This window comes from Phyllostomus hastatus, unplaced genomic scaffold (assembly GCF_019186645.2).
Source record: "Phyllostomus hastatus isolate PE091 unplaced genomic scaffold, TTU_PhHast_1.1 phas_scaffold_1674, whole genome shotgun sequence".
Lineage (NCBI taxonomy): Eukaryota > Metazoa > Chordata > Mammalia > Chiroptera > Phyllostomidae > Phyllostomus > Phyllostomus hastatus.
Genome location: NW_025334011.1, coordinates 4,130,897 through 4,413,486, shown reverse-complemented (window position 1 = coordinate 4,413,486; position 282,590 = coordinate 4,130,897). Strand labels below are relative to the sequence as shown.

Below are 282,590 nucleotides of genomic sequence, written 5' to 3'. Positions count from 1 at the left end.
CATTTTGGTTCACAGGCTGGCACTCGATCCACTGAACCACACCAGCCAGGGAAAATTTTATATATTATATTATATTATATTATATTATATTATATTATATTATATTGATTATGCTATTACAGTTGTCCCATTTTTTTACCCCTTTGCTCCACTCTACCCAGCACCCTCACTCCCTCAGGAAACTCCCACACCATTGTTCATGCCTATGGTTCATGCATAGGTTCTTTGGCTACTACATTTTCTGTACTGAACTTTACATTCCCATGACTATTCTGTAAATATCTCTTTGTAATTCTTAATTTCCTCACCTCTATACCCATTCCCCTATACCTTCCTACCATCTGGCAACCATCGAAATGCTCTCTGTATCCATGATTCTGTCTCTGTTGGTCTTGTTTGCTTAGTTTGTTCTTTAGATTCAATTGTTGATAGATGTGTACTTATTGCCATTTTATTCTTCATAGTTTTGATCTTCTTCTTTTTCTTAAGTAAGTCCCTTTAACATATCATATAATAATGGTTTGGTGATGATGAACTCCTTTAGTTTTTTCTTGTCTGGGAAGCTCTTTATCTGCCCACCAATTCAAAATGATAGCTTTGCTGGGTAGAGCAATCTTGGTTGGAGATCCCTGCTTTTCATGACCTCAAATATTTCTTGCCAATCCCTTATAGCCTGCAAAGTTTCTTTAGAGAAATCAGCCGACAGTCTTGTGGGAGCTCCCCTGTAGCTAAGTGCTTTTCTCTTGCTGCTTTTAAGATTTTCTCTTTATCTTTAACCTTTGGCATTTCAATTATGATATGTCTTGGAGTGGGCCTCTTTGCATCTATCTTATGTGGGACTCTCTGTGCTTCCCGGACTTGCATTTCTATTTCCTTCACCAAATTAGGGGAGTTTTCTTCATTATTTGTTCAAATAGATTTCCAATTTTTGTTCTTTCTCTTTTCCTTCGGGCACCTCTATAATGTGAATGTTGGAACACTTGAAGTTGTCCCAGAGGCTGCTTATGCTGTCCTCATTTGGGGGTTTCTTATTTCTTCTTGTTCTAATTGGTTGTTGTTTTTTTGGTTCTTTATGTTCCAAATCATTGATTTGATTCTCAGCTCCATCCACTCTATTGTTGTTTCCCTATAAGTTGTTCTTTGTTTCAATTAGTGTATCCTTCATTTCTGATTGGATCTTTTTTAGGCTGGTGAGGTTCTCACTAAGTTTCTTGAGCATCCTTATAACCAATGTTTTGAAGTCTGCATCTAATAGATTGCTTATCTCCACTTTGTTTAGTTATTTTTCTGGAATTTTCATCTGTTTTTTCATTTGAGCCACGTTTCTTTGTCTCCTCATTTTGGCAGCCTCCCTGTGTTTGTTTCTGTGTATTAAGTACAGCTGCTATGTCTCCCTGTCTTGGTCATGTGGCCTAATGTAGTAGGTGTCCTGTAGGGTCCAGTGGCACAGCCTCCCCTATCACTCAAGCTAAGTACTTGAGGTGTGCCCTTCATGTGGGCTGAGTACACCCTCTTTTTGTAGTAGAGCCTTGGTTGCTGTTGGCAGGTCACTGGCTGTGACCACTGACCACCAACCTCTGCCCTCTCTGGAAGATCAGTGGCACAGGGGCAGGTTGGTGGTGTTGTGATGTGGCCTCTAGCTGTCTACTGAGTACACTGGCCCTGGAATTTCATGGGTTGTTCAGGCCAAGGTCAGCCCCCACCTGTGTTTTGCTCAGGGCCATCCTGCCTGAGGTATAAAGCAGTCTGAGATGGCTGCTACTTAAGCTGTTCTTGGAGATTCCCAGGTAAAGCCAAGTTGAGAATCTAATCTGGCTGTTACTATTTCCATGCCTAGGGCCACTTAGCAAGAGGTACAGGGTGGAGGATTGAGGACTCACTGAGGCTGGCTGTTGCTTGTTTGAAAGGATTTAGGAAGTTGTGAAACAGCAGCCAAGACCAGCCATTCATATGGAAAAGCCACTGTTAACAGCTGTAAATTGGGTGGGATGGAGGATGGAACAAACAGTGTTAGCCAGGTTGTTGTAGTCTCAGATATGGCACCCATCTGCCTCCTGGCTCTGTGGCTCTGTAGTGGGAGGGTTCAGAAAAGGGACAATGGTCTCTATTCACCTATATGTCTAGGAGAAACCTGTTCCCCAGCTCTTGCTTTGATGCCAGACACTTCAGTTCCCCACTGTATGTTACTTTTGCCTTTCAAGCTGCTACCCCAGTGCTGAAGCTCAGAGGGAATGAATCTAAGTAAGTCCATGTGTGGGTTCTTTAAGAGGAACTGCTTGGGATCCCAGAAATTTCTTCCACCAACTCAATCCCTCATGGTTTTTGCAACCAGAAGTTATGGAGACTTTTCTTCCTGGCACTGGAACCCTGGGCTTGGAGGTCTGGTGTGGGGATGGGGCTCCTCTCTCCCAATATATCCCTCCTGAATTTTTATCCACCACTTGTGGTTGTGGGACGAGCCCATTCCACATCTTCACCTCTCCTACCAGTCTGGATGGATGTGGTTTCTTTAATTCCATAGTTGTCAGACTTCTATTTAACTTGATTTGTGATGGTTCTAAGTGATAGTTATTCTATAATTTAGTTGTAATTTTGAGGTGGTTGTGTGAGGGGGTGAGCATGTTTACCTATGCCACCATCTTGACTGGAAGGCCTCTATTTCTAAAAATCTTTTAAATTATACATTTTCTTAGGATTAAATTCCAGGAGTGGGATTACTTTATAAAAGGGTATTTGTATTAGTCTACAAAAAGACTTACTACATAAAAGTTGGCTTATATAACAATAAGAAATCCCAAGATCTGTAGTCAGCAAGTCAGAGATCTAGCAGAGCTGACAGTGTGGTCCCAGTCCAAGTCCAAACCCAAAGGCAGCAGAAGACAATGTACCAGCTCAAAGCCAGGAAGAGAGAGAATTCTTCCATACCCAGCCTTTTTGTTCTGCTGGGGCCTTCAATGAGTTCTATGAGCCACTCACATTGTACAAGGCAACCACCTGTACTCACTTGACTGATCCAAGCTTTAATCTCATCCAGAAGCGCCCTCACACATGTACCCAGACATAATGTTTAACCAAATATCTGGGCACCCTATAACCAAGTTGACATCTAAAATTGACCACCACAGGTGTGAATGCTTTTTATGGCTGTTTGCTTTTCATAATTGAGCAGAATTGAGTGCACTAGTTTTGGGATTTTTGACATAAATAAGTATTTGTGTGTGTGTTTAAAGTTAAACTGTTATTGCTGCTGCTGGTTATAGAACTCATGTGCAGGTATAATTAGGGTTTCATGAATTTCTAAGAATCATTGCTTAAAATTTGAATGTTAATTTCTGTAGAACTCAAAACTTTTTTTATCAGTATTTTAATGATTAAAAGAAAGGCATAAAGTTCTTAATCTCCAGATTAGTGTCTTGAAGTATTTCTCAAAGAGTCGTAAGATATATAAGGAACTTTAGATATTAAGTGCAGCCTCAAAACCACATCCCTTGCAGGTGTCAGCTGGAATGCTCCAGGGAGAACATCACTACTGCTAGAGACATTCTAGTTCCAATTTAGGAGAAACACATGTTTTAGAAAGTTCCCCCTTTTATCAAGCATCAACCTGGTATGAAAATCTGGAGTCAGAGATATGGATTTCAGTGCAGGCTATGGGAACTGTGAGGTCATTTGAGCTGTGTCAGCCACACTGAGCTCCCTACACCCTGCCCTTCAGCAGGCAGGGAGAAGCCTCCACTACCTACACAGGTGTGTGGAGATTCTGGGAGCTAATTAACACAAACACAAAGAATTGTCTTGACATACCGTATTTTACTATGTATAATGTGCACCAGTGTTTCTGTGTGCATTATATATGGGCTAATTATACCATGGTATGTAATCATTATACCCATGTGTAATGCACATCCTTATTTTTCCCTCAAAAATTTGAGCAGAAAGCGTGCATTATACATGGCAAAATATGGTAACTCTCAGTCTTAAACTATACAGAGCTGAATTTCTATATTACTCATTGATCATAAACTATTTTTACTCAGATGAAGATAGTTCTAGGCATGCATTTTTGTAAACACATTAGATTCATTATTATATTTAATTGAATTTTAATTTAAGATGCTTCATATCTACTCCTTGAGTTTTTTCTTTTTTAATTAAATCTGTTTTTCTGATATCTTATGGCAAATAACATTGATTTTTCAATTACAATATTGAGATCATGTTTTCTTTTAAAAGAAAAGTGCCCAGTGATGTGAGTGTGTGACTGATGTGAGTGTGGCTCAGTTGGTTGGGCATTGTTCCGTAAGGTGAAAGGGTGCCAATTCAGCTCCTGGTCAGGGCACCTGACTGGGTTGTGGGTTTGGTCCCCAGTCAAGGCACCAATGAGAAGCAACTGATTGATGTTTCTCTCTTGCACTGATGTTTCTCTCCTTCTCTTTCTCTCTCCCTTCCCCTCTCTCTAAAAATAAATCTTTAAAAATAAGTGTCCAGACTTTGAGAAACATCATTCTTGCAGATAAAGTCCAAACTTTATGATGCAGTCTACGCCCTGCACTACAGTTTCAAATCTGAGCTGCTTCCCAAATCCCTTCCAGACACTTGGATCTTCCTCTTATACCAAATTATACCATGCCTTTCCAGTTCTGGTTCTCTGTCCCTGAGCTGCCCTTTACCTGGGTGGGTTGGCTTCATGCTTCAAGACCCAGCTCAGATATCTTCTCCTCCTTGAAGCCTTTCCTTGACCCATGGCTCCTCACTTCTCTCCCTTGGCCTCCAGCTTGCCTGGGTTCCTTCCAGCGGAGTCCACAACAGTCACGGGCTTACATGCCAGTCTCCTCCAGGGTCCGCGAGCTCCCTAATAACAGAGAGTGGGTTCATGTTCTGATGCAGACACCGGCCCGCAGTGACCATGTCATTATGGATGATATGAGACAACCACACAGACTACCAAGTCTGGTGGAGGAAAAGGGACAGCATGGCTTTTCTCTCAAGGGGAGCAAAAGCCACTCCCTCCACCATGACAGGCCTTTATTGGGTTTCTCTGCCCATTACATGATGGTCCTCATTTACTATGCACAAATTCACTTTAGGTGGTTACCTTTTACAGAAAACAAAGGAATTAAAGCTGCTAATCACATCACAGAAGAGGGATATTTGCAAACGGAAAAAGCAAAAGTGGTTGAACCAGTTACGCTCATCCTTGCAAGGTTTAGCATGGATTTTAGGAAGTTACTTTGCAGTAAATGTTTGCTACAAATCAGGGTGAGGGAGTTTTTAGCAAAAAGCAAGACTCAAAGCGGCCTAGGCACATTGCAGGCCTGGTTCCCCATGGGAGAACCTGCCCATGGGCATGGGTCCCATGCATTTCTGAGTGGGAGCTGGGCCCATGCCATGCAGAACAGTCTCCTACAGTGTCCTGTTCACTTCTGTGTGTAGCCCTCCAAAATAGCATTTGAGTAGGATGAATATTTAATGAATATTAATAGGGTGACAAAATTTCTCTTTCCTAAGTTGGAACCTACCACCAGGTTACAAATTCAGTATTCAATGTCTCTAGAAAGATTAATGGTCAAAAGAAACTGTATCAGACAGAATCCAATTGAGTCATGGCAACAAAAAAGTCGTTTTTCTTTTTTTAACAGAAACATAAAAAACCAAACTGCATGAAGATTTTTATTTAAGTCATAATATTCTGGTAGTGTGAGCTTGTGGGGAAAGAGGCACCCTCATGCATTATTGGTTGAGTTGTAAATTGGTGCAAAAAATGCTTATTCTTTTTGACCCAGTAATTCCACTTCCATCCGACTATCTTTAGAAAAATTCTCGAGTACAAAAACCTTATGAACAAAAGTATTTTTGGCAGCATTGTTTGTAATATCAAAACCACTGGAATCTACTCTAAAGACCACTAATGAGGGATGGGATGAATAAATTATGACCTCCCCTAATTCTGTGAAATAATATATAGATTTTAAGGAGAATAATTTACCATTATCTGTGGTTAGTCTTGGATGTGGGTTTATGTGGAATTGTCACTTCCTACTTACATGGTACACCAAGAAAGTTTCAAGTGGAATTTTGAAAACAAATCTAACTGCCAGGGCTACTATTATTCAGTATCTTTTGAGGTTTTTCTTATGATTATGAGATACATTTGTAATTGAAAATACAATAAAATACATATTGAAAAACCAAAATACAATTTGATTGCCCTTTTAAAAAGGCCCACTATACCTCAGTAAATTATTTTTAACGCCACTAGATGTCACTCTGAGCAAACGCTGTGTGTGGTAACAACAGCAGCTGGAAAAGGCTCATTTCCATGCAGGTGCCACAAAGAAAGAGATGTAGACGTGGAGAGGTGGAGGCAGCACGTCTGAGGGGCAGGACTAAACCTGGACTTTGTCAGGAAAGGGATCCTCCCCGCAGAAATTGGGCACGCCACGGCCCAAGTCAAGCTTCTTGATTCTGAGCCTTGACTTTCCGTGTGTTAGAGGCCTAGCCTTGACAACTGGTTTTGATAGAGGCTTAATGTAGCATCCAGCAAACTCGAGAACGAATATTGGAGACTTTCAGGGTATCAAAGATGTTACTTTATTGGCCAAGTTTAACCTGCGCAGGGGCAAACTCTCAAAGTGTCCAGCGACACAGTGCCCGCAAGGAGCTGCAAACGAGAGACGCGCCAAACGCTTACAACTACGTTCTTATATATGGGCAGGCAAGCAAGCGTTATACAGAAGCAGACGTGGCAGTTAGTAATTCGCTTACAAAGACCGCGCGCGGGAATTTCAAACCAAGCATTCTTTCATAAGGCGGGAAGGCAGGCTGTTTGCTCATTAACCTGGTAATCTTCTGGCCCTAGCTAGCTAGTTTTCTATTTTCTCATTAAAAACTACAAAGCACTGCTTATCTAGCCTTCCCAGGGGAGAGCGTCTGCTAGACACAGGATGTTTGCTTTGACTGTACTTTGTCTCTTTTATCATTTCTTTTTAGCTACAATGTGGTTCTTGTCTATTAAGGTTAAACTTAGTTCTTAATTTCCTTGTTCCCAACATTCCCCCGTTTTCTCTTGGGGGGTGTGTCAAACCCTTGACTCTTCATCATCAGGAATCATAGTATAGGGTTGGGATACAACCATTAGCTTTACTACTTCTATTCTTTCTTTAATAAAGGCTATGACCCTATTTAAAATGTAGGGCCCTATAGTGATTGCTAGCAGGAGTATATCCCAAGGTCCAGTCTACTTTTCTTCTAATTGATTTTCTGGGGATTTTGTCCTCCAAATCTCTATTTGGGGACCTTTGGCTGCACCCTCCTTTTAGATATACCCACTTTAAATTCTTTTAAAGAACAATGGACGAAGGTCTCATCTTCTTGTAACTGCTTCCGGCTGAAAAATGGACGTTGTTCTACCCACCCATGGGTCAGGGGTGCCCTGAAAGGGGGGGGAGGTGTGCAGCACAGAGGGAGTCCTTCCTGGAAGGGGAGAGACCTTACAGAATCCTGGTCAGTTGGCTGTCACCAGGAAGTCGCAGGTTCGGTGTCCAAAGGTTGGCATTACTGGACCGTTGGCATCCTGGTCATATTCTGGAGGTGACAGATTTGGAAAGAGTTGGAAGGCACAATTAAATCATAACCACTAAATGACAAAGGCAGGGACTTAAGTAAGGAATGGCTTATCTGGAGGAAGCTGTACAAGTCATGCTACACCTATCCGAAACTTGTGGCCCGCTATACTTCACTCGGGCTGAGGGGAATATGTTAGGATTTCCCTCCTTTCAGATACCTGGGCCCTTTTTGTCCAAGCCATCAAGACAGAAAAGGCAAAATTAGCTCTAAAGTGAGGCCCACAGACCGCCCAAACCATTCACCAACCCAACCACTCAGTTCAGCCAAACCGTGAGTCTCAGGGGGTGATGATGAAAATGGGCTCCTTAAAGCGAGGTTTATATTCACTCACTCATTCAACCAATTACTCAGGTAATGAAGTCATAGGCATATGCCCTATGAAAACAGAAGAACATACAGGTTAAATTCACACAACAATCCCTAAACCAGTCTCTGTGCCTGTAAGACTGTCTCTTGGGAAGACACACAATTGCAAGGTCCTTCCTGCAATAACATTTAGCAATGGCAATTTCACAAGTCCTCCATACCTATAAATTGTACATCTTTGGTGATATTACAAACCCAGTTTTCAACTTTCAAATGAAAACAAACTTTTAAGACAGTTAGCTGCACCATTCTGATGTCCAATACTAAGCATTGTGATTTTCCTTGAACCACAATTTTTCTCCTTAAGATCACCCTCACTTATTATGGGGACTACTTTGAGTCCCGCTTTTAATTTTGAGTGTTTGCATAAAAACACCAAGAGCAGCCTGGATCACTTATGATCCTTGAGTCTACCTTGCTGGGACTCACACAGGAAGCCTTTAGACTGACTTCTCAGTCCGCCCCTGGAGCACAGAAGCAGAGTCACACATTTGCCATCTGGCTTCGCCTGTACCAGTTGTTTCACTCAAATCCTTGAGGCTTCCATTGTGCTTACAGGTTCCTTTTAGCCATCTTTCAGGAAAGCAACCTTCGTTCCTTCCCTGGAAAGACTGCCATGAACCACACAAGCAACCAAAGTACCAGGCTTTTTCGTGGGCTTACGCTAGCTTCACAAGTCAATCCCAGTTCCTCAGGGCTTTCTGGTGACGACCAGAACCCATACATGCCTCCTTCAGGTGTGACATTCCAGTCAAAGTCTCAGTTAATAAAACCACTATTCACGACCGGTCTTATTGGTTTTATGCAAAGAAACTTTATATTATCACTCACTCCTTCAGAATGCCAAATTCTGGAGGGATCAGGTAGGGAGAAAAATACAAAGCCTGAAGGAAAATCTTTTCCCTTCTGATATCCACTGGGCTTCTTAAAACCTTCACTTCTACAGACTTTCTGCAACATTCACAAACCCTTTATTTTATACAGCTTCTGATATTCACCAAGATTGTATCTTTATGCCTTATACCTTTCATTACTAACACACACTACATAAATTTTTTTTTCTAAAACTTTCACTTTTCCATTTATCTTTACAGTTTTCCACGGACTTTTTTAACATTTACAAACCTTTTATTCTTTCTTTTATACACCTTTTTCATTTACGTATCTTTCACTTTCCTATTTACTTTCCTAGAGTGTGAAGTTTTAACCTTCCCTGGAATTCTTAATTTCTTTTTTTAGAGCAGATACAGAGCAAAATCCAAAACACAGAGTTTCCAGAACAGTACACAGGTAGGGGCATTCTCTTGCACAGAGACATGCTTCTTCAGGCCCGGTCTTTTGGCAGAGACATGCTGCTTTGCCCATGGCTGAAGCACTTATCAGCCCCAAATGACCCTGCCTGGGTCCCGAGTGGCAAAGGCATCCTCCCCAACCAGTTACAGGCAACGTTTCCTAGGTCTTAAAGTACAGAAGGTTTCTGATTAGAAACACCAATGTTAGAAATCTTGCTCGTTTCTTACAAAACCAGAAAACAATTCAGGTTTTCTCTACTCCAGGTTTAAAACTTTCACATTCTTTACACATAATTTTTACACATTCAGATTTAACCATTAATTTTTTTTTTTTTTTAATCCTGGTTCCTTTCCCACACTGGGAAGGATTATACTTAAACTCAGTACTCAGACTCAGCATGTGGCACTCACTGATTCTGATTGGTGCCTCCGACAGTTCGTGGTTCCTCTCCCCCCTCCACCCAGGTCTTAGAGCGGTCGGGGGATGCGGCACGGGAGTCTTCACTTAATTCCTAGGATTTTACTAACCTTCTGTGTGATTTCTTGAGTTGATACACACATTCACTCTCTTTCCATGAGACAATTCCAGTCTGGTGATGAAGCCAGGTGCACTTTCAGAGACTCAAAAGCCTGAGTGCGTTCCTTTGTCCACTTTAAAGGGCTATATTCTGGTCCCTTCAGAGCCTCACACAGTGGATTAGCAGTGAGCCCAAAGCTTGGAATTCAAATGCAGCAGTCACTTGCCATCCTCGGGAATCTCCTTAACTCTTTCTTAGTGTTGGGAAGAGTCCTCTGTGGACTTTTGTTGCACGGCCTGCACTTACTTAGACTTTCTGTTTAGGGATGCCTTATAATGCTCTAAGAGAGAAAGGCCATCCCCTTAAGGGTCCCAGTTGGGCTCAGTTATAGGTATTGCCCTGGGAAGGCCCAGAGCCCCATTTGGATTTTCTTGGTTTAATCTCCAAGCCTTTTCATTTGACTTATCCAACACCAGTCTCTGCTCATCCCCCCTTACTGAAGGAAAGAATTCCATAAGGCTCCTATGTCTGCCCAATTGAGAAGATAAGTGGCAAAAAAACTGACACAATCAAATCAGTCATTTTAGCAGGGTTATGTCCATAAGAAGGGTTTGAGCTTTTCCAGTTTAACAGATCCAATGTACAAAACAGTATGTGCCAGATAACATCTAGCAGACTAGCCTCTGGCCTTACTCTCACTAAAAAAGTCTCCGAAAAGGATATCGCCCTGCCCCAGTAGGGGTTTTTCCTCCACCGAATCTGGTTTCTTGACCGATTCAAGATAGCGATGCCAGTTCAGGCACACTTTTCCCATTTCACTCACAGGAGTGGATCTGCTAGGGCTGCAGGAACTCTGACCATCCTGCAGCAGTCTTAATATCTAGATCTTCTTGGCCCCTCTCCTCTGACCTTCAATCTTTCATATGTAAATTTTCTTTTCTCTGAGCCATTAACTGACTTTGCTAAAATTGGTAGGCTTCCTTGCTGCTGCCTTTAATCCCCTTAACAAAACCCTGTGGTACTGGGCTACTAGAGGAGCGCATCTCTTCTCCCAGTAGTATTAGGGTCCAAATCAGGGGGTTGAGAGGGGAGGATGTCCTCGATCTCACTTCTACCAGCTATTGTCTCCCCCTCCTGTCCTAATACAGATTTTTGCCGCCTCCCTTGTAACACGGTCTCTTTCCTCTGATGTAAAGAGAGTCTGCAGAATCTGCTGACAATCATCCCAAGTTGACTGGTGAGTCCTAAAAATGGTTTCTAGGAGGGAAATCAATCTCTGGGGTTTCTCAGAAAACGGGGGATTCTGGTACTTCCAATTATACAAATCACTAGTGGAAAAGGGAACATAGATTAACCGTGGGGGTGCCGGCGGCGGGGCATCCGGTACCGGGGGTGCTTCTTGGAGTGGCAAGATGGCGGCGCCTCCCACGCCCGTTCCATAGCGAGTTCCCCCTCGCATGTGTGGCGGGCTGGAAACTCCACCTATCTCCTGCAAGGAAGAATCAGGCTCCTCCTTCCGGGGATAAGGCAGGTGTGCATTCACAGGATCTAAATGGTCCTCCAGCGGCCCTGGTAAGACGGGGCACAGTCTCGACTGTCCCGGGGGCCCGCCTGATGCGGTGACTGGGGTCTCAGTTCCCCTCCCTTTCGCCTTATTCCCCGCTGATGCTAGGCACACCGCCCGCCTCCCTCTCTGATTTCCACCCTGACACTTCTTGATGTATCGGGGCCGCTTGGTGGCAATGTCGACCCAGACATCTATATAGAGGAACTGATCTGGATGGGGAACCCTGTATACTGTGGCTCGAACAGCAAAAAGGGTGGGCAAGTCAAAGGTCCCCTCCGAGGGCCACCCAACATCAAATGCAGGCCACTCGAGTTGACTTAAGGTTCTTAAAAATTCCGGATCCGGTGGGGGTCCTCCATACCCTCGTGCTTGCCGCTGGAAATCGGAAAAATTCCTTAACAGACAATCAAGTGGGGATCCCGGCACCGACTCCTGTTGGCCCATTCTGATGAGGTCCGGGAGATAGGAGAAGAGACAAATAATACAAACCAACAAGGCGACAGACAAAGCAATATCCCTCACACACGAATTAGGCATGTAATTCAGAAGTCAACTTGTGACACAATGCACAGACAAAACAAGGCGCAGACAAAACAAGACACAGAACACAGTTGCTCGCCCGCCTGGCCTGCCCTCTCACGAGGTGATGTCAATCTTGGCTAAGGCTGCCCGATCAGAGTCCGGGTTAGACTGCCAGCCGTTATGTCGTATGACCTGACACAGGAACCGCAGGTTAGGGCCCTCTCATGCCCCGTAGGTTTCCCTGTGGGGCTACAAACACAGTCACTCACGAGCTCGTTCACTCACACACTCAAATATTTCAATCGCAGCGCGGCGCAGCGCAAAAGTTCCTTCTTTAATGTGACCGGTCACGGAACTTTCTTTCCCAGTAACTGAAAAACTCCCAGGCGGCGTCCCGCCTCTTGGAAGCCCCTGGGTGGAATGCCGGCAGCGTCCCACCTACCACCACAGGGTAGTTTCCCTACTCTGGAGCCAAAACCGGGAACAGAAAGAGGATCCTCACTACTCACCCGGCTCGAGCCGTCCCTTCAGTCTCCGACCTGTGATCTCGCTGGGGCCTCCAAAATGTAGCATCCAGCAAACTCGAGAACAAATATTGGAGACTTTCAGGGTATCAAAGATGTTACTTTATTGGCCAAGTTTAACCTGCGCAGGGGCAAACTCTCAAAGTGTCCAGCGACACAGTGCCCGCAAGGAGCTGCAAACGAGAGACGCGCCGAACGCTTACAACTACGTTCTTATATATGGGCAGGCAAGCAAGCGTTATACAGAAGCAGACGTGGCAGTTAGTAATTCGCTTACAAAGACCGCGCAGGGAATTTCAAACCAAGCATTCTTTCATAAGGCGGGAAGGCAGGCTGTTTGCTCATTAACCTGGTAATCTTCTGGCCCTAGCTAGCTAGTTTTCTATTTTCTCATTAAAAACTACAAAGCACTGCTTATCTAGCCTTCCCAGGGGAGAGCGTCTGCTAGACACAGGATGTTTGCTTTGACTGTACTTTGTCTCTTTTATCATTTCTTTTTAGCTACAATGTGGTTCTTGTCTATTAAGGTTAAACTTAGTTCTTAATTTCCTTGTTCCCAACACTTAAGACTTGGGAAAATTTAGCTTAAGGTAAATAGTCATAAATGTAGCAAGTAACGTGTATGTTAAGTTTTTGTTTCAGTAACTACAGATAAGGCCCATCCTGGCGCCTGAGAATAAGCAGCTGACCTCCTGGAGATGTCTATACCAGGAAGAAGCAAGCGACCACCCTTCCCCCCTTGGAGGCAACTGTTGAATTTCAAAGGCTTTCGCTGACACCTTGTTTGCCCTCCCCCAACCCCCTTATAAAAGATCTGGCCGGGAAAGAAAGAGTAAGATGGTTTGTTAGGGTATGAACCTGCCATCTTTTCGGATTGCCGGCCATCTGAATAAAGTGCCTATAAAAGATTCAATCACTGTCATTGCTTATTGGATTTGGTAGTGACAGGCAGCCCAAATGCCGGTGTCTTCCGGTTACAGTTTTGTTTTAAAAATTTCTATCTTCACACAAAACCTTTCCAGCACCTAGAAAGAAATTTTGGAAAAAAAAAATCTGACCCAACTGAAATCCGATCAAGCTTCTGGATCTACCTACTAAGTGATAAGCGCTGGAGGACCTGGAGGAGTCTGCTACATGTCAGCAAGCATTTGTAATCACCAGACTGGGGACTCTACAGGACAAATGGCCTGGTTTCTTCAACAAATAAATTACAAGGAGACAAAAAGAGGTAAAGGGGAAACCTACAGATTAAAAGAGGCTTAAAGTTCTATCAAGCAACTTCAATGTACGAAAGTTATTTAGATTCCCTAATCAAAGAAAAAAAAATTTTTAAGACAAATGTGTGAATACTGACTGACTGGATATTTGATGATATTAAGGAATTACTGTTTTTTTTGTGGGTTTTTTTTTAGGTATGATAGTTATATTGGAGTTATTTTGTTTTTAAGTCCTTAGAGAAACACACTGAAATATTACAGGGATTTGTTTTAAAATTGGGGTGGTGTGGGCAGTGGATGAAATCACGCTGGCCCTGACTTGATTGTTGCTGAAGCTGGGTGATGATAATATGAGGGTTAATTATGCTATATCCTCTTTATGGTTTTGGTTTGAGTTTTTCAATAATAGGCATTGTTTAAAATTGGGCATCAATGTTAAGGTGGGAGGAATAAATGACATACTTGAGAAAATGCACAATCAAACTTTCTCAAGACACAGCTGGAGGCAGATGAGAACCATTGCAGTCTTTGAACTTCTGAGTGGGCAAGAGTTAAATCAACACAATTCATCCATTAGTGTTCTGTAATTTGGTAGGGAGAAAAATCACCTAATCTCATTAAGACTTAGTTTCCTCATCTGTAAAAGGGGCATCATTCAACAGTATTTTCTAAGAGAGTCATGAGATTTAAATGGGAGAAGCATATAAAAGAGTATTTTGAAACCCATAAAGTACTACCCAAGTGCTAATAGTTGGTAGTGTGATAACACTAGTTCATTTATTCATACATGGAATCTCTAGGTGTGGGTCCTGAAATAGGGTTTTTTTTTTAAGCTTCATAAGTGATTGATTCCACTGTACAGCCAGGGCTGATAACCATTCATCTAATGGATGTTTGGTCAATGAGTAGTTCTACACAATCATTAAGAAAACTGGGTTGTGGTTGATGTAATTCTCAAGCAACTTTCAATGACCAGAGGTACCTTCTAGGTGGTCACTGCTTAGAAGAACAGGCCATGTCTAGCTGCACACCCATTGTGGCCATCTGGCCATTTCTGACCTCCCAGTTGCTGACACAAGAAGAGTTAGACAATTTCAGATATTTCCATTGTGTTTTCCTTCCTTATAGGACAATTCTCTTTCTGGCTATAAAAGATGTGGGTTTTTTAAAATTTCCTAGTTTCAGATATGAGCCAGAGATACAGGTCCGAGTTCCTGAGTCATATTCCAAGTCAGACCTTCCGGAGTTTGCTCCTGAGTCACACTGAGCCCCAAAGCCATGGGGTTTGGGCAGGAGGGCAGTGAGCCAGCTGCACCATTCTACCCAGCACGGAATTCCCCAGCAGTGATTTCCTGTTCGATCTTCCTGTTTGATCTTCCTGTTTCTTCCTGAAAGTTCTGTAAAGAGAGAAACAAGATCAGTTGAAACCCCTAAGAAAGGAAAAAAAAGTCCGGGATAAGAGAGTGCAGTTTCTGAAGAGACAAAATAAAATAATGCTGGGAAAGCAGAGTTCAGATTCTCCAAGTCTCTGTACTCCGTGCATGAGCTGTATAAAACCAGGAAAATAAGGGTTTACTTGCGGTGGGCTCTTATTTTGCTTCTTCCCTCTACATATTGAGCCTTCCTTCTTTCTCAACACATTCTCAAATGCAAGCACCTGGATGGAATCTTTCTGGGCCCAGAGGAAGTCTGAGGGAGGAAAGCATATACTCTGGCATCATAGATGCCAAGTGATATCACAGCTCCACGCCTTTCTGGATGTGCAACCTTGGGTAAAGAGCTTAAATGTTTCCCTGTTTGTTAAATGGGGTTCATGATGTACCTACTTCAAATGTTGCTGGGAAGATAAAGTGAGACTAAATGAGAGAAAAAAGTGCTTAGCACAGTGTCCACCATTATGAGTACATTCACTACTGGATGTACAGCCAGAAGCCCCCTGGAGCAGTGCTTCTTAAGCTTTTTCGTGCCTGTGAATCACCTGAGGACCTTGTCTAAAAGCCCATGCAGGGTACAGAGAGAAGATGAAAAAGTTCTGAAGATGGAGTGATGAGGTTGTACAACAATGTGAATGTACTCAATGCCACTGAACTGTACATTTTAAAATAGTAAAAGTGGCAAAGTGTATGCTATGTACATTTTATTACAATAAATTGTTTTAACAAAAGCACATTCAGTAGCATTTTAGAAAGCACCTAGGAGAGGCTGATGATACTGGTTTGAAGACTACACTTTGAGGAGCCAGGTGGTGAACCACACCATCAAATTCGTATTGCACTTTGCAGTTCACATAAAACATTTCTACATCCCTTGTCTCCATGACCCCTTGGGAACTGCACGTGGCACTATATCTAGAGCAAAGGCCATTCTCCCTCACCTGCATGCACCTTGTCTTTTGTAGGTGACAGGTGGTTAGTTGGTAGGGCTGTCTCCACATAAGCAAATGGGATCTTACTTGAGGGCCTCTTCACTTTTTGACTGTTTTTAGGTCTAATCTCCCAAGCAAATACTTCCCTCATCAACTTAGGCTGTTCCTTCCCCATTTGTATTTATGGTTCTGGCTAAAGATAAGCCCCCCAGCCTAACTAGGGAGAATTTGCTTCACCCACTGGATGCTGGGCTTCCCCCCAGTCTGGTAGGGGCATTTCAGACATTTCCCCTGTGTTTACCTTCTTCCCAGCAGGACCCATGGAAACTGCCTCTCCATGTCTGTGGAGCAAGGGATACATCAGCGTTTGTTGGAATTCTGGTCTCTGTGTGGTTGGCAGTGCTGCCCATCGGCAAGTGCAAACAGAGCTGGGAGCTCCCGAGTGCGCTGTGTGAGCTGCATGGTCAGCATCAGCCCAGACAGCCACTCTCCGCACGTGTCCTCCATAAGCTAGTGAGAGATTGTTCTTCCTGGAGAGCTACACATGTGGCCCTTATTCGTGCCCTTGCTAACACCTGTTTCCTGTGGCAGAATTCATGCAAGTTTAAACTTTGGGCTGTCATTACTGTCCATCTTTCCTCCGAGTGTTCAGCAGCAATCCTGCAGTAACATATTCATTTCATGAGCCACTGGGAGTAAGTACAAGATAGCACTCCCTGGACCATCCTTAACTCTACTTAACAAAGTTTTTAAAAACATTGTTCTGTTGGCTTTTATAGAAGGGATCATGTTGCAGAGGCCAAGGTGCCTGCTACTGGCCCATCCAGTACCTCAGCAACCACCCGCAGCAGGAATTCTCAGGGGTCTCGAGTCTCACAAGGAAGGTGGCAGGACAGACCTCCCAGGGTTCAAGTCCCTTAGAACAGGGGTTCTCCACATTAGACTGTCTTTAAAAAGATGCATGCCTGGGTCTCATCCCTGATCAATCGAATCAGAATAATTGCATCAACAATTATTTTTAAAAGTAAGTCTGATGTGTGGCCACCCTGAAAACCTCTACCGTAGAGGGTTTCTGTTTTGTTTTGTTTTTCCCTTAATCGGAGCAACAATTACAGTTGGAGACAGAGGCTGGAGCTGTGATCATTGCAGAACAGAAGACTCCAAGGTGTTTATGACAAAATGTGAACCCGTGTCTGAAGTAAGCAGTTCTGACCACTGTAATCACATTGTAAGCGTGTTTACTCCAAGGAGGAGGATAACTGCCTTTTAGGTGAGAGCACAGACCCAACAGCCAATGGCCCCCTTGGGAGGCCCTGGGCCGCTGACCTGAACCTGAGGTGTGGTGTGCATCGTTCCCAGGAATCACTCACCAGACACCCACTGGGTGTGTTGAATTTTGAAATAAAAAGGGTTTCAACTATAAAAAAGAATTTCAAAAATTATCTCTTTACCTGAGAGATGTTTGGAATGAACTGTTCCATGAAGTAGATGATAAACATAATAGAACTCAGCAAAGTGTTAACACATTTACCAAATTCACTTGAAATCAATATGGATTAAAATTTGATTTTCGTATTTCCTGGTCACTTTATCGCACATTCAGTCCCCTCTATCAGGAGAAGTATTTGCTGGAACATGCCTTAGAAAAATGAGATCTCCAAAGACAAAAAGTTTTGCCTGCATGACATTTTCCTTAATGGATTTAAAGATGTATTCTAAGCAGGGTTCCCCAAACTTGTATAACTATCAGCTTTTAAACAATGCTGAGGCAGACTCACCTAGGATGGGGCTTCAGAACTTGTGGATGGTGAGTTTATTTCCTATTGCTGCTATAACAAATAAAGCAAGGTGAATTTATTATCTTACAGTTTTGAAGGTTAGAAATCCAGTACAGACAGGCCTTCTTGCTGGGCTAAAATCCAGGTCTTTGCAGGGCTGCCTTCCTTTCTGGAGTCTCCAGGGTAGACTCTGTTTCCTTGCTGTTCCCAGCATCTGGAGCCCACATTCCTTGACTCATGGCCCACCTTTCCACCTCGAGAACCAGCAGTGACAGGTGGTCTCGCGCCACCTCACTCTGACCTCCTCTTCTGTCTCCCTCGTCTGCTCTTAGTGGCCTTGGTTATTCCACACAGCCCAGTTGCATAGCGTAGGGTAGTCACAACCTCTCAAGGCCCTTCACCTAATCATGTCTGCAAAGTCCCCTTTGCCATGTAAAGGGGCATCTTTGTAGGTTCTGGGGACTAGGGCCTGACCCTCTTTGGGGAGGGCCATTATTCTGCCCCCCACAGATGGCTAAAGCTGCCCAGATAAATCTGAGGCCACTTGTCAATCAACTGTCACTTGGGAACCAGTGCTGCATGTGAAAGGCTCTCTCCCTCCCGTATCTCTCATTTCCAGCCTAGACTTCTAATGAAATTCTCGTGGCTCTGTCCCTTAATAGCCAGCGGGGGCTATAGCCTGTGTGGCCATTTCTGCCCCACCCTCCATCTCAGGGGAGAGCAAGTCCCCCAGACAATTTTCCTTTATTCTATTTATCATCAATATTCATTGAATGTCTCTGTTTTTCCACTTTTCCCATTTTACTTGGAGAATAATCTGGTTATAAGCCCTTAGTAATCAGTAAATGTCTCTTTAGATATAATTCAGTTGGGGACTAGTTAACTAGTTAATACAATAGTATATCTCCTATAGTCTTGGTCAGAAAATCTATCAGTAGTCTTTATGTTTAAGGACCTAGAAAGTCAAACTATTAATTTTTTATAACTTTTGTACTGGGGGTCCTTTGTTTGAAAGGAACTAACTCTTGTTAACTCAAGTAAGAGAGGAGATTTCTGATAAAGACACAGACAGAGCAGTGAGAGAGATGGGATTGGAGAGCAGCCTGTTTGGCATCGTTCCCCCTGGAACTGGGGATAGGGCGGATATTTCGGATCCAAAGTGATCTTTGGAATATCAGCAGTGGAATGTTCTAGATCTCTACTCTAAAGAGGTCTCCTGAATATTACTCAGCAAATTATCTTCGATTTAGGGATAAACACAGTCCTTTATAACACACTAAACTCATTGACAATTACTGACATATATTTTCAATTTTTTTCATGCAGGTAATATATAGGGTAAAAGACTGAACGATATAAAAAGTATAAAATGAAAAAAGATCTCTCTTCTTCTATAGAGAAACTATTGTTAATAGTTTGTTCATCCTTCTGGGCCTGTTCAAAATTTCACATAAGTGTACCAGTATATACCTTTTTAAAGGCACATGTGAAGCTATATTATTTGTTCCTTGCTTTTTTCACCAAACAATATATTTTGGTGATTTTTTTAACATTCATATTTCATTCTTTTTAATGGCTTGTTTAGTATAGTCCATTATATGGATTACCATCATTTATTTAATTAGTCCCCAACTGATGGATATTTGTTGACCAATCTTTTGCAATTATAAATAATAATTCAGTAAACATTCTTGTCCATGTTTCCATGTCCCCTTGCACAGGCAAGGCAAATTTCCAGAAGTGGAATTGCTGAGTGAAAGAGTACATGCATTTTGAATGTCAATTTGCCATCTATTTGCATTTTTTCCTTTGGGAACTGCTCATTCATGTTAGTCCATTTTTCTATTGACTCATTCATTTTTTTTATTTAAGAGCTTTTTCTATAGGAAAAAATAGTCACTTGACATATGAGTTGAGATTCCCACCCCCATTTTAACATTTTTCTTTTGACTTTTTAAAACTATTACATTCCCTCTTTCCTAAGGGAGAAGTCAGAACTTAACTGTGTTTGCTCACCTGTTCTGGCTTCAGAATCACCCAACTAGTCAGGATTCCTAGAACGTCACTGTGTGTGCAGACTTTTCTGCCACTTTCTGCCTTGTCATCCTTCAGTAAGACTGAACTATTTGTGGTTCCATAAATCCACCATATTATGTCTCACTTCCACATTTTTGCTCATGTTGTCCCCTTTGCCTGGAATGTCTTCTTTGTCTTCCCTATTAATCCTGGGTAAATGCTGCTTATCACTTAAGATGTAGTGGAGTCATCTTCCCCTCAAGGAAGCCTTCTGAGCCAGGTTTTCCTCTTCTATATCCCATAACACCCTGCGTGTGTCTATATCATTGCACATACCACACTGTGTTTTAATTATTCACGAGTCTGTCTTTCTCGTTAGCTGATTGCTCAATGGGAACAAAATATATCTTACCTATCATTTTGTATTTTCAGGTTCACAATAAATGGTTTTTAAAGGAAGGAGGGTAAGAGAGAAGGAAGGGAGGGTGGGGAGGGAGCCAGGGAGAGGGAGAAAAGAGGGAGAGGAGAGGAAAGAAGAAAGACAGTCAAGGCCAGGTCAGACCCTGTGCCACTCCTCTGCTGGTGTTCTCTGCCTTCTGTTCCCTCACCTCTGTGGCTTATCCTTCATTTACACAAATGGCATTTGAAAGTTATCACCTTTTTATGTCCCCAGGTAGTCCTCTGAGACATGGCAGAGCTGTGTAGTACAAAGACATCATTTGTACTTCAACCCCTATTTCTCTCTTTTAAAACCCCATAATATAGCATTTACTAAAGTATTTCTTTAGTTCATAAATTGGAGCTGATATTCCATTTTTTATTGTATTTTCTACTCTTTTATAGAATTTTACAAATTTGAAGTCACTTGCATATAACTTTTAGTTGACTTTTACACAACCCTTAGAAGTAACTAAAAAAAGGTGATAGAAACCCCATTTCAGAGATGGAGAAACCGAGGCTCAGAGAAATTTTAGTTACTCACTGTAGGTCACAGAACAATTAACCTACAGAGCCAGGACTGAAAGCCAGTCCTTCCAACAGTAAATCCAATGCTCATTCTACTGCTCCATTCTGCCTCTTCATGTTGTAGTAAAAGTTTGATTTTGATTATATGGCTATTTTAATCATTTGTTTCAGCATATCAATACAATTGCATTTGTAATCTGTTACATACTTAAAACTCTGGGAATGACCCATATAAGAATAGTTCCTACTTGTCACTTGTCAGCAGGAGCAATTCCTTCCTTCTAATCGAAGAACTATGCATTTCTTTACAGGTAAAAATCTGGTCAAGTGGGAAAATGGTGGAACTGGGCAGCAGACAAGAAAGTTGTCCCTGCTCCTTTGGTCTGCCATATTTTGTCACACCCTTTTTCCTCTTCTCTCACTGTTGTCTTTCAGTCAGTTAACTATTAAACATCTGTTAAATTTAGTGTTTACGAAGAGTTTATAGTTACATAGTTGCCATATTGTGTTAAAAAAGAAAGGTAAGACTTCATTAAGATTTTTGCTACATAAGTAATATGCTAAAGAAAAGGCTAGAAGAAAATGCATCAAAAAGTTGCCAGAGGTCATCTCTGAGTATTAGGATCATGAGTGGTTACACACACACACACACACACACACACACACACACACGTTTATTGAGATATAATTCGCAGTCCCTAAAGTTTATTCTTTTATGGCTCACAATCCCATCCCCCCTCTTCCCAGCCCCTTGGCAACTACTCATCTACTTTCTGTCTCTATGGATTTGCCTATTCTTGACATTTCATATAAACAGAATCATATAATATGTGGCCATTTCTGTTTGACTCGTTGTATATTTAGCATGGTGTTTAAAGTACATCCATGTTATAACATGTATTAGTACTTCCTTCCTTTTATTGCTGAACAACATCCCATTGTATGGATATACCACATTTTGTTTACTCATTCATCAGTTGATAGATATTTGAATTGTTCCCATTTTTTGGTTATTATTAATAATGCTGCTATAAACATTCTTTTACTGCTTTTTAATGTAGGCATGTTTTCAATTCTCTTGGATATACAGAGAAGTAAAATTGCTGAATTGTAGCTGTTTTCTTTTTTAAAGATTTATTTATTTTTAGAGTGCTGGAAAGGGAGGGAGAGAAACATCGACTGATTATCTCTTGCACACCCCCAACTGGGAACCTGGCTCACAACCCAAGCATGTGTCCTGACTAGGAATTGAACCAGCAGCCTTTTGGTTCTCAGGCCAGCACTGAATCCACTGAGCCACACCAGCCAGGGTGAATTGTAGCTGTTTCCCTATGGTCAAAATTTTCTGAGGGGCATGTGTTGGTTTTATAAGATGAAATAAATTTTATTCAAAAATTAAATATCCCCCTTTTTTTAAAAAAAGAGAATGCAGATTAGCAGTATAGATCAGCTTCTTGACTTAGTCATACCTACTAACTTCAAGAAAACTAACCTTTGTGCCAGTCTCAGCAAGTATGCATCCAGTGGTTTATACCACCGGCCTAAATCCTCTCATAATCTAACCCAGAAAGAAAACACGTCAACCACCCAAGTACTTTATGCCTCTCTTAGTGGATTTTCCAAGTGTGGACACAATAGGAACTCAATCATCCAAGCTCTTTCTTTCTAAGTTACACTGATTATATTTTGCCTGCCTTTCTGAGGAGATAAAGAGAACTCTCCTCATGCTTGGGTTGTCCTAACAAATCAGTCAGGACCCCTATTCCCAACCCCTCGTTTGTCTTCTCCCACACTGCTAAGGAACCAGAAATTTTCTCTTTCCCTCAAACCTCTTTTCCCACCCAACTATCCAAGTCTTGGCGCCCCCTAATGCGTTAACCAGACACTGGTTGCTCAAATGCCCCCTTACTATGTTTTGTCCTACTTAAACTTGCTTCTTTGCACACGAAGGGCTGGCTCTCAGGCCACTGCACCCTCCCTTTACCCAGATCAAAAGGCTGCTTTCCCACAGAATGAGGTGCGGGAAGAAGACCTAGCTCTGTAAATGCATGACTCATACATTTCAGTGGATTTATTTTAAGTCTTTTAAGTTGAAATTCTCAAGGTGTATTTCCTAGCCAAACTATGAATTCATTACGGTACTTTTCTAGTTGTTGCAATTATTTGTTCTTGTTGTTCATTAGGAAAACCCTAGAATCTCCTGAAAGAATTATTCATGTGTCTTGAATAACCACAAAAATGTATTATGATCAAAAACAAAGGTTTTAGCCCCACAAAGAATGAGTGTTGATGGGAAATCTTTGTGCCATCCCTATGTAAATGAGGGTCATCAGAACCCACTTTTTTAATGTGCCGATATTACGTCATTAATTTCTATATATATAAATATCTTTTAATTATCCAGATCATTTGGAAGTGAGACTTCAAAGGAAATCTTAATGATTTGGACATTTCACTCTTCCTGACATACAAGGTAGTATCTTTTTAATTATAAATTATATCATTTTTTAAGAGACATGGGCAACTGGAAAGGTTGCAAATTAAAGAATTTAGTTTAATGTAGTTCACATTTATAGTCATGGCATATGTTTTTATTTGATTCTTTATTGTGTTACATGCTCACCTGTATGTTTATTTAAAATATGTTACTCTGATGTTTGTTCTGTGTTATATTAGGGCTTTCCAATAATTAATGACTGAAAACAAATTACAGAAAAAGAAGAGTAACAACACTCTACATAAATGAAACTTTAAAAGGTTTCTGCAAATGTACAGTCCTTTTCTCCTCCATATTTCTGCAATGTCAGGAAAAATACGGGCAACATCAGCCCTTATCAGAGAGGGACATGAAGAACATAGGCCTTCCTGAGAGGTAATAATAGTTACATAAGCTTGATCTTCATATCATTTCGTGAAGTCTCTCTTCCCACTTCAAATATTGTTTAACCTTGAAGATGGATTTTTTAAATCAGACATTGGCAATTTCATTTAGAATATGTTCTGAAACCTAAGATTATTGGGTATGTGTCTTAACTTTATGTCTTGTTTTGTTTTAATTTTACATTTATAGCCCTCTTTGTAAAAAGTATTTCAAGTGGCAGAATTTTTATAATAGGCAGTTACCATGAACGGCATGTCTTATAAAAATGAGTCAATTAATACACTCTTTATGAAAATGATAATATTGTACTGATGAAGAAATATAGCAATTATATTTCTCTTTAGAAGCCTCATCTCTCTTCTTTTCCCTCAAAACAACAAAAAAAGGCATTTTGTATATCATTAAAAAAGATATATTATTAACACTGGAATATTTCTTGTTTCCATGAAAAATGAAAGTGATTGAAATAAAATAAAAGTCACCATGATACAGTAGAAAACAGATACCTTTTGTACCTATGGGAATTTACAAATCCATCAAATAAACAATCCACCTCATAGTATAGGTGTGTAGACAGGAAAAATACTCACTTTTAAGTGGCTATTATACTAGTCATATCTCCCTTTCAAAGTCATTGTAAGAATCAAAGAAATGATAAATATTTTTAAAGCTGTATTTTTAGGAACAGTTTATAGAACAGACCAATGTTCTTTAGAACTCACTAAAGTATTCCTAATAAACATTAAATGTTTTACATTGCATTTGAATGTGTGTGTGTGATGTACACCCCGAATTAGGACACATGCCATTTTAAGGAATTTGCATCATAATCTCTATTCCAATTTTTAAGATCTATGCACCCTTTGGTTCTCAACAGCATGACCTTCACTCAAGCTCCTTAATAGCATGAATAATGTGCCTATGCCAGCATCATGGTGTGTAAGTAGGAAAGGGCTCTATTTCCCACATTAAGAAATAATACTCTTGTTTTACTTGCAGAGTTAAAGATGAAAGAGGTGCTTCTGATCACTTTCCTTTTGGTCACAGCTCACTGCACATCAGTAAGTAACCTCTTAATGTTTATTTCTGCAAGCCAGCCCTGTTTCATGCATTCTGAACTTTCAGTTACACTCAATCCTCAAAGGGGGAAAAAAACCTTCACTGGGATCTGTCATAATCTCCATTTTACATTGTTTTTTTTTTTTTTGAGCTGAAAGCAAAACTATTTTAACCTGTCTTGAAGGATCTTATTTAAAAAGCAAAAAATATGAGTTAAGTGCAGAGGGAAAGGTCTCCTAGTCTCTGAGCAGAGCAGCAGTTTTCATTGTTGGCTGCACTTTGGAATTGCTTGGGAAACTTTAAAAAGTCCTGATGCCTGGGTTCCCCCCAACACACACAAAAATTCTGACTTAACTGGCCTGGTCTGGGACTCAGGCATCCAGATTTTTATAATCTCCCCAGGTGATGACTCCACTGGGCAGACAACGTGGAGAACCACTGTGTGAGCAGGCAGCACTCACTGGGAGCAGTGATTGCTCTGGAGAAGCCCTTGATGAACTTGAAGACAATCAGTAGCTCAAGGGGGCAGTAGGTGAAACCAGACTACAGCCCAAATTGTTATTGTGAAGAAAGAAGAGCGGAATAGGCTGAGAGAATTACCTGAGATGATACTTGAGGTATTAAAAAGGATTAGTGACTGACATTAATGTATGCAAGTTCATCCACTCATTCTATGAACCAATTTTTGTTGAATTCATATTGGAGATGGTCAGTCACACAGGTGCCAGGGTTCCACAGATGACAAAACACAGTCCCTGCCTTCAAGGAACTCAGAGTCTAAATTTCCTAGTTCATTAATTTTACTATCATTGTTATCAATTTCCTCAGTCCCCATAGTCTGCTCTTATTTTCCACAGATACGACAGTTTCGTCCTGGAATTCAACGTCATCATGTCTTGTACTGGAAGGTAATTGTTTTCCCTTTTTAAAAAACCTAAATTAGGAATGTCTGCTGTCTGCTAGAAAGATTTGACTGAGGGAGAAAATATTTGACATTTTCAAGAAGTAATATTTTCAAGAACATAAAGTATGATTATAAGATTCAGTCTAAGGTGGAAACTAAAAATCTAAGGTAGAAAGTATAGGAAATGTCCTGATTTGCATAGCTAGGAATCCTGTGGGCAGCCCCGGCCCACTGGGAGAATCATCTCCAGAGAAACAGACCCTCTCCAGGCCTGTGGAAGTTTTCCACACCAGCCCTGAGTCACCTCACGTTTGGGTAAGCACCACCTTTCTCAATAGACAACTAGTTTAGATACCTCTGCTTGCAAATAAGGGATAACAGAAGTCATGAAATTTCTTTTGCAAGTTTAGCAATAATATGACTTAAATAGAAGTCAATTAACTAGAACTCAGAACTCACCAGAATATTTTGGTTTCTGCAACTTAATATTTTGTCTTTACTTTTTAGGATCCATTGAAGAATGATCCCGTGTAGTATTAATGTAGTACACTGTAAACTTGTTAAATATATTCATTTTAATAATCAAAATTCCTCATAAAAAGTTATATGTGTTTCTTCCTTTTAGAAGACTTAATCTCAACTGACAAATTTCTACTTCTTTTTCCAGGCAAGCTCTGAGATAATTTTATATTTATTTTCAGTAATTATCTTTAGCAGGGACTTTGATCTGTAGAGTATGACCTCTTGGTCACAAGAATATTGCTTGCTGCTTTGCATCTTTCTGGAGGTGCTTGGGTTATCTTTGCAAGCTCAGGTTTCTGCTCACTGAGATCGCCAAAGCACACAGCTCTCTGCTCCCCACCTTGGCTCTAGACTTTGCTTTCCTTCTTAGTCTCAATAGCAAGGCAGAGAGAAACCACTGTTTCTGGGAAGTTGTTGTACTGTCAGTCATCTCAGCTAACTCTTAACTCCCTTCTCTGCAATACAGTTGTCCAATTTACATCACAACAAGCTTCTTTACTAATCACAGATCTTAACGCAATCTTTGCATTTTATCTTTGAAGCACCTTATTCTCTTCAAAACATTTAAAAATACTTTTGAACTGGAACAAAGTTTCTTAAGGATTAAATGTCAGGTAACTTTTTTTTTCTTTTCTTTTCTTGCAGTGGTTACTTAAACAATGGAACTACTGTGTAAGTTTTTATTTTCGATTTTTCTGTCATTACCAAGACTTGAAAGAGGAATCAAGGTTCAAGAAAACAAGGGAAAGCCCTGGCTGGTATGGCTCAGTGGGCTGACTGAGTGCTGGCCTGTGAATAACAGAGTCACCGGTTCGATTCCCAGTCAGGGTACTTGCCTGGGTTGCCGGCCAGGTCCCCAGTTGGGGCACATGAGAGGCAACCACACATTGATATTTCTCTCCCTCTCTTTCTCCATCCCTTCCCCTCTGTCTAAAAATAAATAAAATCTTTTAAAAAGATAAAAGAAAACAAAGGAAAGACATAGGAAATGTGAAATCATGTCTGCAAGTTTTGTTATCACTATAGTGGCTACTTTTGCCACTTATATGTTTTTTTTAAAAAAAACTTTAAGTCATTATTTATGAATTGTGAATGTTTCACAGACCAATAAAATTGCTAGTCAATGAGAGAATGAAAGCTTGTGACTTTGACTCTGAAAAATGTTTCAATTTCTTAAAGACAGTTATTAACCAATAGTCTTCTTAAACTTCAATTACATGTTTCCTACTAAAAGTATCTGAGAAGGAAAGTTTTTAAGAAAAAAAATTATTTTAAATGTACCTAATTTTTATTTTGAAAATATTTCAAAAACTGCTTGTTTAATTTGTTTTTCAGAAGATTTACTTTAATGTGTAGTTGTTTCTAATGATCTTGCTTAAGAATCACAGTGCTCCTTGAAATTTTCATCAGTTTTGGAAAATGTTTAACAATTATCTGATCAAAGATTACCTCCCTGCCATTCTTTCTGTGCTCTTCCTAAACTTCGAACTCACCATCAGCCTTTATACTGATCCTCATTCGTCCTCTGTGCTCCTTTCTATTTCCCACCCTTTCATTTTCTCCCTGCTGCAGCCTCTTCTGTTCACTAATCCTGGCTTCGATTGTGTTCAGTCTGAGGTGAAACCAGTCGATTGAATTTTTAATTTCAGTTATTATATTTTTCAGCTCAAAAATATCCATTTGATGTCAAAGTCACTATCTGTCTTTTAAATTCTTGAACATGTTAAGCACAGTCCTTTTAAAGTTAGTGTCTGATAAGTTCATTTTGTGGCTCTCCTGAGGGTGTGCTTCTATTATCTACTTTTTCCTTTTTCTTTTCCACTGAGTTTCCCATCCCCCCTCCCCTGCACCTTCACACCTTTGGATCCAGCCCCCCACCTTTTTTAGCCTGTTTATTTTTGATTGAACAATGAACACTGGTTTTTAAAAATTGTGGAGAACAACTTGAAGTTCTGGATAGAGTTGTCTTCTCCCAAGAGGATTTCTTCTTGTTTCTCTTAGTGTGTAGGCCATGGGCACAATGTTCGCAGACCACCGTACATCAACCAGAGACTGAGGTGATTGGGCCAAACCCCCTGGCTGACTGTTGTTCCCAGGGCACGCTCCTTTGGGTTCCACCCATAAGCCTGGGTATTTACCGGGTCCTCTTTTTCACTGGCAGCACCTGAATGTGAGCTTCTATCCTCCACATGGTCAATTTGTCTAAAGCTCGTCTCAGCTTCTCACCCTTTTAGCCACTACTTCTGGGATTGCCAATAACCTTGAGAAGAGTAGTTAGGTGCCTCCCTGGGAGTCTGCCTCACTGCAAGCTTTAATCCATAAAGCCTCACTTTTCTTAGAACTCTGTTACCTTCAAAAGATGCTTTAAAAAACTGTTTGGGTCCATTGCTTCTAGTTGTTCTTGCCAGGAGGACTGGCTAGAACGGCCAGTTTGGGAGGAGAATACTTGATTATCTTTTTAAAGATCAAATGAAAACTTCTGGGATTTCACTGATTAACTGTCATACATTTGCAAAGAAGTAGAGGAAATTGATAATAAGTTAATGAAATTTATTTTTTATTATTTTTAATTGAATTTATTGGGTGGCATTAGTTGATAAAATTACATATGTTTTCAGGTATGCAGATCTATAATACATCATCTGTATACTGAATTGTGTACTTACCACCCCAAGTCAAGTCTCTTTCCATCACCATTTATCCCCCCTTTACCCTCTTCTACCAAGTTAATGAAATTTTTTTAAAAAAATAGGCTATTGGTTGAAAATTCTTCCCTTCCTACCTGTGTAAACTTAAAACTAATTGTGCAAGTAATAATAGCTGCATAATATTTATATATTCAGTATGCATCATATAATGCACTTTTATCTTGATTTTCATTCTTCCAGTGGAACCCACCGATGAACAGAAGAACTACCATGACACCTATGACACCACTTTCACCAAAGACAGACACTGCTCCTCCTCTGACCCCTGTCCCACCAGTCCCTCTTACCACCGAGAGACGGGGAGATTCATGATTCTTGTGGAACTTTGTAGCCAGACATAGTTTCTTCCTTCAGGCGTTGATACCACAGCTGAAGATCAAAGATATTATGTCACTGCATGTACCCTTTTCAATATCCTGAATAAAATGACAATGCTTTATTGAAACTTTTAGTATCACTATGTTATTTCCAAGTAGAATGTCATTTTCTATCATTATTAGCATTTTAAAGAGGGATCAGGAAGATAAGCAAAGCAACCTAGGAAACAGGTTATTTTTTGCTTTGCGAAGTCCTGTGCCTCCTCCCTAAGGCAGAGGTTCTGCAACAAAGGAGGAAAGAAACAACAATCTTGGGGATGGGCTTGCAGCCTGCAGCCTCTGACAAACCTGGTGAGGTAGGGGGTGACAGAGGATGGTGTCCCCAGCCTACATTCAAGCCCTGCAAGGGACTACTGGGGTGTTTCCAGCAAGAGAAGTGGATGCTCTGACCCTTTTCATTAGGACAGAAATTGAGAACCCTGGGAAATGCACAAAATTTCCTTTTGTTTTATTTGGGAGGTAAAATGACAAGTTTCTTCCTAATTCATCTATATAGGTATACAAAGCAAAAAAGAACAAGAAAGATTTTACAGGTGTTACTCATTCTTTGTTCCTACAAATATGTGGTCTGTTTTCTAGAATAGAGAATGGTAATCTTTGCACCTCTTAATTAAGAACAATGATCACAATCTGGTTCTCCCGTCTGTTCCTCTCTGGTGGAAAAGTTGCTACATGTCATTCACACGGGACTTTGGGGAAGTTTCCCAAAGCTTTCTTTTTATAACTGGTTGCAACAGGGCCACACCTAAAAGTCAAAGGGAATGGCGTTTGTGCGGGAGAGAACATGCATCTATTTCTTCGAGATCATCTATTTCTCAGAATTGGAAAGGACCTTAAAGGCCATTGAATCAAGTCACCTGGAAGCCCATTAGAAAAGCAGGCAAGATCAGGCTCCACTCTGGACCTACTAAAGCACTGTCTGCATCTAAACGAGGCCCGCAGTGCTTCTCTACAGCAGCTAGACACCTGGCTGACATACAGACATCTGCCCGAGTACCTCTAGCCACCACAGCTCACTCTATGCAAGGCAGCCCTTTCCATAGTCCTCCTTCAGGTTGCTTTGTTCTTGGAAAAGTATTCTCTGCATGGAATTAAAATTTGACCCTAGTCTAACTCTTTGGGCTCACACGGAATAACTCTAGTTTGTCTTCTCAACAATAACCTTCAAATAAAGAAAGATAACATTCTCCAAGTTTCTCCAAGTAAAGATTCTCCACTTTTGTAATCATTCTTTTTGTGACATGGTTTGATTTCTCCTAGTATCCTAGGAAATGTCTGCAAATATTCTCTAGTTTTTACATATGATGCTTTTTAGAACTGCACATACCACAGATATGATCTAGAAAACAACAGAAATGAGATGATTTTCTCCTGCATTCCAGGTCCTATGCCTATAATATGACCTCGGGCTATAACTGTCTTCCTGGGTAACTGCTAAGTTCTTTCCTTAGAACTTAGGGAAAAGTTCTGTGTTCTTTTTGTTGCTGAGAACATGTTTGGTATCTTCTGTGCCTGCCCCCTTGGACTGAAGAGCTGGACCTTACATTCACCTCTGTTATGAGTTATCTTATTAGACTCAGCTCAGCATTCTCACACACACAAAGATTTTTTAAATCTAGATTCTATCATTCAATATATTTGAATTTAGCAGTCCAATACATGGTCCTGGCTTTCTCTGTTCAATCATCTACCCATTCAACAAACAATTTGCACATGTCTCTCTGGGTCCAGGCACTAGGGAAACAGAAGGGACCAGAGAGCCTGGGCCTCCGTCCTCCTGGGCGTCTCACTGCTTTGAAGCAGTGTTCCCTACCCCTGGGAGGATTCTGTGAAAAATAATAAAATATCTGAATATATAGCAGATACCTTAAGGGCTAGGGATCACCTTTTCATGACCAAAGCACGGAGAACCAATAGAGTACTTAGTAAAACAAATATTTACATAGCCACAAAAGGATACAGTTCCATTCATCCTGACAGCTGGGGCCTGGAGGGAAATGTGACCCAGAACTTCCCAGCCCTGGTTCCACTTTAGAATCATCTGGGGACCTCCTATTTATTTACTGATTTATATCAGGGACCTTTTAAAAATATACCAAAGCCCCATTCACCAGTTGGAGTGAAATTTCTGGTTGTGGAAGGAGCTAGAGCATCAACATTTTAAAGATGTCTGGGGTCGTTCTAACGTGCAGCCAGGTTCGAGAACAGCGGCTCCACAGGGCTGCTCAGTGCAGACCTGTGCCCCGCTGACAGCCACAGAGCCTGGCTCAGCCAGCACACCCGCATGAGCACAGCTGGGTGAGGGGTTCTCCAGCTGTGGGGGGCTGGGGACGGGTGGGGGATGGGTGGGGGTGGCAACAGCCATTGCAGGATTCCCTGGCATAGAGTATGCTGGGAGGTCTGCCGAGGTAGGCCTGGGCACAGGCCTCCTCGGCTTCCTCTGCTAGCAGCAAAGTACTTCTCACACACGTTTGTGTGGGGTAACGGGTTGGAGGTCTTCTGGAATCTCTTTTGAGTGAACTTCCCTTGTGGGAAGTGTGCATTTTCTGGTGCATTTTTATGTGCTCACCAAGCACAGCGCTGGAGCTTTGTGTCTTTCTGGCGTTTGTTAGAAGGAACACAGGAAATGAACAGCAAGTGTTGTTTACCTCCTGAAGCAGAAGAATTTTTACAACTCATACCATCTAGATTTTAAACTCTGAATAACAAAATAATGTCCAAGACAAAGACCAGCACAAAAGATGATGTGATTGGTATAGCTTAGGTTCATTAGAATTTGTCATCTGCCGTATGTTTTTCTCTGACAGTTGTAAGTTCTTAATCAGTTACTGAAAAAAATAAAACTGACACACACAACATTTCCAATGTTTCTTGTCTATAGTACTTGGTTCTGCTTGTCTGAGGGTTCTCTGGTGGTTAGGGATTCACGCATACGTTCACCGTTCACCGAAGGCTCTGGCCTCACCTGCCCCCTGAAGAGCCTTCCCCCGTCCAGCCTTTGTGTAATTATGTGGAAGGAGAGGTGTGTGGTTGGCTGCAAAGCCAGGAGTCAGCGGTTCTCTCAAAACCAATCCTGAAAACAGGTTATCTGACATCACGTACATGAGGTCTCCTGTCTGGAAAACACACAAAACCACAGGATTCTTTACCAGGGCATGTTGTAGGGTGAAGAGAACGCCTTGCTGAGACCTAATGGAATCTCCTGCTCGTCTTAGAACGCTGCGCTGGCGGCAGGTGAGTCTTGAGGGGTCTGGAGGGAAATGTCTAGCCTCCGCTTTATTGATTTATTCAGGGCTTAGTGAACCTTCAGGCATCAGATGCAGCTATTTCTGGTGGATGTGGCAACAACGTGAGATGGTCACTAGAGCGGAGTGGTTCGTTTGCATCTGGGTGGTGGGGTAGATGCAGTGGGGTAGAAAAAGATTTTAAAGTTTTTATATTTTGAATTTTCATACTTTTAAATTTATTTTTAGTGAGTTCTATAATGTACATAATACATATGCAGTACAATACACTCAAAACATTTCAAAATTAAATGATAAATAATATTAATATATTTAAGGGGTACATGCTCAAAATTTTTTTTATTGATGATATGCATGGTACAAAAAGAAAAAAGAAAAAAATGGAGCCCGTGGTAGCAGAAGTCTGTGGGGTAAGCGATCCTGTTGATGAGCCCTCACAGTTTCCAATTCTTTCTCCTTCATGTTCTCGCTAGACAGCTTTGCTGGAGGGAAACAGCAGTGGCAGAATCAGCAAAGTCTGTGGCTGGGGAAGAGTTTTCCTTACATTTCTTTGTTGTTTTCAACTTGAAATAATAAGCACTGGCTGGTGTGGCTCAGTAGATTGAGCACCAGCCTGAGAACCGAAGGATCGCTGGTTCAATTCCCACTCAGGGCACATGCCTGGGTTGTGAGCCAGGTCCCTGGTTGGGGGTACATGAGAGGCAACCACACATTGATGTTTCTCTCCTTCTCTTTCTCCCCACTTCCCCTCTCTCTAAAAATAAATAAATAAATATTTTTCTTTTTTTAAGAAATGATAAGACTACAGTCACAATGTATGTTTTTCCTTGGCTGGACCGCTGCAGGAGTGTGTGGTGAAGAGAAGAGTTGAAGTAGGAGCAGAAACAACCCAATGCCTACAAGACCTGTTTTAAAAATTAGGATTTATTGGATAAAGGGACATTTTGTTCATATTGTTTACTGTCTTCTCTAAAGTCATTCAGCCAAACTTTAAAAAAATTAAAAGTACAGGTAATTTAAACATTCATTGGTTACTTATTTAAACATTTACTGCTTATTAAACCCTATTTTGTAACATGGTAAAGGCCAAATGAGATAATGTGCTGCCTTGTCTGTAAGAATTAGCTTCATTATTGCTCTTTTATTATTATTATTATTATTATCATTTAAAAACTTTATTATCATTATATAGCTCCCCACTTGGCCTAACTTTCTTGAGTTGAGGTGGTTCTCTAGACATGTGAGGTTATTTGGGACCCTGGGAAACCCTCTGTCAGCCAGGCCTGGTTTCACTTCCCACTGACTCTGACCAAACTTGGGGCTTCATTCTCCTCTGACATGGAACTCCTTACTGAGCAGGTCCCTGCTGATGCGGCCGGCTGCACTGGCCAGGTTGCTTTTCCTTCAGAAAGGGCCAGTGTAATTACCAGGCCTGACAGGTCCCCATTATAAAAGGTAATGTCTTTTTTCTTTGTGTCCTTGCCCCCTCGCACAGTGCTCAATAAATTGAGTACTAGGAGAGGCAGTAATTTAAGTCAAAAGAATGACTCCCTAAAGGTAGAATACCAGACAATATCACAGGGAGGGGTGGAGAGGAAATCGTTGGGGTTTACCATTCCTTGGATGGTACTACAGAGTATCAGCTTACTCTGTCTATATAAAGTCTCCCTAGCTGTCCTCCTTCCTCAATATAGGAGCCAGAGTGGTGGGTGGGGGAAGGCTCAGTACTGGCAGAAGGGGTGCTGGTCAGAGGTATGCCGGAGGAAGACCTAAACCTCAGGGGAAAATGAGAGCTGATAGTATCATTGCACATGACAGGAAGTCAGCTCCCAGGTGGAGAGGTGTCCTGGAACCTGGAACTGTACCATGTGCAGAACCAAGGGGCCTGGAGGTCAACTTTTAAGAGCAGTGTGGAGGGCTTAGTCAGCTTGGGCTCCTATAACAAAATACCATGGACTGGGTAGCTATTTCTAGAAAAGTACTGTGTAAATGATACAATAATCACATGTGACCACTATCCTGTTTAACCCCAAGGGGCCAAGTAAGAAACAGGCCAGGGGATCTGGGTCACTCGGAAAGAATCAAATGGGGTCAGCCAGACATTCAAACCCTGACTCTACCACCTACTTTGGTGTGACCTTGGGGAAATGATTAGCCTTTCTAAACCTTCACTTCCTGATCTACAAAATAGCCATAGAATATCCACCCAATGCACATACTCCAGGGACTGAATGAAATAATGTATGTAAAGCACTCTACACAGCGCCTGGACTGTAAAGAGTTTGAGGTGATGGGTAGCCAGGAAACAGTGCAAGGAAGGAAAACAATCTCTGCCTATCATAGATTCTCCAGGCGGAGCCCTGTAAATTAGCCTGGCAAAAGTAGGTCAACAGGAGAAAAGCAAACAGTCTATTAACATGTGCGCCATGCATATACATCTGGGCATACCCGGCGAGGAGCCCCTGGGAGGGGTGGTTGGACTTGGGCTCATACACAAATTTAGGCAAAAACAAAGGAAAAGGGGCTTGGGGCCTCTAGGCCAGGGGAGGTGGGTTATGGGAAGGTGTCCAGGGAAAGATTAGTAAGAGGGTTGTTTAGTGAGGCTAAGTACGCAGACTCAAGCCAGTGCTTCCGTGTTAGTAGGAGTTGTCGGGAGTACTTCTCCTCCTGGCAGGGAGAGGGGCATACTTTTCACAAGTAGAAATTTCCTTTACACAGGGGCACTTATGCACCATTTTCAGAATTTCTCCTGCATCTGCTGGTTCTCAGTGATCTTAGCTCAGAATAATTCAGAAGCCATACTGAAGTATAGAGGGGTAAAGTGGGAGTGTCAGGGGTTTTGCTTCCATATTTAACAGATGAGGAACAAAGGAAATATATTAAAATTTTGGTAACTGTTTAATGCGGGTGATCAGTGTGTCACTGTATTTACTATGTATTTCTGTTTGAAATTTAGCATTAAAAAATGTTAAGCAGAAAAAAAATAATTCAGATGCCAAAGAGGCATATTCTGGGGTGGCATATGCTGATACCCTTCGATGGTCAACGGATACTCACATCAGAGCTCTTCAGGTGGTTCCTGCTTCCCCAGGATGGACCTGCAGGCCTCCCCAGCACCGGGAAGTAAGCCTAGCTGGGGAGCGGTCCTGTGTGTCCTTGCCCTCTCTACCCTGGGTCCCTGACTCACAGGGCTCAGTGGGCCCCTAGTGGCTCCTGGAGGAAGCTGCAGTCACCCGCCCCATTGCTGAGTCCAGGTCCCTGGAAAATGCCTTAAGTGCCTCTGTGGATGACAAATTAAATTATTCACCGCCTTGCTATGGGCTGGGGTGATGCAGGGCAGGAAGCAGCCAGGATGTCGATGGTGTTCATTACTCAGAGCTTGATTTTGGAGGACCGGTATGACTATCCGTTATTTCTGTTTTAGGCATTTTTTGCTTCTGAAAGTTCCATCTTTTGACCAAGACAGCTGAGCAAGGCACTGCACATGTCAGAGTCACCCTGAGTCGCATCCAGTTTATGGATTCTCTCAGCAAATGTTTTATGAGTAACTGCTGTGCGGACCGATGCAGTAGAGACAGAAATCTGCTCCTTTTGTTTAGTCTCTTAAAACAGACTATGAATTCCTTGAGAGCCAGGCCTGTGTTGCATTTTTCTCTGTATCTGTTCAGTGCCCAGAGCATGGCAGTAACAATAAAAGCTCAAAACATGGAGGGCTCCCTGTGTTTCATGCACTATTTAAATGCTTCACATGCACTGCTTCATTCAATTTCATAAAGACCATTAAAATAGCCTTCAGTATTATCTCCATTTTATAGATGAGGAAAATGAAGCATGCAAAGGTGAAATAATTTGCCCCAGGTCACACAGCTATCGAGTGTCACAGTCAGGGTTTCAAACCCAGCCTGCTCTAGTGACCTCTGCGCACCGCTGCTTCCATGGTTCACAGTCAGTGTTCAATAAATAAAGACTGAATGGCCCAAGGCATCATGTGTGTACACACGTACGTGTTTGTTTCTATGAGTAAAAAAAGTGTCACCTGTGTTTTCAGCACCTCGGCATGGCCCGGTGTGTGAGTCTGCTGGTGCTTCTCCACGGAGTCCTCATGATTCAGACGGTGAGTGATGTCGTCGCCATCCACTTCTCGCCCTGCGGGGCTTGTGCAGTGAACTTCAGGGAACAAACACCGAGTCCTGCACCGCTGGGTGCAGGACATCACATCTCTGCTCTTCTGAAAATAAGATGAACTGCGTCCATTCCTGCACCCCCGTTCTTGCACCCTTTTGTAGCCACTCTCTCAAGAAAGGATCTAAATTCATTTTTTAAGTGATTATTTCTTTTACCTCTTTTTTTTAAAGATTTTATTTATTTATTTTTAGAGAGGGGAAGGGAGGGAGAAAGAGAGAGAAACATCAATGTGTGGTTGCCTCTCATGTGGCCCCCACTGGGGATCTGGCCCGCAACCCAGGCATGTACCCTGACTGGGAATTGAACCTGCGATGCTTTGGTTCGCAGCCCACACTCATTCCACTGAGCTACACCAGCCAGGGCGATCTAAATTCATTTTAATAAAACAAGGGTGACTAAAACTTACTTAGGGGTCAGTAAATTTCAGAAATCATGTTTAACTTACTGACTCTACTTCTTAAGGTGGGGAGTCTAACTTGGATAAGGGGGAGGCCCTTCTGCTCAAGAGTATCTCCACAACACATTCTGCCTAGGAGACTATTTAGGTTTAGGTTTATACAGAGGAGAGCCCAAAGGCACGGAGGGAGATGGAAGAGGAGGACAGAGATCTGAGTGTCCAGCTCGGAGGCTCCGACATGCTGCTGTTCTCTTGGGTATGGTGTCTTTTCCCTCTACCTCTCCCTCACAGTGGCCCTCTCCTCTCCCGGCAACCTGTTAGTATCTAGTCATCCCTGACAGGGCCCCTTAAACAGCACTTCCTAACCCTCCCTCTTTGCCCTCACCTAAACTCAGGTCATCCCAGATACACCCATGCTACCTTCTGCGGTTCTGTGTGGCACTTCTAACTAACAGTCCTGAGTGATGCATTGCATCGTTAGTTGTTTGATGTGTATCTTCGCTACTAGAATGTAAGTTCTCAGGACAGGGACTCTGCCTCGTTCAGTGCTATGACCCCGCTGTCTGAATCAAGGCAGGTGCTCAATACATGTGTGAGGCATGAATGTTGAATGAACTTCCCATTTTCGATGATGGTGTGCAAGGGATGTAGTGAGCAAGTGTGAATCCTCTTGTGATGCCTCTGTCTGCCTTCAGTGGAACCTCTCTTGGAAGTGCTGGCCTTTGAAGGCAAGTTAGCATGGCAGGAAGTTGGCACCTCCTGAAACCAGAAGGACTGGACGCACGTCCCCACTGCATCACTCACGAGGTCCATGCCCCCTTGGGCAAGTTGTCAAGTTTCATAATTTGTAAAATGAGCTGTTGTGAGAATCAGATGTGTTAATAAACATGAAAGTGCTCTGTGCACTCCAAACACCTTACAAACATTGCTGTTTGGGGAGAGGAGGGGTTCTGAATGGCATCAATCGAGGCCCACTCAAAGACCAGAGCTCCCAAGTTGGAACTTCAGGTACCTTGCAAGCAGGTAAGTAGGAATTGGGTAACAAAAAAGGGTCTTCTCCGTGTTCTCCAAATCATACCAAATCGGTACCCACTAATTTATAAGGCCTGTCTCAAAGAAAACATCGTAAAAACAAAGGCACCATAAGAGAAAATTTTGGAAGACTGCTTACTACTCAGTGATGCTCTGGTTGGTAACCTTATCTCCATTATCTCCTTTGTCTTTGACAATTTGAGAGTCATGGAGCGAGAGAGGCAGCTTGTACAAAGCTGATAGTAAAGTGATTAAATCCTGTGCATAGAAATCAGGTGTATCTTGTGGGATGCAATTGATTATCGCTTTGTGGATGCAATAAGCTTTGCTCTATTTGTAAATCCATTTTTAGAGTCTATACCTGAGTATAAATGTGTAGTACTTTCAGTTCTCTTCTTAAACTGTTATTAACATCTTGCCATCTTCCTTATTAATTAATGACTTAAATATAATGCTTGACACGTGTTCCTTTTATGTTTGTATAGAAACATGATTATATTCTCCTTTTGCAAATATCCTTTAATGGGCGAAGAATAAAATAAAACACAGATCCCTCTCCTCTTTCTGATAGATACAAAAGTAAGGATTAAGCGATGGAATTGGATAGTTCAGTGTTTGCTATTTCACAGATTCGCTCAGGAATGCTCACTAGTGTCAAGTCTGGGCACTTCATTCCAGTTGTCACATGAAGATTCAACAGACAGTCCTCCAGGGACACCACACAGGGTCTAAGGACACAGTGAGGACCAGGACAGCTCCATGACACTGTCTTCACCTCCTGTGGAGTCACTGTACTCCTCTGAGGATCTATGTGGGTCCGCCACCCCCACATAGACATTTTGCATAAAATTTCAAGCAGACCTTCTAGAAGCCCATGGACTTCTAAGATACAGTACTGCTGCTTTATGGAAAGGCCAACTACTGTCCACTTCCCGACAGGTGAAACGTGGAGAAATTTTACTCCCATTCACACCTCTCTCACTGTCCCAGCCGACCCGTCAGGCACTCTCTTTCCAGCCTCCAGCCAGCATCCTGAGTGGCTACACCAAGTCGGCCTCTTTGCTCTCTGTAATGTCAAAAGTGAAGTATCTTAGTAGCCTGGCAGGTAGAAATTCTGCACAAGAGCTCCCTCATTCAGATTTGTGAGAAAGAGGCAGGAGGGGAGGGAGAAACAAGAAAGGCAGCAGTGGAGAAGGAACATCCATTGATTTCTTTCTTATGATGTTAGATACCAGGGCAATGCCAATATATTAAATATTGATAGCTTCCCCCACTCCTGGAATCCCAATCATCCAGAAAATAGCAGATTTCAGTGTAACTTGCAATTGAATTATCTTTCCAAATCTTTGTTCTTCACACAAACCATCTGAAATATCCACGTCCTTTAGTCATTTATATATAATGAGCATTTTGTATTTATGAAGTAAAAAATAAATTATATCGTATACATAGTAAACATGCCCTGTTCCATTTTCTTTCCTTTTTAAAAATTGTAGCTATTTAGAACTGACATCTTATTCTGTTTTAATCTATGGCACTGAATATGAAACATTTAGAGTATCGAGTTATATATTTCCTCTAGAGAAAAGAGCTGAGTAATTGTGTGTTTTCTTCTTGTTTGTGGTTCTGCTTCATTATCTTCTCCTGCACACACACACAGACATACTCTTTTCTGTTTCTAAATAGCTTCTAGCTACCACTGCATTCTTGGCGAAACAGCTTTTGGGTTCTTGATTGCCTGTGGTTGCAAGTGGAGCCCCTCAGTGAAAATGCAGCTGTAGCCTCATGAATATTAGTGTTGGAAAGGAACTTGGAAGGAATATTTCCAATCTTTTTGCTAACGAGGACTCCTTTTTTTTTCTTGCCATTTAACTACAACCTCCCCCAGAGGTTTGATGTTTAAAGAATCTTGTCTACAAACTGCATTTTGTATCTAATATTTCATTCATTTTCTTCACACTTTGTAATCAAATAATCTCTTACCCAACATGCTCAGTTAGGTTACTGGTCTTAAAGTGTTCCTTAATTGTGTGCCATAAATATCTGTGTCAGTCCCTAGCCAGAGCTTCTGATACCAAAGTTGGAGACCAAATACACAAACACAGAACACATAATGCAACACCACTTCCCCTTCTGCCCCCCACTGTCACAAAGCAAAAGTTGTTCGACTGGACTTCTGCTTAGGATCATTTAGAGCAGGGCAAATGGACTGGCCCTGAGTATCCTTTTGGGGCTGTCACAGTGTCACAGTAGATAGACGGTAAGTACAGAGGCCCTAAGTTACCAATAAAATGCAAATTGTGTTTAGTACGCTCTACTTAAGATAGCCAGGAAGAGTGCAACACTTACTGATGTTTCCAACCAATTTAAAAAATGTCTAAATACCAGTGCGGATCAGAGTCTGTAATCTAGATATAGCATTTGTGATCTCCTATTTTCTTAGAGTGCAGAGACAGATGTTTTTAGACTTCACTTTCAAAGTATGAATGGAGAATTCCAAACCTTGTTTTTGGACTGGAAGAAAATTGGGACCCTAACACAACGTTCTTCTTCCTCTCCAGAAAGGAGTGCTCGGTGTGTCGGATGAAAGCAGCGACAGCAGTCCTGGACACAGGAAAAGCTACTACATATTTCAGCTGTTGGTAAGTGAGTAACATGCTGCCTTCCTAAAAAAATCAAGTTACCTTGAATCAGGGTTTCTCAACAGTGGCACTATTGCTTTTGGGGCTGGATAGCTTTTTGTCATTGGGTTGTCCTATGCATTGTAGGACACTTTGCAGCATCCCTGGGCTGTCCCTTGTAGATGCCCTACCTCCCATGTATGATGATCAGCAGTGTCCCCAGACATAGCCAAATGTCCCCTGGGCATTGCACTTGGTTTAGAACCCCTGCCGTAGATAGTTTATGAAATAAATCCATATTTGAATTGTAGAAACAGTACAATGGTAGTATTTGAGGGACTGGTAAAATTTGAATGTGTCTGAATTCTTCAAACTCTTCTGTACTGAATTCAAAAAAGATTTTTTAAAATATGACATACCTTTGTCATACTAGCAAAATTCAATATTGCATTAAGTTTAAAAGTTATAGAGTTGAAACTAACCACTTGAATTCTAATACCACCCTGAAGAAAATCCTAAGACTAAAACAGCACCCGCCACCCACAAAACAATTACTCATTTAGGGCATAATGGTGAGGATGTTGGAGGCTCTAGCTCCTGCCTGCAGAGGTCAGTGGCTCCCTTCACACAGCCGACAGAACTTGGGCTCAAGAAAACCTTTGACTTGATTCCCACATGCTTGAGGCACTTACCTATTCCAACAGGCATTTGACCTACGATGATAAATAGGTCCTCAGAGACAATGAAGGATAGGAAAATACTAGGCCAAGTTCATTGGTCGTGGGGTGTGTGCAAAATGGCACAGTTGTGCCAAAAATATTTCTTTTTGTTGTTGAAAATATCCTAGCATTGTGTCACACTGATAATAAAGGGAATCAAAGGGCAGAAAATATCTAAGCCATCTTGGCTGTTTAGTCAAAGCACCAGCATGGAAAGGACCGGGGTGGTGGGTGGCAGTGACCAGGATACGCAGGGGCCTAAGGGTACTTGAGGACATTTCTACTTGGCTACGCTGATAGGGGCCCATTCCCATGGCTCATTTCCCTGTGCTCTAAGTTTGCATCTGAGGAGACACTGGCATTCAAAGTGTAGGCAAATCAGGCAAAAGCCAAACCAATCTCCCGGTTTCGCCCAACTTCAGCTACACCTACCTGTCACACGTCCCTCCAACCTTAGGATCCCCTTTATTTTATCTTCTGTAGACATTACATGTGCACAGTGTACCCCCTCCTTCACCCCCTTCCTTGGGCTCTTTCAGGACAAAACTCTGTGAGTTAGCTTGGTGCCACCTGTGTATTCCAGCCAGTAAGTGCTTTTTCTAACTTGGTCTCTGTCCTTCTACTTACAGCCAGTTCACAGATTGAAAAGGAAACCAGAGAATGCTTTTGACAGGAAGGCAGCTGACTTGCTAGCCCTGCGGACTTCCAGTGTTTTTGGAGCGCCTGATATAATTAGACCCACTGTCAACAAGGTGGCAAGCTTCCAGCTTCCACCAGCGCGTGTCATTCCTAGACAAAGCCCGTCCACCCTGACTCCTCCTCCCGTGTGGGGGAGCACAGCTCTGCGGGGTCCTGTCCTTACACTCTCCGCCCAATCCAAGACATTGGAGAACAGTGGAGTGACCTCTGCCCCTGGGAACCTGGGAACCTGCTGCGGCTCGTCAGCCAGGTTTTCCCCGGTACCCCAAGTTTTGACTACTCCAGGTTTCCCCACAAGGGGACCACTTCAGAGCACCATGTTCCCCATCTCGCCCACAACTAAGGAGCCCCGAGGAGACATGTACTAAGGAGCCCCGAGGAGACATGTAAGCTGAAGTGGTAGGTGCGCCCTTCTTTTGGGAGGAGACGCAGACCCACACCTGCCAGGCCCTGGTCGACCAATCGCCCCTGGTGCTGTATACTGTGAACCTGACCATTTTTATTATGGGATTCACCTCAGTCACCACCTCCTCTAGGAATGAAATTCATCCATAAAGAAGCTTTGGAAATCCAGGAAAGGGATGTTGGCACCTGTCCTACAACTCTGAAGCAATTTCTCGCCATCACCTAAAAATAAAACAGCACAACTTCTAAATCATCTCTGAATGTTTTAAGCTTTTTTCAAAAAAAGCAAATTTTGGCCAAAATTTGGAAGCCATAGGAATCTGCCAACTGTTGCCATGTCATTTCTTTTATTTTTGCATTTTCTTCTTGCCATAGGGATCGGAATCTTCTCAAATTGTTTCTACCAAATCTGGAGAGATTCTGATGTAGGCATTTTTCAGACCATTACAATAATCTTAATGTCATTCTTTGGTTTCTAACACTTGAACTGTGTACTCCTGAATGACAGAGATAGCCCAGAATGAAACCAACAGAATAATTCTAAATTGGAACATTCTTAAAGAAAAGGGCTCAGAAAGGGACTGTTTTAGCAACAAAATATTTAAATACACCAGTTTTCTTCACGGTTAAATCAAACAGATTCTCCTCCTAGTGGAAGTAACTGCACTGACAAAGTGTTTTCCGAGAGTGAATTGGTAGAGATGACACGAAAGAGTGAGCAGGTTAGAAACTAAACCCACAGCCGATGAGGCAGACAACTGTTACCGAAGAGCTTCAGCCACTGTTCCGTTTGATGCGAACGACTGACTGACTCCCTCAGAGATTTTAGTGGGACCCTGTGTGCAGCGATTGAAACAAAGAAGATGGCTGACTACAAAAGGGGAGTCAACCTACCCTTCAAATGAAAACTATTTCTGCTTAGACAAGGTTAAAAGGACAAAGCATAGGATTGGATGGGAATATTTCTATGAACTGATCATACCAGTCTTAACACTGGCAGAAAGAAGAATGATGCTAAGCACAGTAAAAATGAGAATTTAGTTATTCAAGCTTAAAACATGATCTGGCAGCATCTGGTGGGCTCAGAGCAGTGCTGTGCTGGCAAGTGTTCCACAACAGGCTCTCCGAGTGAAAGTCACGCCCTGATTTGTGGTCTTCACCATGACATCACCACACACCGAGCTGAGAAGGATGTGCAGCAGCTCACCTCTATACAGTGTTTCCTCCATACAGACAGAGGTAATGGGCATACATGTCCTTAGGAGCACAGATAGTAAGGCAAAGTAAAATAGAAAGTATTGCATTTAGAGTACTTAATACCTTTGTTTTCAATATAATTTATTTAACTGTAAGTTTATATAATTTAGGTTTTGATAACAACCATGTCCAAAAATGGCTCACAAAATCCCTACAGCATTATCAATCAGCGCCAGCACACCACTAGGCATGAGGATTAAATCAGAAGACAAAAGGAAGCAGACATGGCAATCTTGCAGTATCAGAGGGAGTATATTATTGTATTTCTAGGCACAGCACGGAAACATTTAAAAACTTGTCAAATGAAAGGAGGGATAGAAATCCTAGTGATTACAGTTATAAAGTACCACAGGGACTTTTCCCAACTGTACTGCATGTGGGAAAGCACGTGTATGTCTAAAGAATCTAGAAGAAAAAAGGAAAAGGAAATTCTCAAACTGATGGGGCTATCATCACCAAAGCCTGTGCTAGCACAGGATGGAGACGCAGGAGAAAAGGAAGGAAGACAGCAGCTGGACAGACACAGAACAGCCTGAGAGACTGCATGTGGCCCTCATCTGGTTTGGAATCAGTCTTTGTCCCTCGGAGACTTAACCATCACAAAAGCACTTGTAGTAAGAAAGGAAACTTAGAAATGTGAATGGACTTATTTGCCTTATAGATTTGCTGATTTTCAAGGGTGAATTGAGAGGAGAAAAGATTTTCAAAACCAAAGTTGAGCAGCTGGGGAAATGATTACATATAATCTTTTAATTTGAGAAAAAGGTTAGCACTTGAAGGGGGTCAGAATGGGCCACCCCAAAATGCACCACTTTGGCATGAGGATCATTTTGAACTGAAGGCATTTGAGAATCAACAGCTACAGGACGAGTTCTCTGCCTTCCCCCTGTCTGCCTGAAGGCAGGGTGTAACTTTTCCTTCATGGAGGTGGTCCCACCCCACTTTGTGCCCGGAGGAGAAGAGCACTCTTATCACCAGAAACTGAGTTGGCACTGAGTGCGTTTGCATGAACAGACTTTGCTGACCTCTTTAGTTCTCCCATCAATTTCCTAGTCACTTCTCCACACTTTGTTGTCTTTTGAACCCCAAGTCCCCTTTCCTATGTTAAGATAAACCCCCAACTCTACTCACTAAGTTTCACTTTCCTGTGAACTCCTGTGCACATAAAAAGTTAATAAATTTGTATTCCTTTCTTCCTGTTAATCTACCTTTCATCCATTAAATTCACAGACCAGATTCACTAAGCCAAGGAAGGAGAGGAAACGTTTCCTTTTGGGCACATTAAGAGTAGTAACTCAGTGGCCTTTCAAAGTTTGCCTGAAGGCTTTACTGTGCTTACTTGAGGGCAGATGCAGAGCCCATCATTAACATCCATTCTTCTCCCGGGGCAGACATCACTCATCGAGCAGGGTCACCTTTCTGCCACTGAGCAAAATGTGGTCTCATGATGTCAACCCAGTATACCAAGTTGGCACACAAAGTGGAACTTACTAGCCAATCCTGTCTGAGGTAAGCCATCAAAAAGACCTTGAATAAATAAAGATCTATGACAACAAAAACAAACTGAACAAAAATTTCACATGGCTGTAAGAAACACAAAGAAATCATCTCATCGACTACTGCAGAAAGTAATCAGCTGCTTGAAGTCAAACTTATAGCTGCAGGGACTTCAAAACCAAAAAATACTGCTGCATTAATTGCAAAAAAAATTATCTAATACCTAAGGAGTTGGAAAAGATCCTAATGGTTATTTTATCTCCATTAAAGCCAATTGGATGAGCAGGTGGCTAACAGGAGGCTCAGCTTCGTGCTTGTGCCCAACAGGAAACATGTATATTTCAAGCCTTTAAAAAAATTGCCCTCACTGAGATACAGTCAATAGATAATTGGTGAGGCTAATGCAGTAATAATTTACTTTGGGGAGGGCAACAGCAGGCTTACAGTTTGTGAGAAAGTGAAACACAAAGTTTATTCTTGTATTATTATTTATTAATTATTGTATTGTTTTCCATACCAACAACTCTAAACCAACTTCTGCCCCACCCTGTAAGTGCTGGATAGAGGCCTTCCCTATCCATAATTCCTTAATAACAGACATAGAGTTCAGTGCGTTTTGTCTATAACACAACAATCTCCCAAGGTCATTATCTATTCTGATATCCTTTTGACAGTGAGCATAACTTTTTATTCATGTACATATAACCTTCCCCCACAATTTGATATTTTAATCAGTTTGGGCAATTTTAATTATAAGAAGTAGAAAGGATAGAAAATAGAGACCAAAGGCCAAAACTTTCAAGGTTTTAAAAAATGTAATGAATGATAAAGAACCAGATTAGCTGCGTGAAGACTCAATTGTTACGTGAGAGACAGTAGGAAAACTTTCAAAGACAGTAGCTGGCAATAGGTTGGTCTATTTTCATCTAGGGGTATCTCACAAGTCACCTCTACGAATGCTTTCAAATCAATTTGAACAAGAGTAACCTCATTTTAATTTAACTTTTATATTTTTAAAGCTTATTTTTTTATTATTACAGAAAGGGGGAGGGAGTGAGAACAAGAGGGAGAGAAACATTGATGTATGAGAGATCACATGGATTGGTTGCCTCTCACACCCCCCCCCATTGGAGACCTGGCCACAACCCAAGTATGTGCACTGACTGGGAATCGAAACTGCGACCTTTCAGCTCACAGTCTGCACCCAGTCCACTGAACCACACCAGCCAGGGCAAGTAAACTCATTACTCAAGTAAAGAAAACAAGAAAAAATATAAATTACCCTAGGGTAGTAGGCATTATCACACTAACATAAAGCAAATGAAAGAAAGAATGAAGAAAAGCATGGAGAGCTCAACTTAGCAGATTTTTCATAAAAGAAGACTTAAAATAAAATGTCTTTGCCCAAATAAATGTAAATATAGGGAAGCAGTCAAACCAAAGTTCCTCGGTTTGGTAGTGAAGACAGGGACAATTGCGGTTGTCCCAAGCTCTGTGCTTTCAGGGTTCATCATTGTAAAGAAATCCTCTATCAGTTAAGTATAAATCAGAGGGCTTATAAAATGTTGTCAAAGATTCTGCCACATTATTTGAAAATGATTCTTCTAAAAAAATAACAGTATTTCCCTCCCAAATGGCTTATCTGTATTTAACGTGAGCGTGCACGTGCACACACACACACACACACACACACACATGCACACACACACAGTGGAAAGAAAACTTAAAAACTCAAACAGAAGGAAACTCTGGGAACAAATGAAACTAATAAATACTTTTATTTTAAAAATTGGGGCAGGACATACCTCCATTTGCAATGAAAAATGCCTGTTCACTGAGAATTATTCCTCATTATCTTACCCCCAGAGCTGGACTCCCCCTCTCCCTCACCCTTGAAAGTAGTTTTCATCAACATTGATTCTGACTTCAGATGAACTACTACTGAATGAACACCCAGAAGCACAAGAAACTTAACAATATTTTTGGTCCGTCTTCAAAAGATTTTGATTTCTTCCAATTTTATTTTAAGTAACTGCTGCTACTTCAGTGATTATACTTATTGGAGCTTAATTGGAATTACATACTCAGGATAGTATTTTGTAAATTAAGATGATTTAAATATTAGAAAATAAATTAAAAATTCAAGGAGTGCCTAAGTTTATTAAATGGAATTTTAGCCCATAGAAAAAATCTTAACTCAGGAAAGGTAAAGTTAATGGATAACAAACGAAAATGAACCGTGCAGATCCATATTACTCCTTAACTAAGATGATAAATTATTTATTTCCATATTAACAAAAATTAAATATCTAACGAGAGAAAAGTAATATTCATTATAGTCAGAACACATTTATCATTAACAAGCACTTCATGGGTAACACCAGAAAACTCTTACCCCATTACTATAAATTGTACAAAATGCCATGTTAATCAGTCACTTATAAAGGACATTCCTTTGAACAGTTTAGAAGACAAGGCAATTTAAAGGAAACTTCCTTTGCATAATTAATGATCTCTATAAGTCATGCATAAAGCCAAGCAATTACAGGCCCTGGGATTTCTCAGTGAAAACAGAAACAAATCATGGTTGTCCCTGTCCTTTTCTTAAGGGCTCATCATTATAATCCCAGTTGCGGCTGGGAGAAATTATCCCAGCCCACTCTACTCGATGACCAGTGAGGCTATGACCTGTGAGGCTTGGCCATCTGTTTTATTTAACATTTTTTAATAGACTTTTTTCTTGAGAGAGAGAGATTTGTTGTTCTACTTGTTTATGCATTCATTGGTTGATTATTGTAGGTGCCCTGACTAAGGATTGAATATACAATGTTGGCATATCAGGACAATGCTCTAACCAATTGAGCTACTTTGCCAGAGCTGGCCATCTTGAAGGAATGTTATAATTCAACCCATTTCTTAGAATGCAGGCTCTTATCATTTTTTTTTAAATTTATTTTTAGAGAGGGAAGGGAGGGAGAAAGAGAGAGAGAGAAATATCAATGTGCGGTTGCTGGGGGTCATGGCCTGCAACCCAGGCGTGTGCCCTGACTGGGAATCGAAACTGCAACACTTTGGTTTGCAGCCCATACTCAATCCACTGAGCTACGCCAGCCAGGGCTCATTTTTAAATTTTTTTAAGATTCCATTTATTCATTTTTAGAGAAAGGGGAAGGGAGGGAGAAGAGAGAAACCTCTATCCATGAGAGGTATATTGATCAGTTAGCTGCCTCTTGCTCGCCCCAACTAGGGACCTGGCCTGCAACCCAGGTGTGTGCCCTGGCTGGGAATAGAATTGGTGATCTTTCGATTCACAGGCCAGCACTCAACTCACTGAGCTACACCAGCCAGGGTGGGCTCTTATCATTTTTAATTTCAGACTTCAAAATTAATGACATAAGATTATATTTGGTCACTGTTCCTTTTTTTCTTTTTAAATTAAATTTATTGGGGTGACATTGCTTAATAAAATTATATAGGTTTCAAGTGTACATTTCTATGATACATCATCTGTATATTGCATTTTGTACCCATCACTCAAAGTCAAATCTTCTTCCATCACTATATATTTGACCTCTTTTACCCTCCTATTTTTAGAAAAGATTTTGGTTATTAATTTTAGAGAGGAAGGGAGGGAGAAAGACAGGGAGAGAAATATCATGTGAGAGCAAAACATCGACCAGTTGCCTCCCACATGCTCCCTGGTCAGGGAACAAACCCACAGCCCAGCCATGTGTCCTGACCTGGAATTGAACTGGTGATGCTTCACTCTGTGGGATGATGCTCAACCAACTGAGCCACACTGGTCATGGCTACCCTCCTATTTATTTTTATTTATTTTATTTTTTAAAAAATATTTTATTTACTTATTTTTAGAGAGGGAAGGGAGAGAGAAAGAGAGAGAGAGAGAGAAACATCAATGTGCAGTTGCTGGGGGTCATGGCCTGCAACCCAAGCATATGCCCTGACTGGGAATCAAACCTGCGACACTTTGGTTCGCAGCCCACGCTCAATCCACTGAGCTATGCCAGCCAGGGCACTACCCTCCTATTTTTATTTTAGATATTTTATTGTTATGCTGTCTTGAGAAGATGTCCCATTTTCCCCCCTTCACCCCCCTCCACCCAGCCTGCCCATCACTTCCATAGTCAATCCCCCACTGTTGTCCATATTCATGGGTCCTTATATGTTCTTCAACTAATCCCCCCACCATCTTTTGATCAGTCCCCACCTTCCCCCTCCGCTCTTACAGTTGTCAGTCTATTCCATGATTCTATGTCTCTGGCTCTATTTTGCTCATTAGTTTATTTTATTCATTAGATTCCTCTTGTAAGTGAGATCACATAATATTTATTTTTCACCAACTGACTTATTTCACTTAGCATAGAAGTCTCCAGTTCCATCCATGCTGTTGCAAAAGGCAGGAATTCCTCCTCTTTTCCGCTGTGTAATATTCCATTGTGTAAATGTACTACAGTTTTTTTATCTACTCATCTACTGATGGGCACTTAGGTTGTTTCCAAATCTTGGCTATTGTAAATAGCGCTGCTATGAACATAGGGGTGCATAAGTTCTTTTGAATTGATGTTTTGTGATTCTTAGGTTATATTCCCAGCAGTTGAAATGCTGGGTCAAAAAACAGTTCCATCTTTAGTCTTCTGAGGAAATTCCACAGTGTTTTCCACAGTGGCTGCACCAGTCTGCATTCCCACCAACAGTGCACTAGGGTTCCATTTTCTCCACATTCTTGCCAGCACTTGTTGTTTATTAATTTATGAATGATAGCTGTGAGATAGTATCTCATTGCGGGTTTATGTTTTTCCATTGGCTAGTGATAGTGAGCATCTTTTCATATGCCTATGAGACATCTGTATGTCCTCCTTGGAGGAGTGTCTATTCAGGTCCTTTTCCCATTTTTTAATTGGATTGTTTGTCTTTCTGGTGTCTTCCTGGTGAGTTGTAGGAGTTCTCTAAGTATTTTGGAGATTAAAGCCTTGTCTAATTTATCATTGGAAAATATATTTTCCCATACATTGGTTCCTTTTTCATTTTGTTGATGGTTTCTTTAGCTGTGCAGAAGGCTTTCAATTTGATGGAGTCCTATTTGTTTATTCTTTCTTTTATTTCCCTTGCTCTTAGAGACAAATCGGCAAAAATACTGTTACATGAGACATCTGAAATTTTACTGCCTATGTTTTCCACTAGGATTTTTATGGTATCTTGGCTTATATTTAAGTCTTTTATGCATTTTGAGTTTATTCTAGTGCGTATAATGTAACTTCGTGGTCTAATTTCATTTTTTTTGTATGCACCCAGTTCTCCCAACACCATTTATTGAAGAGAACGTCTTTACTCCATTGTATGCTCATGCTCCCTTAGTCAAGCATTAATTGACCATATAAAGGCACAGGTTTATTTCTAGGCTCTCTATTCTGTCCCATTGATCTATGTGTCTGTTCTTATGCCAGTACCAGGCTAGCATATGATTATAGTGGACTTGAGTATAGTTTGATATCACGTATTGTGATCCCTCCTACTTTGTTCCTCTTTCTCAAGATTGCTGAGGCTATTTGAAGTCTTTTTTGATTCCATATAAATTTTTGAAATATTTGTTCTAGATAGGTGAAGTATGCCATTGGTATTTTAATAGGAATTGTATTGAATCTATAGATTGCTTTGGGCAGAATGGACATTTTAATGATGTTAATTCTTCTAATCCATGCACAGAGTATATGCTTCCATTTATTTATATCTTGATCAATTTTTTCTTCCATGTTCTATAGTTTTCCAAGTACAGATCTTTTACCTCCTTGATTAAATTTATTCCTAGGGACTTTATTATTAACTTTTTGTTGTTATATTAAATGGGATTTTTTCTTAGTTTCTCTTTCTGATGGTTCACTGTTGTACAAAAATGCCATTGATTTCTGAATATTGACTTTGAATCCTGCTACTTTGCCAAATTATTAGGTCAAGTAGTTTTTTGGTGGTGCCTACAGGATTTTCTATGTGTATTATCATGTTATCTGTAAATAATGACAGTTTTACTTCCTTTTTTCCAATTTGGATGCTTTTTATTTCTTCTTCTTATCTGATCTCTATGGCTAAGACTTCTAGTACTATGTTGAATAAGAATTGCAGAAGCTGACACCCTTGTCTTGCTCCTGATTTTAAGGGAAACATTTTTAGTTTTGCCCATTGAGTATGATGTTGGCAGTAGCTTTTTTGTATATGTCCTTTGTTATATTGAGCTACTTTCCCTCTATTACAACTATGCTGAGTGTTTTTATCATGAACGGGAGCTGGATTTTATCAAACGGTTTTTCTGCATCTATTGATATGATCATGTGATTTTTGTCTTTCATTTTGTTTATGTGATGTATCACATTTACTTACTTATAAATATTGTGCCATCTGGTCATTATTCCTAATTTTGTTAAATTTGTAATAATTCAAAGCAGATAACAAGATCTTTGAAACAATAGGACAAAAGTTCTCAGATACTTAATTTGATTATGAACAAGTAAATAGAATTCATTTATCTAGTTAGTACTTATGGAATTTCCACTATATGCCAAGCATTGATCTGGGCACTGAGTGTCAATGATGGGCAAGACAATTGTCCATCATTGATAAAATATCCATCATTGTCCAAAAATGATGTGTTTATTATTTTTTAGTAACAGAGATACAACAAATAAACATCTGTAGACAGTGACTTGTATTATGTATTTTTAAAAGCAGTGTGATGGGATGGAGGCTGTTGGGATATTGGGTGGCAGGGTGGTCCCCGCATCCCTATCTCATTCCCACCCCATGTTGTCTCTGCTTTATTCCATTCTGCAGGATAGACTTCTCCCCCTCTCTGTCCCATATCTGGTGAAGATGGCTACTCCACAGCCCTCCAGTTCACCTCTTCCTGGCTTAAAAGCTGAAAAAGAAAACAAATACAAATTCCTGGAGGGAGCATTTGGCCCATGTTGGGTCAGAGGTGCAGTCCCTAGTTCAATCAACTACAGGCAAGACAGAAACATTTAGAATAGGAAAGATAAAGCTTACTTACAAGTACAAGGGAACAGACTTCCCAAATTAAAACAAAACCAAAAAACTACATAAGTATTTTTTTAAAGAAACTCAAATTAGTAAGGTTATGAGAGTGACATTAGTCCATTTATGGTGGGAAAACAGTAACCTTCTCACACAATTATCAGTTTCACAAAGGTCATGATGTCTCTGTAGATACCAGCATAGTGAAAATTAGGTATAAAATTATTTTGGTTACCAAGTCCAGTTTACAAGAAATAGTCAAAGATTTACGATTTGGGAGATCACAACCAGTCAGGATGACTTCAATCTTTTTGGTTTATCTCAGAGTGCAAAGCTTTGTTTGTTTTGGATGTGATATATAAAGTGCTCAGTCATATTGGAAACAGGGCCCAATGTCAACTTTTGCTTCTATAATTCACAAGCTACAAACATACTAGCAAGGACCCATTGTCAGCTAAAGGAGGCATTGAAGGGGTACGCTCTGAACTGGGTGCACTTCAAAAAGAAAATGTTAACTACTGCCTAGACTTGTTAAGCCTGATTTATCCTAATTACATAGCCATAGAAGCCTACACTGCAAATTCCTAAGTCTTCACACTTGACCAGTGCATATTGTATTGGCCAAAAAGTTTGCTTAATTTTTTTTCTGTACAATGGCTTTAGTAGTGCTTCACTGTCTTTAAGTTCATTTGAAATGATTGTGTTAGATTGTATTGTGATGGCTATCATATCACCATGCATTTAAAAAAAACATCAAAATTGGTGAATTTTTGTGCAGTCGTTTTAGTGGAAGAAAATATACATTTCAGTGTATTATGCTTTATTATTTCAAGAAAAGTAAAAATGCAACTTCCAGTCAAGATGGAGGCGTAGATAGACATGCTTCACCTTCTCATGCAACCGCAGAGAGAATCACAACTAAATCTCAAAACAACACCCAGAACGGTCAGGAAATCAAACTGTGTGGAAGCCCAATGACCAAGGATTTAAAGAAGCCACATTCATTCAAATGGGTGACTTTTCTACAATAGACCATACCACTATGACGGGGAGTCAAAGCAGCTCTACCTAGTACACAGAAACAAACTTTGAGGTGACAAAGAAATATGGCCCAAATGAAAAAACAGAACAAAAATCCCAGAAAAAGAACTAAGTGAAATGGAGATAACCAACCTATCAAATGCAGAGTTCAAAACACTGGTGATAAGGATGCTCAAAGAACTCACTGAGTATGGCAACAGCATAAAGGAAGAAATGAAGGTTACACTAAATGAAATAAAGAAAAATCTACAGGGAACCAACAGTGAAGGGGAGGAAGCCAGGATTCAAGTCAGTGATTTGAAACATAAGAAAGAAATAAGCACTCAACCAGAACAGCAAGAAGAAACAAGAATTCAAGAAAACCCCGAGGATAATATAAGAAGCCTCTGGGACACCTCCAAATGCACCGATACTGAAATTATAGGGATGCCAGAAGGAGAAAAGGAAAAACAAGAAATTGAAGAATTATTTGAAAAATAATGAAAGAAAACTTCCCTAATTTGGCAAAGGAAATAGACATCAAGTCCAGGAAGCATACAGAGTCCCACAAAAGTTGGACTGCAAGAGGCCTACAGCAAGACACATCATAATTAAAATGCCAAAGATTAAAGAAAAAGAGAAAATCTTAAAAGCAGCAGGAGAAAAGCAGAGAGTTACCTACAAATGAGTTCCCATAAAACTATCAGCTGATTTCTCAAAAGAAACTGTGTAGGTAAGAAGGGACTGACGAGAAATACTCAAAGTGATGAAAAGCAAGGACCTACAACCTAGATTGCTCTGTCCAGCAAAGTTATCATTTAGAATGGAAGGGCAGATAAAGTGCTTCCTAGACCAGGTAAAGCTACAAGAATTCACTATCATCAAGCCCTTATTATATGACTTAAGAAAAAGAAGAAAATCAAAACTATGAACATTAAAAAGGCAACAAATTCACAACTATCAACAACTGAATAAAAAAAAACAGGCAAACAAGCAGAATAGGAACAGAATCATAGTTATAGAGATCACATGAAGGGTTATCAGCTGGGAGGGGGAAGAGGAAGAATGGGGTAAAAGGTGTAGGAATTAAGTAGCATAATTGGTAGGTACAAAATAGACAGGGAGAAGTTAAGAATAGTATAGGAAATGGAGAAGCCAAAGAACTTATATGCATGACCCATGGACATAAACTAAGGGGGGTGGATTGCTGGAGGGAAGAGGGGTATCAGGTGGAGGAGGGCAAAGGGGGAAAATTGGGACAACTATAATAGTGTAATCAATAAAATATATTTTAAAAAAACAAAAGTAAAAATGCAACTGAAATGTTAAAAAAGATTTGTGTAGTGTATGGAGAAGGTGCTGTGACTGATAAATTGGCAAAAGTGGTTTGAGAAGTTTCTTGGTACTATTGACATTTTAGCCAAATAATTCTTTGCTGTGGGACTGTCTTATCCATAGGAAGATGTTTAGCAACACCCCTGGCCTCTACCCACTAGAAGCTGATAGCGGGAGATAGCTGACATACTTGAAATATCCAAATCAATAAAGGTATTGATAAAATAGAAAAAATTGTCTCTTATTTATGGAAAAAACTAAACAGACTTTTTGGTCAACCCAATACTTTATATAAAGCACTTTCATGCCTATTTACATAGTCAGTCCTCAAAGATCTGTGAGAAACTAGTTGAAACTTACTAAACACTTCTTATATGTGTCATCCAGTTATCAGTCATTACTCAGAGGCAGGCACTGTTCTAACACATGTACATATATTAACAATTCATCCCTTTAATTCCCATAATGTTCATATGAGCATAAGGTGTGATTATTATCCCTGTTTACAGGTAATGAAGTGAGGCATATGTGGGTTAGGTAATTTGCCCCAAGTCACACAGCTTGAAAGTGGTGTGGAAGCTGGGTCTGACCCCAAGAACTCCAGCTCCAACATCCATGTCCTATTCAGGCTCTAGAAATGAGAGCTATTCCAGTTACAGACGAAAAAGTAATCAGTGCTCAGAAATTAAGTGACTTTCTCAAGGTCACTAACAGAATGATAAGCTGAAATTTTAAATCAAGTCTTTTGACTTCAAGTCAGATTTCTTTTGATAATGACAATAACAGTCACAGTAACAACCGTTAATTATATAGGGTTTAGGATATGCCACACACTGTTTTAAACACTTTACATGCATAACTAATTTAACCCACAGCTCTATGGCATAGGTGCTATTCTTGTTATTGTTCCTATCTTACAGAGGAGGAAATTGAGGCACAAGGTTAAACAACTTGCCCAGGGTCACACAGCTGGAAGACGGCAGAGTCTGGATCCAAACTCAAGCAGCCTGTCTCCATAACCTAGACTCCTCAGCGCGACTTTACGCTGCCGTTGAGTTTACACTGCTGCACCCTCTGCCTCCATCTTCCTCGGCAGGGCCAGTAAGGGGAAAGAGGGAAGGGAAGAACAGCAACATTACTGGTTATATTTTTATATGCTATGATAGATTATATGATTGCTAAAATATGTATTGCCCCTTGCTCTCAGGCCTGTCCTTCTGGAAGGACCGTACTTACATTAGTTTGGCCATGGCTTGCTTTGGCCATTGAAATGTGAATGGAAGTGATGCCCTTTCTAAGCATTTCTGAGAGCCCCTGTGAGGTTCTGCCATCTCTCTTTTCCTTTTGCTATGAGACCTGCCTGTCCCAGACATAAGCTGCTTCTTTGGTGTGGCTTTTGGAATAAAGATTTGGAGCAGAGCACAGCTGACAAGCCGAGGGTATGAACAGGCACTGGAAATATCCCTGGATGCTGTAAGCCACTGAAATTTGGGAGGCATTCGTTCCCATAGCATAACGTAGTCTAAGCAGGCACATGCATATATACTAAAAATTCATTTAATGTTTACTAAAGCCCTATTAAGCAGGTATAATCAGTTCCAGGAATAAGCTAAGATCCACAGTTTTAGTAATCTGCTCAGTGGTATACACTGAATGTTTGTATTCCCCAAAATTTCTATGTTGAAGTCGTATTCCACAGTGTGATGATATTCTGTCTGCGGTACTTTGTCATGGTAGCCTGAGCTGACTAAAGCACTCAGAAATTTAGGCGTGTAAAAGCAAGGGTTTGGCAGAAGTCTACCTACTCTACTAAGTTTCAAATCTATTTGCTCTTCTGCATTAAAAGTCCATACAGGGTAAATGGGAAAACGAGTTGGCATTGGAGCTTGTCACCTGTGGGACACAAAGTTTCTAACGCACTCAGTCTGCTGATGAATCACAGCTTTCTAAGAAAAAAAAATGAGTTAAGAAGTAAGTTGTTTAGGAAGACATTGAAGTAATGAATTTTTCACTACCCTTCAGACACTGGTAATTTTACAATACTTTATACATGGCAGGCAATCACACACAAAAAAGTTAAAGACATTTGATGAAACTTAGCATTCAAAATATTTTTAAAACCATAGAAGTGTGAATTTCATATAACTATGAACATTATATTAGAAAATAGGAAGATTGAATTTGGTGCTTGGTTTGTGGTCTATATCTGGTCTGTGATAAAATTCATGTCTCACATGAGTTAACTTTTTTTTTATTCCTCACCCAAGGACATGCTTACCAATTTTAGAGAGCAGGGAGGGAAGGAAGAGAAAGGGAGAGAAACACTGATTAGTTGCCTCTTGCATGTGCTCCGACTGAGGACTGACCCCAGAACCTAGGCATGTGCCCTCACCAGGATTCAAACCCACAACCTTTTGGTTTACAGGACAATGCTCCAACCAACTAAGCCACACTGGCCAGGGCTGAAATAGACAATTTTTAAGTAGGACTTTTTGACACCAGTCCTGTTACAGCAAACAGTCATGAGACCTGAGAGAACATTCTGTTTCATCCTGTGTGTATGCATCATGTGCTTGTGTGCACAACAGATGCAAACCGATGGCCTGCCCAGGAGCCTTTCCCTGCCAGACCTGGGCTCCTGCCTTTCCTTCTTCTCAACATAACCTTAATTTTGCTCAAGTATTGCCCACCCTTACACAGCTGTGTGCTTTCAGCGGTGTTGCCTAGTCACCCACCACACCCCAGCAGTGAACTGCAATTAGTCAAGGCAGTCACCGTGCTCCTATTTCCTGTGGGGGTAATTGGTTTGCCAGGAAATGAGCCTGAGCCAACTCTAGCTGTGAGAAAGGAAGAAATTGAGTTGAGGATTTGAATGCCAACCTTGCTTCAAGTGTCATTCTGCTCTACATTAGAAATAGTCACAGGTTTGATTATCAATCAAACTCGTAAGATTTAATAGACTTTATTCTAATTCTTCATTTATTTATCTTAGAGTCATACAAGACAGGCATACTGAGTGTACAGTTTTTTTCACATCATCGGGAGGCTCAGGGGCTACCCAGACACACTGGCTTCTTGGCCCAGATGACCCACCTGGGTCATGTACAGCTGCTAAGGAAGATCGGGATGCGCAGATTGACGTGATGGATTCTCACAGGTGTCTGCCTGGGGCCAGCTTACTGCTGTCTCTATGCAGGTGCAGTTCCACAGATGGAGGATTTCACAGCAGACAAGGCAGAATCAGCTTCCGGCACAAAGCATTCCTCTCTGGCTTCACATGGTAGTTGCCAAGGAAACAGTGCTATGAGAAGGCAGAGCCAAGGTCAGCTTCCTAGAGAGGTTCAAATCTGTTTGGAGACCCATGCTTGATGTTACTGCTTTTTCACAGGAAAAAAATTGCTGGGGGCTTCAAGGAAAGGTTTCCAGGCTTGAAAGAAGGGTAACAGAAGAATATAAACTCTTGTTCCTCCAGACATTTTTGTGTCTGAAGTGGATGCTTGGGTTACATCTCACTAGTGCATTTAGTTCCCCAAGCTCTACTGTAAGACAGCTCTTTTCACAATTTCTCTGCTTTCTTCAAGTCTCTTCCCCAGTTCCTACTGTCAATTGATTTCTTGCTTCCTACTTAACTGAGAAAATAGAAGCAATAAGAAAACTTCTGTGCCTGCCCACCACCACGTACAAAACTATCCCCTTCTTTACCATATCCTCCACCTCACCTCTTCTTACTGTGGATCTCCTGTCTGCACATCCCTCTAAGGCCACAACCCCCACCAGTGCTTTAGCTCCTACGCCCACTCATCTGTTCAAGGATGTCACTTCGGTAACCGTAAACCCTTCTCTTCCCTAGCTGATTACCCGTCAGCATAGAACCTTTAGTGTTTCCTATTTTAAAAATCTCTTGGACCCACATCCTAGTCCGGCTGCGGCCCATTTCTCTACTCATTACAGCAAAACATCTCAAAGGAGTTTCCTATGTCTGTTATCTCCCATTATTCTAGTCTTATTTTTCTGAATTGTGTTTTCTGTTGCTTGTAGGCCAAGTTATCTTAAATATTATAACTTCATAAACTGAATAATTTGTTCCATTGCACACTGGCTGTTACTATGACTCAAGATTATTAAATTGGGAGCAAGAGAGTTTCAATATGAGAAACTGAAAAAGCAGCAGGCTGGAATACCTTTCAAATATGACCAGATTGAAGAAATACTCATATCTAAATGTGAACAGAGGAGTTACTTCTTTAAATTTAATATCTGTATTTTTTTCATAACTGATGTACTTGTTCCAATCTGGGCTGACATTAGAGATTATAATTCAAGACAAATTAAAACATTATCTTTGCAATCCAAGCATATGCTTTGTCATTTCTTTGAACACTAAATGCTTTTTAAGTTTTTTACCAGTAAGAAAAGTATTAATTATACAAGATTAGAAAATTTAAGTTATCTAGATATTAGTAATGTTAATGAGGTACTTTAAAATGAGGTTCAAAATTGTATTCTCTTCATTGTATATCTTTTTAATTACATATATTATGTATCTAATAGCTGTTTTAATTAATAAGCAATCTCAACTGCATAGCGTTATCATTTCTCTTAGTACAGGCTGAAATTTTATGATGTTTACTATGCATGAACATATTGAACTGTGGTAATAACTTGCTGAAGTCAGTAGGGCAAACACAATTCTTCCTTTTTTTTTTTCAGAGATGGGAAAAGTGAAGTGCTTATGATAAAAACTGGGTTATGAAAAATATCCCCAAAGGCTTCAGTAATGCAAGTGAACCTCACAAGTCTGAATTTAAACAGACACAAAGATCTTGTCTTTGGGGGTCCAAAAGAACAACTGCACAAATACAGAATGGCTTAACAACAGCACTTGTGGAAACAAGCAAGGCAAGAGTTAGCAATATTACATTGTTTCCTAAAAAGATGCTAAAATCTTGGGCTGAGCTGAAAACATGAGGTTTGGCCTTAGCCAACATTTACCAAGCATTGTACCTGCCTTACTTTGCATAGAGCAAGCAGCTATTAGACGAGGGAAGTACTCAGATCATGGAGGTGATCATTTTTTCCACTCAATTTGGGCATCAGGTGCATAGAGTTTGTCCTGGGAACCATGCGGGCACACTTGAAGGGGCAGGGGAGATTGCCTGGAGAGCAGACTCGGGGGATACGGCTTGCTGTTTGAGACTGCATGCCCCTCAACACTCAAACTGTGGTCAATAAACAGAGAGCCACAGGAAAATAGATTGCATCTCAATACATAGGCAGAAATTCGCAATGGTAGAAAGTACCAAAATTGGAAGAGACATGAGAAAGGAAAAGGAATTAAGTAAATACTACGTATCAAACCATGTGAATGGCTGCACAATAAATTATCCCAAAACTCAGTGGCTTAAAAGAACACACACCATTTCCCAGTGGGGCCTGGCTTGATGAAGTAAATGAAGGGGCCCAGCCAGCAAACAACTAGGGGGTCCACTACCTGCTGAGGACAGACTTCAGCCAACTGCCAGCAAGGCATTGAAGACCTTAGTCCTCCAGCCCTAAGGAAATGAATTCTACCAATACCGGGAGGAGCTTTGGAAGCTGGTTTTTGCCGAGAGCCAACCCAGCCCTGCTGTCTGACAGTCACAGAGGGAGCCGCATGTCTGCACAGCAGACACGGCGGGGGAAAGTACTTGGCACTCCTCTGCTTAATCATTGTGTTACTACCTGTGCTTAGGGTCCATGTGATTTACCATGGGACTGGGACAAATGGCAGTTCCACAGAAGAAATACAGTTCTTTGGAAGTAAGCAAGAAAATTACAGCTCATTGGAGAGTGACTCTCCACCAGAGTGTCCTCCTAAGTGGGTTAGAGAGTTCAAAGAATGGGAATGGACAAAACTCCTAGGATTACTCCCTACAAAAGCCCCTACACCCACCCTTATTACACAATTCCTTGAAACCAGGGTTCCGGGAGCTAGACATAGATTCAAAAAACACATTTGGTTAGCATAGTACCAGTATCCATGGTCTGTTCCCCCTCGAACTTTTAGGCCCACTGATCCCCCTTTACCCTATACCAGAATCTATCATAAAGAGACATGATGGGTAAATATAAATGGATATTTTAAAGATTATTATACACTCCCCTTCTATGAAATGCTTAAGTGATCAGGACCCCCATGGTGTTTATTGCTTAAAAAGTCAGACATCAAAGATGGAAACAAATAATAAAAATACATCAACACCAAGGTAGATGGCAGGCAGCCAAATGGACTGAGCAAAACAAAGATTATTACTTGCACAAGATGACAGAGTTCTGGCGCTGAAGTGAGAAGTGAGAGACAGATACTAACCACATTGACCATGAAAGCCTTCGGCATGGCCTTTGCCAGTGAGCTAAAACAGTCCCATGCCCAGCTACGTGCCAGCTTGCAACTTTAGAATATATAAATTAAAATTAAGTTAAGCTTTAAGAAATTAAGATGTTATATAATGTGGTAAAATGTGTTACTGATTAATTACAAAGATTAGGAGCTAAAAGCTTATACAATAATATGCAATAGACAGATGCTTCCTATTTTCTGAAGAATAATGATAAAGCAAATATGCCTTGAAAACCTCATTTTTTAAATTGCTTTCACATATGCCACATGTACACACCCAACTGTATAAAAATAAAAACTCAAGAGCCCAAGCAGAGATGCCTGGCTGTTGAGCTTGAAACTGCACCTCTTGTGTCATTCCTTCGCCGACGCCGTCCATCCACTGGGAATCCCTGGACCTACTGGAGCTGGACTCTGGCAGGTTTTCCCCCAGTGGAGCCTGCAGGTGAAAACACCACCTGGCTGACACCTTAACTGCCGGCTCAGTACCAAGAGCAGAGAGCCTAGCTAAGCTGTGCCCTGACTCCTGACCCACAGAAACTGTGAGGTAATAAATGTGCACTATTTTAAGCCTCTAAATTTGAGGTAATTTGTAAGGCAGTAGAGGAACCTAAGTAAAACTGAAGGATTTATTCATCTCATCATATTTTTGAACATGTTAACCTTCTCGTGCTGCAAGACAGTTGCCTACTTTTTTGTCTTATGCACTTCACGCAACCTCACTTGGGGTCAAGAACAAGCTGTTTTATGAGGTTATTAGGAGCATGAAATGTCACAGAGAGGTGAAAACCTTAAAGATCCACAAAATGGTAAGCCTTATTACTACAGATAACCCACTAGCTTCAGAGAATAAATTTATTTCGATAAATCTAGAATTAAAAGCCAGAGCTGGAAAAAGACTAGTAAACCAGGTATTAAAGACTCATGTGTTTACATTCTCATAGGTGGAAAAATATAATTACAAAGTGGTCTCATGTTTTTGTAATGAGCAAAATGAAAAGCAATGTATAATTGTAGCAAGATTGATGTTCAAAGCTTTTTGAAACTAAAAGTAGTTACAGTTGCTTAGAGTGAATATGGAAAAAGACCTGCGTAGACAAAATGAGTTATTTTGCAGGAAGGGAAACCACATTTTAAGGTAGATCATGTCACACCTTAATGTTTTCCTTTTGGCTCAATTTTCATTTTGAAAGGTTATAGAAACTCCTAAAGTTTCTAAGTTGTAAACATATGAAATGGCAAGAACAACTTCTCTTTAGAGTTTCACAGAGAAGCATCACTAATTCACAAAAGGTGCAATTTGATAAAACAATTTGCATTGAAAAATGTTTCAAATGATATGTGTAACTATAAATGAACATTTTCTTCAAATACTTATCTACTATTTGGTCAGCAGGGCAGATTTCTCAAAAATCATTTAATTAGATTCACTGGTAAAGAACTATTCTGCATCAATGTTTCATTCAAGCAATTTTGAAAACAGTTTTCATTTTCCAAAATTGCAGTAGCAAAATCAGTGCAAAGATCATTGCTTTCTCAGTTTTCCAATTAATTCCAAGGCTCAAGGTTGCTCTGGGGGTAAGATTATTTCACTGTTCATTTATTACTTAAGATTCCCTCCCCACCACTAAACTGAGTTTGCCCAAAGGCTCAGTTCTTGGCTGCCTTTTCTCTCCATTCACTCCCAATAAGAACTTATCCTGCTGGATAGATTTAAGTACCATATTTTCCAGCCCCAAATGAGCTCCAAATTTCTTCTTTTTTCCTGAAAAGATTTTTATTTTTAGAGAGAGGGGAAGAGAGGGAGTAAAGAAACACTGACACTAGGAGCATCGATCAGTTGCCTCTTGTACCCTCCCTGACCAGGTACTGAAGCCACAACCCAGATAAGTGCCCTGACCGGGGATCGAACCCTTGACCTTTCGTTTTGGGGGACAATGCCCAACCGAGCCACACTGGTCAGGGCTCCAAATTTCTATATATATCTGCCTACTGTACAAATCTATGTGTGTGAATGTATCTATGGGCCTCAGAGTTAGCAAGCCTAAAACCACAACTCCAGGTCACCACCCCAAACCTGCTCCTGTCTCCTTCAACTCAGCAAAATGGGAAGCCCCTTCCCCAGGAGTTACTCTTGACCTCTCGTTCCTCCACTTCCCAGACACATGCAACTCATCAAGTCCTCTCAGTTCCACCTGTAAAGTATACCCCAAACCCTACCACTTCAGACATCTCTACCCCTACCATGTAGGGCAACCACATCTGCTTTTGCTTAGATGGCGGCAATAGACTCCTCCCCTTAGACTATTCTCAACATAGCAGAGAGAATAATCTATGAAACAGAAATCAGATCTAACCACTCCTCTGTTCTCATCAAGCTCAGAATAAAATGCAAGCACTTTCCCAGAAGCTACATAGCACCTGACATTGTCTTCTGTACTTATTTCCTCTTCCACAATGCCATTTGGAAAAGGGACTTGTCTTATTCACCACCATCTCCCCAGTGTCTATCCACAGCAGTGCCCAGCATCTCACACACTCGATATTCACGGGATGAACTAATTTTACTGCTACAGTGCAGATGAGCCTCATGGGCCCTTACCTGGCTGCAACAAAATTCCTGAACTTAAAGAGTTTTTTAATGAGCATAATTTCAGACTAGTAACCTTTAAAATGTGAGCTGCTATAGTAATTACCTTTTATAGTAATTCTGGGTGATGCTTCTAGAGGTGCTAGAGGTATAAACTACTCCTGAATAAAATTTCAAATCATAAAGTATGTTTTATGCTTTACAATGACTGTTCCCCTGTTGAAGCTCTTTACACGTGGAAAAAGAGCCTTTAATGAAAAGGCTGACAAATGGGTGGAGGAAAGAGCATGTGTAAAAGCAAAGGGAGGGTTGAAAAAGCAGAATATACGCCATAACAGCAAGTATTTGGGGAGATAAAGCTAGAGAGCAGCAGACCACTAAGGGCCTTAATGTACCTGGCTAAGGACTTCAAACAGCAGGCAACTGCATCCTCTTCTCCTATTTGCATTTTAGAAAACCTTTTGTGGTGAATATGATGGCTGGTGGGAGAGTGTGGTAGACAGGCAACAACCTGACTGGAGGCAGAGAGAGCCGGGTTTAGGAGGCTCCAGAGCAACCCAGGCAAAAATCTATGGCTATGGTGAGAAAGATGTCCATTCGGGCTGCGGGCTGGATTGTGCAGCTTTGAGGCCTCCTCATGCTTCTCTGCTCCAGGCCAGCCTGAGTGACTGAGCTTTGACAAAATATTGCTGATTTTGCAAGTGTTTCTTTCTGAAGATCTTTGGTACCCCATTATCTGTGGAAGCCTCATTCTGAACTCCTAATTCACTTTCCTTTATCTTTATAATACTTGCCTGAGATGAAGTCACTAACTAGTTGTTTACTATGTGGTGTCAACTTTAGCAAGATGTCACAGTGTCTAAGCTGCTCCAGTAATAGTCATGTGGTTCTCTGGTGACAAGGAACTCAGGACGGCGGTGATGGCGGTGAGAGGGGACAAGGGCACGATGCTGAGTTCACAAGTGCTTGGTAACACAGAGCCATTTCCTCTTTCTAGATGTGTCTTTCAAAAGCTGGTGTCCCTCCGTGGACCACTCAAATGATTCCTGAAGCCAGGAGGCAGATGATCTATATTGACTTCCAACTCTTGCTGCCTTGCCTTTAAGTAAACCTACTTGTTTAAAGGAAAATCACTGCGAAGCACTCCGACGCTCCACTCAGAAACATCTAACCCCTTCTCCATCCTCCTCTACTTCTGCTCCAGTGAGCCCCCTCCGACCTTAGGGAATCCTAATCATTAGTTCTGAATCAGACTGCTTTTACCATTCAGGAACAGTAACGTACTTTTAGTTAGAGAAGAACACCACTTCCACTTGCCTTATCTTTTATTAAAAATATTTCTCTCAAAATCTAAAAAAAGGAAATCATGACCAAGAATTAAGTGAACATAATATCTATTTTTATTATGAAAACATTAAATTTTGACACATTGCTTCATTTGCTTTTTAAAAATCTATTATCTGACTTAAACTTATTCAGCAAAAATGCCAATAAATTATATAAATCATGGTTTCGGTCTTTTTAACTAGGAACATAATATGCTTTACAATAATCAAACAACAATCCTAAATCTGAGTTGTATAAGTGGTTAACTTGTAATTTGTTTTAACGTTTAGCTTAGAACCAAAACCAACCACATGCTAATACACTGTTGCAAAAGATTCTCAGAAGCTGCCTTCCAGACCCTGTCAGCGTCCTGCTTCTTTGCTGGGGTTCGGGGTGCGGCCCTGTCAGGAGGCAGGCACTCGTCTCGGGAGCAGCCCCGCACCGAGGGCTGGTGAGACACGCGACCCCCCTCATCTCCTGCCCATGCTATCTTTCTTGCCTTTGAGTAACTTCATTTCTTTAAAAGGAAATCATTAGCTAAGAACTCCAATACTGAGTTTAGAAACAGTGATTCCAATACACATTCAATCAAATGTGTTAGTACTTAAAGTCACAAATTCTGGAAAGTGAAAATAATATACAAAGACAGAACTTATGTAAACAACCAATGAACTAAGGCAAATAGCACTGCCACCACATGCCATAAAATGGTGTATTTTTGGTGTCTGAAGCTCTTTTAAAATTCTACTTTGGGACAGCTTAGATGAATTTTAATAAAAGATGTGTGTTTTGCATAAAGTTTGGAGTTTGAAGGGTTTCCAACATGGTGGCATTATTTAAAAAATACATCAATAGTCTTATCAGTAAATGTTTTTCCACTTGGTTTAAGTTTTATTTTCTGTGGAGGCAAACCAAAGCACTGTCTTAAGACTCCATGTTCCAAGTTACCATATGATCTCTATCATTCCTAGAGATTTTAAAGCTAGTTATCACCCTGGTTGTTATCAACTTCATCTTCGTCATCCTCATCATCTTGGTCTATAGATTCAAGTTCATCCTCTTCTTCATCCTAATGGGAAAATACACATTTAACATTATGAAGCTTGTTTACTTCACATTCAATACATAGTAACATATCTATAGATAAATTCTTTATTCCAGCAATTATACTAGATTACATGCCATCTGATTTCCTCGATTTAATGCTTAAGGCTCCCTGTCATTTTTAATATGAGACGAGATATACAGGTTGATTTGCTGACAGATGGCCGTAACTCTCACCTGAACCAAACATGTCAAAATAGAATGGCACGTCTGGGTGGTGAGAGTCTTGTTGTCCCAGAAACAATCAAATCAATTCCCTTTCTAGGCTCAAAGCCCAAAAGAGAACAGTTAACAAACAAATGCTAGAAACTGTGTAGGCGATACTGAATTCATGCACCTAACACATCTATGCCTGTAGTCTAGATATATGGGTACAACATTTCAAGGTACAGTATAATTTTTAAAAATGTGTTATAAAGAAACATAATATATAACATTTTTGGAAACATTTCAATCTTACTGGATGACCAAGTTCCTTGAGTTTATGCTTCAATGACAGTATTTTCTGATCCTGATCAGCCAACAGCACCAGGAGATCATCTTGCTCTTTTTTAGAATCTGTGATGTTCACCTCGAGCTGGTTTTTCTCATTTTGTAAAATGACAATGGTACTATTGGATGAGTCCAGCTGCTCTTTAATAGCAGTTCTCTCCTCAGACAGAGCTTTGATTTCATTCTAGGAAAAGAAAGGTGAAAATCACTAATTTAAAATTAGTATTCACTCTCCTAGGGTTTTTAACAAACTGGCTCTTTCTCTGACAAATCACTGTGCTTGTCCAATCTGAAGAGTTTAGGGGTCGGGCTGGGAGAACAGGGGCTTAACACACACACACACACACACACACACACACACACACACACACACTCATGCAGGAACATGAGAATGCATGTTAGGCCACACGTCAAAGGTGGTTATTGTGAAAAACAAGAGTGTAACATCCAAAAAAAATAGTTTTAATCAGTTATTCTTCAAAAAAATCCCAAGAGATAATACTGTTTCAGATAATCAAAGGAATAAAAACACAAAACAGAAGCCTGATTAGCATAAAAATTAGAACAAGTTTAAAAAAAACTTTCATCCCAACTTCATGCATACAATTAAAAGTGGAAAAAATAGCTTTTCAAATAAAATCAATGGCTTATTTGACCACAAGCCAAAAGGCACAAACAATCACACATTATCTTCCTTTTTTCATTTTTTTCCTTCATGCCTTTTTTAAAATTAGTATTACCTCATTCTTTTTCTCATGGTATTTATTCTGATTCCTCTGCCACTCAATAAGCTGGCAGGATTTAACATGCCTGTGTTCCTTAGTCCTGTGGAAAGCCTTCATGTGGCTTGTGTATTGGCCAAACTTGTATTCCTATTCTTATTGTGATTAGAGATTGGTAAGAAAAGTATTTTCAATGATTTTTACTTTCAAAGTACATTCTGATATTCTTATTTTACATATTTAACACAATTATTTGAAAAGGCATTAAAAATATCTTCATTTGTGTTATCTTGAGTAACAGAATAGAGAGGCTGTAAGATAACATTACACCTCCTTAGAGATTTCTTCATAAATCTAAGGATTTGAGAAATTGAATGAAATAATCTCTAATTTCCTGGAGTTCATTTCACGTAATATGCAGTAAATAAAGCTTCACCAAAACCAACCTTTAATTCTTTAGTTTCTTGTAATAATGCCGACAGCCTTCCTTCTACATCAGTAGCTTTTGCAGCTACTACAGTTTCACTCTCTCCTGGTACAGGAACTGATTGTGACTGAAAGCAGAAATTGGGGGGTGGGGGTTGGGGGGGACAGTTTCTTGAAAGTTATGATCATTATGAACTCCCAAAGGTGATTTAATTTTCTTGCTATTTTGACATTTTATTTCTAATGACAGAAAATATAGCTCCCTTACATATTTACATGAATCAAGTGCTCTCCCTAGAAAGGTGAGCTGTCCCTTTCAGTAAAGTAGAGGCTGAGACAAGAATAATAGGCAGCAGTTCTCATCAGAGGATGAGGAAGGCTGGGTTATACTACCTCAAGGTCAGACCAGAAAAGCAATCAACGAGATGGCTCTAAAGCAGCTATAACATAGCATTTAATAAGCAGAGAATATTTTTCAAACTCTTGTCCTCATAAAATTCCTGTAAGTTTAGTCGACACTATCATTTCAGAGAGACAGGTGGGGACATGAAGCTGAATGTCATTAATTGGTGACATCCAAGTATTTTCTTAAGTGCTATAGGAATTTTTCTTAAAGCAGTTTTTCAGTCTTTTCCCACCGTTTTCCTAGAAAATACTGGAAGTGAGGTGCTGGTCTAACAAATATCTAAAAATGTATAAAGGGCTTCAGAATTGCTAGAGGCTAGAAGAGTTCTGAAGTGCATGTTAGCCAAAGCCTAAATTGCTTTGAAGTCTAAATTGCTTTAAATTGCTTAGCAGAAATATGGTCATTAAAGGCAATTCTGACCAGGGCTCAGGAAGAAACAAGGAGAGCTGTAAAGAAAGTTTCTGTGGTCTTAGAGAAAATAATTATCATGATAAACAGAATGTTGGTAGAAATATGGAGGATAAATGTGTGGGGTTTTTTTTGGTTCAGGTCTCAGAAAGAAAGGAGGAAAAGGGAGGAAGGGCAATTCTTGTTATAAAGTGGCAAAGAACTTGGCTGAATAGTGTTCCAGTGTTTTGTGGAAAGTAAAACTTGTGATGAACTTGGATATTTAGCCGAACAGATTTCAAAACAAAGTGTTAAAGGTGTGGCCTAGCTTCTCCTTGCTGCTTACAATAAAATGTGAGAGAGGAATAAATTGAAGAAGGAATTAAGCAAAAGGGAATCAGAACTTGAAGGTTCAGAAAATTCATAGCCTGTCTCTACTGCAATAAATAACAAGGCATGTTCTAGTGGAACAGCACGGGTGTGGCCGGACAACCACTGGGGAAGAAGCTGCCTGTGGGACTCAGGGATCCAGGCACCCTCCTCAGCAGGAGCTGGGATAAAGATGTGATTATCCAGGGAGGACCCAGGAGGACCTTCTTGTCTGACGGATCGGACCCCGTGCACTGCATGTGTTGCCAACAAGGTTTCTGACAATTTTATGCCAGCAGTAAATCTGCTAACTTAGACTGAAGGGTACAGAGGCGAGATGAAATCCAAAATACCAGCAAAACAAACCAGTAAATAACTGATTAAACTGACCTCGTGAGTCTGTCTGTAACATGGCTACCACTGTGGACTAGAAGGCGATGTGACTCTGGCTAGTGAGTAACCTAAAGGGAATGTACTTTTAATAATTCTGCTTCTTTTCCACAGTGGCTTAGAAACTGCATCTCAACCTTGTGTTTACTACTTTTCAAGAGAAAAAACATTAACTAACTTACAAATGCTTCTATTTTCTGTAACAGCTCCTGTTTTTCTGTCTGTAGTTTGGTGATCTCCACAGATTTTGAGTTTAACTGAGACTTTAATGTTGCCAGTTCCTAAGAGAGAAAAAACAGTTGCACTGTAACATAAATAGCATTAATTTTTTTCCTTTTTTTAAAGATTTTATTTATTTATTTTTAGAGAGGGAAGAAGGGAGGGAGAAAGAGAGAGAGAGAGAAACATCAATGTGCGGTTGCTGGGGGTCATGGCCTGCAACCCAGGCATGTACCCTGACTGGGAATCGAACCTGCGACACTTTGGTTTGCAGCCTGCGCTCAATCCACTGAGCTACGCCAGCCAGAGCTAATAAATAGCATTAATTTTGTCAAGGAATGTCTGTCTACATGACGTACAAACAATTTTACCTCCTGTTTTTTTTCTTTTCAGTTCTAAAAACCAACATTTTTTCTGGACAGAGAGGTTTAAATATCCAAAACACTGAACCAAGCAATTATCGTGATCAACAGTGTATGAATATTAGGCATAAGATTTTGTATCTTCATATTTGCATCTTGTAAACATATTTATATTTTTTGTAACTGTTAGTTCACTGATAATGTACAAATAATCTGGGTGAGATGCTGAGGTCTATTAAAAAGAACACCATTAAAAAATTTAAAAAACAATAAAATTCAAATACCATTACTGTATAATTAAAACAGCTTTTGGACTTTCCAGTGGCTGTTGTCATTATCAGTTTTTGCCTACGCCTGACAAAGCAGTTCTAGATCACTGGAACTGAAAGGTGGTTACTCTATTACAATTAAAATAAGACAAAACAAAATGTGAACCAAGCTAGAAAATTACCTGTTTCAATTCTGCAGTTTGTTCAGAATCTCTAGCTGAAGCTGTTGCTTCATTTGTGTCCCGGGATGTTTGGGAAGATTTCTACAAGCAGCATAGAAACAAACTGTGAAATAAATTCAGTCTAAAGAAACAGAAAAAAAAACAACAAAACAGACTAACTACATACAAACAGGGGTGGGCAAAAGTAGGTTTACAGTTGTAAATACTGGAAAAAGAGTTTACTCCTGTATTGTCATTTACTATTTATTGTATTACAACTTTGTAAACCTACTTTGCTCACCCTTGAATGCGCTACATCTTACAGATGTTTACCAAAAAATTTCATATCAACATTTTAATTTTGATAAAATTTCAAGATACCATATATTGTCTACTTTTCCATGGTTAATAAATTTATACTTATAACAAATAATTTATTAAATCTAAACACTGATCTGATGTCATATGGAGAAACAGCATACAAACAAGTATTTTCTGAGTGATTTCCATGCATTGAAAGAGCTTTATACAGAGTATCTCATTTAATGCTCACAACAGTGAAAAAGATATTATCAGCACCATTTTATAGATACGAATATAAATTTAAAGAGATTAACTGCTTAAATTCAATTAGCTAGGAAGCAGTGAAACTTTGGACAGTCTGACAACAGCTCATATTCTAAAATCTTAATATGATATGTTGACTTACAGGATCCAGACAAATAAATAAGCAGGATAATGAGGATTACTCTAAGTGCTCTTATTTAAAAATTTTAAACACTTACTTACCAAATTTTCAATCAGAGAGTCTTTTTCGGCCAGTTGGCTTCGTAAAAATTCCTGATTACTTTTTAGTTCTTCTATCTCTTCTCGCAGCCTGCCGATCTCTTCTGGCGGGATGCCGTTCACCTGGGCCCCGCCATTGGCAGAGCCGTGATGCGGGCTGTCTTTCCCTGTCAGACAGGTAGAGATGTGGAGAGCCAGTGTGAAACCTAAGTTTTGTCATTTTTTGCACTAGAAGATTCAGATATAAATATAAATACATAATTTGCTTAATTTACTTTGGCATCATTTTTATCATCGTATTTCGTTTTTGCAAAATAGTGTATTGATAAAAATAGGAAATTGATGATGTTTTCAGAGTTTCCGAGAGGAAAAACAGTATAATCTTATTAAGACTACACTGGTTTGGTGATGTAAGATTAAAAATTACAGTAGTTTCAATTCTGATTCTATCAATATAAGAGAAAATGAAATCTCCCCAAAGGAATAGCTTTCTTTATGAACTAAAATAACTGACAAATTATTGTCATAAATAAAGGAAGAGATGTTTTTTTCTGAAAATTTTAGTCACTTTGATACAAATAAACTATATTTCTACATAGCTTTCATTCTAACCATAAGCACTATAGGGTGATACTACTTGAAAATTTGAGCTTTTCATGTGCCAGGAACTGAACTAGAATTTTACTAACATTATTTCATTTAATTCCCAGATGACACAGATGTTATCATCAGCTCAGTTTTGCAGATGAGGAAATTGAAAAGTTAGACCAGTCATTATTAACTGGCTACACATTAGAATCTCCTGGGGAGGACACTGAACTAATTACTGAGGCCTGGACCCAAATCTGACAAATTAAATCACAAACACAGTGGGATCTTGGTGGTACTATTTATTTATTTTTTAATTCAATATTTTTTATTTTTTAATTACAGCTGACATATAATATTGTAATAGTTTCAGGTATTCAACACAGTGATTAGATATTTACATAATGTACAAAGTGACCACCCTGATAAACTTAGTACCCATCTGACAAGTATTGGTGCTATTTAAAAAAAAAACAACTCAGGAGATTCTAATGTGTAGGAAGGTTGAAAAATCAATGGGTCAGATAAAATCAAATAAGTAGCAAGGAGGGTGAACTTCAAAATGTGTGAACCTGATTCACACATTTGTCACAGTGATTAAGTTAAGGCTAGTGTACAAGAATAATCTGCTTGACTTTGCCCAGCTCTTGGAAACACTGCAAGAGCGATGGCCAGCCACACTCACCTAGCTGTACTTTAAGAAGATTGTACTGATCCTTGTGCTGCTGAATCTGAGATGCCTGCTGTGTGACTGCTGTTTGGAGCTGTTCGTTTTGACATTTTAATGTAGAAATCTGCTGCTTTAATTCCTCAAGTTGCAGATCCTATGGAACAAAACATAATTCAAGTGTTGTAAATTCATACCTGTAAGAATTAAGATGATGAACAAGTTAAACATTAGAGATTACTTTGAGTCAGAGTGTTAAAGTACTCAACACTTCCAAAATCATTCATTAATTAGACATCAATATATGCACCAAGGCCAATTAACGTGCAAGAAAACCAAGTAACATCCCTCTAATAAGCACTATGCTACATCCTGCAACCTGACTGTAATCATGGGGAGTGGGAGGATCATGCTGAAAAACTCCACTTTATGGTCCATCAAAACTTTTAAGAAATTTATACCAAACTATGTAAGAAAGGGAGCACACGTATGTGTACATATGCATCTATATTACTTTTCACATTAAAAGACAATCATGTAATAGAACATTTAGAAGACTGAAAAGAGAGCTTCCAACTCACCACCCTTATATAACTAGTTGAAATTTGATCTATTTTTTTATGTTCTTTGAATTTTTTCCAAAACAAGTTTTTAAACTTGTCATATCAGTCCATATACCATTTTGTAACTTTTAATTTACATACTATTCAATCATAATTTCTCCATACTACTAAGAGTTTTCATAACTTTTAATGCTCACTTAATATCTCACCAGTAGATGCAATATGATTTATATTCAAAGCAACAGTGAGGCTGCTTCCCATTTTTCTAAATGATAAATATTATCACAATAATTGTTTGTCCACATAATTGTCCTGAATTTTGGAGAATTTCCTTAAGATGGATCCTCATATGTCAGAGTGTATACACTTTATAGCTCCCTGTGCTTGTTGCCTAATTGTTAAATGGAGCATTTTAAGTGGTGAGAATTTTTAAAAATAATTTATAAAGAAGAGTCATTATAGTAATTATGTCAAATCACTTTTTCTTCTTCCAAATCACGATATCTACGAGACCCACATGTAGGATATAACATCACATTCCATGTGTTTATTTTCCAGTGCTCTAAAGACATTACATTTCACCATCTGGAAATGGCTCCATATTTGTGCTAAGATATAGATGAAAAATCCCAATAACCACAGGTAAGGTTAACAGTTCAAATTTGGGTCATTTAAAGCTGATTCTAATTTACTGATTTGCTTATAAACTGAAAAAACTCAGACTGAATGCTGAATATAACACTATTTTTATTCTTCCTCACAATTTCAGACTTAACAATACAGACTCCGGGGAAGAACAGAATATGGCGCCTTTCTCACTTAGAGGGCTCCACCTGAGCCCTCACTTGCCACACCTGCTCAGGCTGCGCACAGCCAGCAGCAGCGGAAGGCTGTCCCCAGTGAACTGCCATTTGTGCACTGTGTTTATGACGCTGGGATTTTAACACCATTGGTACTCTCTTTTCAGTAAGCACTTCCTAGGATTCCAATCAAGGTAACACGATGAGGAATTAAATGAGAGAAAAAATGAAGAAACATTTTTAAGGAATGTAGTGGAAGATTTAAGGTGTTCAGCACAAAGCAAATGTGGAGCTTCTCTGGTATCCTGCAAGGAAAGTGTCAATTGATTTTGAAAATGTATTTTCAACTTAATTCAAAATCATCCACTCTACTAATCAGCTCCCTTTCCTGTTCTATCCAACTCAGTATCAGCGATTCAGTTGTGTAAGACAGCAGTCTAAGGATCGTATTTGACCCTTTATGCTCCCTCACATCTATCATTACCAAGTCCTGCCAATTTATCTTCTTCACTTTCCACATTTCTCAGGTCACTTCTGTTCCACGAAGCATGAGCTTTAGAGCTCCAGTGACATATGTATTTGAATTCTGTTCCACCAGCCAGTGAGTGACCCTGGACAAGGTTAAATTCTGTCTCAGATTCCTCATTTATTCTAAACTGAAGATATTAACTACTTTGTACAGATGATGTGAAAAATAAATGAGAAAGTGTTTCAAATGTGCTCAGTGATTACCTAGAGCAGAGTAAACAAAATCTGGCAGCCAGCATCACTATCATAGTCACCGGTGCTCCAACTCCCTCCCCTAGCACACCACAGCCGCCTCCTCTGTGGGCTCCCTCCCTGTCACCTGGCCTCTCAGAGTGCTCCTTTGTAGAGCCGCCAAGTGCTCTTTGTGCCAGCCAGCTGAGTACCCCTCCTCCCTTTCCTCTCTCGCCTTTCACCTAGCTTACTCCTAAGTCATCGTTTCAGGACTCAACTTCTCTGTTTTCTTGAAGCCACCTCTCAGTGCTGCCATACAGCTTTGATTATCTTTATCACTAGACTTAATATGTTGTAATCCATGTGTTGTAATAATCTATAGGTTTATCTACCCATGAGACTGTGGTACAGAAACATGTCTGATTTATGTCTTTATCTATAACATACTGCATAATGCTTAAAACATAATACTGACTTTAGAAGAGAGGAAGTTGGGGAGCGTGGAGAGAGAGAAAGAGAGGGAGAAACACTAATTAGCTGCCTCCTGTATGAACCCCGAGCAGGGATCGAACCCGCAGCCTTTTGGTGCATGGGATGATGCTCCAACCAGCTGAGCCACCAGGCTAGGGCAGATGCTTTTGAATTATTTAGGAAAATAATGAGTTTAACTCTCTGTATCCTCTTGCATTTGAAATGCCAGGAAAAATTCTTCCCTAAAGTAGAAAAGTATCAGTATATCAGAGAAGGTATACATTTTATCAGTACGTACTTGCTCTCGAATCATATTTTTATAGTGAGTCACAATACTGTCATGCTGTTCTAATGTTTTCTTCACCTCTTCTTCTTTTTTATCCTCTTCACTGGATTTATAAATAGCCTTAGTTATCACACCTACAAAAGAAAGCTTATTTAAATTTTATTTTGAACATTTAAATACTAAGACAAGCAGTAAAAACTTATGTCCTAACTTTCATGAGAAATAATTTCTCCAATTTTATTAATGGTCAAAAGTCCTTCAATGGTCTATACACCAAAAGCTAAGAAAAAAACCTACTTTTAGGCTTATCATAAAGTCTGCATGTGTCCAGAATACACATATACAATATAATTGTAGGTACTTTCTAATGAATACCAATATAAATGTTCTTATCTTACCTTCGAGTTCTTTTACCAGCTTTGTAAACTCATGATCAAATATCATGCATTCTGGACTGGGAAAGTTGGGCTGGGGTTTCTGAGATGCTCTGGAATACAACTCATGTTTGCTAATAAATCCTAGTTTCTCTATGAAATTCTCTTTGCCAATCCTCTTCTCTATTAGTTGTTTTAGTTTCTCTCTACAGAGATAAGCACATTGAGATGCTTAAGAAAATCAAACAATACATAAAAACTTGGTCTACATTATACTTTGGCAGAAAAAGAAATGACTTTCTCATGATGGCATTAGCAGGTCATTCCCCCCTTACTTACTTCATGTAGCTCTCAAGTGAGTTATCATTGAAATAAATAGAAATGCCCAACAGAAGGGCACATAAGCCTTGGACCAGCTGCTCTTCCTCTCCAAGATTTTCTGCAATTTGTCCCGTAAGCTGGAATCTTTGTTAAGGAGGCTAATGGTTCATAATATTTACAATGCTTTATTTTATAATTATTTGCATATGTATTTCAGGTAGAAGTTTCTATAAGAAATTCTATATACAGTCCTAGCAAGCAAAACACAAAGAATGGTATGTGTACACACACACACACACACACACAGCTTTAGCAAGCACCATTACTACCTTAACAGTTACAAACATAAAGAAAATTCAAATATTTGGGCCACAGAGCTACCTCTAATTGAGAGGAAGAAATAAAAATAATAATGGGTAATACTTACATGTATCTTACTACAAGGTAAAGGATACAAATGGAACATTGGCTGAATTGTGAAGAAAATGTGTTACAGCAATGGGACAGTTACTTAGCCAGGTACAAAGCAACATTAGTAATCCAACTCTTGTCTGAATTTTGCTTCCCTGAAATAGATAAGTTGGCAAAACTCTCATTTTACTTTTTTCAAATTTAAAGTTGCCCTAAGGTCCCTCCCTGTTTGCATAAAAAGATATTTAACATCTTATAAAAGATGTGTCAAAAATCCAGATTTTAAAAAATGAACGAGTGTGTTTTCTTATGTCCCCCTGTGCTGTACTTCCCAAAATGAATCGTAGTAAGAAATCAGAACTGATTTATGTTCACGAGCATGCATCGGGTTATCTAAAGTACCTGGAAAAGCCTGGTCTGCTAAAAAAAAAATCTATCAATCCTAAATCACTTTACAAAAAAATTAATTTACCTGGCACATTTATGATATTTTCAATTAAAATGTTAAAAACAAGTTTCTAATAAAAACAAATTCTACCTCCTTCAAAAATCACTGAGAAAATTACAAAGAAATAATCTCCTGAGTTATTTAGTCAAGTTCCACTGGAGAATATATTCTCTAACAGAAAAATATATAAACCATATTACAAACTTACTGATAACATGCCAGATAATAAAAAATCACAAATATAATGGAGAAAAGGATTTATTTAAGGTAGTTAGCTACGTGCCCTAAATCACTAACTATACTGCTGCCAAGTATAATTAAACAATACTGAACACTAGAATGTACATCAAGACTGTTTTCCTAAATTTTGATACAACACATTTATATCTCCTTTGGAGGATATTCTGTTAGCTGATAACATTGTTACAGCCCACACTGTATTATATATAACCTTATTAAGAAAAAAAAGTTGTATGAAACAAAATAATGTAAATGAGCCCAATAATGTATTACTTTGGGAGTAATTTAAGGAATAAAATATCCCAAACACAATTATTCAAAGATCTAGACAGGAATGAATTTAAAATAACCATTACTGTGTTTTGAAAAATTTCTGGCATCCAGACTGTTCTAATTTAATGAATCTTGATGTCAATATCTTGGCCTTTCTATAATTTATTTTCAAGTATAGTTAACATTTAAACAAATTCAAATTATACTTCTTCAAATGATTTGCCAAGTGAGCATTAATTAGCATGGATTTAGTTTTTACATGATGTATTATTTTTCTTGCCTCTACATCATTACTGTGCCCACAATATATCTTCATGTTACCCAAGTAAACTGAATAGTTAAAACATATACCCTTATTCTCAATTGACTGTGTGCTCTGTAGAACTCATAAGTAATTACTCAAGTCATAAGTGCAAATGCTTCATTGATTTCCCTGGTTTTACATAAAACTATTGAAAAACTATAAAACTTTTTCAAGTTTTTACATAAAACTTGAAAAACTATTTGTAGTGCCAAATATACCCACATTGTACATACAACAAGGCATCCTGTCAAATCACTGGCTGACGTCTGAGTAAATAAAGGTGGAATTAGGTTTTTATTTGGATTTTCTAGAAGTATGCCATTAGGGGTCTAACTGAAGGATAAGAAGAGCAAAGTCAAACATAACTAGTTAGAACTAATTAGAAGAGAGAATGGAACAACAAAAGAACATAAAGTACACAAGAATGAGTCTAATCAAAATTACATAAAACTTAAACTAGGAAAATTTAAAAACACTCCTAAGGAGCACAAAAGTAGACATAAATCAATAGAAAGAAACCAAGTTCAGGTAGAAAAACTCAAGACCATGAAGACTTTCATTCTATACTAATTTATAAAATTAATAACATTTTAAAAATTAAAAAGGAAAAATAGTAAAATTTATAAAATTAATGCAACCCAAATAAAAATATCAACAGATTTTTTTATCTGGAACTAACCAACCTAGTTCTCAAGTTCATATAGAAAAGTAAACAAGCAAGAATAACCAGAGAAACTGTAAAACAATGAAAAAGAGCAATGAGGTGATACTAACTCATGAATACAGTCAGCATATAACCATCAGTGGGTTACAAACGGATTTAATACAATGTTGGGATGACTAGATAGCTATCTAAAAAAGATTAGAGGATCCATATCTCATATAATTTAACAAGGAAAATAGAACAAAGATTTAAATACCAAATTAAACCGTAAAGATAAAAATATGGGCAAATTTCTTAAAATCTTGAAGTAGGAAAGGCCTTTCTAAAATGACTTGAAATGTAGAAGCAATAAAAAAAGTGATACAAAAAATAATCCAAACAAAATGCCAAGGTCAAAAGAAAAATGACATTTCAGGAAAAATATATTTGTAAGTTATCACAGACAAGGGTTCAATTCCTTAATATGAGTTCCTATAAACCATAAATGATTGACAACCCAATAGAAAAATGGGCAGATGAACTATTAAGTAAGGAGAGTTCATGGAAAAACTTCAATTGGTTTGTAAACATAGAGAAAGCGATTCGACCTTTTAGTAAGAGAAATAAAAATTACAACTCAGTGAGATAACATTTTCCACCTCTCATCAGACTAACAAAAGTATACGTGTAACAATACATTGTTGACGCTGGGGAAACAGATAATCCAGCATGCTGCAGTCTTATTTCACTTAGCTAGTAGAAGTGCAAAATGGCACTAAGTGAAAAAAAAACAAGGTGAAGAACAGTGTGTATGCATAAAAAGCACTTGAAGAGTATGGAAGAAATGCCCTTTACCTGGCAAAAGGTTCTAGTTCCCCACTTCCTGTCATTTGAATAACAGGAAGTGGGGAACTAGAACAGAGGTTGGGTCCAAGACTTCTTATTGTATAACTTTTTATATCATTTTGATTTCTAAACCATGTATTACCCATTTCAAAGGGACATACACATATCTGTAAAGGACTAAAGTTTACTTATAAGTATGGCAGTATGGTATCAGTAAAAAGGACATTTGGTTGGGAATTTAAAGTACCAAATCTACTGTCCTACCTTGCACAAGTTCAATATGCTATGTGGGCTGGGCCCCAATTTCCTCACTTGGTAAACAGAGGCATTTGGATTAAATGATCTCATTAAGAGGATACCAGGATTTATATCCTGGTTCTAAAACTCCTCAATAGCCTTTAAACCTTACTTCTACTTCTATTCTATATCCTTGAATAAGGGTAATAACTGAAATTTTACCAACAGTTATTTTTGGGTAGTAGAATGAGGAACATTATTCTTTTTCTACGGTCTACTCTTATAAATTTTTCAAAATGGTAAGAAAAATAAACAATTAATGAATGCAAAAATGCTATAGTATTTGTCCAGTATACCATCATAAAATGTTAAAAATGAGATCAATCCAACAAAATTCTGTTCAAGTTGCTTTACTCCTTCAAAACAAAATCAGAAAATGGGCATTAAAAGCTATCAAAATAGTTTATGTCATTGCTCTCTAATCATTTGATGGATCCTTTACAAGATAAACACCTAGAACAACTAAAAGAAAGCCCTACCCCACTTTCTGATTAAAATGACTAATTTTGTTAATGTTTACATATTTGTATGTTTGTTGATATGTTTAAGTCAAGAAAAAAATACATATCTCTTCCTAGGCCCCCAGAGTGTAGGAACCATTGAGTATCTCTGGAAGAACAAATGGATGCTGAAATTATTATAATTTCAGGGCATCTGAGGGTTGAGTTATTAGAAATCATGTATTTTACTTGATGGAAGAGAACCACAAACAAAAGAATTCAAGCTGAATCATCTTATTTTTAACATAAGCTATTATGTTTCTCTTATTATATTTTCTATTATATTTAAATAAAAATATCTCTTATTCCTACTTTGTGAGTTTCAAGTTTAGTATTTTTCTATTCTTTATAAAAAATGCGAAAAGCCAACATTTTAAACTTCTAGTGTTAAAGTATTAAAATGACATTCTATAGTACTACCATAAGATTCATTTTCTAGTGGTGGCCTCTGGAGATAAGAGAATTAATAGGAAAGGGGTATGAAGGAAATATCTGGGACTAGGAATATATTATATACCTTGCTGCCCTTGGGTGTTTTGAGATATATTCAACCACCAAAAATCATCAGATTGAAAACTTAAGATCTCTATTTTACTGTGTATAAAGTATACCTACAAAAAAATTCCCTCTTAAATGACTGATATGTATACTTATAAAATACTTTACCTAATATCAAAGATTCTGCAGGCCAAATATGTCTGTGTGAGTTATTAACATGTGTTAAATCATGCTCACACAAAGATAACATTCCCAACAGAACCTGTTATTACTACCCACACCACAAATGAACACATGCGCAAACATGGACATTAAGGTCCATGCCACAAACAAAACAAATCAAAACCAACGAATCATACTCTCCCCCCATCAAAAACTAATCCCCAATGGTAGTTGTAGTATATGAGTTATAGCCAGAATAAGCCATAACATTAAATTTAAAATCTTTCAAATTACAAAATTATACTTACTATTGTACATTTTCAGTAATCTAGTTAATATAGAAACCATCACATTTTTTCATATACTGATCAACTAAAGGGAAAATTCTTAATCCTAAATTTTACTATCTTTGAAATGGTTTTAGGGGAAATAAAGAAGCCAGCTTGGGTGAAAAAACAGAAACACCGAAAAGCCAAAACCAAGGAATTCCTCAAAGTGGAAGCACCCCTGGAGGAAGCACAGCAGAGCTTCAGACTGTCATTCCCACGGTTCTTAGAAAACCACCACAGTGTCCCAAGGAGAAAAACTGGAGAGCACTTATGACAGAGATCAACTTGCTGGCACATAAAAGTGTGAGTAGAATATAACTTCAAACAAGCAGTTAAAAAACCAGTCAGCAAACCCAAGACAAGAAAAGCTTTGCTGTAAGAGGAAAAGGCCTAAGTTGACACAAGCTATACATACCCGTCTGTCGATCTTATCACCCTGCAAATTATACATTAAACATTATTCATAAATATTACTGCTTTAGAAAAATTTAAATCTAGAAAAACTCCTCAAATACAGTCTCTACAAACCCAAGCCAACAATTTGGGACAGGACAGTTCTAATCTTTTATTACATAACAATGCATGTATATTTGAAGGGAGAAAGAATATTTTCTAGCACCATGATTACTAAGAGTGGGAAGACACAACTATCTTGAGGATCTCTCATTATGTATTAATTGTAATTACAATATTAGAGCAAAGTCTGTAGTGATGGTAGTTAGACAGTTAGTTACTGGTTGGCTTAAGAAAAGCTATTTTCAACGGATAGAAACATAAAAATACCAACTATTAAATAAGTAAAAATATGAATATTTTTGGATAAGTTTTTAAAACAGTAAGACATAAATGATAAATCAAAGATAAACTTTCAACTGAAGTAAACCAATTTTAACAACAAAGGAAGTTCTCAAGTCCCTTTTCATTTATAGTTAATTTTTAAGATTTCATTTATCACTTCCTATGAATGGCACTGACATTTCTTTAAAGCTAACAATGAAAGATTCCATAAATGCAGCAAAATTAAAAACTAAGGATATGGCGCATTATTATAAAGGGGGGGGGTCAGACAATTCCAGTGGGTAGAACAATTTAGACTTACCCACATTTTTCCTCCCCCCAAGTGACTCTGAGTGTTGATGTCTTTATGCTGTTGCTAAAGCATGAACTTGAATTGTTCAATGGCAATGCTGGCATGTGTGGGCAAATCATCCAATAGTAAGTGATATTCCTAAATGCCTTAGCATCCATTCTTCAAGACTACTGTTCTTATCAGTAGTCTAAAAAATTGCAAACATTTTTAATTATGGTTTTCTCTGTCTTACTAGGTAAATTATATGCCTTGGGGTTTTGAGAATTTGAGAGCTCACCTACATCAAGAGGTGTACAGGTTAACTACGTAAGCACTGAACAGGTTATTCTATCTGTTTCCTGAAAGGAAGATCAGTTGCTCTGGGAAGAGAAAGAGGGAGATACATAGCTATGAACCACTTTATTCTATTCCCTCTCTTAAACTGACCTGAATTAAGCTACTGAGCAGAGAAAGAAAATGACATGAAAGAACACTCTGGATAATTTAAAAAGAAAACAAAAACAATAAATATCATTCTGCCTAGAATATGTGTTTCCATCAGGATGAAGACCTTATTAACTATCTGGCAAAACCATTCTTGGAAAAATATTACTTTTTCTCCACAAACCTGTTTCTGGTTACAATGAGCTAATAAGCAGGTAAGTCCTTGCCTCTTTCCTTGCCCATCGCATCTATTAAGAATACTCTTAAATTCTTACATCACTGGCATCAAAATGTGCTATAGCCAAGCCTCTCCCCCCTGACCCCCCACCCCGCCCCCAGAGAAGCCTCACTGGCTATTTTACCTGTGAAAGGATGTTGGTGCACTGCTGCAGTAAAGAGACCGGGGGGTTGCCGATGCTTGTAGCAAGCTGGACCCTGAGCAACTGTTCTTTCTGGGTGGAATTTTCTTGCAGAGCATGGGCAAGGGCCACAGCCGCACACCAGTTTGAAAGTGAATCAGTAGAAAACAAACCTCCACACAATAACTGACCGGCCGAAACTGAATTACCTGTTGCTACAAAGAGGGCAGGCAGATGATAACAACAGAAAAATTTATTATGCTGTTTTCCACACATAGAAAAATAGTGTAAAATACCAATCTAAAAATTTGTTAATTAGTAATATTAAGTAACATTTTTGAAAGTCTGCCTTTCAAAACAAAAATGGAAGATGACAGAAAAGACCTTGGAAGAAAAGTAGCAGAACAAAGAAATATCAAAACACTTTAGGCATCAAATCGATAGCGGTAGTATTTCAGAAAATGTCTACCTTAATTATCCACTACATTTTTAAAGCAAATTCAAGGAAATGCCATATTTTAAATATACTACTATACCCAGGGTCTTTCGTCATTTACAATACAGTTTATCATTAAAAGCTGGAAAGACCATTATTTACTTTTTAAAACAGGAATTAGAACGAAATTATTTACCATCAATGGTGGAAGGTAGAAGCGTTGACACGATTTCTCCTTGTCCTTTTTGGTTTTTATATAAGAAACACTGGAAACAATAGAGAACAGCACAGCGCAATACAAATGGCTGTCTTTCATTAACCATGGACATGAGAAGTACTACAATTGCCGGTCTGTTGCATTTAAAAAGAAAAGAACAGAAAGAAATATTGCAATCCAAGTGCACAAATCAGTCACTAGTCATTTTTGTTGATGGAAAAACCATAACCAGAACACCAGCAAGTTAAGTAATGCGTACATATCAAAGACCACTCTTTTAAAGTACCAACATATTTATCTTATCAGATACTTTCTAGCTTCAACACACACAATTTCTTAAAAGAATAAGTTATACACACACACACACACACACATGAGATATATTTATCAATGACACACTAAAAACCCAAAGTAAATTTTTATTTCCTCAGCAGAATCTCAGCATTTCCATTTTCCTACCTTGGTGGGTTGGAGGGTGCGTTTACAGAAGCAAAGTAGTCTTGGTTTACTTGGCAGCCTCGAATAACTTCTGATACAGTGTTAATGGTCTATTAAAGGGGAAAACAGTTTAGAGAAAGTAAGTCAAGGAAGGAAACTTGTTTTCCAAAGAAGAAACTGTTCATCTCTGCTTTTTGCTTTTCAATGCCAAAATTCAGGCACAAAAAAATCAGTGACAACATAAAATCTTGTAATTATTTCTTGAGATTATATTTTTAAAACTTAAGTGTAGGCCTCTAAAGGTAACACTTTGTCATACACATTCAAAATCTCAAAAAACTAAAATTCATAACATCCTCTAAGAGAATCTGTTTCTACAAAACAAGAAACGAATGCTTTAAAAATCAAAAAATCTCCAATAGAACAAAAAACCAAACTAGATCCAGAAAGTCCAACAGTCTATTAATAGAGTTACAAAAACAGAAGAGAAGAGAGGAAATTATCAAGAAATATAAGCCCTGGCTGGCGTAGCTCAGTGGATTTTGAGCGCGGGCTGCGAACCAAAGTGTTGCACGCTTGATTCCCAGTCAGGGTACATGCATGGGTTAGAGGCCATGACCCCCAGCAACAGCACATTGATGTTTCTCTCTCTCGCTCTCTTTCTCCCTCCCTTCCCTCTCTAAAAATAAATAAATAAAATCTTTGAAAAAAAAAAAAAGAAATATAAAGAACATCCTGAGAACTGAATGGCATATCTCTGCTTGAAAGGGCCCAGTGAGTACCCTTTGAAATAACTGGAGGAAGAAAAGGTCTACATTACAGCACATCATCAGTAAATTTCAGAAAACCAGAAATAAAAATCCCAGAAGTGTGAGAGAAAAAGCAGGTTATATAAAAGGATTAAGATTCAAAATGGCTTCGGACTGCAGCGACACTGGAATACCATTCTGCAAGTTGAGAATGTCATTTCCAACTCTGAATTCCACACCTAGCCACACTTCAGATTAACTCTGTAGGTAGAGGAGTAACATTAAAGAGCTAAAAGCATATTCTCTTGCCATTTGCCTCTTTTCAGGAAGTTAAGTAAAATAAGATAAAGAAACAAGGGGGAGGGAAGAAGACAAGAATCCAAGTCAAGAGAGGGGTAAAGGAAATCCTAGGAGGAATGGTGAATGAAAGTCCAGGACAAAAGCCATGCGGCACAAGTAGAGAACAACCAGTCCATATTGGAGCAGGATGGTGGAAGGTTTCCAGAAAAAGGTCTGGGATAGGGAAGGATGCAGTAAGCATATCATAGTATTAATATGCATAGATACACAGAAAATCAATAATAAAAAAACACTACTATAACACAGACTTGAGAAAGGGATATTAAAAAAAGATATAGGGCCCTGTTTGGCTTACCTAGGAACAGTATTAATATAGTTGTAAAACTGTAAACACTGATTATTGATGTAAATATAAATCACTGGGCTGACAGGAGGAAGGTTATAACCCTGGAAGGGCTATAAAGGGGGGTAATGATACTAATGTAGGGAGGAGTGAGGCCACAGACAGCTTTTTCTGTTATAAAACTTTTATTATTTGTGCTTTTAATGTACATGTGTTAATTTGAGAAAAATAAAAAGATAAGTTGAACACAATAAAATTAATGAGAAATCTTCTAAGCTTTAACATTATTATATATTATTAAAATTGAGGAATGAGTCCACCTTTTAGAATTGATAGTCATCATTATGCTAATTATATTTTAGTAGGATCAATAAGGAATTTAACATCAAAAACAGCTAGTTATTACTGTTTTTCCTTTAGCTGATATCCACTTTTTTCCAATAATTCCCAGGATCTCAACTTCCACCAAGCAGTCTCTGCCTTCATCCAGCTTACCTCAGTCAGAATATCAGCAGGAACTCCAGTAGCCATGAGGATGGTGCAAAGCTGCTGCAATAAGCCACACTGGAACATGGCTTTCTGGCAGCTACTGGTAGCACCAGGAGGGTTGGTGGGAGATACCAGGACACGAACAAGCTGCAAAAGAAAGAAAAACCAAAATCTGTCTTTTAAAGATCAAAGACTTTCAAAAAGTCTGGAGGCAACTTTGATCTATAAGAACAAGAAAAATCTATGTGGAGGATTCCCTCACCTGCTCAGCCAGATCTGGGTGGGCTTTCCTTCATGCTGTAATGGCTATAGCTCTGTTACAGTACTCTATGATGCTATTTGCTTAAGTCTGTCTCTTTCATGTGATTGTGAACTATCAGAGAGTTCATTCTTGTATCCCAAATACCAAGCACAGTATTGGGAACAAAGTGTATATTTAACAAATGAATGAATGAATAAGTAACAGCGTGGTATTTAATTGAAGTTAAGATTTCTTATTGAAGTAAGGATGAAAAACCTCATTATACAGCAGGTCTGAAAACAGAATGTGTGGAGGTGTGATAAACTCCTAAACTGGGAATATTTAAAGAGAGGATAAAACAAACAACTGGAGACATGGTAGAAGATTCATGCATAAGCAAAGGGCTGGCCTTATTGCTTGTTAGTGCTAATTAAGCCCCTAACTCTGATCCTATGACTAGTCTGAACTTGAAGATGAAATTTCAATCATCCCAATGAAAATTTCAGTCATTTCCATACGTGAAAAATGTCATCCCAAACAAGTGTTCAACAGTTACAGCTTCAAAATAATTTATATGTATACATATGTATTACATTTTAAAAGTAGAATTATATGAATGTGCGTATAAAATCTTGTATATCAAGATCAAATGGAATATTTATGATAATAATTTATTAAGAGGGCTGATTAATAAATTGATGTCACTAGAGGGAGGCTTTAGGATTCTGTCCTTGGACCTTTCTAGTTACATCTCTGTGGATTTTTTGTCGCTGTTGTTTTTAACTTTAGTTTTTATTGTTGACACTACTACAGACATCCCCATTTCCCCTCTTTGCCCACCTCCACTCAGACCTGGCCCCCCTTCCCTCTGGCCACCACCACGTTGTTGTCTGTGTCTGTGGGATATGCATACATGTTCTTTGGCTAAAACTTCCACTTTCTTTCATTAGCTATCACCACTTAAAAGTAATTTTTTTAGAGTAAATACAGAACTTCTGGTCAAGATGGAGGCATAGGTAAACATGGCTCACCTCCTCACACAACCACAGCAAAAATTACAACTAAACTACAAAACAACTATCATCCAGAATCATCAGATAATCAAGCTGTATGGAAGTCAGATAACCAAGGAATTAAAGAAGTCACATTCATCCAGATGGGTAGGAGGGGCAGAAATGCAGGAGATGTGGAACAGGCAGTCCCACACCCACGTGTGGATAAAAATCAGAAAGGATACCTTCAGAGCAAGGGATCCCAGCCCCACACCAGACCACCCAGCTCAGGGTTCCAGTGCCAGAAGATATGTCCCCATAACTGCTGGCTGTGAAAACCAGTGGGGGTTGGGGCAGCGGATTAACCTACGGGATTCTCAGGTGCCCTCTATTAAAGGGCCTGCAATGTACTTAGGAATCATGCAGGCTCACTCTCTCTGGATAGCTAAGGAGCCTCTGGGACAACTTCCAATCCAACATTCGAGTCACAGGGGTGCTGGACAGGGAAGAGAAAGAGCAAGAAACTGAAAATCTATTTGAAAAAATAATGAAAGGTAAACTTCCTTAATGTGGTGAAGGAAATAGATATACAAGTCCTGGAAGCATACAGAGTCCCAACCAAGATGGACACAAAGAGGACCATACCAAGACACATCATAATTAAAATGCCAAAGATAAAGAAAAAGAAAATCTTAAAAGCAGTAAGAGAAAAGCAGAGTTACCTACAAATGAGTTTCCATAAGACTATCAGCTGATATCTCAACAGAAACTTTGAGACAAGAAGGGACTGGCAAGAAGTATTCAAAGTGATGACAAGGACCTGCAACCTAGATTACTCTATCCAGCAAAGCTTTCATTTATAATAGAAGGGCAGATAAAGTGCTTCTCAGACAAAATAAGGCTAAAGGAGTTCATTATCACCAAGCCCTTATTAGATGAAATGTTAAAGGGATTTATTTAAGAAAAAGATGATCAAAACTATGAACATTAAAAAGGCAACAAATTCACAACTATCAACAACTGAATCTAAAAAATAAACTAGGCAAACAAGCAGAATAGGAACAGAATCATAGATATGGAGGGTTATCAGCTTCAAGGGGGAAGGGGAAGAATGGGGGGAAAGGTGCAGGATTAAGAAGCATAATTGGTAGGCACAAAATAAACTGGGGAATGTTAAGAACAGTATAGGGAATGGAGAAGCCAAAGTACTTATATGCATGACCCATGGATGTGAACTAAAGAGGAGAACTGCCAGAGAGAATGGGGGGTACCAGGTGGAGGGGGACAAAGGGGAAAAATTAGGACAACTGTAATAGCATAATCAATAAAATATACTAAAAAAATAAAGTTAATACAAGCTATATGCCATTTCTCATAAATATTTCTATATGTATCTCTGATATGAATCTTAAAAAACACAGTCATCATACCATTATTACACCTAAGAAAATAAACAATTTCTTAATATGGTGTAATAAAGTTAGATATCTTTGATATCTAAGAAAAGCAGGGAGACTGGCTAAAAAAGAGGGAGCACTTATTATAAGGCTAAAAATCAGATTTTGACTCACTGCATGGACTAAGTTCTTAATAATTAGAACTGCTCAACAGTGAAAAAGATTCTCTCATAAGGTAATGAGTTTTCTGGGAGTCACTGTCAGTACCTGTCCACAAACTGAGATAGAAGGGATTCCTGTAGGGAGAGGAGGCAGTACTAGGCACTAAATTATAATTCCAAAAACAAATTAAAATGTTTTAGGACTAAACTTTTCAAACAGATTTTTCCCCCAAATTTAATCTGCAAAATTTGAATGAAATATCCTCAAGCAGATCAATTTCAACCTTTACTGGCTTGGAATTCAATTATGATTATAATTGCAATAATAAATAATTCCCAGTTAGGGTGTATTAATCCAAATAGGATTGGTTATTATCATTCATGATGCGTTTTCATTTGCTGCATAATAGAGAACTTAAAATACAAGCAATGCTGGATATATCAATAAAGAAAGAGTGATCTAATAGACTGAAAAGCAGAAGATAACCTGTGGCCTGTGAAGTTACGAATGCATTAACTATTCTATCTTTGATGTGGAGAATATATTAAAGTGGATTAAACTCAGGGGTCTTTATGTTGAAGTTTATGTTCTTCAGGATTAGGATCTAGTTAGTTTACTCTTTTTTTAAAAGTAAAAGATGCTTAACCAACTCACTATATAATTAGTACACTGTATTTTTCTGTTTACATGCAACACTGTATTCTAAATTTGTTTTGGTTAAAATAGTACTTTACTTTTTCAAGTGATACTGTCCTCAAAAAATTGTTCTTTACATAGTATCCTAAGCTATAAAACATAAATCGGCTCCTCAAGTAGTTTAAATTTTCACTGTGTGGCAGGAAATACATAAGGTTTTGCACATCACTTGATCCCTTCTCTCTCTCTAATCACATTTGGAAAATTACTTTTCTAGAGGAATTTCCTTTATCAAGAAAGTGGTGTTTAGCAAAGATACCAAGCTTACCACTTGGGATGCTATTTCTAGAACATAAAAAACTAATAAAGTCTTGAAATGTGTAATTCTGACATGTGAAAATAGAAATGATGAAGTTGGAAGTATAAATACAAAGAAAGATTTGGCCTATGTTCTCCTATAAAATATTTTCCTAATAGTGTCTAGGCAGATTCTAAACAGGGTAACTATATAATTTATTATCCAAATCGGAACACCTGAAATGAAAGAGGACACTATGAGCAATTACAAAATGAATACTGTCCTGGCAAACCGGGGCATGTGGTGACTCTAATTATCAACCAAACCTATGTAGGCAACTCCAGGGCATGCAACAATATTTGGACTCTAGTTACTAGAGAGATTAACAATCCAGTTTTGTGAAACACAACTTCAGAGATGCAGGCAAAATTCAGAGATATTGAAAAACTTGTAAGAATCACCAGAGTCAGTAAATTAGGAGATTGGTCTAAACTTAAAGTGTTTGGAGTAGGGGAATTCAATAAAGGAATAAATAAGTAAAATGCTTCACAGAACTTCACAATTTCTCTGATACAGATATAATTTGGGATCCTACTGTCCTCAATTTTACTATCTATGATAAAGCTTATTATCTATGATCATAAAGCTTAAATAAAATTACAGGTGACTTGTCAACTTAACTTATATTGGACTTAAAACTCAAGCTATCAATCTTTGGGGGCTCTTGTCTATTATTATTCATTTCCTAGCTTTCAGTGCCCAGCTCTCAGTAAATGTTTACTGAATGAATTTATTTGTTAAACTTAATATTCTGAATATTGAAATTTTTATCAGAGCTGTCACTGAAGAAAGCACAATTTAAAAGTTCAATAAGATATATTAAAAATAAATAAATAAATAAATAAACATTTAAATCAACACTATAACCGACTATCCTCTGTTGCAAAACTCACTAGGAAACTATGTTTGGATTTGCTTTAAAATAATCCTGCAGGGCAAGAGAGGGCAATACAAAAATGAAGCAAAATTGCCAGATGTAATAATTATTGAAGCTAAGTGATGGGGGTGTGTGTTTGTGTAGACGGGTAAAAGGGATCTTTATCTCTGAGGATAAATGCAAATCTCCATACTAAAGGGAAATTTTTTTAAAGCCCACCTGAAATCTACTGAACATCCTGGATTTATCATCAAACACAAGCATTTATTTTTCTTTGAAAGGATCACTGTCAAAATTCCAACTGCATTCATGTCTAAGTTCAGCATACCTGTAACATTAGGTGAAGATTCGTTACTTTCTGTGCAGACCAGCCAGAATTTTCATCTCCAACTTCAAACCAAGGTTTCATACGTTGAATATATGAGCCTTCTTTAAAAAAATTTTGATTGGAATTGTTGTTTTTTAACAAGTTTTGGAGCAAAATCAGACAATCTTCCACTACTATACCTGAGGAAAGAATGTAAAATGGAAGTGTTAAGGCTGATAACACCTTAAGGAAAGTTCAATCCTTAAACATTAAAAGAATAAAAGATAACTCTCAACATCTCTTCAGTATGGCAAGGCATAGAGCATGTTTGACTCCTGGTGGCCAAAACCTATGTGCTCTGTGGAGATCAGGACCTCCAATGATCACTTGAACTTTTATGTTCAACTATGTCCATGAGTCACCTTGGTAATTCATTATTGTTCTTCAAATCCCCGGTGAAACATAACTTCAGAAATTATTACCAAGATCCAAAGACTAGGTTGGTTAGCATTACTAGCTACATGCTTTCACAGTAGCCTGATCCTTTTATTATGGCATAGCATTCGTCTTCTCCACTAGTTATAATTCCAGATGACAGGAACTTATGCACTAGGATCCAGTGACCTGCTCTGTACCCTCAGCAGAGACAGAGACAAGATAGCAGGTGTATACATAGCAGATCACTTAAATATTTGTTGAATGAATCAGTCATATCTTAATTTCTAAGAAGTACTTGCCATTGTTGTCTATCTCTTCCTTGAAATTTCCTCTTCCCCTGGTTTCTATAACAATCTTTCCTGGTTTTCCTTAGGAACCTATGACCTCTCCTTAAGCTCCCTTCCTGTAGTGTTCATGGTTGTTCTCCATTTTTTCTTCTTTGTTTACAACACACCACTCTCCAGGATAGCTTTGCCCACACAACAGGTTACACTTTTATCTTAGCTAAAGCTCTCCAACTTTTGATTTCTACTTTATCAAATGCTAGTCTAAGCAATGATCTCTACTTCACTCTGTGAAGCATGACTGATGCTGAGCGCTCATAGCTAATAGATGCCTCTGTGTAGCACGCCTACACTTCTGTCCCTACTAGTTAAGCTTTATGTTTATAAGAGCCAATGTTTGTTTTTTTTTAACTAACAGACTTTACTTTTTAGAGCAGCTTTAGGTTTACAGAAAAATTGAGCAACAAAGAAAGGGAATTCCCATATACTCCCTCCATCCCAGTTTCCCCTACTACAATCATTTACTATTAGTGTGGTACATTTGTTGTGACTGATGAACAAATACTGATACATTATTCAAGTCCCTAGTTTACATTAGGGTTCACTCTTTGTGTTGAACAGTTCTATGGGTTTTGACATATGTACAATGTCATGTATCTGCCATTACAGTGTCATACAGAATAGCTGCACTGCTCTAAAACCCTGTGTTCTACCTATTCATTCCTCTTTCCCCAAATCCCTAGCAACTGTCTGTACACACTTTTGTCATTTCCAGATGTCAGTTGTTGGGTCATAGAGTATGTAGTCTTCCAGATGGATTACTGTACTTAGTAATATGCATTTAATGTTCTTCCATGTCTTGCTAAGTTTTTACTGTGGAATAATATTCCACTGTATGGATGTACCAGTTTGTTTATCCACTCACCTACTGAAGAACATGTCCAAGTTTTGACAATGTGAATAAAGCTTCCAAGTTCTGATAATGTGAATAAAACATTCATGTGCAGGATTTTGTGTGGATATAAGTTTTCCACTCATTTCAGTACATGCCAAGGAGAGTATCTGATGGACTGAATGATAAGAGTATGTTTAGCTTGGTAAGAAACTGCCAAACTGTATTCCAAAGTGGCAGTATCAGCGTGCGTTCCCACCAGCAATGAATGAGTTTCTGTAGTACTACATCCTTGTCTGGTTTTGGTGTTGTCAGTGTTCTGGATTTTTGTCATCTTAATGGGCATGCAGTAATATCTCACTGTTTTAATTTGCATTTTCCTAATGACATATGATTTTGAGCATCTCTTCATATGCTGTTTGCCATCTATCTCTCTCTTTTGTAATGTGTCTGTTCACTTTTGCCCATTTTTAAACTGGATTGTTAGTAAGAGTTCATTGTATATTTTGGATACAAACCCTTTTTCAGATGTTTTAAAAATATTTTCTTCCTGTCTGCGGCTTATCTTTTCATTCTCTTAACAGTGTGTTTTACAGGGAAATTTTCAACTTTAATGAAGTCCCTTACCATTTTTCATTTTTCTCTTATCATTTTTCTCTTTCATGGGTCATGCTTTTGGTATTATATCCAAGAATAAATTACTGTTGTTCACAAATGTATTGTCCTATTTGCACTGGTTATTATTATGTAAATTGCCAAGTTATATGTATGATAACAGAGCTATTTTTATGAAAACTATATTTGCATTTGTGAAAACTCAATGAAAGCAAGTCATTAAAAATGACTGTCATTATGGAGGGGTAAGACAAGTCTATAATAAGGAAAGTAACTGTAAAACCCACAGAGATCTTGCACTCTATTTTAAAGAAACCAAAATGCAAATCCTGCATGATGTGTTATAGGTGTGATGTACACAAGAAAGATGATGAAAAACTCCAATCAGCAGACCCATATCCAGAGAAAAAGTTCTGGCTCTAATTCAAAAGATCAGTACAAAAATGTACATTTAAAAACATTTATTATATTTAACTTAAAATGTTTAAGATGAGTATTTTAAATACTTTTAAAGAATCTCAAATTTAACCAGTCCTGATCTCTCCAGATTGGAGGCTTCCTTACCTCATGTTGCTGAACCATGTGACTGATCCTCACCTCATGAGGAGAAACCACTACATCTGTCTCTTATGTAGGACCATAAATCTCCATTAAATAAGATCTGCCATTAGGACCATCTGAAGGCTCTGGAGGAAACAGAATATCAAAGCCCTCACTGTAACTGGCAGGCTCTCCTTCCAGTGTGCAAAATGAATTCTAGACCTGAAGGCCCATACCAGTTACAAGGAGCTGTTGGAACTTGTCTTAGTGACCCTTACGTTGAGGTAATTCCACCTTGCCCTAAAATCCAGTTTTACTCTGAAAATATTCACCTTTCTGGTCACCTATGTTCTTCCATTTTCTCTTCTTAGAATGTTTTGGGCTTCCTCTCCCCACTTAATCTCTGTTCAAACCCTTTCATGATGCTACCTTAAACTCCCAAATACTGGTTAATAAAATCCACTACATCCTCAATTACTTCATGAAAGGCTCCTTTTAAAAACCTGCCTTACATTGGGATGTTATCAAGTGAGGGCAACTCATACTCTCAATCCTTTGTATCTTAGAGTCAGGATATAGCACCTGTGATCCTCTGTGCACAGAGTATGGTACTTTCAGGAGATCACAGTTCCACTACCCTCTCATGAAACCTCTCGTTCCCTTGAGCCTCAGCCTATTTGGCTGTACTATCTCTTATATTATGTAACAAGTTCGTGGTCACTATTCTTTGTTCACTGAAACCATCACCAGCATCTTCCTTAAAGTCTTTCTCCAAATGTGCTGTCACTCTTGATTTCAATTTCAATGACAACCCAATACCAGGACCTCTTAGTTCCTTGGCATCATCTTCAGAGATAATTGCCATTCTGTTACTAAAACGTCCTATCTTTCCAGCTCAGGTCTTGTCAATATTCCTGTTCTATGGCTTCCCTGAGACTTTCAACCCAGCAACAAGTCTTCTTTCTCACTTTTTATAAACCTCTTTTGTCTTTACTTCCTTCCCTATCTAAATAAGATTATACAGACCTTCACACCTTCCACTCTATAGATAATATGCTAAACTTTCTTGTCTTACTGTCTTTTCATAGCACCTTCTTGGAAAAGGCATAATCCTGTGAAAAACTACTTACTTGGCTTTTTTTCTATATCTTCACCTAGGTAGCTGAGCATTTGGGGTGGTGAGGAAGGGGCAAGAATCACATAAGCAGTTTGTGCTGTTGTAAAATGATGGTAAACACTATTATGATGCTTTATATCCTTTTCTGGAAATTTCCTAATTAAGAGAGTCAACTAACTTTCCTATTCTCCAAAATAATTATTTTTAAACCTTCTCCATGATTATTAACTGTGTCCTTCTCTTTCATTCTTTGAATGTGACTGTTTCTTCAATTCAACTCCCCTTTTCCTTCCTCTACTCTGGATTCCATTCCTTCCTCCTTTTTCAGGTATTATGTACCACGGATTGATCATCCTCTCTCTCCTGTGTCTCCTCCTCCGTTCTGTGCTTATGTTGATTGGAGACTCCCCCCACCTCTTGTTTTTAAGTAAAGATATATATATATATTTTTATTGACTGATTTTTAGAAAGAGAAAGAGGGGGAGGAAGAAAGGGGAGAAGGGAAACACCAATTTGTTGTTCTACTTATTTATGTATGCACTGGTTGATTTTTGCACATGCCCTGACCGGGAGCTGAACCTGCAACCTGAACCCGCAACCTCGACTTATCAGGACGATGCTCTGACCAACTGAGCTACGCTCACAGGGTGGAGTCTCTTCCATTTTTTAAAAAAGAGCCCTCTTAGATTACAGGAGAATAATAATCTGATAATCTCTGTAGATGTAGAAAAAATCACTTAATAAAATTCAAGATTCATTCATGATAAAAACAAACATCAAACTTAATGATAAAGCATCAACACTCTCATTAAAGATAGCAATATTCAACACTGTAAAGATTCTAATTAGTGTAGTAAGATAAAAACAAAAGTAGTATGAGAATTGAAAAGGAGAAAAAAGATTATTCTTATTTGTAGAAAATGTGGTTACCTATACGAAAAGCCCATTTGAACTAATAGTTTAATGAGGTGATTGGATATAAGATCAACATACAAAAATCAAGTAAGTATTCATAGTAACCACCAATTTGAGAATATAATAGAAAAAGGTCCCAATATATGGTAACAAAAAAATAAGATGCCTAAGAAAGAATCTAATAAGGTATGACTCCTTTGCTCAACAGGATAAAACATAACTGAAAGACATAAGATCTGCATAAAGTAAGAGATATACCAGGGTTTATCAGTGGAAAAGTCCATACAGTAAAGATGACAATTCTCCTTAATCTGTAAACTCAATATTTCCAATCAAAATTTCAACAGGGATTTCATAGAATTTGATTAGTAAACAAGTTTCACTCAAATGAAAGGACAAAAAGGAAAAAGCATGTTAAGACAATTCTGAAAAGAGCCAAGATAGGAGATTTTTCCTCTATTCTAAAAGATAAGAGATTATTATAAAGCTTTATTAAGTAAAAAGAGTTGTTTCAGTGTAGAGCTAAACATACATACTATTGGAACAAAACAGGGAACTCAAAAAAATATGAAAATTCACACATATGAAAATTTAATTACAAATCTCACACTATTGTTCAAATGTAAAATACATGTTAAATAAGTGTAAAAGACAAAATTTTATAATTTTTAGAAGAAAATGATGGAAATTCTCTTTACAACCTTGAATTAGAAATAGATGTCTTACAAGGAACATGTATAAAGGACACATGGACAAAGCCAAAGGGGGTAGGTTTGAGGGTGGGAGGCGGAGATGGGTGGGGTGATGGGGTGAAAATCGAGACAACAGTACTTGAACAACATTAAAAAAAAAGAAATAGATGCTTAAAACACAAAAACATAAACTATAAAAAGTGACTGTATTACATTTTTAAACTTTAATAGAAATACTATAAGCAGACCAGAAGATATATAATCAACAAAGGATTAGTGTCCAGAATACATAAAGAACTCCCAGTAACCAACCAGAAAAGAAAAAAATGGTCTTATATTAAAACTGGCAAGTAGGTAATTCAGAGGGGCAAAAGACAAACAAACAGAGAAAAACAGATGGTAAATATACCCATGAAAATATGCTTAATCGCATTAGTTTAAGAAATAAAAATAAAGTCTCAGTGAGATAAATCTTAGACTGGCAAGCAAGAATCATTCGACAAGGATGTAGGAAAAAAAACCGGAAACTTGGAAACACTGCTAATGAATAGACAGACTGACAAAACCACTTTAAAAAGACCATTTGACAAATATCTTGTAAAGATGAAAAAGTATAATTCTCTATGTAGGTAAATAAAGTAGAGAAACTTTATAAGTAGATACATAAAAACTTCACAGCAACAGCTTATGTTAGCAAAAACAGATACAACCTAATTGTCAACTCAGTAAAAAAAATTAATAGATCACAGGGCATTAATACTACAGAATGATATGTAGCACTTAAAACAAAGAGTAACAGTTAACATAAATAAATCTCAAAAACAAAATATTGACTAAAAAGAGCAAGTTGTAAAATCATCAATATATTCAGCAGGATATTTTTATCTATATAACACTATACATATATTTCAGAACAATACTATGTATTATTTATGGATATAGATGTATGTGCGTATACAGACTCACACAAATGCATATGAAAAGTATAAAAACACCCTGACTGGTGTAGCTCAGTGGATGGAGAGTTGTTCGGCAAACTGGATAACCAGTTCAATTCCCAGTCTGGGCACATGCCTGGGTTGCAGGCTGTATCCCCAGGGTGGGCGTTCGAGAGGCAACTGATAGATGTTTCTCTTGCACATTGATGTTTCTCTCCCTCTCTTTCTCCCTCCTTTTCCCTCTCTCTAAAAATAAATAAACATTAAAAAATAGAAGGAAGGCTGAGGAATATATGAGAATGGTTACACAAAGAACTTTATCTGTTTTTGTGTTTTATTTCTTTAGAAAGTCTAAAATATACCTGGCTGGCATAGCTCAGTGGATTGAGCGTAGGCTGTGAACCAAAGGGTTGCAGGCCAGGTCCCCAGTGGGGGCAATGCAAGAGGCAACCACACATTGATGTTTCTCTCTCTCTCTCTTTCTCCCTCCCTTCCCATCTCTAAAAAGAAATAAAATCCTTAAAAAAATAAAAAATCTGAAATGTGTATGGCAAAATGTAAGCATTTAATAGAACTGGATGGTAGATGCACAAATGTTTGTTAGGCTATATTCTGTTGTTTTCTGCATGTTTGAAATATTTCATGTCTCAATAAAAAAATTTAAGAACACAAAAATCATCTGTTTCTACTTTCAGTTCCTGTTTACTTCTCTCCCCTGCCTTTTCCAAATTCCTTGTATAAATTTTATTTACTATTCTATTTTCCCACTTCTAACTCACTCCTTTGAGACTGCAATCTGGATTCCGAGGTAAAAACTATACACAACTGTTCTCCTTAAATCACTGATGATGTCCATATTCTAAATCCCATAGATACACTTCTGCCCTTATCTGGTTTCATATCTCAGCAAATTCTAACACTGCTACCCACTCCCCCTGACCCTTCTAAAAATGCAATTTTCTTCTAGTCTCCCAGCCTTTTTCTTCTCAGTCTCTTTTACCAACTGTTCCTTTCCTATCCTATAACTACTGGTATACCTGAGATTCTGTCCCAGCACTTCCTTTCTCATTCTTCACTCACCCTAAGTGACTCATCTAATCTTTGTTTATCTGATTGTTTCACCTACTGTCCGCATTCTAAAGACTCTGAAATCTTTATCTCCAGGCTGGCTCTCCTCTCTGGATTCATATAGCCAAATGTTGACTATTCTGGTTCCTAGTTCAGTGTATAAAAATAAACTCATTTTCTCCTCTGACCCTCATGCTAGGTTTCTGGATCAACTTCTCATTAAAAATAACTAATAATGCTGAATTTAAAAAGTGAAAAGCCTTAGGAGCAATGAAGAGCTGACAGTTTAGCAGGCTAAAACTGGAGAGAAAATAAATATCTGGAGACGTAAACACAAATAAAGTACTTTTTGGCTGGGAGTACATTTCTCATTCTTGAAAAATCTAAAACTTTCATTTAGACAGTCTCATGAGGCAGAGGAAAAATAAAATCACAGCCATGAGCATACACACAAGGTGGGAAGAAAATCTAATAGAAAGCTCTCCCTTTAGTTAAGTCGGGGCTTCAGAGGCTTTATCTTCAGGGTGAGAAAACCAGAAGTTAACTAGTCCTCATAGGTCTTGCAGCCTAGGTTTGCACTGCCTGAGTGGCCTAGGAAATCCCAACTATTGACTCTGGATTAATGTGATCTCAAATAAATTGCACCCACAGGGCTTGGCAAAAAAGAAACATAAATTTTCTCTTAAAGAAATTATCTTCTTCCTAGGCTTCAAAGTCCTATAAATAATTCTGTTAAGTACAACATAACACAAAGTCAACAATAACCATGAACATAGAAAACATCGTACCATGTACAAGAATGAGCAGAGCAAAAGTACCAGGCCCACACAGACTTAAAATATTGGGATTAGACTACAAAATAATTGTTTCTTATGTTCAAAGAAATAGAAGATAGTTGAAAACATCTGTAGAAAAAAGGAAATTATAAAAAACCACACAGCAAAGAACCAAACAGAACTTCTAGAAAAGAAACATTAAAAACTCAATGGATGGATGTTAACTAAACTTACTGTGGTAATCATTTCACAATATATGTGAATCAATCGTTATGCTGTATACCTAAAATGTGTCCAGTGCTGTATGTCAACTATATCTCAATATAACTGGGAAAAAAAAAACCCTTAATGAACACTTTTATTAGCAAATTAAATACAGGCAAAGAGAGAATTGTTGAAACAGAAAACAAGTCAGAAAAAATAATCCAGAATAAAGCCTGGAAAGATGAAAATATGGACAAAATAGAAGAAGTAAGATAGATGAAAGTTAAATCATATGACAGAGATTTGAACCTGAGTTTAGAAAGGAGAAAATGTGGCAGAGCAGTATTTGAAGAGATATAACTGGGATTTTCCAGAAATGATGATGGATACCAACCTAGGTTCCAGAAGCCTAACAGGTATCAAACAGAATAAAAAAAAGAAATCCATACTCAACACAACATAGTGAAAGAAAGAATATAATGAGTCCTCATTTCTCCCTCTAACTGTATTCTCTAGAAGCACATAATAATTTAGTGAGTACAAAAGGAATTTCTTAAATCAGTCTTTTCATACTCTACCTCCATCACTGTTGCCCTCCTCTGTAATAATGTCCAGTAGTCTCTCAAAAGCATTTTCAAAAGCAACAATTTTCTGGATGGCTCCATTGCTTCTTGTTAGTGCCTGTAGTAGTAAGACACCCTTACAGGAAAGAAAGATAATGTTTAGTGAAATACAACTTTTATAAGACATTTTAAAATTATTTTGAAAAAAAAAAACATAGAATTTTAGAATAGGTAGAAATTTCACAAGTCCAACTACTTTAATCTATAGATAAGAAAAACAAGTACTGAGAAAATGATGCCTCCCTAGTATGCCTCCCTAAGGTTAATCTCATAGGGATAGAGCCTAGATTAAAATCCATGTCTACCAATGCCTAATTCAGTTCTCTTTTCACCATGCAATATATTCAATAATTCTTGCATATTCACCCATCGTAATACAAGTTTCATAGTGTAAGTTGTGCATGATTACATCTGTACATGCTTCACAATGCAATTACATGAAAGTGTGAATTCAAGAATATAAATCAATAAACATCACCACATTCTAGCAGAGAAAGTTGGGTAGTCTCACAGATCCTGAATTCCCAAAATTCAATTATTAGTTGATTGGGAAGAAATGAGAATTCACACCTCTAAATGGCATATCTGGCAAGACACAATTCACAGTAGTTTTTGCTTCTGATTTTTAGCTTTTCTCAGCTCCTGTTATGCTGGATTTTACTGACATATTCTGCAGCTGTTATCACTCAAGAAAAATTCAATGATACCCATTTCTGCTTCTTTCACTATCAAACAACAAGTATTTTATGAGCCCCCAAAAGCCCTACAATGCCACAATGTTCAAAGAGACACAAATATTTTATGGAAAAAAAAAAGCAGGTATTAATTCAGAGAAAAAGGAATAGCAAACAGGTAGTTCCAAAGTCCCAAAGAGGGAAATTAGCTATTGACTATCAGTACTGGGCAGATAAGTACTCATGTAAGACAAAAAATGTCCATGACCTTATTGGGCCTGTTCTACTCATTCTCCTGTCAAATCTCAACAGTAAGATCAGAAAGGCAAAAGTGATTATTTTTAGACATAAAATTCTCCTACTTAATGCTACCAAATTGAGTTTAACTGCTAATAAAGGGAGGAAGGAATAGAGTAGAAAGCATACTGAGGTTCTGAGTTAGAGGATAAAGTGGGTTTTAAAAATGGCTGTCCTACTTACTAGTTGTGTAACTTTAAGCAAATTATGTAAGTTCTGAGTATTAGTAAATCCATGTGTAAAACAAGGTTAATATTTTTGTCACAGGGTTTTTCTGAGGACAAAAGGAGATAAATAACTTCTACAGAACCTACTATGTACAGATGTTTATGAGGTCTGTCCAGAAAAAGTCTAGCCACTGTTAATATAACGAGAACGGTATGCGTGACATCCATGTAACCTGGCAGCCAAGGAGAGTGGACTGGAATACACATGTGTGAACAGTGATGATTTCACTGTACTAGTCAGTGGGGGCAGTAGATACTACTGAATGAGTATGTGTACTGCATGGCTGTCGCATTCAAAATGACCGTGTGGAGCAATGAATCTGCATCAAATTTTGTGTTAGACTTGAACATTCCTCCACAGAAACTATTTGGATGTCAGAAGGCTGAAGCTATGGGCAACAGATGATTGGCAGCTTCATCACAACAACGTACGCACTCGTGCATCATGACTCATGCAGTTTTTTTTGCGAAACATCAAATCACCCAGGTGACTTAGCACCCCTTATCCCCGCAGCCCAGATTTGTGCCCTGCGACTTCTGGCTTTTCCCAAAACTAAAATCACTTTTGAAAAGGAAGAGATTTCAGAATGTAGATGAGATTCAGGAAAATAAGACAGGGCAGCAGATGGTGATTGGGAGAACTGTGTGAGGTCCCGATGTGCCTACTTTGAAGGGGACTGAGGCATCATTGTCCCATGTACAAAGTTTTTGTATCTTGTTATCTTCTTCAATGTCTCTATTTTTCATATTAAATGGCTGGATTCCTTCTGGACAGACCTTGCATGCTACTTTTAATTTCTCAATACATGTTAGTTTCTTTCACCTGACTATTAAGAAATATATTGCTGCCCTGGCTGGGTGGCTCAGTTGGTTGGAGTGTTGTTCCCCTACACCAAAAGATTGTTGATTAGATTCCCAGGCACGGCACACGCCTAAACTGCATGTTTGATCCCCAGTTAGGATGCATATAGGAGGCAATCGATTAATGTTTCTCTCCCTCCCTCCCTTCCTCTCTCTCTCTATAAAAATCGATAAACAGCCCTGGCTGGTGTGGCTCAATGGATTGAGCATTGGCCTGCGAACCAAAGGATCGCCAGTTCGATTCCCAGTCTAGGGCACATGCCTGGGTTGGGGGCCAGGTCCCCAGTAGGGGGCTCATGAGTGGCAACCACACATTGATGTTTCCCTCCCTCACTTTCTCCACCCCTTCCCCTCTCTAAAACTAAATAAAACCTTAAAAAAAAATTGATAAACATATCCTCAAGTGAGGATTTAAAAAAATCTGTTAAAAAAAAGAAACATATTGCTCTAATCAAACACATCCATTAAAATGCTATTAAGAATAAAGGTATACTCACTGGTCATTGAAAGTAAGTGGACACAAACTCCTTATTTTAAAAACATAACTAAAGGACTGATTTATTTACTTGGTCTTCTTTCATGTATAAAATATATTTCAGGATAAATAAAATAAGACTACCTGATGAAATAAAGTTCTTCTTTGTGTAAGACTATAACTTAATAAATGTGAAATAATTATAAAATTAGAAAAATTATCATTTTTTGATTGTTAACAAAATAACCAATTTAGGCAATAATCATCAATGGATGATCACATGCAATGGATAAATCTGAGGTAAGGTTGATGGAGAGCTTTATAATGGAGGGTTTCCAGCTGTCACCACCTGAATCAAACCCAGTGTTCACTAAAAGTGAGACAGCCAGATATTACGAATTTCCTGATATGTTGCAAAATTAAGTGCACTGATCACCTAGGAAATATCCTAGCAAAAAGGTAAACTGGAACCTAATCAAGCCCTTTAGATAAATTAAATAACAATCAAATGTAATGAGAGAAACCTTGCCTGGATCCTGATTTGAAGAAAGCAACTGTAAAAGACATTTCTGAGACAACTGGGAAACCAGGATGTGGAATGGTTATCTTATTCAAACTATGGGCTTAGACATCACTGTTAACTTGTTAAATGTGACAATGATGTTGGTATATAAGAAAGTGTGTGTGTGCATATTTTTTGACATGATGTATACTGAAGTATGTTATGGTGAAATTATATTGATGGTTTGATTGCTTTTAAATGCTCCAATCAAAAAAAAAAAAGGAGAGTGGTGAGGAGAGGCACAGATAAAGCAACTGTAACAAAATCTTAAAACCGGATGGATTCAGGGGATGGGTTTGTCTGTGTTCTCTCTTTAATTTCATTTAAAAATGAAATTACAGTCTATCACTAAGCATTGAACTTGTAGTTAATTCATAGTTTTCTGAAAGTTTTAAAATAATTTTTAAGCACTAAGTAACAAATAAAAGTGATAGTGTCAGCACACCTATAATAAATGACAACTTGTTCTCTATATCCAGATCAATGTTTTAAATATAAAACGAACTGGGGCCAAAAATCTTTACCAATATACTCCCAGAGAAGCTAGTCAGTGTTGACAACTGTCATTGAGTTCAATTAGAAAGTTGATCAGCCCTGGCTGGTGTGGCTCAATGGACTGAGCACCAGCCTGCAAACTGAAAGGCTGTCAGTTCAGTTCCCAGTCAAGGCACATGTCTGGGTTATGGGCCAGGTTCCCAGTTGAGGGCATGCGAGAGGCAACTGATGTATGTTTTGCACATCAGTGTTTCTCCCTCTCTTAAATAAATAAATAATTAAAAATTAATAAATTAACTTGATTTTTTTTAAAAAGGGAAAAGGGGAAAAAAAGAGAATTGTTAAAGAAGGCCAAAAAACCCCAAAAGACATAAAAGAGGGAGGGAAAGTAGTACATTGTTCCAGGCAGTCACAGAGTATGACTAATCACTGCCAGAGGTTTCAGTTCCTTGTCTCTGGTTGCTGGTGTCAACTGTGGTATATGATGGCTGACATAACACTCTATAATGTCATGTATAACATTACCTAATGTTTACAACAGTGAGTATCCATAAAAATTTCAAATAAATAGGTTTACTGAAATCAAAGAGAAGATAACTAGAAAACATGTAAAAACCAAGAATTTAGATGCTACAACAAAAATAAGTTAATCCCTAATCATAAACTTAATGAAAAATGACAATAAACAAGGTTAGGAGCAGGAAAGAAGAGTAGAAACCTAAAAATATGGTTTGTTTAAGAACCAGGACAAAGCCCTGGCTGGCGTAGCTCAGTGGATTGAGCGCGGGCTGCGAACCAAAGTATCGCAGGTTTGATTCCCAGCCAGGGCACATACCTGGGTTGCAGGCCATAACTCCCAGCAACCGCACATTGATGTTTCTCTCTCTCTCTCTCTCTCCCCCTCCCTTCCCTCTCTAAAAATAAATGAATAAAATCTTAAAAAAAAAAAAAAAAGAACTAGGACAATGCAGTTATGCAAAACAAAAAATTTATCTGAAAATGAAAATAAATGGCAATGATACTAACAACACCCCAGGAAGGATTTATTAGTTTGTATGGTATCATCTTATTTAAACTGAGGGCTAAGAGAAAAGTTAGAAACAAGTTTAGGTTTACGATCAACAGTAATATTTTAGTCAAGAAAAAATACTCATACTAGATGGGTATCAATTTAAATAAAACAATTCTTAAAAGAAGATTAAAGAATAAAACATGCTCATCTCATGAATTACATTACTATGTTATTTCACCACTCATGATACTGTGTTGACATATATACTATGAATTTTTAAATACAAAGCTAAAAAAATGTTTGTATGGACTAGAAGTCAAGGGCATTTCAGTTGTTGCTCTGCTTTGCCACTAACCAGTTGTGAGGCCAAGATCAATCCAAATGATATTTAGTAGCACTTAGGATTAGTAAGGCACAGATTCAGAGACCAAAATACAAAGAAAAGTAAGACATCACTAACGAAGAAGTCACTTGGTTTCCATGAGTTTTGGGCATCTCAGTGTAATGTGGAGATTAAATTAGTGTGATATGCTCTCCTAGCTTTAGAATTTAATTTTAAGAGGATTTTTCCAAGCTGTTAAATATTACAGTTTTGATACAGTTGTAAATAATAGGGAAAAATATTCAAGTAACAAAACAACATCACATCAACACAAAATATTCAACTTACATGCAAATATTAAAATAAATCAGAATGGAAAATAACTGCAGAGCAAATCATGCTCTATAGTTAAATAGAGATTACAAGAAAGAACCATTGAAAATATGTGTTCAATCAAATGAAGGGAGGATTTCAAATGCAATGTGTTAAGTTTACATAGTTTAATGTGCAAACTTTACACTCTAGTAATGTTTCCTCTACTCTTTCTTGAGGTAGACTTTTAGAAGAGAATGGAAGTAATCCTAAACTTCTGGAAGGCATAAATATGAATAGCAAATTCATTTGTCTAAGTCAAAATACTAGGTAGGCAGGAAACAAAGAAATACTATGGTCTTGTATGTAACTTAAAAATGTCTAAAAGATTGGCATTACCCCAATTTTCCAAATCTAACTCCTTATGACTATAAATAAGGGTCAACAAATATTTCATCTGCACATAGAGAAAGAGAGCTGCATTTAGGCTTCTTTTTCAAATTTAACTTACATCATTACGTATAACCTCCCTGGAATCCGCTAATAAGTCCATCAACCTTGAAACACCTAGAACACAAACACATGAAAAATACTGGCAGATCAAAGATACAAATAGTGATTCAAATTATAAAAAATTTATTACACTTGGTTTCAGTTTCCTTCTTTAGGAACAATCCTCACTTTTAAATCAAAATGTTATAAGAAAGGTAAGTCACTTACCCATGGGACTAACTAAAATAATCTGCTGCACCTGAGGCCCTAAGTGTTTTAAAAGAGCAGTAAGAAGCTTCACACCAGGCCAGCGGACATGGAAGTCAAACTCCTGCAATATAAGAATTTAAAATATTTAACATCTATAATTTACATTTTAAAATATCAATTTAATAGTGGTACAAACAACTACAAACAAAAATTTAGCAAACTTAGAAATTAAAAAATACTTAATACAAATTGATCAAACTTATTCACTATTACTGACTAAATAAACAGCATTTTGTAACAATGGAAATAAGCCAACAACATTTTAACAGAATATATAGGTCTTAAAATAGGCATGTGATCTCTTGCAATGATCCAACAAATTTCAGTTTCTTAAAAAGCTATGTATATGATGCTTCAGCCAAAGAGTAACAAAAAGAAGCTTATTAAGATAAAAAAATAGCAAGGTTCTTTAATTACCTCCAATAAAGATAATAGGAGAGTGACATTTTCTTGCTGCTTAATGAAAATTTCTGTAAACTGGCTTCCCAAATCCTCACTCTGTCTTGTGGAATTTTCTTCTGTAACATTCAAAGATAAAGCATTTCACTATGATGTTATGTTATGTTAAAGTTTCCTTTTTTTGAGGGAGGTAGGCAGAAATGATAATTTCCTTGGAACAGTGTGGTGGGTACCAAACTGTTCCAAGGAAACCACAATTATGCTGAAAAAACATATCCTTACAATAATTTTCAATGTCATTTAAATAAATTTCTATTGTTTATTATTAAAGTTATTGGGGTAACACTGGCTAATAACATTATATAAACCTCAGGTGAACAACTTCATAACACATTTGTATATTTTATTGTGTGCTAACCACCCGAAGTCTCATCTCCTTCTGTCTCTATACATTTTGACCTCCTTTACCCTCTTCATCCTCCCTGCTCTTCCCCTCTAGTAACCACTATTCAGTTGTCTGTACTATGAGTTTGTTTTTTTACTCATTGTTTGTTTTTTATTGCTTTTTGTTTCATATCCCATGAGTGAAAGAAATCATATGGTTCTTGTCCTTTTCCATGACTTATTTTACTTAGCATAATACTCTCAAATGCCATCTATGTTGTTGAAAATGGCAAAATTCAAATTTTAATTCTTTAAATATTTAAATATGGTAAGATGGTTCTCGAGGATATTTTTGGGTTAAACTTCTAATTAGGGTACAAGGAAACTTAACTGAGGTGATAGAAATATCCCATCTCTAATGTGATTGTGGTTACATTACTGTGTACATATATGCTCATACACATAGGGATTATAAAACCCCAAGAAGTAAATTTTATTGTATGTAAATTATGCCTCAAAACTTCCTGCCTTGAAAACATTGAACATATAGTCCTTACTGACAGTTAGTGTTACTGTGTTACATAATTATATTATAAAATTAACCACTACCTGGAGATTCTTCAGTATCTTTTTTTAAATTAACATATATATCTTATAAGGTTATTTGACAATAAAATCAGAACTTGAAATTTAATCTCTCACTTTTTAAAAAAGATTTTATTTATTTATTTTTAGAGAGAGGGGAAGGGAAGGAGAAAGAGGGAGAGAAACATCAATGTGTGGTTGCCTCTCACGCTCTCACGTGCCCCCAACTGGGTACCTGGCCCGCAGCCCAGACATGTACCCTGACAAGGAACCAAACCAGTGACCCTGATTTGCAGGCTGGCACTCAATCCACTGAGCCACGCCAGCCAGGGTCATTTAATCTCTCATTTATTCTTTATAGGATTTTATATTTGTCCTTAAAACTTAAAAGTCTTTAGATTAAACTATTTGTTGTTTCAATGTTTTGTCAAAAAAATATAAAGGATCAGTAAAAATTACTGAAGCAACAACTGCCAAAGCAAATTTTCATTTAAAATCTGCCTATACTATAAACACAATTTAGAGATGGCAAATACATTACTCCTCATTCCCTAACCCACACCAGACACAACCAATTGATCACAGCATCTGCTGCACATCAGTATCCTTTTCCACATACTGCTCCAGGCAGTGATTATAAACCAATGAAGCTGGCAATCAAGACCTAACCTATTTATTATCCCTCAAACAGTTCTTTTTCAAATGTGAGATTTTGATATTAATATAATTTAGAAATGGAAAAAACCCAGCAGATGACAAGAAAAGAAAAGCAATCCAAAGCAAAGAGAATACATACTGTATAATCTCATTTATATAAAATTCTAGAAAAATGCAAAGTAATCTACAGTGACAAAAGCATAGCTGTGATTGACTAGGGACTAGAAGGAGGAGAGCAAAGTTACAAACATTTAAGTATAAGAAAACGTTTAAATATGATCCTGTTTCAAGGATCTACAGTTCCTTCTGGTTTAATGTTGTCAGTTTTAAAAAGCTGTTAGTGACAAACTGCAGCCTCATGTTTGGTGGGACTCGTGTGGTCCCTCAGCAGCCAGGGACCACAAGACAGCAGCCCTCCACCCTTTTTTAATCCAATTGTAATCCAATAAAGGCTGAAAGCCCCCACCCCTCCACACCGGTGTATCTCTTCACAGTATGCCCCTCTCCTTTCTTGCAGAGTGAACAAAAGCTTTATTCTTAAAAAGCTGTTAGGGAGATAAACTCTACTTCCTTTAAGTATAAAATAGCACTTCTGAACTTTAGAGGCCCACAAAAATTAGCTAAGCAATTAGCTAGTTTGGTGTGGCAGTACATTAAGCTAAAACTACTATAAATTACAATAATTATATCTGAAAGTTATAAACTAAAACTAGACCCATGAAGAATTACACCTCTTTTACATGTAGCCAAAGATATGAGACAAGTAAACAATATACTTATTTAATTTAATTTTTTCATTTTTTAAAGATTTTATTTATTTATTTTTAGAGAGAGGGAAAGGCAAGCAGAAAGAGGAGAGAAACATCAATGTGGGGTTACCTCTCACGCAACCCCTACTGGGGAAATGGCCTGCAACCGAGGCATGTGCCCTGACTGGGAATCAAACTGGCCACCATTTGGTTTTAGGCTTGCGCTCAATCCATTGAGCTACACCAGCCAAGGCATAATATGCTTATTTTAAAACTCCTAGAGCTAAGTCTATTTTTGTATCCTATGTTTTACATACTATATGCTATACTTATTATAGCCTATAGAAGTGACTATTGTAAGATATGAAAAAACAAAGCAAGAACTAAATGGCCTGTTGTTACTATAGTGAAAACAAACCTAAGACAGGTATACAGAATTAATGATTGCTTTTCATTTTTTTAAATACTTTTTAAAATAATTTTTAAAAAAGATTTTATTTATTTTTAGAGAGGGAAAAAAGGGAGAAAGAGAGAGAGAAACATCAATGTGCGGTTGCTGGGGGCTGTGGCCTGAAACCCAAGCATGTGCCCTGACTGGGAATCGAACCTGCGATGCTTTGGTTCACAGCCTGCACTCAATCCACTGACCTACGCCAGCCAGGGCTCATTGCTTTTTAAGAAGTCCTTATATAGCCCTGAAAACATTTCAAGCCTATTTCTATGATTGGCTTTTAACTAAATATGTATATATATTTATTCTTCTAGTGTATTTACCTCTGTATTTTCAGGTATAAACAATATTCAAAAACATTTGTAGACCTTCTTTTTGGAACTCCACTCCATATCAAGTTCCTAACCCATATTATGGAGGACAACTATTTTATAGAAAGAGGTATTCTAATAAAAGTTGTCCTAACTCGGAGTAAGGGAATATCAAGTATCTTCTTTCATACCATGGTCAATTAGTCAAGCAAGGACAGCTACATTTTTAAATGTTTGTCTGCATTCTCTATAAACTCTTTATGTAAATTATAAGTTTTAATAAAGAATCTAGTTAGGAAAATGGCCATAATTTATTAATCTGAAATCTATGAAATATTAAAAAAAAAAAGAAATAAAAGAATGTATCAAAAAAATACCATTATCCTCTTACTAGATAACAGTATATAAGTTACAGGTCTCTGGGCTTCCATTTTTAGAAAACAGAAAAATACCACATACCTCAAGGTTGCTATGAAGAGCAAATAAGATAACGGACATAAAAGCACTTTAAGTTTTATTATTCCACACAAGTACGATGAAACAATGGCAGAAACAACAACTACTGATCTGTGCTAGCCATCAGGGCACAGCTTACTGTCACAAGAGTCACGGCAGAGTGCTTAGGCATTTTATGCTTTCAAACAAGGAATTCAAACGTCACAAAAGGTAATACTACACACCTTAATAAGTTAGTTTCTTTGTTAGTTTTTTGTTAGGTGTAGGCAACTCTGTTGTGTACTGTTTTAAACCTCCTGTAGATAAGTATATTCCCTTCCTTATTTTATTTTATTTTTTCATTATTTTTAAATCTTCACCTGAGGATATGTTTATTGATTCTGCTCAGGGGGGAGTGTGGTGAGAGAGAGAAACATCCACAAGTTGCCTCCCATATGCACCCCAACAAGGAACTGGACAACAGCCTAGGTATGTGCCCTCCTCAGGGATGGAACCTGCAACTTTTTGGTGGACAGGATGATGCTCCAGCCAACTGAGCCACCCAGCCAGGGCTTCCCTTCTTTATTTCAAAGAGTTGAGGATCTCAGAAAAAATGGTGAAACAAAATAAAATAAAACTTGGTAACTTAAATTATGAGTTAAAGAAATATGAATGTTAAAAGTAAGTGAAACTTGAAACAGACTACCAAAAAAAAAGAAATACAATATTGGTGAGTTCTGTGAATTAATATTAAAAATGTTAGTAACCAGACATTATTGTACATGCATTATTTTAAAGGGACAATATCAACATTTAAGTATTCTCTGAACTGAAACACTTTCCAGTTCTTTTTGTACATGGGTAAAATTCATATGTATACAGCTGTATGTATACATATTCAAATATTATTTTTATTTTTAAATAAATTGTCTCAAATTTTTCTAGGAAGCACATGAAAAGTAAGTCAAATGGACTGTTCTACAATTATCATATATTCCTTTTAAATTAAGGAACTCTTATATAGTGAAACAAATCTCAATCTACCAGCCAGCAGAAACAATACTTGACAGTGTCCTTTTATATTACCAGAATTTGTGCCTAAAAGCATCATGCACATGTAAATACAACCTTTTACCTTCAACATCATCTGAAAAGGTAGACAAAAATAAATAAATAAATAAATACATAAATAAATATGTGAATGTGGGTGATGATGAAAATAGTTTATGTAGTAGAATTAACAATAAAATAAATAAAAGCTTAAAATGTCAAATAAGTCTACACAGAAGAAACTCACATTCATTTTACTCAATAACAAAAGACATATAGCATATACTATATATTGAGAATGATAAGGCAGATTTTTTTCAATAAATTAAGGGGTTATAAAATATCTCCAAGGTAAATAACTCAGAGGAAGTTCATTATGTCAGGTAAGAAGTACCTTTTGATAAAATTTAAGTTCCCATTTTAATCTTCCCTCAAATAAGTGATTCTAATACTATTTCTCTACCAAACCGTTTATCTTGTTTTAGACAAAGGATCCTTTTTGGATATTAAATTATAAATAAAGAACCCAAATACATAAAGAGAAAGAAAAAATTGGATTCTGAACATGATTATTATAAATTTATGACAAAGGAAACCATGTAACTAAAAATTATTGCTGCTATATGATTTTTTTAAAACAGAAAAATCATCTGCTATACACTAACTAGAAAAAGAGATAAATTTCTAATCTGAAACAGCAGAAAGTCTTTTAACATATTATAGCAAGTGTTACACCTAATTTTCTTAGAGAAATAACTAGACAAAATAAGTATCTTTTTCCTGAAAGTATTTTCTTGTGTGTACTGACCGACAGCTTCATTTTCCATAGGTACTAAACTATATTTACTAAAGATTTTTAATCCCTGAGGAATGAATAAAGTTACTTGTAAGCTAGATAGCACAGAGAAATAAAATTTAAGAAAAATAATATTTAAGTCTAAGAAATTGTGACTATTCAACACAATCCGGTTTCAAATGCTCCCATTACTGATATTCTATGAAGTTAATATTTCCACATATTTCTGCTCTACTTGTATTTTAAAAAAAAAACACTACAAACTCAATATCATCTACATTTCTTTATCATTCATTTACTCAGAATTTTAAAAGATCCTAAATGTCAATATAAATTAGACTTATAAAATGCATCCATATGTCCATCATTCTGACTGTCCAGAATAATGAAAAACCCACTATGTCCAACTGCAACAGCCAATCTGCTATGAGGAAAGCACTCTTAAACAGCACTGTGAAGTGCTATTCAATGCATATGTGTTTTTATAATACATAAACAGACTGTATACAGACTTCCAGTCAAGTGTTTTACACACTGACAATAAATAAAGTAAATGAAATAATACCTCATTTTTAGTATGCAAGTAACTTGAAACATGAAAGGAAGGATGTACAAAGAAATGTATTGATTCAAACATATTATGTCACAGAAAACAGATTCAATGTAAAAAAAAAACTTCTAAATCTAACAAATTGTTGTTCTTTATAAATTAACATTAGTCCTACAGTAAAAGTTTATGTATTTATTATGGAAAAACTCTTCATACCACTCACCAGATAACATATAAATAAAAATGTTTGATTTTCAACCAATAGCCAAAAATGATTACTTAATCCAGAGATTACTAATATTCATATTGCTTACCTAAAACCAAACACTCCAACAGGTATTTTTTAAAAGAGAAGAATCTAATTCTATCTCCAAATGACATACAAGGCAATCATTTTAAAGATACTTTTCTGGAACTAAGCATATATCTTTCCTTTATTGATTAAAAAAATAAAGAAAAAAGAAAAACACATAAATAAATTTGTAAAATAAATTCAACTTTTAAAACCAGCAAAATTAGTACAATCCAATTAACTTTATATACAAAAAATACAGTAAAAGAAACTTACCTACTTCTTCTTCATCATTAGATATTATATTATATAGTGTGTCCAAAGCATAACCTATTATTTCAGAATCCGAACTGGAAAAAAGAAAGTATTACATTTATACATTGTTAGAGTATGGACTGTTATAATCATTTTTAGTTATTTAGCAAAATATTAACTTCATTTTTAAAATTTATCCTGCTTTTGGTTCAGAGGAGGCAAAGGTGCAACTTTCTTTGGTGGTCCTGAATCCCAGGTCATTCAACACCAGCTACCTCCACCATACTGCTGGAGTTTGACCCCAAGATCAAAGTCATATACCTGAGGTGCACCAGCTGGGGAAGTTGGTGCCATGTCTGCCCAGGCCCCCAAGACCGGCCCCCTGGACCTGTCTCCAAAAAAGGTTTGTGATGACATCGAAACCGCCAAAGCACTGGTCATTGGAAGGGTCTGAGGATTACAGTGAAACTGACCGTACAGGACAGACAGGCCCAGACTGAGGGAGTGCCTTCTGCCTGTGCCTTGATGATCAAAGCCCTCAAAGAACCACCACAAGACAAAAAGAAGCAAAAAAACATTACGCACAATGGAAATACCACTTTTGATGAGACAGACTGTCAACACTGCCCCAAAGATGCAGCACAAATCTTTAGCTAGAGAACTCTCTGGAACCATTAAAGAGATCCTGGGGACTGTCCAGTCTGTGGGCTGCAATGTTGACACCCTCAGGACATCATAGCTGATATCAGCAATGGTGTAGGTAAAAGTTTATTTGTAATAGTGAAAAACTAGAAGCAAGCTAAATGTTCAATAACAACAAAAATAGTATAGTTAATCCATATATAAAGCAACAATAAAAAAATGTATTTCAAAGAATGTTTAATGAAAACATCCTTGGCTTAATGCCAGTAGGAAAATATTGAATATAAAAATTAATGTACAGAATGATCCCATTTAGCAAAATATATATTTATCTGTCTTTATACATTGAAAAAAATCCTATAAATTTGTAAAATAAATCCACTTTAAAACTAGTAAAATTAGTTCAACCTAAGCAAAGTTATAGGTGTGTCATGTTTATATATATGCTTTGTAACATATATACATAGTGCTTATGTAAACATAATAGTGTTATCTCTACTTGCACTACTAGAGTTTGTTTCCCTGCTGCATACTTTATTTTCTAAAATATAAAAAATCTCATGGTAAATATATACTATTTATAGTAACAAGAAGTATAATATTTTGTAGTCATTGATAAACACAAATGTTGAAAACAAAATGGATGATGATGGCATTTAGAGTGAAAAGCAAGAATCAGACCCCAGCATAAAGATTTAGCGAATATGAAGTGATTAGGAGTGGTAGATGAAAGCACAGATGAGGGACAAAGAAGGTCATAATGAGAGGATGTAAATCTCAAATAAAGTGGGTTTTTAAATTATTATGATTCACCATTTCGGTTTTGAGAAATTTTGAGAGGCTTCTTTTAAAAACCTTTTGAGAAACTAGGAATAGAAGAGAACTTCTTTGAAATGACAAAGGGAATCTATGAAAATGCAATGGCGAGAAACTGAATGCTTTACCCGTACGATCAAGAACAAGTCAGAGATATCCCCTCTAACCACCTCTACCCTACAGCGAACTGTAGGTTCTAGCTAGAGCAATTTGGCAAGAAAAGGAAAAGACACACAGATTGGAAAGTAGGAAGTAAAACTATACCTAATCACAGATGACATTCTTGTATATAGAAAATCCTATAGAATCCACTAAAAAACTATTTGAACTAGTAAATAAATTCAGCAAAGTTGAAGGTGCATGGTCAATATAAAAAACTCAAAAGTCAAATAAGTGAAAAGACATTGTGTTCATGGATAGAAATGTATAATATTGTTAAGATGGTAATATTCTCTAACTTGATTTACAGATTCACACATCCCTATAAAAATCCTAGCTGTCATTTGTGCAGAAACTGACAAACTGATCGTAAATGAGAATCAGGCACATCCCTGGGTTGCAGGCCAGGTCCCCAGTAGGGGGCGGGTGAGAGACAACCACACATTGATGTTTCTCTCCCTCTCTTTCTCCTTACCTTCCCCTCTATCTAAAAAAAATAAAATAAAATCTTTAAAAAAATTATTTAAAAAAGTGAACTACTAATATGTTACAACATGGATAAATCTTGATATATGACCCTAAGTGAAAGAAGCCCAACATAAAAGCCACATATTGTATGTTTCCATCTATATAAAATGTCCAAGATACTCAAATCTATACAGACAGAAAGTAGATTAGTATTTGCCAAGCATTGGCGGGGATGAAAGAATAGAGAATTACAGCTAATGAAGAACTGATTTCTTCTGAAGTGATGTAAACCATCTGGAATTAGAAAATAATGATAGTTGCACAAATCTGTGAAAATACTAAACCCACTGATACGCACATTTAGAAAAGTGAACTTTATGTATATAAATATCTCAATTAAAAAAAAACTATTGAGATGTAGTGCTTTGGAAATATCAATGAGAATTAGACAATGTTCAAGCCGTGAACATGGGATTTAGGAGAATAAGCAGCTCTTCCCAAGGTGGCTGTAGGGAAGCCATGGCTGTAGTTTTAAATCATGCCAAGAAAGGAAACATAGCTCTCTATGAGGCAGCCACCTTTTAACATGCACAATTAGTAGCTCATACATGCACAACACTGTATGGTATACCTATTTCTAAGCACAGTGCCTTGCACACAGTAAATGTGAAATCAATGTTTTTAAAAATGTATTTCTTAACCTTTATATCAAAAATATCTGCACATTTATTTTCTGTTGTGCACTAAAAATGACAATAAGTGCTACTTTATATAAGAGGTAACATTCTATTTTTCATATTGAGAAAGTCATTTCATTACTAACTTTATAAGACTCAGTGAAAACATGATACATGGAATAAAAATACAGGGAATGAATGAAAAAGAAAGATTACATGCATGTATAATCATCACACTGAAGTTTTTTTGAAATAGGATCCACTTTCTCTAACTTGGAATATTGTTTAAAAGATAACTAACTTAGTTAATGTACTAGTTTTGATGCTATAACAAATTACCACAAACTCTGTGGTGTCAACAATACAAATATGTCATCTTACAGTCACAGTAAGTCAGAAGTTTGAAATGGGTCTCACTGGACTAAAATCAAGCTCTCAGCAGGGCTGCCTTCCTTTCTGTAGGCTCCAGGGGAAAACCCACTTCCTCACCTTTTACAGCTCTACAAGCCAGCTTCCTTCATCTTCAAGCCAGCAAAATCAAGTGGAGATCAGCTCACATCACCTCATTCTGACCTTCTCTTTTGTACTCCTTTTCCACTTTTAAGGAGCATTGTGATTACATACACTGGGCCTACCTGGATAATGCAGCACAATATCCCCATATCCAAGTCTTTAATTTAATCATATATGCAAAGTTCCTTTTGCCATCTAGGGTAACATTCATAGGCTGTGGTGATTATGATGTGAACATCTTTGGGGGCGGGGCATTATTCTGCCTGCCAGTTACTCACTTTGGTCTTAATAACACACACAATCCTGACACATGTAATGCATTTATTCAAATACATTAGAATTAGCTGGCTTTGAAAAAAGGTAACCGATATGGATTACACTTTCTGTGGAGAAAAGGTTCTAACTGGTATCAGCTGTGCATTGCTGAAATATAATTGAAAAAGAGGCTATTAGGTTAGACCACAGGTGGCAAACACAAGGGCTGTGGGCTGAATCTGGCTCTCCACCTTGTTTCACCCAGGCCAGCACCTTGTTTCTACCTGGCGGCAGCGCCGAGCTCTCGCTTAACTGTTAAGGGTAGTTACATTCATACAGTCCTAAAATTACATTTGGCCCTTTGAAGGCAACCACAAGGCTGATGGGGCCCCCAGTAAAAATCAGTTTGACACCCCTGAGTTAGACAGACAGGCAGCATTAAAATCTTTAAAAAGCTTATATGCTTTGCTTTGAGAAACTTGGACTTCACACTGCACTGAAATGCATTAAATAGGTGAGTGACAGAAGATTAACATTTTAGACATAATTTTTGCAATATACAGAATGAGTGCAAGATCAAAGAGATCAGAGGCAAAGAATACAGTTTGAAGGTTGTTGGTGGTTTTAAACTATTTCAAAAAACTTTTTGATATACCTCCTTTCAAAAGATGGAAATTAATTCTCCTCCTCGTAACTACAGGCTGTATTTATTAACTTTTTTCTAACAAATATTGATACAATGTGGTGGGACTGATATAATGTGACTGATGTGATGTGACTTTTGAGACTAAATCCTAAAAGGCATTGTGGCTTTCCTTTAGTTCTAAGGTCCCTTGCTCTTGGAGAATTCAACTGCCATATCATGACGATGCCCAAGCAGCCCTACAGAGAGACATGGTGAGGTACTGAGGACTCCTGCAAATAGTAATGTGAATGGGCCATCCTGCAATTATATCTTCCAGTCCCAGTCAAGCCTTCAGATGACTGCATTCCTAGCTGTCAACTGAAACCTCATGAGAGACCCTGAGCCAGAATCACCTGCCTAAGCCACTTCTTAATTCCTGATCCACAGAAACTGTGAGATACTATTTTGAGTTACTAAGTTTTGAGGTAATTTGCTATGCAGCATAAGATAACCAATAAAGAAGCTATGAAAATTATTTAAGTGATTGATATTGAGAGACAGAACTAAGACCAACAAAGAAAATTAAGAGAAATTTAAGGATTCCAGCTGCTTTTTGGTTTTGATGGGCATAATGGGTTAGGAAGATGGATCAGTTCAGCACAAGTTCCCAGTTTCTTCCTTGAATGGGAGGTGCTATCAACTGGGATGAACCTGGGTCAAAAGGAAGTTGAAGGGGATGCAGGGGTTGGAGGGAAGGCAATTAGAAGAAGGGCAACCAAAGATAAATTAACTTTTGAACATTCTGAATCTGAGATCTTATGAGAGATTTTGATGTGGTTAAAAATGTCCACTAAGTAGCTAAAGCTTGTAAGATACATTTAAGTAGAGGTAAAATTTAAAAGGTATCCATAATTAGTTATTAATTAAAACCAAAAATGCAGATATAATCTCTTAAAGAGAAATTGAAAGAGATAAAAATAGGTTGAGTGATCTTTCTGTCCAGATTTAACACTTTTCTCTATTAGTACAGTTTATTTCTCCAAAAAAAAGCAAGTCTGGATAATTGATATATCATAACATGTATACATTATAGAATAGTACATCATAGTATATTTAAGTGAGTATCAAAACATCCATTTGCCCATTGGAACACAAAATCTTAATCTTTTCATTAGCAGATACTTCATTCCATTCTTATATAATGGAAACTTTTCAGCCCCCAAGGGCTGAGATTGTCCTAATGCTTAGCACAGTGGTGTACGCCAATATATATTTACTGAAATGAAAACTAAAAGTAAAAATTAATAGCTGTAATATGTCCATCATTCCCTGATTAGAGGCTCTAAAACAAATTAATTAAAATTTCAAGAAAAATTAGGGAAAAAAATCATTAAACAGACTTACCGATCTGTTTGTAACACACGGGTGAGATGCTCCATAGCTTGACTACCCACTTCCAAGCGATATTTCTGCACAAAAGAAAAATGTTAAAGAAACTAATATCCAACTTAATAAACTTAATAACTAATAATATATTACAGACCTTAGATAATGATTTGAGAGCACGCACGGCATTTCTTCGATCATCGAGTAAAGTAGATGAAGCTACTCTGTCACAAAGTTTTTGAATCTGTCATGGAAAAATGAAATAGCATTAGCAGAACAGAAAAAAAAAAAAAACAAAGAAAGAAACATTAAGTTTTCCCCAAATTCATACCACCATATTAAAAAAAAAATCAACAAATGGGATGCCATGAAAGTGATCTTACATAAATCTAAATAACTGGGTAATATTATAATCTCATTACAGAAAACACACATTTTTTCACAAAGACTTGAAAAGTGAAACTGGTGGAAGAGAAGTCAAGTAAAATGTCACATAAATTGAGAAACCACTAATAGAACCAGAGTTCTCTAAACATGCTTATGAACAAAGAGGAGAGCATAATCCATTAGGGTTATGGCCAAAGATGGAAAGTTATTTTTAAAAACTTGTAAACAATAATTGTTTAAATCATAAATTCATCCTACATCTGAACAAATCAGAACTGTATATAAAATTTTTTTAGTTTTGACTGTACTTCATAATCTACAAGGAATGAAAATTTCTATTATAAAAGCTTTTAATAAAATTACCAGAATTAAAATTCAAATTAAATTTTAAAATAAACCTTGAGATTATTTACAATAGGAAAAAACTGAAAAGAATTTAACTGTTTAGCAAAAGAAAAAATAAACTGTGGTACATTCTTTGATGGAATACTATGCAGCTACTCAAAAGAATTAACTGAATTGATGCAAATATACTATGATTTAATAAATAGTGAAAAAAAGCAAGTTGTAAAACTGTATGTAAATTGTGACCCTACTGAAGCAAAAGTACCAAATTATGTGCGTATGTCAATTTTCATTAAAAAAAAAATTGGAGACAGACACATAGATCAATGAGACAAAATAAAGAGCCTAGAAATAAACCCACACCTTTATAGTCAATTAATATTTGACAGGAAACAAACATACAATGGGCTAAAGGTAGTTTATTCAATAAATGGTGTTGGGAAAAGTGGACAGATACATGCAGAGAAACGAAACTAGACCACCTTCTTATACCACACACAAGAATAAACTCAAAATGGATTAAAGACTTAAATGTTAAACACAAAACCATAAAAATCCCAGAAGAAAACATAGGTAGTAACATCTTGGACATTGCTCATAGCAATATTTTTTCTGATATATCTCCTCAGGCAATTAAACGAAAGAAAAAACAAACAAATGGAACTACGTCAAACTAAAAGGTTTTTGCACAGCAAAGTAAACATTAATAAAAAGACAAGTCACTGAATGGGAGAACATATTTGCCAATACATCTGATAAGAGATTAACATACAAAATTTATAAAGAACTTATAAAACTCAACACCAAAAAAGCAAATAATCTAATTAAAAAATGGGCAAAGGGCCTTAATAAGTACTTCTCCAAAGAGAATATACAGATGGCCGATAGACATATGAAAAGATGCCCAATGTCACTAATCATCAGAGACATGCAAATTAAAACCACAATGAGATATCACCTCACACCCGCCAGAATGGCTATCATCAATAAATGAACAAACAAGTGCTGTCAAGGTTGTGGAGAAAGGGGAACCGATTTGCACTGTTGGTGGGAATGCAGACTGGTATAGCCATTGTGGAAAGCAGTATGGAGACACCTCAAAAAATTGAAAATGGATCTGCTTCTTGACCCAGCATACACACTTCTGGGAATATATCCAAAGAAACTGGAAACACTTATTCGAAAGAACATAAGCACCCCTATGTTCACTGTAGCATTATTTACAATCACAAAATATGGAAGCAGTCCAAGTGTCCATTAGTAGATGAGTGGATAAAACCATGGGACATTTACACAATGGAATGCTATTTGTCTATAAAAAAAGGAGATACTTTTACCCTTTTCAGCAGCATGGACGGACCTGGAGAACATTATTCTAAGTGAAATGAGCCAGTCAGAGAAGGAAAAATACCATATGACTTCACTCATATGTGGAACCTATGAACAAACTGAATTAACAAGTAAAATATAGATAGACTCATAGAGAGAGAGCTGGCTGACAGCTCTAGTGGTGGAGGTTAGGGGTGGTGCAATAGAGCAAAAAAGGAAAAGGACTCATGGACATGAACAACAGTGTGGTACTTGCTGGGGGAGTAGGGGGCTGGAGGTGGAAGATGGGTATAGGGGATAAATGGTAATGGAAAAAATACAACGAAGATTTCAAAAATAATCAATAAATAAATTAAAATTTTTTAAAATTTGGAAACTTAAAATTATAAAAATTCTAGAAGCAAGCATAGGAGAAAATCTTTGTGACCTTTAGTTAGGCAATTATTTCTCAGGTATATATTGAGAAAACAATCCATGAAAGAAAAACATAATAAATTGAACTTTATCACTTCTGCTCTTAAAAAGATACTGTTAAGAGAATGAAAAGCCACAGACTGTATGAAAATACTTGGAAAACATCTGATAAAGAACAGTTTTTAAAACCACTACACTCAGGTCCTTTGTAGTGCTAACACTCAGTTACTACTTTATTAGAGGTTATTTATTCATTCTTCAATGACAGTTCTTCCTAAGATTCCATAAATTAGATTTTGGCATAGCACTCAAATTTTTGCACCGAATGTATCTGAATTAATAGTGTTTTCCAAATTATGTTCTGTAGATTTCTAGTGTCCCAGAAATATTAATAGATTTTCTATGACCACAGAAGCAGTGGGAAACACAAGATTATACAAAATAGGTTTCTGCACTGCAGGATTTCTAAGTCTTTACTATGCTGATTTGCATTTCTTCATACAGCAGATACAGTATGATGACCAAGCCTAGCTTTATTTTATTCATTTTAACTGCTCTCATTTAGAGATTATTCTTATGTTAAACTATATTTACTTTCATAATAATTATACTGACTTTCCAAGTTGGAAATAATACAACTTGATCTTTATGAAATAACTGGTTAATAATTTTCCTAGTATAAGTTTTTTTTTTTTTTTTTTTTACCACTGGAAAAACTACGTAATTATCTTTTGCAAACATAAACCTCATTACCCAGGTTAAAAAATTTCTTAGGCCAAAATAGTTCTCCTAATAAGCATGATTGTAATTTCCTCTACTTGGGTCTTGTACATCTTTAATTTTTTTTCTAGGTAGTTTATAACTGATTGGTTGCCTTCTGTATGTGCCCTGACCAGGGACTGAACCTGCAACCCAGGCCATGTGCACTGACCAGGAATCGAACAAGAGACTTCTTGATTTGAAGGACAACACCCAACCAACTGAGCCACACTGCCTATGACAGGGTTTGCTTTGTTTCTATTGTCAGTCATTTCTTTTGAAAACTAACATTTCAGCATTGTTAGTTTTATATTAAAATTTTTTAAATTTTTAATATAAATTTTAAAATTTAGTTATTGCTTTGAGAGAGAGAGCAAGGGTGGGAGAGAGAAAGAGATAACCATTAATTTGTTGTTCCACTTATTCAGGCGCTCGTTGGTTAATTCTTGTATGTGCCCTGACCAGGGATCGAACCTGCAAGCTGTGTGTACTCATACTGGGGTGTCCAACCTGTGGGCTGCAAGCAACCCAGGATGGCTGTGAATGCGGCCCAACACAAAATCGTAAATTTACTTAAAACATTATGAATTTTTTTGTGATTATGTGTCACAATGTATTTAATGTGTAGCCCAAGACAACTCTTCTTCCAGTGTGGTGCAGAGACGCCAAAAGTTTGGACACCCCTGGATCAGGAAGATGCTCTAACCAACTGAGCTGCACAGCCAGGTTAGCACTGTTACTTTTTTTTGTTTGTTTGTTTTTTTGAAAGCTTTGAAATATACACAAAGACAGTAATCTCAGTTATTATAAAGATAAATAAAATAGCAATGAGGTTATTTTTATCTAACAGATTCACAAAATTAAAATTAAAATAATAGTAGCACATACCAAATGATTCCATTTTTATAAAATAAAAATCAGGCAAAAGTAATCTATGCTGTTAGAAGTCAGGACTGTAATCACTGTCCTGTGGGGGCTGGTGATTGAATCATGGGGGCTGGCAGTGACTGAATGAAGCACAACTGGGACTTCAACGGTGTTAGCAATGTTGTTCTGTTCCTTGATCTGGGTGACAGTTACCTGGGTATGTTCAGGTTAAGGTTTACACATATGACATGTGTACATTTCTACACATTTCAATACAATTTTTATAATAGCCCTGGCTGGTATGGCTCAGTGGGTTGGACACTGGCCTATGAAATGAAAGGCCGCCAGTTCGAATCCCAATCAGGGCACATGCCTGGGTTGCAGGCCAGATACCCAGTTAGGGGTGTGCCAGATGCAACCAACCCATCAATGCTTCTCTTGCATATCGGTATTTCTTTCCCTTCCTTCCCCTCTCTCTAAAAATAAATAAATAAAATCTTTTAATTAGTAAGTAAGTAAATTAATTAAATAATCTTCAAAAATTTTATAATAGAACTACCCAGGACAAAGATAGAAATTAGTGAACCTGCTTATATTCTCTCAGAAGTAAGGTAACCTAAAAAAGTGGCAATTTGACAAAAATATGACAACTTAAAATGTTCATACCCTTTCAGTCAGGCATTCCTACTTCTGGGAATTTATCCTTTAAAAATATGCCCACAACTACATCACATTCTATACAAGAATATTCTTTGTAACATTTTCAATAGTTAAAAAGGAAATCTGCCTTCTACCCTATAAGGATATAATAAGTCTGCTATATGGAAGAAGGTCGTAAACTCGACTGTGCCGGCACCCCAATCGCAGATTTTCAGCTTCCAGAACTGTGAGTAATAAATTTCTGTTTAATTAAAAAATCTAAAGGTTAATCTATCAGTCAGAGAGCAGTGAACTAACACATGGTACACATATAGGATGGGGCAAAAGTAGATATACAATTGTTTTTATAAAAATAATACAATAATTAGTAAATAATACAAGAATAAACTGTTTTGTGTACTCACAACAGTAAACCTGCTTTTGTCCCACCCTGTAAACTATACAGCTGATTGAGTTTAATGAAGCAGATCTATATATACTAAAAAGAAAAGATGTTCAAGATATAGTCACTGAAAAAAGAAAACTATAAATACTATGCTTAACATAAGCTCATTTTGGTTTAAAACTATATTAATAACAACCTATTAGAATATATATTGAAAAAATTAAGATTATGCACTATACCGCTCTGGGTGGTGTGGCTCAGTGGATTGAGTGCCAACCTGCGTGTGAATCAAAGGGTCGCCAGTTCGATTCTGGGTGGGGGCACATGTCTGGGTTGCAGGCCAGGTCCTCAGTGGGGGGCATGTGAGAGGCAACCACACATTGTTGTTTCTCTGCCTATCTTCCCCCCCCTTCCCCTCTCTCTAAAAATAAATAAATAAAATCTTTAAAAAAAAAGACTATGTACCATACTATCTTTTAGAGGGTAGCTGGAAATGTTCATTTCCTACATTACTTCTGATGTTTGAATTATGATAATAACAGTTATTACCTTTATAAGCAGAAAAGAGCAGTAATGAAATAAAGTGAAATGGTTTATGTTTTACTGGAATTTCTACGATATTTTCATGACTGACTAAATCCATCTTTCTTTCTTTCTTTCTTTCTTTCTTTTTTCTTTCTTTCTTTTAAAACCTTTTATTTGGGCTTAGTTTCATGGTACAGTATAGGATTGAGAATCCATTGGAAATTAAAATTCCAGTTATTCCTATCCATGAGAATATTGGTAGAGTGTCCAAGCTAGAGACAGTGTTAGTTTTAAGTATAATTGTTACAGGGCAGCTAAAATGAACTACTGTGTTATAGGTTCTGTACTGTTATTTCTTTTGTCTGAAAATACCTTTTTCTAAAAATATGTATTGTTCAGTCACAGTTGTTCTGCCTTTTCCCCCATTGCTTACCCCTACTCCATACACGCCCCCACTCCCAAAGATGCTATTTTCACTCCACTGATCAAAACAATATAAAATCAGCTCTTCATTGATAAAAATAAACTACTATAATAAAAATATCTTCAATTGGCTCCTTGTTGCTTACAGGATAAAGCACAAATTTTTAAGATTATAATCCAGTTATTACTCAAACACATTGATTACACATGTATCTTTGTTCTTGTGCTACCCAAAACAGAGCTATGGTCTCTGGCCACAGGAGCTTGCACAGGCAAATATGAGCATTTCCTTTTATAATAATTTTAAATGCCTGTTGTTTCTGGGAATGATGATTGATCACAATTTTTTTAAGGTAATTACACAATGTACCTTCCCTTCCCTGGCCTGTGTGGCTTAGCTGGTTGGAGTGCCATCCTGCAAACTGAAAGCTCATTGGTTCTATTCCCAGTCAGGACACATGCCTAGGCTGTGGGTTTGGCCCCAACCAGGGATTGATTGATGTTTCACTCTCACATGGATGTTTCTCCCCGCTCCCTTCTCTTCCCAAATCAATAAGCATGTCCTCAGGTGAGGATTTAAAAAAGTGTATCTTAAATATATTAAAATTAATCACAATTTAAACTATACTATTTATACTTACAGAAATAAAATCCATTCATTCTCAAGTTTGAGTGTGTATTGAGACTATTTTTAGAAATGTAAACATGCATTTTATCTCTTAAACTTGGGTGTTATTGGCACGTACATATTATTCCCAACTGGGGATTTTCATTAGAACTTTTTCTCTAGTGACTTTAGACAATTAAACTCAAATCAGTCAACCATACTGGAAACCAATGAGAGTCAAAATTGAATACAACTTACTTATCCAGAATCATGATTGAGCTATTTCAGATACTTTCTGTCAGGTACCAAAATGGTCTTTTCATTTTAGTGATATCTGATAGTAACCTAAAACTAATTACAAGCTTCTCTGTCTTCTTAAACAAAGAACCGCATCTTATAAGCTTTGTTAGATTTAAACCTAAGTCCTCGCCAATATCATATATAGGGATATTTTAGGCATTAAATGAAGTGATAAATATAAAAGTTTCTGCATAGTACCTGGTACCTACAAATACTCAAATATTAATGAACTTTATTACCAAGATTTTTATGACTTTTTTGTATCATTCTTCTATTCTATTAGGTTGTGGCTGTCATTTCCATCATTTATGTTTCTGACAGATTATTTAAATTTTGAAGATTTTGATTTGTTACTAAGAGATATGATAATTGAGCAAGATAGTAATATGGCTACAACCAAAAATTACTTGGGTTTGAAATCAAGATTGGGTACATAAACATGGCAACTTCTGCTTTGTTATGTGAAAGCCTTATTACCTCCTGATAATATTCCCGATGGTTAAAGCTTCTGAATAAGTGATCTCTCCATAATAAAGTGCTATGTTGCTACTCTTTACAGACAACTGAAGCCAAGTGAAAGAAAAACATATATACATATTTCCAACATTATAAAGACAGTGTTTAGACCAAACATGGGTCTATATTTTTCAGTTGGTGTTTAATGAGAAAAAATTTTGCAGCACACAAGTATGTAACTTACATTCAGAAATTATAGGTCTCAAGACCATTATTTCATTTATTCCTTACTTGAAAAACCAACTCAGTGTAGTACAGTTGTACCTCTTTTCCCATTCATTCTTCCTTTTAGTGATCAGAACCATACATGTTTCAGCTGGCACACAGTTGTCCACCTAGACTACTTTCCAAGCTTTCCTTACACGTAGGCAGGGACTTCCAGGTCATGTTCTTAGAAGGAAGCTAATTGTTCTTCATTCCTCTTCCTCATTCCCTCAGCCTGGAGCCTGAATCTGGTTCAATGGGGCATCTTTAACAATTCACATAAGGGCAGCATCCTAGGGATGGCAGAGCAACATTAAGAGCAGCACCTAGGTACCTACCTGGACTCCCCTGAGAGCAGAACTACCCTACCCTAGGGATACCCTTCTAACTGGCATTTAGTGCAGAAAGCCTGACTTTTGTCTTGTTTAGACCTCTGTTTTCTGGCCTCAGTTCCAGCAGCTAACCCAATATCTAAACTAATAAACTAATTTTACAGAAGACAAAATTAGGCTCAGAAATAAGCAATGAGAGGGGCACGCTGGGTGAGGGTGGTGAAGGGAGGGAAATAGGACAATTGTAATAGCATAACAAAACATTTTTTTTAAAAAAGAAGAAATAAGCAACGAACTGAAAAACGCACTGCCTATTTGGTGGCACAATTCAGATTCTAACCAGTCTTCAGATCTATCACTCCAAGGCCCACATTTTTTCTACCATCCTACACTGCTTCCCATGCAGAGAAATGCTGGTCTGAGTACCTGTTGCAAACTACACAGAGACTGCAAGATATTTTTGGTAAGTAGGGGAACATGGTAATGCAGTGTTTAAAATAATTTTTAAGCCACCATTTCAAAATCTAAAGATTTCATATAAAGATTCCCACCTTTTGTTGAAAAAAATCAGCTTGATAAGTAATAGCTCACACTGTATTTCACACAATTTAAGAAGCTATCAATTATAAGAGCCACCATTTCTTAATGTATCACCAAAAACAAAAAAATAGTGCCAATTATAATGACAAGATACCACCTGATTTTAAAGACCTTTAAATGCAAATGTGCATCTAAGAATCATTAAAATCTGGAATATATAGCACTTATTATGTGCCAGTTGTGTTCTGAAATTCGTTATATTTTTAATTATATTAATCTTAAAAAAAAAACCCTATTTGATAAACACTATTTTACTATCTGCATTTTAGATCTGAGAAACAGTCACAGTGGGTGACTTGTCCAAGTTCACAAAACTAGTAAGTGGTAGGATGGCATTCAAAGCCAAGCAGCTTGAGTGCTTAATCACTTGCTTAAATTTTATCTCTCGGCCTACATTCCTGGAGGCAACAACTGGCTAGCTTTGAGCACCAGCTACACTCTTAAGTCAGGATATGCAGGCTCCAGTTTCATCCCAGACCTCTGCTCTCTTCTCTAATCCAACCTGCTTCATTGAACAATGCTGTTATCCAAATGACAGTGTTAAAATTTGAGTCTGTGACTCTTGCATTAAGCAACAGAATACTATGTATCAACAAAAAGCAGGTTTAAAGAGAAAAAGGTATTTTTGAGTAAAATTTAATCCAGAGTTAGTTTTATTTAGAGGAACCAGAAAAGGATAACAAGGAAAACTCAAGAGACAGCAGTTCTTCAACTAGTCCTGGCCGGGTCGCTTGGTTGGAGTGTTGTCCTGTACGCCAAAAGGTTGTGGGTTCAACCCCTGGTCACAGTACATACCTAGGCTGTGGATTTGATCCCCAGCTACAGCACATGTAGGAGGTAACAGATCGATGTTTCTCTTTTACCTAGATGTTTTTCTCTCCCCCCACCCAACTTCTTCTTTCTAAAATCAATAAACATATCCTCAGGTGAGGATTAAAAAAGAAAAAAAAGATAGCTCTTCAATCAACTCATATTATACTAACTAGGTATAAAGTGCTGTGAGAAATAAAGACAATGATGAATTAGACGTAGAACCTTTTATAAAGATGCTTTTACAGTCTATTAGAAGACAGTGTAGTATAATTAACAAAAATAACAAAAAAATCTGATATTTTAAATAATTTCTAATAAAGTAGCTCCATGTTTTGACATGCAAAGTTCTCTAAGAGATATCAATCAATGAAAAAGATGAGCTATAGAAAACCATAAACATTATATCATTTATGAAAAAGGGATAAATATCCTTATACAAATATGTGATTCCATATTGCACAAATGTATGATTATGCATAAAGGTCTGAAAAGATTTATACCTTGTTACTTTTTTAATAAGAACTGAAATTGGAGATGGGAGTCAAAGGGACTTAAACTTTACCAGTATTACTTGCTACTTTGTAATTAAAAAAATGAAGTCTTATTAATCAAATAATGGGTATAACATTGTGTGCAAGTGATTATGTATCAGAACTCTTCTTTGTTTTCAGTAATTCCCATGTAAGATTTATAATTCCACTTATCAAGATAAATATGAAAAGAGCAAATAATCCCACTAACAACTGGTAAATTGTAATTCATAATCAAAATTACAACTTAATAACCTGACTTTAATGTTTGTTCTGCTACCCAATGGTGCCACTTATTATTTTAGTAAGTGATACACAGCTGGGGGTGGGGGTGTTAGGGGACTAAATGGTAATGGGAAAAAAATACAATCGAGATTCAATTTGTTAAAAAAGTGAAACACAAAGGAGACCAAAAGAGAACCAAAGGAATAAGAAAGACTAGGAAAGCAAAAAGTGAGATGAGGAATGTGAAAGTGAAAAACCACTGAAAAGTAAAAGGGAAGAAAGAGAAGGTGCTGTAAAACTAGAATGCTGAAGGAATATTTAAAATTTGACAGACACTGCCCTGACAGCTGTGGCTTAATTGATTGGGCATCATCTGGCAAAATGAAAGGGTGAAAGGTCTGATTTCCGGTCAGGCCACATGGTTGGATAACATGTTTGGGCCCCAGTCAGGCAATTACGAGAGGCAACTGATCGATGTTTCTCTCTCACATCAATGTTTGTCTCTCTCTCTTCTACCCTACTCAAACTCGCTCTAAAAATAAGTAAAATCTTTAAAAAAATTTTAACAGGTACTCATATAATGTAGTTTGCAGTATTTTCTTACAATTCCGGACATAAATACATATTTTCTTTAGTATTCAGTAACTATTTAACTGATATGTAAAAATGAAGGCAGGAATTTTAACTTAAGAGATTTAATTCAACCATTCAGTCACTTATTCTGTTTACTGATTTTAGAGAGAGAGAGGAAGGGGAAGAGAGAAAAAGAAACATCAATTTGCTGTTCCACTTATTTATGCATTCACTGGTTGCTTTTAATATGTGCTCTGGCTGGGAATCAAACCCTCAACCTTAGTGTATTAGGATGATGCTCTTAACCAAATGAACCACCTAGTCAAGGCTCAGTCATTTATTCAACAAATATTTATCAAACCCTAATACTAATTTATTTGATGATATAACTTTGCCTTTATGAAACTTAACACATAATGTTACCTTTCTTGAAGAAAACTTTTCCTTCCATGACTGGTTCCTCTAGGACTAAAATAATTCATGTTAATCAACAGTCAATTCATTTATATTGTTTAAATGGAATAATAAATACTACTGTTTTAGGATATAAGAAAGGGCCAGAGATTTGCCCTGGCTGGTGTGGCTCAGTGGATTGAGTACCAGCCTGTGAACCAAAGCATCGCTGGTTCAATTCCCTGTCAGGGTATATGCCTGGGTTGCAGGCCAGGTCCCCATTGAGGGGCACGAGAGAGGCAACCACACATTGATGTTTCTCTCCTTCTCTCTCTTTCCTTCCTCCCCCTCTCTAAAAATAAATAAATATTTTTTTTAAAAAAAGGGCCAGAGATTTAATTTGTTTTAAATTGAACTCTATAATTGAGATTTGACCCCCCCAAAAATAAATAAATAAAAGTAAAAGCCAGTCATCTTCGGATGACCTAAATTATTATAATTTAAAAGAAAAGTGGACACATTTTAAGAAAAGTGATCAAAAGTTATTTTAGTTTCCTCAATAGACTGCATGTCAAGTTACTTCTTAGGAAAATAAACCAATATTACATGCAATACACGCAGTCTTTACTATGGCATCTGTTTAAGAATTGTTCAAATCACTGCGCTAGGGCTCTGCAAATAAAATCATGTAGCCTAGTATCATGAATATAATATACAGTAACTATCAATGAAAAGGAAAAATCTCAAATAACAAGTACAAACATTGAACAATGACCTACAAAGATTTGTAAAATTTTTGCAATATATTTCATTCTTGTCAGTTTCTAAGATGACCCTGCAATGTACCAGTTTATAACTTTTTTAATGAAATAGATATCTGTATTAAAAAAAAAGTGAGAACATTACAAAGTCAAATACCAGCCTCTTAGAAGATAAATACAATGACTCTAACACAACCTATTTCCATTGCAATTACCAGTAAGTCAAACTAGGTAACATACTGCTTCATTTATTCTCCATGCTTTCTCTAAGAAATTAATGATGCTTTCCAAAAGCACATCCTTTGTAAGCAAGGCATAACAATGAAACTTGTCTACCAAATAACCTATCACAAATGCTGCACTCAAAGTCTAATACCATAAGTTTTCAAATTAAAGGTAACTTTTTATGCAAAAAATGCTTATGACACTTCTGTCTGAGGTATAATAAATAAGTATGCCTTGTCTGATATCCATGACAGGCAACAAAAAGACGAAGTAGTATAAATAACAGGAGGTAAATAAATAAAAAGAGAGAAATAGTATTTGCTATTAACAACTATGTAAGAAATTCTTCCATTCTTTCCTAAAAGATAATCAGATTCAAGGGTAATTATTATTTCTTAAATCATTAAAGCATCAGGACTAATTTTATCTTTCAGGTATTCAAAGGGAAATATTTCATGAACTCAATAATGCTGATGATAATTAAGAACTTCTAAATGTAGTATTCCTTTAGGACAATTTTTCCCTAAGTATGTTCATCAAAACACTATATCCGCAGTTTTGTGGGATGGGGGGAAGGGAAGGATCTTGTCAAGTAAATTTAGCAAATAACTTATTTTATAATTCCATCTTGAAAATACTTGAAAACATAACATAGTGCTTGTTTAATAAATCTTGTATAAATATTGTTTTTTGTGCCATTTTTGATCATCACACAGCATACGTCTTTAGTAACAAAATTCCTTCTACTACTTCTACTTACTTTCTTTGGAACACACTTTGGTAATACCAAAGTATGTAAAATTTAAGTGATACTAGTTTTTTAGAACCACCGTAAGTAATCTAACTTTTTTAAAAAGCCGTGTCGTTTTCAATAGATACTGCTTAAAAATATGAGACATCTTTAGTTGGATATAGAAGTGATGAAACACAAATCATTATTCTCTGACATTTATTGCAAGAGAGTCAAGAGAGAAAATACATACCAGTTATGACACTAGTATAAAATGTGCTTGACAAGACCAAAGCTGTGTCTAAATTTAAATGCACACTCAATTTTTATTAAAAGAAAGTACAGCTGTCTATATTGGCTTTTTAAGCCAGCTGATCAAAATTTGATCCAAAAAGAAATGCCCTAACAGCATGTTAACTCTGCATACTTCTGTGTACTTTAGCCAACTTTCATGCCTTGAGATACAACTTGCCAAGGGAAAACTTCCCTATGATTTATCATCAAATGTAGTTAACACCTGTCTTGGGATTTTCAAAAAACTAGCTTTTAAAAAGGCATTAATTGGAAGGTAGATGGAAAATTAAGCCTAAGCCTGTGCATGCATTCAAAAAAATGAGTAGCACTTTTATTATAATTAGTAAAAATAATTTGCACCCAGCAAAGTATGTCAAGAGTTAGGAGGCTTTAATCATCAGGAATCAGTGCCTTTTTCTACCTAAATTAAAAAAGAGAAAAAATTTAAACATTTTTGACTCTAAACTGTGAACAGTTTGATGTGGTCAATGAAACTCGTTTTGAAATCTGATATAAAAAGGATGCTGTTCCATTCACTATGGCAAGACGAAAGTGTTCCAGTCTCAGCTCTGCAATACTGTGCAGGTTGTTTGGGTGCTCTAGGCCTCAGTCTCCTAACCTGCAAACTGAGGCGGGGGGGTGGGGGGGGGGTGGGGGGGGGGCGCGGGTTCAACTTGCAAGAGCTGCAAAGGGCCTTCCAGCTTTAAAATCCTACACTCAATTTTATGCCACCTTCCAACTGTAACAAAAAAAAAGAATATTCTTCCTCAAAAAACATGTAATAAAAACTACGCTTTACTGAGCACACACTAAGTGTCAGGCTCTATTCCTCATTTCACTTAATCCTCGTTATACCCATAAGAATAGGCATTTTCCTTCTTTTACAAATAGGGTATCTTTTACCTGTCCAATCCATTAGGGGTGGAAGATAAGAATTCAAATCAAGGTCTAACTCCAAAGCAAGTTGTAGTAAACCACACTTCAAGTCAGTGCCCCAAACAAAAGCAAATATATCAGATAAAGAAAAAAGACAAGCTGAAGAGGTAGGCTGTGACTGTGACTACGGTAATGAGGACAGGCATGATCTTCTAACAGGGCAGCTCAGTCACCTTATAGCCAGGTGGGAACTAATAAGAGAAGCCAAAGATCAGTTGCATATTAGTGTATGAAATCTCCTGATTTTCAAATGAAGGAAAAAAGATTCACCGTCTTTAAACTTCTGCTTTAAACAGTTCTAACCCAGATCTGTGAGGTTACTTTTAATATTATATAAATTTACAAAATTCCCAGGTGACTTTTAAACTATGGGCACCAGGAATAAAGCCTAGGCTCTGAATAAAGCAAACCTTGGTTGAACCCTGGCTCTATTACTAGCAGTGTGACCTTGGTCAAATTACCTCACCTTTCTCAACCTCAATTTTTCATTTATAAAATGAGGATTCTATCACCTATCTGATAGGGTGGTTAAGGATTAAAGGGGAATGTGGACTTAAGAATTCAGCACAGTTCCTAGCACAAGGTCAGAGCTTGGCAATTAAAGTTATTATTACCCTTCAGGATCCCAGTAACACAGAACATGGTATTTATGTTCACAGACATTCCAGCTATGTGTATGAATACTACCCAAAGTTGCCTTTGAAATGTCATACTTTGTCAATTTTCCGTAAACCTAACATAAAATGTTTATTTTTGAAAAGTCATACACACTTACTTCTAATACACACTACCAAAAGTCACAAAATTTATCGTAAACCCAAAATTGAACCACCTATCAGACTGTTTTCAGTGGCTAAGAATTTTTCTAACATGATGTCGAAAATCCTGTTACCACGAATTCAGACTCTAAATGGGGTGGGTGGAAGGGAAAGCGAGGGGATGTGTCCTGCAAAGCAGTTTGAGAGCTAAAGATCCCTACAACGTCAAAGTAGCTCCCAAATGTCACATACTTGCGAAAGCCCGTAAAACGGGGATCCGAACTGATAACACCTGGCAGAAGACCATCCATCCTCCAGTTGATGCGACAGGAGCAGGTGGCTCTGTACCCTAAACTATCTTTTTATTCTTAGCCACACGTTCTCATTAACAGCTGGGTTTTAAACCCCAATGCCCCATTCCAGACGGCGAGAGAGGGAGCAGGACTTCATGCTCTTCTCCGCCAGTGGAGACACTCGCAAAAGAGAAGGAAGAGGCCCGTGGCCTCCAGGGGCGTGGGAGACTGGTCAGACCACCTTTGCCCTGTATCAATCCTTTCCCGGGCGGTACCTTCCACAGACCACCCTCCTCACGAGGCCTGCGGAGCTTGGGGACGCGTCTGCAGTCAGCAGGGCCGAGCCGACGCGGTGGGGACTGTGCTGGGGGCGTAAGGAAATAACTCGGGGGTCTCAGGAGAAAAAGGGAGGCAAAGGGAGGGGCAGCATGTGGCCCCACGGTGGGGCGCGGGAGTTCTCCGTCCCCCTTCCTGCCCGGACCCTTCCCAAGTCCCGGACCGGCCGCTCCTCTCACCGTCTCGGCTTCTGTGTGCTGTGGTCCGGCACTCTGACCCCCCATTACCCCGCGGAGGAAATTCATCTTGTCGTTGAGCGACTGGCTCTACCAGCCCCTTCGTAAAAGAAAGAATAACTTCCCCTGTCCTCCGCAGGGACTGACCCTAGATCTTGCACTTCACACTCAGCGGCCGCCGTCACCACCACCTCCTACTCGGCGGCCGCTCCAGCCCCCTAAGCCCGGAAACACTAGCAGTGGAGATGCGCACGCGCGAATACGTGGCATTACGTGGCGGCTTGAAGGGCGAAGGTAAAGGCAGAGAGCAGGAGAGAGGAGGCCCTTGCCCGGGTACTCTCAAGCCCCGCCCACTGTCCAGGCACCGCCTCCTTCCTCAGGGACACGCCTCCTATACCCTCCCCTTGCAGACCGCTGTCGCTGACCCTAATCACCCACGTGGTCGAAGCCCGGCCCTGCAGCCTAGAGAGGATCGGGATAGTGTGTGTGTTTTGGCTCGGAGGCTGTTTGGTTGTCGTCGAGCTGGAATTACTGAAACCTGTCAAATCTGGGGTCGTATTTTGTTGAGTCGAAAGTGAAATTTTCCTTCGGCCGACGTGACAGGTAAGGAATCCCGGCCGCTGGGAGGGTTCATTTGGCTTTGCGGTTAGCACTACGAACATTGTGGCCTTCGGATCCCCTAAATTGTATTTCTTTACGGGGCTTTGTTTGGTGATAAAAAGGATGCTAGAGCCCCCTCATTCACTGCCACAGGAGGGCGCACTTCTCAGATCTTGCTCTTCAATGCCGCTGAAAGGAATTTCTAGATCTAAACACCAGGTATACTGCTATTTCCAAGTGGTGTGAGGAGGAAACCAATGGAACTCTGCATTTAGCTTACTACAGAAAATACACTGATCTGCAGCGTCAGTTTGACAGCAAATAGCATAATGTTTTGTTATTAACTTTCAACCTCTGCATTTTTCAGTGGATTTTTAGCATGAAAAAATGTATTTTCAAATCGTATGACTTGTTCTTTTCAAAGTGAGATTGCTAAGTACATATGTTTCTGGAGTAGTATTGTAGATTTCTTGAGCATAAAAAGCGCAGGGTCTAGTTAGCCAACTGATTCATGTGCCTCTTCACTAGGATGCCTCACAGGCTTCAGATTCCCCAGTTTCCCTCAAAGAAAAAAATCAATATACTTCCTGTGCCATGCCATGATCAATAGTACCACTAGCCAAATAATTGCCTAAGCTAGAAGGAGAGACCTGGGAAGACAAACTCTGGATTTCACCCCCACATGTCTAGTAGTCAAGTTCTTTCATGTCTATGGAATACAGTATTCCTGCAATAGGTCCCATCCTCTCTGCCTCTGAGATAGTTTATGTTGTCATCATTTTTCATCAAGATTATGGCAATAGCTTCCTAACTAGTTTGTCATTATTAAAACCCTGACTTCCCTAGCAGTTACAAAACATCTGTCCGTGACAGATGTCCCCATACATAAAATCCTCCAGTGGTTGCCCATTCTCTTCATAATAAAATCCAAACTTCCTTAGCTTGATACACAGGCCTGTTATGTTCCGGCTCCTGCTTATCCTTACAGCTCCTGCCTTCCTCACATATTCTGGGTATATGCTCTTCCCCTTTCTCCTCTTCATCAAGGAAACTCCTGCCTAAGACAACTCTAGCATTTTCAAAAGCTTTCCCTGAAATCTGTATATTGTACTTTGCAATTGTTAATATGTGGTAAACTCAATAAATGCTTGTGTTAAGGGCAGGGTTATGTTATTTATTATTGTATCTGTGGTTTAGCACTATCTGATAAGAGGTGGTATTGATGGATAAATGAAGAATACATTAAAGGATATATGAATATTATGCTGAGGAGGAGGGTCCTTTTTGCATCTGTTAGATAGAAGTGTAGATAACACATATCACAAAGGCTATGGTAAAAATTCCTTTTATAGTGTCAGGGTGTTAAGCCTGGATGACTTGGGTAATGGTGGGGGTCAAACTGCCGAAAATACTGTGCATTAAACATTGTCCACTGCTTTAAAACTAGACACTTGACATTTTGCATCAGACATTTTCCATGGGGGCATTTTGTTGCATCCTAAAAAAGTAACCAGCCAATGCTCAGCTTTTTTATTATCAAGTAATGTGTGTAAGCAACTTCACCCAGTCCCTAAGCCACATCCCTCCTTGAGCCTCTCCTTGCCTCTTCCCCATGCCCTACTCTACCCCATCATCAGGGATAAAGCTCTAAGATAGAGTGGGGCTCCTTGGATGTCTACTACATGTATTATTTGGTAATAAAAGCAATGCTTTTACATTTTAGCAAAATTGTTTAAGGGCACTGAACTTTTCAAAATGTCCTGCTTTGTTTTAAGTTTTGGTGAGTATAGTAGGTCACAATGAGTTTTCCCTTCATTTGACCTCTTTTCTTCCTTAACAGTATCACTGGGTAGGAAGGACTAGGCAGGAGGGATGGACATTTGGGTGCAGAGGAGATGAGGGTGGAGCCCCCAGACTTCTTCCTGACCTCTCAGTCTTGTCTTTCTCCCAATGCCTGGGAAAGGCTGGAGCTGCCCGCTACTTCTAGGCCCAGGAGGAAGAAGAGACTGTACAGTGGCTAATTTGTCCCTCATTTGGGGTCTGAAAGGGGAACAGAGTCATTATCACTATGGAGCAGCCATGAAATGGACTCCTTATCCTTATTTAAGAGAAAGGGACATGCGAATTCACTTCCACTAATTTTATAAAGTCAAGGTTTGTGTCCTGTTTCTATTTGTACTCTTTAATCATCTAGTATAATTCCTTTATTATGATAGATACTTAAGAACCATTTCTTAAATCAAGGAGAAAAAAACATGAAAAAATTGTGACTGCCTGACTTTCACCATTGTACTTCTGACTCTCATAAATCTAAACACTTAGGATAAGAATGCCATGAATCATTAAAATACACATAATCCAAAATTTTAACTTGGGTAAATAAAAGTGATTTTTCTTTTACTAAAGCAAACCTGACAACAGAGCAACTAACAAAAGTCATTGGTTTTAAATTCATTTTTTAAATTGTTTCCTTATTATTCTGTAGTTCAGTGGCCCATTTTTCCCATCCGTTCTTATTTTCTAGTAACAAACTCAACAATAACAATAACAAGGTTTCATTTTTTATGGCTAAATCATATTCCATTATGTATATACATCACTTCTTTATCCATTCATCTATTGATGTACACTTAGGTTGCTCCTGTACCTGAGCTGTTGTAAACAATGCTGCAATGAACATAAGGATACATGTCTTTTCAAAATAGTGTTTTGTATTTCTTTAGATCAATACCTAGAAGTGGAATTCCTGGGTCCTTCTTTGTCTCTTATAGATTTTTTTTTAAGTAAAAGGCTTTTTATTCCATGTTCATCTAGGTAATTTCTTCCCAAACCTAGTAGGCTTCTTAGCTCTGATTGCAATTAGTTCCATGTGCTAATAGCCACACTCAAAGTTTATCTTACATGTAATTTTCAGCCTGATATATTTTGTTTATAGGCTTTGTTTTAAAGTCTATTTTGTCTGGTATAAGTATTTGTTACACAGACTTTTTTTTCTTCGTTTCATTTTCAGGAAATAGCTTTTTTCATCCCTTTACTTTCACTATGTCTGTGTCTTTCAATCTGAAATGAGTCTCTTAGAAATAGCCACACACAGGTTTTTAAAGACTAGTTCCTGGGAAATCGGTGTCCAAAAATATTGTTGATACAGTTATGCATTACTATTCATTAAGTGAACAACATATTGCAAAATAAATCAATAACGATGAAGTAGCAATTGAAATTCATAACCAACCAATAATAACATTGAACACATATTCGTGTTTCATATATGCTAGTCTCTATTTATTCAAAGTACTTGACATAAAACAATTTACGTAATCCTCACAACAACCTTATGAGATAGGTGGTTTTATCAGTTCTATTTTACAGATGGCAAAAAAGGCACTCAGAGTAACCTGGACAGTGTCATATAGTTAGGAAGTAACAGAGCTGGGTCATAAGTTGGCAGTTTGACTCCAAATTCTTTATTCTTTTGTACTTTTTTGTCTAACCTTTCTAGCCCTTCTGAGGTTGCAGCTGATCTGAGGTACAAAACAAACTCTTTTCTTAAATATTTCTACATGTATTGAGTGCGTAGGTTCAAGGTCATGACTAGCTGCATGTTTGTATGTGTTTAATGTTAAGCCATAACGTTTAAGCTGTGAGTTTGGTTATAACACATGACATAATAGAATATTACAGCCAAACGGAGTAAGGAGTTGACACTGTGAACCAAATGATAGGCACAGATAATGTGGCCAGGATCACCAGAAGATGGCCTATGTTTATATTCTACACAATTTTGAATATTGCAGAAATAAATGCTCAGACTATTTATATGCTGAATAGCAATGTGAAATAAGGCACAGAGTATTTATTAGAAACCTTGTAACGCATTTACTGTCAGAACAAATAAAAAGGTGTTTACAAATCTCTACAGATGTGCATAAGCCTTTACACCTGATACTTCATCAAACACAAATTGAAGGAAATTTTAATGACATAATACAGCTCCCTCGACAAGCAGAAAAAGAAAAAGATGTGTTAGGTACTATGCATCCAAAATGAGTCATTTATCAAAATATTTTTGCAAGTCTTGTGAAAAGTATTTATGCCTTGAGCATAGCAAAATTGTTTGTGATGACTGTTACAAATGTTTTGCAAAACCAGCCATTGAAGAGTCTGATTAATTAATAATTAAAGACATTTTTTGGCCCTGGCTGATGTGGCTGAGTGGATTGAGTACCAGCCTGTAAGCCAAAAGGGTTACTGGTTCAATTCCCAGTCAGGGCACATGCCTGGGTTGCAGGCCAGGTCTCCAGTGGGGGGCACGTGAGAGGCAACCACACATTGATGTTTCTCTCCTCTTTCTCCCTCCCTTCCCCTCTCTCTAAAAATAAATAAAATCTTTTTTTACAAAAAAAACCCTTTTTGAATTTTTAGCAATATCCATGCTTCCATTATTTGAAAATAAAAAATTTTATTTTTTAATATTTTATTTTTATTTATTTTTAGAGTGGAAGGGAGTGAGAATGAGAGGGAAAGAAACATCAGTGTGTGGTTGCCTCTCACACAGCCCCCATTGGGGACCTGGCCTGCAACCCAGGCATGTGTCCTGACTGGGGATTGAACCAGTGACCCTTTGCTTCACAGGCCAGTGCTCAATCCATTGATCCACACCAGCCAGGGCATATTCTTTATGTTTTTATATTTCTTTGTTTAATAATTTCTAGGTTTTAAGTGAAAATAAATAAAAATTGTGTATTATATAAATATAATGAATCCATATTTGCAGTGCTTTCAATTTTTTTTCCACATTTCAGCACACACTAGTAATGAATGTTATGTCTTGGATACATGTGACCTATGTTGTAATTTTTTTGGCCGAGATCTCTGCAGGACTAGACTCAAGGGCTAGATCTTGCACTAAGTGGTCTACAAGTCCTTATATAATCTGGCCCCTCTGTTGTCTCTCTGACCTCATCTCCTGCTACATTCCCTCCACTCCAGCTACACTGGTTTCCTTGTGTTTCTGAAACTTGCTCTTGCCTCCTGGCCTTTGCACTTGTTCTTTCCCATATTTTGGATGCCTGCTACTCCACCCACATAGGGGAATGACTCACTCCTTCACCCTATTTATGTCTGCTCAGATGTTACTTAGGTCTTTCCTGACCGTCCTAAGTTACAGTCTCCCTATACTTCTCCCTCTGCTCTGCTTATTCTTCTCTGAAGACTGTTCAGTCTGAAACATTATTCTTCCATATGTGTTATTTTCCCATATTTCATCAGATCTAAGACGACATCAAGTGTATCCCAAAAAGAAAAACCCAGCCAAGTTGTAAGAAGCCATCTTCCTACAGATGTATCTAAATTTCAGGTTTTACTCACATACCAGAGGGAAGAAGGATGGTGAGGGGACCAAGTATATGGTGACAGAAGAGGAACTGACTTTGGGTGGTGGGCACACAATGCACTGTACAGATGATGTATCATAGAAATGTACACTTGAAAACTATACAATTTTATTAACCAATGTCACCCCGATAAATTTAATTAATAAAAAATACATTTCAAGTTTTATAAAATGTGAAAAAATGTTCATTATAAAATTAATGGAATATAGTGTATGTTTTACTTCTTTCTTGTTTATTGTCTCTTTCTCTGCCACTACCAGAATGTAAACTCACAAGGGCAGAGATTTTAGTACTTTTGTAAATTGCATTATCCTCAGGGCTTGGCAAAGTATGCAACACATAGTAAGCACTTGGTAACTTTAGTGGATGAATGAATTCCCCAAAGGAGGAAATTCTCACCTTTGACTGTGCACATGAGAACAGAAATTCTGCAGTGTTGCTAAGCATCTCATGGCAGCCAGACTCCCCAAACGGAGGTTGAGTTAGGCTCCTCAGAAAATGTTATTACCTAATTTCAGTTTATGAATATTTTGTTGGTCTTCAGTGATCAGCTCAGTAATTAACATTTGGTCATATGTAAAGATAAATGACTGTAGAAGAAAGAACTTAAATTTTTAGGATCAGATTACCACCCATTGGGAGAGCCATCTCAACCTTCCAGGGGGCAGCTCACCTTGGTTTGAAAGTCATTACACTTATGCAATGGTTCTTTTCTCTTCCGCCTCCTTATTTATTTATTTTTAGAGAGAGAGTAAAGGAGAGAGAAAGAGAGGGAGAGAAACATCAATGCGTGGTTGCCTCTTGTGTCCCCCCCCACTGGACACCTGGCTGCAACCAAGGCATGTGCCCTGACTGGGAATTGAACCAGTGACCCTTTGGTTCACAGGCCAACACTCAATCCACTGAGCCACACCAACCAGGACACCAGCCAGGGCCTCTTCCTTCTTTTTAAGACAGCTTAAAATAAAAAGTACAAAAGGGTATATAGCGAAGAGTCTCCCTTCTATTCCTTGGCACCAAGGTAATTAATATAAACAATTCTTGTTTATTTTTCCAGACATACATAGATGCATATATAATCTCTCTTAAAAAAATAAATGTAGCACATTGCACACACAGTTCTACACCTTACTCTTTTTTTTAAGATTTTATTTATTTATTTTTAGAGAGAGGAGAAGGGAGGGGAAAGAGAGGAAGAGGAACATCAGTGAGTACTTGCCTCTTGTATACCCCCTACCGGGGACCTGGCCCACAACCTAGGCATGTGCCCTGACTGGGAATCAAACCCATGACCCTTTAGTTTACAGGCCTGTGCTCAATCCACTGAGCTATACCAGCCAGGGCTACACCTTACTTTTTTCTGTTTAATGTATCTTGAAAATTGCACCATACAAAAAGTGCTATTTCTTGTTGTATTCTGTAAAGTGCTTTTCATTTTTTTTAATTGACTTTATTGGGTCAACACTGGTTAATAAAATTATACAGGCTTCAGGTGCACAGTTCTACAACACATCATCTGTTCACTGTATTGTGTGTTCACCGCACCAAGTCAAGTCTCTGTCCATCACCATTTTTTCCCAAAATATTTTTTAAAGTCCCAGACGTTTTTGGGGAAGGAGAGTACAAGAAAGAGGGTTCTGCCGCCTTGCCCTCCATCCTGCTTTATTTGATTGATTTAATTTGTTTATGCTTCCTATTTCATTTGAAAAGTTTCAGAGGCTAAAATGTTAGCCACCTGCCTTAGGAGATATGAAATGTGACCAAGGCAAGGACTTGGAAAAGGCAAGTCACTCTCACGTGCTGTAGACTGCTCTGCCTGTTTCGAAAGGTACAGTAATAGTATTCTCCTCATGTGGTTGTTAGGATTTGATCAGATGATAGCTTTAATGTGCCTAATACTTTAGTACTTGAAACATAGTTAAGTATACACTAAATGTTAGAGCGGTGGCCCAGACCATTGTTAGTGTATATCATCCATTTCTTAACAACTGAGTATTTAAAAATATTACCCCATAATGGTACTCAACTCAAACTTCATTGGCTCATGTTCCTGAAAATCTGTTACTTCATTACGGCTTAATCTGGGACATCAAAACAATCTCTCCAGGATCTGGGCTTTCTCTGTTTTTAGACTCTGCTCGTTTTATTGGTTTCTCAGGCTCCATACAAGGGCAAGATGGCTTTCAGTACATGTAGTCCTAAAATCTTCCAGGTACAAGTTCATTAAGAAAATCTAACTTCTCTCCTTAGAGTCCCAGCAAAAGTCTCCTTACTTATTGGATCTGATTCGGTCTTTGGCCCTGTGTTGGGCCAATTCCTTTAGTCCAGTGTGTGAGATGCTCTGATTGACTTTGATTCACACTCCCACCTCAGAGCAAGCAGTGGGAATCCTCGCCTCACCTCAAAGGACGTGGCATAAAAACAGGGCACTTTGTTCAGAGAAAAGCTGGAATACTGTGCCAAGAGAAAGTTTATCAGGATAGAAAAAACAACAGATGCTCGCTATATCCCCTAATGGATTTGACTGCTGGCCAGTTTTTTTGAAAAATATGTTTCTAGCCATGCTTCTAGCATATTGCTAGCATCAGTTCTGTTGCTCTGCAAAAGGTTCAAAAGAGCATGTTGCAGTATTTAACAGAAGTACTTTTTATATTGCTTCATATTTACATCTGCAAGCAAAGCTGTATCTACACCCTTTTTGAGAAAGTACAGTCCAGTTTTGTTTTCACTCTTAAGAAAATAGAATAAACAGCCCTGGCTGGTGTGGCTCATTGGATTGAGTGCTGGCCTGTGAACCAAAGCGTCGCTGGTTCAATTCCCAGTCAGAGCACATGCCTTGGGTTGCGGGCATGCGAGGGGCAACCACACATAGATATTTCTTTCCCTCTCTTTCTCCCTCCATTCCCCTCTCTAAAAATAAATAAAATCATTTAAAAAGAAAAGAAAATAGAATAAACAAATTGCTTACTTATGAAACACCTAAATTAGGAAACCCCATTTTCAGTTTCAAAGAACTGTTTATAAAACTTCATTGAGGGACAGATTTTTCAGATCCAGACCCTGGCACTCTTGCCCCTTGTGGAGAATTTGAGGGTCACCTCTCCACACCCACTCTCTTTCTCCTCCCCCGTTGGCCAGCTGGACAGGCAGGTCCTGATTAGACAGAATGGGATTGAAGCTTTACTGTCCCATTCCACAACCAGACCACATCCTTTTTAGTTCACATCACTGGCTGATGCCAATATTCCATGGTCCAGCTTAAGACAGTTTATTATGTAGTCATTGCCACTTTCACCAGTAATCCATAGTCCCCAAACAAGGTGTAGCTGATCTATCTCATTTGCCTGAGTCTGTCGCCCAAGTAAGTATGGGTGGGGAGATGGGGTGGCAGGGAACTCTGTAAGTTGTCTCTTGAGATCAAGGTAGATTGGGCCTCATGGCCAGCAGGATGGTAGCTGCCTGGACGAGAACCTTCAAACCAGCCCACACTTCCATGCAACCCCTCACTTCCCAATTCTAGCTCTTTAATTGACTGTAAAGTGTTAGTGGCCTGCGATTGTGAACACACTACCCAGATGGTTGGAATGGGCTCAATGACTTGCAGGTAGTAGGTAGAGTGTCTAGAACTGGCATAGGCAGGTGGCTTGAGGAAAAAAGAGAGAGTTGAGTGTGAACATAATTCTCTGCCAGCAGCTCTGGAGTCCGTGGGCAGAGGAATGGAAGATGCGAAGGTCATGAGCACAGAGAGGCAAAACAGTCTTCCTTTTGCTCTGACAATTCTCTGATGCTGCTTGTCGAGGACGTCACAAACATCACGCTACTTGGGGGTAGTATAAAGAGCTAGAGGAACTCCAGCCTGCTCTCCCCACTGCCCTTTCCCCACTTCCAGTACCCGCATGCGCATATGGCCTTTCCAGGGCAGGGCCACCATCTCTGAGACCAAAGTGACCCAGACCCAAGTCCTAAAACTGTTCCCTCTCTCCCAGGTACGTGAATAGTGACTCCTAAATAGCTTCGTATCCAGCATCTCAATAGGTCTTGCCACAGCCTTGTCTCCTTCCTGGCAGGGTGTTGCCATCTAGGTCTGGTTCTGGTGTCTGGATCAGAGCAAAATGACTATATTGGTGTCTCGATACTAATTTCATGGTATAAATACCAAAATCTTTGTTTTTTCAAAGCTCAGAATTCATACCATTTAAAACAAATCAGTGATACAGCATATTAAACACATTTCATTTTAACAGAAATTGGCCATTTCAAATTCTGCCATGTCCTTTAACTTCAGAAGAGCTGCACGTTTGATGGTTTTGATCCAGGCCAGATTCAGTGCCTTCCTGCACCTTTAGCTCCTTTGCCTGGAGCTTTACAGAACCTTGGCCTCCGGGTAAGCTGCTTAGCTCTGGCCAGAGGGCAGGGTTCCCTGTTTTTTTGTGCCTATCTGGGAAGGATGGTCTTTTCTGTTGGCTAACTCCTGTCTTCCCCAGCAGAATGAGCTGCTTTGTTCCTAGAGAACCGATCTTTCTTTCTTTTCTTTTTAAAATTTATTTATTCTTAGAGGGGAACAGTGGGAGAAAGAGAGGGAGAGAAAGATCAATGTGCTAGAGAAACATCCATTGGTTGCCTTTGGCACACCCCCATTGGGGACCTGACCCACAACCCAGGCATGTGCCCTGACCAGGAAGTGAGCCTCAACCTTTTGCTTCGTGGGATGACACCCAACCAACTGAACTGCACTGGTTAGGACCATAGAGAGCCTTTCTAACAGGACCCATGCTTAGCCCCTCCCTCTTTTTTTGAGGTGGAGGGATAGGTAAATGGGGAGACTGGGGAGGGTAGATGGAGTTACAGGAACTGATAAAGAGAAAGTTTTAGGACTTCTATGAAGTAGAGGCAAAAAAGAAGAAGGAGAGAGTGGCAAGAGAGATACAAGAAACTGAATGAAACTGCTGACTAATATCTGCAGCTCTAGCGTATTACATGCACATTAATGCAGGGTTTTTTCCCCCCTGGTACTTAAAAATAGCTCAGTATAGCAGAATACTGAAAACAGATGTACTTGGTTTCTTGAACAACTGATTCAGCAAACATTTGAACCTCTGTCCTCTGCCAGGCTTTGCTGTGGGTACTCTCTTGCGTGTAATCTCATTCTGGAGTGCTAAAAAGTCTTACTCTTATTTCAAAGACAGAGGCCTGGGCTTCAGCATGCTGTAGAATAGGAAGACATGTTTTGTTTGCAAAGCTCGACAGACCTGGGTCTTCATTTTAGTTCAGCCACTTTTGGACTGTGTAGCCCTGGGCAAATTACTTAACTTGCCTGTGCCAGTTGGGATTTTCATGCCTTGCAACAGAAAATCAGTGTCTTAAATTAAGAGGTAGGCAGTGCAGGCCTGATACAGAGGCTCTAATTTGCCAGTTTAGGATCTAAGTTGAAATCTTTCTGCTCAGACATCCTTGGCTTGAAGCTTTCATCTTTGAGGTTACCAGCCAGCCACTTCATCTCCAGCATTGCATCCTTATTCTGGACAGGAAGAAGGGCACAAGGAAAGGGCAAAGTTATCTATCAGCTGTCACCCATCTCCCACTCTTTTATTTTGAACTAATTTCAGAATTGCAGAAAGGTTGGAAAAATTATATAAAGAATTTTCATACACTCTTCATCCAGATTTTTCAGATGTTTCACCCAATTACTTTATCATTTTTCTTCTCTAAATATATACATTTCCCCGCTGAACTATCTGAAGAATTGGTATGCATGATCCCCCTTTCACCCCTCAAATACTTGTGTTTTATTCCTAATAGCAAAAGCATTTTCTTAAATAATGTAGTACAATAATCAAAACCAGGAAATTAATACTGAAAACATTGCAATTACCTAATCTACAGACCTTATTCAAATCTTGTGAGTAGTCCTACTAATTTCCTTTTTGAGAAAAAAATTTTTTTCTGGTCCAATATCAAATCCAGGATGACACATTGCATTTAGATGTTATGTCTCTTCATTTGCCTTTGATCTGGAACAGTTCCTCTGTCTTTCTTTGTCTTTCATGGTTTTGATATTTTGGAGAGTACAAGATAGGTCAGCTGTTTTGTAGAGTATCCCTCAATTGGGGTTTGTCTGATCTTGCTTCATGATTAGGGTCGGATTGTGCATCTTTGGCAGGAGTATCACAGAAGTGCTATCCTTCTCACTGCATCATCTTGGGAGGTACATAACATCTTTGTCCCATTATCAGTGATACTAATTTTGATCATCTGTTTAGGATGTTATCTGCCAAACTTCTCCACTGTACAGTTTGTAATGAATAAGTATTATGTGGGGACATGCTTTAATACTGATAAATATACTATATCTCATCAAACTGTCAGCTTCCTGCATTAGCATTTATTGCTATTCTTGCCTGAATCATTGGTGATTGCCAGTCTGCCTCAAAGCTTTTTTTTTTTGTATAAATAGCTTTCCAGAAAGCTTCATCTTTCGATTTCCACTTGTTTTGTTAAGAACTGTGTCCAGCCTTAGCTGCAAGACTGCCTGTCAAATACATTATTATATTGTTTTGTTTTGGAATGGGTATGTTGCCCCCCACAAGAAAACTGGGGTTCTCTTAGTAAAGAGAAGAAAATAAACTTGGTAAGCAACTTGCCAACCCACTCACTAGTATCAGTATGATTAAATTAAATAATGTTTGTAAAACATCTACCAAGGAGCCTGTAACACAGTTGATACTTAAAAATATCCCCACATTGATGTTTCTCTCCCTGTCTTCCTCCCTTCCTCTCTCTCTAAAGATAAATAAATAAAATCTAAAAAAGTATATATATATACAAATATAAATATATATATCCCTCCCCAACCTGTGGGAACTGGGTTTTGTTTGTTTGTTTGTTCATTTTTGATCACTTGTGGCCACATAGTTAGTAAATGACAAAATGGGTCTGTAAACCCTAGTCACTATACTGTAGTTTCCTTTGTTGGTTTTAGAAATTCTATATATTCTCTTAAATCTTTTGACATGTTTTCAGCTGTATGACTAAAACTATCTCTATACTGTAATAATGTACACATCAGTTTGTGGAATGACCCTATTTGCTAGATAAAGCCAGCATTATAACTATCTATAGTTGACTCAAATTTCTTTATATTCCGGCACAGTCCCCTCCATAAAGTCCAAGGAAGTTCTCTTTTGGGGAAATGACTGTTAATTCCTTCCAGGGATCATGATCTAGACAGATCTGGGAGGGGGAAATGGTCAGAGAATGACAACATTTGCTCAGGCTTACAAATAAACACAACTGCATGTTTCATTAATTATTTGTAGTTTAAAAATTATTTAACAGAGAGAAAGATTTATAAAAATCTTTTGTCTCATGCCAATGATAGGAATTGGAATTTTAAAATTCCCATATCACATAATCAGCATAAAAGAACATGAAATTTTAATATCAATTGGCAGTAAAATCTCACTTCATTTAACTGAGAGTTTTACCCTGAACATCATAGAATAATATCATCATGATGATATTAGTGACAGAAATTAAAAATTGAGACAGAAAAGTGATAAATCAGGATACAAAATTATGTATGCCAAATGATCATAGCTAAGGTTAAAATATATGTGTAGGAAGAAGCCTAGAGCAGGGGTGTCTCATTCATTTTCACCGGCGCCTGCATCAGCCTCACGGTTGCCTTCAATGGGCCGAATGTAATTTCAACTCCTTACAGTTAGGGAGTAGCTACATTTATACAGTCATAAAATTATTTCGGCCCTTTGAAGGCAACAGCAAGGCTGATGTGGCCCCCAGTGAAAATGAGTTTGACACCCCTGGCCTAGAAGGAAATGTAGTAAGATGAGCAGAGTGGTTATGTTTAGATGGAAGGATCTGGATGATGTTTTCTTCTTTCAACTGTTCCGTAATTAACACTGAGGAATTTTGTTTTAAACAAGCATGCCTTTAAAAAAAATCACAAATAATAAACCTAGAAAAGATATTAATTAGAAACAGTTTTGGAAGAGAAGCATCTGGAGCCCTAACAACCTATTAGTGTGCTTGCATGGAGAGACCCAAGGGGCTCCATATTGCTTGCCGCTGATGCCTGAATCTGAAATTTGTTTCATTACTTTGGTACTAGCTATTTTCCTCCCTCTCTCATTCTTTCATTCCTTTATTTCTTTTTCTCTTTTCTTCTTACTGTAAGATAGGAGATTATTTATTAGAAAGAGACAGTTTGAAACAGTAGAAAGGACATTATCCTTTAGAGCCAGACAGACTTGGATTTGAACCTTACCATCATTATGTAGTCATTCAACAAACATTAATTGAGCAGCTACTATGCCATGCACTGCCTTAGGCACTGGAGATTCAGCAAGGTTCTGGAGATTTTTTTCTAATGGTCTTTGTGAAACTTATATTCCCTAGTGAGGGAAGGCAGGTGATTTAGGAGGTCCTAGAAAGACCCTTGAATCGAAAATTAGCTGCTGAACCAGACAGTTACAACACATAAAATTATGTTGTAAAGAACTTAGCTTTTTTGGGTCAGCATATCTCAGGAGCTAAATGAGAGCCATGCTTTGCAAGAATAAACTTAAAAAAAAGATTTTATTTATTTATTTTTTAGAGAGAGGGGAAGGGAAGAAGAAAGAGAGGGAGAGAAATATCAGTGTGTGGTTGCCTCTCATGAACCCCTCACTGGGGACATGGTCCGCAACTCAGGTATGTGCCCTGACTGGGAATCGAACCTACAACCTTTTGGTTTGCAGGCCTACACTCAATTCACTGAGCTACACCAACCAGGGCGTGAATAAATATTTCAATTGAAGAGAGTCATATTAGGCACTATCCAGATGGGGTAGACTTGAGTGGATTTTGGCAGTAGGAGAGCCCTATGGCAAGAGGTAATTTAAGAAGGGCAAGAAAAATGAAAAATAACAGTAGTAGGGTTCTGGGAGCAAATTTCACCCTTAACATGTGAGTTTGTCTTGGGGAAAGATCCAGAAGTCTTCCATGGTTTAGGTACCACTATTCCTCCTTCCCTTCATAACCAGAGTTTTTTGAAAGAGCACCTTAGAACCAGGACGTTCCTGAGAGATACATCTGTGGCCTTCCCAGATCCCTAACATTGTCAAATACTCCTGGAGTGTGCCATCTCTCTCACAAAATGTGCAAGATGTAAATAAATGCATAAATGCACACCCACATCCAAACATATAAATAAATAGTAAGTAAGAATTAGTTACCGCCCCATTGAGGTACCTACACAGGCCCTCCGCTCACTCAGTAGCATGCTTCTTGATCACGTTTTTAAATGATGGTTCACTATCTGCCAGAGACCTCGGGGTCTCTGAAAATAAAATTTAAAATGTGTAGATGGTGAGGTTTTACTGTCATTTATACTTGCATGTTGTCTATATCCTACATCCTCCCTTTGGTTCACCCTTCACCTTAACCACAGTGGTGCCTCTATTTCTTTTATTCTGAAATTACATTATTTAAGGTTGTGCAGAAGTTCTGTGAGACTGTAAGGCATCTCCTGTTTAAAGAAACAGAAAATCTTACAGAATAACTCAGGGAAAGAAGGGTCTATTGTAAGGACATAAGGGGAATCGTCAAGAAAATCTTCGGGAAGCACAGCCCAGCCTCATAAAAACTGAATTACATGCAGGTACAGTGTGTGTGGTAGGAGACGTTTCATAGTCTCATCTTTGCTTTTTCATGAGTCTAATTCATTCTCTTGTTTCTCTCTGTGACCTGCTTTCTCTGCCGACTCACAGCCTTCCTGATGCCAAGGTTGCAAGTGGCTTTGGCTTATCATTGCCCAGACCCCAGCTTAAGCTCCTCATAGCCTCACACAGCTCAGCTCCCTGGAACTGACTCAAGATGACTCTGGGAATCTAATTGGCTCAGCTTGAGTCAGGTGTCCATTCTGGCCCGGTTACAAGCTGGGCTTAGTAAATGTTGCCTCATTATTATTGCCCGTGTTCTCCTTTATTTTGGCTTATGGAGTGTAAGAAGGGTCGAAGGACAGGAGATTTGGTGAATCCTATTGTGAAGACCCTTCAGAATATCCTATTTTACCTGACTGTAGTGGTAGTTGGTATTATTTTATAACAACAATTACTACTGACAATTTTTTGTGCTAAGCACTTGACATGTATCATCTCCATAACTCTCAACTTTCCTTCTTTCATCCCCTTTATGTGGGAGGAAACAACTGAAGGGAAGTAGTTCAGTAACTTGCCAAAGTCACAAGCTCAGTGACTGGGATTTGATCTGAGATTTCTCAGAGCATGTGCCCTCTCCTGCTTTCCACACCAATCCATAGTCATGCCATTGGCTGCTTCTGACAACTGCCATAGCTTTTCCCAGCTGAGCTGCCTCACTTTGAAGTACTTAATTTGTAAGACAAGGAACACCTACCAATGTGTTACAGAGGTCTACCCAGTAACAGTGTTTTCCAGTTGCTTCTCATGTGTGACAAAGGTGTGAACTTGCCTGAACAAATGGAGACACGGAGCGGCTGCCATCTTGGTTTCTTACGTGGAGTCATCTAGCATCCATCAGGAAGCGGTCCAAGCACTTTGCCATTTATATAAGCTATCATTAGTGTTCAGTAATAGCTTAGTACTTAGTACCTGGCACAGTACCTATGTATGTAGTGAGATGTACAATAAGCTTTAAGCTTTTTTGTTTTTCCATTAAACCTAACTAGTCAACTTTAGCCTATCTCCTCTCATAAAATTGAAGCCAACGGTCATCAGAGCTATTTTGTTACTACCCAAGTGTCTTTGTCCTTTTGAGCCACTATGACAGAATACCATAGACTAGGTGACTTATAAACAACAGACAGTTATTTCTCACAGTTCTGGAGGCTGGAGACCTATGGTCAAGGCATAGGCAGAATCACTGGTGGAACCCACTTCCTGGTTCATATACTGCTGTCTTCTTACTGGGTCCTCACATGGTGGAAGGGACAGGAGAGGCTTCTTGGGCCTCCTTTATAAAGGCATTAATCCCATTTGGAGCCTTTGTGACCTAATAACCTCCCAAAGGCTCCCCCTAAAGTACCACCACATTGGGTGTTAGCATTTCAACGTAGAAATTTGGGAGGACACGAATATTCAAACTATTGCACCAACTTAGAGCTGAAGGTGAGTTGATGGAGTTAAAAGTAATTGTGATTAACAGGTTAGCAACCCTAGCAATATCTGTTAAAATAATGAAACTTTTAAAATAAAAATGAGCCTTTAAACTTAAATAAGGAGATTCAAGTAGAGAGGATCAAGTTGATCATAATCTGTTCTCCAAGAGATGTACCTTCTTAGGTCTCTCCAGCATGTTGGCCTCTTGAGGGCACTGTTTCCTTTTCACGGCTGTGGATCATTCACTACTGGCTTCTAATCAAGTCTACAGCTGAGCCTAACTAAAGTTGGGTTCTATCTGCAGGATACTGCAGTGCATTACACACTCAGAGTGAGAGTTACGTGAATCTAGATAATCCGTTTTATAAGGAAAGCTTATTGAGTCTCAGCTTGCAGCTTGCTGGGGGTCCTGTTTTCCTAGCTCTTGATCTACTGATGCAGATTTGTCCCTCTGCACTCCCTACATCCAGGAATCATTTACCAGGCTTGGTACTAGGGGGCTGGAACAAAATGGAAGGTCCTTTCTCAGAAATAAGCCCAGTGAGGGAGAGGGGTAGTCATCTAGATTGCTCAAGACCAGCCTGATAGGCAGGGCAAAGGACAGGTTCTGACAACCTTCCTAAGACCCAGTCTCACAGTGCCTGGTTTTCTGGTTTGAAATTTACGATACTTCCCTGCAAACAATGCCTTTCCCCCAGGAGGGAGTAGTCATTTCAGGATATAGCACATCCCTAACTCCTTCATACAACATCAAAATTATAACTAAAGTATAAAACAACTCTCACTCAACCCTCGGAAATCGAGTTGAATGGAAGACTACAGAAATAAAAACCATATCCATTCAGACTGGTAGGAGGGTCACAGACATGGAACGAGCTGGCTCTACACCCACATTTGGTGGAAAAAAAATTCAGGAGGGACATCTTGGGAACAAGGGATCCCAGCCCTACAGCCCAGAGTTCCAGTGTCAGGAAGATAAGTTCCCACAACTGCTGTCTGCAAACACAAGCAGGGATTGAGTTGGTAGAAGAAACTGCTGGAGCCAGAAGCAGTTCCCCTTAAAAAAATCCACACACAGACTTACTCTCTCTGAGCTGTAGCACTGGGGTAACAGCTTGAAGGGCACCAGTGGTATACAGGGAGAAATTAAAGTGCCTGTCATCAAGGTGAGCAGAGTCCATTGTCCCTTTTTTGGGCCCTCCCCCCACAGAGCCAGCAAGCTAGTGCCATATCTGAGACTCCATCAACCAGGCTAACACACTTTGACAGGCCTTGCAGATCCCCAGAGGCTCTGCCACACCCAACTTACAGGCCCACCCAAGCCGCTTTTCCATATGAATAACTGGTCTTGGCTCCTGATGCACAACTTCCTAAATCCTCTCAAACAAGCAACAGCTGGCCTCAGTGAGCCCCAGGCTTGACATTAGCTGCAGCCAACCTAGGTAGCTTCACAGTTTGGCTTTGCCTGGGAATTTCCAAGCTCAGCCCAAGTAGCAGCTGTCTCAGATTGATTTATGGCTCAGGCAGGATAGCCGTGGGCAAAACACAAGTGGGGGCAGTCCTTGGCCTGCACAACCCAGGAAACCCCAGGGCGAGTGCACCCAGTGAATGACTACAGACCACATCACAGCACCACCAACTTGCCTCTGTGCAGCTGATCTGCCACTGAGGGTAGAGGTTGGTGGTCAATGGTCACAGCCAATCCTTGTAGCTGACTGGCCTGGGTAGATCCCTCCCATTGACCTGGCAGCAACCAGCAACCAAGGCTCAACTACAAGAGGAGGGTGTACTCAGCCCACACCAAGGGTGCACCTTGAGTACCCAGCTTGAGTGATAGGGGAGGCTGTGCCACTGGACCCTAAGGGACACATACTACATTAGACCACACTACCAAGACATTTGGTGAAAAGCAGCTCTACTTAATACATAAAAACAAATACAGGGAGGCTACCAAAATGAGGAGACAAAGAAACATGCCCAAAGGAAAGAACAGAACAAAACTCCAGAAAAAGAGCTAAACGAGATGAAGATAAACAATCTAGTAGATGCAGACTTCAAAACACTTTTTATAAGGATGCTCAAGGAACTTAGTGAGGACCTCACCAGCAAAAAAGATCAAGTCAGAAATGAAAGATATACTTGAAATAATTGAAATAAAGAACAGTTTACAGGAAAACAGCAGTAGAGTGGATTAAGCCGAGAATCAAACAAACTGTCACAGGTGGGCACAGGTAACCAGGTTCTTCGTGATCGGGACAAAGAATTGAACCGAACACCCAGAGTTCATAGAAGAGAACATGGGAGCAGGCCAACTCCAAGCAGAGATTGACCTTATGGGCTAGAGGGACTTTATGCTTATAGGGCGGATCCTTCCTGGCTAGTTTGGTGGGCTTTTACTGAGTATATACAAGTAGTTGCATCACTTTAAAGCTACTGCGCATGTGGTTTCCATGATCCTCTCCGATTGGCCACCAGGGAAGAGGGACCCACAATGCTACCGATTGACCCCCGTTTCTCCTGGGGTCCTCCTGTACTAGGTTCACCTTTCCCTAAGCCAGAGAATTATAGCTCTCCATGCTAGAGATTGGTGGAAAAGAAAAGAGTTATTTATTCAAGTTATACAGACTAAAAGTAATGACAATGTCTTTGTTAAAATCCCAAAGTCCCTTGAAACACCCACAAACACACACAGTCCTTCCTTCCCCCCTTTGCCCAGTCTGGGGTACCGTATCTCAGGAGAAGAAATAGAAGTCCATGGCTTAGGCAGCTCTCGGTTTTCCCTAGTAATTTGTGCTCAGCTGGCAGGCCTTCCTTAGTTCTCAGCACCATTGGTTGTGTTGCCAGGATCTCCAGCTAAAGCCTCGTGGTGATTCTTCTCATGGCTGCTGGGGTGGGGGCGGGGGTGATCCCCCTTTCTGGGGAGTGACGGCAGCAGCAGCAGCAGGAGCAGCACCGAGAGGGCCAGCTCGGAGCTCATTGTGTCCTGGCCAGAGCAGGTGACTGCAAGATTGGCTGAGCCCGAGCAGTGAGAGCGCGGGCGCAGTGTGCGGAGGCCTGGCGGTGGCTGTGGCAGCCGGGCAGTGACCTGGTGCTCCCAAGTCACTTACTGGTGGCCCCTTCTCGCGGCTGCAGCTGCAGAGCCGGCTGGGGCTTGGAGCCAGGCAATAGAGGCTGCATGGCTCCTGCATGGCTGCGGGAGTCCCCACTCTGCTAAAGCCGCGTGTCTCTCTCCTCAGTGGCTGCGATCCTCCCTGCACTGCCACAGCTGCATGGTTCTCTCCTCAATGACTGCCATGCCTGAGTTTAAATCCCCGCGCCAATCTTCCTCTGCAGCCCCATTTCCAACTCCTCCCACACTCGGCCTCACATGCCAGAACTCATATCCTTCCAGCTTCACTGGGCTGCCATCACGAGTCTGGGCAGGCGTGGCCCTATGTCCTGGAGCCAATCTTCTCTGAGCTCCCACGCAGGTGCTGTAACTCAGGGGACCTGCCCCCCAGTTACATCTTGGCGCAGAAGTTACTTCCATTCCCTTGGCTCAGAGCTGATCACAGCTATTTAACATATCTATGCAACCAGCCAAAGGTTATAGATATGCTAAATGACCATGCCAGAGGGTAGCTGCAAGGCTGTTGCTATGCAAAACAGCTCTCAATGGCTCTGCTCCATTTGTCCCTTCCCCTGGGGTGGAGGTGAGGACATTCTATATATTTTTCTAATATCTCCTAGACACCTTGAGTTCTGAACTCAATTACAAATCCTTCTTTTGGGGACCCTTTGCCTGCACCCTCCTACACAATGATTTGGAACATAAGGAAGCAAAAAACAACAACCAGCCCTGGCAGGTGTAGCTCAGTGGATTGAGTGTTGGCCTGTGAACCAAAAGGTCACTGGTTCAATTCCTGGTCAGGACACATGCCTGGTTTGTGGGCCGATTGATGTATCTTGCACACGTCGATGTTTTTGTCTCCCTCCTTTCCCCTCTCTCTATAAATAAGTAAATAAATTAAATCTTAAAAAAACAACAACAACCAACAACCAATCAGAACAACAAAAGGAAACAGTATCCAAAAAATGAGGATAGTATAAGCAGTCTCCAAGACAAGCTCAAGAAGTCCAACATTCGCATCATAGGACTGCCAGAAGGAGAAGAGAAAGAGCAAGAAATTGGAAATCTATTTGAAAAAATAATGAAGGGAAAATTCTATGATTTGGTGAAGGAAATAAACATGCAAGTCCAGGAAGCACAGAGAATCCTAATTATAATGGATACAAAGAGGCCCACTCCAAGACACATCATAATTAAAATGCCAAATGTTAAATAAAGATAAAGAGAGAATCTTAAAAGCAGCAAGAGAAAAGAAGTTAGTTGCCTACAGGAGAGTTTCCATAAGGCTGTCAGCTGATTTCTCAAAAGAAACTTTGCAGGCTAGAAGGGATTGGCAAGAAATACTCAAAGTCATGAAAAGCAGCAACCTCCAGCCAAGATTGCTCTACCCAGCAAAGCTATCATTTAGAATCGATAGGCAGATAAAGAGCTTCCCAGACAAGAAAAAAGGAGTTCATCATCACCAAACCATTATTACATGAAATGTTAAAGGTACTTATTTAAAAAGAAGACCAACACTATGAACAGTAAAGTGGCAAAAATACATATCTATCAACAATTGAATCTAAAAAACAAACTAAGCAAACAAGAAGAACAGAGACAGAATCATGGATACAGAGAGCATTTTGGTGGTTGCTAGATGAGAGGGGGTGAAAGGGAATGAGTGAAGAGGTGAGGGGATAAGAAGTACAAACAGGTAGTAGCAGATAGGCCTTGGGGATGCAAAGTACAGAATAGGAAATGGAGCAGCCAAAGAACTTAGAACACATGACCCACGGACATGAGCAATGGTGTGGGGACTGCCTGAGGGAGTGGGGGATGCTGTGTGGAGGAGAGCAAAGGGGGAACAATCAGGACAACTTTAATAGCATAATCAATAAAATAACAAAAAATTTAAATAATGAAAATTTAAGTAATGAATACTTAATATTGAATAATAGGTTCTATATTCATTAAGTCCTATTTTGCTTTATAGTTACCATAACATTGGAAAAATAAAGTTGATTTTAATTTTATAAGATTTATATTTGACAAGGTGAAGGCCCAATTGAAACCCAGAAAGCTGCTGCTTGTGCTGTCACTTGCCAAACCCAATGAGCAGAGACAGCGATTGAATCTCTATGGGCGCTTTATTCAGATGCCCGAAATCTGTGAGGATGGTGGGTTTGTACCCTAACAAACCATTTTACAAATCCTTTTAAGCCAGCCTTTTTATAAGGGGGCAAAAGTTTAGGTAACGAGTTTGGAGTTGAGGGAAAAAGTTAATCAGAGAAAAGCTGCAACATTCTTTCATCTGTGTCTTTGGTGGTGGTCTTTATCTGTGTCTGGGTGGTGGGTTACAATGGCTCAGATCCTATCTTGATTGCTTGCAGACCTGAGGCAGGAAGGTGGAACTGCCTAATGTCTCCTGGAGTCAGGGTAGGTCATATCTTCAGTTTCTGGAACAATAGCTTTCACTTGCATTGATTACTGAGCTTATTAGGTACTACCTAAAATTTTCCAACATTTGAGTCCCCCATCACAATCAACATTTTTCTAAATTGATTTGTTACACCATAGGATTATAATTATGCTAACCAGTAATGATCCTTTACAGAAGAAATGTTAATGGCATCCTCATTCATCAATTTGATAATTGTCTTAAATGTAATAGATATCTCAGGTCCGTTCCTTCACGCTAACCTGGTTGTGAATGTGTAGGACCCCGGGGTCACATGTCATACACATACCTTTCAGTAGGCTCTGCTCTTTGGTTGTGAAGGTTGTTAGCTTTCAGTTCTCGTTGCTATGCAGAATAGTGCTTTGCCCTCTAATTCATGACTTGTGATCTAATGTGGACCTTCAGCTGTGGCCAACTTTTATGGAGCAGAGGCTGTGTTCCAGGCATTGTTCTAAGGACTTTGCATGTCTTAGCTAATATATCTCATATTAACTTATAACTGCCCTGTAGGGTAGGCAATGTAGGGTATCCCATACTATGGTCTTTTGGGCAAAGTCACACAGCTAGCAAGAGGCAGAGCTTGGGATTCACAACCAGTCTGTTTCCAGAGTGTACGGAACTAGACAAGAATATACAATAATGCCTCAATCACCAGCTTTGTTAGAATACCTGAAGTTTGAGAGTAAGTAGGATCGTAATAGAATTTCCAAAGGACTCACATCTGAATTAATTATATCTTGTTACATACATAATCTCTGAGACTGTTTCTTCATGTACAAGGTAGAAATAATAATAATAGGACTGACCTGATAGGACTGTTGTAAAGATAGAAATAAGTGACATGAGATGTGAGAATTAATATGAGATGTGTGTGCATTTTTGTATATGCCTGGATCACCTCTTATCCACGTGTGTCTCTGTGTGTGTGTAAAACCTTAAACAATGCCTGCCACCTAGCAAGTGCTCATTATTCTAAACACTATTCCTGTGTTCAATAAATGATAGATATTATTACTATTATCCATGAATTTTGACAGTGAAACTTTCTGATATCTACTGGTCTGTAGATATGGAGAAACTTGTACACTCATTCCTTCTTCATGGCCCTCTGCCACTGAGCTCTACTTCTGCCCTCTCTTTTTGATGCTCACTTAGCGGGCTCCTCGCAGCAGCTGCAGAACCTTTCCAGGGTGGGGCCTTTTCACCCCTTAGCTTCTGCGCCTCCTTTGCCCCCACTTTCCTCTACTCTTTCTCAGGGCACCCCTCTCCCTCAGGTTTAGTGCTCAAAAAATAAAAACTCTTTGGTTTTTCCAACCGGGTTACTCTGACCAGTACAGGTCTTTTGTTTTTAAAATAAACTTTGTAACTACTCTCTACAGGGTAACTGACTGGAGGTCATTCTCAGGAAAATGCATAACAAAGTACGTAATCTGGCTCTTATCTATAATCCCTGACTTCTGAAATTGTAATGGTAATATGGAATCCCCAGTTGCTTCTAGCTCTGTTTTTACTTTGGAGAATAAAACCAGTTTCCCTTGGGCTCTTGCTTTCTCTGGTTGGGTCTTTACCTCCTAGGTAGCCTGCAGGTGCAGCCCAGGCTTTTGTGAATGTTCTCTGTCCTTCAGTAAGCACTTTGCATCTCTGAGGAACTCCACATGGGATGTCATGCAGTTCAAAGTACCTGAGACCCTTCTCTCTGGGGATTATCCCCTCTGGGCATTTCCTTTCCAAGTTGGCTCTGAAGTTCAGGAGATCTCTGGGCGGGGCTAGAAGTAAAAAAAATAAAGATGTATAGAAAGATTACACAGGGCTTTGGATTTTTGCCCAAGATTCATAATTTATGAAGAGAAGCATTTGCCCTGGTTGGTGTGACTCAGTTGGTTGGATGTCATCCTGCAAACTGAAAGGTCTGAAAGATTCTTGGTCAGGGAACATGCCTTGGTTGTGGTTGCACATTAGGTCCCCAGTCAGGGTGCATGCAAGAGGCAACTGATGGATGCTTCTCTCTCACATTGATGTTTCTCTCCCTGTCTTTCTCCCTTCCTTCCCCTCTCTAGAATCAATTTTTAAAAAATAAAGGGGAAAAAACCCAGAAGGATTTACTCTGAGGTGGACAACAGACGTTGCCATAAAATGAAATTACATTTATGTTAAAATTATCTTTTAATAAAAGTCATAATAAGAAAATGATGTGACCTAGAGAACATCTTATAAATCAAATGATTAGCAAAAGGGAGGAAATTATGAATGAAAGGTAAGTTACTATGCCAGCTATCTAAGATCCTAAAGGAACTCCTTGCTGTCTGTTTTCCTCCAGCCCCTCTTTTGTCCTTGCTTCAGCCTGTGCGGTATTTTTAAGAAGAAAACCTCATCTGGTTTCTCTGTTGGCCAACACACCTCAGTACCTCCCTATCACCCTCAGGATAAAATTGAAAATGTTTGATTTTCAATGGCCTTTCACACTTCAAACTTTGCCTTGTTCCTTCCCTCCCCCCACCCTTGCTTCCCACCCCCCTCCTCTTTTAAAGTCTAGCTTCATTAAACATCTTTCAGTTCCTAAATATTCTTACTTCCAGGGGGTTGCCTCTGCGTACCCTCCACCTGGACCACCTCCCATCCACAAAGTTGGCTCCTACTCCCTCTTCAGTTTTTAATTTAGAAATCACCGCCCCCATCCACCAGAGTCTGGCGCTCCCATACACCTTTCCCATAGATTTTAGCTCACTGCGTTAATCTCAACTATTTGCTAATCTGTATACCCAGATAAATAGACCTCAGTCTTCAGGAGGCCAAGAACCCGGTTTCCCAGGCATACACACAGTTTAGTGTTTGGCCTTTGTACATACTTAGTAAATACCGCTGAATGAAAAGGATGGGGCAGGTGTTGGGGGATCAGTGAAAGCTGCATGATTGGTAAGTGCTGTGGATGCGGGGGGCTGACAGGTGGAGTCTTGTGGGTTGCTGGCTGCTCTCTCACACCATGTCACCCTGTCAGCTTGACTGAGTGCTGTCAGAGCCTGGTCCTCCTAATTGGTCCATAAATTGCTTGAAACTCTGGGAAACCAGCTTCTGTTAACCCAACTTTGCACTACCCTCCTTTGTTCATTTGTTAATATATAAAAAACAAGTGTTAACTGTGGGAGGAGGAGACTCCTTGTCAGCACTTTCTCTCCCCACAGGAAGTTACAGGGAAGCCAGATTACAGTCAGAAGGTTGCACGTGGGAACCTTGTTCCTTCCTTCCTTCATACAGTATATGCACTTAGTGAGTGCCAACTCAGTGTTGGAGCCAAAGAATGTGATTGCAAGGACTGCCTTCAGCTGAGGAAGTTTAGGAGCGACTGCTCCTCCCTGCTGTGGAGACCATACTGTTCCAGTGCAGTGGCCACTTGACCCTAGCCCTGGGTAATGCAGGCATTATGGCAAGATTGTACCCTCGGCTGCTGCTTTCTCTCTCTTTTTTTTTCTTTCAAGTTTGACCAATTGACCTTCTCAGACTCCTCATTCTGTAGCTGTACTACATGTTCAGTCTGGTTTTGATCCAGGTTTACCTCACGAAAGGATTCGGACGTCTCTTCTGGGTCCCTTGACATATCTCCTCTGTGTCTGATTCCAATCTTACTTCCAAATTCCAGAGTGGGTGGAGTGGGCAGGGGCAGCCAGGGCAGTAATTACCTTGCTCGTAGCTTCTAAATACAGTGCTGCTAATATAATAACTGTACATGCTCAGTCTCTTAGTGGCACATGATGAAGCTTTAAAATTCAGCATTAGCAAAGAAGTATTGGAAATACTAGATCATAAGGTTGTCAGGGAGGAAAATCTTTTCCTCTGCTCTCTTGGGTTGTTGTTGGGGGCCTTTGAATTAAACCTGACAAAAGAAGGGTTTGCAAGTGAAAAAGACAGCATTGAATCACATATTTTTATTGACGTGTGTGCAGAAATACTTGTTAGGGTGGTTGGTGACGTGGGCTGTGAAAGAATTCACTAAGAGAAGAAAGTTCGGAGAGTAAGGGGTTTTATTTTTACTTTCCCCAGGGAAGGAAAGGGCTAGGTGTGGAGAGATACATCAGCCTTGAAGGGTGGGGGCTTTGAGCTTTTATTGGATTACAGTTGGATTAAAAAAGGGTGGAGGGTTGCTGTCGTGTGGCCCCCAGGCTGTTGGGGCTGCAGTTCGTTTCAATGTTATTTTCTGCCTGTGGCTTCTGGGAGTGGTTAGTTCTGTTCTTCCTTTCCAGCAACATCCAGTCCCAGGGGACAAGCTCAGGAGGGTAAAATGGCAGTTATGTTTCCAAAGGCCTGCTCAGCAAAAGGTGCCCCCATAATGTCACAGGTGGGCACAGGTAACCAGGTTCTTTGTGATCGGGACAAAGAATTGAACCGAACACCCAGAGTTCATAGAAGAGAACATGGGAGCAGGCCAACTCCAAGCAGAGATTGACCTCATGGGCTGGAGGGACTCTATTCTTATAGGGAGGATCCTTCCTGGCTAGTTTGGTGGGCTTTTACTGAGTATATACAAGTAGTTGCATCACTTTAAAGCTACTGCGCATGTGGTTTTCCATGATCCTCCCCGATTGGCCACCAGGGAAGAGGGACCCACAATGCTACCGAATTGACCCCCGTTTCTCCTGGGGTCCCCCTGTACTAGGTTCATTCACCTTTCCCTAAGCCAGAGGATTATAGCTCTCCATGCTAGAGATTGGTGGAAAAGAAAAGAGTTATTTATTCAAATTATACAGACTAAAAGTAATGACTTAATGTCTTTGTTAAAATCCCAAAGTCCCTTGAAACACCCACAAACACACACACACAGTCCTTCCTTCCCTCCTTTGCCCAGTCTGGGGTACTGTATCTCAGGAAAAGAAATAAAAGTCCGTGGCTTGGGCAGCTCTCGGTTTTTCCTAGTAATTTGTGCTCAGCTGGCAGGCCTTCCTTGGTTCCCAGCACCATTGGTTGTGTTGCCAGGATCTCCAGCTAAAGCCTCGTGGTGATTCTTTTCATGGCTGCGGGGGACGGGAGGTGGGGCAGGGAGGGCTAGCGTGGAGCTCATTGTGTCCTGGCCAGAGTAGGTGGCTGCGGCGGCCAGATGGTGACCCGGTGCTCCCGAGTCACTTACTGGTGGCCCCTTCTCGCAGCCGCGGCTGCAGAGCCGGCTGGGGCTTGGAGCCAGGCGGTAGAGGAGCCGCAGGCGGCTGCATTGAGGACTGTGTCTGCGCGGCTGCAGGATTCTCCATTCTGCTAAAGCCGCATGGTTCTCTCCTCAGTAACTGCGGTCCTCCCTGCACTGCCACAGCTGCATGGTTCTCTCCTCAATGGCTGCCGTGCCTGAGTTTAAATCCCCGCGCCAATCTTCCTCTGCAGCCCCATTTCTGACTCCTCCCACACTTGGCCTGACATGCCAGAACTCCTATCCTTCCAGCTTTACTGGGTTACCATTATGAGTCTGGGCAGGCGTGGCCCCATGTCATGGAGCCAATCTTCTCTGAGCTCCCACGCAGGCGCTGTAACTCGGGGGACATGCCCCCCAGTTACATCTTGGTGGGGAAGTTATTTCCATTCCCTTGGCTCAGAGCTGGTCACAGCTATTTAACATATCTATGCAACCAGCCAAAGGTTATAGATATGTTAAAAGACCACACCAGAGGGTAGCTGCAAGGCTGTTGCTATGCGAAACAGCTTTCAATGGCCCTGCTCCATTTGTCCCTTCCCCCAACCCACACCTGAGGGGTGGGGGTGAGGACATCTTAAAATCACCTGGACACCTTGAGTTCTGGACCCCATTCCAAATCTTTATTTGGGGCCCCCTCTGGCTGCACCCTCCTACAATAATAAATGGGGCTGACTTTATCCTGTCAGTACTCAAAGGGGCAGTTAGAATTGGGGACTTAAATACCATCTTAACTGGGGAGGCGAGAGGGAGAAGGGCACTTACAGAACAATGCAAGATTCATTAATAAGGGGAGGGAGAGAAAGGGAATTTATGGGGAGAAAATTAGGTTTTGGAAAAATAAATGGGCCCTTAGGAGTGAAGATGATAGTGTTTGTGGCAATGTCTGTTTAGTGTGATGTGGGGACTTTTCAACATCTTTGGTGATCAGCAATCTTCTCGTTGATTCATGACAATTGGATTCTTTTCAGGTTTTTTTGGAAGGCTCTGCTTTTAGGGAGATAAGAGATTGCAGGAAGTTAAGTGCTTCTGCTCAAAATAATTTTTATGCCACAGTGGCACATTCTGGACCCCTTCATGGTCTATCTTTATACTCTATAGAGCATTCCAGTAGATAGAAGATAATTGGGTGAAATTGTTCTCCCAAATTATATCAGTATTTGCATTTGAGCCTAAAACCTCCAAACAAATGGCTAGAATACAAAACAAATATAAACAAACACAGTGACTAGGAAATTATTTACTGGATCCAAATGAGACTCTTGTTCCAAGTATAGAATATTGCTTATTCAACAAGATGTCTTTTAACAAATTAAGGAAGATACAGATTTTTTTTTTATTTTAGTCATTGTTCAAGTACAGTTTTCTCCCTTTTACTCCCATTCCAGCCCACCCACCCATCCCTTGGGAGATACAGATTTTAATTAAACCAAATGATTAAAGTCATTAGTGCAATTTTACTTAATCTTTTCACATGTAAGGGTGGCACTAATAAACTCTGATAGTATATTTTCAGCAACTTAAAACTGATGAAGTAGCCATCAAAAGAGAAAGGAAAAACCCCAGGATGTAGGCTGTGCAGCCCTAACTCCTGAAATGTTAGAGCTGGTAAATCATGGCTGAAGCTGAAGAAATCATTTAGGTTCATCAGAAAAACCAATTCAAAATAGTGCAATGGAACTTATCTCTGTGGGAAGTAGGACACAGAATGAATTTCCTTGATATCGGTTGGGTTGACAGAATAACCTCATATCTTTGGAAACTAGAAATTGAAAGAGTAATGAGACTTTCTAGAATATTGGTGCCAGGTGAGAGGACTTTGACTTGAGTTGGAAAGGGCTGAATTGAGATACCACAGAGTTGAGAAGATAAGCTGTTGTAAAAATAATATGCTTTCTGAGCAGCTGTCATTAAATATACTCTATGATTTCCATACATTTTCTAATTTAATTCTTAGAACAATCCAGTGGAATACTACTATCATTTCTTTACAGAAGAGGAAGCAAATTATGTAACTTCTCTTTTATTGATGGACATGTAAGTCATGGTCTGTTGTTTTTCCCTGTTGTTAAACATTTGTTTGTTCTTAAATACTTGTGTTTTTATTTATGTTGATTTCCTTGAATATTTTAATAGATAAGTCAAGATTACTCTTCCATATTTGCTATGATTATAACTAGAAAAAAACACACATGAAAACATGGAAGGAAATAAAGTGCTAACAATATTTGTAGTCAATGTTATAATTATGGCTGATAGATTTTTGCTTCCAGTTTTCTACAGTTTTGTATTGCCTTGGTATTACTTAAAATTAAAATAGTAAATGTATGAATAAATGATAGGTTATAGTAAACTAGCTTAGGAAAATATTCATGGAATCTTTCCTAAAGTCAATAACTACAAGAGAAGACATTATCTGAATGTAAGACATGAAACAGGCAGATAAAATGTAAACTATATTAGTTTCAAAAATCAATATTGTTACAGAACAAGGCTGGGAGTTAGGGCACAATATACTATTACCAAAAGGACCGCATTGGTAGGTTCACATTGTCTGCCGCCAAAGGAAAGACGTCTCTCAATGCCAGAGATTTGTGAAAAGGAAATATTTATTTAAAGCTATACAGACTTAAAAGCAATGACTTAATGTCTTCATCAAAATCCCAAAGTCCCTTAAAACACCCACAAACACACAGTCCTTCCTTCTCCCTCTGCCCTAATCTGGGGTACTGTATCTCAGGAAAAGTAGAAGTGTGTGATTCAGGCTCTTGGCACCATCAGCTGTGTCGCCATCAGGATCTCCAATTAATCCAAAGTCATGTGGCACCTTCTCATGACCCATTGGTAAAAGTCTTTTCACCTTTTTCTTCCAGGCAAAGTCTCTCCTGCTTCCTAAGCCATGTGGCCAAAGGGAGCACCCCAAAGCCATGGGTTCCTTACTCTCACTAAATCCGCAGGGGTTCCCCACCCTGGCAAAGCTACATAGTTCTCTCCTGGCAAAGCCAAGTGGCAGTTCTCTGCTAAAGCTGCATGATTCTGTCTCCTATATGGTGATTCTCCCTCACATGGCTGCGTGAGTCCCCACTCTGGCAAAACCGCGTGGTTCTCCCTCCGTAAAGCTGTGGGGAAGGGGGGGTCGCCACTCTGCCAAAGTTGAGTGGTGGTTCTCTGCTAAAGCTGCATGGTGATTCTCCCTCACAGGGCTGTGGGAGTCCCCACTCTGGCCAAAGCCATGTGGTTCTCCTACCAAAGCTGCGGGGGTCTGCACTCTGGCAAAACCACATGGTTCTCCTTGGCAAAGCTGTGAGGAGGTCTCCATGCTTCCAAAATTGCGTGGTTCTCCCTCACATGGCTGCTGTGTCTGGGTTTAAATCCCAGAGCCAATCCTCCTCTGCAGCCCCATTTTCCACTCCTCCCACAATTGGCTACACTTTCCAGCACTCCCATATCCTTCCAGCTCTACTGGGCTGCTATCGTGAGTCTGGGCAGGTGTGGCCCTGTGGCATGGAGCCAGTCATCTCCAACCTCTCATGCAGGCACTGTAATAGGGGGAGTTGCCTCCCAGTTACTTCTTGGGTAGAAGTTACTTCCATCCCCCTGGTTCAAAGCATGGCCACATCTATTTAACATGTCCATGAAACCAGTTAAAGGTTATAGATATGTTAAATGACCATGCCAGAGGTTAGCTGCAAAGCTGTTGCTATGCAAAACAGCTCTCAGTGGCCCTGCTCCATGTGTCCCTTCCCCCAACTCACACCTGTGGTGGGGGAGGACATCCTATATATCTTTCTAATATTTCCTGGACACCTTGAGTTCTGGACCCCATTCCAAATCCCTATTTGGGCACCCCCTCTTGTCTGCACCCTGTTACAATATGTTGCCTTAGCCAGGTAGCTCAGCTGGTTAGAGTGTCATCCTGATACCTCAAGGTTGTGGGTTCAATCCCCCATCAGGGCACATACAAGAATCAGCCAATGAATGCATAATTAAGTGGAACAACAAATTGATGTTTTTCTCTTTCTATCTCTCTGAAAATCAATTTAAAAGAACAAAAACATTTTAAAAAATCAATATGTTATGTGGTGTCTTATAAACACTTTATACGACATGTAAACAAGACCAGTATTCTAGGAGGCTGCCCGAGTTCTCCAATTTACAGTAGAAGATATGAGAGCCAGGCTGAAGCAGGGAATCAAAAAGGCACAGATTTTAGAATCTCGGCTGCTAACTGAGGTGTGGTATTGAACAAGTTGCCCAACTTCTCTGAGCCTTGGTTTGCTTTTTTGTAAATGGAATTAATGATCCCCACCGAGCAGATCTGTGCTGAGAATGGATTAACAAGCAATTAGCAGCTTCAAAAAGCATAGAAGAGGAATTAGAAAAAGCAAGTAGAGAACTCTTGAGCAGCTTTACTCTAAGGAGAAACAGAGAAATGGGGTTGTCGCTACAGGGGAAGTTGTTACTGGTTTAAAGCACATTTATATACTGATGTTAATGATCCATTGGAGAGAGAAAATTTGTTGATGATGGAGAACTGCAGGAGTGATGTTCTTGAGTTAGTGAGAGGAGAGGATTGATCGGGCTTAGGTAGAAACACAGTATATGGGAAGAAGTAAGTGGGACAGGAATGGGTAGGTGCCACTGCTGGTACTGGTAGAGGTGGGAGAATTTGAAAGTGTCTTGTCTGCTCTTAACTCTGCTGTGGGATTAAGCCCCTCCCTCCAGAAAACAGCATGAAGGAATGCATTGGGAAGGCTAGTGGGGCGAAGTTAATTGGGAAACTTGAGGAGAGCAGAGCAGCAGTGACCTACTCTTCTAGGAGAGTAAATTGATAGGAAATGTTGTGTAATTGCAGTGGTGGTGGAGGAGGCAGAGTCACTGGAAGTCAGTAGGCAAGAATTTAGTGAGATCGGATGGCATTGTTTTATGTTTTCCTCCAGACATAGTGACTGGGCTAAAATAAAGGTGTTAGCAGGGCTGCTTCCTTCTGGAGGCTCCAGGGGAAAATCACTTTCCTCGCCTGTGCCAGTTTCTGCAGGCCACCTGCATTTCTTGGCTCAGGGTCCCTTCTTCCACCTTCAAAGCCAGAAGCATAGCCTTGTTGAATCTCCTTCACTGATGACTTCCTTTGTCACATCACTTTCTCTCTAACATTAGCCGTTCTGCCTCCCTCTCATGAAGGCCCTTGTGATTACGTTGGGTCCACTGGGGTCATCGGGATACGTCTCCCCATTCCAAAGTCCTTAATCACATCTGCAAAATCCCTTTGCCATGCAAAGTAACAGTATTCATGTCTGCGCCCATTAAGACATGGACATCCTTGCAGAGGGTATTATTACACCTCTCATAATTAGTGAAGCTGAATGTGTTTTCATGTGATTATTAGCTTTTACTATTTCTTCTTCTGTGAATTGCCCATTCATGACATTTTTTCTATTAGCTGTTAGGCTGCATAATTCATCTGTAAGAGCTCTTTCTCTCTTAAGGATATAAACCCTAACAGTGCAGCATTTTGCATATTTCCCCGTTTGTTTCTTGCCTTTCAATTTTCTTTATAAGGTATTATCTAACTTACAAAAGTAGATTCCCTTTTAAAAATTGAACTAGTGGGAAATGTCAAACAAATAAATGTAGCCCTGGCCAGGTATAGCTTAGTTGGCTAGAGAGTCCTCCTGATACTTGAAGGGCACATGAAAGAATCAACTAATGAATGATTCGCATAAATAAGTGGAGCAACAAGTCAGTGTTTCTCTCTCTCTCCTTTTCTTTCTCTCTATAAAACCAGTAAAATAAATAAATAAAAATAAACCTATAGAAATATAAGTAAAAGCAGAGATATAGTATATTAACCAAACTTAAATCATTATTGATTTAAATCTTCCTTTAATCTATATTTTATCTATACCCTTACCCACTTCCCCTAAATTATTTATTATTTTGAAGCAAATCTCAGGCTTATATCATTTCATTCTTAAATATTTCAGCAAAGTACATTCATTTGGGAAAATTTAAATCATGAAATTAGTTTGTGTAAGGTTTCTGGTTTTGGTACCAGGCACCAAAAAGCCCAATTCACTTCTTTTTAAAGGGGATGAAAAGAAAGTCTGAATATAAGTTTTTGCATCTTTTTAGGAAGTTATGTTTCCTTTAAAAAAATCAATTAAAATTATGAATGAGTATTTTCTGACTGCTTAAGCAAGTATATTTGAGCACCTACCATGTGGAAAATGCTGTGAACTCAACTTCTTGTTACCCTTGGGTGCCTGTGAATGGAGAACTGCATAAAAGCATTACGGTCATAACATTAGCGGGCTGCCCCGTGGTGTCCACACTCCTGATTTAGTCCTCTTTCCGTGACGACACTGACGGTAGGGAGCAACTGCGAGGCTGCTGGTGATTGTCTGCCAGGGCTGTATTGTGAGCACATTTCAGTGTTTTTTTGCCACGGCCACTGGACACTAGGAGTAAAAACAAATAAGAAACTGTGGGGAAAGACCGGCGAGCTCCCCTTCTTCATCGTCAGTCTGCTCCTTGGCGACTCCTTCGTGTTCTCAAAGGGATGAGCCCCATGTTCCTTTGTTTAACACAGCCCACAGTGTGGTCTGTTGGCAACCGCAGGTGCAGTTAGAGAGCCATTGGCATCCACTTTGAAAACAAAGAAATATAAGAAGAACTGTACAGTTATTACTTAGGATTAGGTAAGAATAGGTGACCCAGGTGACCCAGGTGATGTGTCAGATTTCCAGACATGAAAGGGTAAGGCAGGGCAGGAGTTCAGTGTGCTTGTCATAGCCTAGCAACTCCACAGCCCAAACAAACACCGCCCAAGCCTCACTACCAGAAATACTGACGGGTTGGTTCGGCACCCTCTTACTTCCTACTCTTAACCCCTTCGATCTGGTTCCCCTGCTTTCTGTGCGACTCTTGAAGGTGACCAGCCAGATCCTGGACATTATTTCAGGCTCTGTCCTGTGTGTCCTCTCTTCAGTAAGAGACTGTTAACTGTCCTCTTAATTAAATTTCTTGCACTCTTAGCTTCTGTGATGCTTAATGTTTCTGATCTACTCAGGTTTTTCTGCGTGCATCTTTGACCACTGAGATAGCCACTTTTTAATTCCTTCATCCCTTAGCTGTGGCTCCTTTGGAGGCTTTGATACTCACCTACGCTTCTCTCTTTCTCAGCATTCCTCAGCTATCATTCTCTTGCTTCCAAATCTCTTTCAAGCCTAATTTTTTTCCTAAGCTTCCAGCTCAATAGTCCTGGACACCAGTACCCATCACCTCCAGGCTTGGACTGTTACAGAACAGAAAGAGTTCATTCACCTGGTGCTAACAGAGCCAAAACTAAACACTGAGAATTGCAGTGGAGACATACTGGCTATTGATCAGTGGCGCCACCCAGGAGAATGGGAAACTAATGCTCAAATGCCCGAACTCCCCGATGGCATGTAGGTTATAGATTCTATAGGGCAAAGTCACAAGACAACATAGGTTAGGGGTTCGGAGTCATGTTGGGAGCTGATTGGTGGGAGGTGAGGTAAGGGTAATAAATCATTTCTTAAGGTCTTGAGGAGAGCTCGGAGGTCTGTCTCAGCATTCCTCTGTCCAGTCTCGTAGAAAGTAGCCATGGGGTCGTTCCACCTGAGGGCTCAGGAGCCGAAACATAACTTAGGTCAGGGTGATAACTGCAGCCTGCCAGAGGTCCAGACCGTGTGACCAGTAGTCAGCTCTGGGCTATCTTCTGCCACCTAGGTCTCTAAGGAGTGTGCGTGGGAGGTTAGGGGTGGGGGGTGGAGAATATGAAAGAATGAATCTTAGAGCTGAGTTTGATTGCTAAAATCAGGCAGGCCTTACTTGAGCCTGTGGCACCTGAGAGGGGCTACCGTCGCACAGACTTCTGTCCTGGGGGCCCGAATGCTGTTTGTCTTTTCCTTTCAAGAACTCCACTCTCCCTGTAGGTCTGAGGCCTTGAAATGTTGACTAATTTTACCATGTCTCTTCCCAGATGATCAAATCCCATTTTGTTTCTATTTTGTTTTTCTCAGCCCCACTAGTGCTATGTCCCAACCTTCACTGGCAGAATCTGGGTGCTGTGCCTTGGGCCATAGGGCCATCCTCTTGGACATTCACTAGGTCATAACCATCACTCCTTCTTCAAGTCCTGCCTTCTTCTGTGTCCCACTGCCCCAGCTTCCTTCATGCCTCTGTTACTTCATGCTCAAAATTACGGACAATCCCTCCTACCATTACTTCTGGATGTGGTGCCTCACACTTGTGTTCATCCTGTGCCATCTTAAATCCTTCCTGGAGCTTGGGGAGGTGTGGAGATATACTGACCTCTAAAGTAGGCTTTTTAAAATTACTAATTTTATTAGTATTCTTTTCTTTTTATTATTTATTCTCAGCTGTGTATCATGTGAAAGATTGGAAGGCCTAGCTTTGCTAGTGTCCCATAAAGTCAGGTAAGTGCTCTTTTGACATGCGTGCTAGTTAAAATTATACCTCAGATATTTCTAACCACTCACTTTGATCATGCTGCTAGCTGGGAAAATGCCTTCAGGTACCTTTCACCCCAGGCCATAGTCCACATTTATTGGCGTGATATTCCAGGCCTTTCACAGTTACTCTCTGCAGTACTTTTCTTTTCAAGCTTTGTTAAAATATAATTGACACACATAGTGTAAGTTTAAAGTGTGCAGTGTGAGGATTTGCTATAACTCCTTAGTGGTACTAATATGGGACTCTTTTTCCTTCTCTTTGTCCTCTCTTTCTTCCATTCTAATTTGTTCGTTGACTGAATAATTGTTGATGCTAGAGAGGCAGGGCCATAAATGAAGAGGTGAGGCAGATAGCGGTAGAGACTACAGAAAACTGGGGAGAGAGTGCCCTGGGCTCAGCGAGCAGCAGCCACTGATGCCCGTGGTTTCCATGTAGAATCGCGGTCCAGTGTTGTCAAATCCTTATCTTTTTCAAGAGAAGCTCAACATCTGATTTTGATGTAAAATCTCCCAATTCTAAATGTTAGCAACCAGTTCCAAAGCCTTTTAAAAACTGTGAGGGCTAAGCAGGACAGCTGTGAGTGGGTTGGGCCTGCAGGCTCCCAGTTTGCAATCTGTGTTCCCCAGAAGCCCCTCCAAGGCCCTCGGTGCTCCCTCACACCTTGAGCTTTCACAGCTCTTCCTTTTGTTCCGCATGCTCCCCTATCCAGACTGCCCAACCTCATTCTCTCCATCGACCCAAATCCTAACTCCTTCTTCATCTTTAAGATCCAACTAAAAGTCTGCTGTGCAGCATACATGCTTAACTTTTCAGCAGCAATACAGAGCAAGTAGGGAAGGCAAAATCAGAAATGGGGTTGACAGGTGGTCTAGATACCAACTCCTGGGAGGTCAGCCAAGGCAGGGATCAGATTCCCAATCTACCAGGCCAGGGAGCAGGGAGCCAGAGGACAACGGGCTCTGTAACTTGGATTAAGGAATCTGAGTAAGTACAAGGCACAGGACAGCAAAGATCAGAATGGAATTTGTAATAGTCACAAGACAACAGTTTGTTTGTTTTTTTTAAAATACAATTCTCTAATTTTTGAAGGGGAAGAAAAAAGGAAGGATAACTAACATTTTTTAAAAAATTTACTGTGTGCTAGGTATGTCTCAGTGTCATACTGTAAGTTCAGAAAGATCAAATAGTTTGTTCAAGTCACATAGCTAATAAATGGCAGAGTGAGAATTTAGATTTTCAATTCATTGCTCATTGAGAGAAGGAAGTAGTAAGTAATAAACAAGTGGAGGTCAGGAAGGCCAGTGAACTCAAGTAGTGTTAATTTCATTAGCTCTATAGTCAAGTGAAAATGTACATTTGTATTCATTCTACAACCAGATACTCAGTCTGGGAGTCTAGGAGATAAATAGGGACCATTCAGAGAGACTGAGCAATAATGAGTATAAAATAATAGTTCTCCAAATGTTGGTTTTAATTTTGGGGTTTTAAAGTGCACAATTCAGTGTTTTTTACTATGTTCAGAGCTGTGCTACCATCACCACAGTCAACTTTAGAACACTTTTTATCACCTCAAAAAGAAACTCCGTACCTTTAACTGTCAACCATCAGTCCTAAGCAACCACTAGCTGACCTTCCTTCTTGATAGATTTCCCTGCTGTAGACTCAAAGGTTTGTTTTCAACCTAAGTGCTTCACGGATGAAGGACCCATGTTAATCTTTGTTATTTTTTATTTATTTATTTTTACTTTTTATTGAAACATAACATATGAACCTGCCAAAAGGTGTAAATCATAAGTATATAACTCATTAAAATTTTGCAAACTGAACTCACCAGGGAACCAGCACCCAGGTCAAGAGACCAAAGCTTATCGGTGTTTCAGATGCTTCCCCTATGTCCTTCTCCTTCAATGCCGACCACTGTTCTGATCTGTATAAGCAGAGATTAGTTTTGCCTTCATAGGAACTTTGTACCAGTGGAATTGTAGACTGTGTTCTATTTTCCTGTCTGGCTTCTTTTAATCAACATTATGTTTGTGAGATTCACACTGCCTGTGGACAGTCTTCTGATGTTAAATTCACCCGATTTCCTTCAGAGTAAATTATTTGGAAAGGTTAATGAGACACTAAAATATTCTTCAGGTGATTTATTGAATAAGCCACTTCCCTTGCTCAGCATGAAAATAATCCATTCCTGAAGGATTTGTTAGGGTATTTAAATTCAGAACACTAACATTATCGAGGGCAAATGATAGCATTTTGGTCTTGTAGTGCTACTTGGACAAGTCATTAAATTTGAACTGAATAAACTTGAACATTTATAAACATTTAATAAACGTAAGACTAAATTTCTTGTCTAGGTCTTTTCTTCCTGGGATCTTTTTATTTTGACATGTCTTTGGGAACTACTTACGATTTTTCTTTCTATTTAAAATTGTTTTTCTCTTTCACATCTAGTAGCCAATATTGTAGACCAACCTCTTTCTTCACCTAGGAATCTTTTCCATGTATGACCAAAAATATAGCAAGGGATGAAGGTTGTGTTTTATACCTACAGGTGTTAGAAAGTGCCGTATAATTTACTCCTAGTTTCCCTAGCACTTTCCTGTTTCCCTGCACAAACAAGCTAGTGGAATGTTTACTAAACATGGCAAAGTACTTTACACAGATATTTGTTCTCTGTGGAATTTCTTTTCATGTACCAACAAAGGCTTGCATTTCAGAATAAAGCACAAGGAAGGTCTTCGTGAATCAGGCCTTTCCTAATGTATTTGAATACTCCGGTGGCTTGGAGAGGGGTGCAGGCTTGTACTGTGCTGTCCTTCCCCAGAAGAAACCTCGCCAGACAACTGGGGTAAGAGGTCAGTGTTTTGCTTTGAACCCAGCCAAATCAGAGTCATTAAAAACAGAGGCTTCGTGAGGTTTAAAAACACAGAGCGAACGTAATAACCAGTAAATGTGCTTCCTTCATATATAATACTTCCCTGTTGCCATAAAGTTAGCAGTGATGTTTAGTCTTCAGACCAGAAAGCTCCAAAAGAATGTATCCCTAAGCAGTCAAGTGGAAGCCAGTCACTTCTGCAGGTTTCTAGCACTAAGTGTTGTCCCACCTCCCTCTGTGCTTCCCATAAGATCCCACATTTGATAAGAAAGGCCATCAGACCCCTGCCAGTTCCAAGGGCAGAAAAAGCACTGCTTTTTAATGCTTAAAAAATGGTATTCTCTGTCTGTCGAGAAGAATAAAGAGGAAATGCAAAGTTTGTTCATGGAAATTAAGCCCAGCTTTTCCAAGATGTACAGTAATACATCTTGCCATCTTTGCTTATCATAGAAATAGGCGTTCTGTGATAAAAGTGCTTGTACAAATATTTTTTCTAGGATTTATAGGCAGTGAGAAAACTTGAAGAAAATTTTTCTGTAAGTGCCATTGACCACCCAGCCCCTCCCTTTCTGTGATATGCCTGGCTTTGAACTTGTAGTCAAAACAAACTGCCTGTCACCGCTGCTGCACCTTTGCTCTTGCTGTTCCTTCTTCCTGGCACAGCCGTTGTCAACCATAGCCCTTTCTTTGCTGGCTTATTCTTATTTTACCGGTAAGACTGCTCAGGTGTCATCACCACCAGGAATTCTGAACTTCTGCTTGGATGTAATTATTCCATCTCTCTGTTCTCACTGCACCCCTTGCAAATCTGTTTTAAACCTTATTTTGGTAAAGTAATGTTAGAATTCTTTGCATGTGTCTCTCTCATTAGCATATACAACCCTGGAAAGCAGATTATTAATAACAACTATTAATTATATATGACCACCCTTTTATGTTTCTTTTACAAATCATAATATTAGCCCATTTTGAAATTTTAGGTTTAGTTAATAACTATTAATAGAAAACATGCAATTTTTGAAATGCACACTATCATTATTTTGTCTACTATTAAACAGAAACAATTTAGATGATGCTTCTATCTCACTTTAGGGGTCCTTAAACACACTGTTGATACTGAACAAATATGGTCTGGAATACCCATTTATAAAAATGGTCCCATTCTCTGTTTTTGCTGTGTGCATGTACTTCTCTTTCTTCTCCTTTATTAATCCCTTATAGTTCTGTAACGCTAGATTGTCTTCATATTTCCAAAGGGCGTGTCCTTGTTTATAATGTTTACCATTACTTCATAGATTTGGGTTTCCAACACTACCTTGAAGGAGGCCAATTTATTGCCCTTTTCAGAACCTGAGAGCCAGGCTTGTGCTTGTCGCCCAGTGAAATATGATATCTAGGCCATGACCGTATGGCCTAACAGTTTAATCATCATAGTTTATACTTATATGATGTTTTGTGGGTCAGGCCCTGTGCTCAGAACTGTATATGTGACAGTTCTGTGAAAAAGAAATGCAACTGTGCCTTTTTGCAGGTGAGGAAACTGTCTCAGAGAACTTCAAGACTTGCCCAGCATCTTCTAAGTTTTAACTGCAGAGCTGGGATTAAGAACCAAACTCCATCACATTCTAGAACTTACGATTTTTAAAAAATTAATTGTTTATTTTTAAATAAAATAAGTATAGATTAATAGGCAGTTGCAAATATAGCTTATGCAATAAATGGTGTTGGGAAAATTGGACAGATATATGCAGAAAAATGAACTAGACCACCACCCTAAGCCACACACCAGAAGAAATTCAAAATGAGTTAATGACTTAAATGTTAGACTTGAAACCATAAAAATCCTAGAAGGAAAGACAGGCAGTAAAATCTCAGATGTTGCTTATAGCAATATTTTATCTGATATATTTCCTCAGACAATTAAACAAAAGAAAAAACAAACAAATGGGATGACATCAAACTAAAAGTTTTTTGCACAGCAAAGGAAACCATAAACAAAATAAAAAGACAACCCACTGAATAGGAGAACATATTTGCATCCGGTAAGGGGTTTATACCCCAAATTTACAAAGAACTTATAAAACCCAACCCCTCAAGAAGAATCCAATTAAAAAATGGGCAAAAGACCTGAATAGACACTTCCCAAGGAGGACAAACAGATGGACAGTAGACATAATGAAAGATGCCTAACATCACTAATCATCAGAGAAATGCAAATTAAATCCACAATGAGATATCACCTCACACCTATCAGAATGGCCATCATCAATAAATGAACAAACAGCAAGTGCTAGCAATGTTGTGGAGAAAGGGGAACCCATTTGTACTGTTGGTGGGAATGCAGACTGGTGCAGCCACTGTGGAAAACAGTATGAAGATAACTCAAAAAAATTAAAATGAAACTGCTTTATGACCCAGTGATATCACTTCTGGGAATTTATCCAAAGAACCCCAAAACACTAAGTCAAAAGGATATAAGGACTCCTATGTTCATTGTTATTTACAATTGCAAAATATGGAAGGAGCCCAAGTGTCCATCAGTAGATGAGTGGATAAAACAACCACGGGACATTTGCACAATGGACTACTACTTGGCCATAAAAAAAGAAAATTTTACCCTTTGTGACAATGTGGATGGACCTAGAGAGCATTATTCTAAATGAAATAAGCCAGTCAGAGAAAGATAAATACTGTATGATTTCACTTGTATGTGGAATCTAATGATAAACTGAAACAAGCAAAACAGAGACAGAATCAGAGATAGAGAGCAGGCTGACAGCTCTGGTGGGGGGAGTTGAGGGGGTGGAAGGATGGAGCAAACAGGAAAAAGGACCCATGGACATGGACGATAGTGCAGTGATTACAGCAGGGGACTGATATAAAGGGGGATCAATAGTAATGGAAAAAAATACAATTTAAAAACTAAAACTATAACTAATAATTGACATAAAAACAAAGAAATGGATGGGGAGGTCCTATGCAACTTCTACCCCATTTTCCTCAATTTGACATCCTTCCTAACTACAGTACAATATCAAAACCAGGAAATAACTCTGCATCCATAGTTATGGTAAACTGAGGTTATTGATTAGCACAGAATTGGAGTTAAATAAGAACTCTGAATGAAAATAGCATTCTTTATACTATAAAATCTTTATTTCAGTAAACCATTCAGTATTGCCATGATATACATTGGGGAAAGAATGTGCTTTAGATCATTGGTTCTTTTTTTTGTACTTTTAAAAAAAATTGTATGTTATTGATTATGCTATTACAGTTGTCCTGATTTTTTCCCTCTTTGCCCCCTTCCACCCAACACCCCCTACTCCCTCGGGGAATTCCCCCACCATTGTTCATGTACGTGGTTGTGGGGGAGCTCCGCCCACAGAGCCCCCTGTCTGCCATGGATGAGAATAAGTCTACCAAGACATGTCCCCAAGACATCTGCTTGGGGAGGAAAGATGGCCGTATCTCAAAGGAGAAGGGCCAGGAGCCTGTTCCTCAATGGGCTTTTATTGGGTTCATTTGCAGAGGAATACAGATAGAGCTCATTAATCATTGTCAGGCAGTAAGGATCCAACAATAGATAACAAAGAACTCTGAGGGCCTATTGAGTCAGGGTCAAATAGCTAAAGAGCTATAAAACTTTGAGGAACAAACTTACTTCTTGTTTGGACCCTTATCATTTAATTGAGAGCATTCTAAACAAAGCAGGTTTCACAGGATTTTACATATTCTTTCTTAGGCCTGATTGCCCGGGGAACCCGCCCTTTCCAGCACAGGGCTGCACCACCCTCTGCCATTGTTTCAGGCTTAAGGCATTGTTTTAGGCTTAAGACAGGCAGGGGAAGTAAGGCAGCCAAGAGATTAGTAAACTTCTCTCAGACCGAATGAGGACTCAGGCTTTGTCAAAGCCAAACAGCGAGGGTCCATTACCCCCTTTTGCTGTAGCCCCCAAAGTCCTTCCTTGGGGGCCTCCCACGTGATGGTGCCTGTCCTGGGTTGTTCGCCCCTTGGGGAATCTTACCCGTCATTGGCTAACCGACCAAGCATTGGAGGGCCAGTTATGGATGAAGTAAAAGGAGCAGAAGGGGCGTTCCTGCCAGGGAGATAAACTTTTGTCTCTTTGGTGGCTTATGGTCCAAGGTCGCTCCCTCAGCCTTAGCCTTGGTGGGGGTTACAGCTTCTGAAACCAGGCAGGGTGGTTCCCAATACGTGGTTCTTATGTATAAGTTCTTTGGCTACTCCCTTTCCTATACTGCACTTTATGGCTATTCTGTGACTACCAATTTGTACTTCTTAATCCCCTCACCTCTTCACCCATTCCCCTACACCCCACTCCCATCTGACAACCATAAAAACACTCTCTGCTTCCATATTTGTCTCTGTTCTTCTTGCTTGCTTAGTTTGTTTTTTATATTCAATTGTTGATAGAAATGTATTTTTTTGCCATTTTATTGTTCATACTTATGATCTTTTTCTTAAGTCCTTTTAACATTTCATATAATAGTGGTTTGGTGATAATGAACTCCTTTAGTTTTCTCTTGTCAGGGAAGCTCTTTGCCCTTTGATTCTAAATGACAGATTTGCTGGGTAGAGCAATCTTGACTGTAGGTCCCTGCTTTTCAGGACTTTGAATATTTCTTACAAAGCCTGCAGTTTCTTTTAAGATGTCAGCTGATAGTCTTATCAGAACTCCCCTATAGCTAACTACCACCTGTATTATAACTACCTGTAGCTATATTTTGGTGTGTATAATGCACACTTTTCTCCAAATGCTAAAATATCTTTATAATACAAAAACAAGTCTCTAAATATAAATAAATAAATAATTGAATTTTAAAAATTCAAACAAAAGATTTTTTCCTGAATGTTTGGGCCAAAAATGTGGACGCGCATTTTACATGGGAGCACATTTTATATGGCAAAGTATGGTAACTTCTTTTCTCTTGCAACTTTTATGATTCTCTCTTTATCTTTAACCTTTGGCATTTTCATTATGATGTGTCTTGGAGTGGGCCTCTTTGCATCCATCTTATTTGGGACTCTCTGCTTCCTGGACTTGCATGTCTGTTTCCCTCACCAAATTAGAGAAGTTTTCTTTCGTTATTTTTTCAAATAGATTTCCGATTCTTATTCTTTCTCTTCTCCTTCTGGTACCTCTATGATGTGAATGTTGGACCCCTTGAACTTGTCCTAGAGGCTGCTTACACTATCCTTATTTTTTTTTTTTTGGAGTCTTTTTCCTGTTGTGTTCTGATTGGTGGTTGTTTTTTTGGTTCCTTATGTTTCAAATCATTGATTTGACTTTTGGCTTCATCTACTCTACTGTTGTTTCTCTGTAAATTGTTCTTTATTTCAATTTGCATATCCTTTGTTTCTGACTGGATCTTTTTTTATGCTGGTGAGGTCCTCACTAAGTTCCTTGAGCATCCTTATAACCAGTGTTTTGAAGTCTGCGTCTAATAGATTGCTTATCTTCATCTCGTTTAGCTCTTTTTCTGGAATTTTGTTCTGTTCTTTCCTTTGGGCCATGTTTCTTTGTCTCCTCATTTTGGCAGCCTCCCTATGTTTGTTTATATGTACTAGATAGAGCTGCTTTGACTAAATGTCTTGGTAGTGTGGTCTAATGTAATATGTGTCCCCTAGGGTCCAGTGGCACAGCCTCTCCTATCACTCAAGCTGGGTACTCAAGGTGCACCCTTGGTGTGGGCTGAGTACACCCTCCTCTTGTAGTTGAACCTTGGTTGCTGTTGCCACATCAGTGGGAGGGATTTTCATGGGCCAGTCAGCTGCAAGGACTGGCTGTGACATCTCAGGCATCACCTGAGCTGTGGGGCTGGGAAATCCTTGCTCCCAAGATGTTCCTCCAGAATTTTTATCCACTACATGTGGGTGTAGGACCAGCCCATTCTACGTCTGCGCCCCTCTTACTAGTGTGTATGGATGTGATTTCTTTAATTCTGTAGTTGTCAGAGCACCACCAACCTCCACCCTCCATGGAGGCAGGTTGGTGGTGTTCTGATGTGGTCTCTTGTGGTGGATAGCGGCCAGCAGTATACATCGCCACTGCAGATGCTCGAGATATGAGAGAAATACTCACGGACTACCGAGTCCTGTGGAGGAATAGGAACGGCATGGCCACTCTCTCTAGTGGAGAGTGCCCCGAGTCACTGCCTGAGTGGGCTTTTTATTAGGCAGTATTGGGTAGGGGTACGGATATAGTTGGTGGATTAAAGTCTGTCAGGGAAGATCAAATAAGTAGGTATCTTTCAAAGAGTTGACAGAGCTCACGCTGAGTTTGGGGTTTTATCACTTAAAAAGCTACAGGGCTAGTTTCATTTCCTTCCAGTGCCTTCATACTCAAGAACATCCTCAGCAAGCAGATCTCACAGGATCTTGCATATCCTATGCCCCACGTCTAATTACACTGGGGGTCTGCTGACTCTGGTCTGGACTGCACTGCCCCTGTTATTTCCGCAGGCCTGAGTTGGGCAGAGGAGACAAAGGCAGCCGGGAGACTTGGATTCCTCACAGCCAGAACAAGGACTCAGGCTTTGTCAAAGCTGAGGGGGGAGGGGTCAATGTCGATCACCCCCTCATTTCCACAGTCCCCTGAGTCTCTTCCCTGTGGCCTTGACGTGATCATGCCTGTCTTAGATGATTCCCCCCTTGGGGAATCTTACCCATCATTGGCTAACTGATCAAGCATTGGGGGCCAGGAAAGGAGCAGAAGCAGCGCTCCTGCCTGGGAGATAAGTTTGTCTCCTTAGTGGCTCCGAGGTCTCTCACTCAGCCTTAGCCACAGGGGGTTACAGCTTCCTGAGACCAGGCAGGGTGGACCCCAACAGTCTCTAGCTATCTACTGGGTGCTCTGGCCCTGGGGTTACCTGGGTTGTACAGGCCAAGGTCAGCAATCACCTGTGTTTTGCCCACGGCCACCCTGCCTGAGCTATAAAATAATCTGAGACAGCTGCCACTTGGGCTGGGTTTGGAGATTCCCAAGCAAAGCCAAGCTGTGAGTGTAAGCTGGCTACTGGTAGTGCCAGACCTGGCTCACTGAGGCCAGCCATTACTTATTTGAGAGGATTTAGGAAATTTTGCAGCAGGAGCCAAGACCAGTCATTCATATGGAAAAGCGGCTTGGGTGGGCCTGTAAGTTGGGTGTGGCAGAGCCTCTGGGCATCTGCAAGGCCTGTCAAAGTGTGTTAGCCAGGTTGATGGAGTCTCAGATATGGCACCAGCTTGCTGGTTCTGTGGCTCCAGGCAGGGAGGGTTTAGAAAAGAGACAATGGCCTCTGTTCACCTTGATGCCAGACACTTCAGTCTACCAGTATGCCACTGGTACCTTTCAAGCTGCCACCCCAGAGCTGGAACTCAGAGGGAGTGAGTCTGGTAGATGAGTCCATGTGTGGGTTCTTTAAGAAGAATTACTTGGGGCTCCAGCAGTTTCTTGCACCAACTCAATGCCTGCTGGTGTTTGTAGCCAGCAGTTCTGGGCACTTATCTTCCTGGCACTGGAACCCTGAGCTGTGGGGCTAGGGATCCTCGCTCCCAAGATATCCCTCCTGAATTTTTATCCACCACAGGTGGGTGTAGGACCAGCCCATTCTGGGTCTGCTCCCCTCTTACTAGTGTATATGGATGTGGTTTCTTTAATTCCGTAGTTGTCAGACTTCCATTCAGTATGGTTTCTGATGGGGCTGAGTGATGGTTGTTCTATATTTTGGTTATAATTTTGACGTGGTTGGGCAAAGAGGTGAGCCATGTCTGCCTACACTGCCATCCTGACTCAAAGTCTAGATCATTGGTTCTTAACCTTTCAGGACATGCATGTATTTTAAAAGATAATGAAACATGAACCTTTCAGCAAAAAAGACATATACACAAATATAAGTAAAATATTCATGGTTTCACAAACATTCTCTATCTCCACCTCCCAAAATGTGCAGAGATCACAGGTTAAAAACTTCTGGTTTAGAGTAATATTTAAAGAAATACATTTACTTATATCTGGAAACTGTTTAACAATTCTTATTAGTGGGATTTTTTCCCCCCAACACTGCTTATAGAAAAGTTGCCGAAACCCTCATATTTCTTTTTCTTAAAGGGCTGAAAGCTCCTTGGATTTTCTACAGCTCTTGGTTGATTTCAGGGGATGAAAAAACGGCTTCTAGCATTATCGGCCCTGTGATCACATTTTATCTGGACTGCTTTCTTGTGCACAAAAGGCCTTTGGTCAGTAACTTTCAGATATCTTTCCTTTTTCAGATCACCATCAAGAACTGGGTAGTTTGGGGTCATGGCTCTGGAGTTAGGGACCAGGCCTGGGATCTTGGAAGCCCATGTAGTCTGAGAATTAAACTGGGAGGTCCTGTTAGTTCTGAGCAAGCTGCCAGGAGCCAGAACATGTATTTACACAGCTAGGCCTCACCCTGAGAGTGTTAATGAACAAGGATAGGTCAGAGCATCAGTCTGGAAGGATGAGGGTAAAGATATTTAAAACAAGAACAACAAAAACTCCAAAAAAACCTTATTATGACCTAATAAGAAGGGTAGGATGAATCGTGATTCTGAGGAAGAAACTTGCCTTAGTCATGTGTCTTGCCTTGACCTTTTATATACTTCCTGCTGAGGTAAAGCTCATTAAAATATTCTGCTGCCCTGAACCCAGAATCCAGAATTCGCTAGCCTAGAAGAACCTACAAGGAAGTGGTTACACGTGGAAACTTGCGAGTGGAAATAAGGGCTGATGCTGACACTGTGTACGTGACATTGGCTGTATTCTGCTCTCATACAGCCAAGGTAAAAGGTCAAAATGCCTTTCCTGTATTAACTGTATCGTTGCTTATGACGATCTTTTTCCAGCCAGAAGTTTCACAACTGTTCTACCATCTGAGTTTCCTGCCGATGAATGCCTTATACTTTGCATTAGGATAGTCTTTTACTACTCTGAGTAGTTTTTGAGCCTGGTTAGTAAAAGAGACTAGTGAAACAAATTTGTTTTCAAAGGCTCTATACCCTCTTCCTCTTTCTTCCAAATGTGACTAAGACAAAGACTTACGCCGTGGTTTCTTTGCACTGTCAAACCAAGTGTTTGACTCAAGGGGGGAGTGGAGAGTGGAAGGATGGAGGGTTGATCTGGGCCAGCGCCTGTCCATGACTCTGTAGCACCGTGTTTGTTGGGGTCTCCTGAGGTTGAAGGTCGGCCTCAGTTCTGTAACAGCAGTCACACCTGCATACCGGCTGTGCCAGCAGCTGTGCTAAACACTGTAAGTAATCCTCCCAACATCCTTAAAGTTCACTGTTTGTCCATGAGGAAACTAAAAGTCAAAGAACTGAACTAACTTAACCAGTGTCACAAAATGAATTAGTGAAGAAAATGAGACTTGATCCTGTGTATTTTGTACTCCTTTCTTTAAGTGGACAATTTGCTTCTCAGCTCTGGCTTCTGCAGTATAACCCAACCCCACTCCCCACCTCCAAAAAAATTAGAAAAGTGGCTCAGGGACACTGGTTGACACTAACTTCATCCCTCTGGGACTGATTAGTGATTCACCGGATGCCATTTTACAGAGGGAGATATGCCTTTCCAATATACAGAATTTCTGTTGAGCGGGCCCCCTCCTCTGGGTCAGAGGGCTTGGGGAGCATTAAATCAAAGGGAGGGTTAGATAACCTGGCAGTGTCTCAAATCCAGACTGCAAGGCTTGACGAACTCAACACACTTTGTAGCCCAATAATGGCTAGAATATTCGTGTCTGCCAAATTTAGTTTACCCTGGACAGTGCAAGGTAAACAATGGTGAAGGTTTGCCTCTTTCCAAAGTCATAATTTTTTTGACTTTAGATAACTGAGGGCAGGTGAATCCTCTTTTATTTACATTAACTTCAGTTGTTTACACTTCCCATGATTGCTGTATCAGATCATTTGGCCTGAGGTGGTATTCCCAGTCATATCTTTGTGAGCATTGGATAGAATCCACTAGAATTTACAAACCATTATTCAGGGTGGGTTACTTTTGTAATCCCATAACCTAATTCTTTGGGTGTTGATTTTTTAATGAGATTTTTGTCTCTAAATTGTGAAGAAGTGACTTTCTTAGCCTTTGCAACCTTTATTCTCTCAAGCAAGCTCTTCATAGCATTTGGAATCTCTTGTACTTGAAGGCTTTAATAGATATGATCAAAATAAGTTAGATGGATAAAATTTACCACCTATAGTCACTCATATTATGTTAAATATTTTTTTAATTTTTCAATTATAGTTGACATTCAGTGTTATATTAATTTTAGGTATATAGAATAGTAGTTAGACATTTACATAAATAATGAAGTGATTCCCTTGATAAGTCTAGTACCCACCTGACACCATACATCATTATTAGAATATTATTGGCCATACTTCCTATGCTGTATTTTACATGCCTGTGCCTATTGTTACATTGTATACTTGACAACAAATGGGCAGGCTATGCAAGTATTTTACTCATTTTTTTGGATGTGTGACATATTTCATACACAACCATCAAATGGAGAGGAAGAATGTCTCTTTACACCCTAACCTGTCCTAGTATTACAAAAATAATGCCTGGAAAGTTTCAAGAGAAATTAACATTTGATTCTTTCTTTAGGCCATGATAGGCTTTCTTGTCTCCTACTCTAGAAGGAATGGATTCATCCTGTTCTTAGAAGCAGGTTTCTCTTTGCATCAAAATCTTTGTACAGGAGCCTGCTACACTACAACAGGAGAGCCCTGAGTTTTCAATCAGGAAGGTTTACTCCAAGGCTAAGGAGGTTCATCATTTAGCAGTGGGATGTGGTATGATGGCAGAACCCAAGGGGCACCCTGAGGTCTCTTTCTAAATTGGCCACTTTTAGCCTGGTGCAGCTTGCCTACTTTCTGAATTGCTTGTGAAAATGAAATGAGATAATGTTTGCAAGTTTGAAAACTATGAAAGGCTGTACAAATGTAAGTTGTTAATTCAGAGCAAAGCCGTAAGTAAGGAGAAAGGAATCAGTTGAACACAAATGCTGCATATACCTTTTCAAGCACCAAATGTTTGGTGCCGATGTTTATTGAACATTTATCATATCCAGGCATGGTTATAAATGTTTTATATGTCTTAGCTCATCTAATCTTCACTGTACCCTAATAAGATAGATATTTTGTCACCATTTTATAGATGGGAAGTACTGAAGCAAAGAAAAGTTAAGTATCCTGCCTAAGGTAATATGCCTAGATAATAATGTCCAGGTAATATACCTAACAGTGATGAGATGAAGCTGGGATGCAAATGAGGCAGCCTGCCTCTAGAGTCCAGACTATACGGCCCCGGCAGCAGAATCCTTACTAACTGAATTGGCATTAGGTCCCAGACATTTGTTATGCATGTCACAAAAGGTTGTTATATAAGTTGAAAGGTTAAAATTGTGATGAGTAAGACATTTCCCAAGAAGAATGAGTATCCACTAAGGATTTAGATTTGACTCCCTTCCAATGCCTCGTCTGTATTTTTGTGTCTTATATAAACCTTACTTGTGTGGGGTGTATAGCCCTTAAACATTCATGTAAAGTAATCTCTTGCACACCTACTTCATCAGCAAAATGGTGGTAATGGAATTGGTTGATATTTTTTTACGATCTACTAAGGCTGAAAATGGTCAAATGAGAGGGTATAGAGGAAAAGCCTTCTAAGTTAAATTTCAGACAAGTATTTTGCGCTGAAATCTATAATAAAAATCAGAAATCAGTTAATATAATTCTAGTAATTTTGACTCTTGAAAAATTCACCTGCTAAGTGTTGAATCTGATTCTTTTTCTTGTTTGATAAAAAATTATCATGGTCATACCATGATATGTCTGACAGTATCTTTTTCTTCAGCATCACTTGGTAAATTTCTGTTTGATTTATCTGGTTTCTTCTTAATTCATTTCATTTCTTTTGTTTTACCAGTTATATCCTCTATGTTGATTTGGTACTTCTAGTTAGATGATATAAATGTTCATTTATATGTAAAGGTAGACAGAGCTGAGAGAATAAAAACTTAAAATCTTCCCTTCCTTCAGGCACCAAGATAATGCCTTAATTGTTTAATAAATGTTTTTATTGTGAAAGTGACATTTTACAATGGAAAAGTAGGAGGTACAGAAAAGTAGTAAGTCCATCAAAAACATGAATCATGTACCTACTTAATAAAAAGTTGAGTACTATAATTTTTACATAAGGTTATATCATAAACATGTTTGACTTAAGACTGAAATATAAAAAGTGACATAAAATGTATTCTTAAATATTCAAATTTATGGCTTTAGGTGCAGATTTGTCAAGAATATGTATCTTAGCCCTGGCTGGCATAGCTCAGTGGATTGAGTGTGGGCTGCAAACCAAAGGGTCGCTGGTTCAATTCCCAGTCAAGGCACATGCCTGGATTGCAAGCTGGGTCCCTGGTGGGGCCACGTGAGAGGCAACTACACATTGATGTTTCTCTCCCTCTCTGTCTCCCTCCTTTTCCCTCTCTAAAAATAAATAAATAAAATCTTTTAAAAAAAGTATTATAGTTTATATTCACTATTAAGTGCCTCAAATTATCTTTTAATTGATTTTGGAAAGGAAGGAAGGGAGGGATGATGGCAGGGAGGGAACGAGGGATGGAGGGAGAAAGAGAAACATGAATTTATTGTTCCATTTATTTATTCATTCATTGGTTGATTCTTTTTTTTTTTAATTTATTTTTTAGAGAGGGGGAAGAGAAGGAGAAAGAGAGGGAGAGGAGCATCAATGTGTGGCTGCCCCTCAGTGATCCCCTCACTGGGGACCTGGCCAGCAACGCAGGCATGTGCCCTGACTGGGAATCCAACCAGCGACCCTTTGGTTCACAAGCTCATGCTCAATCCACTGAGCTACACCAGCCAGGGCCATTGGTCAATTCTTGTATGTGCCCTGACCTGGGATCAAACTGCAACCTTGGGTGTGAGGACGATGCTAAAACCAACTGAGATACCTGGCCAGGACCAAGTGCCTCATGTTTTTAAATGATAATAAATAAATAACATCACACTGAACTTCTTGGTACATATCCTAAGAGGGATAAATACCCAGAAGTGGAATTATTGGCAGAAAAAGTACAAACTTTTACAAAGTGTTAAAGCTTTTGCTATATCTTGCACAATTGCTTTTTTGAAAGGATGAATTAATATTTACTTGCAACATAAATATACAAAGGGGCTTTTGAAAAAGAATTGGATATTTTCATTTAAAAATATTTACCAGGTATGGCTTGTCATTGTTTCAGTTGAACAGCTCTTCATACATGTTTAACTAATATTATGTTCTTTTTTTAAGTTAGAAATCATTTGCATGTTTATGGAAAGAGTGACATAAAAACTAAATGAATTTGTAATCCTGAATTATATCCTGAACCAGAAAACAAATTTTTTTCCTTTTGATATAAAGGATGTTAGTTGGATAACTGATGAAATTTGAATGTCTATAGATTATAGCAGTGATTTTCAATTGATGTGCTGCAAGAATATTTAAAAACTTGCCATACCTGACTATGGAGTCAAGGGCACTGATCTCTTTTCCCTTAGACTACCAAATAAAAAGAATGACAATGGCCAACACAACAATAGCTCTCTGTTGTGTTTGTGAAAAGGAAAATCATACTTAACTCAGCTTTAGAATCATTAGGACGTTTCAGTATGAGTACTTGGGGAAATCGGCAGATACTTACTTTGATTTGTCACAGACTTTTGATAAAGGTTCACACCTACCTTTGGGGTTGGGAATGTGATTGGAGTCGAAGGAAGAGTTGGGGATATAGGTAAAATTGAGTGGTAAGAAATGGAAGTAATAGATTAGGTATTAGGTCTAGATCAGGTGGACCTTGTTAGGCCACTGTAAGGACTTGGGTGTTTTTTTTTTTATTGTATTGTCTTTGGAAGGTTTTGAAAGTATCATCTTATTAATAGCTGTAAAGGATCTGGCTGCTGTGAGACCAGACCATAGTAGAATGAGAGTGGAAACATCCTGACTCTTAGGCTGTTGCAGTAGGTGGTGGAGGCCTGGACTCAGTAATAGTAGTAATAGTAATGAGAAGTGTTTAACCTAGAACAAGTGTTGGAAGGTAGAGGGAACAGAAATTTACTGATGACTGACTGTGGTATGAAAAAAAGAGTCAAGGATGACTTAAGGTTTTTGGCCTGAGCCACTGAATGAATGCAAGTTTATGCTGGTCTCTCTGTGTTATAGTCTACCATGGGAGGGGCTATTTCATGGAGGTATCTTTGAAGGGCTGGGAGATTAGTTGGGAGGCTGCTGCAATCATTCTGGAAAGAAGAAAGAGGCCTCAATCTGCACAGAGGCTATAGTCATGCAGAGGCATTCAGAGAGCACAGACTTAAGAGACATTTAGGAAGTAAAAAATCACCACTTTGCAAGAACAGTTTAGAGTTTGTTTTGTTTTTGTTTTTTTTAACTAAAATTGAAGATAGCTGAATCTTTTTTCCCCAGTTAAGTCTACTTATACCCTAGGGCAGGGCTTACCTCAGGCATGTTTTTGTATAGCTCTGGGGCTAAGTTAAGAACATTTCTTATGATTTTAAAGGAATAAAAAAGGAGCGAAGGTGTGGGACAGAGGCTGTTTGCAGCCCTCAAAATCTGAAATACTTACTAAGTGGTCCTTTACAGTGTGTTTGCCAACTTATGCTGTAGATCAGTGGTTTTTAAAGTATGGTTTAACTGCTGCTCAGTAGCAGCAGCAGCACCTGGGAACTTGTTAGAAATGCAGATTTTCAGGCCTTAACACACACTTGCTGAATTAGAAACCATGGGAGTGAGACCCAGCAATATCTGTTGGGTTGGCCAAAAAGTCTGTTTAGTTTTTTCCATAAAATAAAAGATACATTTTTCATTTTTACCAAGAACTATTAATTTGGATATTTTGAGTATGTAAGCTATCTCCCACGTAGTATAACGTTGATTGTTCTCAGTGTCTCGATTCGATCACTATTAATTTCAACTGGTCTACCCAACTGTGGAGCATCATCCAGCAAGACATCTCCAGCACAAAACTTCACAAACCACTTTTGACACATTCAATCAGTCACAGCACCTTGTCTATACACTGAACAAATCTTTGTGTGTGTGTGTATGTGTTTCAGTTGCATTTTTACCTTTCTGGAAATAATAAAGCATAATATGCTGAAAATGTTGCATGTTTCTTCTATCTTCAATATTAAAATGGCTACACAAAAATTCATCAGTTTTGATTTTTTAAAAATGCATGCAGATAAGACAGCGATCACAATATAATGTAACAATTGTTTCAAATGAAGTTAAAAACAATTAGGTGCTACTAGAGCCATCTTACAAGGGAAAAAACAGTTGAACTTTTTGGCCAACCCAGTATCTTAACAGGTTCCCTTGGTGATCTGGGTTACATTAATTTCTGAGAACCACTGCTCTAGAGAAACTTTTAACCTGTATACTGCAATACATGGTGAATAACAGTGTGGTGCATGAAAACCCCACACTGGAAACCACACCACAGAAGGTCCATCAGCAGTAGGTCAGATAAGTTGCAGCAATTAATAATCAATACAATGAAAGTATTCTACAGCTTGTGGTTAAGGGCATGAAGTGTGAAAGCAGACTGCTTGCGTTTGAATCCCAGTTCCACCAAATAGTAGCTGTGTGACCTTGGCAAGTTCCTTGACCTCTTTAAGCCTCACTTTCCTCATCTGCAAATGGGCATAAAATAGTTAACTACTTTATGGGGTTATTGTGAGGCTTAAACAATTATGAAAAGTAATTAGAAGAGTGGATGGTACATAAGTATTAGACTTAAAGAGCAATCTGCATATTATGATGCTTTAAGGAAAAACATGTCAAAGTTCATTTCATAAAGGTGATGTTCTGCCTATGTAATTTGCATGTAACAAAATGATTAAGCAACCTCAGATAAAAACTACGTCGATTTTAGAGGTTCAAATGTTGGCATGACCTCTGTAAAACTCAGTTTTCACATGTAAAAAAATACTAAAATTGCTCTTACAGGATTGTAAAGAAAATGGACGAAATATACATGGGCATTTAATAAATGTGTTCTGTTCCCTAATTACCCTTTCTTTCACCATTCCTTCAGCCCTTACTTCCAAAATTATTCTGCTGTCTTTATATTTTCTGACAGAACTAAGGTGCAGAGTGGCTTCTTGGACTGTAATATTTGGCTTTTTCCATGAATCAAGGTCAGGAAAGTCAGTATCTAGTTTTTCCCCAGCTACGTCCCAGGGCCAAGTCTGTGTCTAGATCTAGGACAGGACTGTAATCCTGATATCTCTTGGGATTTGTCTTTTAGCTGCCTTGGTCTGTAAAATGCTTAGTAGGTATTTAGCAACACCTAAATACAGAACGGGCATACAAAGAAATAGATTCTTTTCCCCTCTTTGGAGGCCACGACGTATTTTTTCTACATCCCAGGGCCTAGAATCCATTACGCTCCAGATTTTATAAATATATATATACATATATATACACATATATATATATATATATATCGCTTTGAGCTATTAGGGTGAATTTGAGTTTCTCGGTGGAATTTAAAATCTTTTCCTAGAATGGAGTAATGAATATAGGTGAGTTTAGGGTGCAAACAACTGAAACCCTTGGCTGCATTTTACACTCATCTTCAGCAGCAAAGAACACGCTGACTACTGGTTCAAAAAGAAAATTCCCTCCCTCTTAATGTTGGTAATCAATAGGCACCCTCCAAAAACAGCCCAAAATAGACGGCGCTGCGGGCGAACCGGCTCCAGTTCTGGCGCGATCTCGAGGGGCGGCAAGGCCAGAGCCTTTAGGCAGGAGAAAGGCAGCCTCCTTGTGACGTCAAATCAGCGGACTCTAGTACCGGCTTTAGGCCGGTTCCGGTTCCCCGGCTTTCTGGGCGCGAGAGTACGTGAGCGCGGCGGCATTCTGCGCGTCTCCGCACAGGGACGCGAGAAGGTTGGGTCCTGTTCGCGAAGGAGATGCCTGATTGGCCGAGGCCGTGCTGGGGGGTTCCCCAGCCCTTTCGGCAGGGGTAAAACAATAAGAGGGGGCGGTGGCAAAGGGGGCGGGACGTACGTGTTCCTGCTCGCTCGCCGCAGCGCCTGGCGCCCGGGAAGAGTAGCTTGTAAGGGACCGAGCTCGCGGCTCTCCTGCTTCCGAGGCTTGACGTTTGTCGGAGGGAGGGGGAGGCGAGCGAGAAGAATCAGCTGCAGCAGGTTGGGTTCCCTGCGACTCTCCGGCTGACCTCCGCGCGACGCACCCGCCGCCGCTGTTGGTTGGAGGTGTGTAAGGGGGCCTGGAAGGGTTGTCGGTGTGGTGGTCTGAAGGGGACGTTCCTGTCGTGTTCTCTTCGCGCGCGGCGGCTCGAGGCAACCGCCCACAGCGTGAATCCCGGTGTCGGAGGTTTAGCGGTAGAGAGACATTGTTCTTGCCGGCTGCCTACGCTGCCGTGTGTGCGGGAGAGAAGCGGAGCTTTTCCTCTCAGGTGAGGGGTGGGAGGCCGCGTGGGAAGAGAGGGAGGTGACCGATCGGCGTCGTGAGGGCTCCGAGGGCACAGGTGGAGCCAAGGTTTGTTGGGAATGAGGTGGCGAGCTGGGAAGGGGGACGCAATAGTTCCCAATGGCGCGCTAATGGAGGCTTAATAGGGACAGTAATAGAGTGGGTATTCCGGAAAGGATGTTTTAGGTGGGAGCCACCAGTCTTACCTCCGATTCATTTGTGGCTCTTATTCCCGGTTCCCTGCGAACGGGGAGGCGGTCGCCGCCCCGCCCGTGGGGGAGGGGGAGAGAGGCTCTGTTGGCGGAGGCAGAAGCGACGCAGATGCGAAAGTAGAGGCCTCCGGGCACCATTTCTGAGCCAGGAAACAGAATCCGGGTTTGAAGGCAGCCGCTGCTTTGCTTGCCCGGTACGTAACTGTTCCGAGGTCTTTCATTCCCCCCCGCGCCCCACACCCGCCTCCGCCTCCCGGGTTTATCCCCGGCGTGTTCAGAAATTGGAGCTATCTGTAACGTGTGCTTCTTCGTGCCCTTTTTACGTAAACGTTTCTGTATGGACCTAGGGACAGAAAAGATGTTTGAGTGCTTTGGGGAATGGATTTCTTTCTCTTACCCCACTTTTGTCGGGGCTGGGGGCAGATGTGCAGGATAGTTAAGGGAAGGAACTAGGCTTCCCTATAGTGTTTTCTTAGTCGAATCTGGTTAAATTTTACCTGCCTCTCTAAAAGCAGATTTAAGATGGCCTTCTGCCGCTTTGTAACGAATATAGATTTGCATCTATAATTTTCCGCATAGATCAGTATTTTTCCCTTTCCTATTTAATTTTTTTTTGAGGGGAGGTGTCTTGACTCCCTTAAACAAACAAACAAAAAAAAAACAAAACACGTGCACCGAAGGTGCAGCAAGAGCAAAGTTGTCTCCTCTAACACCCTATGTGATTGTTATGATGCTAACTTGGGTTAAAATGCTGTTTTTTTAGGTTCAGGCTCCACACCTCACGTTAGTCTTCCAAATGTTAGCATTGCATGTACCTGGTTCGGTGAACCATGTACTGCCGTCAGGGAGCCCCATATGCTAGAGAGGAAGAAGATGGGAATTCCTTCTCCAGCTCCATATTTGGCAGTTAATATAGCCTTAGGCATGTGAGCAAAGTTTCTAAGTAAACGTTTGGCCCTTTTAGTATCCAGTGGCCCTTTTGATGTCCAAAATTTCTGATCTTAAAAAATAGACAATATGATTAGTTTGAACTCTTGGAATTGAATTACATGTTTCTTTAGTGATATTTGTTATCTTTTTGTTTTAATTTTTAGAACTAAGTCATATGACTTAATTTTTAACTGTTTAATTTTGGAAGGTTATCAGGTATTGTAGGTAGGATAAAGACCTCAAATGGATTGCTTTCTGAGAGCTGTTCAGATTGTGAATATTCGAGGCTGAAATATTAACCAATAGTGACCAACTGTTAAGAGTGGAGAGGAAAAAAAAAAAGTGGAGAGAACCAGAATGCATGTGGGTTGGGTGGGGAATCAAAGGTAGAACCAAGAAGTATTAATTTGATAGTGGAATTGAGGGCTCATTTTGCAAGCTACGGAGCACTTGAATTGCCAGCACACAGCTCTTGAATGTGAATGGTATTGGCACTGTTGGCAGCAGGAAATATTATCTCTATTTCATGTACGAGAGATCAGAAATGAAAATTGCCTCAGCAGTTACTGAAAAATCTATAAATACTACTAATAATGTTAGATTTTTAATAGCTTTCTTCTTATCCTGCAGAAGTACTGCTGTTTATTACCCATTATCAGGATTGAGAATTTTTTCCTAGATTACTTTAAATGAGACTTTTTCCTAGATAATTTATGCTGGGGGGGGCATAGGGGTGGAAAATTTCAAGTCTGGTTTTTATAGGTACAAACTTAAGGGGGTTGTTTCTGAACTTCTAAATTCGGTAAAGTTTAATTGACGAGCATAACTTTGTTACTCTCCACTGGTGGCACTTGTTTAAGAGCTAATAGAGCAAATTGGTTCTTCTACCAGAACTCTGTCTGGGCTGGCTCAGAAACAATAGTAACAGTTTCTTGATTGCTTTGTCTCAGCTTATTATTGTTTAATTCCTGTATATTTTCCTTATTTTGATATACCTTTCTAGTATGTTGGGATGACTCCTGTATTTCCTATTATGTTACTGTCTCCTGCTTTTTAGCTTTTACCAACAATATCAAATATGGGAACAATTGGGCTTTGAAATTTTTTTTTATTTTCTTGTGTCTTTGGCTGTTCTTCCAAAGAGGTGGTTTTTTTGTCCTGTGTAATGCAAACATCACCAGAGGGAGGACACCTGATTTCAGATTCTTTCTCATAACCGTAAGGAGGGAGCCTTGAACTCCTTCCTTTTTTAGGCTCTCTAAACACCAGTTTCCTTTTTGTGTAAATGAAGCTAATATCCTATCTGTTTCAAGGAGATAAAGGAACATGTAGGTTACTTGTTAAACTTTAAAGCATAATGTAAATACATGCTTTTTGTGGGACAGCTTTTCCTCTCTTAATACTTGATCACTTTTAGTATTATCTGAGCTTCAAAGCTTGCTTCATTATCTTCCGAGTGTAAAAACAGAAAAGGTAAATCCTCAACTCCCATTTATTGTTTATTTCTGCAACAACAAATGAAAAGGTCTTTGCTCTGAAGAGAGAGAGAGAGAGATTGTACATTGCTGTTTAATTGGTAAAGTCATTTTAAACAAAGACCCATCTGGAATATAGGAAGGTTCTAGTCTTAATATGGGGTTAGCTATTGAGAATGAGTATAGTCTGTGGTTCACTGAGAAGGGGCTTGGGTCTGACTTGAATGAGCCCAGAGTGAGGGGCTCTAGAGGGGAAAGGAATTAACTGTCTAGCAGTAAAGATAAGCTGTGTCATGGCCTTTGGTATTTTTTTTCATCAAAAGAACTGCATGCTGTCCTGGCTGGTGTGGCTCAGTGGACTGAGCGCAGGCCATGAACCAAAGGGTCGCCCCTTCGGTTCCTAGTCAGAGCACAAGCATGGGTTGTGGGCCAGATCCCCAGTGGGGGGCATGTGACAGTAACCACACATTGATGTAAATTTTTTAAAAAAGAACTACTGCGTCCTATTAGTAGAGATACCACTTTTATAAGAAGCGAGATACATAGCACATACAACTTTACAGTGCTGAAAAAAATTATAGATTTTTCTATTATCTAAATGTCATTTTCTTTTGGTTTCTTGGGGGTCTTTGTTTTGTTTTTTAAAATAAGAAATAAGATGGCATGGTGTCTCAACTTCATAGCAGTTTTCATTTTGGCCATTTTCTCCAAGCCTTGAAATAGCCACCAAAGTATGACATGAATTTTCATGTCATTAATTTGCAATGACTAAATTTCCCCCCCTCTCAGATTACTTGAAGAAAGATGCCACATTTATTATCATTTGTGATAGATGGTGGTCAAGACACTCCAGACTCCACAGAGAAGTAATTTTTGATTGTCTATTTTCATGCTTATCTATAGTGGTCGTGGTTGTGGCCAGGTGTTTGACATTAACAATTATAAATAGATTTTATGGTTATATGCAGATCTAGCTATTTTATCACTGTATGGATAATAGTTTAATGAAAATGAAGATGCCATTTGAGATCTCTGAGATTAAAAAGAATTGATGGGATATAAAATGATTTTTAATTGAAATCTGTTCTGATAATTATTTTGCTTATAATAGTAGATCTAAAAAATTAGTATCATTGTCTTGCCCAAGTGCATATATTGCCATGATGTTATTGAAATCAGACCTTAGTTACAAATTTTATGCTGTGTTTCAATGTTTTTTGCCTATGGTTTTATAATGTTTGACAATATTTTCATGACTGCACATGAACTGATGTTTCCCCGTTGGGGTTCAGTTTATTACATATTTGTTTGTAAGACCATTCATATCAGGTCATTTGACAATACATCAGGTAAGCACAAGTGTTTTTTAAATGACCTCTTGGAAACATTAAAGTTGGAGGGCATAGCTTACAATCTAGGCAGTAGGATTTTCTTTATATTCTTTCTCTATGTATTTCTCCCTTCTCATTTTTAGTTCTAGCATGGTGTCTTTACTGGTCTGTTTGTCCCATCTGAGGCTTTTCAATTTTTTCTTCAATTAGTTATATTTAAGCACACTCAGACTTTAACCATTAATGGTCACTAATGTAGGCAAACTGTCTGTACTTTTTTGATTTACTTGTTCTAAATGAATTTTCACACTATATCTATTTATAGATAGAGGAGAAGGGAAGAAGAGAGGGAAAGAAGAAACATCAGTGTGTGGTTGCCCCTCATGCACTCCTTCCCAGTGGGGACGTAGCCTACAACCCCAGCATGTGCCCTGACTGGGAATCAAACCTGTGACCCTTTGGTTCATAGGTGGGCACTCAGTCCACTGAGCCACATCAGCCAGGGCTGAATTTTCACACTTTAAACCTTTATTCTAGAGCCATGTTTCCTAACCAGTAATTCATATCTGTTAGATGGTTATCAGAAACTAAATAAAAAATTTAAAATACAGTTTTTAAAACTACAAAGTTACTATGTGTTTTGTAAAATACTCAGACAATGTAGTAAATATCTTACTGGTGATCTTAAAAATTGGTATGTAGTTTTCCTTGTTTTTTCCTGTAATACATATATCATGTATATTTCTTTTTGTATCATGCCTTTTTGCCAAGGATATTATTATTCTACAATTTGATTATTATACTTACTTTTGTGGACAGTATTTCTTGTTTATATTTATAACTTTTTCCTACTTCTCCCTATTTCTTTTGAGTATGTAATTCTGTATTTAAAGTAAATCTCTTCCCTCTTAATGAGCATTTAGATGGTTATTTCTTATTTGGCAGTGAAAAGCCTTGAATATACATCTTTGTGCATGTATTTTTTTGTGATGTGTTTTCAAGTGAGATAACTGTATGTGTTCATTTTTATTACTTTGATCAAAACTAAAATTGCATCTCCAAAAGGTTTTAACAGCTTATATTTTCACCAATACTGTATGTGAAAGAGCCTGTTTTCCCACTTTTTTTTTTATCCTCACCAGAGGATATGTGTACTGATTAGAGAGAGAGAAACATGAAACCTCAATTGGTTGCCTCCCTTACGCACCCCAACCTGGATGGAACCTGCAACCTTTTGGTGTGTGGGATGACGCTCCAAACAACTGAGCCACCTGGCCAGGGCTCCCACACTCTTACCAGTATTGAAAATATTATCAATCATTTTAATTTTTGTTAATCCCAGTAGGTGAAAGATGGCAACTTTGAATAAATTGCCTTTTTTGAGCCTTTGAATAATATCATTGTACCATGTTTCTCCAAATGTTTGTATGTGGTATATATTCCATAAATGCTTGTGAAGTGATTGGCGTAATGAAGCATAATTGCATTAATTGAGGAATAATTTACAAACAGTAAAACCCCCTCTTATCACATGCTTTGTTCTATGACTTTGGACAAACATAGTCGTGAACCTACCACCACAATCAAGATCCAAGCTATTTCCATCACTTCTGAAGTCTCTCATGTTCCTTTATAGTCGTTTTCTTCTGCCTCCAGCTGCTGGTCTGATTTAGTCTTACAGGTTTACATTTTACCGAATGTCCTTCTTTAGCTTTGAATAATGTTTTTGAAACTCATTCATATTGTTGTATAAGTCTATGAGTTTGTGATTTTTCTTTTTGTTTCGAGCAGTATTCAGTTGCATGGAATAATACCACAATTTCTTTATTCATTCACCCGGCTGATGGTCATTTTGTTTCCAGGTTTTGAGTGTTTGTTTTTATTTATTTATTATTTTTGAATTACATTTTATTGATTATGCTATTAGAGTTGTCCTGATCTTCCCGCCTTTGCCCCCTCCACCAGCCACCCCCACTTCCTCAAGCAGTCCCCACACCATTGTTCATGTTCATGGGTCATGAGTATAAGTTCTTTGGCTACTCCATTTCCTATACTGTACATCCACCTGGCTATTCTGTACCTACCTATTGGTACTTCTTAATCCCCTTACTTCTTCACCCGTTCCCCTATATCCCCCTCCTATCTGGTAACCATCAAAATGCTCTCCATATCCTGATTCTAACTCTGTTCTTGTTTGCTTTGTTTTTAGATTCAAATGTTGATAGATATGTATTTATTGACATTTTATTGTTCATAGTTTTGCTGTTTATTAATAAAGCTGCCATAATGTACAGGTCTTTGGATATATGCTTCATTTCTCTTGGGTAAATATGGAGTGGGATTGCTGGGTAATATGAGATATACATGTTTAAGTTTATAGGAAACTGCTGTACTGTCTTCTGAAGTGACTGTAACATTTTTTATTCCTACCAACTTTCTGTATCTTTGTAAACAGTTAGTACTTCTACATTTTTATGTTAGTCATTATTCTAGATGTTCATTGGCATGTTATTGCCTCATTGTAGAAATCTAGAAGTGTTAGGAGAAATGATTGGAATTTTGAGAAGAATTGTGACTTTCTAGGAAATGACATTAGGGGAAAGTTCAGATTTTTAATATGTGAAAGGGGAATAGCGAAGAGGAAGACTAAGCCAGATACATATTTAGTAATTTAGGGTAGAATATGATTAATAAAATACCATGATAAAGACCTAACGTAGTCTGAGAAATCAGAGGAAAGACAATTATATTCTACTGAGCAAATAGGAAAGATTTTCAGGGGACAATATTTTAGCTGGACCCAAATGTGAATGCATAGGGTTTCAATCATTAGATGGAAGAGTATGAAGTGAGTATTGGAGTAGGAGTAAAAGGTGTTCTTGTTAATACATTTCTTGAAACCTGGCATTGGAGCAACCTAATCTAACTATTAGATACATGAGTATTTTTACTATGTATCTGCTGAATTGTTCAGTTAGTAGTGACTAGCTATTCCTGAGTTCTTTCGGGTTATCCTTTCATTGTATTTATATTGAACCTAAATCTATCTTCCTCTGATTTTTTTTTAAGATTTTATTTGTTTTTAGAGAGGGGGGAAGGAAGGGAGAAAGAGAGGAAGAGAAACATTTATGTGCAAGAGATAGCATCGATCAGTTGCTTCTCACATGCCCCCTAACTGGGCACCTGGCTGGCAACCCAGGCATGTGCCCTGACTGGGAATTGAACCAGCAACCTTTTGGTTCACAGGCCAGCACTCACTCAGTCCACTGAGTCACCAGCCAGGGCACCTTCCTGTAATTTCCATTTACTGTTCAACCAGTATTTAACTTGTATTGTACAAAGTAGTACAGAAATGTAAACTCAATTTTCAACATTACATTTATACTAGTTTGAGGTGGTTTGCTTTGGGAACCAGCCCCATGTATATACTAGTAATTCACTGACTTTTAATTGAAAAGGAAACAAAAACCTAAGTACTTAACTAAAAGCTGAGGTTTTAGTCATGGAAAAATAGAGTGTGGTAACTTTGGTTGACAGTTTTAGGGTATTTATTTATTTATTTATTTATATCATCACCAGGGGATATGTCCATTGCTTCTAGAGAGAGAGGGGGGGATGGAGGTAGACATCCATGTTAAAGAGAATCATAAATTGCCTCTAGGCAAGGGATTGGGATGATGCTCCAACCAAGCCATCTGGCCAAGACGATAACAGTTTTGTTTTGTTTTGTTTTTTAACTATTTATTTTGAAATTGAGGAAAACTCAGCATATTGTAGATATCAATGTGAAGCCTGATGTAACTTTCTTTTCTATATTATTTGTGTATATGTGTTACTTTTTCCCTGTCCTCCATTTCCCTCTCAGTGGGTTTATAGGTAGGTATTAAGAGACTTAGAAAAGATAGTGACAGTTGACATAGAGCAGTTTCCCTGGAAATATGCTTCAGGAATTAGTCTAGGCAAATGGAGAGGAAATATTTTAAGAAATAGGAATGAATAAAAGAATATTGATGAAGATACACAGGGATTTTAAGTGGGATGGACAGAATTGGTGAGCAGAATAATCTGTAAAATAGGGAAGGTGGATATAATCATATTGGTACGTGAATAAATAGGATTGGTGGCTTATAATTGACAAAGTAAATTTTGTGTTGTGCATCTCAATCTGACACAGTCTCTACATTGTCAAATGGAGTTTAATACGTGAAATTTCACTTTCTTTGAGAAGATATTAGATGATTGCTCTTCAGTGGTTAACTAGAGGCTAACAACCTTCTGAAAAAAAATTTTTGTACCACCTTGGCTAGCTTTATCTATTGAACTGCATAGTTTTGTAGGCTTGGCCAGAGATCACGTCTTAATTTGTAAATTAGGAAATTGAGATCCAACAAGGTTATGACTTATTATTGTGAACGTGTTATTTGGCTCTGTCTTCCTCTCACACTTCTTTCTTATATACACTGGCCATGCACCAATGATAAACACAACTTTATATTGTTCAGTTGTCCAAATCCCAAACAACCTTGTTTGGTGGTTCATCTATAATTTATCTCTAATGCTTCTTTGATGCATTCCTTATTTATTGAATTGTTATTTTCTCTACTTTGGGATAAAATGGGAAGATGGAAGAGATAACAGTTCCCTATACAGAACATATAAATTAGTCTGTCATTAAAAATTATCAGTTGGGTTCCACTCTCTCTCCCCAATACCTTTTCTTTCTGCTTGATTTCCATCAACCAATTATTTTTCAGCTTTCTAAATTCTGATTCACTTTAAATCAGTTACAGCAAAGAAGTAAACTGATCTGTGAGTTATATTTGCCAGTGTAATTAATTTGAACACAATCCTGAGTGACATTTTTATTTCATTTTATCATGGAGCCTTCTGCACCTTAAAAAAGAGGCTCTGCATAACCTCTTGTGTATAGCTTTTTAGACTTTTACCAGATTAGCATTGCCTTTTCTCATTTACCATTTCAAGTTACCTCCTTTGAAAAAATAACTTATTAAATAATAATCAAGTAAAAGTTACTTGTAGCTCTGATCTATAGACATGGTTCATTTTGATCCTTTCTTTGATATTGATAGGTATATTTGGTTACTTTTTTTCCTTTGGCTGTATGTAAGCCAGAAAAATATTAGGTGAATATGTACCTTATAAATGTGATGGAAGATTTGGGATAAATGACAGAGTGCCACTGTAGGAAATCTGGGAAGATGGGAGAAGAAAGAGGGAAAAATGAGAATCCCCAAACCCAGAAACAATCTCTTAACAGCAGCATTTCAGCCTTTTAACCATTTGAACAAAACTATTTTGTACCTATTTTTTTCCCACAGGGTAAGTTAGTATCTTCCCACATTTTTAACATCAGTTGTTACAGTATTAAAGTATGTGTGGTTTCCACATTTTAGTTTGTAAAATTTTTATAACATTTTACTTAGGTAAGCCTACCATTCTTCACCCTTCCACATTATTCCAAATAAAAATACTATGTTGCTTAGCTTTGTTACTTTAAATGTAGCAAATGAAAGTCCTTCATGCCTTATCTTCTTCCTTTTTTTACCTCCTTGGCCTGCTTCTTGGGCTATACTAGGGGTTCTTTTCTTGCTACTCTCATTCCCCACACCCTGTCACTGGAAGCACTGAATCAATTATTTTTAAAAGGCAGTGAGGCATTACATTAAAATTTTTAAATATGTTGGGGTTTTTATAGACTGAGAGTTTTGGGACAATTACAAAAGGGAAAATGGAATCTAATAGAGCATATGTGAAAGTTGAATTGGGAGTCACTAGTATTGTAAAGAGCTAGTCTTATCTGTAGGCTCTACTGTATAATTTTGACAAGTAATACTTAAATTTTCTTCCCCCCTTCTCCAATTCCTAATGTTATAATTTTGACTGTTCTGAGGATATAAACATGTAAGTCATTTACTTTAAATGGTAAAAAGTTGTTTATAATTTTACTTTGTTTCTTGACCTTTATCTTTGAGATTTTAGCTTAAAAATGACTTCAGCATAGCACCTAACATATTCTGTTCCCTGCTTGCTTATTTATGTTCTGAGGCAGACTATAAACTCCTTCAGGGCTAGAGTCTTATCTTGTTTCCAGTGTATCTCATTTACTATAAACAGTATATGGTTTAGATGCTTTATCAATGCAAAGAAAGATTAGAGAGACAACAAATGTAAAAACAGTTATCTTGAGTACTGAGATTATGGATGATTTTTAGTGGCAATTATTATTTTGAAAACAGTGAAATAAATTCCTAGGAGAGAAAATAAGAAGACATGGGTCAGTACTTTTTCAATAAGTATAATCTCTCAGTCCTGTCCTGTACCCTCTGCCTAGTTTTCAAAAAAGAATCAAGGACACAGAGATAATGGTCCCCGAAGAAAAAAAGGTGCTGTGAATGGAAAGACTTGGTTATGGTTTTCTTATCATCTGAAGTAGCACTGGACTTACCTTGGGAATAAGAACTGTGCTACTTCCCACTTCTGAGGGACAAGGTAGATGAAGAAATAGACAAGGAGATTCAGATGTTGGAGGTTACCAGTAGTTGTTGAGACTTTATTCTTTTGCCATTGTAAGCTACTTTTTAATAAATGGTATTAATTTGTATCACCATTTGTATGTCTCAGAAAAATTATTTCTTGGAAGTTTACAAAGATGACTTTCTAATACTTACTAATCTTGTGTTTTGCTCCCTTAGCATTTGACATTGTGCAGCAAAGAAATGGTTATGGAGAAGCCCAGTCCGCTGCTTGTAGGGCGGGAGTTTGTGAGGCAATATTATACTTTGCTGAATAAAGCTCCAGAATATTTACACAGGTAAATTTTAAATGGATTCTTTTAGTATTTTTACTTAGTTTTGTTTTTCTGAATAGGACTTTACAAATTGTCTTTCCTGTCTCATGTCTTGACAGTGTCTTTGTAAACCACATCTAATACTTTTAAGTATCTGATGGCTAAAACCAGTATTTTTCAAGTTTTTTGATGAAATCCATGGTTACCATAAGAAAGATACTTCATAATACATTTATACATGCTTGTGTGTGCACAAAATTTTATCCTCTGGTACTTTATGTTTAATTTTAAGAAAACCTTGGGCTTGACAACTAATGAGTTCCAATCTGCAATTTGAAATCATGGGCTTTAGTTGTCTCTTTAAAGTTCTCTACAGCAATGTTAGGAAATGAAATCATTAAGTGAGTGTACTTGTGAAAGTTTCTTGATCTGCAAAATAGATGAGTAGTATTTATAGTTTCTGTTCTTTCTGATATATTTTAGCAGGTGGAAGATGTGAGACTTCAGTGAGTGTTAGGTTTTACAGGTATTTGTTGTAGAACAATCTGGCCAAGTGAGTTAAGAATAAATATATGAGGTTGAGCCCCTTGTAGTACATACAGGCTTCTCCAGCTAGATGAGTGTTCTAGGAACCCATCTGTATCAGTGTACCAGCTGGTGGTGGTGTGGGAGGCTTCATTATGCTTCAGTGAATTTTTTTTGAAGACTATAAATGCGTTTGCCCCTACAGTGGTGAGTGATTTGTAAGTGCACCTGCCTAAACCACGCTGAGAGTTCGGCATTTTTTGACCAAAAACATCATGACCACCATGCCCCACCCTCGCTATTCACCCGATCTTGTACCCAGTGACTTTATTTTGTTTCCCTGGAAGAAAAATGTCCTCAAAGGAAAATGTTTTTGCTGATGTGGAAGAGGTGAAAAAAATGACAGAAGCACTAAAAGGCATCAAAATTGATGAGTTCAGAAACTGTTTTGAGCAAGTGGAAAAAATGTCTCAGTATTGCATCAATGCCAGGGTACTTTTGAAGGTGACTGAAGTTTAAACATGTAAAAATAAATAACAATTTTTTATAAATAAATTGCGGGGTTTTTGTGTTCCCCCTTGTATGTGTTATCTATAGGTTCTCTTTATGAGGATGTAGGTTATTCTAAAGTTAAATTTTGCAATATGCCCTGCATCGTTAAACGTGTGTAATAATACTCTGTTATTCCAGGAGACATTTTGTATAACAACCCCCACAACTCCAAAATGAATACCTGTACATTTTCCTAATCATAAAAATAAAGGAATTCTTCTTCAACAGTGTATGTGAGAAGTTTGTAGGGGCAGAAGAGAATTAATAGGGCCTTTTTGTATTTGGGATTTAGTGGGGTTTTTTTTCAATGTGGGTAATAGCATTATATTAACAAGGAATTTTTTTTGTAGTGACAAAAAAGTAAAATTTAAAACAATTTGATTTTCCACCATCATTTAAAATACAGCAGCACATACTTCTGTTTTGTACTTCATGTATCCAATTTCCCTAATAATAAAAATTTGGTTTGTAATTTTCCACGTGCTAACACATGCATTTCTGTGCACTTTTAGGATAAGTTACTAGAAGTCAAATCATTAAAAAATGAAATGCTTTTTAGATAATGAGGTGTGTCCAGAAAACGTTCTGCCGCTGTTAATATAAGGAGAACAGTATGCACGACGTCAGTGTAACCTGGCAGCCAAGGAGAGTGGACTGGAATGTGCATGTTTGAACAGTGACGACTTCACTGTACTTGTCACTGGGGGCAGTAGACGCTGTTGAGTGAGCATGTGTACTGTATGGCTGTCACATTCAAAATGACAGCAAGTAGAGCAGTGAATGTGCATCCAATTTTGAAGTTTGAACATTCCTCCATGGAAGCTATTTGAATGATTCAGAAGGCTGCACCTATGGGCAACTGGTGATTGGCAGCTTCATCATGACAAAGTGCCCATTCATGCATCACATCTTGTGCAGAGTTTTTTGGTGAAACATCAAATTACCCAGGTGACTTGGCCCTGGTACAGCCCAGATTTGGTGCCCTGTGACTTCTGGTTTTCCTCAAAACCAAAATCACCTTTGAAAGGAAAGGGATTTCAAACCATCAGTGAAATTCAGGAAAATACAACAACAGTGTAGCTTTGGTGACTGGGAGAACTTGTGAGGACTGAAAATGTCGGAGGCATCATTGTCCTTTGTACAGTGTTTCTTGTATCTTGTACATTCTTCAGTAAATGTCTCTTTTTCATATTTCATGGCTAGATACCTTCTGGATAGACCCTGTATACACGTAGATCCAAATTGTCCTCCAGCAAAATAATAGCAGTTTACATGCTTGCTACTTTTACAGGAAAGAAAATAGTATAAACTTTAAAATATAGATAGCAGTTTAAAGCATGAATTCTGGAATCCTACATATTAGGTTCATGTCTTAGCTGCTGCATTTTGAAGGGTGTGTGATCTTAGCGGAGTTAATTTAACTTCTTCTGCTTCTTATTCTACTCACTTAGATAATAGCACTTATTTCATGAGGTTGTTATTAGGGCTAAATGAATCTATGTAATGCATTGTAAACATCAGTTGGCATAGAGGAAGTCTTAGCATATTTTATGATAGAAGTTGAACTTTCTTTATTAAAAAAGTCAACTTTAGCCCTGGCTGGCGTAGCTCAGTGGATTGAGCGCGGCCTGGGAACCAAAGTGTCCCAGGTTCGATTCCCAACCAGGGTACATGCCTGGGTTGCAGGCCAGAACCCCCAGCAACTGCATTGATGTTTCTCTCTCTCTCTCTCCCCCTCCCTTCCCTCTCTAAAAATAAATTAAAAAAAAAATCTTTAAAAAAAAGTCAACTGCATGTTTGATAACCTTAATTTAGAAAGATTAATTCTAATTGCTTTAGGTAGTGCCAGAGAAACATTATATACTTAAGAACAATATAGAAATATTAATGAGAAATTGGATGTTGTAATAATGTATATTTTTTACTCAGTCTCTGAATTATTTCAGTTATTTTAAATCTAAACTGATTTAATCTAAGGCTTTGCAAGGATTAGTAATCATTTAGAATTTGGAGTAGAATGTTAAACAGCATCTGATTCCTAAAACAAGTCTAGATAACTGAGTTTCTGTTTCCAGAGGGTTAAAAAGGGATCAATTACTATTGCATCAGTATGTAGAATGTATTACAAATACCTTATTTTTCCACTTAACAAAAGAAAATAGGTGTGATAAGAATTAAATGAGAATAGCTAGTGATTTGAATGTATAGTATATTCAGTATGCTAGGCACGCTGAGAATTTTGTCATTACTCATTTAATCCTTACGGAAACCCTATGGGGTAGTCACTGTTCTGGTTTATAACCAAGGTAAACTTACAAGACTATATAAGTGTGCTCAAGATTACACAACTAATGAATGAGGGAGCCAGGCCTGGAAATTAGGTCTGTGTGACACTAGAACTCTACTGCCTCTTAGGCTTCCCTTGACAGTTGAATTTTTATCATTATCTTTGGTTTTCAGGTTTTATGGAAGGAATTCTTCCTATGTTCATGGTGGAGTAGATGCTAGTGGAAAGCCCCAGGAGGCTGTTTATGGCCAAAATGTAAGTATCAACTTTATATACATTTTGTGTGTGTGTGTGTGTGTGTGTGTGTGTGTTAAAATAGATATTTAAAAAATAGCCTTTTTGTGTCCATGTGTTTCTTGAATGTGATCATTAGTTGTAACTAGGATTTATGTTACAGTAATTGTCAGTTTTGCTTTGAGTTCTTGTAAACATTGATTTTATGTGAAATGCTGTATTGCATTTGTTTGGGGGTGGTTATAAAGGACAAGATGGGTTGTTTTATATCCTTGATGTATTTTATACATGAAACAGTTGAGCCAGTTTATTAAAGTTTATACAAATTTGGGCTAAACCTTAACTTTAAACAGGAGTGTGAAAAAATATATCTATTCCTTACGATTTTGTAGAGGATGGGATGTGTGATTTCAAATAAACTCTGAATTTACAGGATTGTCGCTTGAAAGTACAAGAAATGGCCTTGGCACACATGCAATGAAAGTAGATGTGAGGCCAAGGAGTACACAATACATTTTTTTGTGAATGACTCAATACCTAATGCAGATAGTGGGACAAAGCTGTATAAAGCCCATATACTACTGCATAATAAGGGACAGCTATTGTGATTTCTTGTGTAAGGAGTTAACATGTTGAAAATGGTGGCATTAGGAACATCAGTCTGGCAGTAATATAGTATGATAGAGTGGATTTAAGTGAGGCAGAAAGATTAAGTATTCTGCAAGTTGTGAGGAAGAAATCAGTGAAGTTTTGTTGTATTATAGGTAATGGAGTATCATAAGAATTTTTGTTTTCTCCCTTCTAATAAAGGATATACACCACAAAGTATTATCTCTGAACTTCAGTGAATGTCATACCAAAATTCGTCATGTGGATGCTCATGCAACCTTAAGTGATGGAGTAGTTGTCCAGGTCATGGGTTTGCTGTCCAATAGTGGACAGCCAGAGAGGAAATTTATGCAAACCTTTGTTCTGGCTCCTGAAGTAAGTTTTTATTTATATGATTGTATTTGGTTCTTATTAGTTGTTTGACATATCTAGAGAGTTTCATCTTATTAGTTTAGGTGTACATGTATTTAAAAAAAAAAAATTAGTACTGGGCCTGTTGATATAATTCATTTGAGCTTTGTGTGTATATGCTCTTTGACTAGAGGTAAAAGTCAGATACTGATAGTAATGTGTAACTAGATGATTAAGATTGCAGAAATAATACAAAAAATATGTTTAATAGGTTACATATTAAACAATGGAAAAGTTTTATTTGTCTATTGGTTCTTGTTCTCTTACATTGAATAGACATTTCTTAAGTTTCAGTATTTTTTGAGTGATCTGTAGTTTTGTTACCATCATATACCATGTTAACTTTAGAAAATTAAAGTTTTCATTATTCTGTATTACTAAAATAGAAACTGTATGCTATGCAATTCTTTTTATTTTATGCTATTTTTGTGGGGGTGCTTATCGTGTATTTGGATGTTATTTTTCTATAGGGATCTGTTCCAAATAAGTTTTATGTTCACAATGATATGTTTCGTTATGAGGATGAAGTATTTGGTGATTCTGAACCAGAACTTGATGAAGGTGAGTTTACTTTTGAGATAGAAGGGTTCTTTCATCATTCTTTAAGGGAAAAGCATGAAACTTAAAGAAATTTTCCTATATTGTAACTGTCAAAACCCCTTTTCTCCTTTTGGTTTTTGTTATGAATTATATGGGTGTTTATTATATGAAATAATAAAAAAGTCAGACATAGAAAGTGGAAAAATTCTCCTCAATCTCATCCTCTATAGATAACTAAGAGTTTGGTGCCTATTACAGAATTTTTGTTGGAACCTATCCTTACCAGTACTTATTTTTATGGAACAAAAAAATGGTATTATGTTGGCTTAAAGTTTGCTTATTTGTTTGTCTGTCAGTTTTTTTTTTTTTGGCTGTGACATAATTATTTAATTGATCTTCTATTGGATACATCAGTTGTTTCCCTTTTTTAATCATTATTTGTTTGTTGGATAAACGTGACAAAGGAAAGTAAGCTATAGCTTCACTGTTTATTTCGTACCGTTTCCTTACTAATAGATTTCGTTTTAAAAAAAAATAGGGTAAATAGCAAACATCATCTTGGCTTGCTTTTCAGATTTTTAAGAGAATAGGGAATATTGCAAATGAATGCTTTTGTGAAAAGTATGCCTTTTTTTACTATCACATCACTCCCTTAATCATTAAAGATGTGGACATCAAATTATGTGTTAAGCCTCTTTTAAAAAGATGCGATACATTATGTATTGTCAGAATCAGAAGATGAAGTAGAAGAGGAACAAGAAGAAAGGCAGCCATCTCCAGAACCTGTACAAGAAAATGCTACCAGTGGATACTATGAAACGCACCCTGTGACGTAAGAATAGTGTTTACAAGGTTAAATTTGGTCTAAACTAATGCAGTCTGGTGGTTTTTGTTTGTTGGATTACTGCTGGAAGTAAATTTTTGATAAAGCTACCTATCAGCAGTATTTGAGTACTTTGCAAGAAAATTGGAAATAATTGTTTTATTTAATTTTAAAAATTGAACATGGTTTGGCCCAAAACACTGAACACTTACTAATAATGCAGAATGTTGGGACAACACAGAGAGTGAACATTGTATTTTATTTTTATGAAGATGGGATTTATTTATAGTTAGTACTAAAGTAAACATTTTTAGTTATCCAGTTTTAAGATAGTGGGGTTTAATAAATGTTTCATGGGAGTATGATTCCCTTCTGCCTCCTACTTCTCTTAGTGGACTTTTGCTCATTACATCAGAGAAATACTGAATTTTATCTTACTTGATCATTTCACTCTCATACTGAAAAGGGAATAAAATATTTTATTGTAGTAATGGCATAGAGGAGCCTTTGGAAGAATCCTCTCATGAACCTGAACCTGAGCCAGAATCTGAAACTAAGACTGAAGAGCTGAAACCACCTGTGGAAGAGAAGAACTTAGAAGAATTAGAGGAGAAGTCTACCTCTCCTCCTCCTGCTGAACCTGTTTCTCTGCCACAAGAACCACCAAAGGTTAGATCAAAGGATCTCTTTAATCTATAACTTCACACTTTCATATCTGATGCTATTATTGAAGCAGGACTTTTGTTATGTTACATTAATATAGTAAACTATACTTTTTATGTATATGAAAAAAGCTGTGTGTGTTTGTTTTTTTGTTTTTTTGTAATCCTGAGGAAGTGTGATTACATTTTCCTCTCCAAAAAAAATATCCCTCAGAGGGAAGTTTAAGGTAAATCTTTGTCTGTATGTAATGCTTAGTACCTTTCATGAAATTATTTGGGTCCATGTATAAACCTGAGAGTTGCTCTTCCATTGTGCATTAAGTCCTCTACATGGGTGCAAGGGGTCATGCAATTTCCCAACTTAAACAAGTTGGTTTATTATTAGAAAGGAGATAACCTGTTATTTCTGGTTTAAACGGGAACAGTTTCCTTACTACACCAATTAAACTCTTTTGGCAAGATGAGTGACTGATATTGTATCAGTTAAGCCTATCTATACATCTTTTATCTTTCTGTAAAAGTAGAAGGTTAAAGTATATTTGAGTAGTGAGAGGAGATACTTTGTTCAATTTGTGAATGTTTGTTAAAGTTTCCAGCTAGTACTTTCTTCTTTCCTATCCTTCCCCTCTTCCCTTAACACCATCACACACCCTGTTTTTCTCTAAAGGGGAAAGAAATCCATTCTATTAGGCTCTGACTTTTCTAGTATGTGTTAGTGGTTTGCTCCACTTGCTCATCTACTTAGGGCATATATAGGAAGTTGCTTGTTGATTTATTTAGTAGTTCAGTAAAAACCATCAAATCTTGCATAATGAGATTTTGAAAGCTGGCACATAGACTGGCATGTGTGTGTGTGCCTTTCTTTTAGGAATCCTTCAATATACAGCAATAGTTTAGAAGTGAAAAAATATATATTTGGAAGTTTCCCTATAGGAATGTTGGTGGTTTTCCATGATTAGTAGTCTAGGTTTGTTGCATTTCCTGCAGGCTTTCTCCTGGGCTTCAGTGACCAGTAAAAACCTGCCTCCTAGTGGTACTGTTTCTTCCTCTGGAATTCCACCCCATGTTAAAGCACCAGTCTCACAGGTAACCAATCTGTGAACACATTGGATTGTATCCTTGTTACATTGCAAATTGCTTATCTTTTTAATACTTTTTTAAATGAGTCAATCAGAAATCATGGATTAAATATACAAAAATTGTATTAAATGTCAGTGCACCCACTTTAAATGCCAAATCTCCATCATCTGCATAGGTGGTATTTGGGGTTTGGGTGTATGAAATGCAGATTAAGTTGGTTTTACACACACACACACATATATATATATATTACTGTCATTTAAAAGGCTTCTTCAAATAACCAAAAAAGTTCCTTTTTAAAAGTTTTAAATTTTATTAAGCAAACATTTTAAGGAAGAAATTTGGAAAGGCACAAAGTAGTGTGGCATTATAAAGAATCACTGTTTTTTAAAAATAGAATACTTGAAAAATTATACTGCCTGAGTTTTTTTTGTCTATAAGTGGTTCACACCATTTAACTGAAGCCTGTACCAACTTATGACTGTAGTGTTCACCTTAACTGATCATTCCAATATTCTGCTTTTTGTCTGTCATTATACCCATTTTGAAGCTTTTGAAACATTGAAAATAAGACACTGCCTATTATATTTATTAGATATACTTTTGAATTAGCAAAATTTAAGTTAAGCTTATAGGCACAGTTTAAAAAGAGTGTCCAATTCTTTTATCTACATTTTGAGTTAAACTGAATTACACTAGAAAATTTACATTTAAAATGGTTAGGGCACATATTGTTGTTTGTGTACACCTCTTAATATGCTCTAAACAGTGAAACTTGGAAGTTTCAAACATAGCCAGTAATTCTTAGAAAGTCTTTTTTTGAGTTGGTACCATATAATCAGGTAACATAATAGAATACACGGCCTCATGATAACCTGGTTGTTGGTTTTTTTGGTTTGTTTGTTTTTTTATGTTGTTTTTTCAGTTAGATATTCAGGAAGATTCTCAGTTATATATTTAGGAAGTGCTGAGTTAAATACTCAGATCACAAACTAGTAATCTTTCTTAACATTTTACCAAGTATTGGTTGTGCTTTTCAGCCCATCTGAAGACCTGATAAGTGACTTCTGGATGTGCTTTGAAATACTTGATTTATCAGATTTGCACTTGGAATCCCTTGGATTGTTACCTCATTTGAGAGAGTTGGCTACATTTCTTTTAAACATACTGGTAGTTAAAATTTAAAATAGCTAATGCTTATTGTACCGGGCATTGTCAAAGCACTTTATATTCATTTTCATTTAATCCTCATAACCACTTTGTTAGGGTGATTACTATTATTATTCTGTTTCCCACTTAATTAAATAATTTAAGGCCTAGAATACCTCATTGAGGTCGGACAGGTTTATAAATAAATAGTAGGTCTGGGTTTTGAATTCATGCAGTTGGACATCATGGACATCGGAGTCCATATGTGACTCATGCAAACCTACATAGGTTTCTTTAGCCTTTTGGAGGGGAGTGTATCTCTATTTACATTTAAGAAGAGTGCTATATTTAAGGCATGCCTAAATTACATTTTATTATATCCTAGCCTCTTGCCCACAGAAAAATTTTTTTTTACCTTTTGTAGTTTTTGAGTTGTAGAAGACTAGATTGTATTTCCCAGCGTATACCCTTATTAAAACAGAATGTTTAAATGTTTATAATTTAAACTTTAAAATAAATTTCTGGTCTCTTCAGGCTATATTTGGAATGAATTCATGGTTTTCCACTTGACTTAATAAACCCCTCAACTTTATTTTGTTTACTGTCGTGTAGTATTCTTTTTCTTGACAGTTTTAGCATAGGTTATTAATAAAAGAAAAATGTAATTCTAGGGTATTGGTAAGCTTTACTTTAGAATTAGGTAAGTTAATTTCTTGGTAAAAGAATATTTTGTCTGGAAGTTGGTTATTTTATCTCAATAGCTTTTGTTAAATTGAAGGATGTGTTTATTAGTTTTGGTTTTACCTGCTATTATTGACTTGATTTGATGCTTGCATTTTTATCTTGTATTCCATTTGACTTTTCGTTTGTGGGATTTGTCGTGTGAGCACACTTTCTGGTACGTGGAAATAATTTTAAGGCCCTAAAATAATATGTGGCATATTAGCTATTTTATCTAGTTAGAATCATGAAATTTAGCCTGAAGAATTTTATAAGTGTACAGTGGGCTTAGTTAACATATATTAATCAGTCATTGAAAGGATTTTGTTAGATTTTTGGTTTCATGTTTCTTGCATTGGCAACATCAGATACATAGGTTGTTAAAGTATGAATTATTTGTAAGGTGTTAAAAATTATTTAAATGTTTCACTTTGAAGTCCTTAAAGGATAATGAAGAACTTTTCTATTTTGCTACTTGTGGTTTTGTTTTGGTACTCTGTTTTGAAAACAATTTGAATCAGTCAGGGTGCCTCAGTTCTTTGATAACATTTGGACTGAATTGAGTCTGAAGTTCTTCTGAGATTTTTAAATTAAAATGTATGTTTGTTTTTTTTTACTAATTTCCTAAGCATACTAGCTTCTTCAGAACGTTATTAGAGTACATTTATTTTTTAGTTCTGTTTATAGTCATATTTAAGTTGTGCTTTTAGGCCGCCTCAAGTTGAAATTTTTAAATAACTGCCTTTTTCAGGCATCACATCATGCGTCAAACTGTCTCACAGTATTAAATTGCAGCTGTAGATAAGCAGTGGCTTCAGGGCTGTAACTTAGGTTCCCTTGTCAAGCATAGAACATTCCTCTACATCTTTTGGGTTAGAAAACTATAAATGGGAGTTAATTTTAAGTGAATCAGTAGCTACTAGGCATCTATATTTGACAATACTGTTTTGGTTCTTTAGGTGGTGTAGAAATAAACTGTGATCCTTGTAGGAATAAATACATATAAATAACTGAGAAAATTGGAGAATTAAAATGGTTTAACTAGCAAAATTCTAGGACATGGGAAGCAACTTCATCTTGTTGGAGGAGGGAATCTACATAGAAGAAAATAGAAATCGGGAAGAGTCAGCTGAATCTGTTAAAACTTCTTAGGATAGGAGTTATAGGGGGTGAAGTCATTTACAATAAATTGTCATTTTTGAAGGAAGCATAACTTTTTGTATTAAAATTTGTCCTTGCAAATTAGGATACTTCTGTTATATAAATACAAAAGAGTTTGAGCTACTGCCCAGGCTGACGTCCTTAAGAGATACTCAGCCATAAAGGCAGCACTGAAATGATAAGCTTTTTGACTTGAGGACATGCTCTTCCTATCCCACTGAGCATTTTCAGCATCCTTCGAGGGTGCATATATTTTGTTTTTTCCTTGGACCACAAATATTTGGGCAGTAGATAATCTGAAGATATTGGGAACACTGAAAATGTCATTGTAAATAATTAGAAAGTATGTGTCATACACTCTTGTCCTCCTAAAATAAAAAGATGGCCTTTTCTTTTGTATATGTATTTACATGGAGTGGCTGGCTCATCTTGCAGTTTTGGGATTTTTGTAGGAATACCTTTTATGCTGTCTCAATGTAGATGTAACTTTATTTTTAAAATGTGGTTGTAAAAAAAAAACTTACTGTGGGTTATATGGCCTTGAGTGAGAAAACAAAACCTACCCTACAGTCCTAGATTGGTACAGAATATCTTTATAAAAATTTATTTTTTATGTACATAGGACACTATGTTAAAAACATTCTAAACTTAAATTTACCATTATATGCCTGTTAGGGACTTCTGATAGTTGTTTTTTCTCCTGTGGAATGTCTTTATAATGTTTTTCCTTTGCATTTTATAATGTGCTTTTTCCCCTTGTATTTTAGCCCAGAGTTGAAGCTAAACCAGAAGTTCAGTCTCAGCCACCTCGTGTGCGTGAACAGCGACCTAGAGAACGACCTGGTTTCCCTCCTAGAGGACCAAGACCAGGTAAGTTGGTCCCTCCTGTAACCTTCAGAATTTAGCATTTATACTTGAAAAGTTGAAAAAGAGTGAACTTAAAAACTACATGTTTTATACCCAAATTCTATTTTCAAAATGCCTAAAGGCTTAAATAACCTGCTAAAATTCACTCTGAGGCAAAATGACTAACTTTTAGGGGGAAGATTAGTTGTCATGCTAGAGATGTGTATTTTGAAGGCATGAATTAATTTTGAAACAAGTATTTGGTTATTGTCACTGGTTCTAAGAATTCCAAACCACGTGGCAATAACCTACTCTATTACTTTAGCACTCTTATCTCTTCACAGATAAACAATAAGCATACCCTGATTCTTATTTTGATTTTCTAAGGTTTTAAGTAAGTTGCCATGTTTGCATTGTTAGCTAATAGATGCAGCACCTCTATTTGAATTTTATAAGTCTGTTTAGATTGCCTTTGAGAGGAGGTGGGAAGATTATATATATCAAAATTAGAATATGTAACTTTTTCCACAAAAGTAAAGTATAAGATATGTGTTACTACACTAGAAGTCATGGAGGCTAGGGTTTGTCCTGTCTTCCAGTGATTTGAGTTTATGATCTTAAGTGAGACCCCCTTAAATTATGAGCTGCTTTTATGCCATTCAGTTGCTACACAAATTTTTCTTGGGCAATGCATTTCTTATATGCCTGTGTTCCTTGTGTTACTGAGGATCAAATAAGACTTGTATGTGTCTGTATGTATGTACATGAACACCCTAACATATATACATTGCTATATACATGAAGCATTACTATTAAGTTTACTGATTTGGCTGTAATTTCACATCTTAACCAAAGATTAAATAATATGTGTATTTCAAAATATTAAACAAATATTGGGTACAAATATACTTCACTATCTGAAGTTTATTTGGTTCCTGGGTAATATAGCAAGAGTTTGATTAAGGAGGAATACTTGTAGTACTAACACTTGACTTTTATACAATCAGATGAGTAGATCTAACAGAGAAGGTACTTCCACAATAAGTCTCTATTCTATTCCTTTTCTCAGGCAGAGGGGATATTGAACAGAATGAATCCGACAACCGTAGAATAATTCGCTATCCAGATAGTCATCAACTTTTTGTTGGTAACTTGCCACATGATATTGATGAAAATGAACTAAAAGAGTTCTTCATGAGTAAGTGATTCATTTTGCTTTATCTTAGAATTAAGAGGAGAAAAACAGATCATTTTTCATAGTATAATAAAAATTTTTTTTCAATAAGATTTGAGATTTTACCTTTTTTATACTTTTTTGAAAGATTTTATTTTTAGAGAGGGGAGGGAGGGAGTGGGGGGGGGAGAGAGAGAGAGAGAGAGAGAGAGATCCATGTGTAGTTGCTGGGGGCTGTGGCCCACAACCCAGGCATGTGCCCTGACTGGGAATTGAATCTGCAATGCTTTGGTTCATAGCCTGCGCTCAATCCACTGAGCTATGCCAGCCAGGGAGTGGAATAAGAATTTTTTAAACCATTTATCTCTATATATACTTTGTATATCTCCAGGTACCAATCTCTTATCAGAAGGGAGTAGAAGGCTATATCAGATGTTTCTCAGTGACTATACTTAGTGTTGACTGGCCTGGTTCTCTAGAGGTTAGAAGGAAAGAGCTGGATGAATCAGCCTTAAATTTAGAGGTGGGATTCATTTGGCAACTCTAAGTCAGAATAGAAAATATCATTGCCTTTCTAAAACTATGTAGGTAGCTTTTCTTTTGAAAAGTGTAATAAAGGTGCTGAAGGGCAAGAAAACAAGCAGTCTAGGTGTTTGTTAGCATCTTAGGTGAATGGCCTTATGTGAGTGAGTGTGTACCTTCGTTGTTGGATATAGCCACTAGCAGCTTTTATTTTGAGATGGATCGAGGAGATTGAGGTCATCATCCTGAACAATTGAGGCCACAAAGTATTCTGTTAAAATATTTAACCCTTGGTATAATGTATATTTTCACAGGTTTTGGAAACGTTGTGGAACTTCGCATCAATACCAAGGGTGTTGGGGGAAAGCTTCCAAATTTTGGTTTTGTGGTTTTTGATGACTCTGAACCAGTTCAGAGAATCTTAATTGCAAAAGTAAGTGACTTAAAGGGCATAATTCAAGACTTTATTATTCCTGTTGTATATAATATTAATCTGGTGCATTTTTAAACCATAGAAAACCTTTTTTAATGGTAAACTAAAAATAGTTCACTATGAAATGGTATTTATGCAAAGAGTAAAGATTTCTTAGTAGTTTCAAAGTCTGAGGTGTGGATCGTTTTAAATTTATTAGGATTTTCTTATTTACATGTGCAAAGCAATACTTTACTATTACTCTCTAACCTGCCCATGTAAATCTTTTTCTTCCCTTTTAAAGCCAATTATGTTTCGAGGGGAAGTGCGTTTAAACGTGGAAGAGAAAAAAACAAGAGCTGCAAGAGAGCGAGAAACTAGAGGTGGTGGTGATGATCGCAGAGATATTAGGCGCAATGATCGAGGTCCTGGTGGTCCACGTGGAATAGTAGGTGGCGGAATGATGCGTGACCGAGATGGAAGAGGACCTCCTCCTAGAGGTGGCATGGCACAAAAACTTGGCTCTGGAAGAGGAACCGGGCAGATGGAAGGCCGCTTCACAGGACAACGTCGCTGAAGCCCCACTGTTCGCAAAGTCTTGGCAGTGGTACATTACTCATCGTGTTTGCATTCTTGTTAATTTTTTTTGGCTTTGGAATGTGACACAGCCTTTTTTGATCATTTCTTTGATGTGAAAAGCATCTTTTGGTTATGAGTTAAATTGAGGTGGACATTATTTCCCCAATTTTACACCAGGATTCACATTGTTAATTTATAAATCTAGACTTGGAGAATTAAGGACTGAGGAATGACCATATCTTAAACTATCTTCATCAAAATGAACTTTTTAAAAGGACATGCCCAACTGAATTCAGGTCCTTTGAGTCAAAAACGAAATCTTCTGCTGCACATTTTGTTTAAGTGTTACTGTTTCTGCTTATTAATGTTGGAAACACAAATAGTGCAATTGGAGAATCTTGCCTTTTTTCTTGGCTCCCCCCAAAAAACAGAAACTTATTATGCACTCATCAAAATGCACTAATGGGTACTCTGAACTCATTAACATTGACATCTGCAACAGGAGGCAACAGGGGGAAAAAAATCTTTCATCCTTTTTTCCAGTAGAGAATAATTTGTGAATGATGAGGGCATTTTATCTGCTTGCTGTGACCAGCGTGTGTACACATAAACCTTAACAAGACTACAAGTATATTCCCAAGGAAATCATTTAGTTTGAACTAAATAAGAAAAATCAGAACTTCAAATGCTGTGGTCTTGAATAGTAGACCAGATTTAGTAGCTCCATATCTAAGATTTTTCTACCTGCCCCTCTTCAGTACAGGGATGGCTGGCTGCTCAACACACTCCTCCTCCCCTTTTTCCTTTCTTTAAGCTGTGTACAGTGAAAATTGTCTTTACTGTATTTTTGTTCTCTGGTAATGTAATAAGCATGATGGTGCCTTCTATTAATACATCATTCCAGTCTTGCTGGTAATTTTGTACAGTATAGTGTATGAATTGCTGTGCTGCAAAGCCAAACAGCTGCAAAATGTTGAAAATCATTGAAGTGTATAAAAATTGCAGTATCTTTAAAATTAGTAAAATTGACTAGCATATGATTTACTTGGTTCTTTAGTTAACAACTTTGTGTTCTATGTGGGAGGGAGTCTTGTGTGTTTGGGAGGGAGAGGGAAGGAGGAAGTCAGATATTTGAGTAAGTCTCTGTTGACTTTTCTCTTAGCATGAATGTGAACGTTGAAGCGATCACTTGAGAGGTGCTTGGAAAAGTCAGTCAACTTTGATGTACATTTTAGTGACATTTTAAAAGCAGTCAGATTCCATAAATGGCAAGTAAACCTGAAGTGAGGATACTGCAATTTTCAGAGAAAAGAACAGCAGCTCTTAAGTGTTCGCATTTTCTATTTGGGGGGCAGGGAACTGTCATTCATTTTGCACAATTCTTGAACTGATGTCAGCACCCGAGTGGCTCTGAATTTAAGTCTGGGACGACATCTTTTATTTTTACATGAATCTCTAAACAATTCTGTGAGCAAAGTTTGTAGCTGCTGGATTATTGTCTGTCTTTATAGCAAGTTCTGGTAAACCACAAGTATGGCAAAGGATGTTCAATTTTATGCTTGAAATAATCGGTACATACCAGTTTCTGATGTTTCAAGCTAGGAGTGGGGTAAATAAGTGTGACCACTTAAAGCTGCTTGTTAGCATGGAAGACTTCTCCATTCTGTCTTGGTAAAAACAAAAATGCACTTGACATAGTAGAGCAAACTGGTTTTGAATTATGAAAACTGTTTGCTACTTAGTAAACTAGCGAATGATGCACATATTTTGTCTTTCATGTACTGGGCAATATAGGTGAAATTAAATCTCCCTTTTTTTCCTTTGAATGAGGTCTTCCATGTTTGAGGAAAAGTCTTGCACTATTGCATATATTTTGGGGACACAGATATCTAATAGTTTCCATTTGAGGGGGCTTAATTAAGGATTTTTCTTTTTCCTGTTTAAGACACTTTTTTACACTTTCTGATGTATAGTACTTGAAGTTCTTAGTAGAAAATTAATTTTGAGTTTTGAAGCCTTTATTCAAACTACTTCTAAATGAGTGGTTTAATTGTCAGCGTTTTTTATAGTATATTTTTCCTTTACTCTTTTATTTCTTCACATTTCATATATATATATAAAATTTCAAATCCAGGATATTGCCCTGCCACTCGTGAAAACTGTTCTGACACCAAAAGTAATGGCAGATGTTAAGTGTAATAGAAAATTAGAGCAAAGAGCCATTCAGCTTCAGTCTTTACGTACCATAAATACATCATTAAAACATCATATGGAGAAGTTTACATGGTGATTGTTCACCTGCCGTACTGTGGACCTTCAACATTTTGTCCCCTTTTCAGTGAACCAGAGTAAAAATATTCATCTACCCTTCTACCCATCTACCATCTACTCTGTTATTTGCTGGTTTTTTTTGTTTTGTTTTGTTTTGTTTTTGATGGTAATATTCTATCCTTATGACACTATTGCAACCAAATTGGCTTTACCATCTTGGCTTTAGTAGGTATAGGAGACAACGGATTACCATCTTTATTGCTGTAATGTGTTAAGCATTATATGCTAGTAGAATCTAGTTTAATTGTTTCAGGTGGAAAGTATTCTTTCAGTTTCCATTTTGAATGTGTTTGGACTAAACAAACAATAAACTACTGATGTCTGCAGCATTTATCTACGTCCCTAATTTAATCCATAGGTTTGTGTTCCAAAATGCACTTCACACATCCTAAGCAAAAATAAGGAATTGTTTTAAAACAAACTGCTTATTTGTGAAATCTGATATATAAAAAGAAAAACATTTAAGTAAGACTTGAACATTGTCAAGAGATCTACCCAGTTCAGTTGGATAGCTGGTATACAAGTTAAAGAATGTTAGAACAATAAAAAATAGGAAGGAGAGAATAATCTAAAGTATACTACTAAATATTTATTTATTTTTTTTAATCTTGGGTTTTCCAAAGGATTTCTACCTCACATTTCAGAAGGGCGGGAGAAGAGGGATTAAGGCTCTCCGAAGTTACGGACAAGACCCAATTCAGAGATTGAAAAAAGTTGGTCAAGCTCTAAAAGTATTAAAGGAAAAATAGTCATTTAATTATACTTATAAATATATACTTAAAAAAATGAGTTCCTCGTATATATAATTTTAGAATTTGAGGCTTTTTCTTAGTTAAAAAGGATTGAATCTTTCCTAAAGTTTCCATAAAAGACTTCTCAAGTTTGTACTGGAGAGAAACCAGAATAACCATTATTTAAAATCCTTAGGGGGAAGTAAGACTTAAGGTTTATATAGATGTATATTAAACTCACTTTCTACTTCAATGATAATGTAATGACTTTATAATGTTATGGCTGTGAAAGAACTTTTAGAAGGAATAAAATATGTATGCCATACTACTGAAAACAAAACTTGAAGGAGCAAATTATCATTTGGTCCAGGACATCTATATGAAACAAAATACTTGAATATTTTAAGAACATAAGATGCTTTGGTTCAGTTGTGCTATATAATACAGTGTTTGTAGCAAGTGATTGGAAATTCAGTGGATAGATGTTTATATTTTTATTTAAGTTAGGAAAACTTGCTCATCATAATTTATATTTTAACTACAGATGAATAAAGACCCTTGACTTTTCTTTTTATTCTGTGTTCATAAGTATTTTTTAATTATTTAGTAGTAGACTGTTTTGAATAATTTGATGCCAGAGTTCTAAATTATTTAAAATTACTGGATAAGTGAACAGTCTATTACATCATGAAAGAAATTTCCCTTTGTGATAGATTTCAGTCAGTCATGCAGAGTAATTGTTTAAAATCATTTGCATTATTGCGTTAATTCCTAAGCAACAAAGCTTCTGGGTATTTTTGACAAATTGAAACTTAAATCTGCTGATGCGGCATGTGCACTTTATGTTTAACATGTTTCAGAATTAATAGGAGATAGTCTGGTTTTAGCATTACCAAATCCTGGGCAAAATACCATAAATGTAAGTTTAGAATTAAACATTTAAAGACAGATTGCTACCCTTCTATTACCAAATTAACTGATCCCTTTGTCCTTGATTTTTTTCCTTTTTTTTTATTGTTGTGCAATTTATAGTTACCCCATTTCCCCCTGCCCTTGATTTCTTAAGAGTTTTGACAAAGCTGGCTGCCTACTTAGAATGCTTTCATTTTTGTGACTATTTTAACTGCTCCCATTTGTGTACTTGCTCTTACCATCCCATAGCAATACCCCCCTATCTCCCAATTCTATTTGTGCTGATCTGGGTGGTTTCATTTAGGCCTGGCCCTATCTTACTTCAATATATTGTCCATTCAGTAGATTCTATACAACATAATAGTTAGGAGGGCATTGGAGATAGATAGCCTGCGCTTGAGCAACAATTCCACCATTCAATGATTATCCTTTTTCTTTGCTTGTTTTCTCCTTTGACTGGGTGATTGTGAGGGTTTAGTGCATAAAGCACCTAAAAACAATGTGGTGGGCTTTTAACAAGTGTAAGTTATTACTGTTTTTTATTTCAATTGCAAATCTACTTATCCTGTGTTTCATACACATCTTTTTTAAAAAATTTTTTTGCCATATCCCTTTTTATAGTCCTAGACAATTTAAAATTGGGATGTCCAAATGATGTTTTCTCCTCCTGAGTGACTTAATGCATACCTGGCTCTCTAATGAACATTTCTATTTTTCTGACCTATTTAATCTAGAAATGTTTGAAGTCTGGTCTATTCTCTATATTTGTCTCCCATCCTTTTTTCAGTCTGCAAGAAAACTTGTTCATGCTGTTGTGATTAACTCCTTCTGGTTCATCTAATTCATTTAACTATTGAGCTCCTAGGTGCCAAGTACTGTTTTAAGTGTTCTAGGTACTGTTGGTAATAATAAACAAGGTTTCCTCCTGTCAGGCTAAAAGACTGGAACTCTGTGGAGAGTGAATGGGTCCATATTTAAGAAGGTAACTAGGGGGCAGAACAATAAGGGCCTTGTTGGTCTTTATCCCTGGAGCCATGGGAGGTTGAAGGGTTTGGCAAGTAGGGGGAGGAAAGATAATTTTATTTTGAAATGTCTGGCTAACGAGTAAAACTGTAGTTTAGTAATGAATTGAGTAAATCAGGCAAAAGGATGCTACAATATTTCAGTCAATAGCTATGATACTAGAGTTACGGTAGTAACTTGTATTGAGTTGGCCAAAAAGTCCACTTAGTTTTTTCCATAAAAGACAATTTTTCATTTACACCAGTAAGTACTAATTTGGATATTTTGAGTATGTCGGCTATCTTCCACTATCGGCTTCTAGTGGGAAGAGCTGGGGTGCTGCTACTCATCTTCCAACACATACAACAGCCCCACAGCAAAGAATTATTTGGCCAAAATGTCAATAGTAGCAAGAAACTGCGCAAACCACTCTTGACACACTTGATCAATCACAGCACCTTCTCCATACACTGCAGAGATATTTTATTTGCATTTCGGTGGTTTTGCCTGCCTTGACATAATAAAGCATAATACGCCGAAAACGTTGCGTATCTTCTTCCATCTTCAATATTAAAGTGGCTGCACAAAACTTCACCAATTTTGCTAAGGTTTTCTTAAATGGATGCTGATATAACAGCTGTTAAAATACACTCTTTAACAATTACTTCAAATGAAGTGAAAGAAAAACTGAGCACTACTAGAGCCATCATATGGGAAAAACTAAATGAATTTTTTGGCCAATCCAATACTAGAGTGGTGGTATTAAAAATCTAAGGAACAGCCCTGGCTGGTGTAGCTCAGTGGATTGAGCTTGGGCTGTGAACCAAAGGATCACCAGCTCAATGCCCAGTCAAGGCACTTGCCTGGGTTGCAGTTCAGGGCCCCAGTGCGGGCCATGTGAGGCAACCACACAGTGATGTCTCCCTCCCTCCCTCCCTCCCTCTCTAAATAAATACATAAATACATAAAATCTTTAAATAAAAATCTAAGGAACACACCGATAATTGAAAGACAACTCCCACAATCTAACTCATGGATGGTCCCTATAAATACCTTGGCATGTGTGTTTCTTTCATTGTACAAGTAGTTGTAAATGCTGTGGAGAGAAGATAATACAAAGCAACAGTGGCAGAATGTAGGTCAGAATGACTTTTGGGAACTGTTTCAGTGAAGTGATAAGGTGTTCCTCAATCACCCATTGTAGAATTGATAGGGAACTGGGGAGTGCTCCTTTCAAAGGACTAGCTAATGTATGAGGTGTGACCCGAGGGGGAAAAAATATTACCTTCTGGAGGGCAGGCTTCTTGTACAAGCTTCCTCACTAGGTGAGTGTTGTAGGAACCCATCTGTATCTGTACCAGCTGGCATTGTGGAGGCTACTTTGGGCTTCAGTGAGATTATTTTGAAGACAGCACACTTAACCCTTTTCACGATTGGGTGTTTTACGAGTGTCCCTGCCCACACTGAGCTGAGAGTTTAGCAGTTTCTGACCAAAAATGGCACGACCCCCATGCCCCACCCTCTATTCACCTGATTTCCCCTGGAGTGATTTTTTGGGGGGTTTTTTGCTTCCCCAATGAAAGAAACCCTCCAAGGGAAACATTTTGCTGATGTGGAAGAGGTGAAACAAAAAAGCGGCAGCAGCACTAAAAGTCATTGAAACTGACGAACTCAATTGAGCAGTGGAAAAAAGTCTTGATAGGTGTATTGCATTAAATAGAGTACCTTGAAGGTGGCAGAAGAATAAATACACAAATATTTCATAAATTGTTTTTTGGGAGTCCCCTTGTAAAACCTGTAGGAGAAAACCTTGAAGGGTAATGATAGGCTAGAGTATGTGGAGTTGGGTCAAGGGGTAGAAAATATTTTAAGAGGTGGGGTAGGAGAGATAGGGACTACATTATATAATCTGCTAGGGTAAGGATGTAGTTAATTTGGATTTTCTTCTAATTGCAAGAGGAAACCATTAAAAATGCAGCATTGGAGTGATAACCTTGTAGAAGATAGATGGGATAAAGAAGAAAGGAAGATGGATAGACTTGCTGTAGTTACATGAGGGAGGGAATAGGTTTAGTTTATTCTTTGGCAGCTGAATTTAAGAGGTATCTTGAACTGAGAATGACTCAAGTTCTGGATAGTTAGCATAAAGAAGTCCATGACAAGCAGATACTTCTACTTGAAAATAGTGTAACCAATAAATAGATATCTTTATTCTTGTTTTTATCTCTAAAATCACTTTGCAATATTTGAGGACTGTGAATCACTGCTGGTAGCTTTACATCTGATTTAAAATTTTGGCAAGCTAAATATAGTTATGTAGACTACCTCCAAAGAGACTAAGGCTTAGAAAGGCTATGTCACACTAGTATGAAATGATTTGAAATACTGGATTAGCTAAAAGTTGATCTGCTTTAAAGGATGAGTTACTTTTAGAAAAATGAGTTTTTAAATACCAGAAAGTTAAATGCAAACCACGTTTTTCCTGGATTTATTTTAGAAAATTGTAAAATAACCTCCAGCATTAGCAGGCCTAAAATTAATGTTCCCTTAATCAGCAACTACATTCAGAAGGTGCAGTCATAAATAAGAGAGGAGAGACTTGAAACAAATGAAATACCTGTCAAATACTGTGAGTCTTTGAATTAAGAAAAAAGTTTCTGAGGTCCTGTCATTTTACATGTTATATCTTTAATCTGATGACCCTAAGTTAAAAAACAAACAAACAAACTTAAGAAATGAACTAAAGCTTGGAGAAGTAAAAACCAAAACTGCCTGGCACATGTGCTGAGGATAGTGACTTTGATATAGCAAATAGATGTGAGAAGTATTTCAATGAATGGCGGTGACATCAGAAATGACTCAGAGTGATGTTTCAAAGCATTTATGTAACAAATATGTATTAAGTGACAAAGACTTGTATAGTATTCCAGTGAATATTAGCATCTAATATCAGCCAGAAACCTTCCTAGATGATGGCTGGCAATACAGAGGGTACAGCCTACTGTCAGGAAACTTGTTTTTTGTTGCTTTTTTTTTTTTTTTTAGGGAAGAAGGCAACAAATATGTAAATAAGTAATACCAGTCCTGATTAGTCCTGAGTACAACACAACTTAGTTCTAACAGCAGTCCTTTGAGGAGGAGTACTAGTTTTACAGAAGGGTTAACTCAAGCACTGTGGGATTAGCTACTTTTCCAAGATCATGTGGATAATGGACAGAACTAGTTGAGGTAGAGATTACTACAGTGACTGGAGATGGGACTGTTAATCAATATCGGGGTAGTAATGAAAGGCCTTTATGAAGACGTGCATTTGATGTCTGAAATGAAGAGAAGGCAGTCCTGAAATCTGGAGGAAGAACATTCCAAAAAGAAGGAAGGACAGATGCAGTGATCCTTTGGAAAGTTTACTGTATTCAAGGGCAAAACAGCCAGTGTGGCCACAACAGTAAACAGATGATATCAAGAGGTAGGTAAGAGCTAATTAGAGGGGGGCCTTGTGGTTTGGATTTTACTCTTGTACTGGGGTTGCAGGGATCTGAACAAAGTGATGTAACCTGAATCAGTGAGGGGCCTGTCAGGGTGAAAGATGCCAGCTAATGGTGATGGTGGCTTGGGTTAGAGTTGTAGCAGTGAAGATGGTGATAAATGGTTAGCTAGTAAGATTTATTTTGGAGGTAGAACCCACAAGACTTTTATGTATTGGATTTGAATGTGAGGGAAAGATAATTGTTAAGGGATTCCTGTGATTTTGATGCGGGAGTGGATTATGGCCGGAAGATCAACAGTTTACTTCATTAGCTATATTGTTTCCTATGCCAATTGGATGTCCAAGAATGAATGTCACGTGGTATGATTTTGGGATTCTGAGGAGAGCTCAGTGCTGTGAGTTGTCCATATTTGCCTTTGCAACTATTGGATTAGATGAGATCCTCCAGGGAGAAAGTAAAGTGTACAGAGAAGAGGCTGAGTACTGAGCCTTCAGATATTCCCAAAATTTGAGTTCTAGTACAGGCATGCAAAACAAACAGAAAACGGAGGGAAACAAAATTGGACCAAATTGGTGTTATGGAAAGCTAAGTTTCAAGAGTTTATCACAAAAGGAAATAGGTAGTAGATTCAGATGCCGTTGAGAGGTCAAATAAGGTAGTAAATTAATTTGGGTGTGCTAATTGTTACAATAAATAGACCTCAAGATGTCTGATGGCTCAAACACAATAGTTTATTTACCCCTCATAAAAATAAAAGTGGTAATGAAGAGGTCAGTGGTATGGCCCTTCCCAACTTATTTAGGGACACAGATAGTTTCTACCAACTTCAGTCTACAAGATCACACTGTAGTTATCTGAAAGGGAAAAGGACCATAGAGGAACTTGAAGGGAGATTTTTATGGTATACATAAAATGGAAATGGTGCACATGTCATATTCCATTGGCTTGAATTCAGTCACATGACCATTCCTAACTGCAACAGAGTGCACAAAAGAAACAAGCCGCACACAGGAAAAGAACCAGCTTATTGTAACTAGTTATCTCTGCTGCAGATGGCTTTGGCGGGATGTAGGTTATAATGACTTGGTGAAGAACTATTTCAGTGAAGTGATAAGGGTGGAAGCCCAAGAGAACGGGAGGTAAGAAATGAACACATTTTTTTCCTGAGTTTTGCTATGAAGATGAACAGGAATCTGGTAGAAGCTAGAAAGAGATGGAATGTTAAGGGAGAGTTTTATAAGATGATAAGGCATGTTGCCAGTGCAAATAGAATGTATACTATTTTTATCGTTTAAGAAATGGACTCCCAGGTTCACACCATTATGATACAGATGTTTGGTGACCAATAGATCAAAACAGTGTATGGTGAACTTGGTAAAATAAGTGGTATGTTGTACTTAGGTTTCCAAATTCCAGTTGTCTTAATCTCCTTAAAATGTAATGATGTCATTGAATCAACTGACAGATTGAGAACAGAATTACTTTTCTATGGCAAGTATCCTTCCATCAAAGAACCAGAACTTTAAAATAAGTCAGTCCATTTTCTTAATGGAATGGTGGAGTGTATTCACACCTGTATGCTCTATATACTGTACTGAAAAGAATCTTAGTTTTTGCATTCTGAAGATTTTATGCCCTTCTGAAGATTTTATTCACTTGGTGACTCAAAGTGATGCCAAAAATCCATGACTAATCACTCTAATGGGACCTAAGTGAGGTTTTTGACCGCCCCCTCAACAAAACACCCAAACACATTATTTAGGAATACTAAGATACATGGAAAATGATTGTTGCCAGAGCCATTTAACAGATGACTGCTAATGTGAGGAAGAGAATTAGGCCAACTACACTAAAATAAATTTATTTAAAAAGGCAGATTTCTGGGGAGGCAACAAATTTCATATCCTCTGCAGTCTATTTTATAAATGACACAATTCACATACATAAAATCCATCCTTTTAAAGTGTACAATTCAGTGGTTTTCAGTGTATTTACTAAAAAAGTTGTGTGACTATCACTAATTTCAGAACATTTTCATCCTAAAAAGAAATCCTGTACCCATTAGTAGTCACTCCTCATTCCCATCTTCCCCGCAGTCCCTAGTAACCACTAATCTTCTGTGATTTGCCTGTGCTGGATACTTTATATAGTGGAATCATATAATAGGTGGCTTTTTGTGTCTGGCTTCTTTCACTTAGCATAATGTTCACGGTTCATCTCATTCCTTTTTGTGGCCGAGTAGTATTTCATTGCATGGATATACCAAAATTTACCCATTTATTAGTTGATGGACATTTTGAGTTCCACTTTTTGGCTATTATAGAGATCAATGCTGCTATGAACATTCACATACAAGTTTTTATATGAATATTAAGTTTTCATTTTTCTTCAGTATACACTTAGGAGTGGAATTGATAGGTCGTATGATCCTTAGTCTCTTCTAACCTTTAATTCTTTACCATCTCTCAAGCTTTCCTCTCCTGTTGCCAACTTCATGCATTCCCATACTGTTTTCTTTAGATTTTTAGATTGTATTATAGTGTCCCTCTCAACCTCTTTCCCTGCTGTCCATGCTTTTTCATGAAAAGCTCATGACTTTTCATTTTGTCACCTTCACAGTTTTTTTAAACTTAATTTCTGTGACATTTTTCACTAAACTTCAGGTGCCCAAAGGAACAGTCAAACATCCCACCCTTTAGAACTTAGAACTGATCATCATTTTGTGCCATTTCTAAGATTTTTTTCAGCTACAACTTTATTAAGCAAACACACAAAAATGATCTTTGAGGAACTACAGCAGGGTGGGAGTGGAGGAGAAGCATGTTGTTGTTTGGTTGTTAAGTCATTTAGAGCTTTCATGCAAAACCCTGGCAGCCTCCCACCAAGAGGACTTGACATAGCTTTTGGTGGCCAAGGTCAATAATAACCTTGATTACTGAGAACTTTGTTGCCATTTTAAGGAAGGAGTTTTCTTACACTTTAAAAATCTGGTGGGTAAGAAACCTTTATCAGCAGCTTCATAGGGATTATGGAGGTAACATGTCTTAACCACAGAATTGCATGATATTACATTCTTACTGTTTTCCCAAATCCAAAGGGGAGGTTCCAATTTTGCTCCTGATGTTAGTCCCAACTTTTATTGAGTAACACTCAGAGATACAGCTCTGAATCCAGTTGATGAAGATAGTGCCTTTTCTAAGATCTTAAATTCACAAGTGATTCCTTTGACTAATGTTTTCTCCTATCTTACTCCTTTTATTCTTCATGCCTGTGATGACCTCTCCCTCAGTGCCCCTGTATTTTCAGTTTATTTGCTAACTTCTGTGAACATTTGTCTTCCTATCCAGCTGGAACTAATGGCAAGCCATTTCCATGGTGCTGTCTTTATTTTTTATTTTTATTGATTTTAGAGAGAAAGAAACATCAATTTGTTTTTCCACTTGTTTATGCATTTGTTGGTTGATTCTTGTATGTGCCTTGACCAGGGATTGAATATACAACCTTGGCGTATTGGAATGATGCTCTAACCAACTGAGCTACCCAGCCAGGGCAGTGGTGCTTTCTTCATCATCCTTGATTTCTTAACTCCTTTTTTTAATCTGTGCTACAAATTCTCTAAGAGGTATCTTACGTACCAACTATTTTCTCTATTGTTGTCCTTGTGGATGCCAAGTCCCATGAAACAGAGCCAGCTCGTTTCAAGTGGGGCACATTTACTATTTTGAATTCCTTTGATATGAAAATGACTTTTCTCTCATAACTACCCATTTCAAGGCATTTCTGCCTTTAAATCTTAAGACTTAATCTCACCGTTATATTTTATACAAAAATTATTTTACTGAGAAGATCTAGGCCAGCTGAAGTGTCTGCCCAACACCTTCTCAGTTTTTCTTTAAACTCCTTCTCTAACCCTCCTCAAAGCTAAGCCCTTTTTATACTTTATTACCTTCTCTTCACTACCTGTCCTTGGTTTTTCATTAATTATTCCTTTTCTTACCTCTTTAAAGCCTTTCTCTCCATTCTTTTTCTCTACAAAGATTTCCCTGTTTCAAAAAAAAAAAAAAAGCCCCCACCTAATCCTGCATCTACATAATGCTACCTCCTCTTTTGCAAAAATGTCAGTGACTTTACCCAGGATGTGTAATTCTTGAATACTCTGTCTCCTTTACAGCTGGCTTTCAGACTCAATTCTTTTAAAACTTGTTTTCTCAAGCCCTGTCCTGGTGCATTAGGGAGGCAACTAATCTTGCCTCTCTTTCTTATCAATGTTTCTCTCCCTTCCTCTCTCTCTAAAAACAATGAAAAAATGTCCTCTGGTGAGGGAAAACATGGTTATGTTGTTGAATCTTTTTGTAAAGTTGCAAAAGCAAAATATGTTTGCATTTTTGTCAAGTTTCATGCCCCCAAAACCTGGATTTGCGACTTTATAAAGGGAATTTGCCCCTATATCCTATAGAGGTAACAAAATTGAGAATGCCCCCAACCCCAACTTGGTTACAGCAAAGAACGGAGCTAATTACTATATTAAAACGTATCTTGGATCGACCAAAGAATTACATTCTTTCCATATCCAGGTCCCCGGTCTGGACATTATTACAGGTTCAGGAACTAGATTTTAAGCAGTTTGACCATGGTAATCAAGCACTGGGAGATTAATTCATGCTAACCAAACTCACGAAAATTTAATTTATAAACCAAACATTTACTTCTTAGTATATAAAATGGAATTAATTCCTTAGTATTGACTATGGATATAAATATCTGCTATCCAGAGTACTCTTCTTTGGATCAAGATAGAGACCAAATATGATTATAAAATGTTTACTTTTCATGTTTTAATGTGAAAATAACAGTTCTGAAGGCCTCCTCACTGCAGGGGAATGGCCTAAACTCCAATTTCGTTGAAAACGAGGAAAACTCTTTCTTTGACCTCATCATGTGCATGACTCTGACCTACCAATCCTGCCTGGTTACATATGGATCGAGTTCGTCTGTGCTCAAAGATCGTACCCCAACTGTACCCTATTTAGCTGCCATTGGCCAGTGTTGTTCATCTCTTCTAGGTCTCCAACCTTCCTAGCCCTTTCATTTCATTCATGTTATCTCCATTTCCCTCATCTGCAGTGCCTAGGTTATCCTCAGTGTCCCTCCTAACGTCAGTCCTGTCGTCACCCACCTACTTTAACCTTGACTCACCCATTAATCACCTCCTAGACTGATACCCTCATCCCCTACCTGGCCCAGACTGGCCCCAACGCTCACACCGAACCTTCCCAAGTGAGGACTTTGGGGGCTACTCCCCTCCCCTGCCGGGAAGCTGTGGGAAACGCTTCATCGGGCTTTTTGCATGGTCTCCCTCTTCCATTTTTCCCCCAGTCCTACAAACCACTACCACTTTTACCCTCTCGGTGAGCACCATAATCGTCTCTTGGGCTCATTAACAAGGACAAGTCTCCCGGGGAAGGCAGAAAGGTATCTCCTTACTTGAGAATGTAGTTACGTCCAGAAGCTGCCGCGGGCACCTCAGCGAAAAGAACCCGGGCGGAGCCCAGGTGTAGGGGAAGGGTGGTTGGCGCTAAGCCAATCATAGCTCATGACGACAGGGCGCAGCCAATCAGAATATGGGATGCTTGGCGCAGGGTAAAGACCCACCCCCTTGCAGCTGGGTGGCCAACGCCTTCGCCCAGGGCTAGCTGGAACAGAGCAGGTTCACAGAATCCAGGGACTGGGCACCTTCCGAGCTGGGAAAAGGTGCCCTCCCACTCCAACTAATTTCTCTACAAGCCTTGGTTTTAACAGGTGTCGGTGCCTACCGTGGACGCATTCTTACCTGGGCCCTATCTCTCTCTGGAGACTTTATGCCTATGGTTGGCGGCGGAGTGAGGTCGTTGCCTTGACGACGACAGCATGCGACCCGTGGTCCTTCGATGTGTGAGCTTGGGGCAGGCCGAGGCCAATCTGCCTCCGTGCCTGCTTCACCTGGGACCCGTGACTGTGTCTGCTTAAAGAAGCGTATTAGCACTAAAATTGGTAGTTTGCTAATCAGCATCCTTTATACCTGCGAGCGAGATGAATTTCAGCTCACATTTGTTTCCAAGTTGAAAACCTTTGGGTCTTTCCACGTGAGAGGATATTAAAGAAACAGTAAGTATATACTTTTAAAGTCTTATATTATCTAGCTTTCATGTGTAATAGATTTCAATCTCTAACAAAATAAAAAATTAGTATTATTTTAATCTAAATTAAATAGTTGGTATTCTAAATTGTTGGTATTGGAACCATATGCTTAACGTGGCACACATCCAGAAATACCACATTGCCAAATTGGCAGGCTTCGTTTGTATTACCCTTACATTCAGGAGTAGAAGGCATGAAAACTTACGGTTCAAGAGTAACTGTTTCAGGAAACAAGAGGCTTTTAAAGCCGTGATACTTTTCAGGTATTTGCAGGGAGTGCCATTTGAAAAATAGGTATGTTCAATGTGCTGTGACCCGGTGTGCAGGTGGCTGCAAGAATAAATTTGGAGTAGTCAACTTATATAATGTTAGCTTATGATATCCTTCAGAACATCTTAGATGTGCTTAAGGTAATTTTAATTTCATTTACTTTGCATTTTCAAATGTTGAGGATACCAGTTGCAAAATGTTTTTAAATGATGCAGGTTATAGACTCCATCTATGTTTGTCCTTGACATGATAAACCTAAAGTGTGGTCTTTGATAAAACATACTGTCTTAGTGGAAGGAAAAATAATTAAGGAAAGAAGACATAAAGTTACATTGAGAAGTTTTTTTCAAACACAGACATTTTCTTTGAAAATAGTTAATAGACATTAAATGGAGGTTAAAACATCAAATGTATGGAAAGTAGTGTTGGGGCACTGCTGTGTAAAGAGTTTATAACCTATTATCAAAGCTGGTAGTAAAAAAGTGAAATAATTTGAGTTGGTGGTGACTAGGATTTATTTTCATTCACCCCCTCACCCCCAGATCAATCTCTGGTTCCATGTATGTCTGTATTAAAAAACCCTAAATTATTATGTGTATAATGCTAAAAATGTATTCATTGGATTATCATAATTTGCTACAATGAAGAGGATATTTGTATGGTCTTTCTCATCAGTGTATCAAAAGGGAAGCAAGTAAAACATCACAATTCACAATCTGGGTAAATTAGTCTTAGATTGCCATAAATACAAAATGCAATAGTTGAGAATATTTTTCCCTAAGTTTAATGAATGAATGTTTTTGTATTGTCGGATTTGTAAAAATTTACCTATGAGTCATCATTTGAATACATAGTTACCTAAAGATATTTTTTACTCCTCAAACTTTTAGGACCATATTGGGATTAAGAACCATGTTTTTTACTTTTTGGTTCTAGAATTTAATTGCAACACTAGATTTAAAAATGAATTCAACTTTGAAATTGTAGGTTATTAGCCTTTATATTTATTTCATGGCAATAAAAACTTACGAATTAAAATCTATCTGTTTTTGAGCTGAAGAGTTTTTTTTTCTGGGTAAAATAAGGATTTTATTAAGATTGTCTTTAGAAAATCACATGTAGTGGGAATATAAAAGAATTTTAAACACAAAATTCAAATGATCATTCTCATAGTGACTAATCATTAAAAGGAGTTTTGAAATGCTGTATTTGGTACTACTATTTCATTTGTAAAAATCTGCCTATGTACTGTGATGTCATTGCTGTTATTTTGTAAATTAAATATAGGAATTTAATTACTATAGTAAGAAAAGTAAAGGAAAAAAGTTTATTAAAGATTCTTAGTGTTTACTTGGTAAGTGATCATTTTGTGAACAAATGTTTTTCCCAATTCAGTAAAGAGTGTATAAAAATTTTCAACTTTGATCTTTTAATCTTGATGTAAAAAAACATTAAATATGATCTTCATGAAACCAAATTCACCTGTGCATTTTTCACCTTTGAGTGAAAAGAAATTGTGTTTTTGTAAAGTGAGCTATAATTGTTTTGTACTATAGTTTAAGTATTCCTATATTTGAATTAAAAATATATTGAATTTCATTAACATGACATTTAGTCATTTAAATTTAAAGTTAATGGCTTTAGTTACATTGGTGTTGTCTATTATGAAATGGATATGAATATTTTGAAAACATAACTTAGAATTGAAAACCATAAGAAATTGTGAGACGGCAAAGGAGAGCCATCAACTCAGTGACTGCTCTAACATAGAAAACAAGTTGGGGAAGAACTAATTTGCTGAGAGGGTGGGGAAGATCAACATATTCAGCATTATTAAGCTCTATGTTTTGGTTTCTACAGCAAGAAAAAATTCTCCTGGTTTTGAGTCAAAATGGAAAAATATGAGAACCTAGGATTGGTTGGAGAAGGGAGTTACGGAATGGTGATGAAGTGTAGGAATAAAGATAGTGGAAGAATTGTAGCCATCAAGAAGTTCTTAGAAAGTGATGATGACAAAATGGTTAAAAAAATTGCTATGCGAGAAATCAAGTTACTAAAGGTGAGTAAATACATATATTTTGTTTAAAAATGAGTTGTTTCTTGATCAAGATTACATTTTGGGGGAAAAAATACTGTTTAAAGTATAAATTTCTTTTGTGACAAATAAAATGATTATATATGGACATTCATTTATATCATGACTATAAACATAATTTTTAAACTATTTGTTGCTTTTCTCTATATCTACCTGCCTATCTACCTACCTACCTAGATAGATAGAGCTAGCTAGTTATCATCTGTATTGGGACCACCTCAAGGCTCAGTGATTCACTAGGAGGACTCACAGCACTCAGCAATCACTGTGTTCATGGCTATGACTTAATCACAGTCAAAGGATGTAAAGCAACATCAGGAAGTGGAGAAGGCACATAGAGTGAATTTCAGAGGTAGACCTGTTACAGGCTTCCAAAAATCCTCTTCTAGTGGAGTCACGCAGGGCACACTTATTTCCCCCAGGAAGGAGTTGGGATACCATATATGAAATATTGTCTACCAAGGAAATTCATTAGTGACTCAGTGTGCAGGATTTTTATTGGTGGCTGGTCATGTAGTCACCTCTGCCTGGCTTGTACCAGAATTCCAGACTACCAGAACGAATGCAGGTATTCAGTATAAACAGTATTGTTTGTACATTGAGCCATTTTTATCAATTCTGGAGATGAAGGGAACCCTCCTGAAATCCAAGTTCCTAGGACTGGCCAAGGGCTCACTTTGCAAGCAGGCCAGTCTAAGGATAGCAGTCTCAAGCAGGCTATGTTAGCTCATCTCCCTCCTCTCTCTCTCTCCCACCCTCCCTCCCTCTCTCTCTCTCTCTCTCTCTCTCCCCCCCACCTTCCTCTCTCTCTTTTTAATCTGTCTCATGAGAAGTTTATCAATTTTATTTATATTTAGCACCTATGTTTAGCTTTATTGATCTTCCCTATTATGTATTTCTTATCTATTTCATGTTTTTGTTCTTTAGTTTTTCATTCCTTTTACTTATTTTGGGTGGGTTTATTTTGTAGTTCTTTTTTTTTTAATTTTTTTTATTGATTATGCTATTACATTTGTCCTTTTTCCCCCCTTCCCTCCCCTCCACCCTGTACCCCCCTCTCCCACCCACGTTCCCCCCCTTTAGTTCACTTCCATGTGCAAGTCTTATGAGTTCTTTAGCTTCTACCTTTCCCGTACTATTCTTGCCCTCCCCCTATCTATTTTCAACCTACATTCTATGCTACTTATTCTCTATACCTTTCCCCCCTCCCCTACTCCCACCCCCCCCTGCTGCTAGCCCTCCATGTGCCCTCCAGTTCTGTGGATCTGTTCCTGTTCTAGTTGTTTACTTAGTTTCTTTTGGTTTTGCTTTAGGTGTAGTTGTTAATAATTGTGAGTTTGCTGTCCTTTTACTATACATGTCTTTTCTTTATCTTCTTTTCTTAGATAAGTCCCTTTAGCATTTCATAAAATAAGGGCTTGGTGATGATGAACTCCTTTAATTTGACCTTATCTGAAAAGCACTTTATCTTCCCTTCCATTCTCAATGACAGCTTTGCTGGATAGAGCAATCTGGGATGTAGGTCCTTGTCTTTCATGACTTGGAATATTTCTTTCCAGCCCCTTCTTGCCTGTAAGGTCTCTTTGGAGAAATCAGCTGACAGTCTGATGGGAACTCCTTTGTAGGTTACTGTCCCCTTATCTCTTGCTGCTTCTAGGATTCTCTCCTTCGTTTTTACCTTGGCTAATGTAATTATGATGTGCCTTGGTGTGTTTCTTCTTGGGTCCAACTTCTTTGGGGGCTCTCTGAGCTTCTTGGATTTCTTGGAAGACTGTTTCCTTTGCCAGATTGGGGAAGTTCTCCTTTATTATTTGTTCAAGTAACTTTTCCACTTGTTGCTCCTCCCCTTCTGGTACCCCTATAATTCGAATGTTGGAACGTTTAAAGGTGTCTTGGATGATCCCAAGGCTCTCCTCGATTTTTTTAATTCTTATTTCATCATGCTTTCCTGCTTGGTTGATTCTATCTTCCTTCTGGTCCACTGTATTGTTTTGAGACTCAGATTCCTTCCTTTCTCTATTGGCTCTCCTCCGCATATCTTCCTGCATCTCTTTTATGGTAACCTGCATCCTTTCATCTAAATTGCGCCCAAAATCAACCAATTCCGTGAGCTTTCTAATCACCAGCGTTTTGAACTGTGCATCTGATAGATTGGCTATTTCTTGGTCGCTCAAAAGGATGAGTCCTGGGGGACTGATCTGCTCTGTTGCACACATGTCTTATGTCTTTCCCTGTCTCTCCTTTTTTTTTTTTTTTTTTTCGGTCTGGTCGCTCTTGTTAAGGTGGGGGGCGGAGCCTTAGGTGTTCACCGGGGCTGGGCGCCCCAGTCGCTAGATTGTGACGTTATATGTGGGGGCGGGGGCGGGGGCGGGGGCGGGGCGGGGGGCGGGGGCGGGGGGCGGGGGGCGGGGGCGGGGGCGGGGGCGGGGGCGGGGGCGGGGGCGAATCAATGGCGGCAGTTCAATTCTCCTGGGCCCAGACCTTTCCCCGGGCTCCTGGGTTGCGAGCTCTGCCCTGGTCCACAATCGCTGCCCCACTGGTTCCGGCAGCCGCAGCTTGCGTACTCAGGGTCCACCGCTGCGTTCCTGCGTCCCGATGGCTGTCGTGCCGATTCCGCGCCAAATTTCCCCCGACCTCCGTGCGCTGCCGACTCAGCGCCAGCCCCGCGCCCGCTCGGCTCGTTGTCTCCTACCAGTCTGGATGTACGGGTCTACTTCAACTTCTTGGCTGTCCGACTTCCATTCAGATGAATCCCCTGTCGGTTCTGGGTGTTATGCTGACTGTATTTTATTGTTGTTCTAATCTTGGTTGTGCGAGGAGGTACGGTGCGTCCACCTATTCCTCCATCTTGCCGGAAGTCCTATTTTGTAGTTCTTTTTCCTAACCTGTTGATATAGGTGCTTATTTCTTATATTTCCAGCTCCCCTGCCCTCATTAATGCATTTAAGGCTATAAATTTCCCTCTCAGAACAGTTTTGGTATGTATCACAGAAATTTTGATTGGCAGTTTAAAATATTTTCTTATTTCCCTTAATTTCCAAACATGTGGAAGTTTCCAACGTTTTCCTCCCCTGATTTTTTACTTGTGACACAATTGTTCTGTGATCTGAATATATACTATGTAAGATTGCATTCTTTTGAAATTTCTTGATATGTGCTTTTTGGTTCTGAATATAGAAAACAGAAATAATTCATCATGTGTTTGAAAAGTATTTCATTAAGTTAGCTTTAGTACCAGCATTTACGAAATCTTCTAAATTCTCACCAACTTCTTTGTGTGTGTGCTTGTTCTATCCAGTACTGAGAAGAAATATGTTAAAATCTTCCTCTGTGATTATTGATTTCTCCTTTTTTCATTGTAATTCAGTTAAGGTTTAACTTTATAAACAGAAAGGCCATATTATTAGTGTAGAATACTATATTTTGAATTTATATGTTCATGTTGAATCAAATCTTTTATTTTCATGGAATAACTTTATTATAGTAGTGCTTTTTTTCTTAAAAGTCTTTTTTGTCTGAAACTAATAAGTTATGCTAGTTTAATTTTGGATAGCATTTGCATAGTATATTTTTTCCATTTTTTTACTTTCAGTTTTTCTCAGTCCTTGTTTAGATGTGTCTCTTGTGAATATATAGTTACATTTTGATTTTTATCGTGTTTTACAATCTTTGCATTTCAGCTGGAATAGTTAGTCCATCTACCTGTAATATAATTTCTGATATATTTGGGTATAAATCTACCCAAATTAATATATACTATTTGTCTTACTGGTTCTGTATTCTTTTATTCTTTCTGTCTTTGAATTGATTATATTTATCATTTGCTTTCCTCAAATAATTAGAAAATTATATATTTTTCTATCTTTTAGTGGTTATCCTACACATTTATTAAAGTTTAACAGTATCCATTACTTTTATCCTTCTTCTAAACCTTGCAATGCTTATGTTTGGTTATTCTTTTTTATATTTTATGCTAATATTGTCATATATTAACCCTTATATATATTTTTAAACACCAGAAAACATAACTATTATTAAGTGTTTGTTTAGGTTTTTTTTACCTCTTTGTTCTCCCTTCTTTTCTTCATTTAAGATTATTTATCTGTGATCTCTTGTTAAAAAGCTCCCTAGTGAGGATCTACTGTAGATAAAACATTTTTAATTTACATGAAAATGTCTTTATTTTGTTATTATTTATGAAGGATATTTTTGCTGGGTATGGAATTTTAAGTTGGCGATTGTTTTCTTTTAACAAAATGAAACTAACATTGTTTTGTCATCTGGCTTCCATTGTGGCTTCTGAGAAGTCAGCTGTCAGTCCAGTGGTTGCTCTTTTGTAAATCTGTTTTTTCATGTCTGGATTTTTTCTTTTTAAGATTTTATTTATTTATTTATTTATTTATTTATTTATTTATTTATTTTTAAAGAGAGGGGAATGGAAGGAGAAAGAGGGGTAGAGAAACATCAATGTGTGGTTGCTCTCACATGCCCCCAACTGTGGACCAGGCCTGCTACCCAGGCATGTGCCCCTACCAGGGATCGAACTGGCATTCATAGGCCTGTGCTCAATCCACTGAGCCACTCCAGCCAAGGCAGGATCTTCTTTTTTTTCCAACTTTTTATTGACATATACCTATAGAAAAGTATACATATCATAAGAATATATCTGGATTTTACAAAAACTGAACAACCCCATGTAACTCCAATCTAAACTAAGAAAGAGAATACTAAAATAACCCCAGAAGTACCCCCAGCCCCCATGCCTTCTTCAGCCACTGCTGCCTTTGCCTTCCACTCAGGCGGCATCTATCCTGACTGCAGTCGGCATAAGTTAGTTTTATTTTCTGGAAACTATTTTCTGGAAGGTTGGCTTTTGTTTTGTTTTGTTTTGTTTTTCCTTTTTGGGGTATGTCACCAACTTTGGAGAACTCTGCTCTGCCAGCTTTGTGGCCACAGATGATTTCTTGGTATCTTCCTAAACCTTGACTACATTGGCAGTTTCATCTCATTTGTTGTGGGTAGGGGTCATAGATCCTACCTGGTTTCATCCAAGATGGAACTATTTTTCTCTTTCTCATTGGCTTTACTGTGCTCTCTGTGAGGATGACAGAGCAATGTGAATCTTTTAACTATAATTTTAAAAACAGACTATATGTTTATAATGTATACTGTTTGTGCATTTTATTTATGTCTTTCTTATGCTAAGATCTATTTTATATTGCGACTAATTGCTAATCATTTGATCTTATAAAAACTATTTTTGCATTTTTTTAATAACAGCAACTGAGGCATGAAAATCTGGTGAATCTTTTGGAAGTGTGTAAGAAGAAAAAACGATGGTACCTAGTCTTTGAGTTTGTTGACCATACCATTCTTGATGACTTGGAACTCTTTCCAAATGGACTAGATTACCAAGTAGTTCAAAAGTATTTGTTTCAGATTATTAATGGAATTGGATTTTGTCATAGTCACAATGTAAGTATTTAGTTTAAATAATTATTTTGCTAATGATTGACCCTCCAGATACCAGTCATGTAACTTAATGAGATACTTATTTAAAGTTTGGAGCAGTAAAGTCATAGAAATGAACTGTTAACTCTGATACGGCCGGTTTTCATGTGTCACAATACATGTATCCTTGCCCCTGACATTTTATTAGGAAAAGTTTAGGCCATAACTGAAAAGTTGACAGAGTGCCTTGAACACCCATATACCTACCACATGGATTGTATACTTGTTAATATTTTGCTGTATTTTTATGATGTATTTGTTTATCAATTCATATACTTATCTATCTATTAATGTCTTATATATGTATCCATAAGTAAATTATCAATATCAGTACACTTCAACTCTAAATACTTCAGCCATGCATATTAACTATAGTTTCATATTTGCTTTTTTTTGAGATGACATTTACTGAGTGAAATGCACAAATTTTAAGTGATGAGTTTTGACAAATATATACACCCAAGGATCCTTGTATATGTTCGCTCAGATTCTCTCACAGAGCTGTGCAGCATAAAAATCCCTGTTCTTACCCTAGAGTCTATCACAATGATTTTATGTTCTTTGTATATCATATAAAAGCACCTCTAGGTAAAATGATGCAAAGTGCAAAATGAATCACTTAACACACTTATTCTTCCAGTTTTACAAAATATTTTAAATGACATTTTTTTTGTGATTATAAAAGTAACAGATGGTAATGGAGGAGATGGGGCTGGCCCTGTGAGCTTGCCGTGGATGTCTAGGATGTAATGGAAGTTGGTAGCCTATGCAAAATGCTCAGCAATGGCAGGTTGCCATTTAGGATGCTGGTACTCTGAAAGAGTTTTAAAAATACATATATATATTTTTTTTCAAAATATAGTCTTCTTGTATTAGAGAATTAGGCGTAATATTTTGTTTTGCCTAACTATAGAATTTTTAGTATTCTCACCTATTGTCCTTATTTTCTCTTTTAGAAACCTTGATCTCTGACCTTGTTGACCCTCTTTACATTTCTAATTGCCTGAGTAATGCCTCCACCTAGATGCTTGGCAGTCTACATAAAAGCCCTTGTGGCTAAAACTAAAATAATCATTCCATCAAAACTAACTTTTTTTAGACTTTAATTTTTGGTAATGAAGCCACCATTTTTTAGATTTCTAGGTTTAAAGAAAATATCTGAGATTACTTCCTAAGCTCTATGGGTAGTTGATTTAAAATATTTCTAAACTATGTCTCTTCCTTTCCATTCCTCTGAGCACCAGCCTGATTTAGGCCCTTATCATCTCCTAGTTGTCCTTCTGCTCTTTTCCCTGCCTTTAGTGCCTCTCTCTGACTTAGCTTGTTTATGGCCAACACCTTTAAACACCATATTGGTCAGGCCATTTCCATGGGCTCCCAGAGCCTTGACAGAAGCTCAGACTTCTCAGCCTGGGAGTTGAGGCATGCTTCCTCCCTAGAGCATAACCTCTGCTCAGGAAGTAACATTTCTCCTGAGTCTCCTGACCTATTTCTATCTGCACTCTTTTCCTCTCTTTGTTACCTTCACTTGGATTGCCCTTTCATTTCGACATTTATCCAGGCCATTCTTAGCATTAAAGGCCTATCTTACAGCCCACCCCTTTCATAAAATTTTTCCTAGACCACGCAATCTTCAGTTATCACTTTACTACTCTTTTAGTCTTGGGAACGGTCACTAGTTAACAGAACAATTGATTTGGTAATTAATAATATATGTCTCATCTAGTATCTTTGTTTATATAAAATTTTAAGCATAAATATGTTGTGCCCAAATGGGTTTCAGATTTTGAAGAACCAGAAACAATTTTATATGCTTTTATTTATGTTTATTATGGGGACAAAAACAGTGCCCTGCACATGGCAGGTACTCAAAATAATTAATTCGCTTAACTTGACATGCCAATACATGGCATGTCTGTTTTTTGTCTTAGATCATACACAGAGATATCAAGCCAGAGAATATATTGGTCTCCCAGTCTGGTGTTGTCAAGTTATGTGATTTTGGATTTGCACGGACACTGGCAGCTCCTGGGGAAGTTTACACTGATTATGTGGCAACCCGGTGGTACAGAGCTCCGGAACTATTGGTTGGGGATGTCAAGTATGGCAAGTAAGAAATCATGGTGGTGGGGGGTGGTTAATATGTTTCTAATACAATAAAAGATTTCTCTAACACTAAAAGGAAGTTTTGAATTTAGGAAGCTTTATAAAGTGATTTGTAATTTTGATTCTTCCCCTTTAAAAGTTCTTGTGAAACAACTTGGGGTGAGTATACTTATTTTAAGGGTAGGGAAATCAAGGTGAGCAAGTGGTCTGTTTTGCTTTTTGTTTTTCTTATTGTGGTTTGGAAACATATATTATTTTTCACTCATAAAGAGATGTAACATTGACTGGATAAATCTGACCATTGAAATGAGGCAAGGTGGAATGGGCAAGGGTTGGGGTAGAAATAATGGAGTGAAATGTTTTTAAAACATAAATTGTTCCATAAATGAATTTATCAAAGAAGAAGGGATTGTAACTTTTACTGATTTTATAGAAATCTTTAAAAAATATTTTCTATAATTTCTGTTTTCAGAGTACACATCCTTTAATATTACCTTGATTACTTTGAGTTCTGATTTTATGGCCATACTATAACTTTTATATCATTTTATAGTTCAGCTATGACCTTGAGCAATTTCAAGGTAGTTGTCCTTATGTTAATCATGCCAGCACATTCTTTAAGTTCTTGTGACTGATTTTAAAGACAGTTTTTCTATTTTGTTCTCCTATTAGCTTTCAGTTCTCCTTCTTGTCACTGTATGTGTCCTTGTGTCCCTGATGACCACCTCCTTCTGGTGGTTTTCAGAATATCCCTCCTTCTGGTGGGATAGACTGATTAACTGGTTAGAGTTATGTGTAAACAAAGAATGAATAGGTTCTAAATGGAAACCCAAAAGGCTTATTTTCAGAATAAAGTACACATAACTGTTGTGACTTTTCAGAAGCCTTTTTTCTCTGTCACATGACTCAAGTTTCTGGAAATCTGACTTAAATAAAATTGAGAATTAGAACTTTAGGCTTATAGGAAAACATCTTTTCATAGGTAATGTAAGGCTTGCTCCTACTGTTCTCAATACCTAGAATACTAAATAGTAATATGCAAAGCAGAGTCAGTCACAGTAAACACATTAGGATGCCAGATTTTACACCACATTGCTTTTCCTTTAGGGCTGTTGATGTGTGGGCCATCGGCTGCCTGGTAACTGAAATGCTCATGGGGGAGCCCCTCTTTCCTGGAGATTCTGATATTGATCAGCTATATCATATTATGATGTGTTTGGGTAAGCTTATATATTTGTATGTTAAATGTTAGAGGGTTTTGGTTTCCTATTTTTTTTTTTTTGCTTGTATTGATTTTACAAAATAGGAAGCAAATAAGAAAACTACATATATATATTCATTCATTCTCAGTCCTGCTGTGGTCGGTGTGACTTATGTTCTAATCATGCTCTTGCCCCACTTGCCCTTCAAGTAAAGAGCAAAGGTTGTACATATCTTCACTTTTATATTCAGTAAGTCACACATAGAGAGGATGCAAATACTCAGTTATTACCTATGGGTCAACAAGCATTTGGTGTTACATGACTATACCCTCATCCTCACCTTCAAATTGAGAAACAAAGAGACTTTGGAGGTAGTTTAATCTTGTTGCAGATATGACCTTTGTTGTTAGTGCTTTGGCTAGAATGTCAATGCTAGACTAGCAAAGTCTTCTTAACTTCATGTTGGGAGGTAGAGCTTGGAACAAGGAAATAATGGTAAAATACTTGGGGGCTATTTAACTATTGGCTTTTAAGTTTCCAGGTTAGAAATTCAATAAACAATATAATAGTTTTATGTATATTTTATGCTCAAATAAGTATTGAAGTTGAGAAAAAAGATAAAATGCTCAAGTCAGACCTTAGACATAGTTACAAAATCAGTTGACCAAAAATTAAATTCCTGAATGGTAGGACTGATTTATCTAGATTAGATTTGGGCCATACGACTATTAATATTTTCATTGTTTCAGTCAGCACTTTTATGCTTCGTTGCTAGAAATGAAGTGCTAGTGGTTATATTTTTAAAAATTATAAAATGTTCTCTATCTCTCCTTTTCCTATGCATCCCCCAGTGTTCACTGGCATATGAACTTCTCTAAATGAGTATGTTGAGATAAGAATGTTCATTTCCGGCAATTGATTTATGTCAAAACCTCTGTAAAGACTGCCAGGTGCCACCAAAGTAAGAGCACTGTCTTCGGTTGACTTCGCAGGCTGAAAGAGCCCCACTTCCATAAGTGGTGTTCCGCTCCTTTCTCTACTCCCCGTCACCTGTCTCTGCCATTTCTATCATGATGAATAATGACAATAATGACAGAGATGTGTGCTGTTCTCACCGCCAGGTAATCTCATTCCAAGACATCAAGAGCTATTTTATAAAAATCCTGCATTTGCTGGAGTAAGGTTGCCTGAAATCAAGGAAATGGAACCTCTTGAAAGACGCTATCCCAAGCTCCCTGAAGTTGTGATAGATTTAGCAAAGGTAATCATACTTTTTCTTTCACTAACAGGGAATTTATATTATGGAGACTTGGCCTTTTCTTCTTTTTTTCTTGTCCAGTTGATTGTTTAGGTCAACAACTTTGTGTAGGGGGAGGACTGGGGGGCTGGCTTCAGAGATAAAGACCTGAAAATTTCACTCAGGACACCATTTAGGATTAGTTATCTAGCATGTTTTAAGTGTGAAAACATCCTCACAATGATATGTTTTTAATGTTTAACATTTAAAATGCAAGCCATGTTTAAGTGGGAAAAAGAAGAAAAGCAGGATAAGAAAATAAAAAAAGAAAAGAGTAGTGGGAAGATTAAGTAAAGTGTAGGGCATAGGATCATGACCCCTGGTATCTTATTAAACAGAGAAGGACAGATAACTATGCTTGGTCTCAGCCAAAAGGCTGACAAGCAATCTGTGGTGTATTGTTAGAGAAGCGTTTGTTTAGCTGTTGAGTTTGCTAAAGCTAATTTACAAATCATCATTCCCTTTGCCTTGTTTGTGATTGAGGAATATTAGGGAGAGTCTCAATGGAGCAAATAGTCTATGGAAGTGGACATTTGGGAATTATTAGCTCAAAAATTCTTATTAGTTAGGATTGTCCTAAAGTATTGGTAGAATAAATATCTCTAAGACACCAGGATCACATAACATTTATATAAGATTTTTTTTGCTTTTTAAATTTTCTATGTAGCTCATTTAAATAATTTAGTGAGCTTATAACTAATTGTAGTAAGTTCTTAACATAATACATTTCTACTTTTCTATATAATGTTTTAACACATGCAAATATTATCATTGAGACCAGCTTTATGATCTGTATATAAAGTGATTTAAAGGGAATAAAAATGAAATTATTGTCTAACTTATGTCCCCTATAGTAGAAAAATACAACTTTTAAAACATTTGATTGTATAAATTTTCAAACAGAAAAAAGATACAAAGAATAATAGTATAATGAACCCTTTTATATTTGTTATCTAACTTCATCAATTAACAACCTCTTGAACTTCCAGTCAAGATGGAGGGGTAGGTAGCTCTTTAACTGGAGTTTTGATCTGTTCTTTTATTGGGCCATATTTCTTTGTCAGGTTTTGACAGCTTATCATAGGTTAAAGATAAACAGAAACTCTTAAAAGAAGCAAGAGAAAAGCAGATAGTTACATACAAAGGCATTCCCACAAGACTGTCAGTTAATTTCTCAAAAGAAATTTTGCAGATTGGATAGGACTGGCAAGAAGTATTCAAAGTGGTGAAAAGCAAGAACCTACAACCTAGATTACTCTATCCAGAAAAGCTATTATTTAGAATTGAAGAATTGAAGGGCAGATAAAGTACTTCCCAGAGAAGGTAAAGCTAAAGGAGTTCATCATCACCCAGCCATTATTATATGAAACGTTAAAGGGACTTATGTAAGAAAAAGAAGAAGATCAAAATTATGAACACTAAAATGGCAATAAATTCACAACTATCAACAACTGAATCTAAAAAAAAAAAGAAAAAAATAAGGTCAAGTTAAAGGAGTTCATCACTAAAGCCTTATTATATGAAATGTTAAAGGGACTTATCTAAAAAAAAGAAGAAGATGAAAAATATGAACAGTAGCCCTGGCTAGTGTGGCTCAGTGATTGAGTGCTGACCTGTGAATCCAAGGGTCACCTGTTCCACTTCCAGTCTAAGGCATATGCCTAGGTTGTGGGCCAGGTCCCTGGTAGGGGGCGTATGAGGGGCAACCACACATTGATGTTTCCCCCTATTTCTCCCTCCCTTTCCCTCTCTAAAAAATAAATAAAATCTTTAAAAAATATATGAACAGTAAAATGACAACAAACTCACAACTATCAACAACTGAACCTAAAAAAAATAATGAAAACGGAAACAAACTAAGCAAACAACTAGAACAGGAACAAAACCACAGAAATGGAGATCACATGGAGTGTTATCAACAGAGGGGGCACTGGGAGAATGGGGGAAAGGTATAGGGAATAAGTAGCATAAATGGTAGGTAGAAAATAGACAGGGGGAGGTTAAGAATAGTATAGGAAATGTAGAAGCAAAAGAACTTATGCATATGACCCATGGACATGAACTAAGGGGCCGGAAGTGTGGGTGGGAGAGGGTGCACAGGGTGGAGGAGAATAAAGAGGGGAATATGGGACAAATGTAATAGCATAATCAATAAAATATATTTCAAAAAGAAGAACAAAACTAAGCAAAAAGCAGAACAGTCATAAATATGGAGATCATTTGGAGGGTTATCAGTGAAAGGGGGAAGGGGGAGAATGGGGGGAAAGGTGCAGGGATTAAGAAACATAATTGGTAGGTACAAAATAGGGGAATGTTAAGAATAGTATAGGAGATAGAGGAGCCAAAGGATGTATATGCATCACCCATGGACATGAACTAAGAGGTGGGTGGATTGCCAGATGGAAGAGGGCTTACTAGGTGGAGCGGGGCAAAGGGTTAAAAATTGGGAGAACTGTGATAGCATAATCAATACAATATATTTTAAAAATTAAAAAATAAAAAAACAACCCTTTTTTTAATTAAAAAGAACAACCTCTTGGCAGTCTTCTTTCATTGAACTACACCCTGCTCACATTTTTTTCAGCATTTTGAAGCAAATCTCAGATATTATCTTTTTGCACCTATAAATACCTTAATTTTATGTGGAACTTTTCTTGTTTATTTACAGCTGCTTTTTGAGTCCCTTTTATTTTTACTGGCATTGAGTGGTTTTAATTAATCAGAACAAGACCTGCATTTCAATAAAATCATCTATGTAAAGTGTCTAGCACAATAATAATCATGGAGAAGGTTCTTTCCCTTCTATTCTGCAAGAGCTTTAAATTTTAAAATTTCACACTAATTCCTTAATATCATAAAACATCTAATCAATGCTCAAATTTTATTAATTTTCTCATAGTTTTGTATAGTTTAAATTAGGACTCACATGAAGTCTACATATCTAACAATTAGTTATGTCTTTTTAAGGTTCTTAATTTATAAGCTCATTTTCATCTCTTTTTTTGTTTATTTAAACCCTGCCATTTATATATGAAGAAACTATGTTGTTTGTCCCTTAGAACTTCCCACATAAATATAGTTTAATATGTTGCTCTGTGTTCTGTATTTCTTATAAATTCATAGTAGAGCTAGAGCTTGATCAGAATGTCTGGTGGTCTTCCTTTTTGTGATTAGCAACCATTGGTGGTCTTTGTATAGGTTTGTGTTTCATTCTTTATCATTTATTATAGCTGTTTAAAATTCATAGACTATAAAGAGATATTTTCTATACTTAGAAATTGAAATGTAGGCAGTTTTTTAAAAAGTATGAGATGTATGTATTCTTTGGTTTTCCAGAAATGCTTACATATTGATCCCGACAAAAGGCCCTTCTGTGCTGAGCTTCTGCACCATGATTTCTTCCACATGGATGGGTTTGCTGAGAGGTATAGTACCGACTCGTGTTTTCCAGGTCACCTCAGCCTCGTGTTGGAATAAGATCTCCATAACAGTAACAGACAGTATTTCTCCACCCAGCTACTTTTATAGGATCTCAAATATGTACCACTTTACTTCCATTCATTCTTAGAACTATGGAACTTGTAGGAGTGGTCCCCTGTATTCACTAAGTTAGGGTTTTTGGTTTTCATGAAGCAGTCCCTCCCTACTCTTCTTTCTGTCTTCCTATGTGGTGACATGTGCCACTCAGGTCACTGATTTCTGTGTTGCTACCAGCTGTGTGAAGCCATCATCTTGGGTGCTGATGCATTTGCAAAGTTCCATCTCCTGTTGCTGCCAGACTCACACCACACCAGTCCTATGACACTGCTGATATGCTAGAGACTTTGGTGTGCCAACCCTGTGGGGGCCAGAGCTGTGGGCATGCTGTCTTGTGCTGTTGAGCTGCTGGCATCAGTGCAGCTGAGAAAGCAAGAAAACAGTGAGATGAGTGGCAATGACATAGCTTTATATTTTTACAAATCTACTTAATATCTAGCTTAGTATAAGATACCTGAGTTCTCATATTTACTTCTACATTCAATTAGTTGTGATGTGGTATGTTGTTTGAAATTCATTCTGACCTCATATAAATATGTTGTTGGAAAGTGGAGGAGTGTTTTAAAAGCTTTTTTAGATAATTTTGGGCATTCTTCTTTGACTCTACAGCAAAATCTTTGATGCTGTGCTAAAACTTGCTAGTGGTAGTTTCTTAAATGTTAGTTGTGGTATCTGAAACCACATCATTGAGTTTTTTTACTCTGTTACATTAAAATCCATCTTATACTGCCCTGGCCAGTGTGGCTCAGTTGGTTGGAGGTCATCCCATAACCAAAAGATTTCAGGCTTGATTACCGGTCAGGGCATATATTGTACCCAGGGTGTGGGTTCGATCCCTGGCCTGGGTGCATACAGGAAGCAGCCTGTCGATGTTTCTTTCTCACGTCAGTGTTTTCTCTCCCTTCCCTTCTCTCTAAAAGCAATGAAAAAAATGTTTTTGGGTGAGGATTAAAAAAATTAAAATCCATTTTGTACTTATATCTTTTACCTATGTATACTTTTGTAATATCAGATGTTAGTCATTTGGAAAATACTGTTTTACTGTTATGCATATCTTTAAAATGTTGCCATATTTCATTATATAATATGAAGAAGTCACATTCTATCTTATTAGAAAAGCCTTTAAATATTGGGAATCTGCTAAGTGCACATAGTGGATACAAGTTTAACAGAATTCTAATTTTACATTAAAATTTGAATTTTATTATTGACACAAATATTATTAATTGTTTTCCTTGAACTGATAAATTCCTTTATTATTTTTTTTTAAAGAAAGTTCCTGTCAAATACCCCAAGTCAGAATGACCATAGTTTTTCTGTCAGTCCTTCCTTCAAGTAAAAGAGTTGTCCCATGAAGAAGTGGCTGGTTTGGTTTGTGTCACAGACAGACAGACAGACAGACAGACAGACAGACAAAGCTTTTCTTAGGACAGCCATGGCATTTCAGTTGGCAGCCGAAGTACTTTTTGCATATTCTCATTTTATCACAGAAGCTATGAAAAAAGACATGTGCTCAAGGATTTAGACTTAATAAAATTAGTACTTTTTTACTGCTTTACCAGGGACATCCTTACATAAAGCTAGCTATAAAAAAGGCAGTGACTGCCACTGCATTTTGGTGCTGCTGCTTCAACCCCTGCTGCAGGGCCCGCAGTTCTATCTACCATGGCGTTTAGACTGTCAGTGCAGATGTTAACATTATGAAAAGGAAGTCTCCGTATTACGCTAAGAATAGCTTTGACTTTTTGAACCTCCTGAAAGGTTTTTAGTGATTCCCAGAGGTGTGTGAACTACCTTTTCAGGACTGTAACCGAGGCCATAATTTTTTTCATTTTAAATAACACAGCCCAGTTTACTACTCAATTTTTAAAAATAAGTTATCTTGAAAATCAATTTTTCCCTTGATTTATCTATCTCATACATTGTTATCTTATTGACAAATGTATTTTCATGTAGGTTTTCTCAGGAACTACAGTTAAAAATACAGAAAGATGCCAGAAATATTTCTTTAGCTAAAAAGTCCCAAAACAGAAAGAAGGAAAAGGAAAAAGATGACTTCTTAGGCGAGGAGAGAAGCACACTTGTGGTACAGGTAAATGTCCATGTTTTAATGTGTCTGAAATTTTAAATTTAATATGTCCTTAAGTTTTAGAAAGAAAAAATGAAGATTAAAACATTTTCTGAGTGGTGAACAAGTTAACTTTTAGATTCTTTGTAAAAAAGCATCATCTTTATAGATATTATGTGTTTGAAGAATCTTATCATGTAGCGAGTGCCTACTGTGTACCAGCCCATGCAGTAGAGCTTGTTGGGGAATCGCACTCACCCAAGAACATTTAGACACACGTGTGTGCACCCACATGCAGATACATGGGCACAAACACACACGTGCACCATTTTCCCTTTAAATGGCAGGAGAGAAAATAACGTTATTAGAATTTTATATAAAGTGTAGCATTTTAAAATTGAGATTTGGATATGCAATTTATTTGAAGTTTACTTTTTCCTGGTGTGTTGCCCAGAGTTGGCTCTTGGTAAAGTAATTCAAATCTACCACCCACCCACTTCCAGTTTTTCAAGTGAACCCAAAGCAGAGACTTTTCAATGTTGTGTTCCCTGACTCTGAATATGGAAGAATGAAAGTGGGCATGCTGGGTTCCTCTTCCATGTTTTTTCCCAGTTCAGTATATACAAAGTAGAAATGTATGCAGTATAAATGTGATCTGTACAGGGTGGGGCAAAAGTAGGTTAACAGTTCTGAGTATGTGAAGCACAGTTTATTCTTGTATTTTATTTATTAATTATTGTATTATTTTCCAGAGGAACAACTGTAAACCTATTTTTGCTCCACCCTGTACACATCAGAGTTAGTGTGAATTGCATTTCCACTCAAAATGTCTAACCAAGAATCTTGGGTTTAATTTTAATTTCATGGGTAGAATAAAGAAAACAGGGGCACGAAAAAGGGATATCTGTGGAATTCTGCTTTAGTTGGCAAGTACTTTGTAGGTAGAGGGGATTTTTCATTCTTCTCAGGTCACTAATGTTGTCAATATTTTTATTGATGGTCAGGATTCCAATGCTGATCCCAAAGTTAAGGATTCTAGAGTATTTAAAATAAAAGGGTCAAAAATTGATGGAGAAAAAGTTGAAAAAATCAGTCGAGTTGCAAATGCCAGCTGTCTCCATGACAACGGGACTAGCCACATCAAAACAGTGCCTTCAACAAGCCTCAGAGATGGCAGCAATAGCAGCGTGGACCACGCGAGGAATCCAGGCCCGGCAATTCCCCCACTTGCACACAACCTTTCTGCAGTCGCTCCTGGTATTAATTCTGGAATGGGGACTATGCCAGGAGTTCAGAGTTACAGGTATGAATTAGGAAAATAAGAAGAAAAAGTTATTTAAGGATATATTTGCAAATTGTAAGTGATTGTCAATTCAGCTCCATTGTGTTACTCTCAGGCTTTTGAATGTTATTCATTCTTGGTAGGTTGCTGTTTCAACAGAGTTTTTGGCCTATGTAATGAAAATTATTCACATTTGATAAAAAAATTAACTTGAGTCCTAAGAAAGTAGGATTGTATTATTTAAGATGAAGAGAATCTACAGCTATTTAGTGTAATAACATGAAAGGAGGTTGTCATAATGGAACAGATAATTGGTTTTGAGGGTCTGTTGCTGCATGGTGTGGCTATGGGCATTCAGTGGTACAAAGAAGCTCCTTTGGGGAGTTTTCCTGAAAGGAAGGTGATGTATTTTGTTGGAGTTGGGGACTGGGTGAGCGGCATGAATTTAGTAGTACAGGACAGAACGTTTCACCAGATCTGTGCTTATAGCACATTTCCGAGTAAGCATTAACTTCTGATTAAACTGCATGTCACTTGGTGCTATGTAATTTGGTTTTGTGCTTGAAAAATAATAACTGCTGTTTCTAACTTAAATTTTGTGTTGCTGTTGTTACAGAGTGGATGAGAAAACCAAGAAGTATTGTATTCCATTTGTTAAACCAAATAAACATTCTCCACCAGGCATTTATAATATTAATGTGACCACATCAGTAAGTGAACTTTTTTCTGTGGTAGAAGGGCAAGTCATTTCTAGAGTTTTATTAATGTTAAATATAATAGTGAAGAACTAGAATTTTATTTGGAGACAGATCATAAAATGGAACCTTAATTATACATATATCTTTCGAGCCTGCCATAATCCTAAATGTGAAAGTCTTAAAGTTTAAATAAGTTTTACAAAGTATTATAAGCCTGGAAATTAAAATATAAGATGTTATTAAAATGACATCTATTTTAATTCTTTATGTAATAGTAAATTTTCTTAGCCTAACACTTGGCGATCAGTTCTTTTGTAAGAGTAGAGGAAAAGATAAATTGTCTCATCTCACCACTAGGTTTTTGGTGAAAGTATTCTATTTCTTCATTTAACATATTCATTGATTATCTATTATGTATAAGACACTGAAGATGAATAAGTCAATCTTTCTCTTCAAGAAGCTTGTGGTCAAGTAGAGGGTCAGCCAATTAAATCACAGTGTCAGATTGTAGAAGTAGAAGCATGTACAAGGCTCATAGATCTTCTCAGGCTTCAAAGGAACATTATTGTGCTCAAGATAGCTTCTTTTTAAAGTTAAAACACTGTTCCATTTCAAATCCTCCATTGGTTTCTCATCTCTGAGTAAAGCCCAAGTCCCTGAATGACTCACTCCCCATCCATCTGTCCCATTCACAGCTACTCTCATTCTTGATTAGTCCATTCCAACCACTCTGAGTTCCTTCTTATTCCTGGAGCATGGCCAGACTTGCTCCCACATTTAGGCTTTTGCACTTGCTTTTTCTTCTGCTTCAGAACGTTCTTCCCCTGGTTAGAACATTCTTCCAAAAAATTTGCTTTTTTTTCTCTTACATGAAACCTTATTATGTACTCTTCCCTAATATTATAACTCATTTTTGTCTCCTATTACTTATTATCTCTTCACCTTGCTTATTTTTTTCCAGTATATATACTTGACATTTTTTTATATTCTCTTATTTATATATTGTCTGTCTCCCCCATATAATGTAAGCATCCAAGACAGGAATTTGGGCTTTGTTTCCTCACTGCTCTATTCCACAGCTAGAATGGTGTCTAGCATGTTGAAACTGCTTAAGAAATATGAATGAATTTTTCTGCCAGAGAAAGAGAGGTTTGGACATACTCCCAAAAGAGTATTTTTCTCACAATTTTCTTTCTCTACTTTTTGATTATCCCCAGGACTGAAAAATATAGCCTTTCTTTTCGTCTCTCATGATTTGGACATTGTATTTGTTTATCTTTTAATTCTTCTTAGCCTACAATTTCTGTACCCATAGTACATTCCTTTTGACATACCCTACCTTTTGATTTCTTTGTGGGTATTTTGTTGTACGTTCCTGGTCTGCTTTGGAAGATTATCTTGCTCAGCAAGGCTTTTCAAAACAGCTGGCTCAATACTGCTTTTTGGTAACTGATACCACCCTCCTTTTAGGTATTGCATAACCAACACTGGCTAGTAATTTTAGATATTATTTCTGTTTATCCTTCTTTGGAAGAGGCGATCAAAAAAGGGGGTAAAAATTAGTGGGGAGAAGCCCCACTGGGAAATCAGTGGAGGCAGAACTAAGCCTAAACTTTCTTCTACTCCTCAGTTGAAGATCAATACCCCTCTCCCATGCTTCATCCCCTGATTCTGAGATGTGAATAAATACACATTACTATAAACATTTCTTATGTATTTTATTTGCCACTCCTTGAATGTGTAAATTGAGTAGTTTCAACTCATTATTTTTTTTTTATTTGCAGGTAGTGTTTTTGAACTGATTATTTTTATTTTGTAGCTGATTTGAACCAATAGCCTTAACACGTATTCTATTAAAAGAGCAAACAGAAACATCCAAAAGAAAGAAACTCAAAAACTCACTTCAGGACTTTCTAGGAGGCAGAGTGGCATAATTCACAGGATATTAAACTTCAGACATCAAGAAACCTCAATGGCTTAATGCTGTCATTATATGTGTTTGTGTGTGTGTTTCATATATACATACATACATGTGTACATACACATACATATATGATTTTGTTATTTATAGGTTTTTTCTTTTGGCAGATCACACACTCTTTCTATGTATCATCTTTTTTGAAAATGTGGAAGAGAATGTAGAATTTTCTGTCATTCTCAAATGAGACAGATTGGAAAAATGACAAATTCATAAAGGTGCAGAGTTGAAGTGCTACTGCTGTTCTTCGTGTTATAATTTTTCAGACTTTATCAATTATATGGTAAAAATACTAAGAAAGATTAGAAAACTAATTGGAGCTATAGTTCCTTATTTTAAAAAGGAGTAAAAAGATTATATTGGGAAAGCAAAAACAAGCTAGGACATGTGACAGGTAGCAAGATGAACTGTCCCAAATTAGCTACTCTATGCTGAAAAGCTCTGCAAGTGTCATAAGCCCTCACCTTGCCAGCCTGATGCCCATCTTTAACATCGTACAGATTGGCGGTACTTAACTGAAGGCTGGGAGAGGGAAAGGAGAAACATCAACCAGTAATCCACTTGTTAGTGATTTGAATAGATTTATTGAGGAGGAAGTTTGAAATAATTAGGTGAAATTGTTTTTTGTGTTATTGATGTTCTTCAAATTTTGTATTATTCTAGACCTTCAGTTGCATAAATTTTAGGGTATAAATGTAGTAGTTACAAAGTGGGCGAGTCCAGCTTACCAAGAAGCTAATTCACTTGTGTTAATCATCCTGATGATATTAGGTCACTAGTGAAAAGAGCCTACTTCAGGCAAATAGGAAAAGAAGAGAGTACTCAAAGACAGATGTCCATTTGCCTGAATTAAACTATAATCATCTCCCTGAACTAAGAGCCTTGGAAGGCATAGGTATGTTTATAATGCTCTTACTTTTTCAGCCCTTCTGTTTATATTATTTAAAATTGTTAAATGAACAGAATATTAAAAATTCATAGTAACTTTACATATTTAAGTATGTAAATGTGTACAGACTTATGTACAATAAGTCAACATAGAGGGATATATATAGAACGTGAAAAACTAATATGTCTAATTTTTGCACTGTGTTTATGGTTGGTTTTATTCAGCTCGAAATTCCAGGCTAATAAGGAAAGAGAACAAAAATCTTCCAGAATCTCGAATTCCTTCTCTGGCTGCTATTGACTTGCATGCCTCCAGTGTTGCATTGCCTCAGGTACAGAAATACTCCTTGTAGGTTGGGTGGAGCTTGGGTCTCTCTCATAATTTCTATTAAAGTATCTTAGGGAGTGTTTGCTGTTAAGTATTGGGAGGGTTTGTTGGTGGGATCTATAAAAAGTGTGTGTGTGTGGCCTAGCTATGGCTTCCACAGGTTTTGTGGTGGCTTATATTATTTCATTGTATTAGCTTCAGAATTACAACCTATCTTTCTTTTTATAAGTATATTTTATTGATGGTGTTATTATAGTCCCACTTTTTCCCCCTTCCCCCTCTCTGCTCAGAACCCTCTTCCCTCCAGTTCCCTGCCTTAGTTCATGTCCATGGGTCGTGCATATAAGTCCTTTGGCTTCTCCATTTCCTATACTGTTCTTAACATCTCCCTATTTTGAACCTACCAATTATGCTTTTTAATCACTGCACCTTTTCCCCCATTCTCCTCCTCCCCCTTCCCAGCTGATAACTCTCCAAATGAACTCCATATCTGTGATTCTATTCCTGTTCTAGTTGATTGCTTAGTTTTTTTTCTTTTTTAGATTAAGTTATTGATAGTTGTGAATTTGTTGCCTTTTTAATGTTTATAGTTATGATCTTCCTTTTCTTAGATAAGTCCTTTTAACATTTCATGTAATAATGGCTTGGTGGTGATGAACTCTTTTAACTTTACCTTCTCTGAGGAGCACTTTATCTGTCGTTGATTCTACATGATAGCTCAGCTGGATAGAATAATCTAGGTTGTAGGTTCTTGCTTTTCATCACTTTGAATACTTCTTGGCAGTCCCTTCTAGTCTGCAAAGTTCCTTCTGAGAAAGCAACTGGTAGTCTTACAGGAACTTCTTTGTAGATAACTCTGCTTTTCTCTTGCTGCTTTTAAGGCTCTCTCTTTATCGTAACATTTGGCATTTTAATTATCATGTGTCTTGGTGTGACCTTCTTTGGACCCAACTTGTTTGGGACTCTTTGAGTTTCCTGGACTTGTATGTCTATTTACTTTACCAAATTAGGAGAGTTTTCTTTCATTGGTTTTCAAGTAGGTTTTCTTTTTCTTGCTCTTCCTCTTTTCCTTCTCGCATCCTATGATATGGATTTGGGCATGTTTGGAGATGTTCTAGATTCTTCTTATACCATCCTTGTTTTTTTTTATTCTTGTTTTTCTTTCTTTTCTGGTTGAATGTTTATTTCTTCCTTATGTTCCAAATCATTGATTTGAATTGTGGTTTTCTTGCCTTCACTGTTGGTTCCCTGTACATTTTTCTTTATTTCACTTAGTGTAACCTTCATTTCTTCCTTTATGTTGTTGCCATGCCCAATGAGTTCTTTGAGCATCCTAATCACCAGTGTTTTGAACTCTGTGTCTGATAGGTTGGCTATCTCTGTTTTGTTTAGTTTTTTTTTCGGGGGTGGGGGTTGTTCCGTTTTTTTTCATTTGGGCCATGTTTCTTTGTCTCCTCAATTTGGCAGCTTCCCTGTGTTTGTTTCTGTGTATTAGGTAGAGCTGCTTTGATTCCCTGTCTTAGTAGCATTGTCTGTTGTAGAAAAGGCCCCTGTAAATTGTGTGGGGCAGAGCCTTAGGTAATTACCAGGGTGGGGCAACCTGATTCATCTCTTTGTGGCTCTGGGGAGGGGGGAGGCTTAGAGAGGGGACAGTGGCACTGCCTGGCTTCTGGAGGTTTGCCCTGCACTTGCCCCATTTCCAGTCACGTCACTTTTCCCCGGATGCAACTGGCACCCTTTCAGCTGTTGCCCTGGTGTTGAATCCCAGAGTGGGTGGGTTTGCATACATTTTGAGACCATGTGGGCACTTTAAGAGGAGTTTTCTGAAAATCTGGCAGTTTATTCTGCTGCCTCAACCCCCACTTGTTTTTATAGCCAGAAGTTATGGGGATATATCTTCCTGGTGCTGAAACCCTGAGCTGTGTGATCTGGCCTGGGGCTGGGATCACTCGCTCCTAAGGTATCCCTCCCAATTTTTATCCACTGCACATGAATGTGGGACCACCTGTGCCTGATCTGCTGCCAATGCCGCCTCTCTGTGCCACACCACATCTCCTTGCCTCTCCTCCCTGTCTCCACATCTCTGCCCCTCCTGCCCATCTGGATGAATGTGGTTTCTTTAAATCTTTTTTTGTTTTTTGGACTTCAGTACAGTTTGATTTTCTGATAGTTCTGGGTGTCATTGTTTTGAGATTTAGTTTTAATTCTTCTTGTGGTTTTGCAAGGAGGTGAAGTGTGTTTACCACGTTTGATCCTGCACAAGATCCGGGAAAATCCACTGTTCCTGGTGGTGGCCAGCAAGGCAAAATATCCACCTATAACTCATCTTTCATTCAGTGAAACTCTGAAATTGTTTTTATTCTTTTACAATGAATTGTCTGTTTGACACTTTTCCCCAAGGTGATGGACTCCATCCATGTTAGAGATTTGCTACTTTCTATAGATATCTTTTTCTATAATTTCTCTTAACTCTTAAGAATATTGATGTTTCTGCTACTTTTATATCAACAACAGTCATATCACTCATTTTCACATTAAGGAAACTGGCCAACTTTTTAATCTTCTGAGCCAACCATAACTTGCTACAAACTTTGCATATGTATCATTGTACTTTCTGTTTACTTTATCAAATTTCTCACCTTTGCCTAATGCTTAGAAACTTTTGTTTTCAAATCAAATTTTCCATCCTCATTACTTAAGTTTTTTAATTTCATAGAGAACAACTATATGTTGCCTCTTTATATATGTGGATGCTTTTTTCTATTGTTACTTTTTAAATAATTCTGTGGAGCTCTCTAAAAAGGGGGGGGGGTTAATATTGTTGAGGATAATTACAGTCAGTTGCCCAGTGATGCTGAGAAAAAGTTTTGACTGCTATGTTTTGCTTCATCCCTTGCCAACAATTTCTATAGCAACATAATCAAAACTAAACAAATTCCTCTTGTGTGAACATTAATCACCGTCACAAATTTTGCATTTATGACTGTAGAGTCTCAGCAAATTCCTTGTATACTTCTACACTTAAGTTTAATGTGGATTTTAAAGGTGCAGAAATTTTCACTTGCTCTTTGAGAGAGTGCACCATTGTCAAAACCACTTTTGGGGGTTGACATGAACATATCTAGTTTCAGTCAGTGGAAGAAAAGGCTTTGGCTGCCTTCACACTTCTTCAGTATTTTTATTTATTGTTTTGAACTAATCTTTTTATACATATAGACTGGTTCAGCATTTTTACTCTCAATTTACTTGTTCAATTTTCAGTTGTATTTAAAATACAATAAAAAATAAAGTAAGTGTAGTGAAAAGCACAAATTAACACCAAAATAACACAAGCTTATGCATGAACAGTGTGAATGGAAAGAGGAATGCCAGGAGACCAAGAGCAAAAGACCATCTGGCAGGAGCTGTCTCTTATATTGCTTTATGTATTCATAATATATTGAACTATGCTTCATTTCTGTACATAACACAAAATTTTCATATAACAAAAGTCTATTATGTACCTTCTGGAAAAGTCTGTAAAATAGATTATTGTAAGTAAAGTGTTGCATAATCCACAGAGCCTCTCCACCCCACCCCTGACACACTCACACACGCTGAGGGCTTGTGCACATGGCAGCACATTTCTTTTCTGTGAGCACTGCTGTAGCTTCATCCCACACACTTCGATAGGTTGTAGTTTCCTTTTCATTCAGTCCAAACATTTTCTTATTTCCCTCGTAACTTCTTTTTTAACCCATGAATTATTTAGAATTGTTTAACAGTTAGATATTTGGGGTTTCCCCAGACTTTTTGTTATTGATTTCTAATTTAATTCCATGTGGTCAGAGAATATACTCTGTGCGATTTTGATTCTTTTAGATCCATTGGGATGTGTTCGACAGACCAGCATATGGTCCGTATTGGTGAATGAACCTTGTTCCTTTGAAAATAATGTATAGTCTTCAGTTGTTGGGTATAATGTTCTGTAAATATGATTGTGTTAAGGTGGTCAATAGCGCTGTTCACATCTTCTATGTCCTTCATGATTTTGCTGTTGTTGTTCAGGTCTGTCAGTTACTGAAAGGATGCTGTCAAAATCTTTTACAATGATTGTGGAATTGTCTATTTTTCTCTTCTATCTGTTCATTTTTGCTTCATATATTTTAAATCTCTATTTTTAGTTACATGCATACTTATAATGGTTCTGTCTTCCCAATGCACGTCCCCTTTATCTCTATGAAATGTCTCTCTTTATCTGTCATAAATGCTCCATGTCTTGGAGTCTATTTTATTGAAGATTAAAATAGACACTCCAGCCTACTTATACTTATGGGTTTTTTTCCTTTTTCACAGAATTTACTTTACACCTATCATACCAACCAGCATTTTAAACACTGACATAGAAAACTCCCTAACTCCCTAATAGAAAAAGTAGCGATTTTCAACAGGTGTGCCATGGCACACTGGTATATTGCAAGAATTTTAAAAATATTCAGTACCCAATTATTTAGCCAGGGGCACTGACTTCTTTCCCCTTAGACTGTCAAATAAAAAAAATGACAACAGCCCACACAACAATGGCCACCTGATGTGAATGAATTAAAATTATACCTTTTTTGGTCAGACCAGCAAAAGACTAGTATGCATTTTGGTGTGTCACAGATGAAAAAATGTTGAAAATCACTGAGATAAAGCAAAAACAAGTGTTTTTCTTATGAGAAACAAGATACACCATCACTTACAGTCTTCAAACATTATTGCATTTTAACTTTCATAATTTAACAATGCATTCACAAAACAATCTTCAGACTAGTTTTAAGAAATTAAAGAACACTTTTAAGTAAATATGACTGTCCTAAATTGTTTATTAAGTAAGAACTTTATAAACATGACACATATTAGTGGTAATGGTGGAGCTGGAGAGTACTGCACCTTCTCAAAGCTGCGTGGCGAGAACCACCAATAGTGTGGTGGAACTCGTGGCCCTTTCCAAGGGCGGCTCTTGCGGCCTTCAGATGTCAGCTCTCTAGTCTCCCTGTGCTTGTGGACCGGTCTGGTGATCCACTGGGTGCCAGGATTCCTTCTGATAGCCTTATGGAGTGGATCAATGAGGATAACCTCAAAGAATTTGCACATGGAATCTTCACCAACCCAGTAAGAATTCAGGACTCTCAGAGCCCCACAGTGGTGTCCACCTCACTCCTTGGCAATGGACTGCAGGCTTCGGGCAAATTTCAGCTAGTTAACACCATGATGGACAGGCTTGCTATAGGTCGCACTCTTAGGAACAGGGCATTTGTGGCCACCATGGTGCCAATGAATCCGATATATGATATAACCTTGCTTGGCCTGGTATCCCAGCCTGCCGGCTTGATCAGCCTGGTGGGGTGGGGGTGGGGCCCGTGGAGCACAGAGAGCTGGCGGTACTGCCAGCAGCGCACCCTGAGAAGGAAGCGCATCACGTGGGACTGCTTCTTCCTCCCTAGGTCCGGATGTGCTTGTAGCGCCCATCTTGGCTTACCTTATGGCTGCAGTCAGACAGAAAGACAGAACCTATACTTACGTTTTTATGGTATATCTTTTAACTTTTGATTTACTTTCCACCTATCTTCTTTTTATGTTTAAAATGTTCCTTTTGCCAACAGCATATGAGTAGGGGGGTCTTTCCTTTGTATCCATTCTGTCAATTCCAATTCTTTTAATTGGCATGTGTACTAGTTTTCTATTGCTGCTAACAAACTACTACCAACTTAATATGTGTTTATTATTTCACAGTTTCTATGGGTCAGGAGCCTAGGCAAAGCTGCTTTTCTCCTTTAGAGTCTCACAGGCTGAAGTCCAGGTGGCAGCAGGGCTGCATTTCTTTCTGGAGGCTCTCGGGGAGAATCCGTTTCCAGGATCGTTCAGGCTGTTGGCGGAATTTAGTTCCATGTGATTATGGGACTGAGGTCCCTGTTCCCTTGCTGGCTGACACGGGGGACTGTTCTCAATTTGCAAAGGCCACCCACATTCCTTGACTGATGGCTTAGTTTTACTGTATTCAAAGATAGCAACAGCGGCTAAATCTTTTTTATTTTTTGAATCTCTCTGACCTCCTCCTTCCCTTATCTCTTTGACTCACTCTTCTGCTTTTAAGGGTACATGCAATTACATTGGGCCCACCAGGATAATCTGTCTTAGGATCAACTGATTAGTAACATAATTTCATGTGCAAAGCCCCTTCACACAGAAGCTAAATTAGTTTGATTGACTAACCAGGGAGAGGCATTTTAGGGGCGTAGCTTTAGAATTCCGACTACCCCTGAATATTTATGCCATTAACATTTGATGTGAGTGTTGATATGTTTGGGTCTAGCTCTGTTTTTATTATTACTTTTATTTATTTGTTATTTATTCCTCTGTTTTCCCTTTTAGTCTTCTTTTATATATGAATATTTTTAGTGTTGGCTTTTGGGGGGGATATCTCTTTGTATTATTTTTTTAGTTATGTAGGGGTTACAGTATATAGGCATAACTATTTTTTCACAGCCTACTTAGAGTAAATATTAGGCCACTTATAAAAGGTAGAGACCTTGCAAACACCTTTCTCTTCCCACCAACATGAACTTTTTGTCACTCCCATCATATGTATTTTATTTACATGCTTTGAAAATTCTTACCACACTATGTCATACTTTTTGCTGAAAACAGTCATAAATATTTTAATTAATTTATGAGAAAAAAGTAGTCTTCTATATTTACCTAGCTACTTACTGTTTCTGTCTGTTTTTAAAAACATCCTCAACCAAGAATATGTATTTGTATTATTTTAGAGAAAGGGAAAGAGGGCGAGAGAGAAACATTGAGAGACATAGATGTGAGGGAGAAACATCATTCGGTTGCCTCCTGTTTGCACCCCACCTGGGGATCGAACCTGCCAACTGTGTCTGTCCCCTGACTGGGAATGGGTCCTGCAACATTTTAGTTAATGGGACATCGTCCCAACCACCTGGGCCACCTGGCCAGGACCTTCCTTCTTTCTTAAAGATTACAGTTTTGTTTTCTGGCATTTTCCTTCCACCTGAAAAACTCCCTCTAGCATTTCTTACAGAGTAGGTCTGATGATGACAAATTCTTTTAGTTTTCCTTCATTTGAGAATGACTTTGTTTTGCTTTCATTCCTGAAATATATTTTCTCTGGACATAAAATTTGAGTTGGTAGGTTGTTTTAATTTTTCAATTTTTTGCCTCAGGACTACAAAGACATTATTCTTTTACTTTCTGATCTCTATTTTTTCTGGGGGGAAATTGTCAGGCATTTGAATTGTTATTCTCCAAATAATGTTTCATTTTTCTGGTTGCTTTCTATGTTTATTAGCTTAAATATGATGTGTCTAGGTATAGTTTTCTTTTTTAATTTTATACTGTTTGGGTTTCCTGAGCTTCTTGAATCTGTGACCTTTGTATCTTTTACAAAATTGGGGGAGTTTTTAGTCATTGTTTCTCAAAAATTTTTTTCTGCTACAATCTCTTTTCTTCTTTTGAGATTTTAGGCATTTTCCCACATATTCCTGAGACTCTGCTCATTCTCTACAATCTTTTTTTCTTTATTTTTAAGACTGGGTCATTTCTATTGATCTATCATTTCTCTGACTCTTTGTCCTTTGCATTCTGCTATTAAGCCCATCCAGTGAGGTTTCAAATTTCAGTACTGTGTTTTTTAGTCCTAAATAACCACTTAGTTCTTTTTTAGAGCTTCTACTTTTCTACTAAGAATTCCTGTCCCTTTATTTCAAGTACATTTTCTTTCATCTCATGTGCCATAGTTATAACTGCTTTAAAGTATTAAAGTTTTACAGTATTTTTGTAAACTTCCACCATTGGGGGCCACCTCAGGATTGATATTTGTTAACTGAATTGATCACACCTTCCTAGATGTTTTTATGGCCAATATTTTTGGGTTGTATCTAGGACATTGTGCATATTATGTTGTGTAGCCTCAAGGTCTTGTTATAATACTCTGAAAAATGTTGAAATTTTTGTTTTAGCAGGAAGTTACCCCTTTGGTTCACACTGTAAATTCTGCCTTAGCTTCTGTGAGAGGTGGTACAAATCTCAGTTCTCTAGGTCTTTGTGATCCTAGTTTGCACCTGTCCTGTCCTTGTGCAGTTCCAAAGACGAGTGCAGGTGATTCAAATCTCAGTTCAGTTCTGTAAGCCTTTGCTGGCTGGTTTGAAGCTGTCCCATGCATGCATATCTCGGGAGGTCGACCGAGTCTTCTGTGGGTTTATATGCAAGTTTAGAGGATCCCTTTCTCTGGTTTTCCTCTGTTCAGAAGTCTGCTTGTACTTTTTGGCCTGCAGGGACCCCTTTTCCTGGTTTCTCTATAAAATGGGGTTTCTTTCAGACCTTCAGACAGGCTAAAGCCTGTCATACTTTCTTACTGCTCTGGGACTCAAGCAGCGGCTCTGCCGGCAAAGCCACAGGAGTGAAAAAACAAAATTGGAAACCTACCTCCCCACAAAGGGTCACATCATCAATTTTGACTCCTTTCCTTAATCCTCAGTTGTTGTATTTTTAGAAAAATTTTCCCAAAGTTTTTTTGTTGTTGTTTTGCTTGTTTCATAATAAGTAGGAGAGGGGGATTGTAGTGGGTTTACCCTGTCTTGGCACATCAAAAGTATCTTTTAACACATGCATCAACAAAGCAAACAAAGAATAACTGTCTCCTTACTTCATATTCTCTGCAAGCAACTTGAACTATGAATAGTTAATTTTAAACATCTGGTATTTGAACAACAAGAATTGGGGTGTTCAACAAGTGTTGGAGAGGTTGTGGAGAAAAGGGGACCCTAGTGCACCTTTGGTGGGATTGCAGACTGGTACAACCACTATGGAAAACAGTATGGAATTTTCTCAAAAAACTAAAAATGTATGTGCCTTTTGACCCAGCAATTCCACTCCTAGGATTATATCCTAAGAACCCTGAAACACCAATCCAAAAGAACCTATGCACCCCAATGTTCATAGCAGCACAATTTACAATAGCTAGATGCTGGAAGCAACCAAGATGCCCATCAGTGAATGGATCAAAAAACTATGCTACATTTACACAATGGAATTCTATGCAGCAAAAAGAAAGAAGGAGCTCCTACTCTTTGCAACAGCATGGATGCAACTGGAAAGCATTATGCTAAGCTAAATAAGCCAGGCGGTGAAAGACAAATACCATATGATCTCACCTTTAACAGGAACCTAAACAACAAAACAAACAAACAAGCAAAATATAACCAAAGACACTGAAATAGAGAACAGTCTGACAGTGTTCAGAGGGGAGAGGAGAGGGAATTTCAGGGAAATTTCAGGGGAAAAGGGGAAGGGTTTACAGGAAGTATAAAGGGCACATGGATAAAAACTAGGGGTGGGCGGAAATGGGAGGGAGGAGGGGAGGGCTGGGTGGGTGGGTTGGGATGGGAGTAAAAGAAAATTGTACTGCAACAACAATTAAAATAAAAAATATATAAAAAAAGAATTGGGGTGTTCAGGGAGTGGGACTTTTATGATTGCTGAGGATCTATAATGCTGCATTATTAACCTATAGGTACCGGCATCTCCCTTGTCAGATGATTCGGAGGCTGAGTTGCCTCGAATGGAACACCAGTACTGAATGTCAGTTTGGTTCTGAACTGGGTAGGTTTGCTTTCTCATATTTGAAGCTGTGTAACCTTTCGTGGGAAACATGTTGTACATTTGCATATGCAGTGTGAGAGAGTGAGATAAAAATCTACAATAGAAAGATTTTATGTAAAACATTTGGTGGCATGTATTCCCCTGTGCTTTCAGATGCTGCTCTGGCACTTGAGATGCAACTTGGAACAAAAGTGCTGATATCTTAGGAGGAGATATACGTGGTTTTGATCATTCACTTCTGAATTGCCTGCATCTTCTGAGAAAGGTCTTGCAGAAGGAAAGACAAAGATTTCCAGGTGTTTTAAAGGAAGATTAAACACGTGTCTCTCCCCAACTGCCATCCTATCACCTTTCAAGTGGCTGATGCTATTTCATGTTATATCCAATGAAAGAATAGTGATATATGGTTCTTGTTACTTGAATGTATATTTACTATTAGTAGATTGTGTATTTAAAGTTACCCAAGATTAAAAGTAAGTAAAAAAACGGAGAAACACGTAAGAGTTCATGTTACTTGTGCATCGGACTTTATGTGTTATCTGTGTTAATGTGCACATTTATGTAGGAGTGTGTTTGGTGGGTGTGGGCACTACAAACTAGAATCTGTTGAAGAAAATGAAAAAACTAGGACCAGTCAGAAAAAATGTTTCCTTTACCTAACTTAACTATAAAAACACATTTAAGAATCTTGCTTGTTTCTAGGCTTTTAGAAGATATGTAACTGCTCTCTACGGATAGATGTATTTCTTTGGTTTCTGTGGTTATTGTTGATGTTTGATCAGTGCATCCTGGGACTATGCCTCTCTGCTGGTCTTCTGAGAGCCACACTAGTGCAAGTTTCACAAAGAACCCTTTTGTTTCTAGCAACCTAGTATGGCTGACACTGGGTACTTTCTGCACTGTAAGATTCTGGTGCTAATGTTCCCGTGTGCTGGAGCGTGATTAGAACAAGAGTGGTAAAGGAGAATTTTGTGGGTATACCTTGCAGTTGAATATTGAATCATTGACAAAAGAGGTATGTGTACAAAATTAGGAGATGGGAAGCAGGGTTACCAATTGACTAGGACTGGTTACTCCTCTCCAGGCCAATTGCTATTAACTGCCCCACCGAGGCGGCTTTGGGCAGCGAATGTGTGTTGTTAGGAACACCACTCCTATCCACTTATGGTGTGAAGGAGATGTTAGATGGAACATCTGTATAAAATATCCCAGACATATTCCTGTCTTCTTGTTTCCTTAAACACTTAGGCCTTCTGAAAAGCTTTTAACCAAGGTGCAAAATTATTAACCTACAGTACACACATCTTTTTTAATGCACTGGTCCACGCGTTTTAGGTAGGAGAGCTAAATTGCTTTGGCTCCAGGTTTTTGGTTTCTGGGTCTCCAGTCATGCTTCCCATCTGTCATTTTAGAGAATGGTTGTTAAGGGGACCAGGATTTGTGTGGGGATTTTTTTGCCTTACAATTAATAGTGTGTTTTTCCCCCCAAAAGAACTTAGACCAAGAATTTAACTAGCACTTTTCTCTATTACTTATCCTGTGGAGCTCAATATTGAAATTCTAAATATAGTTACTTGAGCCTCAAAAAAGGTAGGATATTCAGTAGGATATAAGGGGCTGCAATGTGAAAGTCTACCGATGGATCAATTAACATTTGATCTTGATTTCGAAGCTCTGTGTTTCACCTCTTTCCCCGTGTTCGACGAGACCAGGTATGGCTCACAGACTGAGCTAAGTTAGTGCATAGATGGGCATTAATAGGCCTCACATTAAAATATTATTTTTACTATGAATAATGTTGCCAACAGCCACCACGACATAAAAAGCAGACAAGACTTAGAAACCAAGGAGCTGTCCAGCTTATTTCGATGTTATTTTCATTTAAAAATCGGTGTGAAAATATCACCTCAATGCCTGAGGGTCTAGGGTCAGTTACATTTTTATTCTATATTTGCTTTTGGTATCTCATATCTATTAAAACATTTTGTGAACTTTAGAATTAAGAAACTAAAAATTATTTACTGTAAGTCCAAGCTGAGACTTGAGGATCATATCTGGTTAGAAACTTGGCAGAACTAATTGAAAAAGAAGATTTTGCAAACTGGGGCTATAGACACTGAAGTAAAATAATCCTCTCATTTTTTTTTCAGTTTAAGATTGCTTTGTCTTTCCTCACAAGGGTATGATTCAGTCACATACAAATAGGAAATATGTGTATGAACTTGTTAGGGAAAATGGGCTTGCTGTGTGTATGTATGTTTTAAAATTAATAAATATTATATGTTACTGAGCTCTATAATTTTTGTTTGCATTTATTTAATTAATAGACTATAAAAAATGTATATAACACTGTATGATATTTAACAAAAATGTTTGAAATAACCTATTCAATCTTTGGGGGATACTCCGGATATAGGGATGATAAGTTAATTTTTTTGTACAGCCAGTGATACGAGTGGTCTGGTCATAAAGTGCATGAAGTAACAGGTCTGTAAAGACTACCTCGTGAATGTTGTGCCAGACTGAGGCCGAGAGCCTGGTTCTCCTGGCGGAGAATCCCTTGCTTGGTTAGAATAACTGACTTCTTATTGAAATAGAAACACAGATGTGTTGTCCTGTGTGACTCTGCCATTATTGGTTTCTTTATCTTAATTGTGCTTCAATATAAGTCTGGCTCTATATTCAGCTGTGAGTCAGAATAAATTGAAAAATGTGGTTGACTTATTTTCTAAGCCCTCCTCTGCACAACCTACCCACTGTCCGAGAATGAGAAACACCAGGGTCACTGCTCCTGAGGCTTTACGACTAGTCCTAGTGAACTGGACTGAGTGGGTTTTTCTCTATTGTTTTGTATTAAGCGTTTTTACATTAGAAATGGGCCCTTAACACTCCTCTATGTGAATGAAAAATTATGTTCTCACATCGCTTTTTAAAGGATCTTATTTTTTCTTTTGATAGCTTTGACATGAACTAACCTGAAAATGTTAGTTTATGTGTTTCAGTTTATGTTTCTTAACATGTCCTTCTGAGAAGCACCTTACCATAGATAGCGACATCATTTGTTACCGCTTGTGTGTGACTTGTGATTTAGAGTCTGGTGCTTGTTTGTAGGTGTTTGGGAATACCTGACATTGAATGTATTATACACTGAGAAATTTTTTTAAAAAACAAAAAGGAAACAAAAAACTATAAAACGTCACCTTCCTTTGCTCTCAGTAAAATTTTATTCCCCCCATTGCATAGCTTTCCTTATTTACTTTTTTAAAGAGTGTTTGTTTGTTTATAGAGAGAGGGAAGAGAGGGAGAGAAATATCCATGTCCAAGAGATACATCAATTGGTTGCCTCTCATACGCCAAGTGGGACCCCGCCTGCAACCCAGGCATGTGCCCTGACTAGGAATTGAACCAGTGACCTTTTAGATTGCAGGCAAGTACTCATTCCACCAAGCCACACCAGTCAAAGCACAGAGTCCTATTTAATCTCTTCTTGTTCTACTTGGTCATACAGGGTCATCTCCAGTAGAAGTGAGGAAGGTGCAAACAAAATTTAGGGAAATATATTGTTGGTTAACATGAATGAAAATAAGAGTTAGAGAAATGGCATACAAATATCTTAATTCAGCATGTCTCTAGAGTGAACAGGGTTGTTGTTTTTTTATGTCAATTTATCTCCTTTCAGCTATCTCCTTGCCTCTAGATCTGGAAAGCGATCTCTATTAATGTCACCACTAGAATTGAAAACACACCCCGCCCCCTGACCCCGCACCCCATGACAGCAGTGTTTCGGTCAGTCGCTTCCCTGTTTCAGCCTTCTTCCTTGGATAATCTCTCCTTTTACTTACACGTATACCTCTTTGTCTGTCTCCCCACTACATGTAATTTTAAGTAGAAAATCTGTTTATGAAGTTGCTCCTAGTCCCTCCAGAAGAGTCAGAGCCTGATTCTGAAGGCACATGGGTAAGAGAAATACCCAGTGTCCCTGCCTCACTAAATTTTTTGTGTTACTGAAGATTGCACACATCTTTCTGTTCCACACCGCCTGGCACAGTGATTTCTATGTGACAATAGTAATAATACATTCCTGTGAAGGTAGGAATGTTAGTCATATTTTATAGTCAAGGTAACAGGCCTGGACAGTTTAAGGAATTTACACAGTGTCACTCAATAAGTGACAGAGCCATGCACGTTTGTTGAAGTAAATATATGGTCATGATTATTTAGATCTGGAATCAATTTAAGAAAAATTTTGTTTAGATCATGTAAACTTTGGGAGCTTAAATTCCTGCAGCTATATAATTCCTCATTCACTTAAAGAGGAGGAAGTGCGTTCCCCAGCCAACCTCAAACAAAACTCCACTCAGATAAAGCCAAATTTGGATACTGCTCACCTTGTATCAAGCACTGTAGCCAGGGGAATGGTATTTACTGATTAGCTTAGTTTGGGCCTTTGTTAAATTCCTTTGTCTGAAGTAATAATGGGAACTAAGGGAAACGGGATCATGCTGATTGGTTCGGGCCAATGACAGCCTACTCACAGAACCACCTGGCTCTGCAAAGCCACAGAAAAGAATGGATGCTGGAGAAACCATCCCAGCATTCACTAGAAGTGGACAGTTTGAAGGGCCTGCAAAAGGTATGTTTCATTTTATTTTTTTAAATCCTCACTCTAGGATATATTTATTAATTCCAGAGAGAAAGGAAGAGAGAGACATTGATGTGAAAGAAACATCAATTGGTGGCCACTCGAATGTGCTCTGATGGTGTATCTCCTGCATGTGCCCCAACCGTGGGCTGAACCCACAACCCAGGCTTGTGCCCTGAGAACTGAATCCATGACATCTTGGCCCACAGGATGATGCTCTAACCAATTGAGCCACACCAGCAGGAGTCATTTTAGATTTTAACTGATTATGCTAAATTGTCCTCCGAAAATCCTGTACCAATTTACAATTCCCATCAAGTGTATGAGAAAGTCTATTTTCCCATATGGGAATATTTTAGATATTAATAATTTCTTTTTTCACCAATTTGATGGGTGAAAATTATTTTGCTTTAGTCTATATATTTTTTTAATTTTTTTAAAGATTTTATTTATTTATTTTTAGAGAAGGAAGGGAGGGAGAAAGAGAGAGAGAGAGAGAAACATATCAATGTGTGGTTGCTGGGGGCCGTGGCCTGCAACCCAGGCATGTGCCCTGACTGGGAACTGAACCTGTGATGCTTTGGTTCACAGCCTGTGCTCAATCCACTGAGCGATGCCAGTCAGGTATATTTTCTTGATTACTACTGAAGTTATACATATTTTTACACTTTTTTATTTTTATTGATTTATTGGCCATGTGAGTTCCTTCTTCTGTGACTAAAAATATTTAAAGGTCATTTGAAAAGCAGATTTTAGCTTGACTATTGATGATTTTCCTCTGTTGTCTGTTCTCCTACCTCCAGAAAACAAAGGCAAGCACCAGATTCAGATAATATAGTTTGGCTCAAAATATATTTTAGATCAAAAATTATTTTGTATTTGGAAATGAAACCTAGCCAGAGGAATGTATTTTAGTTTTAATTATACTTTTTAAAAAATATTGTATTCATTTATGTTTAGACAGAGGGGAAGGGAGGGAGAAAGAGAGGGAGAATGTGTGGTTGCTGCTCACGTGCCCCCTACTGAGGACCTGGCCTGCAACCCAGGCATGTACCCAGACTGGGAATTGAACTGGTGACCCTTTAGTTCTCAGCTGGTGCTCAATACACTAAGCCACACAAGCCAGGGCTAATTACACTTTCCTACTTAAGTAAAGCAATCAGGTCCTCTTTCTTCTGTTGGGTCATAGAAGGACATGAATTAACGAGAGATAACATCCCTTTGGTAGAGGGATGAAGGAAAGTTCTGAAACGCTTGGACTTAGGGGTGGCTGCAGTTGGCCTTACGTCCATTTCACTGGGATGATACCCTACTCCTTTGGCTCTGCCTAGGACAGCCCAGTGCCACCAACCCATGATCCAGGAGGTGGCAGGAAAGCCCCACTCACTGTAACCCATATCCTTACCAAGGGGAAAAAGTGCTAAAAACCTGTGATGAATATTACCGGAGTGGTATTATCTGTTCATTTTATCCATGCAATAAACAGCTGCCTTTTTCCATTTTTAAGGAGTACTTAATCTATTTGAACTGATGGCAAGGGAGAACTTTGTTTTATTTTTTAATTTAATTTATTTTATTTTATTTTAATATTTTATTTTTATTGTTGTTCCAGTACAGTTTTCTGTCTTTTACTCCCATCCCAGCCCACCCCCCCAAGTCCTCCCCACCTCCTTCCCATTTCCACGTCCCTCCCTAGTTTTTGTTCATGTGTCCTTTATACTTGTTCCTGTAAACCCTTCCCATTCTCTCCTGAAATTCCCTCCTCCCTCCCCTCTGGTCACTATCAGCCTTTTCTCCATTTCAGTGTCTTTGGTTATATTTTGCTTGTTTGTTTGTTTTGTTGTTTAGGTTCCTGTTAAAGGTGAGATCATGTGGTATTTGTTTTTCACTGCCTGGCTTATTTCGCTTAACATAATGCTTTCCAGTTCCATCCATGCTGTTGCAAAGGGTAGGAGTACCTTCTTTCTTTCTGCTCCATAGAATTCCGTTGTGTAAATATACCTGATGGGCATCTAGGTTTCTTCCAACACTTGGCTATTGTAAATTGTGCTGCTATGAACATTGGGGAGAACTTTAATACGTACAGTAGATGGTCCACCAGATGGTACCACCAATGGAGTGGCGCACCCTGGTGGACATTGATAGTTAAAACACTCACAGTCTGGTCTTCCAGGAGTTTCAGGGGTTTAGAGCGTAGTGGGAAGCAAAAGACCAAATGCTTGTGGCTTCTGTCTCTGACTATTGTCGGGGCTCCCCTAATGTCAGCAGGTAGGCTGGTGACTCGGGTCAGCAAGGCAGAGCTTTGCTAGTGGGAGCATGGGAGTGGAAGAAGCTGTGGACTTTGCCAAGAACCCTGAATAAAAAAGAAGTTGGAGAATTATGAAAGAAAATTTGCTTCACAAGGATGAAATGTGGGCAGATGAGCAAAGGCAGGGCAGTGGAAGGCTGATTAGGCCACTTGCAAGAGTGCCAATCCAAAACAGGCTCTGAACATCTTTGGAATTCATTGGAAAGATGCTTTTCAAGTGCTATTTCTGTAAGTGGCAAAATGCGAGTCGATGCCCACAGTGAATGGAAATTTGAAAATTAGTCCATACTGACACTGGCTGTTTTTCTGGATTCTTTCAGAATGCAGCATCAGGAGTTAGCATGGTACAACCCCAGACACATTTCCAGCCTTGATGTCAGTCAGCTGATGCTGGAAAACCGAGTTTGAAAATGGGTAGGGCAAGTTGTCTGTGTTGGTTAGGGGAAATAAGCAATCTATTTTGTGTCTAAAATTTAATTAAGACTATAATATAACTCAACATGTTGATTAAAGAAAATCAATGAAAACTGAAAAGAGATGACAGAAATGGAGAAATACTTTGCCAATATGGAAACAGAAGCACTGTAAAACACAGTTTGAACATAAATTTATGACTGTTACAGCATAAAGTCTACCTCTATCCTGCATGAGCGTGAGCATCTAACATGAAGGAAAATGTGAAAGACATTTCCTAAGAAGTTGAAATTTTTTGTTATGTGCAGAACATGTAATAAACCTCTTATTTAGAACATTAGGCAAGAAGTATATAAATAGTGTTATCAGAAAATCAGTTTCTCCTCGCTCATGGAACAGATATTTAAAGAATAACAGTTTGAAAAGGCATCTCAGATAATTAGCCTCCCCAGGAAACTCATGTGTCTCGGCCTCGCTGTGGAGGAGAGATTTTACAACCTGAACTGGACTCATTTTTTTTTTTAAAGAGAGACAGACCCTACTAATAAAGCCTGAAAAAATGACAAAACTAGTCAGTTAAATGGGAGGATTCTCTATTTCTGGTTACCAGTCTGATCTATCCTCCAACAAACTATTGAAAGAGAGAAATTTTATCTTCAGTGAAACAGAGAAAGATTCATATTAGAATTTCTGAAAGAAGGTTCCACTCATGTGCCAGTGGACAGTAACTGTTTTATTTGAGGGGGTTAAGTGTACCTTATTTTTTTACCTCAGTGGAAGTTCTTTTTTGGGGGGAGAAGACTTTAAAATCCCAAGACTTCCTCTGATATGCAGAAATTGATTTGGAAGCAAATAGGTTTAACTCTCAGGAGGTTTAAAATTTCACTTATTTAACAAATATTTATTGAGTCCCTGCTGTGTGCAGGCATTGTTTTAAGTCCTGGGGATAAAAGAATAACTAAAACAGACACAATTCCTTGCCTTTAAGGAATGTAGTATTTCACATGAAATATAAAAATAAAAAAGATAACTAAGAATACATATAGAATGACTGAATGTAATTCATGCTAAGGATAAAAGCAAAGCCAGGAATGGGAGAGGAAGTGGGCGTGTGCCTGTGCATTTAGATGAGGTGGTCAGGCACCCTGGAGGTGCCGTTTTATGAGTGTGCTGAAGGAAGGGAGGGAAGCACCCATATGGGTACTGGGAAGGGCACTGTAGACAGCGGGACCAGCAAAGGCACAGGCCCCTGCAGAGGGCAGTATTCTAGAGTAGAGAAAGAAAGGAAGAGAGGAGAGCGAGATGGGATCAGAGAGGAAGAAGCTGGGGGCGGGGAGTGGGGAGGCCAGGTTGTGCAGCGCCCAGAGGGCCTGGGCACGTGTCGTAGAGGTTTCAGATGTTTGCGCTTGTTCCTTCTACAGTCCAGTTCATGCTTATCATAAATTTCCAATGTTGATATTGTGAGAGCTATTTTCTGTTTGGAAAGTGTTTAGCTCTTTCTGGTTCTTTGGCTAGCCAATGGTATGATGTATAGGGTTATATTTAAGGCTGTTTGAAATTTTTGGTTTAAATCTGCACTAGTTGGAAAAGGCAAACCATGCTATATACTAATAATATGCAGTATTCTGTTCCCTGATATGTGGTAACATTTCAGTGAAATACAGCCTTCCTCCCAGGTTTATTGAGATATAATTGACATATAACATTGTGTAGGTTAAAGGTATAGACTGTGTTGATTTAGTACATTAATACATTGCTAAATGGTTATCATCATAGCGTTAGCTAATACCTCCATCCTGTCACATAGTTACTGGTATTTCAGGAGTGAGAGCATTTATGATCTACCCTCTTAGCAACTTTCAAGAATATAGTATAGTATTACTAGCTATAATCATCATGCTGTATATTGGGTCCTCAGAATTTGTTAATCTTATGACTGGAAGTTCGAACACTTTGACCAGTATCTTCTTGTAACCCCCATCTCCCAGCCCTTGAAACAGAGGAACACCACTCCATTTCTCTGATATAATATTTTTTTTAGATTCCACATATAAGTGATATCATATAACGCTTGTCTTTCTCTGCCTCACTTCACAGTGATTGATTGCTTAATGCACTTTGGTAACTATTAGTCAATAAAATATTTGAATACTTGTTTGATAAATGAAATATAGAATTATAAGGATGATACACATACTGATTTCTTTTACTGTGGAGCATGTAAGAAATTTCAACTCACATATCACTTTGAGTAAAATCTATGAATCTTAACTGACATAATACTATCTCCTATCATAGGGTCCACATTAAAAATTTGCCAGTTGTCCCAAAAGCATTCTTCATGGCGACCTCTCCCTCTCCTTGCCACCTCCAGGATCACATTTAGTTGTCGCGTCTCTTAATCTTCTTTAAACTGTGTCTACCATGACGTCTGCGTTTTTTAAGATTACAGGGTGGTGGTTTTGTAAATGTCCCTCGTTTCAGGTTTGTCTGATGATTACATTCAGGTTATGACTTTTTAACATAATTAGAACTTTAGACTCACATAAGCTATTTTTGCCACAAAGCAAAAGATGAATTTAAAAGTTAATCACACCCCTCCCACAGACTCCCATCGCTTCAAAAGCAGCCATTCCCACCTGTATGCTAAGAGGAACACATTTGATACTCTAGCTCACTTTGAGGTATTAGTGGCTGAGGACTATAGCTGAGTTGGTAAGCCTGCTAGATATCACTGTATTTTATTTTTTTATTTTTTTATATTTTATTAATTATTTATTTTTAGAGAGAGGGGAAGGGAAGGAGAAGGAGAGGGAGACAAACATCAATGTGTGGTTGCCTCCTGCACACCCCCTACACCGGGGACCTGGCCCACCACCCAGGCATATGCCCTGACTAGGAACTGAACCAGCAGTCCTTTGGTTCACAGGCCTGCGCTCAATCCACTGAGCCACAACAGCCAGGGCTGTGTTTTAAAGAAAAATTTGTTAACCCAAAAGATGCAATTTCTTAAAAAAGTCACGAAGGGCTATGCTTTTGCTTGGAGTTGTGGGCTGCTTTTCATATAGGCCACTCTATACATATTCAAGGGTGAAAATGATGCAGTTTTACCTAGCGTTATTTTGTGAATCGCCCCCACTATGAAACCCAACTACGGTAGTCTGCTTTCTATATTAGGTGCGATGACTAATTCATTGAAGCTGTTTGTCTATCTTTAGTTTGTCTTAGTTTTCCTGATGTTGAATATCACGTAGCAAGGCCTTCAGGGACTCATTTCAGAGCAGTTAACTTTTGGATTGCCAAAGTTCTAATGTTTGGGGAGAGAAAGCCCAGTCAAATCAGATTGGTTGTGGAGAGTCAGAGCTCCTGCGAGAGCACTGAGGGCCTAGGTGGGCAGTGGTGGGGGTGGGAGGGGGTGTGGTTCTGAAAGGGAGTGAGGGTCACATGCAAACCTTTCTCTGTCTTCAAGTTTGTCCGAAGTTGGCCCTCGTCTACTTATGCCTCACTAACCAAAGAGAAAGCAAAAAAGGAAGCAAGTTTATTGACACAATATAAAATTTCTTAATGAGGATTTCAAGTACAGGTTTTATTGAAACCTGTTATTTTGAAGCAAATATCTGTTCTTATAATGAAAACTTGCTATGAAGTGAGTAAAGGAAATAGGTTTTTTTCTTCCTTCTTGTCTTAGTGCAGCAAAGAAACACAGCCATCTCTTTCTATTTCCTAGGCAACATTCCCAGTGACCTCACGTCTTTATGTTCTTTTTGTCCTTTTGTAGAAGCAGCAGCAACAGTAGTAACTTTTGCACCTAGTTCTTGGGAGGCACAGGTGTCAGACACAGACCATCTGTGCAAAACCAAGTGTCTACATTACAGGCAAGACGAGTGGCACAAACAGGAGGTGGTGTTTCACAGAATGGCTGAAGAAATAACCAGCGAATGCAGTCCGCGGGGTGTGTTGCTTACATCGCACCCTAGGAACACAAGGTTCCTGTAGTTCAGTAAACTCATGTCTGTGGAGTCCTAGGGTTAGCAGAACATCCTGTAAACTTCATCAGACTTTTGAGCCCTGAACCATGTTGAAAGTCCTAGGGGAAGCATATTATTTAAGCTAGTATCTATATGCTGATAAGGAGAGAAAGTGAGATACTTGTCAAGCTAATTTGCACTGGTTGCTTAAAAAATTAACATTAAAGTACATTTAGATATTATAATAAACAAGAGTTGGGTGGTTAGGTCATTTGGTTTATGACAGCTTTAAAGTGTTATTTATGGTCATACAGTCAGACTTCCCATAACCTTGTTTTGCTTTTATCTTTATAATTTCTTTTTGTTGTTGTTAGATAACTGAGTGGATCTTGCAAGTTCTCATCACAAAGAAAAATAAATTTGTAACTGTGTATGGTGATGAAGTTAACTGGACTTACTGTGGTGATCATTTTTTGCAATATATACAAATATTGAATCATTACATTATACATCTGAAACCAATATAATGTTATGTCAATTGTGCCTCAATAAAATATGGTAAATGAATAAATAACTACTATTATATCACTGCCAGAGATGCTTTAAATAAAGCTTTCATTTTTCTAGAATTTCTTTTAAAGTTCACTTTGTAATGCACCTTGCAAAGTATTTCAGTGAATATAAAAAGGTATCATTAAGTCTTCACTTGGTTTACAACAATCTCAATTTATTTAAATGCTCCTGACTCTAATTTCGAAGACCGAGCTGATTCTTCTGGCATTTCAGTATGGATGGGAATGACTAGAACCGCTCATTTAGGGATTTTATCTACCTAAATACTCTGTGAGCATAAAATACTGGGAATAAGAATAATGTGGCTATTGCTCCTATTTCGCAAACTTGAACAACCTGTACAGCAATACCTTCAATGCCGACAGTGAGAACCATTTATAGTCAGTGGTGTTTAAGATAATTTTCAAAATCAGTAGTTTTAGTTTGGAAAGAGAAAACAGAAATCTTTTTATAGTCTTTTCTGAGGTATTGGTTTCTTTTGCTTCAGCAGGTTTGGGGCTTCTCTCTTCCATCTGTTTTCCTCAGATGAGCTTCCTCTCCTGAATCTTCTTCTGGGGAAATATCTATAATGTGGAATAAAGTGACTGTTTGGCCAAAAAAAAGGATGGAAGTGAAAACGGTGGTTGCACCTTGGAGGAAGGAAGGGCCTGTTTGGAAACCCAATGTGGACTCTGGGCCTCCATGTTGGAAAAAAATAGAAAGGACCCTTGGGTGCCCTTGTGACAGGCTGGATCCTTGTCACCGGTTTCCTGGTGGTAGGTGGAGGGGTGAGTGTAAAGATCTGGCAGTCCGTAGAATCCACATTGTCTTGTGAGCCTCCCGGAGGGGTGACTGCCTCTTGTCCTGCGGGGAGAAAAATACAAGTCAGAAAGCAGGCCTGAGAATGAAAGCAGAAGGGAGATGCTTGAGGGGTAGCAGGGGAGCAAGATTAGAAGAGAGAAATGAAGCGGTCTCAAAGCATGTTTGGAAGAACTGCCAAGGTTCAGTGAGATGAAACGTGGATACATATTATGGCCCCACAATTGCACTCTAGGGGTTCACCTGAGACAAATGAGTGCATGTGTCTACAAAAGGCTAGTTCAAGGGTTTTCATAGCAGCCTTATTCATGTTAGACTAAACTTGGAATCAGTACAAATGTCCATCAGTAGGAAGCTATGTAAACAGACTGCGCATATTCATAAAATGAAATACTGTACTACTCAGCAAAGAAAAGGAAGAGTTACTAATACAACCACATGGATGTATTCCATGGATGTTATGTTGAGCAAAAGTTTCCATTTTTATGAAGTTCAAGAACAAGCTAAACTAACCTAGGATTTAAAAAAAACTTAAAAAAAATAGCTTAGAGTTAGGGTAGTTGTTACTTAGCGGAAAAAGTAATCAGGGAACTCTTTAAATCTTGATCTAGGTTTGGAGACATGGAGATGAAGATTACATATATATTATATATACACACATACCACATATACACTTGTATACATTTATATATACATGTGTACACATATGTTTATACACACATATATGTCTGTATGTGTAAAATGTGATCAACCAGTATCTTTAAGTTTTGTGCATTTTACAGTCAGTGAAAGACAAGTACCATATGATTTCACTTATACGTGGAATCCAATGAACAAAATAAACTAACAAACAAAATAGAAATAGATTCATAGATACAGAGAACACACTGACAGCTGTCAGAGGGGAGGTGTTGGGGTTGGAAAAGGTGATGGGATTAAGAAAAAAAAAACACAACCCTCATAAACAGACAACAGTATGGTGATTACCAGAGGCAGAGAGTGGTGGGGTGAGGTAGAAGAGAGTAAAGGGGAGGTATATGGTGATGGCAGGGGACTTGACTTGGGGTGGTAAACACACAATAAACTATACAGATGATGTATTACAGCATTGTGCCCCTGAAACCTATATAATTTTATTAACCAATGCCACCCCAATAAATCGAATTTATTTAAAATATACAGAAAATTAGTTGGAAAAAAGAACTTAATGTTAAGAAAATAAAAATAGGCCAGGCCAGTATAGCTCAGTGGATTGAGTGTCAGTTTACAAAACAAACGTTCACCAGTTTGATCCCCGGTCAGGGCACATGCCTGGGGTGCAGGCCAGGTCCCTAGTTGGCGGTGTATAAGAGGCAGCCAGTCGATGTTTCTTTCCCTTTCTTTCTCCCTCCCTTCCCCTTTCTCTAAAAATAAACAAATAAGATCTTTTAAAAAAAAGAAAAGAAAAATAACTGCTGCCACTCCCACCCCCCTCCCCAAAGTTCCATTAATCCAAAAGGCCTGCTTCTCTAGCCCCAGCAGGGAAATCATTCCCTTTGGAGGAAGGAGGGAGCCTCTACGTGCAGCAGCAGAATGAACACTGAGGACCAGGATGACATTAGCATCTGAGAAGAAAATTCTGATCAAGTTCAAGTGTCAAGTTCTTCCCTTTGGCTATATCATCTAATCTATTTGGCTATGAAAAAGTTAGCTTCCCTTTAGAAAATTATTCCTTCACTCCCCTAAAGACTTCAGCCTGGAAATGTTGGCCTGGAAAGGACTGCTGAGTGTGAATGATGGGAAAATGAACTCCCCACAGGAAGTTGGGAGTACTGAGGCATTTAAAAAGGGCTAGATCGCCCTCACTGTTAGACAAGCTGAATTCAGGTTTCTTAGTTGTATTGGGTATGCCTATTGCCCCCTGTGTTCACAGCCGCTTACAGAGATTCTGTTTCACCCACAATCCTTGGAAAGGTCAGTCCTGCACACCTTTGGCTAGGCCTGATTGGACTGCTGTTAGACTCTCAATTCATTCATTGGCTGGCCATTGACCAATCAGATTCCCATTTGGTAATTTTAACAAAAAGATACAGTTAGTGGAAGGTGTAGGGAAGGGGCTGGAGTGTTAGGTTTTGGCCAGTTCATTGTGGAATAAGCAGAGAAGCCAGTGTTTCCAGAGAAACTATAAAATGGGGAAGGCCTCTCAAAGAGAACCTTTGGTAACAGTGATGATGAAAGTAGCTTGGTTTTTGACTTTTCAGGGCTGGTCCAACTGAGGGCTGGCTATACTTCAGGTTCTTGGAGACATTCTTATAATAATCACTCCACCTCCAGTTTTACTCTTTTTAAAAGCTCACTTGAATGAATGTCTGTTCCTTGAAGAAAATACTGACTCTCTCCCAGACCATCCAGGCTACTGAATATTGAAATTCTATGACTGAAACTAGATTAAGACACTTCAAATTACAGAAGATGATTAAATCCCACATTACTCATTCTTTCTACCTATGTAATTGGATCAGTTCTGAACATTGTAACACAAAAACCTTCTGCTGAGGATCCAATTGCTTGGGGAGAAGCTAGCTTTCTTCTTCATGCGGATCTTGATATTTTGTTATCAGATCAGGTTTAGCTAGACCTTGAGCTCTGCAACTCTGGAAGCTGCAATCCAGCTGTTCAAACCAACCAGCCAACTAGCCAACCAGCCAACCAACCAACCAATCAGCCAACTGATCTACCCTTGTGCCTATCTCATTTCTTAAAACCCAATGCTACTCTCCACATCCTCCAACTGACAGTGGGGTCTTGGAGCCCACTAGGCTGCTTTTTTCTGACTCTGGGATGTCCATCAGTGTTCAGTGTTCTCTTCTGGGAATTTCTAAGGGCTCAAGATCAAACATGCCTGTCGCATTAACCAACCTAAGAATGTGTGCAGGACCACATAAAACCACATTCCCCCAGCAGACTAGATACAGGGTGGCTATTTCAGGTCACTGATGGGCTAGCACAAGTGTTCCAAAATGTGGGAGCCATAGGGGTTGATCTGGGAAACTCACAGTTTCCTTATAAGGTTAAGGTCACCCATCTGAGTGAGTGGGTGGATGCCCTTCAGTCTCCAGCTTTGACTTACTTAATACTTCTCATTAATTCTTTTGTTTACCATGGTTGTGCTCAGTTCCCACTGCCTTCTAAACCCTTAATACTCTTCTCAAAGCCACTTCAAAATTCTCATTCATCTTCATTTATTTGAAGAATTCTCTTTAAAATTCTCTGTACCTTTCTAAGTAGATTATTTAGCAACCTTTTTCAGAGAGAAAGCTTCGGTAACCCTCATCAGTCAGATGATTACTCTACAGAGGTTATATTCCTTCTCCACTGAAATATCCACTTAACCACATCTTGCAGACCTCATCACCAGCACGGTGCCTAGAATAGAATTCATCAATTGGCAGAGATCTCAGTTTCTATAATTGCAAAGTTACCATGCTTCTATCTCTCAGGGATAATGTGATTGCTAATAAGCAAATAATTCTCATTATGTGACATACAGACATACCACTCAAAGTTCTCAATGTCAAAGACGAGAGCTCTTCTGCAACCTCATTCAGACCAAAGTAGGTCAAATATTTAAATGCAGGTTAAAAACATTTTGAGAGGCAGAACAGCATCGTGTCTAAAAGCGTAGGCTCTGGAGCTATAGGTTTCCTGAGCTCTGCCATCTAATAACTGTGACCAAGACAGGTTTCTGAGCTCCTCTGAATCTCCTTCTCTTTATGTGTAAAATGAAGAAATTAATACCATCCATCTAACAGGTTTGTTGTGTTATCTGAAATGAGATAAGTGCTCAGAACATCCCTGACCCACAGTATGAATTTAGTATAACATTCATCTTGAATGTTATAGAAAGATTCTGTTGGCAGGAGGTGCATTTTCTTGGTTCCATCTGGTTGCACTTTATACATAAAATCTGTGTACTGTCGATAGGACTGAAGGGTACTGATCTTATTACAAAGGACCTCCATGAAGTCAGGGACTATTGACTTTGTTGGTCATGACTATGTCCCTAGCACCTGGAATAGTTCTGGCTTACAGTGGTGCCCAGGGCATAGCTGATAAATTAAATGAATGGCCAGGCAGATGCTGAATTCTACTGTCTGTGGATTTTTGTAAAGCTCAGTGAGTATTTAATTCTAGTCCTAGAAAATTCACAATAACTTAGATTTAAAATTAGAGTAAAGTAAAAAGTTAAACCAAAATACTGCTTAGAATTTGTATATCAATTTGAAATGGGTTTATCATAGTCTAGACATAAAACTCATGGCATACCAACAACTAGTACTTTTTTAAAAAGTAAGATGAGAAGACCTTTTTTAAAAAGTATATATAATTACATGTAGTCTGTGGTTGTTTGGGCAGACAATAGCTGGGTCATAGTGAACTATGCTGATTTTAAGGTAAGTAAGCTTCATGCTTGACTTATGATATGCAATTCTCCCTTTACGTGGAACATGGAGTATTAGGAACATTCTCTTATGCTTTGGAGTGGAACCAGAAAGAAGTATAAATCCTGTCATTAATTAACTCATGACTCAACTCAGCTTGATTTTAACTTGGTTAACTGTAACTCATTTCATTTTTTAGGCTCACAGAATGACTGGCTCCCTTGGTCAAATCTCTGATTTTACAGGTAAATTATTCAGAGCCCAGAAAGCATCACAGAAGCCTATTTCAATTCTCTGCTAAGAGTCTAATCATTATTCAGCAGGGTGCAGGTTCCTATGTTAGGTGCTGCGGCAAATGCAGAGATGATAAAACACGGCCTGAGCTCAGAAGTATAGATATTCTGCAAGTTCACGGGTGATGTACTAATTTTTATAAGTAGACTTTGAGGTTAGAGAAAGGGAGAGGTTGCAATTTTAAAATTGTCAATACTATAGTGACATTTAAACATCATCATGTGCAGCAGAATTGCAATAAACAGAGGTGAAAACAGGAGGAGGCAGCCACAGCCTGCCAGAGAGAGGAGAGAGGCCGAGGGCGAGGGTGTGTGGGAGTGGAGGGGGGAACCAGGGTGGCCTGGGTAGAGGGAAGCTACAGTTGAAGGACATCGATGCCAGACTGAGGGCCAGAGGGGAAGAGCGAGTCAAGTTCAGAAATCAATTCTTACATTTTAATTGGTGTTTTTTAAAATGTGAATAAAGTTCTAATTTCATTAGAACCTGTTTAGCTACAATTTACAGAGTTTCCTGATGAATGAATGGTTCGCTTTCTGGAAAGAAGGTGGCTAGTTCTGTCTTATGGTGCCTCATTACCATTAGCAAGTGATGCTTGGGGGCCTTGTCCTGGAATCGATGGGACAGGGCTTAGGTGTGGGCTCTGTGCCCTTGTCCCTGATCACCAGAGTTCATGTAGAGATGGCTCAGGATGAGCTCTGGAGGTCTGTCCAGCAGCTCTGTTATCTGCTCTGTCGTGAGCATTGGCCAGTGAAAGCAGAGAATTGTTGGGGCTGACTAACTTCTGGCTGGGTCCCTGCAAAGCCCCCAGGGGCATGTGATGGGAGAAGGATTCATTTCGACTCCAGGGTCTCTAGTCCCTGAACCGCATCTGGTTCCAGAGCTGAGGGGAACTGAGACATCAGACCCAGGTCTCCCAGGATCTCCTTCCTCTCTCTTGCCCCTTCTCCTCCCTTCCCTGTCCTTGTCTTTCATTTCCTCAGGTGTCTCTAAGCCAATTTGAAGGCTCAGGCCACTTGGAAGTTTCCTAGTGGAGGAAAGGGAAAAGAATAGGAGGAGGGGAGAAATGGAATCTAATGTAATCCTAGAGAAAGAAATCTGCTCACTGGAGGAGCACCCAAGCACAGGTAAATAGATGTGATTAATTAAAGCAGCTGACAAGCAGAGACTAAACACCCACCATGTGCAAATTACTGTGCTTCTGGGGGTAGAAAGAGGTGGACATTGCTACAACCCAAGATGGCAAATTCTCAGCTTTAGAGCAATGGTAACTTGAATTCATATAGCATTTTAAGACTGAAGAGCTTCTCGTGCATGATAGCTCATTTGGTCCTCACCACCCCTATCATAATGCATGTTATTCATACTGTCACTTCACGAATGAAGAGACTGATGTCAGAGAGGTTTAGTATGTCCAAAGTCACAGAGTTAGTGATGAGACCGAAGACCAAGGTCTTCAGATGATAAAATTCAGCCTCTTCCTCTTTAACCACACAGGCTGGTAGAAGCTGACATAAATATTTTCAGTTTATGGACATGTATAATCATGGAGTGAAATTTTATCTTTTCACACAACTTATTGATTAGTGGGACCACAGTAGGATGAAAACAAAACCCTTACCTTCTGCCACAGTTACCACCAACCAGCAGGCCAACAGCCAGTAGGAGAAGCAGAGCTTGTGAGCCATGGCCTCCGCCCTGAGCAGTGGCTGCCTTGAACCCATCCCTGGTTTAAAGGGGAGCTGGTGAGTCACCAGCAGCCTGAGTCAGGTAATGTGCATGTGCATAGTGGCCCACCGTGGTCAGGGCCTGCGGTGTGAGGCTGAGAAATCAGCAAGGAAATGCCAGAAAGTATTTACCAACCAGAAGCTTCTTGTAATGACAGCCAAACATCATTCACCCGTCCTCGGAGTCAGACTGGAGACAACCACGCCTTCCCTGTTCTCTTATGGTAATTCCTTCAAGTCTCCTCCA

At 38.4% G+C, this 282,590-nt stretch overlaps 5 protein-coding genes and 1 pseudogene across 14 annotated transcripts; 3 read left to right on the top strand and 3 right to left on the bottom strand.

The window, feature by feature from the left end:
* The first annotated feature begins 32,373 nt into the window (after window positions 1–32,373).
* LOC123831059 lies at window positions 32,374–42,474 on the top strand. The gene is made up of 4 exons (XM_045857704.1): window positions 32,374–32,442; window positions 36,502–36,567; window positions 40,629–40,709; window positions 42,037–42,474. Exons 1-4 carry the CDS (start codon window positions 32,401–32,403, stop codon window positions 42,472–42,474), a joined length of 627 nt encoding a protein of 208 aa, XP_045713660.1. The 5' UTR covers window positions 32,374–32,400.
* Window positions 42,475–65,010: 22,536 nt separating this feature from the next.
* USO1 (USO1 vesicle transport factor) lies at window positions 65,011–134,086 on the bottom strand. 4 transcript variants are annotated; one of them, XM_045858258.1, is made up of 26 exons: window positions 133,842–134,086; window positions 118,300–118,386; window positions 118,161–118,225; window positions 112,623–112,696; window positions 110,794–110,805; window positions 106,105–106,205; window positions 105,646–105,748; window positions 105,437–105,492; window positions 99,644–99,764; window positions 90,608–90,786; window positions 85,623–85,763; window positions 83,757–83,845; window positions 83,277–83,431; window positions 82,648–82,859; window positions 81,188–81,208; window positions 76,277–76,387; window positions 75,840–75,958; window positions 75,525–75,706; window positions 75,139–75,260; window positions 72,326–72,464; window positions 71,056–71,219; window positions 70,288–70,368; window positions 69,438–69,536; window positions 67,724–67,831; window positions 66,524–66,739; window positions 65,011–66,028 (listed from the first exon to the last, which is right to left on the bottom strand). In XM_045858258.1, exons 1-26 carry the CDS (start codon window positions 133,905–133,907, stop codon window positions 65,942–65,944), a joined length of 2,910 nt encoding a protein of 969 aa, XP_045714214.1. In that variant the 5' UTR covers window positions 133,908–134,086; the 3' UTR covers window positions 65,011–65,941. The 4 variants fall into 4 exon arrangements, with proteins under 4 accessions (XP_045714214.1, XP_045714216.1, XP_045714215.1 ...); XM_045858260.1 differs by lacking the exon at window positions 81,188–81,208 and having other exon boundaries at window positions 133,842–134,085; XM_045858259.1 differs by lacking the exon at window positions 110,794–110,805 and having other exon boundaries at window positions 133,842–134,085.
* A 169-nt stretch (window positions 134,087–134,255) lies between these two features.
* Window positions 134,256–218,306, top strand: G3BP2 (G3BP stress granule assembly factor 2). Of its 5 annotated transcripts, none has more exons than XM_045858263.1 (12): window positions 134,256–134,441; window positions 201,269–201,387; window positions 204,901–204,982; window positions 205,772–205,945; window positions 206,452–206,542; window positions 207,251–207,353; window positions 207,833–208,013; window positions 208,994–209,092; window positions 212,884–212,986; window positions 214,032–214,160; window positions 214,973–215,091; window positions 215,375–218,306. In XM_045858263.1, exons 2-12 carry the CDS (start codon window positions 201,293–201,295, stop codon window positions 215,645–215,647), a joined length of 1,449 nt encoding a protein of 482 aa, XP_045714219.1. In that variant the 5' UTR covers window positions 134,256–134,441; window positions 201,269–201,292; the 3' UTR covers window positions 215,648–218,306. The 5 variants fall into 5 exon arrangements, with proteins under 5 accessions (XP_045714219.1, XP_045714218.1, XP_045714222.1 ...); XM_045858262.1 differs by lacking the exon at window positions 134,256–134,441 and adding an exon at window positions 190,156–190,390; XM_045858265.1 differs by lacking the exon at window positions 134,256–134,441 and adding an exon at window positions 190,460–190,593.
* An 11,509-nt stretch (window positions 218,307–229,815) lies between these two features.
* CDKL2 (cyclin dependent kinase like 2) lies at window positions 229,816–265,470 on the top strand. Of its 3 annotated transcripts, none has more exons than XM_045857914.1 (14): window positions 229,816–230,257; window positions 232,421–232,619; window positions 237,936–238,130; window positions 240,098–240,267; window positions 241,380–241,492; window positions 242,596–242,735; window positions 246,108–246,196; window positions 248,265–248,400; window positions 249,381–249,679; window positions 250,275–250,368; window positions 253,106–253,229; window positions 253,448–253,554; window positions 263,113–263,201; window positions 263,355–265,470. In XM_045857914.1, exons 2-13 carry the CDS (start codon window positions 232,452–232,454, stop codon window positions 263,176–263,178), a joined length of 1,701 nt encoding a protein of 566 aa, XP_045713870.1. In that variant the 5' UTR covers window positions 229,816–230,257; window positions 232,421–232,451; the 3' UTR covers window positions 263,179–263,201; window positions 263,355–265,470. The 3 variants fall into 3 exon arrangements, with proteins under 3 accessions (XP_045713870.1, XP_045713869.1, XP_045713871.1); XM_045857913.1 differs by having other exon boundaries at window positions 240,098–240,276; XM_045857915.1 differs by lacking the exons at window positions 253,106–253,229; window positions 253,448–253,554 and having other exon boundaries at window positions 240,098–240,276.
* On the bottom strand, window positions 258,431–259,463 carry LOC123831026 (annotated as a pseudogene).
* A 9,860-nt stretch (window positions 265,471–275,330) lies between the features above and the next one.
* Window positions 275,331–282,304, bottom strand: ODAPH (odontogenesis associated phosphoprotein). The gene is made up of 2 exons (XM_045858226.1): window positions 282,238–282,304; window positions 275,331–275,949 (listed from the first exon to the last, which is right to left on the bottom strand). Exons 1-2 carry the CDS (start codon window positions 282,302–282,304, stop codon window positions 275,555–275,557), a joined length of 462 nt encoding a protein of 153 aa, XP_045714182.1. The 3' UTR covers window positions 275,331–275,554.
* Window positions 282,305–282,590: the final 286 nt, after the last annotated feature.

Coding starts and splice junctions, on each gene's coding strand:
- LOC123831059 (XM_045857704.1), top strand. CDS start 32,401: ATGGAATCTCCTGCTCGTCTTAGAACGCTGCGCTGGCGGCAG. Junction 32,443..36,501: donor GAACGCTGCGCTGGCGGCAG/GTGAGTCTTGAG, acceptor CTGTGTTTTCAG/CACCTCGGCATGGCCCGGTG. Junction 36,568..40,628: donor GAGTCCTCATGATTCAGACG/GTGAGTGATGTC, acceptor CTTCCTCTCCAG/AAAGGAGTGCTCGGTGTGTC.
- USO1 (XM_045858258.1), bottom strand. CDS start 133,907: ATGAATTTCCTCCGCGGGGTAATGGGGGGTCAGAGTGCCGGACCACAG. Junction 83,432..83,756: donor GCACCCTCCAACCCACCAAG/GTAGGAAAATGG, acceptor TAAATGCAACAG/ACCGGCAATTGTAGTACTTC. Junction 70,369..71,055: donor ACTCTCTGATTGAAAATTTG/GTAAGTAAGTGT, acceptor TGCTGCTTGTAG/AAATCTTCCCAAACATCCCG.
- G3BP2 (XM_045858263.1), top strand. CDS start 201,293: ATGGTTATGGAGAAGCCCAGTCCGCTGCTTGTAGGGCGGGAGTTTGTG. Junction 205,946..206,451: donor CCTTTGTTCTGGCTCCTGAA/GTAAGTTTTTAT, acceptor ATTTTTCTATAG/GGATCTGTTCCAAATAAGTT. Junction 207,354..207,832: donor TATGAAACGCACCCTGTGAC/GTAAGAATAGTG, acceptor ATTTTATTGTAG/TAATGGCATAGAGGAGCCTT.
- CDKL2 (XM_045857913.1), top strand. CDS start 232,452: ATGGAAAAATATGAGAACCTAGGATTGGTTGGAGAAGGGAGTTACGGA. Junction 238,131..240,097: donor GATTTTGTCATAGTCACAAT/GTAAGTATTTAG, acceptor TTTTTGTCTTAG/ATCATACACAGAGATATCAA. Junction 242,736..246,107: donor TTGTGATAGATTTAGCAAAG/GTAATCATACTT, acceptor TTGGTTTTCCAG/AAATGCTTACATATTGATCC.
- ODAPH (XM_045858226.1), bottom strand. CDS start 282,304: ATGGCTCACAAGCTCTGCTTCTCCTACTGGCTGTTGGCCTGCTGGTTG. Junction 275,950..282,237: donor GGTGGTAACTGTGGCAGAAG/GTAAGGGTTTTG, acceptor TTCTCCCCGCAG/GACAAGAGGCAGTCACCCCT.